The sequence below is a fragment of the Pinus tabuliformis genome, chromosome 1_1 (assembly GCF_031772625.1).
Source record: "Pinus tabuliformis cultivar Carrire ecotype Pingquan chromosome 1_1, CPIR1, whole genome shotgun sequence".
Lineage (NCBI taxonomy): Eukaryota > Viridiplantae > Streptophyta > Pinopsida > Pinales > Pinaceae > Pinus > Pinus tabuliformis.
In genome coordinates this window covers 650,356,148-650,644,505 of record NC_142297.1, presented here as the reverse complement: position 1 = coordinate 650,644,505, position 288,358 = coordinate 650,356,148, and the positions used below count along the sequence as shown (strand labels likewise).

The 288,358-nt window shown below is 36.4% G+C and overlaps 2 pseudogenes; both read left to right on the top strand.

Moving 5' to 3' along the window:
- The first annotated feature begins 54,364 nt into the window (after positions 1-54,364).
- LOC149215072 (subtilisin-like protease SBT2.3 pseudogene) lies at positions 54,365-56,299 on the top strand (annotated as a pseudogene).
- Positions 56,300-56,930: 631 nt separating this feature from the next.
- On the top strand, positions 56,931-64,313 carry LOC149215071 (subtilisin-like protease SBT2.3 pseudogene; annotated as a pseudogene).
- The last annotated feature ends 224,045 nt before the right edge of the window (positions 64,314-288,358 follow it).

The following is a 288,358-nucleotide window of genomic DNA, read 5'->3' as shown; positions in this document are numbered from 1 at the left end:
GAAAGCTAGAGTGCTCCAATAAAACTCAAGTGACCAAGAGTGAGAGAGAGAGAAAAAAAAAATTGAGAGAGCACCAAACTTGAACTAATAAAAGGTTAACAAAATCTTCACACTGACAAAATCTTGCCCATTGATTCTCATAAGCCGTTTAATGTATGAAGCCCCTAATTTGTTCATTTTCCATTATTTTCCTTCAATTTCCTCCTCACATGAAACCTATGGAATGTTACCTTCCTTTTCTCCTATTTTCCTTTATTTTCATAAATAAATGTTCCAAAAATTCCTTTTTGTCTTTTAATGCTCTTTCCTTAGCCTTTGCCAATTTCCTTAGCCCAAAACAAAGATCTAATGATTCCCACTTGGATATCTTTGTCCACATTCAACTTGGAATAATTTTCCCTTAACAATGGCCTTATTTTTCCTTTATTAACTTTTATTACATGAAATTTTCACTAGGCCTGTTACATTTATAACACAACTCCATGTGGTATTTACAACGCACTGGTTATTGGAGATTTATAACACAAATCATCGCAATATTTACAATACACTGCTTAAAAATAGCCAAAACACATAAATTAGAGACTTATCCTCAACCAGCAAATAAGGAAGGATACAAATATCGCATATGATCAACCATCACCCATGTAGCTTCATTGAGCAGAGAGTGCTTCCACTACACATTAACTTGCTTGATTTCTCAATTCCAGAGCATGAGATTTATCTACTACAAAATGCAATGAGGTTCTTGCTAAATTTCTCCCTCGAGTTCCACCTACAATATATGCCATTCCATCACATGATTCACATCTTACACATATCTCTTATGTAATGAAGCATGGAAAACATAATGGACTTTCATTGTTGGTGGTAGTGCAAGTCTGTAAGCCACTAGTTCAATCTCCTCAAGGACCTTAAAAGGGCCATAATACCATGTTTCTATCTTGGCACATGATCTAATCCTAAAGGAGGTCCTCTTGGGCTTGATGAAAATGTACACATTCTCCCCAACCTGAAACACTGTAAGTGCTCTATTTTTATCTACATAAATCTTTTGCCTCTCATTTATTTCCTTTAAATTCCTTCTGGTCCCATCAACACCTTCTTCATTAGATCACTTCAGCTAATATGATTATTACAAATATTCCTATAAAGAGCTACAAATGGACTTGTCTTCAAGGATTCATGGTACCAATTTTTATATGAAAACTACACTAGTGGAAGGTACTCCTTCCACTTCCTATTTAGTGTGGAGCATGATTATTTATAGGTCTTTGTTTCATCTTGATGTATACGCCAGGAAGTTTGTACACCCCTCTATGTGGGGGGGAACGGGGGGTGCGGGGGGAATTGTCCCCCCCGTGGGTGTTCGGCGTGGCGGATCCTCCCTGGTTGGGGGGTCCAGGGACTAGCGGTCCCCCAATGAGGGTTTCAGGGGCAGTGCTCCCGAAGCTAAAAATATATGTAAAATTGCCTTGTAAAAGTATAGTAATTTCTAGTCAATATGGGTCGTTCATTAGGCAGATGATCTGATGGTAGAACTTATGTTCAGTTTAGGGGTTTTCCCTTAGAAGGCAACCCCTCTCTTTGTATGAGGGCATTGTATTGAGGCTGTGTAATAGGTGTGTATTCTCCGAGCGAGAAATAGAGAGGTGAGACTGTCAGAGAAAACAGAGGATATTATAGCGGATTTGTTGTAGGTTGTGTCTCTTCATTTTGCTTGATAATAGAAAGGAAGGACTAGCTATTCGGGGTGGACGTAGCCCAAAATGGGTGAACCACATATATCTATGTCTCTCTAGTTTTATATGTTTTTTGTGTTTATATTTCTGCAATATTCTATGTGTTCCATTTCTGTGTAATATATAATTTTCTAACACTTCCTCTATTGATGCATGACATACATCCTCAACGTATCCTCAAGAATCATGTTAACCCTCTCTGTTTGTCCATCTGTCGGGGGATGATAAGCTATGATGAAGGCTAACTTTGTCCCCAAGATTCCAAACAAATCCTTCCAAAACCTAGAAGTGAACTTGGCATCTCTGTTTGATCTAATACTTTTGCGAACACCATCAAATCTCACTATCTCCATGATGAATATCTCATCTAACTCACTATCTAAATTTGTAGAATTCAGTGTAATAAATTGATATACCTTCCTCAAATGGTTAACCAAAACCATGATGGAATCATGTTGTCTCAATGTCCTCAAAAAACTTGTAATAAACTCAATGGAAATGACCTCCCATTTCTATTATGGAATTGGAATAAGCTACAACAAACTAGTTGAATTCTTACACTATGCATTCACGTGCTAACAATCCATACATTGAGCAACTAAGTTGACCACCTCTTTCTTCATGTTTTGCCAACGATAGAACTTATAACTGTTATAAAAGTCTTATGTTATCCTAGGTGACCTGAACACGACTTGACATGAAACTCCCTTAAGGTAAGCCTCTGGATATCACTTCTATTCGGCATATAAATCATGTTCCTGAATCTTACAAAGCCATCTATCGTGAGGTGACACCCCTCATCCATATCACCTTCACCCTATTATTGTAATCTCTTCTTCAACCATTGGTAACTATAATCATGTTTCTCTATATGCAACATCCGCTCCTATAAATCTATCCCATAAGACACTACAAGGAAAAAGGTCATTGGTGAGGGTCATGCCTGTGACGGACCTTTAAGGTCCATCACCAATGTTGCATATGGTGAAAGTCCTTAAAAGCATTGTTGTAAGTGTGTATAGTGATGGCCCTTTAAGGTTTGTCACCAAAGGCATTTTCAATGACACTTTTGGTGAGGGTAGTTAAAATCCGATCACTAATTCTCTCTTTGGTGACACTTTTGGTGAGGGTCGTTAAAGGCCTATCACTAATTGTCTCATTGGTGACACTTCTAGTGATGATCTTTTAGTGACTGTCACCAACGATCTCTTTTGTTACATTTGTTGATGGTCAAGAAATGTCTGTCATCATTGATCATTCCAATGAGTTTTTATGACGCTTCATTCCTGTGACGAACCTTTAAGGTCCGTCACCAATGTGGCATACGGTGACGGTATTCAAAAAATCATTGTTGTAAGTGTATATAGTGATGATCGTTTAAGGTTTGTCACCAAAGCCATTTTCAATGGCACTTTTGGTGAGGGTCATTAAAGGCCCGTCACTAATTATCTCTTTGGTGAGGATCGTTAAAGGCCCATCACCAATTCTCTATTTGGTGACACTTCTAGTGACGGTCTTTTATTGATCCTCACCAATGCTATTTTTGGTTACTTTTGGTGACGGTCAAAAAGTGTTCGTTATCATTGATCATTTGAATGAGTTTTTAAAGATTTTATGTACGTGTTACTATATTTTTTGTCAAAAGATAATGATTGAAGACCACTGTTGTGAAATCATTTTCATTATGTGTCCAAGTTCATAGTGGTTATAATAGTCAGTCAATTTTCTAAGAAGTAATTAGTGTGTACCATTTCCCTCGACTCATAAGAATATAAATTTCCTATCAATCAACACATGATTCCACTTTATTAGGTTTATTATCTAGCAAATTTCCTTTAAATAAAGTTCCACTAGTGTGTGTAGGAACTATATTATTTAATACATAATCAAGCTCTGTCAATTATATTAATGAGAGATACATAGCAATCCTCAACACTCATAGCACATCTTAACATGCTTTGGAATAGTACAATAGTAGTCCTTGGCATCTCCCATGTCTTGGAACATCTTTGTGCTTGGAACATCTTTGTACCTGGAACATCTTGGCATGAGTAGGATGCCCAAGCACATGTTGGCATGCCCTAGCATAGCATAGAACTCCCCTATCATGTGTTTTCATTCCATGTAGTACCTAGCATGCCCTAGAACACCTTGGCATAATATTGCATTGACAAGCATTAGCACTTGGCACACATTGGCACTTGGCATGTATTGAAACATATTATTAGTGTGCCTAGCATGCCCATTTTGAAAAAGATAATGTTCCGAATTATTAACCCTCTTATGTGTTCATTTCCTTGAATTTTAACTTATTTATTCCTTTTGTTGCCTTGAAACTCCTTGATGCATATTAGAATACTTTGGCACCATGCACATCCTAGCATGTCTTAGCACCTGCCATGCCTTGGCACTATTTGGCACATGTTAACACACCCTAGAACTACCTAGCTCACTCTAGCACTTCTTGACATTCCTTGATATTCCCTAGCATGCCTTACCCTTGCTTAGCATACCTTGTCACTCCCTCCTTGGCATGACAACTAACACTCATTGACACTCCCTGACACACCCTCATATTCATTCACTTCCGCGCATTTTGACTTAGTGCTCCCTTGTGTTGTCCTAGTACTCCCTAACACTCCTCGGCATGCATTTGCACTCTCTAGCACACCTTAGCACTCTTCGATATGTTCTGCCACTTAATAGCACACATCACACTCCCTGATGCACATTGGCACTTGGCATGTGCTGGCCCTTGGGAATTCTTAGTATGTTTTTCATGCGTTGAGATGACTTTGTATGCTTTGGAATTATTTAATATTAAATTTATTTGAGATAAATTATTGGAAACTAGATGAGAATAAACATAGGAAGATTTGGCAATTAGAATGCATTAAAACTTGGTACTTGACACCTACTGGGACCTGCTGTTGGTGTGCCTAGCATGCCCCTCATGGAAAAAGTAAATTTATAACTTATTAACCCTTTTATGTGCTCAATTCCTTGTAGTTTAACTTGTTCCTCCATTTTGTTGCCTTTATAGTCCCTGACATGCATTGTAACACCCTTGTACATCTTGGCATGCCTTGGCACTTGGAAAATATTAGGTTGTTTGACATGTCTTCGTACTATCTGGCAAATGTTGGCATGCCCTAGCATTCGCTAACACACCTTGGTAGTCATGACCTCACAACTAGCATTAAATTTTTCCATGACTTGGAAACCTTACATTCATTAGAACACCTTGGCACTCCCTAGTTTTCATCCCCTCTGTTATCCTCCACAATGTCCCAAGTTGATGAGGAGATCGACAGAGGTATCCATAGACCAAGATTTTAGTTCAGTCGCTAGCCCTACCAAACCACAGAGGGCTCTTTCTGTGAAATCACAGCCAAGAGATGACTGCAATGTAAAGGATTTTAGTCTAGATAGCTAGGCTTGGGTGCATTTTGGAAAATTTAGGCTCATCATGTTTTCTTGATGACCCCACCTCCATGGGTTGTACTAACATGGTTTGGTGCTAGCTTGGTGAAGTGGTTATATGTGTTTTCAAGGCTACCTCAATGAAGGTGTCGCATGTCATGTCATTCTCTTTCAATTTATGGACTAATATAACCTTTATCAGGCTATGGTGAAAGAAGTTGGGATAATGCACTTTTCCTTTCAATTGCACCCTTTTGGACATTTCGGTTAGGCTCCTATACAAGTAACTGGACAAATTTAGAGACTTGGTAGATGTAAAGTGCATGAGTAGTCTTATCTGGTATTGATATAGTGTAAAAAATCTGCCCTCACATGTGAATAACTTCATGACAACCTTCATCAATGGTGCATATCTCTCCAACAAGTATCTGAATGGGAAAACATGTGAGTGAGCTCCTTTGTATTGTGATTTCAAGTAGGGTTTGTATTCGTCTAGGACTAGGTTCATGCCTTTGAACCAATTTTCACTATGGTTTGGTATTCTTGTAGCTTGAGAGATGGCATCCAATGAAAACATGAAATTAGTCCCTGCAATGGTGATCTTGTATTCCTTATAGGTGAAGGAAAATACACCTGTGAGATGCTCATGGTAACCTACTTCTTGCACTCTTTGACAAAACCCTAAACAATTGACATCTTCAAAGCATTTCATGACAAATGGGGAGGAGTTGATTTCATTGAAATTAGAGGGCTCAAGCCTTAGTATCTTCCCCCCTCAATATCTTTAGACCAAAATAATTGATGTTATTATAGCTAGGTGCCTTTGGGCTAGGCCTAAATCCACAAATAAGATACTTTTAGTCTATTTAGAGGTGCTTGAGACACATGAGAAGGATTGAGGATGGGGTATAAGGACACATAATGTTTTAGTAGGCCTTTAATTGTCAAGAGATTATGGAGAAGTTTCTAGGGCAAAGGTATTTGGTAATAGGTTATTAAAGAGAAATGTCTAAAAAATAGATAGCTTAAGGAATGGACTAAAGAGGCAGCTCCAAAGAAGAAGGTGTCACCTTATATATGGAGAAGCATGATGAGAAACAAATATTGGCTACTACAAAATCTGAGATGGGAGGCTGGAAGGGGGAATAAGATAGAAATAGGACTAGATAATATCAAATGAGTGGAGGGAATACATATTCTTTCTATTCGCATCCTTTAGCATTTACATAAGAAAAGGCTTTACTTTATGAACTAAATCTCTTGTGATTGAGGATCTTCTTCTGTTACAAGTTATTGGCTTAATGCATTTGAACTTGGATTTCCAAAGGATCTATTTCTGGAATGGGCATGTTTGACAAGATAATTAAGTCTAACACGTTTAAAACTCACTGAGAAGAAATAAAAGCTAAAATGGGAAGGTGTTATGTATAATGAGTAGATGTCAGTTAAAGAGATTCATAAACATATTTCTCATGGATGTGGCTTGAATGATAATGCTTTTTGGTTTCATAACATGTGGAGATGAGATATACCTCTCAAATTAAAATGTTTTATGTGGTTGGTGGTCCACAATAATATTTTAACTTGGGATAATATCCATAAAAGGGGCTTTCATGATCTTGGAAGATGCTCTTTATGCAAAGAATATTTAGAAGACGTGGAACATCTATTTCTAACATGTCCTTTTGCAATCCCAATATGGAGTGGGGTTCCTCAAACACTCAAAATACATGTAATATGGAATATGGTTTCCATTTAGAGATGTCTCACTCAATGGTTCGAAGGTTTCAAGACATATCATTCCCTGCCTTTATATATTTTGTGGGGCAATGGAGAAGTAGGAATGAGACAATCTTTTAACAAACGGAACCAAATACTAGAGATGTTATTTAATATCCTTGCATATTTTATGGAGATATGGCTAATAAAGGAGGAACAACCTAGAAAATATTTTCAACTCTTGGAGCTATGGTCATGCTTATTTTTTTATTTTATTTATTTATTTTTTTATGTAGCATCCACCAACAAGGTTTGAGGAAGTGAGACACATTTGGTTTTGAATACAGATAACACCTTCCATTTCAATTCGTATATTGGCACAAGGTCAAATAATAGAGTTGAGCTAATCATACTCTTGGGGCCTCTTTTATTTGCTAACTGGCCTGCAATTGAATATTTACCTGTGTTTGGAGATTACAATATGATCCTAGATTGGGTACAATTGAGAACAAAATTTGGACCATCTTCCCTTACTTTTTGGATGTAATGCATAAGATATTTGATGAATACCTTTCAAAGGCTGGCCTTTAATAATGTCTATAGAGAGTAGAATGAAGTGGAAGATCTCTTACCAAACAAGGGATGCAACTGCGTGCTAAGGAGAATTTTCTACTTAGCTTTTGAAAAAGGAATCCTTTTGAAACTCAGGGAGTTTTAACTTATAAAGGGATGCCCTTGAAATTTTTTCCTTCATCTCATTTATTCGTCATCTATCCATGAAAATTTTCATAGATCACGATATGTTTTTTTCATTTTCGAATCACATGTGTTATATTTGTCATCATAAAAAACTTTAAGATTTTTTTGTGAAAATTGATATAGTAGACAATTTTCAGAAATAAAAGAACTATAATTTAGAGTAATAAGATACTTAGAATTTAACCATTTGATTTTGAAATCTAATATATGGCATGAAAAAACATTAACAATGAATTACCAAATTATATATCTACTTTTTATTAATGAAAATCAATAATTTTCTCCTTATTAAAAATAAAAATAAATTTAATCTATCTAAATTCTTGAATACTTGATTAATCCAAACCTAAAATAAATCTAATAACAATGTTGAATTACAATTCCAAGTCTATTTTTGAAGATTCTTCGGCGAAAATCACATAAAGAATTTTTTGCCGACGCGTTTCGAACCTACCAGTGTGGTTCATCGTCAGGACAAGTTGAATGAGCAGATCTTGCTTAGCACCTTAAATATATAGGGCAGAATATCCAACAACCCAATTTTCTAGATAAGGCAACGGCTAGAAAGATAACGGCTACATTTGATCGGATAACGGCTAGTTTGACAAAGATAAGGGGTATAAATTATATTAAAATGTAAGTGGACATGTTAAATAGAATAAGTAAATTAATATACTATAATCAGTAAATCATAAAATAAATTTATTGTAAATATATTGTAAATATATATATTAGTTGAGATTAATAGAATAAGTATAAAATAAATTAATTTAAAATTGTTAGATAATAGAGTAATAGTTAATTATATTTATTAATATAAGATGAAGGAACATATATTTATAAATATATATTCAAATAAGTTAAATTTTATATATAACCTCAAAGAGTTTTTTTCAAGATAAAAATTCAAGTGTTAGAAAAATATTATAATATTAAAAAATCATTCATGGTCTATTTAAGGGTAAAAGATAGCATATTAGTTTTAAATTAATTATAAAATAAATTAAGTTTAAATTAATAGAAAATAATAATAATAATAATAATAATAATAATAATAATAATAATAATAATAATAAATAAATAAATTAAAATAAAATAAATAAATATATCTATATATAGATATATTAATAAAATAAAATAAAATAAATAAATTAAATTAAATTAATAAAAATATAAAAAATTAATTAATAGTTTAAATTATTAATTATAAAATAGATTAATTTTAAATAATTTTATTTATTTATTGATTTATTATTATTATTATTATTTAAAATTTCGACAATTACTAAAAAATTATTTTTGTAAATTAATTATAAAATAAATTAAGATTAAATTAATAGTCGAAGAGCTTTCACATAAATAAATATTTAGAAAAAATAGTAAATAATAAATAAATAAATAAAATTACCATATTAAAGAATAATAAATCTAAAATTGAAGGGAGGGGAAGAAAGAAAACCACTAGGAGAAGAGGGCTGAGATCCAACAACTACTTATCTTCCAACCATCCTCTCTATTGAGATTGTTCGACCTTTTTTTCAATCTCCACGGCTTCCCTAAATTTCCGGTGATGGAATTTTGACACTTTAGCAATCACACTAGCTTCCTCGATCTAGACATGATGAATTGCGAGGATACTTAAGAAGTATAATGTCCCCGCAACTTTTAGACCTCTTATCACCATTCGTAAGTCCCTCAGATCTGTGAAGGATCCTATTGACCCCAAGGACATGAAAGAGGTTTATATTATTCCTTGTTCATGTGGGACCCCCTACATTAGTGAGACTGGTCACTCCATTAATCAAAGGGTTAGTGAGCACGCAGCTGAACTCAAGCATATGAGAACTAAGTCTTCTGCTTTAGCAGAGCATGTATAGAAAGCCAATCATCATGTCTGCATCGAGGAAGCTAGTGTGATTGCTAGAGTGTCACAATTCCATCACTGGAAATTTAGGGAAGCCCTGGGGATTGAAAAAAGGCCAAACAATCTCAATAGAGAGGATGGCTAGAAGACAAGTAGTTGCTGGATCTCAGCCCTCTCCTCCTAGTCGTTTTCTTTCTTCCCCTCCCTTCAATTTTAGATTTATTATTCTTTAATATGGTAATTTTATTTATTTATTTATTGATTATTTTTTATTTTTTTTAAATATTTATTTATGTGAAGGCTCTTGGACTATTAATTTAATTTTAATTTATTTTATAATTAATATTTAATATTTTTATTAATTTTTATTTATTTATTTATTTATTTTATTTTTATTTTTATTATTATTGTTATTATATTATTATTGTTATTATATATATATATATATATATATATATATATATATATATATATATATATATATATATATATATATATATATATTAATTTAATTTAATTTATTTTTATTTATTTATTTATTATTTATTATTTTATTTTTATTATTATTATTTTCTATTAATTAAAACTTGATTTATTTTATAATTAATTTAAAACTAATATGTTATCTTTTACCCTTAAATAGAACATGAATGAATTTTTAATATTATAATATTTTTCTAACACTTGAATTTTTATCTTGAAAAAAAACTCTTTGACGTTATATATAAAATTTAATTTACTTGAATATATATTTATAAATATATGTTCCTTCATCTTATATTAATAAATATAATTAACTATTACTCTATTATCTAACAATTTTAAATTAATTTATTTTATACTTATTCTATTAATCTCAATTAATATATATTTATAAATATATTTACAATTAATTTATTTTATGATTTACTGATTATAATATATTAATTTACTTATTCTATTTAACATGGTCCACTTAGATTTTAATATAAATTATACCCCTTATCTTTGTCAAACTAGCAGTTATCCGGTCAAATGTAGCTGTTATCTTTCTAGCTGTTACCTTATCTAGAAAATTGGGTTGTTGGATATTCTGCCCTATATATTTAAGGAGCTAAGCAAGATATTCTCATTCAACTTGTCCTGACAATGAACCACACTGGTGGGTTCGAAACGCGTCAACAAAAAATTATCCATGTGATTTTCGCTGAAGAATCTTAAAAAATTGATATGGATCACAGAAGTCTCAAATCGATAATTCCAAGTCTAATCGACTAGTGCATAGTACCTCATTCAATAGCATTGTGAACAATTGCATGTAGTTACATAAAACAATCCCGCCCAATTTTAAGATTAGCTTCATCAAAAAACTCTAACTTCAAACCATGCCAGCACAGGGATCTAGTCAAACTTTTCACAACTTGGTTACTAGAGACACCAAACATCCAATCCTACCATGTACCACACCATCAAAATTGTCAACAATGGCTACAATCTAAACTTCGTCGTAATTGATAGCTAAGTGAGTCAAGAGCCGATGTCATCACTTGCATCTAACTCCCATATATTGGATTACCTAACCACGCTAATTTTTGTATGTTCTAATCCCTCAGGGACATTTTTGTTTTGATTTGGAATCTTAGATGCAAGCAACCCAACTTCTTATTATTCGACTTCCAGCATCAGTCATCAATTTTCTGTATTCACACTTTGGGTTATGAATATCTGATTTTGTACCCCCACAACAGAAATATATATATATATATATATATCTATATCTATATATATATATATATATATATATATATATATAGATATATCAGATTAGAGATCTTATTCGGTGGAATTTTATGCGATGGGGGTTGAGTTTGAATCTATGACAAACACAACTTCAGGATCCATAATAGGGCTCATCAACACTACCATATTTTACCCCTTAGATACATGTAAGACCAAGTAATAGGCGGAGGTTTATGCCAAGGGTCGATAGAAATATAGGCCTGTAGCTCCAATGCATATTTTCCTTAGAATTAAACCGAGTTGTTTCTTTTTTTTGGAATTGGTTTTGCTGAATTCAGTATTGGACACATGTATTTCCTTAGAAATCATCTGGGTTGAGTATTTTGTAATGGGTTTTGTATCTAGTTTCAATTTGGGTCACTGGATCCTTGGGTTATCCTTGGGTTAGTGTGCTTAAATTTGGTGGGGTTGATCCTCCTTAGCACACTTGGAACTCGCTAACACTCCCTATCACACACTCTTATTCATTCATTTCCATGAAATTGAAAGTAGTGCTCCCTTGTGTTTCCCTAGCACTCCCTAACATGCGTAGGTGCCACACCCTAAAACCTGGCATATCTTGGCATGTCTTAGCATGCCTAACATGCCTTAGAACTACCATACATGTGTTAGCACATTTTGTAATTCCCTAGCACACCTTGGCACTCCCTAGTTATCATGCCGTTATAGATAGCCTTACTTTTTTGTAATTTGGGAACCCAACAAAGTCATTGAAAAAATAGTGTTGTGCATAGCCCAAAGTCTCCCTTTATCTAAAACTACTTTTTCCCAACCCCTTATTTCAATTGTAGGCTTGCCTCTTGCAGGTCCTATTTTTTCCCAACCTCTTTGAAAGGTCTTTCATTTTCCTTTTTCCTTTTTAATATTTTGTCATGATTTTTGTTGTTCGTTAAGAAGGTGAGATTTTAAACTTGTTGCATTTTAGATTTTTTGTTCTGAAGCTAATCCTCCTTTCGATAAACATTCTTCCATTAGTCTAACTTTAGGCTTGAGAGTGTTGGGAAAATTTGAATCTTTAGGATTATTCATTACAATTTGAACCTCTTTAGGGAGGCTTGATAATTCAAGGTGAGACAGGGGGAGATACGATTAGGAATAGACAAGGCAATTATAAGAGAGGGAAGATGGAGAGGAGAATGCAAAATAAGAGGAAATCCATCAAAGTAAAAGAATTTATATGAAGAGATAATACCAAAGAAGAATATGAAGGGGAATTAATATTAGCAGAAGGAGGCCTAATGTTTACTTGAACTTGTTTCTAAACCTTAAGGATAGGTTCCAACCTGACATGAACTTTCTAACTATTTGAAAATGTAGCTTTTGGTTCAAACTTGCTTTTAACTTGCTTCCAAATTCTCTTTTTCCTCAAAATGGGACCCTTCAACTCCAACCATTGGGTCTGAACATGTCCAACTTTGTAATGATTGAAACAATGAAATGTGAGTTTCAAATAGTAAATCTTATGGGTCTAGACTTTTACCTTGTAAACTAATTCAATGGAATTGAATAAACACTCTTTGATATCTACTTTGACTAGAATCCAAACCTAATGCCTATTAATCGAAACATACCAATTAGGGTCCACAAAAATAAATCCACCAGGCTTCTTGCCAATAGTGTGAAGGGCTTCCTCTATCTACAAGACAAGGGGAGGGATTGACAATATAGCCCAAAGTTGTTGCATCGAGATATGTTTGTGAGTGAGATAAAAATCCACCAACCATGTTTCTGGGACTAGGCTCGATGGCCTCCAATCCCACTCTATCTCCTTCATCTTATTATACTCCACCCTTAGCAAAAATTGAAAGCCTATCCAACCATGAATAAATCCATGGAAAACTAACATATAACCCAGGGTTGACATCCAATTGTCCAAAACCCATGCCACGAGAGATTCCTTTTGCACTATCTTACCATAAAATCTTTCTACCAAAGTAGTTTCTAACAAGTTTGGGATAACCTCAAACCTGATATCCTTACCAATGACCATTGAAACTTATCCTGTTTCACTCTAACATAGAGCTTTGGCTTAGACAAAGCTATGGAACCATGGGGGACCAAAAGACACTTAAAAAGCTTAAATGAAAGGGAGTTTGGCTGAGACTTAGGGATAGTTACTACCTCAAATCTAGAATGAGAGCTTAGCTCTTTTTCACTACTATTTTTGCTCAAAATGAAAACAAGATTGGATAAATCATTCTCAAATTAAATCTCTACCATGGAACACCATCCATCTTGGAAACACCTCATGATTTGATTGGAGAGGATTTGTGAAGACAATGAAGTGCAACTTGTAAATTCATACTGGAATTTGAATGCCTCCTGTGGACATGATTGGGCTTGCAATTAATAATATGAATTTCTATTCGAAACTGTTGCTGGATGTAATTAATTATTGACAAGACCCACCGTCTAAAAACTAAGACAGTGAAAACCCTTGGGAAAAACAAAGAGAGTACACACACTTTACTTGTTTTCGGATAAAAGTGCCTTCAACTTTAACCACTAGGTTTGAACATTTCCAACTTTGTAACAATTGAAATAATGAAATGAGATTTTCCAATAATCAATGTTATGGGTCTAGACATTTTCCTCATAAACCAATTCAATGACCTTGAATAAAATATCTTTAATATCTACCTTGACTAGAATCCAGGCACACCTTGGCACTCCCTAATTGTCATTCCCTCTGTTATCACTTAGATTTTCCTTAGAAGTTATTGAAAAGAAGAAAAGGATCCGAGGTAACCACAAACCAACTTTTAGACTTAGGTGCTAGCCCACCTAGTCTAGAGAGGACTCTCTCTTTATGATTTAGCTATGTTTGAAAGGATTTTAGGGTAGTATTAATGTGCAATGAGGTTGTTTTGTTTGGGAATGGTGGAGTTCTCAAACAAATGGGTAAACTAGGCTTTTAGGCCATTGGGCTATGGAGTCAATCAGGGATAATTCACTGGATGAAGTCAAATTGTTGAGGTATGAGTTCAACAGGCAGGATAACAAAGTAAAAACAAACTTTGGGGATTGAATGGGTGATAGTTCTACTCAAAACTAGAGGGAAATCAAGAATCCTCGAGTTAGGATTAGAAACGGGAAAAGAAGATAGGTCCACTAACAAGAGGGAAATTAAGAATCCTATACCAGGGACATATTAGAGAAAAACTACAAGGATTGAGGAGCAATTAAGAATTCATTTATCAAAATAGTTTAGAAGAAAACATGTAAATGGTATACTACTGATAGCAAAGAGCATTAAAGCTAATTTTGATATACTTTGAATATTTTACCATTTAGATTTTAGATGTATGAAACTTTGAAACATATTGAGAACACCTAAAATCACAAGGATAGAATACTTATTTGCACTTATACAACACGAGAATCTAATGAAATGTCCTCAACTTTCATTCCTTTTCCAGTAAAAAATCCAGATTTGAGAAAAAAAGCTTTATCAGCTTGATAGCATATATTTACAGAGATGTTATAGAATCCACCCTCAATACTTTGAATGGAGAAGTATTTATACAAAAATTACATAAAAAATATCTCATAACTACATGAGATTTATTCTAGGGAGTACAAAATATCTTTTACAAAAATATAGATACAGGTGTAAAACTGATTGTTGTTGTCCCTTTATTCATGCAAGAGCTGGAGGTTGAAACCCGAATTTGCCTCTTGTTGTTGCTTTAGTAATTGTGTGCTGGATCCTTGCTTACTTTCCCCTACTGATACTCTTTACCTATTCTTGATACTCTTTACATATTTACCAGACTTTACCTCAGTGAATATTTTCTATTTACCTCAGGGTTACCATAGTAAATTATAGGATATCGAGCATATTGGTCCACCATTCTTCATTTTGTATTTTCATCCTGATTAATTTCCTATACACTTTGTCAGCTTCAGTGTATTTTACAAAATTAGGCTGGACTGTGAACAGATGCTTAACTTCATGCTCAATATAGAAAATATTTTCCAAACCATCATACAACACTTTTCCTGTGGGTAGTGCTTTTACTGTGGAAGAGCTAACTTGACTTTTGGCTTGTTTGTGCAGTATTTCAATGTAGTCATCATGAGTCATCATCTTGTCCTTTATGACCAATAGGTTTGGAAGTCCTTTATCCCTTAGAATGTTATATTTTACTATAAAATCATCTGTCTTCTTGGATGCTTTGACATCTTCTTTCTAGGTTAAGAATTAAGTTCTTTTTGGTCAAAACCTTCTTAATTTCAAGGATAGTACCAGTTCAATCTTCGATATCCCATTGTTCCAGCTATTGCCTATTTTGGCTATTCAAAAATCTGATTAATTGGGTTGCCTCTTCAGGTTTCTCCCCCAATTCTTCCCTGGTCTTCTGTATAGCCTCTGTAGCTAGATTAACTAACTCAGTCTGTTAAAAAATGATCTGAATGGAAGACCAAATATCAAAGATGGAATCAGTGATATTGGTCCATAAAATCTTTCTAATGTCTCTTAAAGGCTTTTCTAATGTTAAGTATTTCTCTAATGTCTTTATTGTTTCAGTGATTCTTTGATTCTTTCTCTCTTCTTAAGTGTAATTGATCTATGAAATCTCACACTTGTTTTCCAATCTGGTAACCATTTATTTCAGTTGCTTGGATTTTGATTTCTTCCATGGATTTTATTAAGTCCTCTATTTTCTTTGTTGAAGTTGTTGATGCATCTGATGTACTTATTGTTGTTGTTACTAGCAGAGCTGTTACTGGAGGAATGTTGGGCGCTAAAGATGCTGCAATAGTAGATGGCGTTGTTGTACAAATTATGGGTATTACAGTCTGAGGCATGGTCGTTGACTCACCCTGTTTTGACTACAAAGCTTTTTCTAGTTCCTGCTTCGTTTCTTTCAACTGCTGATTCAGCTTAAGGATCAAGTCCATAAGTGCTTCCTCATTATGTTTCTCAATTACTTATGCAGTTTGTGGATGTATGAGGGGAGGGAGTTTGAGTTGTTTCCTGAGTGCATAAATGTCATCATTCTTTTTCTTTATCAAACTATCAGCTACTTTAACATCTTTGGGATCATGTCCCAAATCGATCGCCAGATCTTCTAGTGATTTTATCCTTGTGTCCTTAGCCTGAGAAGAGGCTTTTTCCAACTGTAATTGTGTTGTAGTATTACTCAAAGAATTCTGCAACTGATGTGCAATGATGCCTTTACTGGTCAATGTGGAATGGACCATCTCACCCGTCTACTTACGGAGCTCAGTCTGATCAAATGGGTGGATGTCTCTGGCAAGAACTTCAAAATCTGTTTTTAAATAATCAGCCATATACCTTGGCTATTATACTGTTGGCTTCAAAAAGATCATCTGATTCTTTCCCTATTTCATGTCAAAGGCTGACATTAACCTTGCTTGATTTGTAGGAGCCATTTTTAGATACTTGGCATAGGTTTGAGCTTTGAGCTACTCATTCCTAGCCTTAATCTCCTTGTACTTTTCTTTCAAATCCTCGCTTTTCTCTAAAGTTGTCCTTAGTGATGACACTTCTACACTTGCTACACTTGGCTGCCTGTTTAGTGCTTGTGTTTGAGAGGTAGATGGTCTATCCCCCGCTAGTGTTGTCTGTGCTGTGTCACTTCTTGTCTCTTCATATTCCTGCTCAGACAGAGGATTCAACCTCTAACATTTGACATATACCTAGTCCAATGGCACTATAGAGGGACTGGACTCACTCCTGCTTCTTTTTTTATTTCGTTCCTCATTAAGAGGAGTCTTCAATATTAAAGGGGTGCCCATGTTTATATGAGTTTGGGTCAATTCCTCAGAAATTCTCCGCGATCCTGAATCTTTTCTCTGTTCTAAATTCTCTGGTTGGATTTATGTCTGTGCACTATGCTCCTGTGTTGGTTTGTGTGAAGATTCTCTAGGCGCATGTACAAAACAATCCAAATTAAGTTGTCTTTCCAAATCTTTCATAACATTTTCTACTTCAACTTGTGTCCTATATTGCTCTATAAGTGTTCGCTCCACCCACTCATTTTGATTTGCATACTGTTATATCTCTGGAATTCTATGATGGAAATAGGGGGATATCTTATGCTTTTTCCTTCTGTCATAGATGAAGCTATGAGGATCATAAGGCCAGATGAAAGTCCTTTTCAACCTCATTCTCTCAAGGATTTCCTCTGCCTCTTTCCCTTCTCTTCTGTTGTTGAAAATAAATGGTCCTAGATGATCCTTTATCCTTAACTGAGCTTTCTTCTTAGCCTTCATAAAGTGGATTTCATCAGAATTTATAATTTTCCTATAGTACTCCAGGGAAAATAATCTCCTGGGGACGTATTTAGGTAGTTTAAAGGGAGGCAACTCACACCCATAAATCCTAATCTCATTATGGTTTTGGTACAAGTACCAGTCCCCAACCTTGTATTGCTTGGATATCTCAAGGATTCTCTTGATATCATCACTAATTCTAGGAGGGGGAATTCCTATCAACATAGTAGTTACTGGATGCACAAATTGATCAATAAAATGTGTGTAAGGATGAGGAGAAGAAGGAGAATAATGAAAAATGGAATTCCAGAAGATGACTGGCCTAGGGTTCCCTCTGGTGTCAAGATTTTGTATAGAGAAAGGGAATTCATCAGCTTGGTAGTAAAGGAAAAGATGATACAAGACTGAAGAATATTTGAATACCCTTTCATTCTCTAATCTCATGAACTGGTCATGCATCTTATTAAAAGGAATGCAGCATAGTCATATTTGCATGCAGGAGGTTGGCCAAGGGTGAAAATAGTCATCTAGGAAAAGGTCATTTCATCTACATACTCACTAGTGGTAAAACCCATAATTCAAGCAAACATGGTGACAATATCCCCGCCCAGACTAGTAAAGGCACATGTCATGTAGGGAGGGGGTCTTTTGATCTGTATTGTTCTTCGATGAATGTCTGACTGACTTGGTTGATTTCATCACTAGACAACCTTAAAGATTTATCAAGTAACTCAGCAATGGAAAGGGGAGTGAGGGTCTGGCTAGGCTGTAATTACAACATTTCATTTATAGACTCAACTATAATGTTGAAAATAACTTCTTTTTTAGGGGACATTATAGCTCTCAGATTGGGGTTGTAGTTTGCATGGCATTGGTGGACAATGTCTGGGAAGATATGGACAGTGGGGAACTAATATTTGGGGAGGTTTGACTCCCAAAGACTTATTTTATCAGCATTGTTCAGATAATTGTTTTGATACCTGCAGTATAGCTTCAAGGGGGTTTCATCAAAAGTAAGGTCCTTAATTTGAAAATATTTATCAACTAAGGGAAGGTAGTCCAAATCCCTGGGGGGAGTAGTGATTGGTGCAACATTTAGGGTGATAGGAGCTTCCGTCTTGGGTTCTTGTAGATTCAAGGAAGGAAGTTTGGGTTTTCAAGAATTTCAGATAAAACAGGTGCATGGGGAAGTCTTGGGACTAAGAAAACAGCTTAATTGTATTGAATTATTTGGGTTTAGAACAATTTAGTGGAATTTCGATACAAAAATAGGGTTTCTGAGAAGTAAATGTGGTAAATCCCTATTTTTGGTTGACTATGAGGACAAATGGCTACGGTGAAGGCTTTGCAGGGTGCTTACAGTAGTTTGCAGTGCCTTGGAGTTCAACAACTGATAGTGGTTGGCTGTTGGGAATAATTTGTTGGTTTGGACATACTCTGTACATGAAAGGAAGCAGAACTTTATTTTTCGGTGAAAAGACAAAATCATGAATATTTTTGTTTTATGTACAAAGTCAAATACTTTTTGGGAAATTAACGGGTGAATGGAAAATGACAGTTGGTTTAATTAACCGATGGGACACTTTTTCATATAGTGAAAACTTTAAGCAGGAGCAGTAATGGTTTTCATCGCATAGCATTTGGGAGGTTGGTGGTTGTGGCAGAGGGTCGTGTGATGGCCCAAGTGAGATGACTTGTAGCATCAGTGAAAAGTCAAAACAACTTTCATCACGTGGTTAATGCTCGACCAAAAGGCCCGCGCGATATGAGCAAGAGTCATCGGATGAGGGAGGGTAGATCAAACAATGGTCGATAGTGGAAACTGTTAGGGAGTTAATGGATGGGTCCCACTACATAATTACAATAATTAAAATGACTTAATTATATCGGGGATGATGGTATTAGCGGAGAGGTTATTTAATTAGTCCAGATGACTAATTAATCCCCTTCTTAATGTGTGGGGGGTTTGGTTCTTAATTAATCATGGTTTGATTAATTAATCCAACTTAATTCACTTTGTTATGGTTTATTTTTCAAACCATTGGGAAGGGATATTTATTTATTTTGGGATTTTGATTAATAATAGGGGAAAGGGTAATTTGTTTCGGGAGTTAAATAATAAAAATTAAAAGTCAGGATGACCATGGAAAAGAGAATTCACTAAGTAAATGTTTCCAAAAATACATTCATCATCCAACATTATAACTTAGGCTAAAATGTATTTGGGGGGTTTTTATAAAGAACCTTTATTTTTCCTATGTAAAATAGTGATTTTAGCTTAGGAAAATGATTTGAAAGGAACAAATGAATTATGAACGGGGTGAATTTTGATGAGAGGGTTTTAGCACTTAGGCCTTACAATTTATTGGGGTGAGGATCTAGTCCCTCTAGAAGTCAGAGAAATGCTCTGAGCCCATTTAAATTTCAGGTTGTTGGTGCCTTTATTACTTATGGGAAATTAGTAAAATTTAGGGAAAAAATGAGTGACGAAGTTAATTAGTTTGACTTTGTCCATGATGTAAATCTATTCATTGTCATCCATATCTTTAAGTGCTTTTGATGATGAAAGTATGTGGCTTGAGCTTTTAACTTAACCATTCATCATACATCATTCTTCAACCAATCATCTACTTACCCACCTACACATCCTACCATTTTTTCTTCTTTTATTAGGTTGCACTTAAATGGGAAAACCCTTGTCAAAACCTTTTCTTTTATTTCACAATGGTATTCTAACTAAGTCTAACCTTACTACATCTAAGGCATCAGATTAAACTGTTGAGCTCCTTTATTCACTCTACCTGTCTACTTATCTGCCAATGTTAAACAATTTGGTCAGATTTTATTCTCTATCTCCAAGCATGAAATTGAAAACATGGAATAACCAAGATAAAATAGTTTGGTTACCATGGATTATGGCATAAGTAACAAGCTGTACACAATCTTTATTATAAAAAAAGTAAAATAGCAGTGACATTCGGACTTGCACACTTTTATGGTCTTTTTTCTTTTTCTTTGGGGTTCATTTTCTTTCATTTTTTGACCTTTTATTTATTCTTTTTGTCCTTTGATTTTTCTTTTAGGAGATACCCTCTTTATATTTTTTAATTTTTTACAAATATAGAAAAAATTTGAAACAAGCAAAGGTATGTACATATTTCATAGCTAAACCAAGTCAATCATGATATATGAAACCTATTGGTATAGGAACATAACACCCTCATAGATAACTTTAATGTTTTTTCGACTTGGGAACCCAACCAAGTGATTGGCAAAATAGTGTTCTGCCCAACCCAAAGTCTCCCTTTGTCTGAAATTGGTTTGACCAACCCCTTATAATTGTAATAATATGCTTGCCTCCTACAATTCCTAATTTGACCTTATCCTAACACATTTTGTCCTTGATACACCTGGAATTCATTGACACTCCTTGGCGCACACACTTATTTGTTCATTTCCATGTATTTTGACCTAGTTCTCCCTTGTGATTCCCTAACACTCCTTAACATTACTCAACATGCATTGGAAATTTATTACATTCGTTAGCATGCCTTTTCATTCCTTGGCACACTCTGGAACTCCTTATTTATAATGCCCTCACAACTACCATTACCTTTTTTGGGACTTAGGAGCCTAACCAAGTCTTACCTTGACTACAACAACTCGACCAAGTTAGAGTTACTACAATTAGGCTATGCCTTGTTCCCTGAGAACTAAATATAACTCATCTTAGGCTACTCATGTATAATTTCAACTTATCCAACTTACAAGCTACAAGCTACCATGTTAGGGACCTGTTGTGGTCACCAACAACCCCCCTCTTTGTTTGATATTAGCAATAACATCAAGCAAAGGGGGACCCTTAACAAAAAATCCCAAAAATATTTTTATCAAAATTTTTGTATTTAACTCCCTAAAAGCTATATCACATCACAAAGAGAGAGTGAAGAGTTTTCCTATGCGCATAAATAAGCTGCAAAGAAGCGATGCGAAATTCATCGCATCGCATATTTTGAAACAGCCCTTCAAAGAAAACAAAAATAAATCACCGAGGGCCGATATGCGACGTCGCATATCGCAAACGTCGCAAAAGCACACAATGAGCAAATGAAAATTGCGATATTGTGATTTGCGATCTGCGATCCTACAAATTATGATTTTACGATTTGTGATCTGCGATGAATGAGACTATTAATTTTTGTGATGTAAATCGCAAAAACCACTTATTGCAAAGTTTCTTCGGCATGATCTGTAAACCCAAAATAGAGCACGCACCTTAAGGAAAATTAATGATTGCACGCCTGAGTATCCAAAGATGATCGTGTTGCGTTTTTCGAAGAGTCAAGTCATTATGAGTGTCATGATTATGCATTCATTAGAACTTAAAGCTTCCATGTCAATCTTTTCGTGAATTCTCTTTTCCTTTGTGTGAACTGCAAAGCAGCAACTAATATAAATCTATATGCAGGAAACATGCAAGGAAAAGGGGAAAGCGCCAATACTAGTAGAACAGAGAGGAGATGGCTTCGCAGATGAATGCCGCATGTAGCAGGGCCGCGGATTCTAGAGTATCACTCAACAGGCACTGATGAAAATAGACTATCCAAGACTCAGAGTCAAAGGCGTACAAAAGCAGCATGTTTGCAAAAGATCCTGAAGCTCAGATTGGTTAAAGCAAAAAGAAAAACGCTAAAAAGGGATGATGCTTCAGAAAAGCCTGGAACAAAGAACGAAAGAAATTTTCAATACGTAATATTGTTCAGGCAACGAAATCCATAACTCATTGAGTCATTCACACGGCCGGAAACCGAAATAGCAACAACACAATCAGTTTGAAAGAAATCTGGGTTATACTAAGTATACACACAGCAAAAAACACCCAGCCAGAGGAAGATTTTCAAAAATATCTTCTAGTTTGTCAGAAAGAGGTGCCAGCTTTTGTTATTTCTACTTTTATCGCTCGAGCAAAAGGAAAAGACAACCAGCCGACTCTTTCCAGGCGAACCTTGCATTGCTTATAGCCCTAAGGAGCAGATACAGAAACGGTTAGAAATTAGATTCAATTTTTAGAAATAAATTTGTTTTAGTAAAAGGGCGGTCATTTGAAGCCGTTTCCTAAATTTGTGTAATTAAGATTAGTTAGTTAGTAGTATTTAACCCTTCTCATGGAATTTGGAGAAGGGTCCGGAAATTTGTCAAAAAACTTGTCCTCAGAACATGCACTTTTGCACCCTCGGAGGGGGTTTTTGATGAATGGATGGATCAAGATTTATTTATGTTTACATTTTAATGTCTGCTACTCACGTTGCACTTCTGTACTCTTAGTAGATGTTAGAAGTAAGTAGAGATAAATCATTATTGCTTGAAGTTTGTGAGTGAAATCAGTCATAAATGGTACTTTTATCTCTTGATTAATTTATGCTCATATTCTTAGAGTGATATACAGCTGAGTTGTTTATATGTTAATGTATGAATGTGTGGGTTACCATTTGGCACTTTTGTATGGTGGAGTCATTTGTTTGTGCTTGACATGTGAATAACTGATTATGTGATATGTTGTTCACATCTGTTCTGCCTAACTTCTTATGCAGAATGGTTTATCTTAATTAATTTATATTCTTATGATAGCTGAATGATCTTTATTACCAGTTGTTGTATGATATCTTTTCAGATCGCATAATGAAAGAATTTTACCTCGGGTTAGTATATATTAGATGTGCTGTTTTTGTTAGATTACAGTAGCATAGCGTCAGTTTAGAGTCTAGAATTAAATTAGCTTAAAATTAACTTTAGATTAGTATCTTCAAAAATCTACACACACACACACACATCTTTTAGATTGGGAAGCTGGTCCCATTATCCCCAGTCAGACCCACTACACCAAACGGGCAAGGAGCTGCCAACCAGGTTCCAGACTGGGTGGGTATCCCCATTGTTGTTGACCCGATTTCAGGGCCCTCAACATATTTGGCGCTAGGAGGGCACGAACTATGAATGGCAACTAAGTCAAAATCTAAATGCCATTCTGAGAGTAAATCACCCTCATCAACTCCCTCGACTTCTCCACTATGATTAAACCCAGAGTTAGAAGTCACTCGAGTATCCACCGCTGCTACCTACTCCAATATATCAGACCAACTCATTATTGAACCCCCTGAAATTCAAACTTTGATTCGTAAACTCCAGGGATTCTCTATTTTTTCTCATAGGTTTGATAAATCTAACAGCAGCGTGACTTCGCAGTACAATCCTGCTCATCCTCTGACCAGATTGAAGAGTGAAAAATTTGGTATTCAACCATGTGAACTCCCTCTCCCTACTAGGAAAAGAGCAAGGAAGGCACCACCAAAGTCTGACCGTGAGACTCTTTCATCCACTTCGTACATTTCAACACCCTCACCGTGAAGTCAACCACCCACATCCTTATTCCAAATCAATCATCCATCTTCCGCAACACTTCCTCTTCAATCATCAAAGATCATAATATCTTCATCTTCTCATCATCAGGGATTATCTTCTGCACTTTCATCAACTAGTAGCTCTACGATGGCCCAGTCTCCATGGAACAATCCTGGGGCGGTTTTAATGCCTCCACCCCTGAGCCCAATACCGGCCCATCCGGAGAAATGGCTACCTAAGTTCAATCCAGAAACATGCATGCTAGCTGAAGAGCATATCAATAATTTCATGCCTTCTGTTAATCTCAACGGAGTTACTAACGAAGATGTTGTCGTCCGACTTTTTCCTTACACAATGCAAGGAACAGCCGGGTCATGGTACTTTTCGTTACCTTCCGGGTCCATCACAAGTTGGGACATCTTTCAAAGTCAATTCCTCACCATGTTTGGCGATGACAGATCAACAACGACATTGATCAATGACCTATCTAATCTTAAAGCTGAGGCTAGAGAACCCATTAAAGATTTCAATTTACGGTTCAATAAGATCCTCAACAAAATTCCCGCTACTTCTCAACCTAGCGAGGAAGTAAGATGTGAATGGTACATCACGGCCTTACCATCAAACTTGGCTATCTTCGTAGATAGGGCAAATAAGATGACCTTAGTTGAAAACTTAACTGAGGCGTTAGTAGTAGAAAAATGCGTAGTTGCCCTAGAAAAGAGATCTGCAATAGAAGAACGCAAATCTAAGAAGATCTCTTTCAAAGAAGACACCAAGAAGAAGCAAACGAAGGATCCTTTCGATATGGAAGGATTACAAAAAGTGTTAAAGGCCATGTCCAATGAGATGATTGACATAAGAAAACAAGTAGCAGAAACTTCTTCCAAAAAGCCCTTCAGATCTTTTAAAAGAAACCCTCCCATGGAGGTGAAACCACCCAATGCTGTCTCAAACGTCGAATTTGAAGAAGAAGAAGAAGAAGAGAATACCACTGAAGGGCAGACCGATGATGAAGAAGTTGTGGAACTACAAGGAATGTGGGATTTCATCCTCCCACAAGAAGAAGATCAAGAAGCATTTCCGGTTAGCACACGGAGCAAAAATCAACTTGATCCTCCCCAAACTACCCCTAAACAGAAGGGCGCAAGCCTTGCAACAAAAGATAAGGTCGCATCAAAGAAAACAACTGCTAGAACGACCCAATTTAGCCTGGTCAAATCAGATCAAACACCTCCATCAAGAACACTGATAGTGTCGGATGAAATGGAGTATAACATTATCGATGACATGAAAAAGACTAGGGCTAATATCACTCTTTACGAATTGAGCAAATTGAAACATCAACAGAAAATAATGATGAAAGAATTACATTCCGTGCCTACTACATCTTTACCTACAGCTGTAGCTTCCCACAACATGGGAAGACCTCCAACCAGCATGATCAATAAGATTGATCCGAATGACATTGCCTTGATTGGAGGAAGGTCGAGATCCCATACTCCTCCTTTTCTCCTCACTTATGAAATTTTCAATAAGAACGTGCACAATTGCTTGGTTGATTCTGGTGCTTCAACGAATATTCTACCCAGATCAATATGTGCCACACTGAATGTTCAGCCTCAGAAATCCGCAGTGCGCATAGTTCAACTTGATCGATCTCAAGTCGAAGTGATTGGTGAACTTAACCAGGTGACCATAAGATTGTCTTCTAACCCGAAAGTATGTTAGGTTATCGACATTCTAGTAGCTATTATCCCTGAATTCTATGGTTTAATTCTTATAAGGGATTGGTCCGAGAAACTCCACGGATATTTCTCAACTGACTGGTCACACATGTGGTTACCCTACAACGACAAACCCAATCAAATAAAGGTTGAACGAGAATTGCACCAAAAGTACATAGTGACAGAATTGGAAGGAGAGAACGAAGCAATAGCATACAACAGCAGTATCATAGGCAATTACTCGGTAGATTCTTTCCTCGGCAATTTCAATGCTCACACCTCACCTTACTTAGAAAATTCAGTTGTGTCCCAGGTTGAAATTTTTTCCCAAACTGATGATTCAAAGTGCTTTAATTTTTTAGATAATTCTGTAAATACATCTTTATTTTGGAAATTATATTTTGATGGATCTAAATCTAACGAGGGAGCAGGAGCAGGATGCGTTCTAATTAACCCAGATGGGAACAAGATCATGCTTACATGCAGACTTGAGTTCGATTGCACAAACAATACAGCAGAATACGAAGCCTTGGTGCAAGGCCTATACAAAGCAACCAGGATGAATGTTAAGTATCTTCAAGTCTTTGGAGATTCTGAAATTGTCGTCAAACAAGTACGTAACACCATACATTGCTTGTCAAGTCATTTAAAGCACTATCAATCATTAGTACAAGATCTGACTTCACATTTCATAGCATTCAATATTTCGTCAATCCCAAGACTCCAAAATGCGAGCGCAGACCTGTTAGCTAACATAGCCTCTAGACTTATTCCCTCCGAAGATTTTAGTCCCGATAGGTTTTCAATAGAATTAATCTTTAAACAATCCATCCCTGACAACATCACCAACTAGAGAGTGTTCAACGACGATCCAGACATTGTAAATTTCCTCACTTCTGAAGGATCCTACTCAAATAAAATAATTGATGAAGACCATCATGATCACCAAATTCAGCAAAATAGCACTGATAATGCTATACCTAAATCGGTGGTTATGTTAGAAGATTTATATGATTTGAAAAGTCAGTTTAAAAGGTCTGCCAATTCTAAACTCTACAGTTCAACTCTGAACTATGAATTAGTGAACCTAGGAACCGATCAGAAGCCGTAGAACATTAATCTAGGCCACGGCCTAGCCCCTGAAGAAAAATCAGCATATATCCGTCTTCTGAGACAATACAAAAACGTTTTTTCATGGAATTATGATGAGTGGAAAACATACAACACTTCTATCATTCAGCACACTATCCCTATTATTGACAATGAAAAACCTGTCCAGCAGAAGCTCAGAAAAATCCACCCCAACTTAGAAAATCAGATAAAGACTGAGATAAACAAATTGTTGAGAGCCAGAATTATTTTCCCCGTCAGACACTCCAAATGGTTATCCAATATGGTACCTGTTAGAAAGAAAAACGGAGATATTAGAATTTGTATTGATTTCCGGAACCTCAACAAAGCCTGTCAGAAAGATAATTTTCCCCTCCCACCTATGGAGCAAATACTACAGGCAGTAGCGGGCTCAAAGTTAATGTCTTTCCTGGATGGATTTTCAGGATACAATCAAGTGCTGGTACATCCCGATGATTAGTTGAAAACCACATTCCGAACCAAATGGGGCACATACGCATATCGGAAGATGCCATTTGGTCTGATCAATGCCGGCGCTACCTTTCAAAGAGCCATGGACATCGCGTTTAAAGGTTTGGTCAATAAATCGGTAGTGATTTACCTGGATGATATAACAGTGTACTCCAAGAAGCTAAGCGACCATCTCAAAGATTTGAAACAAATCTTTCAAAGATGCTTAAGGTATGGAATTTCACTTAACCGAAAGAAATCTTTTTTTGCATTAAGTGAAGGGAAATTGCTTGGATTTATAGTGTCGAAATCTGGTATTCACATTGAACCTGACAGAATCAAAGAAATTTCTGAAATATCCATACCTCATAACAAAAAATGCAATGCAATCTTTCCTTGGACAGATCAATTTTGTAAAAAGGTTTGTCCCAGATTTTTCACGTATTATTTCTCCTTTACAAAATATGATAAAAAAGAATTCAATTTTTAAATGGGGTCAAGATGAGCATGAAGCATTCAACTTAATCAAACAAGCTATCATCCATGCTCCATCTTTAGCTACCCCAAATTTTTCAGAATCTTTCATCTTATACACTTTTGCCTCAGAGAAATCTTATGCTGCGATTTTGACTCAAGAAAATCAAGAGAAGGTGGAAGCTCCAATCGCATTCTTTAGCTTGAACTTACAAGGTGCTGAACTTAATTATTCAGACGTGGAGAAACAGGCATATGACGTTTTCAAAGCGATCAAATATTTCAGACCTTTCTTACTTAAGGCCCATACCAAAGTCGTAGTATCGTTTACAGCGGTAAGAAACCTTTTGGTACAGAAGGATGTGGGCGAAAAGAGAGCAAATTGGATTACCGCTCTACAAGAATACGATCTTGAGATCAAACCAACAAACATCGTAAGGGGTCAAGGCTTCTGCAAGATGTTAGCTGGAGCGTCGCAAATTCCTGAGAACTCATCTGAAGAGGTACACACGTATGAGGTAAGACTAAACGACGCAGAATCATTATATGCGAACACCATTTATTATCTTAAGAACGGGTATGCTCCATCACACCTGGATCACACCAAGAAAAGAGCTCTGAGGTTGAAAGCTAAACAATATCAGCTCATAAATGATGTTCTGTTTAAAAGGAATTATGATTCTGTACTTCTTAGGTGTCTTGAGAAAACTGAAGCCGAAATGGTTTTGCAGGAACTCCACGATGGACCAACAGGTGGACACTATGTTGGAGAAGCTACTGCGCATAAGATCTTACGTGCAAGATATTATTGGCCCACGCTGTTCAAAGACTCATACAATTACATAAGGAAATGCCAAATCTGCCAGACCGCTGGGGGGAAACAAAGGAAATCGTCCATGCCACTACAGCCGGTTAACATCGAGCAACCATTCAACCAATGGGGCTTGGACATAATAGGTGAGATCGTTCCTCACTCTTCTAAGAAGCATAGGTATATCCTCATGGCAACAGATTATTTTACTAAATGGGTAGAAGCAGTTCCTCTCAAGACAGTTAATTCTGAAAACATTATTGAATTCATAGATCAATTTATCATCACTAGGTTTGGATTGCCAACGGCCTTAATGTTTGATAATGCATCATACTTTTTGGAAATGCAATGACTGAGTTTGCACTAAAAAGAGGGTTCAAACTGAAATATTCTGCCAATTACTACCCGCAGGGTAATGGGTTGGCTGAATCAACAAACAAAAACCTAATCAGGATTATCAAAAGAATAGTTGACCAAAACCAAAAGAATTGGCACAAAGCACTGGTAAATGCTTTATGGGCAGATAGAATCACGAAGAAAGCTTCAATCGGCACTTCTCCCTTTAATTTAGTTTATGGGAAAGAAGTGGTTCTTCCAACTCACTTAGTCATTCCCTCTTTGTCTTTAGTACAACACATCGATGAAGTATCTACTTCCTCTTTGCAATTGAGACAAATGGAGATAATCAAACTAGAAGAACGCCGAGAACAAGCTAAGATAACCCATGCTCACCACCAAGCACTAATAAAATCCTCTTTTGACTCAACCATCATAACCAGAAAGAACTTTCAGATGGGAGATTTAGTTTTGAAATGGTATAAGGCTCATGAAGAAAAGGGAAAACATACGAAATTTCAGAAGTTGTGGCTTGGTCCTTTTCAGATTGTAGAAGTCATAGGGCAATCGACGTTTGTGTTGCAGGATTTGGCAGGTAGAAGAGATTCTTTGCCTGTGAATGGACAAATTCTTAAAATGTATTTTCCATAGAAGATCACTCTTCTATTTTTGTAGGATAGTTTTAGTTTCTTTTATTTTGTTTTTCTCTTTCTTATAAATAAAACCGGTTGTAAATGATCATTGAAAAAGATTCATGAAAGAGCACACTAACTCTCTATCAGATTTTGATTTCACTTGTACAAATAGCAAAACTTTTCGAAAAATCTGACTTTTATTATTGACAAATAGAGTTAACTTTAACCTCGATTTGATATTAGTTTCAAACTCTCAAAAAACTTTGATGAGAACAACATTTGGTAAAAAATTGTTTTATGCCAACACAATGAAAGGTATCATCAATAATAAAATAAATATTCTCTGCAAAGCTGTTGTTTTCAAAACTCTATTATTGTCGTCCAGAGCTTTCTTAAGGAAAAACAATGACTTCCTCCCTACTAAAGGAAACCGCAGCATTCAGAGAAACAATCCGAGAAAAAACTATATCTCAAAGAATAAGAGGTCTCATCACGAGCCGGCTTATCACGATCACAGATATTATAACTTGCTAACTTTGCCAATACTGTCTATCAAAATAGGGAAACGACTCAAGATTGTTGCAATCAAAAGACAAGGGGTCTCATCACGAGCCAGCTTGTTCAGCAAAAGTGTAAATCAAGTGAATGACTGTGTCATAATTGGGCCACCAAACCAAGACATTGTTCTTTTAGAGAGTAAAAAAGGAAAAAGTGTCAAAAAAGATTTTTCTCTGAAATGTTGTAAATAACTTCAAGCAGGAAAAAGGATCATTGCTGGATAACATGGTAACCCTGTCCAGACTATGGATGCTTGCGGGCAGCAGAGGCTCTACCTACGACAAATGAGCATATTTTAAAGCCAGTACGCAGAGAAGACCTTATTTTATCTTTAAAAAAGGACCAAGTAATGTCTAGTATGAATGCAAGAACTAAGCCTAAGGAAGCAGACAATTGGAATAAAAGAAAGGGTGAGACAAAGTATCATTGACAAGATAAGGGGTAATCTACTCTATCTGTCCATAACAAAATTTAGACATATGAAAATTGTTCTTTTTCGGAAGTGGAAATGTCAATAGAAAAGCAGAGATAACTGGTTCTTCACAGTGAATCGCCATTGTTGTGGTCACCAACAACCCCCCTCTTTGTTTGATATTAGCAATAACATCAAGCAAAGGGGGACCCTTAACAAAAAATCCCAAAAATATTTTTATCAAAATTTTTTTATTTAACTCCCTAAAAGCTATATCGCATCGCAAAGAGAGAGTGAAGCGTTTTCCTATGCGCGTAAATAAGCTGCAAAGAAGCGATGCGAAATTCATCACATCGCATATTTTGAAAACGCCCTTAAAAGAAAACAAAAAGGAATCACCGACGGCTGATATGCGACGTCGCATATTGCAAACGTCGCAAAAGCACACAATGAGCAAATAAAAATTGCGATATTGCGATTTGCGATCTGCGATCCTACAAATTGCGATTTTGCGATTTGCGATCTGCGACGAATGAGACTATTAATTGCTGCAATGCGAATCACAGAAACCACTCATCGCAAAGTTTCTTCGGCATGATCTGTAAACCCAAAATAGAGTGCGCACCTTAAGGAAAATTAATGATTGCACGCCTGAGTATCGAAAGATGACCGTGTTGCATTTTTCAAAGAGTCAAGTCATTATGAGTGTCATGATTATGCATTCATTAGAACTTAAAGCTTTCATGTCAATATTTTCGTCAATTCTCTTTTCCTTTGCGTTAACTGCAAGGCAGCAACTAATATAAATCTATATGCAGGAAACATCCAAGGAAAAGGGGAAAGCGCTAATACTAGTAGAACAGAGAGGAGATGCCTTCGCAGATGAATGCTGCATGCAGCATGGCCACGGATTCCAGAGTATCACTCAACAGGCACTGATGAAAATAGACTATCCAAGACTCAGAGTCAAAGGCGCACAAAAGCAGCATGTTTGCAAAAGATCCTGAAGCTCAGATTGGATAAAGCAAAAAGAAAAACGCTAAAAAGGGATGATGCTTCAGAAAAGCCTGGAACAAAGAACGGAAGCAATTTTCAATACGTAAGATTGTTCAGGCAGTGAAATCCATAACTCATTGAGTCATTCACACGGCCGGAAACCGAAATAGCAACAGCACAATCAGTTTGAAAGAAATCTGGGTTATACTAAGTATACACACAGCAAAAAGCACCCAACCAGAGGAAGATTTTCAAAAATATCTTATAGTTTTGTTTAGATAATCTTCGGCAAAATCACATCACCAATATTTTGTCGACGCGTTTAGAACCAACCAGTGTGGTTCATCGTCAGGACAAGTTGAAGAACCAATCCGGCTTAGCTTGATTAAATAGAGGTGCAGAGACTCCAACGGCTAATTTTGACCGATGACCTTAGTCAAATTAGTTAATCGATATTCCTAAAAAATTAACTAAAGGAATTCATTTGTTAATTTAAAAATAATTAAATCTAATATTAAATATTAAGAGAATTCCTAGGTAATAACCAAATCTTAATAATCTAGTTATAATGGTCATTCCACATATATTAGATAATTTATATTTGGTATTATTCCAATATATTATTTAATTACAAGTAAAAAGTAATCAACCATTGGTAATAATGGTAAGTTAGATCTCTAAAATATATTATTCTTTATCTATTATTTAAAAATAATGGTCCATTCAAAATTAAAATGGTAAGTATATAAGTTTATTAAATAATCTACTTAATAATTTATAATTCCAAACAAATTGTTAAAACATTATTATTCCTAGAATATAGTTCCCTAAGGTAAATATTATAATTTAGGGTTGTTAAAGTCCATGTTTAATAATCATAGTATAACTAATATTATTGGTGTATCATACATATCTTATAAACCTAATGGTCAAATACTCGATCTTAATACAGTTTAAATATATTAACACTTATAAGGTATAATTGAGTGTTGATAAAGGATAACTAATATTATTGGTATATCATAATTAAGCATTAACTATTTTATATTCATTAATAGTCCATATTTCTTCAAAATTTATTTATTCTAATAAAAATATCAAGGTTAGGTAAATATATTATTATAAATAAGGTTTAAAAAGGTTTTATTAGACATTAGTTAATGGGAAACTCGATTTTAAGGATATAATAGAAATAATAATGAAATTATGGAAAAAACAAATCTAAAAATTTTGCCCAATAGAATCCTAACCAGGTTAAGGTTAATACACCAGGTAGCCCGAAACTAAATCAAAACTAATTAATGACTTAAATACTCCATAATAAGAGAAATTAAAGGAGGGGGAAGACAAAAACCCTAAGACCTAACACAAAGGGGAATGAGGAGGCTAGGAAGACAAGGCTGGGACCCAGCAACGGCTAATCTTCCAGCCATCATCCCTATTAAGATTGTTCGGCCTTTTCTCAATCTCCAGGGCCTCTCTAAATTTGCGATGGTGAAACTTTGCAACTTTGGCAATGACTTGAGCCTCCTCTATACATACATGATGCATAGTCTTCCCCGCATGCTCAGCCAGGGCCGAGGACTTGGTCCTACCATGTCTTAAGTCAGCCGAATGCTCGCTGATCCGCTGATTGATAGAACGACCAGTCTCACCAATATAAGGGGTCCCACAAGAACAGGGAATGACATAGACACCTTTCATGCTCTTAGGGTCAATTGGGTCTTTTACAGACCTGAGGGAGCCACGGATAGTATTGAGGGGTCTAAAAGTTGCGGGTACATCATACTTCCTTAGAATCCTCGCAATCCTGTCCGTGGTCCCTTGGATGTAAGGAAGGTTCACACCCAAGACATGATCTTTAGGAACCCTTCGGATTGAAGGCTCCTTCTTGGCCCTGAGGAAGGCTTTTTGACCGAGGTGCCTATTGTAACCATTCCTCTCAAAAACTTCTAGGAGGTGAGCCTTCTCCGTTTCCAGGCTCTCCTCATCCGAAATTCTCACAGAACGGGTGGCAAGAGTGCTAAGAACACCTAACTTCTGAGCGGGGAAATGATGCGACGAAGCATGCAAGTATTGCTCAGTATGTGTCTTCTTTCTAAACACCTGATGAGAAAAGGAACCATCCACCTTCTTAGAGATGAGAACATCCAAGAACGGAAGACAACCATTCTCTTCTTTTTCCATCGTGAATTTAATGGCGGCGGATCGGTTATTGAGGTAACAAAAGAAACGATCCAACTCGTCAGGACCATGACCCTTCTCGACGAACCTTCTCCAGAGCTTTGGTAAGAGACGGGAGGAGGCCAAAGCCTTAGACTCAAACTCCTCCATGAAGAGATTAGCGACAAAAGGGGACAAGGGGGAGCCCATGGCAACCCCACAAGTCTGCTCATAGAATTCTCCTTCGAAGCTGAAAAAGGTAGAGGTAAGGCAAAGCTCAACCAACTTAGCTGTATCAGGGTCAGTCAGCTTATTAATAACCATCATGGCCTCATTGATAGGAATGCAAGTATAAAGAGAGACCACGTCGAAACTTACCAAAATGTCCTCGGGCTCAAGTTTAATTCTCTTGAGATCCTCAATAAAAGAAGTTGAGTCTTTGACAAAGGACTCAGTCTGCCCAACCAAGGGTCTCAACTTAGCGGCGAGGAATTTGGCTAGGAGGTAAGTCGGACCACCGATGGTATTGACAATGGGCCTCAGGGGGACCCCATCCTTATGGATTTTGGGAAGACCATAAATCCTAGGAGTGATGGGGTTTCCCTCAATAAGTTTCTGGGCAAGCGGAATCGTGGAATTGCACGACTTGATCGCAAGAGCGACCGCTCTGGAAACCTTCTTGAGGGGATTCTTCGAAAGCTTCTTATAACTCCCACTATTACAAAGATGGTCAAGCATCTTATCTCTGTAATCCTTTCTATCCAGGATAACAGCAGCCCCACCTTTATCAGCTTTTAAGACCACGACATCACGATTCTCGTTCAAGCTCTTAAGAGCTTCAAACTCAGCCTTGCTGATATTGCTACGGGGAGGCTTAGCCCTCCTTAGGGTAACGGCACAATCCTGCCTAATCGTGTCTTTAATCTTATCAGGAAGGTTCTTAATGCCATACTCTATATCGCAAATGATGTCTTCAATCGGGATTTTTCTAGGCGCTAGGGCAAAATTAAGACCTTTTCCTAAGAGATTAAAAACCGCAGGCGGAAAGGAAAAACTCGACAGATTCACCACCTTATTGTCCTGAGGGAGGGAACTCAAATTTTTCACCGACGAACCCTTAATACCAGTCTTACAATTTATGTGATCAACCCCATCTAATACTTTACTATAATGACCATTATTATTATTACATACCTTAATAGCAAGGAAAATTTTAAGGATGGAAAATTTTCTTGAAGTTTAAAACAATGGCGAATCTCACTAATCCCTAATATGCAAATTATAAATGTTTATTGATATATTTGTAAAATTAATCAAATTTATAATTATTTTATATATAGTCTCTCTATAATGTTGGCGATTTTTAAGGTAAAATAATTTTATATTCTAAAATTTGGGCGAATCGTCATTTATAAAATTGGAAATTGGCGAATCTTTTTTGTGGAAAAATCATGGAAAATTAGCCCACTGGGCGAACATTAGCCCCTAAAATTTTCCATGCTTAATAGAATTACCATTAGGATTATCAATATCATGGTTACTTTCATATAAGCCATCTATATAATCACAATTGTTATTATTATTATTACCTACCTTAATAAAATCACCATTAAGATTATCAATAGCATTGTTACTATTATATAAACCATCTATATTATTATAATCACAATTGTTATTACTAGTATTAAGATTATTATTAATACCTACCTTAATAAAATCACCATTCGGATTATCCATGTCATTGTTACTTTTATATAAAACATCTATATTATTATAATCACAATAGTTATTACTAGAATTAAGACTATTCAACCCGCTATTCGAATTAGCCTTAACACTAAAGCCCCTGCTGCCTTCAATACTCAAAACGTTACCCATGGTCTTAACAAGATTGATGATGTGATTTTGCCGAAGATTATCTAAACAATGTTATGGATCACAGAAGTCTAATTTCCTTAATAATCTTATAGTTTGTCAGAAAGAGGTGCCAACTTTTGTTATTTCTACTTTTATCGCTCGAGCAAAACGAAAAGACAACCAGCCGACTCTTTCCAGGCAAACCTTGCATTGCTTACAGCACTAAGGAGCAGATACAGAAACCGTTAGAAATTAGATTCAATTTTTAGAAATAAATTTGTTTTAGTAAAAGGGCGGTCATTTGAAGTCGTTTCCTAAATTTGTGTAATTAAGATTAGTTAGTTAGTAGTATTTAACCCTTCTCATGGCATTTGGAGAAGGGTCCGGAAATTTGTCAAAAAACTTGTCCCCAGAACATGCACTTTTGCACCCTCGGAGGGGGTTTTTGATGAATGGATGGATCGAGATTTATTTATGTTTACATTTTAATGTCTGCTACTAATGTTGCACTTCTGTACTCCTAGTAGATGTTAGAAGTAAGTAGAGATAAATCATTATTTCTTGAAGTTTGTGAGTGAAATCATGTTGGAAATAATACTGAGAAGGGGGGTGAATCAGTATTATCTAGCAATTTAACAAATCTTCCTTATTTGATCTTTTGAATTATTCTTGCATATCAGTACCATAAAATAATGAGCATGAACAAAGAAAATAGACAGTCACACCAAAGAACACAAGATGTAAGGTGGAAACCCAATGTGGGAGAAAACCACCTGCTGCAATATGTCTCTATCTTCTTTCAATTTAGAAATTCTTTTACAATGATTTTGTACTGGTGCAGTCCTTTACCAGTACGCAGGCTGCAACCTGCAGAGAGCTACAACTCTCTCTCATTTTCCAGTCTCTCTTGGAAGGGAGCTACAACCCCCTACTTCTTTTCATACAAGGACCACTTTTCATAAATTTTCAAACTGGATCCATAAGCATTAATTGATCATCAAGTGTAAGAGAATCACCCAATCAACTGTAGTAACCAGATCAACAATAATAGGACCAAAACCCAGAACACAACAATGATAAACAAGGATTTTAAGAGAAGGAAGCACCCTACTCAACTGCCAGCCTGAGTCCGGACTCACCCTGTTCAACTGCTAGCCTGAGTCCCTGGACTCACCCTGCTCAACTGCTGACCTGAGTCCCTGGACGCACCCTGCTCAACTGCTAGCCTGCGTCCCGGACGCATCCTGCTCAACTGTTAGCCTGCGTCCCTCGCACTGAGTCTATTGAACTCCCTGCGTCCCGGCGCACCAGAACCCTTCCTGCACCTGCGTCCGGCGCACCTGAAACGCTTCGCTCCTGCGTCCCGGACGCACCTGAACCCTTACTGTACCTGCGTCCCTCTGGGCAAAGATGATTTCAAGACTTTAGAAGTAACCCAGACAATCAGATCTACAGATCCGAGCAAGAGCCGAAGAGATCTCGGTCCATCAGATTCGCCTTGTTTAGATCTAGACCAGATCTTACCCTCATAAGATGTTCAACCAAAAACATGATTAATCCAAATGAACTCCTTTGCTTTATATAGGCAAGCTCCTCCCCAAAACATGGAACAATACCACGAGCCGACACCATAGAAACACAAAACCGTCGGCTAGAAACCACACAAGAAACCCCCACGTGCTTTTCTCTGTCTTGAAATGTGTGCACTGGGTGGACGCACCCCCTGAACGGCTGGCCTGCGTCACTGGACGCGGGTTCTGAATGGTATACCTGCGGGGACGCACTTTCTGAACAGATTGCCTGCGTCCTTCTTAAAAATAGAGAGCTGATCATCAAGAATAGTGATCTATCACCTGAATGGGTTGCCATCAAGGACAACACCTGAATCATAATGCCAACAATCTCCCCCTTTGGACTTGATGGCAACCTCATGATCTTCAGCTTTATTCTCCCCCTTTGACATCAAGGGCAAAGGGTATGCTCCCCCTACGCTCATGCTCCCCCTATGAACCTGATCTGCAGCAACGTACCACCATGAAAGAGATAGAGACATATTGCAGCTATTTCCAAGATCTCCTTCTCCATAATGCCAACAATGCATTATGTGCTCCCCCTGAGCCTATACCACCAATAAGAAGATGTTCAACAATAAGATGATGCATCAACAACCCCCAGCTTTTGCCTGAGGTATTCAAAAGTGTCCCTGGGCAACGGTTTGGTGAAAATATCAGCAACTTGTTCCTTAGAAGGAACATACTCCAACTTGACCTTCTGTTCAAGTACTTGTTCCCGGAGAAAATGGTACTTGATTGGTATGTGCTTGGTTTTTGAATGCATAACCGGATTCTTTGAGATGCTGATTGCACTTGTGTTGTCACATAAGATAGGGATTGGAGGTGTACAAGTGATTTGATAATCCTGCAAAGTCTGCATCATCCAAAGGAGTTGGGTGCAACAAGATGCAGCAGCAACATATTCTGCTTCAGCTGTAGACAAGGCAATTGAACTCTGTTTCTTGCTGAACCAAGATACCAGTCTGGAACCCATAAAGAACGCACCACCACTTGTGCTTTTCCTGTCATCCACGCTTCCGGCCCAATCTGCATCTGTATAAGCATGAAGAGTGAGATCTGTATCTCTAGGATACCATAAGCCATAATTTTGAGTCCCTTGAAGATATTTGAAAATTCTCTTCACTGCCTGAAGATGAGTTTCCTTCGGATTTGCCTGAAATCTTCCAACTATTCCAACTGCATGCATGATGTCCGGTCGGGTACCTGTCAAATATAGTAAACTTCCAATCATAGATCTGTAGGTTGGTTGATGTACTGCTGCAGATTCATCATTTGCACTGAGACTACATCCTGTGACCATGGGTGTACATACTGGTTTTGCATCTTCCATGCCATATTTCTTCAAAATCTGCTTGAGATACTTGGTTTGAGATAAAAGGATTCCTCCTTCCTTTTGTTGGATTTGCAAACCAAGGAAGTATGTCAGTTCTCCTAACAAGGACATTTCAAATTCTTTCTGCATGACTGAGGCAAAGCTTTGACTCATAGCTTCTTCATTGCTGCCAAAAATAATGTCATCTACATACACAACAAGTATTAGCAATTTGTCATTTTCAACTTTTATATATAGATTGCTATCTGCTGAACCTTTTGAAAAACCTTGTTGATGAAGATATTTGTCCAACCGGTAGTACCAAGCCCTTGGGCTTGTTTGAGACCATAGAGAGCCTTTTTCAATCGGCATACAAGATTTGGATCATTTCCAAGAATGAACCCATCTGGCTGTTCAATGTACACTTCTTCTTCCAAGTCTCCATTCAGAAAGGCTGATTTTACGTCCATTTGAAATACTTTGAAGTTCTGAAAACTTGAGAGAGCAAGGAACATTCGGATGGCCTCAAGTCTTGCAACAGGAGCAAAAGTTTCTTCAAAGTCTATTCCTTCTTGCTGTGCATACCCTTTACAAACAAGTCTGGCTTTGTTTCTAATTACTTCTCCATTTTCATTCAATTTATTTTTGAAGACCCATTTTGTTCCGATAACATTCTTATCCTTTGGTCTAGGAACCAGCTCCCAAGTGTTGTTCTTTTCGATTTGCTCAAGTTCTTCATCCATTGCTTTCACCCAACATTCATCTTTGCATGCCTCTTTCACATTTTGTGGTTCAGTAGAGGAGAGTAATGCCAAATAGCTTGAAGCTTCTGCAACTGTTCTTCTAGTTTGTATACCTGCTTCTTTCTGTCCCACGATCTGAGATTCTGGATGGTTCTTCTGAACATATCTGGATGGAGTCTTTTCTTCTATTCTTGTTCGTTCTTCTGCGTCTTCGTGAGGTTCTTCTTGAGATTCTTCTTGAGGTTCTTCTTCTTCATCATTCTGTCTTTGAGGGTAGCTTTCATCTTCTTCGATGTCTTCACGATGTATTTGCCTAGGAATGTATCCCTTCTCATCAACCACTACATCAATGCTGTCAACAATTCTGCCAAGTCTTTTATTGTAGCATTTGTATGCTTTGCTATGTGGAGAATAGCCAAGAAGAATGCCTTCATCTGCTCTAGGATCAAGTTTGCCAAGCTGCTCCTCAGTATTCTTGATATAGCATTTGCTCCCAAAGATTTTGAAATGCTTTACTGAAGGAGTTTTACCACTCCAGAGCTCATGAGGAGTTTGAGTGCTGTTCACCCGAACATTTGTCTTGTTGAGAATAATAACCGCAGCATGTGCAGCTTCACCCCAGAAAGTTGCGGGAGTTCCTGATTCATCAAGCATAGCACGAGCCATTTGTTGGATTGTTCTGTTCATTCTTTCAACAACTCCATTTTGCTGAGGAGTTCTAGCTGTAGAGAATTCTCTCCTTATCCCATGTTCATCACAGAAATCGAAAAATTCATTTGAAGTAAATTCCCCACCTCTGTCGGATCTGAGGCACTTAATTTTGTGACCTGATTCATTTTCAACCAAGGCTTTGAAGGATTTGAATTTTTCGAATGCTTCATCTTTGTGCTTCATAAGTCCTAACCAAACAAACCTGGAGAAATCGTCAATAAATAATATCAAGTATTCCTCTCCTCTAGGTGTTCTTTTCCTGAATGGTCCACATACATCTGTATGTACTAGCTCAAGAGGCATGCTAGCTGATCCTTCTTTCTCTGGAAAGTTAGTCCTGGTTTGTTTTCCAAACTGACATGATCTGCATATGGTGTTGTCAGGAATTTTGATATCTGGAAGATCGCGAACTGCCTGATATTTGCATGCTTTCCTTATTTGTGAGAAGCTTAGATGTCCCAACCTTCGATGCCATAACCAGTGCTCTTCATCCTTGCTTAGATAGCATTGTTGTTGTCCTTCTTCAAATATGTATAGATTATTTGGAGTTCTTTTCCCTTTGAGAACTGTTTTACCTGTATCAAGATCACGAACAAGACATCCATTTGATCTGAATATAACCTCGGTTCTTTGATCACACATCTGGCTGACACTTAGTAGATTATGCTTCAATCCATCAACAAACAAAACATTTCCAGCCTTAACATCTTCTTTTAAAGGAGCAATACCTTTTCCTTTTATAGTTGCAGGAGTATCATTTCCAAAAGAGACTTTCTTTCCCTTTTCTAAAATAGAATAAGACTCAAGTTTTTCTTTATCACCTGTCATATGCTTCGAACATCCACTGTCAATGTACCATAGATTTTCCTGTCCTTCTGCATAAAATGCTATCCCACATCTTTCTGTTTGAGGTTCCTTTATTCTCCATGTTTTGGTTCCTGAGGCTTGTTCCTTTTTCCGTTCTTGTTCCTTTCTTTCCTGAAACCTGCTTCTGCATTCAAAGTCTTCATGACCAAAATTATTGCAAATAGAACATTCAACTTCATTTTCAAGAGCCGAAAAGTTGTTATAGGTCCTTTTTGTAATCCCTGTCATACTTCTTTGTTTTTGAGCTTCCCTAGTCATGATTGTTTTATACGCAACACATTGAGCTGCTTTGTGACCAAAGTTATGACAAGAAAAGCATTGTCCATTGAAGAAGCTTCTGCGGTTATTGAATCTACCAGCCAACTGATTGTAATTTCTATTTTCATCTATTTTTGAACCAAACTGGGAAGATTTTACCTGTGGCTGGTTGTGGCTTTTGTTCACCCTTAAGCTGGATTGCCCCTGATAGTTTCTGTTTGAAGTTTGTCCCTGCTTTACCTGATGATCTTCATTGTGCTTTTGCTCATTTCTTCTTGCTGCATCAAGATAACTTTTTGAAGTGGATGCTTGAGAAGTTTCTCCATTATAGCCCAGACCTGTCTTATTTAGTGGAGACCGCTGCACACTGATAATCTCATCCAAAGTTTCAGATCCTTTGACAAACTTGAGATTAATAGCTTTTGTTTTCTCAATTTCTTTTCTAAGACCAACAATTTCACCTTCTAATTTTTCAAGATGTTTTTCCTTTTCATCAATTTGAAATTGTAGAGTATCAATAATCATGTTCTTTTCTTCTATACATCTCTTGAGTCTAGTAATTTCATCATAAAGGTTATCCACATCTACAGCATCCTCATAATCATCATCTTCAAATGCCATTAACAACCTATATTTATTACCTTGTTCATCTTCATCACTGTTTGATAAGCCATCACTATCTTCATGGGTGTAGTAGCTTTTCTTATTTGCACTTTGTTTCTTGTTCCATCTAGCTGGTTCCTTTCCTTTATCCTTATAAGGACATTTTGCAGCATAATGACCTACTCTTCCACAAGCAAAGCATTTGAAAGGTAGCTTACCTCTGAACCTTCCAGAACCCCTTTGAAGATTTCTGACAAAATTTGATTCTTCTTCCTCTTCTTCTGGAACATGGCTTGCTTCATAGTGATCTTCTTTGCCTGATGCCTTAAAAGCAGCCTCCCTTCTGTCTGATGGACCTCCCTTTCTCATTTCATAAGCAGTTAGAATTCCATGTAGCTGAGACATAGTGAGAACACGGAGATTTTCTTTTTCTTCTATTGCAGATACTTTAGATTCAAACTTGGGGGATAATGATCTTAGAATCTTTTGAACTACTATAGACTCTTTTATTTCTTCACCCAAATTTTTCATACAATTAACAATCTCATCTACCCGAAGAAAATAATTAGCCACACTTTCATCATTATACATCTTGAGAGTCTCATATTGAATCCTGAGAGTTTGAAGTTTAGCTTGTTTTACCTGTTCATCTCCTTCATAGCTCGTGATCATTTTGTCCCATATTTCTTTTGCTGATTTGAAGTGCATTACCTTCATGAATTCTGTTTGGGATATACTTCCTAATAGAGTACTGACTGCTTTTGCATTTGTTTCATACTTCTTTTTCTCAGCTGGATCTGTAGGAGTAGCTGAAGGAAAAGCATAGCCTGTTTCTACAATGTCCCAAACTTCTGTACCAAGAGATTGAAGATATGCAGTAACTCTTACCTTCCAATAATTGAAGTTTGTCCCATCAAAAACCAGTGGCCTGATTGATGCTTCTCTCTCGTAGTTGCTCATGATGAACGATCTACCTTCAAGCGATCAAGCTTTTCTGAAGGACCTGCTCTGATACCAATTGTTGGAAATAATACTGAGAGGGGGGGTGAATCAGTATTATCTAGCAATTTAACAAATCTTCCTTATTTGATCTTTTGAATTATTCTTGCATATCAGTACCATAAAATAATGAGCATGAACAAAGAAAATAGACAGTCACACCAAAGAACACAAGATGTAAGGTGGAAACCCAATGTGGGAGAAAACCACCTGCTGCAATATGTCTCTATCTTCTTTCAATTTAGAAATTCTTTTACAATGATTTTGTACTGGTGCAGTCCTTTACCAGTACGCAGGCTGCAACCTGCAGAGAGCTACAACTCTCTCTCGTTTTCCAGTCTCTCCTGGAAGGGAGCTACAACCCCCTACTTCTTTTCATACAAGGACCACTTTTCATAAATTTTCAAACTGGATCCATAAGCATTAATTGATCATCAAGTGTAAGAGAATCACCCAATCAACTGTAGTAACCAGATCAACAATAATAGGACCAAAACCCAGAACACAACAATGATAAACAAGGATTTTAAGAGAAGGAAGCACCCTGCTCAACTGCCAGCCTGAGTCCGGACTCACCCTGTTCAACTGCTAGCCTGAGTCCCTGGACTCACCCTGCTCAACTGCTGACCTGAGTCCCTGGACGCACCCTGCTCAACTGCTAGCCTGCGTCCCGGATGCATCCTGCTCAACTGTTAGCCTGCGTCCCTCGCACTGAGTCTATTGAACTCCCTGCGTCCCGGCGCACCAGAACCCTTCCTGCACCTGCGTCCGGCGCACCTGAAACGCTTCGCTCCTGCGTCCCGGACACACCTGAACCCTTACTGCACATGCGTCCCTCTGGGCAAAGATGATTTCAAGACTTTAGAAGTAACCCAGACAATCAGATCTACAGATCCGAGCAAGAGCCGAAGAGATCTCGGTCCATCAGATTCGCCTTGTTTAGATCTAGACCAGATCTTACCCTCATAAGATGTTCAACCAAAAACATGATTAATCCAAATGAACTCCTTTGCTTTATATAGGCAAGCTCCTCCCCAAAACATGGAACAATACCACGAGCTGACACCATAGAAACACAAAACCGTCGGCTAGAAACCACACAAGAAACCCCCACGTGCTTTTCTCTGTCTTGAAATGTGTGCACTGGGTGGACGCACCCCCTGAACGGCTGGCCTGCGTCCCTGGACGCGGGTTCTGCATGGTATACCTGCGGGGACGCACTTTCTGAACAGATTGCCTGCGTCCTTCTTAAAAATAGAGAGCTGATCATCAAGAATAGTGATCTATCACCTGAATGGGTTGCCATCAAGGACAACACCTGAATCATAATGCCAACAAATCAGTCATAAATGGTACTTTTATCTCTTGATTAATTTCTGCTCATATTCTTAAAGTGATATACAGCTGAGTTGTTTATATGTTAATGTGTGAATGTGTGGGTTACCATTTGCCACTTTTGTATGGTGGAGTCATTTGTTTGTGCTTGACATGTGAATAACTGATTATGCGATATGTTGTTCACAACTGTTCTGCCTAACTTCTTATGCAGAATGGTTTATCTTAATTGATTTATATTCTTATGATAGCTGAATGATCTTTATTACCAGTTGTTGTATGAAATCTTTTTAGATCGCATAATGAAAGAATTTTACCCCAGGTTAGTATAGATTAGATGTGCTTTTTTTGTTAGATTACAGTAGCATAGAGTCAGTTTAGAGTCTAGAATTAAATTAGCTTAAAATTACCTTTAGATTAGTATCTTCAAAAATCTACACACACACACACACATCTTTTAGATTGGAAAGTTGGTCCCATTATCCCCAGTTGGACCCGCTACACCAAACGGGCAAGGAGCTGCCAACCAGGTTCCGGACCGGGTGGGTATCCCCCTTGTTTTTGACCCGATTTCGGGGCCCTCAACAGGACCACATCCAACCATGGCCATAAAAAAATTGAGCAACATAGTTTACATATTAACATACCATAGAACCTAGCACATCTAACAATCCCTTGGCACTATGTGGCACGTGTTAGCACCCTCTGCATTCTTTAGTATCCTTTGGCACTCCCTAGCACTCCTTAACACTCCTTGACGTGCCCTGGAAATCTAGCTTGCCTTGGTACTTCGTAGCATATAACCTTGCCACTCCCTCCTTAACATACCTGAAACTCATTAACACTCCCTATCACACATTCTTATTCATTCATTTCCATGCATTTTGAGATTTTTCTCCCTTGTGTTTTCATGGCACGCCCTAACATTCCCTGACACCTGGCACATCTTGCAATGTTGTTGTTACACTCTAGCATTCCTTGGCACTACCTAGCATAACATGTCACTCAATCCTTAACACACCTAGAATTCACTGACACTCCCTGTCACATACTCTTATTCATTCATTTCCATGCATTTTAAACTAGCGCTGCACTCCCTAACACTCCTTGGCATGCATTGGCACACGTCCCTAGGACTTGGCACATCTTAGCATATTGTTTCCCTGGCCTCTAGCATGCCTTAGCACTGCAAAGAATATCTTGTCACTCCCTCAACACACCTAGAACTCACTAACACTTCCTGTCACAAAATCTTATTCAATCATTTCCATGTATTATTTTGACCTAGTGGTCCCTTATGTTTCCATGGCACTTTGTAACACTTCCTACCACGCGTTAGCACACCCTGTCACCTGCCACATCATGGTTGGATGTTTCCCTCACACTCTAGCATGCCTTAACATTGTCTATCATACCATGTCACTTCCTCCTTAACACACTTGGAACTCACTGCACTCCATGTCATGCACTCTTATTCATTGATTTCCATGCCTTTTGACCTAGTGCTCCCTTGTGTTTCCCTAGCACTCACTAACACTCCTTAGCACACATTGGCACACCTCAGAACTTGGAACATCTTGGCATGATTCCTTAGCATTGTAGCATGCCTTGGCACTACCTAACATACCTTGTCACTCCCTCCTTAGCACACTTGGAACTCGCTAACACTCCCTATCACACACTCTTATTCATTCATTTCCATGCAATTGAAACTAGTGTTCCCTTATGTTTCCTGGCACTCCCTAACACTCCCTAGCATGTGTTGGTGCCACACCCTAACACCTGGCACATCTTGGCATGCCTTAGCACTTGGCATGTGTTGGCATGGAAATGGGAACAGGGAAGAGACCTTGGGTTCAGGCACAAGGGGCCAACAAGGCTCCGTTGTAGTCTAGAACAACACCGACATAATTTTCACCTTACCCGGAGAGGGTAAGGAGTCTTACACGAGGTGTGTCATGACTGAAGTGTGAGGGGGTAGAATGAGGCACCAAGTGAACCACAACCCACAACTAATCTTAACTCATAAAAATCAAGCACCTACTGTAATCCAACCATACTATTCTACTCACATTACCTTAGGAAATCATACAACATATAGACAAATATTTTAAAATTTTAAAGAACCAGTATAGAACTCAACAATACATCATAAGTGAAAATTGTCTCTTTCATTACGCTTCATAGAAATAAATACATAAATAAGTACATAAGGCTTGAAGCTTGATCATCAACAACAAGAATGACCCAACCCACAGATCAAAGATGAATACAGCAAGGGTGTACATGCCTTCCGTAACTCAGGAAGGCTACATTGATTCCTGGCTCACATGGTTCATCAACAACTATTAATCACCAACCCTTTCCCATAATTTCTTCTGCCTTTTATCCTCTTCTTCGTACCTAGACTATTGGTTCCACTTATTTCCTTCTCGGCTGACTCTACCTTTGGTTGCATTTTCTCTCTACTTGCTTGGTTGCTCTTGCTCTCCCCTGCCACCTTTTCACAATTTCCAGACCACTCTTGGTTCCTATTCCCCCCTCGACTGTTAGCTCCACAACTCAACTAGTCATCCCCACCACATGTTCTTGTCTTGTCTTCCCACAAAAACTCAAAATGAAGGCCCCAACAACATTTCTAACATGCCTTGGAACTGTCTAGCATGTGTTAGCACTTCTTGGCATTTCCTGGCACATGTTGGCACTCCCTAGTTGTCATGCCCTTATGGATAGCCTTACATTTTTACGAATTGGGAAACCAACCAAGTCATTGAAAAAATAATGTTGTGCCTAGCCCCAATAGTCCCCAAAACTCCTTGGAATGCATTCACATTGTCTGGCATGTTTTACAACGCCTTTTCATTCCTTAGCATGCCCTAACACTCTTTAGCTACCATGCCCTCACAACTACCTTCAATGTTTTTGCAACATGGAAACCTAGCTGAATCCTGCCTCAACTATAACAACAACTTCACCACTTTACAATTAATATAACTAGACTATGCCTTGCTCACCTAAGAACTTCTTATAACTCATCTGAGGATACTCATGTTGAATATCAACTCATACGACTTAACAAGTTACGAATACAATGCTCACATTCAACCATGGTAGTAAAACAACTAAGCAACAAACTTTAAATCTTGAATTGCCATAACACCTGGCATGCCTAAAAATCCCTTGGCACTTTGTAGCAAGTTTTAGCATCCCCTGCATTTCTTGTCATGCTTTAGCAATCCCTAGCACATCCTAACACTCCTTAATATTTAGAACACCTCATACTCAATAACACTCTCTCTCACACTCTTATTCATTCATTTCCATGCATATGAAACTAGTGCACTCTTGTCTTTCCCTAGAACTTGGCCCTAGCACTCCCTATCATGTGTTGGCACCACATCCTGGTGCTTGGAACTTTTTGGCATGCCTTAGAACTTGGCATGTACTCGAATGCCTAAAATGCCTTGGAACTGTCTAACATGTGTTAGTGCTTCCTGCGATTCCCTGGAAAAACTTGACACTCTCGAGTTGTCACACCCTCGTAGATAGCCTTACCTTTTTTGCAACTTGGGAAGCCAACCAAGTCATTGACAAAACAATGTTGTGCCCAACCCAAATTCTCCCTTTGTCTGAAACTACTTTTCACACGCCTTATCACAACCATAGGCTTTCCTCCTCCAAGTCCTATTCTGAACTTCCCTAACACATTTCGTCCTTGGGACACCTAGAATTCACTGTCACTCCCTAGCACACACTCTTATTAGTTCATTTCCAAGAATTTTGACCTATTTCTTTGTTGTGATGCCTTGGCACTGGCTAAAATAATTTTTCACTCCCTCCTTAGCACTCCTAGAACTCATTGACACTTCATTTCCATGCATTTGAAATGAGTGATCCCTTGTGTTTCCCTGGCACTTGGCCGTCACACTCCCTAGCATGCATTCACTCCACACTGCCTCTTTCTTTGAAGAAAATGTCTATGATGAGGCTCCTTTCTCAATATGATAAAATACTTCAATTATTCCTTCATGCTGCAACTAAACTAGTAAACTTCTTTGATGCTTGCTTCCATAATATTCCAGATTGCATCCATAAACTTCTAGTGGAATATACTCTTTCCAAGATTCTTCCATATATTGAAGAACCTTCTCATCAAGGATCCTTGTGATCCTTTCCTGCTAGAAGACTATTTCTATAACATGCCATGCCTACAAGAGGACATCTCTGAGGTGAAAAATCTTTGTCAATGTATCGTCAGTGAGCAATTTTGCTTGTTGCAAATAAGGCAACTTCCTTGTCACTGCTACAGTGATATGAAACATAAATAAGGATCCTTTAAAAGGGAAAAATGGTGGTTGTTACCATCTCACATGGATATGCACAAATTTGCTTGTCAAGGAACTTGTAATAATAGCACTGTAATTACTCACTGACACCAACACAATGCACATGCATATCTTCCTTGGAAACAATCCAATAAAGAAGCCAACAAATGAATTTTAGTGTTGTGTTGAAACAAAATAAGATTGGGAATGTGGCATTGGCATTTGAATATCAGTTGGATGATTTGGAAAAGCAAATGGGTTTATGTTTGTAACCCACAAATTGCATTCTACTATACAATTTACACACAAAAATTCACCAACCAAAGCAAGCACACAACATTTAGATGACCATATAATAGACATAAGGATGCTACTATGAACTTCCAAATGGGAGACCATCATTTGATGGGAATTTTATTATGCTCAAGAAATTGCTAGAAAGGTTGAGGTATGAAATCTAAACAAATTTTTTGGTGCATTCTTACACACTCACTCCCTATCACACACACGGTGTCTAAAGAGGCACAGAAAGTGTGAAATGCAACTTAAGATATGTAATTGATTAGTAATTTTACCTTCTTAGGTTGTTGAAGAATTGGAAACTGAGTAAGTTGAGTTTTTTATTTTTTATCTACTTGTTGTACACTAACAAGTGAATATTCTCCAACTTGCTCACTCAAACACATTAATATGGGAGGTCTATTGAAAATATGTTGACCTGGTTGAGGTCTCCTTCTCCATATTTGAGATGTATATTATGAAATGGAGAGCCTTTTAAGTGACATGGATTGTCCTATTCCCTTAGGACTTAATTTAATAGGGTCTAGGGGACCTAGAGGGAAGGTAGCAAAAGAAATTGATAGGGGAACCCCCAATAGTGGTGATAAGGATATTAGGAGTCCAATTATCACAAACCACAAGCCCTTAACCCATAACCACTAAATTTCGTATCCCCTTAACCCCCAATCCATAATCCCTTAACCCCTACACTCACAACTCATAACCCATAAACCCCTTGACTCATTAAATCTTAAGACACTGACCCCTAACCTATAATCCATGAAACAACTCCTAGGCCATAACTCCTTATCATCTTAATCTATGACCCTTAACCCCTAACCATTCACCGCCTAAACACCTTAACTGATAAACCCTTAACCAGTAACACATAAATCCCCTAAATCATAAGTCCTTAATCGATAAGCTCAATTGTGTCAATGTAGAATAATATACATAAGATAAAAGAAAATGATATTATCCACAACAATGCTTGAAATAACTTAAAATTAGCCATCAGTGGTGAGCCAGGGGCGAATGTGGGGCACTATTAAAGTTACATCATGTTTAACTTCCTTTTACATTGTGAGGTTGTTCTCCAATAGGGTTGAAGCATCATCACATTTCTTTTTCTATCTCTTTATGCTGCATTTTTGGGCACAAAAATTGAGGGAATATGGGTAGTTTGACCATTGCAAACTTCATGGTTGACTACAGTTTGACCATAAAAAATTATAACAATTTTTCTCTCTCCTTTCACTGAGTTTGACCGAGCTATTTTAGGATGAATTTGACCTCCTGATCAGGTTGAGTTTTGACTGAGGATGATTGATTGCTGATTTGACCAATGTTGACTTTCTAGTTATGGCTGAAGTTTGACTACATAAATTGACAGGATTGTTTTGACTTTGAATTGGGCAAGTCAACTGGACTTGTACTCTCTCTCTGCTTAAATTTTGATATAATAATAAGAAGAATTGATCAAAGGGTTTTCCCAACATTGGAGTTTCTCCCTGGAATTCACCAAATCTGTTGTCCTCTTGTCCTCTGCATATTCTTTTATGTTCTATCTACTTTTACTATCAATGTGATTAATGGTTAATGTGATTGCTACTGGAAATCTAAATTGAAATTGCTATTGGGCTCCTTAAGGAACATTGAAGTAATTGTGTTAAGCATACAACATACCATTCTTAAGTAAAATTAATAGATTATCATCTCAACCGCTATGATTCCTGTCACATTGGTCATTTTCCATCCAAGGTATTTTAATCTATATATAACTTATATGTGCATCATTGGTTTGATCACACCTTGCCTTAGCCATATAGGACATTAGGTGTAGGAACAACTTCCTTTAGCTACCACATTTAGCTGGATATGTATGATCCATGTGTATATGATATTATGTCCAACATGTACTATTTTTATTATGTTCACTTAAACACTATGTTCTAACTCTCAATGCTTTGGCTATAAGTTTTAACCTAAGTTTTTCCATGCTGTTTCATATTTTTCTCATAGAAATGTGTCATCTTGATAGTTTGGGTATATTTTTCGTGATTTGAGTAGGTTCTATACATTGATCTTATTGTACCTCTTATTTCCTTTAGTCAAAATTTATCCCATGTCTCTCTTAATAAGACATGTGAAAGCTTTCTAAGTTATGGCTAACTTTTAATAAAGTATTTTTAAGCTCCAAGTGAACTTCCTAAAAAATAATAAGCTACTTATTTAAGTTTATTAATAGCATTATTTACAAATTTAAGCATATTTTTCACTTCCTTAAAAATTAATAGATATTTCCCTCATGTGTAAATCTCATTCATTTTCCCTCCTTATATGAACATACTTACATATATTAAAAAGGTGTCATATAGTTTTTATCGATACCTCTTAATTAGGCTAACATTATTACTTATCTTCAACATCATTAGATATCACTTCTATGTGACATGACCTCCTTTTTCTCAAATAAAAATAAAGTTGATGAAAACCTAGGCAACCATAGCAATTGTTGTATAAGATTTTATCACCTATTAAAAGGCTTAAATTATTACTTATCTTCAACATCATTAGATATCACTTCTATGTGACATGACCTCCTTTTGCTCAAATAAAAATAAACTTAATGAAAACCTAAGCGACCATAGCAATTGCTCTATAAGATTTTACTACCTATGAAAATCTAATTTGGTGGCTACTCTAAAATATAAATGGACCTATTAAAATTTATTTTCCCGCCCACTATTCTCCCTTGCAGTTTGGGAGTCCCATCGCTCTTTCTCTGCTCATAATCTTTATGATTTCGCAGCAGATTCCATACCCTTCTATGCTATTCAATTCTTGTTGCGCTATCAATTCGACTAGATTTTTCACGTGTATTTATTATATCAGATCTGGGTTTGCTTTTTTCTAGCTTTAATTGAGATATCCTTCTCCTGATTTGGATTTGGAGGGAATTGGTAACAAGAAGGTAATCGGTAACAACCAGGCAATTGGTCTCAAGGAATCATAACAAGGTAATCAGGGTCGACTAAGATAGGCTATGACTACCGGGCAATAACCCAGGCAATACTCTGGGGTAACTGTTTTGATCTCTCATTATATGTGTATATGTGGGAATTCATTCTTAGTCCGTTGGACCACCCATTTCATATTCTTCTCTTGATTTGGATTTGGAGGCTTTCGCTGCAATTAGGAGAAGAAAACATGTCATTCGCATATGAAGATAAAGTTACAACCTTCAATAACTTTGAGGTGTATGGATACATTTGAAAGGTTAGATCGTTGTCCCCTTACAAACTGATTTTCCACTTATAAATGGTTCAATTTTAGCATAAAAACTCAGATTAGAGAGCAAGTGGCAACGTTGGCCATTTATTTCCAAGCATGAAAAATCACTAGATGTTTGAACATTGAAGTGCTTGAGTTTATTTATACTTAGTGTTAGATGCAAAGCTATGTGCAATGAAACCAAATCAAAACCTCATTTATGCTAAATTAAAATGATAAACCTTGAGAAAAACTATTAGTGTGACATGATCTAAGTTAAAAAATTTGAGCAAATGAAATAAATCCTTATATCAAAGAAAAGGAATGCAAGCCAATTTGGAATGGGCCCATTTTAAATGGATGCCCTGTAGATAATATCATAAAAACAACAAATCAATCTAGAGATTAAGCCATCTCTTATGATCGATCTGTAGAACAAAATCTGTCTGTAACAAAAGATGAAGAAATTAGCTCATTGAAACAGGAAAAAGGAAGCATAGTTTTAAAGGTAAAGATACACAGGTCATAGGATACAAGTAAATAGAAGTTAAAGGAAAAAATCAAAGAGATGATTGGAAAAGAAAAGAAAAGGCCCTAAATGCATCCACTAAGCTTGGAGTCTTATCTTGACCATCAAGCAAAAGTCCTTTTTCCTTGTATTTTTGAAGTTTCTACACATTCCGTGGTGAATGCTTGGAAAACATCACTCTAGGAAGCTGGATTGTATATAAATCAAAGAGAGGCTAGACTAGTATTAGATCCAGCATAAGTAATGCAACTAAAAAAAATTAAAATTTCTAAGCTCAAATCTGAAGTAAAGAATTAAATTATGAAAATAGTCAACCCCAATACTCAAAATTTAGCTTAAATATTTTCACAATGAAACAACATAGGAACACTCCATATCTTACTTGCATTTGTTGATGTTGCACTAGCTCCTTCCTTCAATGTAATGTGCATGCCCAAAATCATTTCTATTTCTAACTTGGGACTAAATGCTTAAGAGACAAGAACAATTTCATACCAATAGTGAGAAAATGAGAGTTTTATTCCATTTCCATCCATGTACAAATGAGAGGAGTGCCATCCTATTATGGGAATAGATGCCTCCTAAGCCATCATTACAAAAGCACGTGCCATCATGATATGGTGTGCTTAATACAAGTGGTAAATAACTGACTCCCAACAAACTTCCTCACATGTGTGGCCCTCCCTTAGATGTTAGGTGTGTTAGACTCAGTCTTATCAGTCCTTTTTCAAATTCAAATTCACCAAGGTTCATTTCTCGTCATTTGCAGTCATCAAATGCCATTTTGGTCAAAAAGAGTCATTTTAATTCTTGAGTCAAGGGTTTTGTCTCCAGAAGTGTGAAATAATTCTTGCAGGCCAGAGGGAGGTTCAATAAGTTTCTTATTTCAAGAGTTCCATAATCATTAATGCTCAAAGATATTTCTTCTTCAAAACTCTGTTTTGAAGAAGAAATTGTCAAATTTGTTTTATGATATGCTCCATTCACAAAATGAACTATTGGCAAATCATCCTAATTGTCGAATATACAACACGCTCAGCAATTTGGTGGAGTTTGATGGTTATTATCTTGAAAGTAAACCCTGTGTGGCTTGTAGCTGTCTAGAAGTGCCTTATACATGAATGAAGTTGGACAATCTGAAATCTGAGACCAAGTTCGCTGACAACTAAAAAATTGTCAAATTCACAGGATGTATCAAATGAAGTAAGTGCAGAGCTGAAAGGTCAACCTGATTTGATTATTGGAAACTACAGCGATGGGAATTTAGCCGCATCTTTGATGGCACATAAACAAGGAATTACTCAATGCAACATTTCTCATGCTTTGGAGAGGAAAAAATAAACAGATTCAGACATATATTGGAGGGATTTTGAGGAAAAATACTACTTCTCTTGCCAGTTTACTACAGATCTAATTGCAATGAATCAAGCAGATTTCATTATCACTAACATATCAAGAGATTGCAGGAAGTAAGGATATTGTAGGACTATATAAAAGCCACATTTCTTTCACCCTTCCTGGTCTCTACCATGTGATTAATGGAATTAATGTTTTTGATCCAAAATTCAACATTTTTTCTCCTGGAGCAGACATGCAGATTTATTTCCCTTACACAGAAAAGCAGTGCCACCTTACTGCTTTACATGATTCAATTGAGGAACTCTTGTTTAATACTGAGTAGACATCTGAACATATGTGTGCCTTGAATGACCATAAAAAACCCATTATATTTTCTATGGCAAGACTCAACCGAGTGAAAAATATGACAAGATTGGTTGAAAGGTTTGCAAAGAACAAACGGCTGAGGGAGCTGGTTAACCTCGTTGTGGTTTCTGGTGATATTGACCCATCAAAGTCCAAAGGTCATCATCCCTGCATGAATCAACAAAGAGGCTATCCTTCAATTTGATAACATCGAAAAGGAAAACTTGCAGAACAAAGTTTGTATTAAAATTGAAAAGTGCTGAAGTTCAGCTGGTGTGCACAAATAAAAAGTCAAATCCCTATCATAAGAGACATTTCTATGTTCTAACATCTCATTTGCACGACAAATAATGTCAAAGAACTGAAGGGAAAACATGGAGAAAGAAAATTCAATGTTGAAGGTCAAAATTGTGTTGAAACAGAGCTGCGCGGCGCATAGGAAGAAGGCGCGGCGCACATGGGCTGCGCAACACATGGGGCGCTCTTCCACAGTGTAAAATTAACACTAGCGCAGTGCACTCACCAGGCGTGGTGCATTGGGAGTGCGCGTGGCACACAGAGCCCTAAGGCCAAAATTCATCATCGATTCATCAATAAGTCAATAGGGCCTGTTCAGTGATTTTTTCATGTATGATGTGTTTAGAAGCGAAAACATAGGAGTTTAAATGGTTAAAGGACCGAAAGCCAAAATTAGAATGCAGATATTGTGGCAACTATAGATCAGTAGACGTCTTCTTGACAGACAACAGTATGAATTGGCGAGTTTTTGCACATGTTTATTCCAGGCAGCTCAAGATGGGGTTGATATACTGTCTCTATCAATCATACCTAACAGGCCACCTTCTGGGATTGCGACTTTCTTTAACTCAATACACATGGCTTTGTTGTCCACTGTGAAAGTTGGAATGTTTGTCGTTCAAGTTGTAGGAAACGCTGGGCCTTCTCCAAAGAGTATTTGGTCCTTCAGCCCATGGATATTCATAGCGGGAGCTGCTGCCAATGACCGTAGTTATAATAATTCTATAGTTCTTGGCAACAATCTCACAATCTCAGGAGTTGGACTTGCTCCTGGAATAGATGATGATGATATGTACAGTCTAGTTGCTGCAACTCATGCCCAGAAGAATGGAACTGATGATATGTATGCCAATAAATGCCAAGATCCCAGCGAGCTAGAAAAAAATCTAGTTGAAGGAAACATCTTGATCTGTAGCTACACAATAAGGTTTGTCCTTGGTCTGTCTTATGTGAGACAAGCAGTTATGACTACTAACAATTTGAGTGTAGTGGGCATCATCTTCTACACATACTCTTTTGTGGTTGGGTTTCCATTCAATCTAGTCCCTTTGACGATGCCGAGATTGATCATTTCCTCTTTAGATGATTCTAAGACTTTTCTGAAATACTATAGTGACTCCATAACTAGAGATGAATCTAACAACATTGTTAAGTTTGGAGGAATTGCCAGAGTCCTTGGAGGATTGAAAGCAGCTTACAGTGAGAAAGCACCCAAAGTCGTGTATTATTCTTCAAGGGGACCCAATCCGTAGGACAATCTTTTAGATGTAGCAGATATATTGAAACCAAATATAATAGCTCCGGGTAATCTCATCAGGGCTGCTTGAAACTCTGTTGGCACAGATTCAGCTGAATTTGAAGGCGAGAATTTTGCAATGTTATCAGGAACAAGCATGGCAGCACCTCATATAGCGGGACCGGCAACTCTAGTGAAATAAAAATACCCCAAATTTAACCCAACAGTCATTGCTTCTGTACTATACACCACTGCATCACTCAATGACAATCAAGGGTTACCAATTATGGCACAACATTCCTACAACAATCCAGATGCCGATGCAATTCCAACCACACCTTTTGACATGGTAAGTGGATTTGTGAATCCAACTGCTGCCTTGCATCTCGGACTCATCTTCGATGCAGGTTATGAAAATTATATTGCTTTCCTATGTACAATAAATGGATCTGCACCTCTTATTCTCAATTACACCGGTGTTGTATGTAGTTCAAACATTGGAATTAGTTCTGACCTCAACGTTCCTTCAATCACAGTAGCTAGTTTGATCAATTATCGTACCATTGAGACGAGTTTTCTGAACATAGCAGTAAATGAGAGTTACAAGGCTCTTTGGAGTGCGCCATTTGGTGTGTCTGTTTCTATTGCACCCACATCATTTATAGTTCCACATTTGGAGACCCAAAAGCTTATAGTATTCCTCAATGCCACCAGTAATAGTACTGCACCTAGCTTTGGAAGAATCCTTCTACTTGAAAGTCATGGAATGCCTTGAAACAGTTAGTCTGACTAAATGCGTGGTACCCAAATGGATATTTGGACTTCAGAACCTCATGGACCTGGAGTTACAATACGATGACTCCATGGCCAATGTTTATAAAGGATTGCAGAAAATTTCCTAACTTAGGAAGACTACAACTATCGCACAATGACAGATTTTTTGAATTTCTAGAGGAGTTTGCAGAAGCTACAACATTTCCACGACAGAAAGAATGGAAATAATATATAGCACATAGTGACTATGAAATGCTCTTAGGACACGTTGGGAGATATGCTTGCAAAACTAGACATCTGGATGTTGAGTATAAAAAATTGGTTTTGATTCAAATGGGGAAGGTGTTAAGTGAAAGCCCGAAACGCCACAAAGACATATATCGTGGCAAAGAAATAGATAAAAGAGACCAACTGATGTTCCACACCATCTGATGTGAAGCTTTAATCAAAATTTATTTGGAGAACGAATGGAAATCATGTTTCATCCGATAATCCAGATATCTCCATAAATAGTGCATATGCAAACAAGAACGTTGATATAAAGGCTGAGTGTCAAAGAATATAACAAATTTTGTAATGTTGTTGAGCTCTCTTCGAGTTCTCCTGCTTGGTCTTCAAGAACGACTGTTGATATGACGAAGGCGTTCAAGGGATTGGCAAATAACAAGGCCTCAACTATTGTCACTCAACCTCATGACTTTACAGGTTTATTGGGAAATTTCGGATCACCCTTCCATGCTAACAGTTTTGGACATGATTTGCCAATGGCTGGAGATAGAGTACCTTCAAATTTGAGCTTGAAAGTTAATATGCACCTAGTTTCTTCCTCTTCACTTAAACTGGTGCCGGATGTTGAATAATACTATGTTGTAGAGAATTAGTTCGTGTCAAAATGACAATCAGCCTGGGAAGATTCATTTCATTCCATATATTACATGTTTAGGAAAAAGACATGTGATATCGTTTATTTTTTCACTCAACAGTTTATAGTCATGCTTGTGGGAGATAGTTTAGATGCAAAATTGGAGAATACATGTGCTGCATATCTAACAAGATCAACCCGTGGGCTTCAAGCTTTTCTAAAGAAGCATGATATAGATTTATCTATGCCTCTCTGTAGCATTGAAGTGGAGCACGTTTCAACAGAGGATTTGCAGGAGCTAAACCAAGTACTCTACGAGAAGTTAGAAGATAAATGAAGGGAATAGCTGGTGAGGATACAATAAAGCATCTATTTGAAAGACAACATTTGAACTACAACGAGTGCGTAAATGTGGATTATAAATCTACAAGGAAGGAATCATTATATGATCTACAGCTTGATGTTAAAGGCTATCAAGATGTCTATGCTTCATTTGATAAGTATGTTGAAGTTGAAAAAACTTGATGGTGATAACAAATATCACGTAGAGCAATATGGACTTCAGAAGGCAAGAAACGGTGTTCTTTTCCTTGATTTTCCCCATACCACAACTTCAGTGAATCCTTGAATATGATTTCATGCGAGACACAATGGTTAAGATAAATGATCGAAATGAATATCTACTTCACTTTACTCAGACAAGGACAGTGGCAAATATCTCTCTCCAGATGCTGATAGAAGGGTGCGCGATTTATATACTCTTCATAGTGTTTTGGTTCACAGTGGAGGTGTGCTGGGTGGTCATTATTACGCTTTCATTAGACCAGCTCTCTCAGATCAATGATAAAAGTAATTTCTGCAAAATGGAGACACGTGTTGAGCTTAGAAAATTCTAGCTCGGTGCATTCATTAAAGGGGAAATTTTAGCGGAAAACCATTTATTGAAAATTAGTTTTGGATTCAAGGGGCCATCGTAAGGTGAAGAATCACCGCAGCAGAAAGATAGGAACCAATTGTATATTTTTAAAATTTTAACTGCAGTTGCAATTCTAAGGGTTTGCGCTCCAGATTCTGTCTTTTAATTGGCCATCAACAAACAAATGTAATGCTGCTCCTTTTTAGAGCAGACCTTTCCTATTCTCATGATTTTAGGTGAAATGGCCCCTATTCTCAAATTGATCTATTTTCCCATTCTTGAGGTATTTCTTGTATGAAAATTATGTGTAAAGGGTTTTGAATTCTGAGAAAAAGTGCGGGAAGAAAGAACCCAGCACTATCACTGTACAGTTTTGACAGAGAAATAATTAAATGGTGCAGCTCTGATTTATAAGATTCTTGCGGTATGAGTTTTGGCATGTGTTTATTTTTCCTCTATTTCATATGTATCCTGTGATGTTTTGCAGTTCATTCATGATCGTTTCCAGCTGAATACTTTTAAGTGAGAAAGGTAGAATTCAGTCATTGCTCTGCCTTGAGGAAGTGTTTAGTCTTTATGTGTTTTCTTCTGCCTAGAAAGGATTCATACATTAATGCCCTTTTCAGTTTTCTTAAACAGTCTTTTCACCCCATTTAAATTCAATTTGATTGCTAAAACCTCATGCTTATTTCACCTTATGAAATATCCTATGCCTTTGGTTAAATCTTTGCTCATGCTGTCCTTGTCCCACATAGCCCAGTAGCTTAGTCATTAAGTCAAATATCCCTCATTCAAATTCATTTACTAGCCTAAAATCAGTTACCATTTAAGTCATCTCGGACTTTATTGATCATTTTATCGAGATAGACTCGGAGAGAGCCCTCTCCTACTCTGGTAGGGCTAGCTACCAAACTGAGCATGGTTTGTGGTTACCCTAATTTTTGCCTTCCTTTGGCCTAAGACAGATTTAGGTGCTAACATAGTGGCGACCATACTAGGGATAGAAGTTTACTTGTAGATTGTCTTGCCCCAGTTCATATCTCAAGTTCTGATGTGATTGTTGATGGTGGATGACAATCAGACATTGGAAAGGCTGAAAGAATTCACCTGGCAACTCCATTCACTGAAGAATCCAACAATCAGTGCTTCATGGTGACTCCACTATAGAGAGATCAGTAGCTTTGACATTTTCAAGATGAATCAGATTGCAAGAAGATACGCTCCCATGAGCCGAGATGACATCCCAGGTTTTCTAAATAAAATGCCCAAGGTAGATTGGTCAAAGAATTTTCCTGTGCTCAGAAATGCGGAAGGTAATGATGCTACTCTTCATCTAGTGAAATTTCACATTCTTGTGCATAGATTAAAGATCAATTTTCCTGAAGACAGTTTGATGAAGATGTTTATGGTACCCTCGAAGATGAAGCCCGATCTTGGTATGAAATCTTACCACTTGCTTCCATTTATTGTCTAAATGATTTTCATTCAATATTATTTGATAAGTATAAAGAATCTTATCCATCATTAAATTTAGTTCAAGATTGTTGCAAGCATGCATATGGTTTTATTGAGAACCTTGAAAAATACTATGAGGATGATAATTTTACGGACGAAGAAATCATGGAAGCATTGTATCAAAATCCGTTTCAGCATCCTATAGAACTCTTAGAGGAAACTTTGTAGCAGGATCATAATCAGCAGGTTAAAGATTTCCATATGACTGAAAATGATGAAAAAAGAAATACTATTTCAGATCTGGTTGAAATAAATGAGGATACGCAGGAAAATGATGTTCCAATCTCTGAAAATGATGATGATAAACCAAATCGAGAGATAGATTGTGATGAGGAAAAACAGGTTGTTCCGGATCCCATAGAAGAGAAATGCATTGTTCAGGTTGCCTCAAACGAAGAAGGCAGAGTTACAGGCCTAACTGCCCTCATCTCATCAGAACACAGCCTTCCTACCAAGGTAATCCAGTCAATTCATGAATAGTAAGAGGATATCTTCATTCAATTAGGTGAAAATGTTTCTCTGGATGAATTTATGATAGACGATAGAGATGTCATGCTTGAGTTTCAAGAATCATCTGAAGTTGCTTTCCTCATGATTGATGAATGTGATTATTGTAATGAGAATTTGGCTGTCATATCATGCGAAGATGATCAAAAATATATTCAGACTATAGCCGACCATACCATTATGGATTCCATGTCAGATTCTTCTTCATATGTTTCATGTTTTGAAACGTTCTTTGAAGAGGAAATCTGCTCATCTGCTTGTTCATAATTTTTTGAAGACTCGGAATGTGCTCTTATTTATGAAGAAAAATCAGAAGCAAGAGTAAAAGACATCTCATTTTCTCAGCAGGAGGTGGCAATGGAAAACCTTCATTTTTTTCAAGATCCTCTTGCAAGTTCGTTGTAGCCAGCAGTGAAGGTGATTATTGTAGTCTTCAGTGATGAAGAAGATCATGGTAAATTAGCTTTTTGGAGACTCAGTTACAAACATCTACGGTTGACCAGCAGATCTGATCAAGGGAATCAATCAAGAAGGCATATGCTTGATTGGTTACATTGGCATTGTGATATAGTTTGATGGCATATTATCTTGTGAGAAATGCAGGTGGTCATGTACTACCACCAAGCTTTAAGTTTTAAGTTCATTTCTTAGTATTTTGACTTAGTTTGTTAGAGTCAAGTTTTTTCAGTCATGTCAGTTTGCATTGAGTCGGTTTGAGTCAAGTTTTAGTCAATAAATTGAGTCATGTTGGTTTTTTGGAATAATGGACTCCATAGGCCAATGGACGAAGGCACTATCTAGCTCTCCCAGAGATCTGATGTTCATGGCACCTCCGCGGAGTGGAAGCTGCCATCCAAATTGGAGCCAATGTTAGACTCAATCTTATCAGTCCTCTATCAAAATAAAATTCACCAAGGTTCATTTCTCGTCATTTGCATTCATCAACTGCCATTTTGGTAAAAAAGAGTAATTTTAATTCTTGAGTCCAGGGTTTTGTCTCCAGAAGTGTGAAATAACGCTTCCAGGCGAGAGGGGGGTTCAATAAGTTTCTTATTTCAAGAGTTTCATCATCATTAATGCTCAAAGATATTTCTTCTTCAAAACTCAGTTTTGAAGAAGAAATTGTCAAATTTGTTTTACGATACGCTGCATTCACAAAATGAACTCTTGGCAAATCATCCTAATTATCGAATCTACGACACGCTCAGCATTTTGGTGGAGTTTGATGGTTATTATCTTGAAAGTGAACCCTATGTGGCTTGTAGCTGTCCAGAAGTGCCTTATACAAGAATGAAGTTGGACAATCTGAAATCTGAGACCAAGTTCACTGACAACTGAAACATTGTCAAATGCACAGGATGTGTCAAATGAAGTAAGTGCAGAGCTGAAAGGTCAACCTGATATGATTATTGGAAATTACAGTGATGGGAATTTAGTCGCATCTTTGATGGCACATAAACAAGGAATTACTCAGTGCAACATTGCTCATGCTTTGGAGAGGACGAAATAACCAGATTCAGACATATATTGGAGGGATTTTGAGGAAAAATACTACTTCTCTTACCAGTTTACTGCAGATCTAATTGCAATGAATCAAGCAGATTTCATTATCACTAACATATCAAGAGATTGCAGGAAGTAAGGCTACCGTTGGATAGTATGAAAGCCACATTTCTTTCACCCTTCTTCGTCTCTACTGTGTGATTAATGGAATTAATGTTTTTGATCCAAAATTCAACATTGTTTCTCCTGGAGCAGACATGCAGATCTATTTCCCTTACACAGAAAAGCAGTGCCGCCTTACTGCTTTACATGATTCAATTGAGGAACTCTTGTTTAATCCTGAGCAGACAACTGAACATATGTGTGGCTTGAATGACCATAAAAAACCCATTATATTTTCTATGGCAAGACTCGGCCGAGTGAAAAATGTGACAGAATTGGTTGAATGGTTTGCGAAGAACAAACCCCTGAGGGAGTTGGTTAACCTCGCTGTGGTTGCTAGTGATATTGACCCATCAAATTCTAAAGGTCATCATCCCTTCATGAATCAACCAAGAGGCTATCCTTCAATTTCATAAAATCGAAAAGGAAAACTTGCAAAACAGAGTTTGTATTAAAATTGAAAAGTGCCGAAGTTCAGTTGGTGTGCACAAATCGAAAGTTAAATCTGTATCATAAGAGACATTTCTGTGTTCTAACATCTCATTTTCACACCAAATAACGTCAGAGAACTGAAGGGAAAACATGGAGAAAGCATATTCATTGTTGGAGGTCAAAATTGTGTTGAAACGGAGCTGCGCGGCGCATAGGAGGAAGGCACAATGCATATGGGCTGCGTGGCGAATGAGGTGCTCTCCCACGGTGTAAAATTAACACTGGCGCGGCACACTCACCAGGCGCGGCACACTGGGAGTGTGCATAGCGCACATAGCCTAAGGCCGAAATTCATCATCGATTCATCAAAAACTCAATTTGTTTCAGCTCAATTCTTCTCCAAATAAGTTGATAGGGCATGTTCAGTGATTTTTTCATGTATGATGTGTTTAGAAGCAAAAACATTGGAGTTTAAATGGTGAAAGGACCAAAAGCCAAAATTAGAATTCAGATATTGTGACAGCTATAGATCAATAGACGTCTTCTTGACAAATAACAGTATGAATTGGTGAGATTTTGCACATGTTTATTCGAGGCAGCTCAAGATGGCGTTGATATACTATCTCTGTCAATCATACCTAACATGCCACCTTCTGGTATTGTGACTTTCTTTAACCCAATTGACATGGCTTTGTTGTATGTTATGAAAGTTGGAATATTTGTTGTTCAAGCTGCAGGAAACACTGGGCCTTCTCCAAAGAGTATTTGGTCCTTTAGCCCATGGATATTCACAGTGGGAGCTGCTGCCGATGGTCGTAGTTATAATAATTCTATAGTTCTTGGAAATAATCTCACAATCTCAGGAGTTGGACTTGCTCCTAGAACAGATGATGATGATATGTACAGTCTAGTTGCTGCAACTCATGCCCAGAAGAATGGAACTGATGATATGTATGCCAATGAATGCCAAGATCCCAGTGAGCTGGAACAACATCTAGTTGAAGGAAACATCTTGATCTGTAGCTACACAATAAGGTTTTTCCTTGGTCTGTCTTCTGTGAGACAAGCAGTTATGACTACTAACAATTTGAGTGCAGTGGGCATCATCCTCAACACAGACCCTTTTGTGGTTGGGTTTCCATTCAATCCAGTCCCTTTGACAATGTCGGGATTGATCATTTCCTCTTTAGATGATTCTAAGACTTTCCTGAAATACTATAGTGACTCCATAACTAGAGATGAATCTAACAAGATTGTTAAGTTTGGAGGAGTTGCCAGAGTCCTTTGAGGATTGAAAGCGGATTACAACGAGAAAGCACCCAAAGTCGTGTATTATTCTTCAAGGGGGCCCAATCCACAGGACAATATTTTAGATGCAGCAGATATACTGAAACCAAATATAATAGCTTCTGGTAATCTCATCTAGGCTACTTGAAACTCTGTTGGCACAGATTCAGCTGAATTTGAAGGCAACAATTTTGCAATGTTATTGGGAACAAGCATGGCAACACCTCATATAGTGGGAGTGGCAGCTCTAGTGAAATAAAAATAACCCAAATTTAACCAAACAACCATTACTTCTATACTATCACCGCTGCATCACTCAATGACAATCAAGGGTTACCAATTATGGCACAACATTCCTATAGCAATCCAGATGCTGATGCAATTTCAGCCACACCTTTTGACATGGGAAGTGGATTTGTGAATCCAACTGCTGCCTTGGATCCTGGACTCATCTTCGATGCAGGTTATGAAAATTATATTGTGTTCCTATGTAACATAAATGGATCTGCACCTCTTGTTCTCAATTACACCGGTGTTGTATATAGTTCAAACGTTGGAATTAGTTCTGACCTCAACGTTCCTTCAATCGCAATAGCTATTTTGATCAATTCTCATACCATTGAGAGGAGTTTTCTGAATATAGCAGTAAATTAGAGTTACAAGGCTCTTTAGAGTGCACCATTTGGTGTTTTTGTTTCTGTTGCACCCACATCATTTACAGTTTCACATTGGGAGACCCAAAAGCTTACAGTATTCCTCAATGCCACCGGTAATATTACTGCACCGAGCTTTGGAAGAATCCTTCTACTTGGAAGTCATGGAACACCTTGAAACGGTTAGTATGACTAAATGTGTGGTACCCAAATGGATATTTGGACTTCAGAACCTCATGGACCCGGAGTTAAAATACGATGGCTCCATGGCCAATGTTTACAAAGTACTGCAAAAAATTTCCTAAGTTGAGAAGACTATGGTTGTCGCACAATGACAGATCTGTTGAATTTCCAGAGGATTTTGGAGAAGCTACAACATTTCCATAGCAGAAAGAATGGAAATAATATAGAGCATATAGCGGCTATGAAAATATCTTAGGACACGTTGGGAGATATGCTTGCAAAACTAGACATCTGGATGCTGAGTATAAAAAATTAGTTTTGATTCAAATGGGGAAGGTGATAAGTCAAAGCCCGAAATGCCACAAACACATGTACCGTGGCAAAGAAATAGATAAAAGAGACCAACCGATGTTCCACACCATCTGATGTGAAGCTTTCATAAAAAATTATTTGGAGAACAAATGGAAATCATGCTTCATCCGGTAATCCAGATATCTCCATAAATAGTGCATATGCAAACAAGAACGTTGAATTAAAGGCTGAGTGTCAAAGAATATAACAACTTTCGTAATGTTGTTGAGCGCTCTTCGAGTTCTCCTGCTTGGTCTTCAAGAATGACTGTTGATATGACCAAGGCTTTTAAGGGATTGGAAAATAATAAGGCCTCAACTATTGTCGCTCAACCTCATGACTCTACAGGTTTATTGGGAAATTTAGGATCATCCTTGAATGCTAACAGTTTTGGACATGGTTTGCCAATGGCTGGAGAGAGAGTACCTTCGGATTTGAGCTTGAAAGTTAATATGTGCCTATTTTCTTCCACTTCACTTAAACTGGTGCCGGATGTTGAATAATACTATGTTGCAGAGAATGAGTTCCTGTCAAAATGAAAATCAGCCTGGGAAGATTCATTTAATTCCATATATTACATGTTTAGGAAAAATACATGTGATATCGTTTATTTTTGCACTCAATAGTTTATAGTCATGTTTGTGGGAGGTAGTTTAAATGCAAAATTGGAGAATACATGTGTTGCATATCTCACAAGATCCACTCGTGGGCTTCGAGATTTTCTAAAGAAGCATGATATAGATTTCTCTACGCCTCTCTGTAGCATGGAAGTGGAGCACGCTACAACATAGGATTTGCAGGAGCTAAACCAAGTACTCTGCGAGAAGTTAGAAGATAAATGAAGGGCATAGCTGGTGAGGATACAATAAAGCATCTATTTGAAAGACATCATTTGAACTACATCGAGTGCGTAAATGTGGATTATAAATCTACAAGGAAGGAGTCATTATATGATCTACAGCTTTATGTTAAAGGTTGCTGAGATGTCTATGATTTATTTGCTAAGTATGTTGAAATTGAAAAATGCTTAATGGTGATAACAAATATTGCGTAGAGAAATATGGAATTCAGAAGGAAAGAAAAGGTGTTCTTTTCCTCGGTTTTCCCCATACCACAAATTCAGTGAAGCATTGAATATGATTTCATGCGAGACATAACGGTCAAGATAAATGACCGAAATGAATTTCTACTTCACTTGACTCAGACAGGGACAATGGAAAATATCTCTCTCCAGATGTTGATAGAAGTGTGCACGATTTACATACTCTTCATAGTGTTTTGGTTCACAGTGGAGGTGTGCTGGGTGGTCATTGTTACGCTTTCATTAGACCAGCTCTCTCAGATCAGTGATAAAAGTAATTTCTGCAAAATGGAGACACGTGTTGAGCTTAGCAAATTGCAGCTGGGTGTGTTCATTAAAGGCGAAATTTTAGTGGAAAACCGTTTATTGAAAATTAGTTTTGGATTCAAAGGTCCGGTGTAATGTGAAGAGTCACCGTAGCAGAAATATAGGAACCAATGGTATATTTTTAACTGCAGTTGCAATTCTAAGGGTCTACGCTCCAGATTCTGTCTTTTAAATGGCCATCAACAAACAAATGTAACGTTGCTTCTTTTTAGAGTAGACCTTTCCTATTCTCATGATTTTAGGTGAAATGGCCCCTATTCTCAAATCGATTTGTTTTCCCATTCCTCAGCTATTTCTTGTATGAAAATTATGTGTCAAGGGTTCTGAGTTCTGAGAAAAAGTTTGGGAAGAAGGAACCCAACACTATCACTGTACAGTTTTGACAGAGAAATAATTAAATGGTGCAGCTCTGATTTAAAAGACTCTTGCGGTATGAGTTTTGGCATGTGTTTTTTTTCCTCTGTTTCATATGTATCCTGTGATGTTTTGCAGTTCATTCATGATCTTTTCCAGCTGAATACTTTTAAGTGAGAAAGGTAGAATTTAGTCATTGCTCTACCTTGAGGAAGTGTTCAGTCTTTATGTGTTTTCTTCTTCCTGGAAAGGAGTTCATACATTAATGCCCTTTCTAGTTTTCTTAAACAATCTTTTCACCCCATTTAAATTCAATTCGATTGCTAGAACCTCATGCTTATCTCACCTTATGAAATATCTGGTGCCTTTGGTTAAATCTTTGCTCATGCTGTCCTTGTCCCATACAGCCCAACAACTTAGTCATTAAGTCAAATATCCCTCATTCAAATTCATTTACTAGCCTAAAATCAGTTACCGTTTAAGTCATCTCAGACTTTATTGATCATTTTATCGAGATAGACTCGGAGAGAGCCCTCTCCTAATCTGGTAGGGCTAGCTACTAGACTGAGAGTGGTTTGTGGTTACCCTAATTTTTTCCTTCCTTCGGCCTAAGGTAGATGTAGGTGCTAACAAGTTGGTGCACTCCAACCCTTTCCCATGCTTGAGGGTCAAAATAGTCAAACACAAGAGTGTCTTACTCCTTTTGGCCAACAAACCTTGTTCTTTCCCACATGTGAGGGTCAAGAAAGGATCAAAGCATTAGTTCCTCCACTAAAGAGCTCATAAATGTGTACAAATAATCTCCCACATTAGAGAGAGAGGAGAGAGAAAGGTTGAATTTCCATGATCTTGGGTCTAGGATAGAGTCTAAAAATCTCTGGCTCTACCAAACCAAGAATCTCAATGGAATATAAACAACACTAAATCACACATGCACAGAATATGGACAACCTCATATTGTACAATAGTCTAGGGCTCCCATACTATGGATAATGATCCTCATACATCCATTAGTACAAGATACAAAAACGGGACTCGGTGTCAGTCCATCAACAACCAATCTTTCCTCAACAAGATACTATAACCATCTCGCTATCGCATGATCTCTCAACTCATCTCGGTCATACCCTGTACCTCTTTGGTCCTTCTGCAATAGAGGAGCTATTGTACAAATTTGGGCATCAACAACTTGTCCTCTCCTAGGAAAACATAAACCACATGATATGCTCCTAGTTGGAGTTCCTTCATGCCTGAGGCAACTCCAACAAATAGCTCCCACAGGCTGAAAAACAACCACCTCAATACTCGTCACAAACTATGACCCAACACATCGTAAAATTAGATAAATAATATACCATTCATCTATTCTTCATAGACTGAATTCTGGTCACTAGTTAGGGCATCCTGGTAGCCCAAAACAACCTACGATCTGAGATCAAAACCTCCACCAAATATTGTGGTCTCCTCAAACCTACAAGCCTCTACCACTCAATGTCTTGATAGGCACCTAGAGCAACTAGATTTGGTTTGTTTAGCCCTCCAAGTAGCCACCATAGGTCTACAGCCTAGTCTCCATAGGTCTATAGCTTAGCCTTTGTTAGAGAATCTAGGGCAAATTAGGGATGTGGTGATTCTCCAAGACTTGATAACAATTTGTGAAGTACTTTTACTTTTTCGTAGTTAACTTATACTTCTTCTTGTTCTTATTACTGCATATGTGTGTGTTTCATCAAACTTCTGCCCAAACAAAATAACAAGAGCACAAAATTTGGCTCTTTGCAAGGGACAAACCCTCTCCAGTCTTGAGAGGGAAATCCTTTGTAAGTTTTCTCTTATTGAAGCTTCTTATTTGAACAATTGCCAAACCCTAGACCCTTGACTTGGATATCCTCCAAGCATGAGTCAAATCCTTCCTCTTTCTGCATTGTCACTTCCGGCACATCTTCTGGCACTTCTTTCAGCACTTTGTCTTCCAGCACTTTATCTTCTAGGTTAGGAAACCCTAGAATATTAGGGCTTCTCTTCTTCTCTATAAAGATATCCTTCTTTTTTGTACTTAGGAGACCTTGTAGACCCAAATGCCCATATGAATTAGGTCTCTTCTGTTGCTGCCCTGAACTGTTGTACTGTTGTCACTGGTTAGGGCAAGTGCATAATGCAACAACCCTTCATAAACCAAGAAAACACCCTCCAAATAACTATTTCTTAGTCAAGGTAAGGTGTTGGTTTTATGTGCTATCATTCTGGGCATATAACAACCTCTCAAGCCTCCACACAACCCTGTTTTGGTGTGTCTAGGCTTGTGGCCTACCATAGGTCTATTCGTCACCCTAACAACCCTCCAAAATAGTCATACCTCACCTATTTTCTTCCCTCAAACAGTCCGCAAAAAGTACCTAAAGCTTCGGCCCTCTAGCAAGGGAACTTGACCCTCCTTCCAGCTCTCAGATTCTTAACTAGGCTGGAATTTTCCCTCTCCTCCTTTGTTGCTTGGTATCCTTGCTACGCTGCCATTTTAGGCTCTTTATACCTCTTTTCTTCGTCCTTATAACCCTTTCATGTATGTGTATTTTAGCTAAGATTGTGTTTTCAAATAAGGAGTAGACATGCTCTATTTATAGAGGTTCTTCCCTTCTCCTCCAAGCTGACATGACTATCCCTAAAGCTGACTTGATAGTTAGCTTTTAAATTCATTTTTCTTCATTATTTGTTGCCTGTAGTCTTTGTTACTACCTAGAGAGGACTTGACTTGCCTTGGAGGTGTTCCCATGACCTTGTATGACATCATACATGGTGTAACATTCCATCAAAGGGTCTCATCATAGTTACGTTTTGACTTTGACTCCCTAGAAGCACTTCAAAATGAGCTTGACCTATTTTCAATGAGCAAGAAACTCGTTGACAAATAATGTCAAAATAAATTCTCTTTTCTTGAATAAGTACAAATATCAAAATTACATATATGAAGACCGAACCTAGTTACATCTTTTCCAATAGTCTCCATAGGTCTGTGATCTCCACAACCTGCTCTAGCATGATAACCCACATCAACAAGCATGGACCAACTTCCCTTAAGTGTGGTTGTCCCTCCTTGAGAGGTCGAGGAAAATTTCTATTTTCGTAGCCTCCAAACAAGCCTCAGTATTTCTTCAAGTATTGCAACTGCCCTAGATCTCCACCAACAGGTATGTGGCAGCCTAGATTTGCGAATGTCCTCCGTCAATCAAACCTTCAAATATGCCCAATCCCTTCTCCTTTCACCTGCATTCACACCTTTCCTTACTCGACCTTGTTGTGGCATGATACAACCCTCCACTCAGTCAAAGAGGCACCCAAACCAGCGCTAAGCCCTCACATTGTTATGTCATCTTCTCCTGTCGAAAAACAAAGGTATCTCCCTCTTCACTGAGTTGTTGTCCCTCCTTCTTAACGCTGCGTAAATGTTTCTCCCTTTAGATGTGTAATAACCTGATATATCATCCTCTATTTATATCCAAAAGAAAGGCTCCTTCCGACTTCACTCTAGGATTGTCCAACTATCAAGGATGCTTTCTAAACTTAAGGTGACCTTAACTCATATGGTGCCAACCCAACATTAGAATTCCAAAATTCATAACTCCTGAATAGAAACTCGGAAATAGATGATTCTCATTGCGTTATAATCGTCTCACCAAGATATATCATCCTCATCCATCACATGTCGAAGAATCATTGCGATTTTTACCCAAACATATATGGTTGCAAAACCCTAGGCTTGGGTTCTAAGCCCATAAGTCTACTTGTGGCACTTTTACCTCAAACATTAGAACACTAGGGCTTGAAGAACCTCCCAAGCTACACAAAAATCAACAAGAAAGTGTGCCCTCTAGAAGCTCAAAGAGATCTCATGTATGAAAAGTGGGACCTCTCTTCCTAACTTCCTCACATATGTGGACCTCTCTTATATGCCAGGTGGTGCACTCCAACCCTTTCCTACACGCGAAGGTCAAAATAGTCAAACACAAAAGTTTCTTACTCCTTTAAGACAACAAACCCTATCCTTCCCCACATGTGAGGGTCAATAAAGGGTCAAAGCATTAGTGCCTCCACTAACTAGCTCATAAATGTGTACACATAGTTTCCCACATTGGAGAGAGACGAGAGAGATAGTGTGCCCTATTTAGAATCTCAAAGAGATCTCATGCATGAAAAGTGAGTCAGACAATCAAAGCTCCCCTTCTAGAAACATCTAGAGGCACATGATGAGAGAGATTGTGGAGCCTAGTAATGTTCACAGGTGTGATTGAGACATACTAGCTCAATAATACATCATACAAGTCCCATGTTTGAAAAATGGGCTCACATGTGCTAGATAAACCAAAATATAATGTTGTAAAGTAACCCTCTAATTTCATTGTACATGATGTTGATGCACACCTGTTGTGATGATATGGTGTCCATATCATCATCGAAGTAAGTTGTCACAAATCCTAATGTATGTACATTCATCCCAATGCATAGTGCTCAGGTTCCAATGTGTGGTGCCCAACCTATAATGAAGGATCATTCCAAAGATCCATTAGGCACATAATATAGGTAACCTCCCTTAACATTCATAACATACGTTAATTTTACAAGTTTACCTAAGTTCACCATGGTGGTACAACTGTACCCTCATTACATGTGTCATTTTTGTAGGACACAAGGCATTTCCTAAGTTACTTTGTTAGAAATAGGTAAAGGTGATATAATTCTATGGAAGGGGAGAGGAAAACCCTTCAAAATGACAATCAAATTCATAATAATGGTATGCTAGGTCTATAACTCATCGAAATAGCCCTTAAAATCTTCAGTTAATTTTATGCAAATCTTTGAGAGGGAGTATTTTTCTTTAATTTTACTGCTTTGATGCCTTATTTATTACCTTATTTTACTTCTTTATATATCATGCCTTATTTTACTGCTTTGAGTCTCAATGTGGCAATAAATACTTTGACAATGAAAAGTACTTACATATTGCTTGCACATATGTAAATATATTGCATGAATGAAATAGGTTTGTTCACAGAATGTTGTGTATGCACATTGAAAGATATAGAGTGTTGCTATCAATGTTGGCATATAAAAATTCGGTGAACAGAACTGTAAGGATAGAATTGGAATTCAATTCTCTGCTAGACTATGATCTTGGCACCATAAGCAAATAACCCCAGCAACTAGTTATTGAACCAAATCTAAATATAGGACAAGAAGTGTGATCTCATCTTGTTCATGAATTGTGGTGACATTACAATTTAGTTCCACATTCATAAATCTAGCCTTCATAAATCTGCTCCTTATTTTCAAGATTTATTAAGCAACAAAATTCCAATTACCAAATCACATGCATGGGCAGTCTCTCTTACGTGGTCTTCCTAATCAACTAATAGAACATATGATGTAGGACATCAAGATAGGATTACATGTTTAAATATTGCTTCCATCTAAGCCATGCAAGGTTTCTCCATACCAATGATGCTATTATGACAATAATCTTGGAGGTCAGAGCCATGTTTAACATTCATCTACTGTTAATACAACTCTATTCATGAAGAAAGTTGTCATTAAGCAAAAAAAAATTCCAGATTATATAGTACCATCATTCTGAAATCCTCTGCTAACTAGCCACATAAAATATTGATTTGAATCACAAGGCGTTTCAACCTTATATTCACTTGAAGGATCAAGAGTTCTTGATTCATAGTCAATCTTGAATAAGGGTGCTTATGTTGCAGACTTACACAATCTTCAGTACCCATGATGTCTAAAGGTGCTGCTACCACTACTTTTGCATGCTGCTCTTTTCTGAGGCAAATGTGCTGCTCCAGAAACCCTACAAATTTTGAAGGAGAGATCCTTGACTAGATTGTAATGGTCATGATGGATTTTGAATGTTGTTCAATATCTTAGATTTTTCTACCTTTTATAGGATGAATGTCCTGTGATGAGAATGAATGTGATACTTTTATTCTTGAAATAGATATGTGACTTGGATGTCACAATTCTGACTTGTACCCATCCTTACACTGTCTCAACTGTTACAATAAAGTCATTCTACTGTCTAATGAAGAAATTGATAATGATGAAGCTGCACACTAACTTCGACTGATGACAATTCCTTCAACTGAGAAAAAACAGAAATCAAGCTAAGTTGATGTACCTCTGATGTCCTGATGATGTATGCTTTCTGCCTTGTCACTATGTAGATTCAAAGTTTGGGAGTTGTTACTACTCACTATTCATGTCCTTAAAGAGCTGAAATTTGAGATGGTCTTACTGGGAACTGAGTCTTGATAAAGATTTTTGTTGAAAAATTCTTGGACTAGAGGAGACTACTCATTCTACATCAGATGTATAGTGAAATCTACATGTATGAAATCAAGTGATTAGCACAAGCTAATGTGCATCTTTGACCCATCCAAGCTAATGTGAGTTGGGATGAGTTGAGGTTGGTAACTTGAGTTCCTTTTCCAATTGAAGCAAGAGAAGGTTATTTTGGTTGCCATTATCAATTACCATATATTCTAGTTTGTTCTTGATTTTATAGTTCGATGTACAAAGAGCTTCCTTGTTGCTGGTAAGGCTATCTTTGGGCATTAGCATCAAGTTTGGATCAATGTGGCTGTGATTGTTGACATCAACCTCTAATTCTCCAACCTCTCAATAATGCTTAGAAAGGAAGTACTTTTCCTTTCGGAGCTCTTTGGCCTAAATGTTTGACATTCCTCATTAGAATGGGCAAGCTTCCTGTGATAGGTGCCATATTTCTTCTTCATGCAGTGGGTAGAGGACATAGAATTGGTTTCTCCTTTGTTCTACCCAATATTGTTGGGTTGAGTAATTAGTAGAAAGAAAATGAGTACGGAATTCCCTTCATCTAAAAGAATTGAATGGTCTTATGTAACTTAGCTTCGATATTGGAACCAATTTGCAATTTTGAATAAAATGCTTGGAGGATGAAATAGAAGAAACTCTAACTTATTTCTAATACTAGGGAAAAGCCCACAAAAGAATTTGGTGTAGAGGTTATATTTTGGGCCCTTTAAGACTCTACCTTGAGTTGGGAGAGATATCCATATTTGGACCTCCATTCCTTTCCTATAAATATCTCGTCTCCTTGGGTCATTCTGGTCAAAGGAAATATTGAGACCTTGAGGCCACTTTTTTTCTTCATTTTTCCATTATCTCCATTTACTGACTCCCTACTTTATAGGTTCCCTTGAATTCTCCCCCCCAAGATAGAGAATAATGAATCAATCAAGGAGGACATCTAATGGTAGTACATTCTAATCACCTAGTATTCTCCCTCACAATGTCTTAGATCTAAGCTAGAATTTTACGCTAAGTATTTTTTGCAACTTAAAAGTTAATTGTTTGTCCAACTACATATGAAGGCACTAATCCCATGGACTCAAGATTCCCATCATCAACTAAGATCATGCTCTCACCATTTACATGTCAAGATATGTATCATGAGATTCTCTAAGAGGGCAAGGTTTGTTGACACTCCTCCTTCTAAGAGGTGGAGTCTAAAGAGCACTTCCTGTTTCAAGTGCTCCATCTAATACAAGATACTATGGAGATTGCACTACTTCTATAGAGACTCTATCAAGTCCCTTGCAACCTTTTTTTTTAAATCCAAACCATAGATGCTTAACCCAATAATTCAAGTTCTAGTTACTAATAGACAATGTGCCCTACAAGGACCTTCAAGGCCTACTTGGTTAAGAACTCCACCTCTCAAACATCAAAGCAATGAAGAGACTGGATACAGGGTTCACTTTTCCTTTTACTAGATCTGAGACTTTATTATTTTCAAGGATGAGATTTATCCTCTTCTTCCAAGCATTGTAATCGAATGATTCTTCTAATATTTTCTCTTCCTTTATTGTGTTAGACATTGTCCTTGAAGATAGTAAGCTTCTTTCCTGATAAGGTATTCTTATATGATCCGTTAATCAACTTTTTGAGGTTCCTTAGATTACTTTCAATAGATCCTTAATCTGTTTTATTCCTCCTTCATCTTAGCTCCATTCTTCAACTTTAATGATGTTGATCCCATGCCTCTAATAGCTTTTATTATCTCTCAATTTCATTGTAAGAGCAACCAAGAACCCTTGGCTTTTAACTTTATTGAATAAGTAGTCGAAGATATTTTTGATATAGCTTCCTGGAGTATTCAATCCCATTCATAGAGGGAGTAATCATTTACTTGAGAATTATGTTGGCTTCTTTAAATTATTTGTTGTATTATCTTTCATCAAGAAATTACAAAATTATGTGTGCATGAAGATCACAAAAACACAAGGTAGAAGATGTAGGCACTCTACCAGGGAAAAACCCCTATTCAGGGGGAAACCCAATCAAAATCTCTTTCTTCAATTGCTTTCCTTAAGACTCTTCAACCTATAAAAAGACCATGTTATGAAACCAACTCAAGAAAAGATAGAAAAGATAGATCAACGCCTTAGAAATCCTCTTTGAGGGGGCAACCTCCTGTACATTACATAAATCAACAATTCTTGGATCATTCAAATGACAAAACCTCCTTTCTATATATAGGAGTCTAAAGAGTCACAATATAATCCAGCCGACCTAACAATAATAATATAAAGCCACAAAAATAATAATAGAGGGATTCTATGGGGCACAGTAGTAACAATATGGGGGAAATAGGGGCACAACAATGTTAATAAGGGGTATAACTACAATAGTATTGGGGTAATCACTAGTATTATAGGGACCCAACATGCCCCTCTCCTTCAAAAAAGTGTTGTCCTCAACGCTTGAGTAGTTCTGGATACTTCTGCATAAAATTCTCATCCTCCCATGTGGAATCTTCAGCGGATAAGTTCTTCCACTTGATAAGATACTCTGAAATTGAACGATTCCGTAGTTATCGAGTTCTTGTTTCTGTGACTGCTTCCGGTTCCAATATAATCTTTCCTTCCTCATCAAGTTCTGGCGATATTGTTTGAACTGGGAGCTTGTCGCCTATAACCTTCTTTAAACATGAAACATGGAAAACTGGGTGCAATCGAGAAGCTGCAGGAAGCTCCAATTTTTATGCCATAGTACCAATCTTTTGCAACGCCTTGTACGGACCATAATACTTTGGTGATAATTTATTATCCTTATTAGCTTGCTTGAGGGACATTTGCTTATATGGTTGTAGCCATAGGAATACCCAATCACCTACATCAAAACTTCTTTCACTGCGATGTTGATCTACCTGTTGTTTCATTCTATTATGTGCCAACACGAGGTTATCCTTTAAGAGTTGGAGGACTTGTTGTTGATGTTCGATGTGATGTTCCACTGCCTAAACCTTAGAATTTTCTCTTAAATATGATGTGATGGATGGTGGTTGATACCCATAAAGTGCCATAAATGGGGTCATTTTTGTTGTTGTATGGAAGGAAGTGTTATACCACCATTCAACTAGAGGCAACCATTTGACCCATTGTGTCTATTTATCAGATACAAAGCAACGAAGATATCCTTCCAAACATTTTTTTACTATCTCAGTTTGCCCATCAGATTGAGGATGATAAGATGAGCTATGAGCTAACTGAGTACCAAGACAGAAAAATAATTCTGTCCAAAAATTTCCAGTGAAAATGGGATCCCTGTCACTTACAATAATCTTTGGGTTTCCATGCAGCTTTTGAATTGTTTCCATAAATGCAGTAGAAACTATATTGCCTTTAAATGGATGTGATAATGCACAAAAGTGTGCATACTTGGTAAGTTTGTCAACTACCACCATGATGACACTTTTTCCCTCAGACTTGGGTAAACCTATGATAAAATCCATTGAAACCTCCTCCCAACGTTGGCTTGGAATGCGTAAAGGTTGTAATAGACCCGATGTCTTAATTGTTTCCACTTTATTTTGTTGGAAAACCAAACATTCCGCCACAAACTTTTGAATATATGATTTAAGGCCATCCCAAAAAAATTCCTTCTTAACCGTGTGGTAAGTTTTTAGAAATCTTGACTGCCCTCCTAATGGAGAAGTGTGCAATTCCATAAGAATATTTTGTTTTAGCTGGGAATTCTTATAGAGGTATAAGCGATCTTTGTACCATAACGAATCATTTTTCCAGCTAAATGTATCAGATGTATTGGAATCTTGTTGTAGCTTTCGAATAAGTGCCCACACTTCTTCGTCATTCTTCCATTCCTCCCTTGCTTCATTTATCCAATCTGGTTGGATAATAGAAATGGCACACAACAATGCTTCCACATCCTCATCCTTTCTTGGGAGTTCATCTGCCACCACATTTTGCTTTCCTTTTTTGTAGATGATTTCAAAGTCATAACCCAACATCTTTGTGACCCAGTTTTGCTGCTCTTCAGAGGATAATCTTTGTTCTAGAAAGTATTTAAGGCTATCATGATCCGTTTTTACCTTGAAGTGTCTTCCCATTAGGTAGGGTCGCCATTTCTTAAGTTCATGGAGTATTGCCAACATTTCCTTCTCATAAATAGATTTGCTTAAAAACTTTCCCTTGATTGGACGACTTTCAAAGGCAATGGGTCTTTCATCTTGCAATAGAACAACACCAATTCCATTTCCTGAAGCATCACATTCCACAATAAAGGTCTTTGTGAAGTCTAGTGTAGCTAAGACCGGTGCTTGGCACATTGCCTCTTTAAGATGTTCAAAGGCCTTTGTTGCTTCTGGAGTCCATGAAAATGCATCTTTCTTCAATAATGTTGTTAGAGGTGCTGCTATTCTCCCATAATTCTTAACAAACTTGTGATAATACGCTGTCAACCCAAGAAATCCTCGCAGATGACTTATGGACGTGGGGATCTTCCATTTCTTAATGGCTTTAATTTTTCTAGGGTCTACCTTAACTCCTTCATGAGATACAATATGACCCAAATATTTCACCTCCTGGACTCCAAAGAAAAATTTGGATCTTCTTGCATATAATTGTTTCTCCTCCAATAGTTGTAGCACCCTGTCAACATGTTCAACATGATCCTTCCAAGACTTTCTGTAGATTAGTATATCATCAAAAAACACTAACACAAATTTTCTAAGGAATGGTTTGAAAATTGAATTCATCAAACCTTGAAATGTTGAAGGTGCATTGGTAAGGCCAAAAGGCATGACCAAAAATTCATAATGACCCTCATGAGTTCTAAATGTTGTTTTCAGAACGTCTTCAATCTTCATTCTGATTTGATGATATCCTGGATGAAGATCCCACTTGTTGAAGTAAATTGATCCATGCAATTCATCCAGTAATTCATCAATGATAGGAATGGGGAACTTGTCATTAATAGTGAGCTTGTTGAGCTCCCTATAATCCGGACACATGCGCCATGATCCATCCTTCTTGTGCACCAATACTACTGGAGCATAGAAAGAACTTTGACTCAGTTGAATTATACCAGCCTCTAGCATTTCTGCAACCATACGTTCAATTTCACTCTTTTGGACATAGGGATATCTGTACGGCCTGATGTTTGGAGGAACACTTCCTGGAATCAAATGAATAGCATGATCATGATCACGCATAGGTGGGAGACCTTTGGGGGTCTCAAATACGTTGGAATGATTTTCCATGACTTTTTGGAGATCTGGAGAAATAGATGATTCCGATGTAGAAACATCTAGCGAACATAATTGTGCAATTACACCCCTTTGATCCTTTTTTAGAAGCTTTGTCATACCATTAGAGCTAATTATCTTTCCTGGTTTCCCTGCAATACCCCTCAATTCAACTTCCTTTCCTTCCGTGGAAAATTTGATGAAAAGTTCTTGAAAATTAAAACCTATTGTACCCAAGGATTGTAGCCATTGGACTCCTAGTACAACATCATCACCTCCCATTGGAATGGAAAGCATTGGGCTAGTCAATACATATTCTCCCATGGATAGCTTGATATTATGGCACTTTCCAGAGCAATTTATTGTTCCTCCATTTGCAATCATCACTTGACACTCTGGTGCTGGATATAGGAAGCAATTCAATTCTTTTGCTACCCTACAATGAATAAAATTGTGGGTGCTTCCTAAATCAATCAACACTATTATCTTTTTCTTCTTGATTTGTCCTTCTATCTTGATGGTTTGAGGAGTGGTAATTCCCACCAATGCATTACAAGATATGGTCGGATTTATTTGTTCTTCATCTAGGCTTTGTTCTTGGAGTATATCCTCTTCCTTTGACCTTTCTTGCTCCTTTTCTTCTTCCTCTTCACAATCTATGTAGAATAATTTCATCTCAGCACACTTATGATTTTTAGTGTATTTGCTATCACAACTGTAACAAAGCCCTTTTGCTCTTTTTTCTTCCAATTGTTGTGGTGTCAACCCTATAGGTTGTGGAAAAATAGGGGCAACAACACTTCCGTCTTTATAGTTGTGAGTGGTATGCTTCCTGGTTTCCATAATTTTGCTTTCCATTTTTCTTGCCAACCTGAATGCCTTCTCTAATGAATCAGGTTCCCAAAGGCAAACATCATGTTGGATATTATCCTTTAAAGACCCTATGAACACATCAATCCTATGCTCTTCTGGAATATCTTTTACCCTTATGTTCAATTTTTGGAACTCCTCAATGTGCTCCATTATTGAACCCTTTTGTTTGAGGCTTATCAATTGGCTAAAAAAAGTGTTGCTTTTTGTATCCTCATAATGTGCTACCAATTCTTCTGTAAAAATTGCCCAAGTGATAAATGGTTTACGAGAGCAAAGCCATTGATACCATACAAACTGATTTGGTTCCAAATATAAAGTTTCCATACGTACCTTTTGTGTGTTTTGCACATTATTGAGATCGAAGAATTGCTCCATCTGTAATATCCATGTGGCAGGATCCTTGCCATCAAACTTCCTCATATCGATTTTTGGAATATGGTGAGTCTTCGGTCCAACATTAGCATCTATGGATCATGATTAACATTTCTTTTGTTCTCATCATGAGTTTCCTTTAGTACCCTTTAACCCTTAGGGACCATTTCTTGTAGCAACTTATTCATATTTATCTTCAATTCGTCCATGTCTGTCTTCAAATATATCTTCAAATCATCCATCTTAGCTTCCACGTCAATCATCTTAGCTTCTACGCCTTTCTTTAAACAATCCATCTTAGCTTCTACACCTTTCTTTAAACCATCCATATTAGCTTCTACATCTTTCTTTAAACCATCCATCTTAGATTCTGTTCCTTTTTGTGCAAGGGACAATTGTTGCACTTGGTCTTGTAATTTTGATATATCATGCTGCATTTCTTCCTCTTCTTCATGAGTCATGCTAGAGCTTTCAGGTTCCTTACTAGGTGTTTGAATTTTCTTTCCTCGGGGCATCAATTACCGATAATAATGCTCTACTATGCCCTTTGAATTCCTTCAAAATAGAATTTCAAACCAAGATTAAGCAAAAATTTAAGAAAATCTACACACCTTTTTTCACTTTGTAGGAGCTCGATATTGCCTCTGATGTATCTCTGTACTTTCCAATCATCTAGTTCTCAATTTGTGAGCTGTCGTAGCCCTCTGTGTCCTCTTTCCAATGCCACAAGTTTTACCCAAATTGGATTCTCCAAGGAAGAGTTATGTGAAATCTCCCACAGTGCCTTGCTTATAGACTAGTTCAGTAGAGCGAACTTGTACGACGTGCCACGTGTCACTGTTTCGACCTTTGGATCTGAAATATGTGTAAAAGAAACTACAATCCATCCTCCTTTTTTACCTTCTTATGAAATTTCAATCTGATCCCCAGAGAGAAAGTTATGGCGATTTTCCCCAGGTAACCTGTTTTGAATGTAATTCAGAAGTCTGCAAAAAGACCAACTTCCTCAGATCATATCTCCGCAAATATCGTGCGAAAGGCTGTGAATTTTGGACCCAAGGTTTAGCGTGATTTCTTCTCAACTGGGTTTTTTTTGCGACTTCTGAAACGTCACAGAAAAAAAGTTATAGCGAAAATTCCACGATGACTTGTTTGGAGCAGCGAAACCCTAGAATCCAAAGCTCCGATACCAAATGTTATGAAACCAACTCAAGAAAAGATAGAAAATATAGATCAACGCCTTCAAAATCAGGCTCTTCGAGGGGGAAACCTCCTTTACATTACATAAATGAACAATTATTGGATCATTCAAATGACAAAACCTCCTTTCTATATATAGGAGTCTAAAGAGTCACAATATAATCCAGCCGACCTAACAATAATAATATAAAGCCACAAAAATAATAATAGAGGGATTCTATGGGGCACAGTAGTAACAATATGGGGAAAATAGGGGCACAACAATGTTAATAAGAGGTATAACTACAATAGTATTGGGGTAATCACTAGTATTATAGGGACCCAACAGACCACCTCCACACCAAGCCAACCTCTATTTCTTTGATCCAACCTTTGACCTAAAGCAACAATTCAACCTTAGCAACTTTTATTTGGCAACTTCCAGCATCAACATCAGCTTTGACTTGGTAGCTTCCGACATCAGCAACAACTTTGACTTGGTAGCTTCTGACATTAGTGGAAACTTTGACTTTGACAAGGATATTTTGATCTCCTAAACTAGCCCACACAAGAGAGAGAGAGATAGACATACCAAAACTTTGATTTTTTTCTTCCCTTCCTCAACCGAACTCGCACTGCTTTTAGGGTTTTAGACTCTTCCTTCAACTTCGCACTTTTTCCCAGCTTCCAGATATCAAACTATGTGTGAGAGAGATGAGATGCTCAAATGAAGTCGAATTGCCTTGTATATATAGCCTTCCAATGAGGTCAAATTGCCTTTTTTGAAGCCGACTTGGTATGGAGGTTACATAATTCATTTCTGACTCAAAAATATTTTTTTTTTACATTGTTCAAAAGCCCAAGAAGGGTCTGATAACTCTAATGAATATTTATTAATCCTAGGATTCCACAATGGGGACTTTGACTAATAAAATGATGACCCAAGCATGGAACTCCACAACCTTTATTATTGGCATGCAAAATGAGATAAAACCCAGCCCAGATATTGGGTACTTGCCATCATCACCAAGTTCTAGTTACTTGTTAGTGTCTTGTTCCTATTGTTAGAAAATTATATATTATGGAGCAATGGAACACATAAAATATTGCAGAAATATAAACACACAAAACGCACAAAACAAGAGAGACACAGATATACGTGGTTCACCTAGTTTAGGCTACGTCCACCCCAAACAGCCAGTCCTTCCTTTTTATTATCCAGTAAAATTAAGAGACACAACCTACAGCAAATCTGCTGTAATATCCTCTGTTTTCTCTCACAGTCTCACCTCTCTGTTTCTCGCTCACAGAATACACATCTATCTCATAGCCTCAAATACAATACCCTCATACAAAGAGAGGGGTTGCCTTCTAGGGAAAAAGACCCTAAACTAAACATAAGTTCTACCGTCAGATCATCCGCCTAATGAATGACCCAGATTGATTAGGAATTACTATACTTTTACAAGGCAATTTTACAGCTATTTTTAGCTTCGGGGGCGCCGCCCCCCCTGGACCCCCCTGCAGCGAACATTTTACGGGCGGCGTTTCCACCCCCATTTCGAGCTGGGGTCCTATGTGGTGATACCTTTTAGTATAGAAGATAATCAGGCTCCACACCCAACACCTATGACCAGAAAAAGGCCAATATGTTTGGTATCATATGTCATAAGTATCCACTATCAACATACAACCTAACACCCAAAATGGTGTTCGTGGAAAGGCATGAAACTATTGCAAAGTTTGTATCAAGTTTTGAAATCAGCTTGTCCATGCCTAAACCTTCTACACTTGTTGCAAATTACTTATGTTGCTACAATACAAGTGCAACCAAACTAGAAGATGAACTAAAGAAAGCATTCCCTCCCGTAAGAACTGCACCCTCTTTCTATACTGGAGACTTAACCATGTAAGTGCCACGGTGCATGTAATTGAAAATTGAACTAAACTAAAATTGAATTGAAGCAAACTGGAAATTGCTAAATCTAGAAAAATAGTGAACTAAATTTAACTTAAGGTGCCAAATTATGAAATATGCTAATGCTGAAGGCATGCATGATAAATTATTGAAATAGAGGCCATGAAAATTCCTATTATCCACTATTGCATAAATTCGAGGAATACTCTTCCCAAAATAACCAACTCTTTATGCCTCCTTAGCAATATAAATCTAATTGCTACCACCTTTGTGTTATGGACAATCACTCCTGCGATGCTCTCCACCACAATTCAAACACTGCAAAGTCTTCCTACCATCATGCTTATTTTTCTCCTCAGACTGAAATGCATGTTTTTTCTTAACTACATTGAACTTCTTGTAAGGTGCCACATTCTCCTTATCACTAACATCCTAAGGTCTCCCACGCTTCTTAACCCACTTTAATTTAGTCTTATCATTATCATTCCAATCCTTCTTAAGCTTAGACTTGCAATTAGACTACTCATAATAATGCTTCAACTTCCTGATGACTTCTTCCAATGACCAAGGTTCATCATATTCAATCTGACCCTTAAATGCTAAAGGAAAACCATTGATGAACCTTTGAGCCTTCGCCTTCTCATCCTTAAGATATGGTACATACCTCATCAACTCTAGAAACTTAGTCATGTACTCTTCATATGTCATGGACCCAATTTTTAACTCGTCGAACTCCTTAGCCTTTCCATCATAATATCTCTATGACAAGTAGTTATTACTAAAGAGTCCTTTAAACTCATGCCAAATAAACTCCTCCATCTTCATTCCTCTGACATTATTCATATCTTCCTACTAGATATTTGCTTGTCCCTTATGTCTAAATTTCATTATCCCAACTTTCATATTCTCAGAGTAATCATGAAATTTGAAGGACTTCTTCATCCCAAGAAGCCATGCTTCTGCATCTTCTACTTTATTCACATCCCCAGTGAAAGTAGGAGGCTTGGTTTTCTTGAAATCCTTTGGAAAATACCTCTTCTCACACCTCCTATAAGGATGTTGGTGGTAATGATGATCGTGATCTCTTTGTTAACCAAAACTAGAATGGAACCTATAAAGACTACCTCTCCTATTAGATATAGCCAACCATCTACCACCTTGTTACGGCCTCATAATTCTGCTACCGAAACATGGGGGATAACCACCTGGTTTGGACCTTAAGATAGCCCCATTTTCGTTTAATGTGGTGACTCCGACTGGGGATAATGGGACCAGTTTCCCAGTGTTGGTTTTAAGATGAGAGTGGGTGGTTCATGAGTGTTTGCAATAGCATAATGATAATCTAAATGACTTATCCTATGACACAATTCTCTAACTAACTTATTCTAATATAAACCTATGTATTCTTGTGTGGTATGCGATCTACAAAGATATATGCTTAACATGTGATAATAAATATTGATCACAATTAAATAGATATGATAACATATAAATATAATTTCTTTAACTAAATAGTTAGTCAAAGAAATTTATAAAATATATCGCGTATAGGGTGAGGTATATATGAAAATCACAATTTCAAAGGAATCATACAAAAGTGAAATTAATGCTTAATAGAAACAATAAATCTCACATATAATTCATGAAAGTAAAGTTTTTCCACTAATTAAATGTAAACAAAATGAATCATACAAGATAATAGTACCATATGTGTGAAGTCCTACTCATTTGACAAATGACATAGACTGACTTCCTTATTCAAATCAAATTGTCTCCCAAGAATACAATAGTGCATAAAAAAATGAAAGTAGTCTAACATCTAAAAGAAACGATCATGTTCCATAATTTCACTAAAGCATTCACAAACTTACAATAGTGCATTATTTGAAATTGTTTTTAATAAAATTCTAAACACTTCTCTGAATGCATGAGAAGGGTATAAATACTATTCTAGCTCATGTGAAAAAATAGATTATACAAAATTTGAGGAGGTTTCAAACAACCTTCCTCCTAACTAATTAACTAACTCCAAAAATAAATAGTGGCTGAATGAACAAAACTAAGAGGATGAATTGATGTCTACCAGCTTGTCCTTCAAATCAAATATATCGCCATCAGTTGAATTTGAGGAGATGCCCCAAAATGTTTCTTGAGTTGTGCTATGAAGATCACACTAGTGAGAGGTGGCAACATCCGCTGAGTCATATGAAGGGGAATAGTTGAGAGTCATAACCTGGATGTGTGGCTTGAAAAGATACTACCAATATGACTCCTACTTGGTCTTGGTTAATTTTGTAATTTCCTCCCATTAAGTCTCCACCTTTTATTTCTAGATTTTATATAGAGCATTTAAATAAGTCATTTATTTCATATTTCTTTTTTTAATCAGGTTGGTGGAAAATAGGGTTTGGTTCACTACCTTAATGATATTCTTTGATACCCTGGCTACCCTTGTGACTGCTAGATTAGCCTATTTAATTCTCGCATCCCAATCCATGAAGAGAATGTCTTTATGAGTTTCCTCAATCTCAGGCAGATTATATTTCCTTTCCTCTTCTATTTCATACCATTCAATGAACTCAAAGATTCTGTTATTTAAATCATTAAACTCAGTTCTCTGGTCAATTTCCTTATTTATCAGTTGGTTACTTGTAGTTGAATAGGGAGTAATGTGTGACATCTTTTGGCAGAAATACTCTTGTTATTTCACCAAAAGGGAATTTAACTATAGTTCCTCTTTAATAAACTCCTCAGTAGTGCAAATATCCTTATATCTTTCCATGGTTGCTACAATTGTGTGAGCTGCTCAGCCGCTTGCCTATTTACGATTTCTTTCTCTGCTTCTACAATCCTCTCCTATTCTTCCCTTAACAAAGTAGATACTTCAGTAGCCTTGTCCGTTGTGGTTGATGCATATGCTCATGTGAATTGTGAAAGTTTAGTCAAGTTCTTGGCTAGATTGAAAGGAATATCGTTCCAAATAATGTCTATTGGCTTGTTTCCAGGTGGGAATTTGGGTGTGTCTACCCTTTTCCTTTTTATCTGCCTTCTTACTATAGCCTTATGGAGAGGGCTATAGAACACATCAAATGGAGGCATTTCAGTTACTTTCAAAACAATTTTTGATGTTGGTAGATCAGGGATAATTTCAATATGCTGGGACATTGTCACTTGTTCCTCCATAGGCTTGGACTGCTTACCGATAGACCTAGGCTCTCTATCATTATGAACATGCAAAGGAGTTTTATATTCCATTGTTTATTGGGTATTTGTCACTTTGGTAGTGCCTTGAAATTTCTTATTAAATTGATCCCACTCCTACTCCAAACTACAACCTCTGACCTCTGAACTGATTTCTATAGTCGGGGTGCTCATCACTTGTTTCTTAGCGGACTTCTTACCAGACTCATATGTGTTATCTGCTTCTTTGGGTTTCTCTGTGTCTAGTGTCTTCTCAGTATTTACTTGAGAATCTATTCGAGAATTAGGACCTTCACTATCAATAATGGAACTTGGTGTAGGGTTATCCTCAGGCTTTAACTAATGCACTGGGATCATTTCGAGCCTTTCAATTCTGAATTTGTAAAATATTTGAAAATATTCAAGTTTTAGATTCACCTTTGTCCATTCGAACACTTGTTCTAAGGATACGGCTGACTATAACAAGTCTTCAAAATAGTTATCCTCATGGTTGCATTGCTTGAACTTTACTGCAGTAGTGACATTATATGCCACTTTGTCTTGATCAAATTACCTCTTAGGAAATGTATGAAGCATGAGGGCTTCCATATGTGTTGACTCTTTAGTATCATGAAAAAAATTTGCTAAAGAAAAAGAACCGCACTTGATAGGGAAAGAAGGCCATAATGACTTCTTGTCGTCTTTGAGAACTTTAGTAAGGCATTTTCCCATAGTTTGGTAGGAAATATCTTGCTAATAATTTATCAGAAAAATATAAAGGAAGGACATGCGGATCAGTTGTGCTACCAAAAACCCTAATGTAGGTGAACCATTCTTTAATGAAATATTCTGATAGTAAACAAGTTTGTTGCAGCTTCTAGGGAAAACCTGGGGGCTTTCTTATTGAAAATTATTTGATGTAGGGACAACACAATAGCATGAAATATCTTATAGAGTGAGGTATATAGTGCAATTCCAATATTTATTTATGATTGACATGGAAAGAGGGCCATAATGACTTCATTATGGGCCATAAATTATTAGCAAGATATTTCCATAATGTAGGCACTAAAATAGAATGGAGGGAGGTTATCTAGATTGGAGGCTCTCTTCTATCGATATTATATAATGGTGGTGGCTAGGCTATCAGATAGGATGGAGGGCTAATTCATGATGTGGGAATTAACACAGACATTAATCAGAGGAATCCATTCTATGCAAAACTTAGTATTATTGGGTAGCCCATATAATATACATAACATAGTTGCTGCATAGTTGTAGGGGTTTTCAAAAGAGGCTATAGCATACATACCTGACTTGTCATATTTGAATTTTTTGTCTAATACTCTCCAACCCAGAATCAACTTAAAGGTGTTTGGGTTCTTCTTTATGAATTTGGCCACAAATGTGATTTCCTGAGGGTCAAGTATGTGGTACATTTTCTTCAAGTCTTCTACCCTGAAAGACCCTATCAGTTCCATTCTTGAATTCTTGAATTTCGTATCTTCAATGATGAGGTTATCGATCACCCACCTAATCATATCCATGTATGGAAGGATTTTAGATCTTTCTCCTATCCTATTAAGGAAAGAACTAGAAGCATCCCTGAATTGAAGTCCCAAAGGCCTTATTGAAGCAGTTGTTGCTCTCATGACAATTATTTTAGGACGTATGTTGTCAAGCCTACTGTATATCACCTCCCAAGCTATTGCACCCTCTGTAGTGTCGTAAACTATATTAGAGAAAATAGGAGCCATCTTCATAGAATCAGATTCAACCATGGTATGCTTTCCTTGTTTATACATCACCTTCCTTAGTGACATGTCTCTTGTAGTTTGCCTTAAAAAGACAATATATATCAGCGCAGACGGTATTGGGAAATTAAAATTGAAAGCTTCTCTGCAATTACTTTGGATCGTGAGAAAGGTTTAATGAGATACTCGATGTTAACTACCCATAAAATGGAAAATGATTACCCTTCCTCGGTCCGTTAAATATTTATTAACCTGTCATTTCATTTTTTTTTTATATTTAAAGCGTAATTATTTCACACGTTTTACTGCTCTTAATCACACATCGCAATTTTTAAATGGATACAGTATAGCGCTACCAAATGCATAAAGTGAAATGTAATTGCAAATATCGCAATATCACATTTCACAAATCGCTAATGGACATTCTAACTGTATAACTAAGTTTCTTCTGAAGTTTGCGAGGTGTGACTGTGAAATGAAAAGCTGTTATTTATCAGGTTATCACAGTGGAAGATTTAATCGCAGATCACAATTTTTTGAATATTTTTTAAGATAGTCACGTGGAAAAGTGTGATTTGTGATTTGCGATGTGGATTTCATCCTTCGTTTTGCAAGGCTTTTCTAGGTATTTTCCTACAATTAGGTATTATTATCCTAAGACTAAAAATTTAAAGGGGTCCCCATTTATAACTCTAACCTTAGATATTGTTCTTTATAAATGGGGGGATTGTTTCATAGTACAAAAAGTGGTGATTCACTTGGGAGAACCAATTATCTCTTAGTAGTTTTCTGAAATTTCTAAAAAATTTCAAAGTAATTAGAGTTATGAGAATAATGATTACGTGAGTTAGAATTTAAACACCATTTCTTTGGAATCATCATTACTTGCTCACTCTACTTATTTAATCACTTTACCCTTGTAATGATAAAAATATAAACATTTGCATCATCATCCAGTAATAAGATTTAAAGTAATATATTAGGTGTCTTTTGTAGATTAGTTTTCTTGGTGTTTACTCATTTATCACAGATAGAGCCTCTGCTGCCGGCAGGTTTTCATAGCCTTGACAGGGTTATCTTTTAACCAACAATGATTCTTTATCCCATTTGTATGAATTTTCAAATTTCAAAATGATATTCACTTACTTTGAATCTCACTTGGACCTTGTCCCTTTTTTCCTTTTCGAATATAATATTTTTGCTTTTGGTTCCTTAAAAGAAATTGTCTACACATGGTCACCTAATGATGACAATGCCATTCACTAGTTGTAACTAAATTAAGCAAGCTGGCTCTTAATGAGACCCTTTGTCTTCTGATCGAGGATATCATTAGCTATTAACTTGTTTGATATGCAGTATTGGTAATATCATTCTAATAATTTCCCTATGAACATGGTAAACAAGCTCATAATGAGACTTTTTATCTTCTAAGTTTCATATATTTTAGAATTACACTCTGAAAAAGGAAACTTTTATCAAATGAGGTGAACCATTGGTTCTTTTGAGAATTTTGGCTGATAATGATAGAGAATTTTAAGATACTCATATGTAGAAAGTCCTTACTAGGTTAAATATTCTTTTCTTGACTGATAATAAAACATTCATACTCTATAAAGATAAGGGTTTGTTCGCAGAATACATGTTTTAAGAAAGATCAAGTTTTTCCAAAGAAATCAAGTTTACTTAGTACTCAAATTCTCTAATTATTTATTTTAAATCTTACTTACTTATAAAAGTAAAAAATAGAAATATTATGAAAGATTTTATTTTCAAAATCCAAAAGCAAATACTACGGGAAAATAATCCTTCTTACCTCACAAGTCTTGTAAAAGAAAGGTTGTTTGTCCAATTTTTTCAGTGATTTGAAAAGGGTCAACCCATAGTCTTTGGAATTTGGTATGTCTACCTTTTTCCTTGTGTTCTTTGTCCCATTTAAATACCAAGTCACCTACTTCAATATTTTTTTGAATGGCATAAGTTGTATCGAAAGAAGCTTTCACTAATTGTTGATGATGGAAGTGGGTTGCTTTAGCCTTTTCTCGTTCCTTTTTCAAGCTTGAAAATCTGAAACTGTCTAGCTTGGAGAGAAGAAGAAGGGTTCTCATTGATGAAAATTACCAAGGCAAGAGATGGGATTGCTATGTTTGTGGGAAGAACAGGTTCTTTTCCATATACTAAAGCAAAGGGAGAAGAACGAATAAAGGAATTATGAGTAATTATGCTTGTCCATAGAGCAAATGTTAATGCTTTGTGCCAATTCCTATGATTCTGATCAATAGTCCTTTTGATAATTTTGATGAGGTTATTGTTTGTTGATTCTTCTTATCCATTACCTTGTGGATAATAATTGGCATAATATTTCAACTTGAAACCTAGAGAAAATTCTACCATTGTATTTCTAGAAAACTAAGATGAATTGTCAAACATTAACGCTTGGGGTAAGCCAAACCTGGTAATTATGTACTGATTAATGAATTTTGCGATTCTTTTTGTATTATATATCTTTAATGCGACAACTTCTACCCACTTTGTCAAATAATCAGTAGTTGTAAAGATGTACCTATGCTATTTGGAAGAGTTACGAACAATCTCACCAATTATGTCTAAACCCATTTTTTAAATGGTTTTTGGATGTTAACTGGTTGTAAGGGGAATGCTACCTTTATTTCTCTTCTAGTTGTGGTTTGACAAATTTTACATCTTCTTGCATATTTATGTGCATCTTTAAATACTGTTGGCCAACAATATCCTGCATGCAGGATTTTGTGAGCTAAAGTATTTCCCCTGAAATGTGCTCCAACTAGTCCATCATGTAATTCTTGCATGACCTTTTCGACTTCAGGTTTCGCGAGGCATCTTATCAATACTAAATCATATTTTTTTCTAAACAATAGATCATTGACTAGTTCATACTGATTTGATTTCAATCTTAAAGCTCGCCTTGTTTTATAACTAAGATGCATAGGAGCATATCTGTTTTTTAGATAAAATTTCAAATCAACATATTCTGATTGTGTATCATTGAGGCTTACCTCTGACATTTTTCAATTCATTACCTTGATCTTATTCTGGTGGTATCTGGGAAGCTCCTATTAAAATCCTACATAAAACGTGGCCCCTCACAATTTCAGCTGGCCGGATTTCTACATCATATTCTTGAAGCACAATCACCTAATTAGCTCTTTTCTTCCCTACTTCTCTTTGGATTAATAATTGTCTTACTACATGGTAGGATAGAATTATTTTTGTATGGGCTTTAAGAAAAAAAGGTTTGAAATGTTTCAAATTTTTAAAAACAACAAATTCTTGTTTCTCGACAGTTGAATAATTTAATTTATCACCTTTCAAGTTAGAACTAAAAAAAGAGATGGGTGCCTCAATATTTTCATCGTTCAGCTCTGTAAAAATGTTTCATATGATGTACTGGATGAAAAAGTATATAATAGAAAATGTTTGTGAAAGTCATTGGCTGTCAATGAAGGAAAACTAGTAATGGATTTTTTAATCAACTCAAATGAATCTCTTTCATCCTTGTTCCATCTGAAAACTGTGTTTTTTCTTATCATTGCTAGAAGGGATAGGACAATTTGTGAAAAGTCTAGGACAAATGTTTTTACAAAATTTATTTGGCCTGGGAATGATTGCATGGTTTTTTTGGGGGAGGGGAATCATTTCAATCTCTTGGACTCTATTGTGATCATTTTAAACTCCTTTCTTGCACACTATAAACCCAAGGAGTTTTCCTTTTGGTAAAGAAAAATAGGATTTTTTGGGATTTAAGGAAATGCCATATTTCTTGCATCTTTTGAAAATGTGCTTCAGGTCACTTAAATGATTGTTCCTATCCTTAGAATAGGTTTTGATGTCATCCGAGTAAATAACAACTGATTTATTAATTAGACCTTTGAAGGAAATGCCCATAGCACGTTGTAACGTGGCACCAACATTAATGGGTCCGAAAGGCATCTTCTGGTAGGCATATGTTCCCCACTTTGTCCTGAATGTTGTCTTTAGTTTATCATTTGGATGCACAGGAAATTTATTATATCCTGAGAGTCCATCTAGAAAAGACATTAATTTGGAACTTGCAACTAATTGCAATATCTATTCCATAGTAGGCAAGGGAAAATTATCTTTTTGACAATATTTCTTCATGTTTCTAAAATCAATAAAAATCCTAATATCACCGTTCTTTTCCCTTACCGGTAGCATATTAAATACCCATTTAGAGTGTCTAACAGGGAAGATTATTTTGTCATTCAGAAGCTTGTTTAATTCATATTTGATTTGACTCTCAAGGTTTGGGGGAATTTTGCAAAGCTTCTGTTGAACTGGCATTCCGTTCGAAGCCATAGGTATGGTATGTTGAATTACAAACGTATCATAGGTCTTGAGATCTATGTAATCCCAGGAAAAGACACCATTGTATGTTCTCAACAATGTAATGGATGATATTCTTTCTTCGGATGATAGGCCAAGACCTAGGTTGACATTTTCAGGTTTTTCACTTGACCCTAGGTTTACTACTTGAAATCTCAAAGTAGAACTTCTAGTTTTGGAGTTGGTAATTTTCTTGAACCTATCCTTTAGATCATAGAGATCTTCCATCTTAACTACAAACTTTGGGTTTGGGTTTTGATCATGATTATGTTTGACTTCTAGATCACACTTATGTTCATCTATGATATGTTCTTCATATGACCCTTCTGATGTAAGCAAATTAACTATATCCACATGGTTGTTGAATACTCTTGAATTTGTTACATTTTCAGGAATAGGAAACCTAAATATTAACTCTATTGAAAATCTATCTGGACTAAACTCTTCTAAGGGTATAATCTTGGATTCTACATTAGCATGTAAGTCAGCACTTGCATTTTGCAGTCTAGGGACTGAAGAACAAAAGAAGAAAAATGATAAGTCAAATTCTGGTCTAACGATTGATAATGCTTAGGGTGCCCAGAGACATAATGAGTTGAATTTCTCACCTGTTTCACAAATATTTCAGAATCACCATAGACTTGCAAGTATTGAAATTAAGACAAAGGGCTTTATACACTGCCTGGATCAGTGCTTCATTTTCGACAATATTATTAGTGCATTGGAATTCAAGTCTGTTGGCTAGCATGATTTTCTCTCCTTGCGGATTGATCAAAATGCATCCTGCGCCTGTACTATTTTCAGATTTAGAACTGTCAAAATAGAGAGTTCATAACAGAGAATTATTTGAAATTTTATCTAATAAATTTAGAAATTTGGAAGCATCTGTTTGTGAAAAATTTTCGATTTGAGAAACTACAGCGCTATCTAGAAAGGGAGACCTCTGAGCATTAAAGGATCCCAAAGTTGACTTGACTCAGTAATTTCCAATGATATTATTTGTGAAGGCTACAAATTCATTTCTTCCCTTAAGGTCAGTGACTGTATATTTCATGAATTTCTCTTGGTCTACCCTGATTTGTTTTGGTTCACCATTGTGTGGAAACCACATGTGAGACCAATCAGCTATGAAATAATCGTGCAACTTTTCAGACCAATCCCTACTGAGAATTACACCATAATATTCAGGGATATCATCCAGTAAAATATCAGTTATTTGTGAAACTTTTGGATTAGAGGAAAGCCTAATTGAAACTGATTCTATCTCTCTAAGAAACTCTTCTTTTTTCTTGTCTAACTAAACTATGTGTACTACAAATTTCTATGGTGTAATGTTCAATTTGGTACACATAGCTCTTAGCATTATATTTGAGGAGGCTCCTGAACCAACAAGGCATTATGAACATCTCTGTTGTAAATTTCATAAGTGAGCAGAAATGGAGGAATATGAGAAATAGATCTATCACCAATTAAAACTAGATCTGAAGGATATACTTTGTTTGAGGATGAGGGAAGCTTTCCCATAACATAGGCATCTTGAGTAACTAAAACATATGGCAGAGGAGATACAGGAATTGCTTTTAACTCTTTTAATAGAATTTTCTGTTGTTGCTTGAGTTTAGTGAGCTCATGTAATGAGATGTTTTCTCTAGTACTTTTCATGTCTTTGACTATATTGTATTCCACTGTATCTGAGATTACCAATGTTTTTGAGGCATTTGGAGATTCTAGAGGAATAGGATTGGTTTGGCTAGTCTTAGATTTCTTAGATACTCTTTTCTCCTTTGTAGGAGCAAAGGTTTTTTGTTTCTGATTTGTGATAGACATATCAAGAGGCTTTTTACTTCTTCTAGTCACTGGCATTGGCTTTTCTTCAGTTGGGAGGATGAAATCCCACATTTCATTTCATTCAATTATTCTTCCATTTTAGCTTCCTCTTCATCTGGTGAAGCTTCTTCTGCTTCATGATCAGACTCAGCATTTGGAAGGGTGTTTGGGGGTTGTGATATAGAATAAGGGTTCCTTTTGAATGAGAAAAAGGGTTTCTTGGGAGCAAAGGATTCTGCAACCTATTTTTTTTAACACTTTCTGGAGGCCTTCAAGATCAAAAGGGTCCTTTGAAGCTTTATTCTTATAGTCATCCTTAAATTTTACTTTATTTGACTTCCTGTCGTCTATTTTTTATCTCTTTTCCAAAGTTGTAATTCTTCTTTCTATTGATACGACTTCTTTCATGTTTTCTACAAGGGTGGCCTTATAGGCTCTATCTACAAAAATCACAATATTAGAAGGAAGAGCTAATATATACCGTTTTATTTGTAAATCTACAAAGGGTTTAGAGGCAACTAGTATTTTATTAGGAACTTGTTAAATCTAGACTTGAAACATTTGATATTTTCATCAGGATTAGCTCTCAAATTAGAAATATCATTGATCAAGGATGCTATGGTCCTACCATCACAAAATTTTGCAAGAAATACTTCTTGAAAAGAATCCCAATCTCTAACTAAACTCGTTAGAAGTGAAAACTATCAAGATCCAATAGATCCTCAGAAAGTATAAGGAAGCGATCTCATTATAACATCTTCATGTGCGACCCCATTAATTTTCATGGAAAACATAAAATTATTTATATGTTTTTTTATCACATGGATTGAACCTCAGGCTGAAGGAAGGCAACACCAGGGTAATCACACACCACACTAAGCCAAGTAGTTAACCCTACAAGGCCAAGAGAGGGATCTCTCCATAAGGATCTCAAACGAGATGAATGCATCAAAAAAATTATATTAGGATAGGTATAATAGCACATGATTTGATTTGATTTTGAATGGTTTTGATGGATCAGGAGGAGCTGGACAGTTAGGGCAAGGAAATTAGGTCACAATTATAGGTTTTCGATGAGGCAAGGTAGGCACAAGGCTCAACACTCTAGGGTTTGATGGATGAGGTGATTCAGGATAGGTGAGGAGCTAGAAAGAGCATCTAATAAAAACATGGATTCTTCTTGAGATGAAGAAAACACAGAATATGAAATCTCTACCCAAAACAGAGCATAAACGTTATGGATTTCACCTTTTAGGCTTGTATACATTGACATAAAAGTAATGAAATGATGAATGGAGTCGTAAATACATTCTAATATATGAAAACATAATAAAAACTGAATTGAACACCATACCACATGGATCCCAAAGAAATATCTGTAACTTTTCATCAATCTCTCCCTGAAAACTGATACAAAATGATGTCTACTCAAAGCATAATCATCCAACTAGGTCCAACCTATAAAATGACTAAGAAAATACATGATATAGGCCAACAACCAAATCATCCTAGGAATCAAGGTCGAATCCATGAGTGTAGGAGTAGTTGCAAGAAAGGTTGAACTAAAGATGGAGTGTGCGGTGGTCAAAGTGACTTATCCCTTACTTTAGCAAACTAATTCATTACATGCCACACAGGTCATCTGATTGATGTATCTACCCTAGGTAAAAGTAAAAACATGATAATTACATCTTCTAGATCAATTACATAGATAAAACTTGAATTTCACATAGATAAGAGTCAACCTGGAACGAAAAAATGAAAATTGTGGAAAACTGTCAAATGCTTAGTGACCCTAGTAAATCATAGCGACCGTGGTCAAACACGCAGCGTCCTCTTGAAGATGACTTTTGACCGCCTTCCAGATGTCCAAATCTAGCCCAGGAAAGCTCATTTGAAATATTATCATGTCTACTTTCCATAACCACCCCTAGTTTCAAATTGGGCTTCATTTACCCCTCCAAAATTGCAATCTACCAAGACTTCTCAAACGTGCAACGACCAGGCCAGAAGAGAGGCAGAAAGGTGATGTTTTGGTAGTTTTTTACACTTTTGGCTGACCCGTTTTGCTCCAGATTATTAGAAAAAATACAGGGTGCATGTCCTCATCATTCTGAATCCAAAATTTCTAACAATTGTCTTATTGGATTCCCCAAACAAAAGTGCAACGTCCTAGGTATTGCGTGTTTGACCATTTCACTATCTAGAGCGCCCTCATAGTGTCAAATGCACAACGACCTCTTCAGGCCTGCTTTGCGAGGCCTTACCAGTATTTCAATTTTTTCCAAGATAGATTGCTTGAAACCCCTTTGGGTCTAATTTCTAGATATACCTTTTCTTTTCAATTTGAAGGTCATTTTCCCTATTGAAATGCCCATCTCCCAAGACTCGTAAACGTGCAACGACCTGGGTGCAAAAATGAAGCATTCTCTTATAGGAAACTTTTGAAGGGCTTACTCAACTCCAAAGTGAGTGCCTAATAGCTCATTGGAAATATAATTTTCTCTAGTTATCAACTAACTCATCACAAAAGTCATTTGGAGACTCGAAAGAGAAGAAAAAGTGATTTTTCCAAAGTCACGCCAGAAGTGTAGTAACTCTCTTGTAGCAACTCTATTTTTGACATTTCTCTAAATCTATGACACCTGTGTAAACCTTGACGGAGGTTTTTCATCCTAGGGCTATGAGGGAAAAAAAATCTCTCACTTTTGCCAAATGTATCCCCATTTGGTCTGAAACATTGTTTGAATAACAATGGCCCTATGTCTGGCAAATGAGTTGTGCCTTGGAATGAATTCTTGAAAAATGATGGAAACATGATGTCTATGACTTTGGAATGGCCTCACAATTGTAGAAATGACCTCCCTTATGCCTCCTCTAATCAGATGTCTTTGATTCCATAGCCAACCCTAGTTGAGTGGGAGAGGAAATTAGGGTTTAGTGTAGACAAAATAGGCGATTTGGGAAATTTATAGTAATGAAGGGAAATGAAGGGGATATGGGGCTTCTAAATTTTTAGGAAAATTTTGGGAGGTAGGGAGGGATGCTAGGAAGTAGGGGAAAATAGAATTTCAAGGATTAAGTGAGGGGAAGGGGTCCAAAAGGGGAAAACGCAGGCCTAGTCTAGAAAAGTGTCAAAAGTGTAGCAATAGGCTAGGGTTTGTAGAAAAATGATGATTTTGAGGGATAGGAGTGATGGAAAGTGTTTAGGAAGATATACTAAGGATAGGGAAAGGTGTAAGAGCATCAGGATAAAAATTTGGTTCATGGTTTAACCATGAAGGTCATGAAACCAAGAAAAATGCCCTCAAAACCCTAGGAGAGGGAAATAAGAAGAATGGGCATGTGAAAAGGTGAATGGAGTTATATGGCGTGTAGGTGAGTGAGATATCGATGGATAAGAATGAAAATGAGCCTTCAGTTGACCTTTTATGGCCTTTATACCTTGTTTATATTTTCAAAATTAGTCTTGGGACCCACTTTTTCTTTCTCAAACTTGACTTATCCTTTACAATTTACCATTGGACATGATCTTCTAATCTGATCTTCTTAGTGGATTTGGAGACATAATGACTTTGAAACCCTTAATTTTGGATGATGGAACTTTGAAATTACAACACTTGGAACCATTACAATTATTACATATTAAAACCATAAAATTACATTTTTGCCTGAGTATTCAAATTACAAACTATTTTGCTAATGAAATCTTGTTTACTCTTACTCCCTCACTTGTTGGTATTTTATGTAGGAGATGGTGTTTTAGTGGACCTTGGAAACCCTAAGACCTAATGGAGACTTTGAATGGTTGTAACAATGATGAAAATGACTTTCATGATTGATACAAATCAAGGAAAATTTTAAGGATGGAAAAATTTCTTGAAGTTTAAAAACATTGGCGAATCTCACTAATCCCTAATATGCAAACTATAAAATGTTTATTGATATATTTGTAAAATTATTCAAGTTTATAATGATTTTATATATAGCCTCTATACAATGTTGGCGATTTTTAAGGTAAAATAACTTTATATTCTAAAATTTGGGCGAATCGTCTTTTATAAAATTGGAAATTGGCGAATCTTTTTTGTGGAAAAATCATGGAAAATTAGCCCACTGGGCGAACATTAGCCCCTAAAATTTTGCATGATACAAATGGCATGATAAAAATAACTTTATGAATGATGTACAGTCAACAAGATATGAAACTATGCCACCAAGTAATCACATTTAGGGAAGAGATGTTTTTGAACTAGGAGTAACATCAGTAACTAATTCTTTGCATAACCTAGTGAAATGATAAAAAAATTCTGAGTGGGACCCTTAAAATGATATGAAAAGAGGATTTTTGATCATTGATAGCAGTATGCAAATATTGACTCTAACATCAGCCTTATTGGGAATGGCAGCTCCTTGGAGGTGTCAAGAACACTGTTGACCAAGTGCCTAACCATGTGGGATGATATAGTATAAAACTCAAAACTAACGTGAATCTGACTCGAAACTGACTCAAAACCTACTTAACTGAAGCAAGTACTTACAAAGCTTATTACTAGCAGCAGACCATTGAGATTTGAGGGCTTCAAATCCTGATGACAACCACCTGCCTACTGAAGAAATTTGTACAATCATGTGAAGTGAGCCTTCAAATGTAGCCAATCCAGCAGATGGCTACCTATTGAAATTCTACTCTCACTTTCCTCAAGCAGGCAAAATGATGTACACGTAGGCAACTTAGAATAACAAATGAAACCAAGGCTTATGTTAACAAACTAGACATGATTCTTCTTCTCCAATTCTTGAAAAAGAATGTCGAAGGGATCTTGAAAATCCTAAAGCATTACCTTGTCTTGAGATCAAATAACAAAAATACAAGTACTCCCTTTATTCTGATATGAAAGAAAAGTTGGTTGGTGATTGGTAGGAAGGCATAGAGAAGCACAACCTTTAGCTATCTCAGTGTTGGCTATAAATTCCTCGAGCATGAGAAATTCTGACTCGATTTCTAGGATACTATCTCTCTCAGGCTCATACTCCTCAAATTCATAGTCTAAGTTATTCTTAAATAGAAAACATTCTTTAAGATGATCAAACATGACAAACATATCATCTTCATGAAAGAAAATAATATCTCTTCACTGATCTATAAATCTAATTTTAAGACTGTCCTCATTTTCAAAAGTGGAAGAAGCTTCACTAACACCTTCTTGATGATGTGAAGACTACAAACCTGCATTAGGTTGGACTGTAACATGACTTTTCACGAGTTGATCTATCTCGTCTTCAGATAGAGGAGATAGTACTTTTTTTTTTTGCTAAAACAATAATTGTCTTCTTTCCCTCTTAATGTTTGACAAGGATGTTGAATGTTTCATTAATTTCAAGAAAAGGAGTATATAAATTTTCATCATACTTCTGATTCATTTCATGTGATTCCAGTTGACTATCATGATGCAAAATTCCTTCATCTTCAAGAAAAGAGGAAGCTACTATATGATGACTATGATCTTGTGTATCAAAGTGACTGGCTTCTTGAAACACATGAAAATTTACCTGTCGCTGATCTAGAAGAAACAAGGTACCTTTTCCTCTTGAATATGATATCTCTTCGTAATGTACCTCAGCAAGAGTGTCTTCGTAGTGTTCGAAATTTTTTGAACCAATAGGTGAGAAAATGTCTTCTTGAAATAACAATTCAAAACATGAAATATGAGAATAAAAATTTGAATGAGTGTCCTCAATTCCCTAGTATTCTTCCATTTGAATATATTGTTGATCATCTTCATATGGCATGGCAACTAGATTGTTATGTTACTTATTGCACTCATCAGTCGTACGAGGCAAAACTTTAGATAGTTCTTGAAACTCAAAACTAACACTTCTATCATTTACCACTAAATTATCCGAAGATGATTTTTCACTAACTTGAACAAAGATCTCATCTTGTTTTTCATAAAGGGATTGGATTACCTCCTCGTGAAGGCTTTGTTATAATGAAATGAGAACACTGGGGTCAATAACCTTGTTTTCTTCATTCAATATGATTTCAACAACAGAGCTCTCCTTCATGGGATTCAGAACAAGGTACTCTTCATCATCACGATCTAAATCTAGATCTGAAATAGCCAACTTCACTTTATCACAATATGAAATTGGTACTTTATTTTCCTACATACTATCTTTTGCTATGAGAAGATCTGAAATAAGACCTTGTCTTCCATCATTTTCAATTGTACTAAGATCTTGAACTTGCTGCAAATTTTCCTGAGCATTTTGATAAGTATCCTCTAAGCTCTCTTTATGCTAATGAAATGGATTTTTGTTAGAAAATTATATATTACAAAGAAATGGAACACATAGAATATTGGAGAAATATAAACAAAAAAACAACATAAAACCAGAGAGACACAAATATATGTGGTTCAGTCGGTTTGGGCTACGTCCACCCCGAACAGCTAATCCTTCCTTTCTATTATCTAGAAAAATGAAGAGACACAACCTACAACAGATCCGCTGTAATATCCTCTGTTTTGTCTCATAGTCTCACCTCTCTGTTTCTCGCTCGTAGAATACACATTTATTACACCGCCTCAATACAATACCATCATACAAAGAGAGGGGTTTCCTTCTAGGGAAAAAATCCCTAAACTAAACATAAGTTCTATCGTCAGATCATTCGCCTAATGAACAACTCAGATTGACTATAAATTACTATACTTTTATAAGGCAATTTTACATTTGTTTTTAGCTTCAAGGGCACTGCCCCTGAAACCCCCGTCGAGGGACAATTGGCCCCCAGACCCCCCAGCTCGGGGGGGATTGGCCCCCCAAAATCCCCACGGGGGAGATAATTCCCCCCCTGTAGCCCCCTGCATGGACGAGTGTACAAACTTCCTGGGGTATACATTCATCTGAAACAAGGAACTCTAAATAATCATGCTCTACACCCAATAATTTTCATACAAGGCTTCCATGATTTCATCGTCCATGAAGTCATCATCTTCATAAACTTTCTAAACATTTTCAATAAAAATATAAAAAAGTTTGCAACAGTTCTAAACTAATATTAAGGATCGACAAGATTCTTTATACCTTTCAAAGAAAATCATATGAAAGTCCTTTAAACAGTAAATACAAGAAAGCGGCAAACTTTCATACCAAGATCGGGCTTCACCTTCTAGAGTGGCCATGAATATATTCATCATGTAGTCTTTAGAAAAATCAACCTTCAACTTACGAGTATGCATGTGAAATCTAACCAAATGTAAAGCAACATCATTCTTATCATCATCTTTAAACATAGGCAAATTCCTTTGCCAATTTACCTTAGGAATTTTGTTTGGGAAACCTGGAATGTGATCTTGGCTCATGGGAGAATACGTTTAAGCAAACGAATCCATTTTGGAAACAATGAATTCACCAAGAAATTCTTCAGGCTACTAGTTCTCGAAGAGAGGAGTTACCATAAAAATTCTAAACCTTGGGATTTTTCGACACTAGAGTCGCCAGGTGAATGATTTCAAACTACACATGCATTTGATCATTGTTCACCATCAACAATCAAATCTAAATTTTGATGATCTTTCCCGGAGAAGATCTGTCACCACTTTCCCAGTATGGTCGCCACTATGTTATCACATGGACTGAACCTTAGGCTAAAGGAAGGCAATGCCAGGGTAACCACAAACCATGCTTAGCCAAGTAGCTAGCCCTACTAGGCTAGGAAAGCAGGGAAAATTTTAAGAAGCCCCCCTAAATTTATAAATATAATAAACGGGCGAATCTCCATGGTATATAGGAAAAATGGAAGGCGATTTTATCAATAATATAATATGTATATATAATTTTTTGGCGAATCTCTCACCAGGCATGGCGAATATTTTACTCAATTATAAAATCTTGTAAGATCTTCACGAGTCTTTCACTAAATAATAAAACTTTGTAAAGTCCTAGTGAATCTTAGCATAGGCTACTATTTAATTCCCCCATTTAAATAGGCTACATTCCAGGTGAATACCATGGGTCAATACCATGTGCCATTTTGGTGAATACCATGGGTCAATACCATGTGCCATTTTTATTTTTATTAATTCTAATATTAGGGTTAATAATGGTTTTTTGCACAATCTAGTCCATGGTATTTGTCCCATAGTATTTTGGCCATAGGTTTCACCTAAATATAACCCATTTTTTGAGTGTTCGTAAATATAAGGTGACTTATGGAGTAAATATAAAAAAATGTTTTATTTGTTTACCATACCTCTCGTTTATTTATATTTTTATTAATTTACCATACCTTTTTACAAATATGGTATTTGGCCCATAGGATTCACTTAAATAAAACCTCTTTCTTGAGCCTTCATAAATAGAACGAGGGTTATGGACTAAATTAAAAAGAGGTTTTATTTATTTACGATACGTCTAGTTTATTTATATTTTTATTTATTTACCATACCGTTTGAGTAAGTATAAAAATACGTTTTATTTATTTACCATACCTCCACTTTACTTATATTTTTATTTGTTTAAACCGTTACATGTATATAAGGTGACTTATGGAGTAAATATAAAAAATGTTTTATTTATTTACCATACCTCTCATTTATTTATATTTTTATTAATTTACCATACCTCTTTTATAAATATGGTATTTGGCCCATAGGATTCACTTAAATAAAACCTATTCTTGAAAATGGGCGAATGGATTCACTTAAATAAAACCTATTCCTGAAAATGGGCGAATGGAAGATTGTAAGTCCTAATTTCAAGGGCTAAATTTACCTTTTTTACCCTCTCCCTTAAAATAAGGTGGGCTATTTGAGGTGATTAGTAAAAATGTACTATGATACAAAATATTCGCCCACTAAAAATTTAAAACCCCTTAATTTCGCCAAAGGGCGAACATTCGCCCCTAAAATTATCCTTGTAGGAAAGGGCTCTCTCCGTAAGGATCTCAGCTGAGACGACTGGATCAAGTAATGATATTAAGCAAGATATAGTAGCAAAATGTTTGATTTGGATTTTTAAAGGTTTTGCTGGATCAGGGAGAGCCAAACAGTTAGGGCAAGGAAATTGGGTCAAAGTTGCAGGGTTTCGATGGGGAAAGGTAGACACAAGGCTCAACATTCTAGGATTTTATGGGTGAGGTGATTCAAGATAGGTGAGGAGCTAGAAAGAGCATGTGGGCAACATGGATTCTTCCTAAATTGAAGAAAACATATACTATGAAATGTCTACCCAAAACAGAGCATAAAGATATGGATTCCACCTCTTAGACTTGCATACGTTCACATAAAGACAATGAAATGATGAAATGGAGTCAACAGTACATTCTAACACATTCTAACACAAGAAAAAATGAATTGAACATCATACCAGATGGATCCCAAAGAAATAGATGCAAATTTTCATTTATCTCGTGCTAAAACTGATACAAAATGATGTCTCTTCAAAGCATAAGCATCCCCCTGAGTCCAACTTATAAAATGACTAAGAACATACATAATATAGGCAAAAACCAACTCATCCTAGGCATCAAGGGTCAAATCCATGAGTGGAGGAGCAGTTGCAAGAAAGGCTTAACTAATAGCTGGAGTGTAGGGTGGTCAAAGTGACTCATCCCTCACTCTAGAAAACTAATTCATTACATGCCACATAGGCCATCTAACTGATGTATCTAGCCTAGGTAAAAGTAAAAACATGATAATTACATCATTTAGATCAATCACATAGGCAAAAATTGAATTTCCATAGATAAAATTCAACCTAGAATGAAACAGTGAAAATTGTGAAAATTGTCAAATGCGCAGTGATCCTCGTAAATGCGCAGCGACGCTGGTGAAATGCACAATGTCATCTTCAAGATTATTTTTGACCGCCTTTATATCCAAATAGAGCCCAAGATAGCTCATTGGAAAGCTTATCCTGTCTAGTTTCTAGAAAGTCCCTTGGTTTTTAAAATGGGTTTTATTTACCACTCCAAAATTGCAATCACCCAAGACTACTCAAACACGCAGCAACTAGGTGAGAAAAGAGGTAGAAAGGTGATTTTTTGGTAGTTTTTGACCCTTTTGGCTGACCATTTTTTCTCAAAATTCTTAGAAAAACTACAACGTGCATGTCCTCATCATTATAAATCCAAAAATTCTGACCATTTTCTCATTGGATGCCCCAAATAAAAGCACAATGTCCTAGGTGCTGCATGTTTGACGATTTCGCTGTCAAGAGTGCCCTCATAGTGTCAAACGTGTAGTGACCTCTTCAGGGATGCCTTTAGAGGCCTTCCTAGTGTCCAAATTTTCTCCGTGATAGCTTTCTAGAAATCCATTCGAGTCTAATTTCTAGATATACCTTTATTTTTCAATTTAAAGGTCATTTACCATGTCACAATGCCCATCTCCAAGGACTAGTAAACACGCAATGACCTGGGTGCAAAAATGAAGCGTTCTCTTGCAGGGAACTTTTGGAGGTCTTAATAAACTCCAAATTGAGTGCATGATAGCTAATTGCAAATCTATTTTTGTTTTCTTATCATTTCACTCATCAAGAAAGTAATTTGGAGACTCTCGATAGAAGAAAAAATGATTTTTTCAAAGTCACTCTAGAAGTGCAACAACTCTCTTATAGCAACTGTATTTTTGACATTTCTATAATAACATGACACCTATAAAACAATGAATGAGGTTTTTTATCCTTTACCTATGATGGACCAAAACCTCTCTCACTTTTTCCCAATTCATCCTTGTTTGGTCTGGGACATAGTCTGAAGAAAAACCAGCCCCATGTGTGGCAAATGAGTTGTGCCTTGGAATGACTTCTTGAGAAATGATTGAGACATGATGTCTATGAGTTTGTAGTGGCCTCATACTTGTTGAAGTGACCTCCCTTCTACCTCCTCTACTCAAATGTATCTGATTCCATAACCAACCCTAGCTCAGTGGGAGAGGAAATTTGGGTTTAGTGTAGGCAAAATAGGGGATTTGGGAAATGTATAGGAATGAAGGGACATAAAGGGGATAGCTGGCTTCTAAATTCTTACGAAACTTTTTTTAGGTAGGGAGGGATGTTAGGAAGTAGGGGAAACTGTAATTTTAAGGATTTAGTGAGGGGAAGGGGTCCAAAAGAGAAAAGCACGACCTAGCCTAGAAAGTGTCAAAAGTGTAGCAATAGGGTAGGGTTTGTAGAAAAATGATGATTTTGAGGGATATGAGTGATGGAAAGTGTTTAGGGAGGTATATTAAGGATAGGGGATGGTGTAAGAGCATGAGGATACAAATTTCGTTGATGATTTAATCATGAGGGTCCTGAAACCAAGAAAAATGCCCTCAAAACCCTAGAAGAGGGAAATGAGAGGAATGGGCATGGGCAAAGGTCAAGGCAGGTATATGGAGTGTAGGTGAGTGAGATATCAATGGATAATAGTGAAAATGATCCTTCCCATGGTCTTTGATGGCCTTTATACCTTGTTTAGATTTTCAAAATTAGCCTTGGGACCCACGTTTTCTTTGTCAAACTTGACTTTTCTTTTATAATTTACCTTTTGACTTGATCTTCTTGTTGGATTTGGAAACAGAATGAATTTGAAAATCTTCCTTTTGGATGATGGAAATTTGAACTTACAACACTTGGAACCATGAGAATTATTACATATTATAACCCTAAAATTACATTTTTTCTTAAATATTCAAATTACAAACTGTTTTGTTGATGAAATCTTGTTTATTCATTTTCCCTAACTTTTTGGTCTTTTATGTAAGAGATGGTGTTTTAGTGGACCTTATAAACCCTAATACCTAATGGAGACATTGAATGGTTGTAACCATGATGAAAATGATTGTCATGATTGATGCAAATGGCATGATAAATATAACTTTATGAATGTTGCACAGTTAACAAGATATGAAACTATGCTAGCAAGTAATCACATTTAGGGAAGAGTGATGTTTTTGACCTAGGACTACCATTAGTGACCAATTTTTTGCATGACCTAGTGGAATGATAAAATAATTGTGAGTGGGACCCTTAAAATGATATGAAAAGAGGATTTTTGATCACTGATGGCAGTATGCAAATACTGACTCTAACATTGCCTATATAATGAGAGTGATTTTGAGTTAAAAGGCTTAAAACATCAATATAACCAAGGGGTAGGATGTGTGAGTGGATGACATCTATCCTAGGGGCATTTTTGCTGAGGTGGATGGGTTTGTTTGATGTGTTCCATCGATTCCATTTCCTTAAGGCTACCAAGGAGATTCAGTCCCTTATAGTGACCTCTCTCATGGCATATTTTCCCTAGATGTTTGGTAGCTTAGGTGGACTTGCGAGGATGGGGTGGTACAATAAAGCTCCAGTAAGATATATGGTGTTCATACTTTTAACAGTTTGGTGTGATGTAAATTTTGCATCAAGTTTTGTTATAAAGCTCCATGGGTAACACATTTTTCTGGTTATAACCATCATTGAACACTAAGGACAGAGCTCACCCAAGGGAGGGGGATTTTTAATAGCCTCTCATTTATTTTCAATGTAAATAGAATAATACCAAGGTCTTGGGACACGTATTCCAATTTGAATGTGGGAAAAACACTTTAGTGGGCATAACTTGGGGTGAATTAATTGGCTATTGAAATTGGCAAAGGAAAAGAGGAAATAAATGACATCTAATTATGAAAATAAAGGGAAATAGGAGAAGAATATGGTGAGGAGACACAAAATTACATGCAAGGGAAATTAGAGGAAAAATGAAGGAAATTGAAGAAAATAGAAGCTCATCAATGATAAAACCACTTTAGAGAAACAATTGCGAGATTTTGATAGTTTTGAGTTTACCACACTCTCATTCTCTCATACTCTTTCCCACTTATAGCATCCTTGGCACACACATGGAGAATTATAAAATTCACTTGGATTTGGAGAAAGAAGGCAAGCGAAAGAACACAAAGCACAAGGAGACAGTTGAATCAACAACTACAATAGGGATACCTTGCAGGTAATAAACTATATGTATGATTTCCTTTCTAATTTTTTTAGCCATGGTATATACATGAGATTATATGATTATGTCTTGTCATTGCGATGGATTTCATTGACAATGGTTTAATCCTTTCCTTTCCATTTCCTAGATAGCCATGGTGTTGTGGGTTTCCCACTTGTTTTTCTCATTGGTTCTAAGGTTACCCATGGTTGTGGGTTGGAAAAAACACTTTGGAAGCCCTGAAACAACATGGGTTGAGTTACTAGTTCCTCGAGTCATAGGTTGGGATAACTTCTTTAGAGCCTTGTGGGTCGATTTACTAGTCCCTAGAGCTATGGTAAGAAAAAACACAGTGGAGCCCTAAGATAGTTGTGGGTTCAATTAGTAGTTCTTGGAGTCCTAGATAACTTGTGTAGAAACCAATCCAGTTGATTTTAGTGATTTGTAGACCGTAGAGGTGGAACTACTTTGGTTGAGGGTCTACGTGGTTTCGCCTCTGGAAGTTGTGATTCGCTTTTTTTTGTTTAACCCATGATGTAACGCCCCTACTCTATTATGGAAACGTTTTATTTTGTATTAGATATTTTTAGTATGTTGGTTGCTGAGCCACAATGAAATGATTATGAGGGAAAATTTGATGTAATTAAATAATTAAATTTGATGAATAAAGCTGGAAATTCTTTGGAATTAAACACATGAGTAAAAATATTCTTTCCAAATCTAAATGCCAATGAATTGGATCATACATTTATTACAAATTCCTTAAAAAATTATACTGAGTTGAAGATAAATACTAAGAAAATAACCGTGGGAGAGAAAAAAAGGCTTTATGAGTAAAACGAAAGAAAATCATAGGCTGAAGGGTGAGTAGATCCATGAAAAGCGAGATTCTGCCAAGCAAATCTGCTGAAAATAAGGTTAAAAAACCCATTATGGGAATGAGAAGGCGTTTCTTACTACAAGAAATATCATCTTAGCTCGGGGGGATAAGAGGCTGGTCCAAAGTTGGGTGGACCAGTGTTCTCTTAGACACGATTTCTAGACTTAATTGTTGGTTAGAGATTGTTATTACTTTTGTTATTCATATTATGGATTAGAGTTAATTATATTTGTTGCATCATTAGAATTAATGTTAATTTCTGTTATGAGAATGTTCTTCGAAATTTTACTTTTATCAAGATGAACTCCTACAATGAGAATTTAATCATGATGATATGTTATGTGAATATCTACAGTTCTTTGGTTAGGAGAACATAGAGATTAATACATGTATGATTTCAACAACAAAGAAAAGAAAATATCAGGGTAGTGGTTTGCATAAAGGGCCCTCAGAAAATTTTCTTGGAGATGGGGTTGCATGTGGAACTGCATGAGTAAATTAGGAGTAGGGTATGGTGGGTGTGACTAGGTACCTGATAGGAGTCCTTAAACCTTAGTTGATGAATGTGTATCTTAGCAAAATGGCTATATTTGTGAGTACACTATTGTATTGAAAATGTGAAAGGAAAAAAACGTAAACTTGGGCTATGATCTATTTATATAGCATGACCTATATAGAATGAATTAGCATTGCAGGTGCATGGAAAGGGAAGAACTCGAAATTGTAGAGAATTTCTACATGGCCAAATGGAACCCCCTACATGAACTTCTTGAAGTAGTCAATGGGTAAGTATTTTCACCAAGTTTATGAGAATATAATCACTATAATTATGAAGGATACAAGTGATAAGGGGAATGATTCTGGGGGTTGAACTAGGAGCGATTTGACATGCAGGGTTGCTGTAACCCTCGAAAACAACCCTAAGTGAGTGGAAAAGGTTAATCTGGGGGGTTAGGTGGAATTAAGAGAAATTTCACCTTCTTGCCCACACAAAATCTTGATTAGTTGGTAACCCAAATATTATTGGAATAAATCCCATCTCGTATTATTACATCATGAAAAGAAATTAATAGGCTAAAACATGTGATATGTTCACAACAAAATGTTATCATAGTCTAAAAGTTTTAAACCCAAACTTACCATGCTAATGATCATAGTTCACCTTATAGGGTAGCAACAACAACAGTGAATCAAACTCTATTTGTTTACTGTAGACTTCATTGTGAAATAAATTTAATTACTCATTGTTGATTTATTTTTGTAATATCTTGATTAGCGTACATAAAAAAAAATCCATAAGAAATGTGGGAATGGGGAATAAATACCAAAGCAAGCATAGAAAATAAGTTGCTACAACTATAGAAATTCAATCCAAAAGCACATGAAATTAGGGAGTAAATTACCATAGAATGACATACACAAACATATCCACAGTCACAGAAACACAACTCCTCATTTAAAGTATATATTATATTATAACCAAAGATAGATAAGATTAACAATTTTAGCATGGGCGAGTTGTGATTAACACTGACATAAAGGAGAGAATAAGCTCAGTAACAATATGAAGTAGTAACCCTATTGTAGAAAAAGAGAAAAGCTCACACTTATGAAGAGTTTCCAACATATATAAAAATGGTGAATAGTTATTCAAGTTAACTAAAAAGAGAATATGACACATGTTCATAGAAGAACTTCAACACATAGAAGGAAATGTAATTAACAAATTGAGAGTGTGATTCATGTTGAGCTTATCTCTTCAGCTCTATAAATTAACAAAATGAATATTCATTCAAGATAACAAACCATAAAACAAGATGGACTCTTTTGATAGTTTTCGAATATATTTGAAATATATATTTGTTCAAGGTCACAAACCAGAGAGTAAGATGAACTCATATTGCTAGACCTCAAGATAGGAGAACATAAGATAATCATATAAATATGAGCCAAGAGAATCATGATATTGTAACATTTGATAAGAGTAATTATGACTTAGTATATATTGCCACAGTGCTAGCCATACTAAATGGGCATGCAAAAATACTACCCACAGTAAGAAAGGGAAAACAACTGTTGAAAAAGGGTTGAAACTCTATTCACAGAATAAAGTCAATTATATACATATGACAATTTATATAGTGCCTAGAATTTTGGCCCATTTGAAAATTAGAAAACCTTTATAACAGTAACAAATTTACATATAACTCATACTCCAAATTTTAGAATAGCCAACTATCCTAGGAAAACACCGGTTTTTCCCAGTCCCTCAACTGTGGTAGTACAACCATGGAAGGGAAGAATCATGTAAGGGAAGCTAACCTAGGAGTAACAGTGTGTTGGTTAGTGATCACCGAGCCATTGAAACCATAGTACGTGGCTAAATAAATGATGTCAATGTACCTACAATAGTCATTACCACAAAGAGAAATAAAATGATTTAATAAGAAAATCTATGTTTGAAACTAATAGAGAATAGATACCAAACACACTCGAGGATGAGGAAAGGAGGAATTACCTGTGTGTTGGTAGCAGAAAGAGGCCTCATTCATGTAGCTATAACATCACATCAAAACCCCCAAAAAAATTGGTGTTAGTGGAAATGAACTTACAAATTTGGTACACAAGTGAGGCATGATTATAGGGTTTGGAATTTTTACTTCCAATACTAGTGGGAGGACTGAAGGCGGCTATCTACTGGTCGTTAGAACCCTAAGCTAATCCTGTAGAAGTTCTCGCCTACATTCCTAAGAAAAAAGGAAATGAGAAAAATGATGAGGTCAAAACGGTTTACCTATGAGCATGGAACTACAAAGAGCGATGAAGAAAATTACCTGGGAAAATGAAACCAGTAAGAAGGACCTCAATTGCTTCCAACTAGAATTTTGATCATCGGTATTAAATGAAAATGCATAACAAGAGCGACAAGTCAAGCCACATTAACGCCAGACAAACATTAAACCATGGCTAAGCCTTGGCTTAAAAATGGTTACCTTGCAAGAGAAAATGGTGACAAAAGAGGCACACGATGGTGGTAGCAGACAAGGCCACAATTAATTCCTACAGAGCCCTCAGCTCCAATGGTAGAATGACAAACCAAGTGAATGGAGGGAACACAAAGAGAAGGACTAGGGTTTGAAAGGAAGGTTTGATGCCCTTGTTGAGTGGAAAGAGATCTGGTTTTTTGGTGTTCCATCATCTCAACCATCGCGAGGGCCATATGACATGGTACACAGTTCACATGGGCATGGACATGTGTAATGTGCCAGTTGGAGCTGTTGTTAGGGTGTCGAATAGTTGTGGCATAGAATAAGAGTTTCAACCATAGCAAAAGTTAAACATAGTGTTATTCCAATGTAACAAACCACAATGGGGGGTCCAATTACATGTGCCATTAATATTGAAACAAAGGTTACACATATAGTTATTAACCATAAAACATTTTTTGTACATAAAGTCATTGACTGTGAAGCAAGTACGTTGCATACAATTTTATTAAGTTGAATGGAGTGATATGCACATAATGGGAGGAAACACATATTTACATCCATCTCATTATAAACCAACTTAAATACGTAGGAGTAGACCAACAAGAATTGGAAAATTACTCACCAAAGTTTAGACGAGCACTAGACAAAGGAAACATTAACTTCAATTACAAGTTACATAAAATGTGGGAAACCATAACCATGATGTAGATACAAATATATTCATGTAATTTAAAAAAAATGGTTTCACCTTAGGTTGCATTACAGTTTAGGAAATTCACTACATGTAGTATTATGATTGTGGCATCGAGTATAATGGAGTCTTATTGTAAGTTAAGTCTCTAAAAAATGGTATCAGAGCATCAGTTACTACAACGGTCTTAAGAAAAAGGCACCACCATAGTTATAGAATAAGTAGTAGAAGTAAATGTAACATAATGATAGTGATTGGTCTATTTTGTAGGGTGTATAATTGAAGCAAATTGTTTTAGAATGATGAAGAACTATCCTACAGCTATCACTAGTGGCGAGGATTTGTATGTAGATCTGGGGGAAGGTAACCCCTCATTACCTTCTGAGTTTATGGATATAGTAAGAAATTTGCAACAAGATTTAGCACAACTCTAGATTATTAATGAGTGGTTATTAAAATCTAGCGAGGAACATGAAAAGTTTATTAGAGAATGGAACGAGAAATCTAGCCACAAAATCATAGAGCCATAGGGGTTAAAAGGAAAGAAGAGTGGGGAAAAATATGGAAAATTTGAAAGTGGAGAAGAATCAGGTTGTAATTCTCCAAAATTACATAAAAGAAAGAAGAATATGAAGTTACAAGGGGGTTTAGGAAGATCAAACCCCCTACCTTTGATGGGAGAAAGGAGGAGGATGTGGAGGCATGGTTGTTGAACATGATTAAATATTTCCAGGTGTATGAGCATGAGAGTAATCTAAAGGCACACCTCGTTATTTATCAGTTGCAGGGTAAAGATACCCTCTTGTGGAAAGAGGTAAAAAGTTTGCAACTGTTAGATGAGAAAACAATTTATTGGGAGGAATTCCAAAAACATTTCAAGTCACCATACCTCAGTGAGTGCTACTATGATGACTAGGCCAAGGAATTCATGAATTAAGGCTAGGACAATTGAACATTGATGAGTTTGTGGCTAAGTTTACAAACTTGCTATGGTATGTAACATACCATAAAGAAGAGAACGCAAAACCACAATTGTTCCAAAATTGTTCGCAACCCTCGTATAAGGAAATAATTCAGTTTGATAACCAAAAATTTGTGGATGAAGTGGTGAGGAAGGCTAGATTATTTTATCAACAATGCAATAATAGAAGTGAGGGTGGTAGATCATGGAAAAATAACGAGAGAACAAAGGTGGGAGAGAGAATAAAAAGACATAAACCTTACTACCACAAGAATTGTGTTAAGGATCATCAAAGGAAGAAGTTTAGTAAGGGAAACACACTCCCACCTGTGCAATATTATACTCGTTCGAACACAATAGAATTGAACAAGAAAAACAGTAGTATAAAAGAAAGAGAACCATTGAAATGTTGGTGTTGTTGTGAGCCACTCTCGCTAAGGGATTGTCCAAATAGTCCTAGGTTTGGCAAGAACATTTGTGTTGTCTAAGAGGAGATGATTGTGAATGAAATTTCTTGGAATATTCCTAGAATTAGCTAAACATTGGAGGATAGAGAGTATGAGCACCAATCTACAATGATTAAAATTAAAGGTATTATACTAAACCAAACTATGGTTGTTTTAATTGATCCTAGGGCTAGTTTAAGTTAGATAAACCCCTAAATTGTGGAAAAGTGTAATCTAAAATATGATAAATTCATAAAGTGTGGTTGGATCAGTTGGAAACTGGTACCAACAGAAAAGTAACTAGTCAAATAAAACAATGTATCCTTAATCTAAATGGGTATCCTACAACAAAAAATTTAAATATTCTTCCGCTAGCATCTTACGATCTATTGATAGTCATGGACTCGTTGGAAAATAAATCATTTGTTATAAATTGTCTAGAGAAAAAGATTAGTTGTGTTGATCAAAATGGACACACATGGGTAATTAAGGGAAAGATGAAACGAGTATCAGTTAGACAAATTTTAGCCTTACATCTAAAAATAAGTGTAAGAAAAAGATTCCAACTATATATGGTATAGGTAGAAACTAATTATGAGACAACATAAGGAGGAAAATTAAGTATTTCGCCCATTATTAAGGAATTTCAAGATATATTTCGAGAAGAAATTTTGGGGTTACCCCTACATAGGGATATATATTTTACCATTGAATTAGTACTATGTGACATTCTTGTGTCTATAGCCTTGTATCAAATGAGTACACAGGAACTACTAGAATTGAAAATGCAACAGGATCTCTTGAACAAGGGTATATTAGACCGAATGTCTCGCCATGGGGGGATCGATACTCTTTGTCAAGAAAAAACATGGCACATTTTAGAATTTGCATTGATTATCATCAGTTGAATAAATTAAAAATTAAAAATATATATCCATTGCCTTGAATCAATGATCTATTTGATCAGGTGAGGGAGACAACAGTTTTCTCAAAAATTCATTTAAGATGTGGTTACCATTAGTTGCACATAAAGAATGAAGATATCCAGGAAACAACATTTAGAACCAGATAAAACCATTATGAGTTTGTTTTGTTACCTTCTGGTCTCATGAATGCCAAGAACTTTCATGTGCTTGATGAACAGTAGAATTCACCCTTACCTTCATAAGCTTGAACTAGTGTTCATTGATGATATTCTAGTGTATTCAAAGAATGAGGAGGAGAAAAAAAAACATTTGAAGCTAGTATCACAAACCTTGAGGGGGCATCAACTATATAAAAAACTCAGCAGATGTGAGTTTTATAAAGACAAAATACAATACTTGGGACATGCTATTTCTAAGGAAGGATTATTAGTGATCCTGAAAAGTTTGAGGCCATCAAGAATTCACCCATATCGAGGGACGTATCGGTAGATTTCTCATTTATGGGAATGGAAAGACATTATCAAAGGTTCATAGAAGCCTTCTAAAGATTATCTTCTCATATCACCTCCCTGCATAAAAAGCGTGTGAAATTTGATTGGAGAGAAATTGTCAAGAAAATCTTATAAGCTTAAAAAATTGTTAACCACAACTCCTATACTAAAAATTGCAGATCCAAACAAAGAACTCATTGTTTATACATATGAACATTTGGAAGGCCTTCAGGGAGTATTAATGCAGGATAATGTTGTAATAGCTTACAGGTCCAGGAAGCTAAAAGTACATGAGAAAAACTATGTAGTGTATGATTTAGAGCTAGCAGTAGTTATACATGTGCTTAAAATGTGGATGCACTATTTACTTCGAAATAAACTTGTACTAGTAACTGATCACATCAATTTGAAAGTATTCTTAGCTAGTCAAAATTAAATTCAAGACAAGCAAGATTGTTGGAATTCCTCAGTGATTTTGATTTTGAAATACAATACATAAAAGGAAAAAAACAAACAAACTAGCAGATGCTCTAAGTAAGCATTCTCATGTTGTGCTAGGGATATCTATTAGTAGTGTACGTACATATTTTCTAGAGTAGGCGAACCAGTCAATAGAAGAAGATACTCAATACTTAGAAATTTAGCAAAAATTACAGCAAATAAGAAATTTAGTGTATGTTGAAAATCTATGAAAATTACTCACTTATTTTCAGTTGTATATTTTTAATGTGAGCACATTGAGACAAAAAATACTAGATGAGTATCACTGAAGACCTTATGTAGGTTATCCTAATTACTAGAAAATGATTACCGCATTAAGGAAAAAAAAGTTGTGAGGGTATTAAAAGGGATGTGGCCAAATATCTAGAAATGTGCATAGAATGTCAATAGGTAAAGCTGGAGCATAAACATCTAGTTTTATTACTGAACCCTCTACCCATACCTAAATGGACGTGCGAGGAAATTTCAATTGAATTTATCACCAAATTACCAAGGGCAAAAGGTCAACATGATTCTTTGATGGTGGTAGTAGATTTGTTGACTAAAACAACCCACTTTATACTGATGCACCCACATTTCGGACTCCCCAAATAGCTAATATTTTCATAAGAGACATCTTTTGCTTACGTGGAATACCCAAGGCAATAGTGTCAGACAAAGATGTTAAGTTCACCTCTATGTTTTGGAAGGCAATATTTGGAGTTATGGGAACACAATAGAACTTTAGTACTAGATATCACCCGTAGACACATGGGAAAATAGAAAGGACCAATCATATTTTGTAGGATATGCTAAGAATTTATGTTATGAATCAACCTACCAAGTGGGAGGATTTTCTCCATTTAGAAAAAATTACATATAATAATAGTTACCAAGCTTCTATTAAAATGAGCCCCTTCAAGGATTTGTATGGTAGAAAATGAAATACACCCCTCAGTTAGAGTCAAATAGAAGATAAGCTAATATTGGGGCCCAATACCTTCCAGGAAATTTAGGCAGAACATCAAAACAACACAATATTGGTAGAAAATTTATGCTAACAACAAGAGAGTGCATAAAGAGTTGAACATCACGGACCAGTATATTTGTGGGTAAAGCCTAGGAAGAGTACTCTAAGCATAGGAACATGTGCAAAGTTGGCACCATGATTCTGTGGGCCTTTTGAAATATGAGATAGAGCTAGCTTAGAAGCCTATCAGCTAGCTTTACCTAGTCATATTAGAGTTAATAATGGAGTTCATGTATCTTTATTGAAAAAAAAGTTCATGATAGTTATCATGTCATTTATTGGAATGTGATATAGGTGGAACCCAAAGGAGACTTCCTTCCTGAGCCACTTCATATCTTGGATGAAAGGTAAATTGTGCTCCGAAATCGATTCATCCCTCAAGTTAAGGCATAGTTGAACCACTTTACTCCTAAGGAGGAAAGATGGGAGTGGGAAGATAATATGAAAGAAGCCTACCCAACACTCTTTTAGTAAAAGGCTAGGAAAAATGAACACCGAGGATGGTGATATTTGCGATAGGGGGAAGATGTAACACCCCTCCGTTGTTATGGAAAATTTTTATTTTATATTATCTATTGTTATTATATTGGTTGATGAGCCATGATGAACTGATTATGAGGGAAATTTTATGTCATGAAATAACTAAATTTGATAAAGAAAGCTAGAAATTGTGTGGAAAGAAACACTAGAGAGAAACGATGCTTGCCAAATATGAATAACAATGAATTGGATAAGATTTTTATTAAAATGTCCTTTAATAGTAATATGAATTTGAAGATAAATACTTAGAAAAGCATTGTGGGAGAGAAAAGTAGGCTTTATGAGGAAAAACGAAAGAAAATCCTAGTCTAAAGGGTGAGTAGATCCATGAAAGGTCAGACATCGCCAAGGAAATATGCTCGAAAAGAATGTTAAAAAAAACATTATGAAAATGAGAGGGGGATTCTAATTCCAGGCAAGATCATCTTAGCTCCCGAAGGACCAGAGGTTGGTCCACTGTTGGGTGGAGCAGTGTTGTGTGAGACACGATTTCTAGACTAAAATCCTTGTTAGAGATTTTGGTTATTGTTGTTATTCATACTATTTATTATAGTTAATTATATTTGTTGCATCATTAGAATTAATGTTAAATTATGTTATGAGAATGTTCTTGGAAATTTTATTTTCATTAAGATTAACTCCTATAATGATAATTTAATGGTAATTCTCTATTATGTGAATATCTTCAAGGCTTTGCTTAGGAGAACATAGAGATTAATGCATGCATGATTACAACAACAAAGATAAGAAAATATCAAGGTAGTGGTTCACATAAAGGCCCCTAGGAATATTTTCCTAGAGATGGGGTTGCATGTGCACTTGCATGTGTAAACTAGGAGTAGGGTATGATGGGTGTGATTAGGTACCTAGTAGGAATCCTTAATCATTGATTTATGAATGTGTATCTTAACAAACTAGTTATATTTCTCAGTACATTATTGTATTGCAAGTGTTAAGGGAAAAAAATGTAAACTTGGGCTATGGTCTATCTGTATAGCATGACTTAGCATTGCATGGGAAAGGAAGGCAAAGAACCTGAAATTGTAGAGAGATTCTACATAGATTAATGAAATCCCGTACATAAACTTTTGGAAGGAGCCAATGGGTAAGTATTTTCTCCCTAGTGTTTCAAAATATAATCACTATAATTCTGAAGGATACAAGAGACTAGGATAAGTTTGACATGAAGGGTTGCAGTAACCCTCAAGAACAACACCCAAGTCAGTGGAAAAGGTTAATTTTAGGGGTCAGGTGGAATCAAGAGAAATTTCTCCATCTTTCCCACTCGAATTCTCAGCTAGCTGGTAACCCAAACATTATTCTAATAAATCCCATCTCGTATTATTTTGAATTAGGAAAAGAAATTAGCATGTATAAATATGTGAAATGTTCGCAACAAAATGTTATCATAGTCTAAGAATGTTAAACCCAAAACACCAAGCTAATGATCATAGTTCATCTTACATAATAGTGACCACCACAGAGAATCAAACTCTATTTAGTTTCTATAGACTTCATTGTGAAATAAATTTAATTACTAGTTGTAGATTTCTTTGCATAATATCTGGAACGACATAAAAAGGCATTAAAAAAACGAAACTCCTCATTTAAATTATATATTATAGTATAACCAAAAGTAGATAAAATTAATAAATTTAGCATGGGTCAGTTATGATCAACACTAGCATAAAGGAGAGAATAAGCTTAGTAAAATCTTGGAGCAGTAACCCTATTGCAGGCAAAGAGAGAAGCTCATGCTTATGACAAGTATCCAACATATATAAAAAGGGTGAATAGTTATTCAAGTTAACTAAACAAATAATATGACACACGTTCATAACATAACTTCAACACATAGAAGGAAATGTAATTAACAAACCGACAACAATTCATGTTGATCTTAGCTCTTCAACTCTATAAACTAACAAAATGAATATCCATTAAAAAAATATATATATTTATTGAAATATAGTTGAAACAGATATTTATTCAAGATCACAAACGAGAGAGCAAGATGCACTCGTATCACAAGACTTCAACATAGAAGAACATAGGATAATCATATAAATACGAACTGAGAGCATTATTCTACTATAAAATTTGATAAGATTAATTCTCCCTTAGTAGATATTATCTTAGTGCTGGCCATACTAAATGGGCACTAAAAAATACTTACCACAATAGGAAAAGGAGAAAATCCCTTGAATAAGGATTCAAACTCTGTCAGAAAAATTAAGTCAAGTATATACATATGAGAATATATAGAGTGCCTGACTCTTTGGCCCATTTAAAAAAAGAAAATGTTTTTAACAATAAAAGAATTCCATATAACAAGTATTCCAGATTTGGGAATATCCAGCTAGCCTAGGAAAGTATTGGGTTCATCGCATTCCCTCAACTTTGGTAGGATGGCCCAAGAAGGGAGGAATCGTGCAAGGGAAGCTGACTTGGGAGTAATGGGGTGTTAGTTAGTGCTCCCTAAGCCATATAATCCATATTATAGGGTTAAAGAAATGATAGTCAACATACATGCAATAATAAATAAGAAAAATAACAATAAAATTATTTAATAAGAACATCTCCCATCGAAATTAACAGAGAATAGATACCCAATGCACTAGAGGATGGGGAAAAGAGTAATTACATGTGTATCAGTCATAAAACGAGGCCTCATTCATGTAGCTAAACCTTCACATCAAAACCCCCAAAATGATTGGTGTTAGTGCAAATGAACTCACAATTTGTTAAATAAGTGAGCCACGATGATATGGGCAGAAATTCTTACCTCTGATACCAGTGGGAGGACCAAAGTTAAATTACCTGCTGGTCGTTGGAACCCCAAGTCTGCCCTGTAGAAATTCTTGCCTCCATTCTTGTGCAAAAAGGAAATGAAAACAATGCTCAGGAAAAAAGGGTTTACCTATCAGCATGGAACTACAAAGAGTGTGGAATAAGATTACTTGGGCAAATGAAACTAGTACGAAGGACCTCCACTATTTCCAACTGGAATTTAGTCACTATTATTAAAGGCAAACACATAAAAAGAGTAGAAAGTCAATCCACCTTAATGCTAGACAGACCCTAAATCATGGAAAAGACCTGGATTAAACATGGATACCCTGCAGGGCAAAATATTGACAACAGAGGCACACAGTAGTGGTAGAAGACGAGACCACATTTCATTGTTGGAGAGAACTCAGCTTCGATGGAAAAATAACAAACCAAATGAATGGAGGGCAGAAAAAGTGAATGAATGGGGTTTGAAAGAAAGTTTTTACACCCTTAATGAGTGGAAAGATATCTGGGTCATTTCTGTTCCATCGTCTTGACCATCTTCAGGTCCATGTGACATGGTACCCAATTCATATGCGTCGGGACACGTGTAATGTGCTAGTTCGAGGTGTGTCGAGGGTGGAATAGCTATGGCATAGAACAAGAGTTTTAGCCATATGAGGAGTTAAACATAGTCGTATACCAACATAACCAATCATGATGGGGGGGGGCAATTACATGTCGCATTAATTTTGAAACAAAGGTTGTGCATATAGTTACTAACCATAAAACAATTATTATACATAAAGTCTTTTACTATCAAGCAAGTGGGTTGCATAAACTTTTATTAAGTGTAATGCAATGTTGTGCACATAATGGGAGGAAACACATATTTTCATCCATCTCATTATAAATCAACTTAAATATGTAGGGCTAGACCAAAAAGAAGTAGAACATTCCTCTCCAATGTTTGGATGAGCACTAGGCATTGGAAACGTTGATTTCAATTACAAGTTAAACAAAATGTGGACAACCATAACCATGATCTAGATACAAATATATTCACACAATTAAAAAAAAAAGAGTTGCACCTTAGGTTGCATTACCATTTACGAAATGCATTATATGTAGTATTATGATTACAACATCGAGTACAATTGGAGTCTTACTGTAAGTTAAGTCTCTCACACATGAGATCCCAGATGTATGGTTAGAATATGACATAGGGTTGACTGGATGAAAGAGATATTTGGTGCAGCTCAATCTATGGTCGGGTGGTACATGGAAGTACCTGACTTAGTTGGAATTTTCATAAGTTAAAATTAAATATTTTCCTATTGTGATCTATGACCATTTGTAGTGATTATGATGGTGATATTATGGCTGATTTTGGATGCTTTCCATACTAGTTATATGTTGGTTATATGATGTATTCTATTTATGGTTATTCAATTGTTTTGATAAGTATTTGGATTCTTAATGAATGCATGTCCTAACAAGTGTAATTGCAGCTAGCTATAGAGGGATTGTATCCTTCTTGGTGATTCTCAAATGAAGACTATCAATTTATGACCCAATATGAATTCATGACTTGTAGCTTATATTTTTTCCATACATTTGACTAAATGTTTACAATGAACTAGGCATGTCTCGATCAAGTTATTCCTTGAGGCTTTATTGACTAGCATTGTCATTACTTTTGCCTGTATTCTCGGAAGTTACAGACAATACTAGGTAGTGGTCTGTTGACTAGCCTAAAAAGTGGCTCACATCTTAGAACGTTTGGCAGTGAAATGCATATTTTAGGTCATAATCGCATGGATGCAGGCCTATGAATGTGGTTGGGACCCCATACTGCATGAATGTTTTGTTGTACTTGCAGCTCGGGAATTTCCCTAGTGAAACAAAGTTCCAACTCATGGGTAGACCACCTGAGATGGTTTGGAGCCTCCTAACTGGTCTGTGGTCTCTAAGGGATGTTATTTTATGGTCGGATTGTAGGCACCACTTCCACAACCTGAAATTGTAGGTTAGGCCATATCATAGTGACACTCGTCTCATCTTTACCCTAGCTAGCTATTAAAAGTGGCTAAATATGGGGTGGGTGCTTAAAATTGGAAGGAAAGTGTGTGAGAGAACAAATTTAATTTCTAGAGTGAATGGATTAGAGAGTAACCATAGAGTTGCCTACCACCAAGTAAATAACTATGGTGATAATATCTGAGGGGTCACACTCCCCATCACTAAAGAGTATCCATAATTACCAAGCGACAAGCGAACTTAATCCTAGTGAAGCTCCTTCTTGTATAACCAGAGAATGAGTTAATCATAAGATGAGGGGATAATTATTCAATCCAAGAAACCCTAAAAGCCATTTCCACCATTGATAACCTTTTAGATAATTAGAACCATCCACCTATCTCAGCACATGTGTTATCAAGGTGAAGGTACAGTATACCATACATGTAGAGAAGGGACCCCACATATTGAAACTCCATGCATACAATAGGTTTAGTAAAGGATATAAGGGCTAATATGACCTGGTGAACATCCACAATACCAACATGAGGGAGAGGCATGGTAGATAAATGAGAGGAAAAAGATATTATGAATCACAAGGTATAATGTTCAAGATTGAATCATTCTATAAACCCTCATATATTCATACAAAAGAGTTAGGGAAAATACCATGTAAAAATCATGATAAAAAAATATTTCTAATGTGTGGAGTTAGATGCCATAAGTCTCTACAATTACCTTGAGGAAGATAGTGAAAAAAAAGAAAGTAAGCTTGTAATAAATAAATTTAGGATATAAGATATAAGTCTTTAAATGAAGACCTCTCATGAAATTTCCATTATGTAAATATTAGTATTAAATAATAATAATAATAACAATTGGTGTAAATATAGGTACATTACATAAAGTCAATTGAGTGTTTTACTTGGTAGTGTAGAGGCACCCCCATAGGTGGAGAGAAGATATATTTGTACGTCTCTATAATATTTTCCACTTGATTCTGTGAGTTAGGATTTCCTTTTCTAGAATTATATTATAACGTATTTATAGGCCCAAACTCATGATTATTTTTCTCCTTGAATTTCTTCTAGATATTTTTAGCATATTAGTAAGTAGCTCCTAATGAGTAGATGTAGAGGAAATCCAACTTCATTTATATTTACCTATGTAGACCACTCTGATAATTCAATACTGGGTGCTTCTTAGAGTGTTTGATATGTAGCTTTAGTTCAAGGTATGGAAATTATTGGTGTACTCTAGAACCATTTGGTCTCTCTCCCATTGCACAGTATTCAATCTTGTGTATTGATAATCATAGTTTCCTAGAGAGTAGAATTCCTTAAAAAAAGTGGCCTAACTAGGTCATAATTAAACGTTGTAGACTCATGTTCACTATGTCTCTCCTAGTAACCTTGCACCAATATTTGACACAGGGAATGAATTTAAGTAGGGTGGAGGTGATATTCTCATTGTTAGAATTTTTTTGGATAGCTTAGTATTTCTCCAAATAAAATAACCATTTCTCCACAACATCTTCATTTACTTGGACTTCAAATAATAGGACATCAAAGTTAACTTGTACCTTTAAAGGTGCCACACCTCCAAATTTGCCACATTTTAAAGATTCCTTGCCTACAATTGGTAGAATTCAAAGGATCTAGGTGAAATATCCACCATTTCATTCCTCTATCATGTTAGTTATTCTTCGAGAAACAAGTTGATAGGATATCATACTTTGTCATATATCTTTTCTCTTTCCATGGGAGGCCACTTAGGTTTCTAAGAGCAACCATTACCAATGAAGCTAGCTTGAGACCAAACTCTTTATAACATGAGCTTGTTGGGGACATAAACTAAGAAATAATAACAAGAAAATTTCTCTGATATCATTGACTTGGATCGTACAAGGAATGGAAAGAAATTCAAGAAAATAAATGAAACATAGTTAGATAAATATAGCAAGTATTACAATAATATGGTGTAAAAGCAACTACTATTAATAAATTGATTACAGTATATTATAGAACATAGACTATTTAGAATGTTGGCAGCTATCACTAAAAAGAAAGAGTTGGAAACTATGTGCATTTGTAAAAGTTATTATAAGAGACCAATAGAATGGACTTTTAACATAAAAAAAGAAAGATATCCAAAAACCTAAACCTAAAAAATTAATTCCTAAAGGTTTGTGAGCCTCAGTGGGTTTAGTGAGAACATCAACTTCCTAGGGTCATAAATTTTTCATGTCATATTCATTTGGCATGTTGAGCAACCCATTGGAAAAAGTCTAGTTGAGAATTACATATTCTGATTAGGGGCATAAGCTAAAGCCTAGAACTATCATCTAGACCACTATGTAACATACCTTATATACCTACAAAAAAGGAAATAATTTGAGTATAAATTTGGTAAGGGGAACTTATTCCCAACAATAATCACTGAATATTCTACATTATCACTCCAAACTATAGATTTATTGTAACATTATATCTAGACGATGATCTTCATCATTTTACTGATGACCACATATTATGAAAATACTTCTTTATTAATCCATGGTAAATATTCATCATTTCCCCTTAACATAATTGCAGGCATTTAGCCTTTTCATTTATTGAGTGCTCATTAATAAATTACGAAATCCTTATACTCATAACTATGTTACTTATGATACCATGAATTTGACATGAGGCTTTATCTACTTTCTAAAATATATTTGTCTAGATATTCATTATGTTATATAATTGTTATTATGGTTCTATACATAATTTTTATGTACCCTTGGCTCCCATTTCCTATGGGGAATAAAAACGCAAGGGTTCATTTGAAGGTCCATGTATGGCCATGCATTAGAGAAATTTTGAGGTCTAAAATGGACCTCCTAAGGAATATTATAAAATAACAGTGAAAAAATAAAATAATATTAGATTACATCATCAAAATTTAGAGAAAAAAAAGCTTCTTCTTAAACTCATACTTTCACCTTATCTCTCTATGGTTTTAATCAAATTTCAAGAGAGAGAACTCGTTGGATCCATAATTTAGTTTCTCATCCAAGGTGTTAGTGCTTATATTTACCTCAGGCTGAAAAGGTAGGATCCAGGGCCAACATCAAACCACGCTCAGCCTGGTAGCTAGCCCTACCAAGTCAGGAGAGGGCTTTCTCCGGGTCGATCTCAGCAAATTATATTCACTAAAGGCTTGAGATGACTGATTTAGCTACTGATCTTAGGCTAGGTATATGTGTGCAAGAGGTTGATTGAATGAATTGATGATTTGTTGACTCAGATGAGAAGGCAGATTTTGGGTGCGGGGAATGAGGCATAGTCCTGCAGAGGTCTCAATAGAGCAAGGTAGGAAAGTGAAATTGGAACTTTAAATCAAGTGAGATGGAGGGATTAGACAGAGGAGGAGTTGAAGAGGGCAAGGAAAGTGATGGATCCTCCTCAAACAGCTAAAAACATCAAGAAACTAAAGCAAACTTCAAGTAGAGAACTGCAATTTCAATGTATTCTACTTACACTCTTGTTTGATTTAGCTGAGAAGAAATAAGATAGATAATGGAATATAATCACATTAAAAAATTCACAATTACAAAAGAAAGCACTGTACCAAGACAAATTGTCACATGGATCCCAAAGAGTGCTGTAAACCCTGGTCTCAATTCCTTTGCCAAAATGTTGATATGAGTGTACAATGAAGCTCAAGGCTTTCTCAAAAGTCCAACCATGCTATGTTGAAAATGGAACCAGATGGTGGAGCTTAGTGAAAAGAAGTCACCTTCACTATGTCGGCCCGCAAGCTATTTTTGACGCAAAGTCTATTTTTAGACTATGTATATTTTTAGACATATGGATCATGGTCTATGAGTTGCAGGATGCTATTTGTGGATGATTGGTCATGTTGGTAAAAATAGATGGACTTCTATTTTTAGACTGCCAGGTTAAAAATAGAACAGTCGAATATTATTAGCTCTTAATAATATTTGGACTATAAACATTATCTTATCCTCTTGGAGCACTCCAGTTCGAGCTACGGATGTGGCACATGAAACTGTCAGAAGGAAATTCACTTTTCTTATGAGTTAGTTGAGCTATTGCATGATGGAATTTAGTTAGAACTCAAGTGGTTGAGTTTTGGTGGAGCTGATTGAGGAGTTGATGGAGTTGTGTTCAGTTTGACTTATTTGAACTAGTTGTATCTAGTCTAACTGCAGAATACACTAGTGATGAGCGATGTGAACTAATTGTTAATTAATTCAGTAATTATTAACTCATAAATCAACTAAAGAATACATCAGTTAACTCAGTGCATGGACAATTTAGTGAAGAAAAGTGTTAGAGGTGAGTGAAAGGGCAAGACAACTGTCAGTTGTGACTATAGTTGTGCATGAGATTTGCACAATCAATGGATTGACTGTTGCTAATTAGGATTGTGTGGTTCAACCAAGGGAAATAAAAGTTTGGATCAGCCATACTCATCTATTCTCATGCAGGATTGGGCAGTGGAGGCACGCAAGAAGCGGAGGAGATTTGAACTTGTGATTGATTCAGATCTGAGCTAGTTTGTGTGTAACAGGTGGAGACAGTACTGAGTACTTGTGAGGAGTATTGTACTTGTGAGGAGTATTGTACTATGTATTGTTAAATGTTCTCAATCATTATAATATACATATAGTGTGGGGTTTTCAGCTGTATGCTTTCCCCGGGTTACATATTGTGTTAATGTGCACATGCGATTGATGTCTCATTGTTTTTAATTCCGAAAAATTGATGATCAACGTAGAGGAGGTTATGTATTATGCATGCATTCCAAAAATAGTGTATAATCAGGATAATCTCTGTGAATAAGTGTCATATTATTCAAAATTTCTACATGCTAATCACTGGTAAACCACATAATATAGACAAATTATAGCTCATCCTAGCCTCTAGGGGTCGATCTCACATGTTTAGGAGTTTTTCTAACCAATTCTAAACTGAGAACTAGAAATCATGCAGTGGAACAGTATGCCTCTAGAAGCAAGGGAACTGATTCATTCAGTTTCAAACAACATTTTAACCAATGAATCTACCTCCATAAGTGAAAATTTGACATATTTACATCATGATCCATCAATGTACACGAAATTACATCACAATTTGACATTAAGAAAGTCAAAAAGTCAAACTGGCCAAAACTGGGTGAAAAACAGAGCAATACTTGGTCAAACTAGCAATTTTTCCTCTATGTGTCATGCGTGATTCTCTATGCATAGCGTCTGTTTGGACCCACCTTTGGAGGCCTTCCCGATGACCAAATTAGCTCCAAGTGTGCTTGCTAGAGAGGTTTTTCTGTCTACTTTCCTACCCAAGCTGAAAGTTTCAATTTAACCTCCATTTTCCCCTCCAAAAATAAGTTCTTCCAAGGCTTATTCCTGTGTATCAAAATAAGGGCAGTGAGGTCATTTTTTGAGTGTTTTTGACCTTTTTGATGGCTCAAAACCTACCCAAATTTGCTGGCCATTGGTAGTAAAACACAATTTTCCATGAAAAATCCAAAAATGATGAGTTTTTGTGTTTTGGAGTCTCCTATCAAAAGTGAGCGCCATGTGGCACGGTGCACAGGGTAGAAAATCCTGTTTTTGTGCCAAAAATTTTCAAAAATGAAAAAAATTGCTCCAAATTTTTTGAAATTTGGGCTGAGTCTTCTCTATCAAGAGATATGTTGGGCCAAGGAAGCCTCACGCAATATCCAAATTCGATCATGCTCCTTTCACCTCTTTGATGCCTTCTTCAATTTTGCCTTCAAACTCTTGATTCTTGCCTTGCAAACTTTGTTCCTCGCCATGTAGTGAACAACCATGTGTCTCAACAAGCTTTTCTCATTGTTGTCCTTCTCCAACAATCTCTCTAAGTGGATGTTGGCTCTTTCAAGCCAAGACTCTCTATCTGCATTGATCTCTTGCTCCAATGAAGTGTATTCCACACTCCTCCTTTGGGTAGCTTGGCGATTCTCCCGAATGTTTTGTAGCTTCATAATTTCCTGCTGATCTTCAAGCTGTTTGTTCCTTCGATCCAAATATTTTATAATCCTCTTAGCCCTCTCCAAGTTGAGGTACAAGGCTTTTATGTCCGCCTACTGCTCTTGGATAGTTTCTTTGAGATTTTCACTTTGCAGGCCCACATCTGTATCATCACCTTAATGAGAATGAAATCAGTCTCTCGCTCACCTGATGGCCCCTCATCTTGCAATGGCCTCTTGCCTCTGTCTTGAACCTATTGTGCTGATGACAGAAGCGAGACCCCTTCCGCCCCAGTTGGAGATAATACTCGCTTTGTTGCTGCGAACAACTGTCTCGTGCCCTTCTGATAAGTGATGAAAATTGGCATACTAGCGTCCTGTGTCTCATGACCCTCATCGTGATAAGAAGGTCCACATGTCTCATGCAAAACCTCTGTGGGTCCCTGAGGAGCTCTAAAAAACTCACGAAAGATGAAATCATCCCAAGTGATGCCCTGTAAGCCAGGCTGATGAATGACCACAATTTTAATGAGAGAAAAGTGATAAATATTGTTAAACTGCTACTGAGGTGTTTTCTGCTACACTAGAGTGGTCATATTCTCGATATTTCGGCACATGAAGTAAGGGATGTTCATCATCCTTACCCTGGTAAAATGCATGAGCAACCTAATATGTTAAGCATACAAACGGGAGAACTGACCATCACAACTAAAATACTTCATGATCAATTTCATTAAAGCAACATATGCATCTTTGAGGTAGTGAAAAGGAAAACCTCTCCTGAGTTGCCTCAAATAGCTCGGTTTGATATACGGCTCATAATGCTATCGGTCAATTTGCTGCTTCTTATTCCATTGCACTCCAATGTTAGGTATACCGATTGCTAGTGAAATGGATTTTGGTGTTAATGAGAAAGTGACACCAACTAGAGTGGCTTGACCATCATGTAAATACAACACAAACAAATGAGCCAACTCATGATGAAACTGAATGCTAGTAACCTTTTCACAAAATTCATAGCAGGACTCGTGCCGAAAACAAGAGAGGGCAAGAGGGAAGGCCTGTAACACAACAAGCGTGTTTGGTTCCTCTTGAATATGTTTGCCACCTCTATGAGGCCTCCTATGTGCATGTACCTCTGTTGGTGAGTCACTGTGTGTCTCCTCTTCATACTCATATGAAGGATCACATGCCATCTTTTCTAGTGAATGAACTGTCCTGAAGCTGCCTTGATGAGAAATAGGTGAGTTGTGATGTGTTAAACTGTCTTGATGGTGTGTTTTGACTTATGCCACCAAAGGAAAAGTGATACAAGGGACTGTACGCGGAGGAAATATAGTAAGGGATTTAGGGACTATCGAAGTAGGGTTTAATTAGGGAAATAGGGAATTAGGGAATGATTTAGGAGTTTTTGACATAGGACTAGGGTTTGGGAATTATAGAGTATGTGGGACTTTGGGAAAGGGGATTTGGGATATGGATTTAATGAATATAGGGGTGTGTGAGTTAGGGAAATCAAGGGAAAAATGGAGTAAGGGAGTGATTGAGGGAATAGGAGGATGGACTTGGTAGAAAAGCAATCAATACTAACCCTAGGGAGCAATTTCCTTTGAGATAGGGTTTGATTTATTTAAACACTCACCATACAACAAACACCATAAACCAATCATCAAATTTGGATGAAAAGCAATGACAAAGGGTCAACCTACTTGAACACGTGATGATCCACAAGCTTCAGACGATTTGGAGCAAGTTTTGGCAGTTTTCGGCCTTGCCGGCTGTATGCACTACGCCCATGAAAAATTGAATTGTAGGTTGAAGCCCTCTGCGCCACACTAGTTATGTGCACCGTGCCACCTACCTAGTGCGCCGCGCCGAGTGAATTGGAGCGATTTTCACCAAATTTTCTCACTTTCTCGCTGCAACTAGTTTGGCTTGCTTCCACTTTGTCTTGGAGTGCAAATAGACTTTTCAAATTGAAGAAATGATTTTTTTTTTTTTTTTTCCAGTTGGTTCACGGACCCTAGTCAGTTGATCCGCTACTCTAGGTTCAATAAATCTGTGTGGACCCCACCCTAAGGGGGTCCACCCCTCGGTCACCACAGACCTAACCCCAATAGCTTTCGAGTTTCGACCCTGTGACCTCCCATTGGCGACGCCTCGACTTGACCGATTGAGCTAACCCTTGGGGCTTAGAAGAAATGACTTATAACAAGGAGCTTTCAAATTTTTGGCTCATAAAACCCACTTTCATAATGTTTTGAAAATGACTTTATTTTTAAACTCTATTTTTGGACTTTTTCACTTCATTTGAGCTTTGTGATGGACTAAATGACATGTGCTTTGTTTGTTTTACAGGGGGTTGGAGCTACTGGGGCCAGGAAAGTGACCAGGGTTATAGATGTAATGATTTACGTATGGAAGAAATAAAATTACGTAAATTTATACAATAAAAGCAAAATACTTTGTTTTTCCTCAAAACAAAGTTTTGAGGAAAGACACATTTTTGAACACTTGATGATGAAATTTATTGATGCTAGAACCTTCTCATGTGCCTATTGGTTGTTATTGGACACTTTGAAACACTTTTTGATGAAACCCTAATGAAAGCCTAGACCTAAATGACAATGAAATCCTAAAAGAATTTTGCAATCTTTAAGACAAAAAGAACACTATATATGCTTTTTAAAGAACAAACATGAACCAGCAAGTAAATGACATGAGGGAAACTGTAGGAAAGCCACTACCATCAGATGATCCATGTGCCTAATGGAATGCAACTGACTGAGCGGGACACCTAATATGAAATGCAAAAATAGGATTTGATCTCTGACGGAGGGATGGAGATACCAACAGTAACATTGGTTCCAATGGGGATAGTATCTCCTTGGAGGTGCCAAGAACTACAGATCTCTGGGAAAGTAGGCAGTGCCTTCATCCATTGGGCCATGTAGTCAATCACTTTGATAAATCAAAACTGAACACTTGACTTAAAGACTCAATTTGAGGACTGAATGTGACTCAAAAGTGACTCATTTTCAAGACTGAAATTGACTAAAAGACCTGACTCTAATAAACTCTAACAAGGAAAACGAAAACTGAAATCAAACTTTAGCTTTATAGCCTTCACCTCTGGCCACAAATTAAAGGATGAAAATAGTACACACCTGCAATGAAATTTAAACAAATTGGTATATATAGTGATGAGTAGGACAATAGAAAACATTTCACAAAAAATACCGCTTGAGGAGTCGTCGTTGACCGATCCACCAGGATATCTTCACCATTCAACTCCTGCAAAAGGAAAGCATTCTGGTCCCGATATGCTGCAATCTTGTACTATCATTTCCAAAGATTTTCAAATTTGGAATGTTTGCCTTTCTCTCCATTCCTTGCATCCCATTTCAGCAATGTGTCTCCTATCTCAAACCTGTCCGCCTTTGCTTTTCGGTCATATATTCTCTTGATTCTTTCTTGCAACTTAAAAGTGTTTTGAAATACCTCCTCCCTAGTTTGTTGGAAATGAATCATTTCATTGATCCTCCACTGCAAACTATCATCTTCGCTGTGTGCTTCTTGCAAAAGTTTTACAACCAGGATTACCGAAGAGGTTGGGAAGACTGTATCTACACCATACACAAGCTCAAAAGGAGACATGCCTATAGATTTTTTCTGACTTACCCTGTCTGCCCAAAGTGCATTGACCAACTTTTTATGCCAACCTTTCTTGTTATTTTCCAGCAGCTTTTTGATAATGTTGACAAGAGATTTATTGAAGGATTCTACCAATCCATTGCCTTGTGGATAATAGGCAGTCAAATGCCCCCAAGTGATTTGATACTTATGAAAAAAATCAATCATTCTTTTTTATTTAAAGGCTGTTGCATTGTCAGTGATCAACTTATTGGGATAGCCAAAACGAGACAAAATGTTGTTTTCAAGAAATGAGATAATTACTAAATCGGTGGCTTGAGGATCCACTTATGATGTGCTGAAGAAGAAGGATGAATCTCATCGATCAAATCCAAACCCCACTCCTGAAATGGAGCACTTACTTCAATGGGCTTGAGTGGCAAAGGCTGCAACTTCCTCTTACCTTGAAAAATCTAACATTTGTGGTAGATAGCCACTATTTTGTACGCATCAACAAAAAGAGTTGGCCAATAATATTCTGCTCTCAAGATTTTATTGGTTGTTGTCTTCCAAAAAAGATGGCCTCCACAATCTCCTTTGTGAAAATCTTCCATCACCTGTTTCACCTCTTCTTCCACTAAACAATTGAGTAAGACACCATCAAGGTCTTTCCAATAAAGTGCACTATCCATGATACCAAACTTTGTAGCCTTCAATTTCAATGTCATACTTTTGTTCTTAGCCGTTTCGGGAGGTGATGACAAATTCTGGAGTACATAGATAATATCCGAATACCAAGGACAAAGAAGGAAAATTTCTGGTACCTGAGCGGGCAAATTTTCTTCATCTTCCTCAAACATGGCAATGATTAGATTAATGTCCAAGGCATGTAGATTTGACTCAGCCATTAATTTATCCAACCCCTGTCCTGTAATGAGCTTTGTCGGCTTTATTTCCACATCATACTCCAACAAGGCAGCAATCCATTTGCCTCTTCTCCCCTCCGGATCTGTTTGCAGTAAGACATCCTTAACAACAACGTTAGGGGCATAAGAAAGGATGTGAGAATGCAAAATATAAACCTGAAAATATTTCAACGCCTTTTCCAAAGCAAGGGCCTATTTTTCAATAATATTGTACTTCATTTCCACATCCCTTATGGTTCTGCTGAGAAAAGTGATTGGCTTCTCGAGCTGATCTCTTTTTTTCATCAAGACCACTGCCATAGTGTGATCATAGGCAAACGAAAACAAAATAAAATCCGGAGTATAGTCCGGGCTGATCAAAACTGGGGTTAACGAAAGAACTAATTTCACCAAATTTAAGGACTTAACCGCTTCCTCCGTCCATCTTACTACACTATCCTTTTTTAGCATGTTTGTGATTTCCCTTAAATATTCAGCAAGATTGGGCACAAAGCGACGTAAAAAAATTATCTTACCATTGAAGGATTGGATTTCCTTCTTACTTTGTGGAAAATTGATCTTTTGAATGGCCTCCACCAGAGCTGGATCGATGCGGATGCCCTCCTTTGAGATGATGTGCCCAAGAAGCTTTCCTTCATCCATGGTGAACAAACTTTTCTTTGGATTGAGAGAGATGCCATACTTCCTACACTGCTGAAATACAATCTTCAAGTGATAAAGGTGAGAATATTGTCAAGTCATCAAGATAAACAACTAGAAAAACATATTTTTCATTAGCAAATGCAATATCCATCGCTTGATGAAAGGTTGCATCAACATTTTCCAATCCAAAAGGCATCTTTGCATAATGGAAAGTTCCCCATGGAGTGGTGAATGCTGTTTTGTCTTGATCATCCTCATGGACTAGAATTTGGTTATATCCTAAATAACCATTGGGTAGTGACATCCAGGATGCTCCAACTACTCTCTGAAGTATGTGATCCATCTTGGGCAATCAATAGTTTTCCTTCAAATAAACTTTGTTCATATTTCTAAAATAAATACATAGTCGAATCTCACCTGTTTTCTTGCGCATGGGCACTAAATTTGAAATCCAATCTGAAAATATTATGGGGACTATGATGCCAGCATTATACAATTGATTCACTTCCTTCTTGATTTATGGCAACAACTTTGGATTTATCATTCTTAGTTTTTGACGAAAAGGCTTTTGATTTGGCTTCATCGAGATGACATGTTGAATTATACTCGTATCATATGACTTCAAATCTAAATAATCCCAAGCAAAAACATCTGTGAAAGAGGATAACAAACTGATATAATTTTATTTTACCTGTGGAGGCAACGCCTTTGATAATTTTACCATCTTAGGATTTTCAGCTGATCCAATGTTCACATCCTCAACTCCTTTCTTGGTTAGCAACAAGCCTGGTTTTCGAGCCACATCATCCTAATCGAATAGCTCCTCTAAAGGTAGTAGACCTTTAGGAATGATATTTTATTTGAGCTGCAAAACTTCCATTTGATTGACTTCTATATCCACATCATCATCATACTCTACATCAATAGAAGTGTCCTTGAATTTACCTTTATTTTGCAGAAATTTATCAATCTCATCATCATCTTGAAACACTTGCCAATACCTTTGATTTTCGGGGACATTTGGGTGATGCTTCACGTGAATCTCAAACTTGTTGTTTGAATTCATCAGAACTTTCAAATTACTTGTTGTTGTTGCAAGTGAATCCGCAATGACATTTTGAGCACGGGGAACACATGTCAAAGTATAGTCTGAAAATACTCTCAAAATATCCAACACCGCATTGCGGTAGGCCTGAATCTAAGGATGCTTTTTCATGATATTCTCCTTTCACCTGCTTGATAGCTAACTTAGAGCCACCATACACTGAAATCCTTTTGGCATTCAACTTTCTAAGAACTTTCAAACCAGCAATTAAAGCTTCATACTCGGCCTCGTTATTTGAACAATCAAAAGCTAGTTTATAAGAGCATACCCTCACATTGCTTGGCACTTTGTTTGGGGCGAAAATAGGGTTGCGTATCCAAATGCCAATTCCAACACCTTCCCTTCCTACCCTGCCATCAAAATCCATGCTCCACAGGCCCACTTCATCCTCTTCCAAATGCTGAAATTGTGTTTGGTCCATTGCTCTTCCTTGTTGTCCATCAATATGTTGCTGTTGTCGGAAGGCTGATTACTCAGCGGTACCATCAAGTCTTTGCCTCTCTTGCTTTAAGACTTCTTTGAAATTTTTAGTGATCTCGGGAATGTCTTCTACTTCAACTACTTGGCTATTTACATCATTAAAGCTATCTGAATACAAAACAAATGATTCTAAATCAGTATGTACATAGTTGATTGGATGATTTACCGGTTTCTCCTTGCTAGTGATCATGTACTTCATCTTTTGTTCCCGGTATAGTTTCCTCATCTGACCGAACACGGGAATGGTAGCATAGGAGAAATCAAGCTGCATTGTCCCTTTAATCTTTGCTCCCCAAGATCTAGAAAGAAGCATGCCAAATCGAGGAGGTATATCCGCCACAACCACATCCATCAAAACATTCTTAGCCGGAATCTGATCCAAACTAACCACCAAATCCTTGATAAGGCCAATGCACCTTACTCTACTGGAATCGAAAGAGTAAAGGTCATGATATTTTCTAGTGATATCTAATCCCAACTTCTCCATGATGGCCCTAGGCATAAGATTATGAGAGGCTCCGGAATGAAACATACCATTATGCAACACAAAGTCATGCACCCTGAGACTAATGTAGAAAGGAGCCACATCACTATCTTGAGACTAACCTTCCAATGCTGGCCCAAAAATCAACTCAGGACTGTCATCCTCCACATTCACCATATCAGATGATGGATCTAAACTCAAAATCTTGGACACCTGACCTTTGTAATTGCTGTCATAAACTCAATCAAAGGGATAGATATCTTTAACTTAGAAATTTCATTTTCCAACTTAAAAACTGAAACTTTTTCTACATCTTTCACTGAAACATCCTTCTTTTCAGTTTTCTCCTTTGATCCACTTGGCTGATTGGATCTCTCATTTGCTGATAAAGTTTTGTTGGTGGTAGGATCAGTTGTCTCCTTTCCCTTTTTCTGCACACTAGGAGGATCATTCTTTTGCGCTGCTTCCTCCTCCCTTCTCTGAATTGGATTCGTGGGCACATATCTATTTTGGAGTGAATATTGTCGCTACTGAGCTGACAAAGCATTCATGTATCCTCTTTGGTATTCATCGGACTCTTCCTCAAGAACTGTCTCATTTGCCAAAATGAAATTTTCATCCCTTTGTTCAGCTGAATTCTCAGAGTATTCCTCATCTTCAGTGATGAAAATTGGAATATCATCGGGTGTAAAGAAATGATTTTCTTCTCCAATCACATTCTATTCTTCATCTCAATCTAGACCATGTACAAAATTCTGCTGTAAAGGTGGCTGCACCTGCTGCTGCACTGCTTGATCTTGGGCTCACTGCTCTCTTTGTTTGATTCTATATTGTGGCTGCTGTTGGCCACGAAAGTTAGGATTTCTAACTTGAGTTTCAAGCTTGTCAATTTTCATCCTCTCAAGCATTTTCTCCACCTTCCGAAGCACTTGATTTGACAAGGAAGATTCTTCCTTTATTGTGACTTTATTTTCAGCTCTTTTGGAAAGCAGATTTGCCTCAACGCTGATTGCAATGTTTTGCATATCTTCTAAAGTGGTCGGATCTCTCTCTCTCTCTTAATTGATAAGCCATATAAGTACCAAAATCGTCTGGAAACTTAATCAAGGCTAGCCCCATAGGTGGATTTATATGATCAGGAATTGCATTGTAAATGGAATTAAATCAAATACAATAATCTTGGACAGACTCACCAACATTTCGCTTGATGTTCTCATATTCAGAAAGGATCTGAAGAGGATTTTTCTTCACTTCCTGGCGGTCCAAGAATTGTCTCTACAAATTGGCCAATGTAGTGACACTTGCAGCCAGCAAAGCTCTGAACCATTTCCTTACTTCACCACCGAATGTTTGTACAAAAAATCTCATAGTCACATTTTTTGCATCAATCTCATGAAGATCGAAGAAATACCTCATTTTGTCCACATGTTGCTGAGCTGTAGCACTCTGAGGAGTGCCATCAAAGAAAGGAATTTTGCTTTGGTAATCAGCAAGCATATCATCCAAATTTTGAGGCAGCACAAGGGGTACAAAACGAGCATCCATCGCTCTTGCTAGATTTGCAATCATCCTTGGAGATGTTGGGGGAGAAGGTGTAGCTGATGTATGGGGTGTATGTCGAGGCGAAGCAATCTTGGATGTTCAAGGAGTAGAAGGAAAGGATTAAGGTGGTACTACTGCAGATTTTTTTATCATTGATAATAGGTTGCACAGGGAGGGTTGGAATGAAAGGTGGTTCGGTGGGAATTTTGGAGCTAGATGAAATCGCGGAGGACCCAAGGGTTGCAGATGCAGTTTCTAAGAAATCAGCGATATTCAAAGCCACAATTGAAGTTTGGATCTGTTTCAGGATATAATCATCAATTGATTTATTAGCCTTTTCAACTTCAAGAGTTTTGACAAATTCTGGATTCAAGACAGTAGAACCAACAACACTTTCAGATTTTGTTTCGAACAGTGACAAATCAAACTATTCATCAAACTCAAGATCTTCAAGATACTCAAAGACCACGAGGCATGAATGAGATTTGAATACGGGAATTATGGAACTTTTCTGACGGATGATTCTTGGAATCAGATTGGGATTTTTGTACATAGGGTGAGGATCTGGATCTGGATTAGCTTTGGTATGTCTCTTGGAAGACAATGTGCTATTATTTCCAAGAAATCAAATGGACATTAACAACTTTTTCATCCTATAAAATCCTAAACTTATCATCCAAAAGTTCAGAATTATCAGATGTACTGGGGTGACTTGCAGGTTATATATTTCATTTATAAGACTAGACCGAAGATTGACTAAAGTAGCTTTCATCTACTTGCACTAATGCAAAGAAAAAGCATTTCGAAGGCTACCTGGCTAATCTTTAGACTCCGTATGTAGTTTACAAAACGAAGAACACTAAAAAAACATACAGTTTCTTCCCTAGTATGGTCGCCACTATGTTAATGCCTAGATTTACCTCAGGCTGAAAAGGTAGGATCCAGTGCCAACATCAAACCACACTCAGCCTGGTAGCTAGCCCTACCAAGTCAGGAGAGGGCTCTCTCCGAGTTGATCTCAGGAAATTATATTCACTAAAGGCTTGATATGACTTATTTAGCTACTAACCTTAGGATAGGCATAAGTATGCAAGAGGTTTATTGAATGAATTGATGATTTGTTGACTCAGATGAGAAGGCAGATTTTGGGTGCAGGGAATGAGGCACAGTCCTGCAGAGGTCTCAATGGGGCAATGTAGGCAAGTGAAATTGGCACTTTATATCAAGTGAGATGAAGGGATTAGACAGAGGAGGAGTTGAACAGGCCAAGGAAAGTGATGTATCTTGTCCAAACAGAGCACTGCAATTTCAATGTATTCTACTTACACTCTTATTTGATTTAGCTAAGAAGAAATAAGATAGATAATGGCATATAATCACATAAACAAATTCAAAATTACAAAAGAAAGAACTGTACCAAGACAAATTGCCATGTGGATCCCAAAGAGTGCTGCAAACCCTACTCTCAATTCCTTTGCCAAAATGCTGATATGAGTGTACAATGAAGCTCAAGGCTTTCACAAAAGTCCAACCATGCTAATGACTGAAAAACAACATAAGATAGACAAAGCATAGCTTATACTAGCCTCTAGGGGTCAAGCTCACATGTTTAGGAGTTGTTCTAACCAATTCTAAACTGAGAACTAGAAATCAGTGAGTGGAACAACATGCCTCTGGAAACAAGGGAACTGATTCATTTAGTTTCAAACAACATTTTAACTAATGAATCTACCTCCATAAGTGAAAATTTGACATATTTACATCATTATCCATCAATTTACATGAAATTACATCACAATTTGACACTAAGAAAGTGAAAAAGTCAAACAGGCCAAAACTGGGCAAAAAACAGAGAAATACTTGGTCAAACTGGCAATTTTTCCTCTATGCGTCGCGCCTGATTCTCTATGCATAGCGCTTGTTTGGACCCACATTTGGAGGCCTTCCCTGTGTCCAAATTAGCTCCAAGTGTTCTTGTTGGAGGTCTGCCTGTCTACTTTCCAAGCCAAGTGGAATTTTCAATTTGGCCTCCATTTGCCCCTCCAAAAATCAGTTCTTCCAAGGTTGCTTCATGTGTGTCAAAATAAGGGTAGTGAGGTCATTTTTTGAGTGTTTTTAACCTTTTTGAGGGCTCAAAACCTGCCCAAATTTCTTGGACATTGGTAGGCAAACATAATTCTCCATGCCAAATCCAAAATTGTTGAGTTTTTGTGCTTTGGAGCCTCCTAGAAAAAGCGAGCACCACGTGGCATGGCGCATAGGGCAGAAAATCCTGTTTTTGTGCCAAAAAATTTCAAAAATTCAAAAACAGCTCCAATTTTTTTGAAATTTGGGATGATTCTTCTCTATCAATAGCTATGTTGGACCAAGGAGGCCTCAGCTTATATCCAAATTCGATCATGCTCCTTTCACCTCTTTGATGCCTTCTTCAATTTTGCCTTCAAACTGTTGATTCTCGCCTTGCAAACTTTGTTCCTCACCATGTAGTGAATAGCCATGTGTCTCAACAAGTCTTTTTCCTTGTTTGCCTTCTCCAGCAGTCTCTCTAAGTAGATGTTGGATCTTTCAATCCAAGACTCTCGCTCTGCATTGATCTCTTGCTCCAATGAAGTGAATTCCACCCTCCTCCATTGGGTAGCTTGGTGATTCTCCCGAATGTTTTGTAACTCCATAATTTCTTGTTGATCTTCAAGTTGCTTGTTCCTTTGCTCCAAATATTTTATGATCCACTCAACCATCTCCAAGTTGAGGGACGAGGCTTTGATGTCTGCCTGCTTCTCTTGGATGGTTTCTTTGAGATTTTCACTTTGCCAGCCCACATCTATATCATCACCCTGAATGAGAATGAAATCAGTCTCTCGCTCACCTGATGGCCCCTCATCCTATAATGGCCTCTTGCCTCTGTCCTGAACCTGTTGTGTTGATGAAGGAAGCGAGACCCCTTCCACCCGAGGTGTAGATAATACTTACTTTGTTGTTGCGAACAACTATCTGGTGCCCTTCTGATAAGCGATGAAAACCGACATACTGGCAGCTTGTGTCTCATGACCCTCATGCTGATAAGAGGGTCCACCTGTCTCATGCACAACCTCTATGGGTCCCTGAGGAGCTCTAAAAAAACTCACAAGAGATGAAATCATCCCAAGTGATGCCTTGAAAGCCAGGCTGATGAATGACCACAATTCTAATGAGAGCAAAGTGGTAAATACTGTTAAACTACTGCTAAGGGGTTTTGTGTTGCACTAGAGTGGTCATCTTCTTGATATTTTGGCACATGAAGTGTTGGGTCCCTATAATACTAGTGATTACCCCATTACTATTGTAGTTATACCCCTTATTTATATTTTTGTGCCCCTATTAACCCCATATTGTTATTTCTGTGCCCCTTAGAATCCCTCTATTGTTATTTTTGTGGCTTTATATTATTATTGTTAGGTCAGCTGGATTATGTTGTGACTCCTTAGACTCCTATATATAGAAAGGAAGTTTTGTCATTTGTATCATCCAAGAATTGTTCATTTATGTAATGTAATGGAGGTTTCCCCCTCGAAGAGGCTGAATTCTAAGGCATTGATCTTTCTTTTCTAACTTTTCTTGAGCTGGTTTCATAACATTTGGTATCAGAGCTTTGGATTCTAGGGTTTCGCTGCTCCAAACAGGTCATCGTGGCATTTTCGCTATAACTTTTGTTTTGTGACGTTTCAGAAGTCACAAAAAAGACCCATTTGAGAAGACATCGTGCTGAACCTTGGGTCTAAATTTCAGAGAATTTCACGTGATATTTCGAGAGATATGATCTGAGGAAGTGGGTCTTTTGGCAGACTCCTGAATTACATTCAAAACAGGTGACCTGGGGAAAATCATCATAACTTTCTTTCTGAGCATCGGATTGAAATTTCGTAAGAAGGTACAGAAAGAGGATGGACTTTAGTTTTCTTGTATATATTTTTCAGAGTCAAGGGTTGGAACAGTGACACGTGGCACTTCATACAGGTTCGCTCTACTAAACTAGTCTATAATCAGGTCACTACGAGAGATTGTGTATAACTCTTTCTTGGAGAATCCAATTTGGATCAGACTAGTGGCATTGGAAAGAGGACATAGAAGGCTACTACAGGTCATAGTTTTAGAACTGGATGATTCGAAATTACAGAGATACATCAGATTCAATATCAGGCTTCTACAAAGTAAAAAAAAGTGTGTAGTTTTTTATTAATTTTTGCATAAGCTTGGTTTGAAGGAATTAAAAGGGAATAGTAAAGCATTATTATTGGTAACTGATGCCCCAAGGAAAGAAAATGCAAACACCTAGTAAGGAACCTGAAAGCTCTAGGATGACTCATGAAGAAGAGGAAGAAATGCTACATGATATATCAAAATTACAAGAACAAGTGCAACAAATGTCACACTCACAAAAGCTAATAGATGCTAAGATAAATGGCGTGGAATCTAAGATAAATGGTGTGGAATATAAGATAAAGGGCATGGAAGATAAGATGGATGATCTGAAGACAGATTTGAGGATAGATTTGAAGACAGACATGGCTGATTTGAAGACAGACATGGCAGATTTGAAGACAGATTTGACAAATTTTCTACAAGAAATACTTACTAATGGTGAAAAGGTTGTAAAGGAAACTCATGACGTGAACAAAAGAAATGTTAATCATGATTCCATAGACTCTAATGTTGGATCGAAGACCCACCATATTCCAAAAATCGATATGAGGAAGTTTGATGGCAAGGATCCCGCCACATGGATATTACAGATGGAGCAGTTCTTCGATCTCAATAATGTGCAAAACACACAAAAGGTACGTATGGCAACTTTATATTTGGAACCAAATCAGTTTGTATGGTATCAATGGCTTTTCTCTCATAAACAATTTATCACTTGGGCAATTTTTACGGAAGAATTGATAGCACATTATGAGGATACAAAAAGCAACACTTTTTTTAGCCAATTGATAAGTCTCAAACAAAAGGGTTCAATAATGGAGCACATTGAGGAGTTCCAAAAATTGAACATAAGGGTAAAAGATATTCCAGAGGAGCATAGGATTGATGTGTTCATAGGGTCTTTAAAGGATAATATCCAACATGATGTGCGCCTTTGGAAACCTGATTCATTAGAGAAGGCATTCAGGTTAGCAAGAAAAATGGAAAGCAAAATTATGGCAACTAGGAAGCATACCATTCACAACTATAAAGACGGAAGTGTTGTTGCCCATAGTCTTCCACAACCTACAAGGTTGACACCACAACAATTGGAAGAAAAAAGAGCAAAAGGGCTTTGTTACAATTGTGATAGCAAATACACAAAAGGTCATAAGTGTGCTGAGAAGAAATTATTCTACATAGATTGTGAAGAGGAAGAAGAAAAGGAGCAAGAAAGGTCAAAAGAAGAGGATATATTCCAGGAACAAAGCCTAGATGAAGAACAAATAAATCCGACCATATCTTGTAATGCATTGGAAGGAATTACCACTCCTCAAAACATCAAGATAGAAGGACAAATCAAGAAGAAAAAGGTAATAGTGTTGATTGATTCAGGAAGCACCCACAATTTTATTCATTGTAGGGTAGCAAAAGAATTGAATTGCTTCCTATATCCAGCACCAGAGTGTCAAGTGATGATTGCAAATGGAGGAACAATAAATTGTTCTGGAAAGTGCCATAATATCAAGCTATCCATGGGAGAATATGTATTGACTAGCCCAATGCTTTCCATTCCAATGGGAGGTGTTGATGTTGTACTAGGAGTCCAATGGCTACAATCCTTGGGTACAATAGCTTTTAATTTTCAAGAACTTTTCATGAAATTTTCTGTGGAAGGAAAGGAAGTTGAATTAAGGGGTATTGCAGGGAAACCAGGAAAGATAATCAGCTCTAATGGCATGAAAAAGCTTCTAAAAAAGGAGCAAAGAGGTGTAATTGCAAAATTATGTTCGCTAGATGTTTCCACATTGGAATCATCTATTTCTCCAGATCTCCAAAAAGTCCTGGACAATCATTCCAAGGTATTTGAGACTCCCAAAGGTCTCCCACCTATGCGTGATCATGATCATGCTATTCATCTGATTCCAGGAAGTGTTCCTCCAAACATCAGGCCGTACAGATATCCATATGTCCAAAAAAGTGAAATTGAACGTATGGTTGCAGAAATGCTAGAGGCTGGTATAATTCAACCGAGTCAAAGTTCTTTCTCAGCTCCAGTAGTATTGGTGCACAAGAAGGATGGATCATGGCGCATGTGTCCATATTATAGGGAGCTCAACAAGCTCACTATTAAAGATAAGTTCCCCATTCCTGTCATTGATGAATTACTGGATGAATTGCATGGATCAATTTACTTCACCAAGTTGGATCTTCGTTCGGGATATCATCAAATCAGAATGAAGATTGAAGACATTCCGAAAACGACATTTAGAACTCATGAGGGTCATTATGAATTTTTGGTCATGCCTTTTGGCCTTACCAATGCACCTTCAACATTTCAAGGTTTGATGAATTCAATTTTCAAACCATTCCTTAGAAAATTTGTGTTAGTATTTTTTGATGATATACTAATCTACAACAAGTCTTGGAAGGATCATGTTGAACATGTTGACAAGGTGCTACAACTATTGGAGGAGAAACAATTATATGCAAAAAGATCCAAATGTTTCTTTGGAGTCCAGGAGGTGGAATATTTGGGTCATATTGTATCTCATGAAGGAGTTAAGGTAGACCCTAGCAAAATTAAAGCCATTAAGGAATGGAAAATCCCCACATCCATAAAGCATCTGCGAGGATTTCTTGGGTTGACAGGGTATTATCGCAAGTTTGTTAAGAATTATGGGAGAATAGCAGCACCTCTAACAACATTATTGAAGAAAGATTCATTTTCATGGACTCCAGAAGCAACAAAGGCCTTTAAACATCTTAAAGAGGCAATGTGCCAAGCACCGGTCTTAGCTACACCGGACTTCACAAAAACCTTTATTGTGGAATGTGATGCTTCAGGAAATGGAATTGGTGTTGTTCTAATGCAAGATGAAAGACCCATTGCTTTTGAAAGTCGTCCAATCAAGGGAAAGTTTTTAAGCAAAGCTATTTATGAGAAGGAAATGTTGGCAATACTCCATGCACTTAAGAAATGGCGACCCTACCTAATGGGAAGACACTTCAAGGTAAAAATGGATCATGATAGCCTTAAATACTTTTTAAAACAAAGATTATCCTCTGAAGAGCAACAAAAGTGGGTCACAAAGATGTTGGGTTATGACTTTGAAATCATCTACAAAAAAGGGAAGCAAAATGTGGTGGCAGATGCACTCTCAAGAAAGGATGAGGATGTGGAAGCATTGTTGTGTGCCATTTCTATTATCCAACCAGATTGGATAAACAAAGCAAAGGAGGAATGGAAGAATGACGAAGAAGTGTGGGCACTTATTCGAAAGCTACAACAAGATTCCAGTACTTCTGATACATTTAGCTGGCAAAATGATTCGTTATGGTACAAAGATCGCTTATACCTCTGTAAGAATTCCCAGCTAAAACAAAAGATTCTTATGGAATTGCACACTTCTCCCTTAGGAGGGCACTCAGGATTTTTAAAAACTTACCACAGGGTTAAGAAGGAATTTTTTTGGGATGGCCTTAAATCAGATATTCAAAAGTTTGTGGCGGAATGTTTGGTTTGCCAACAAAATAAAGTTGAAACAATTAAGACACCGGGTCTATTACAACCTTTATCCATTCCAAGCCAACGTTGGGAGGAGGTTTCAATGGATTTTATCACAGGTTTACCCAAGTCTGAGGGAAAGAGTGTCATCATGGTGGTAGTTGACAGACTTACCAAGTATGCACACTTTTGTGCATTATCACATCCATTTAAAGCCAGTACAGTTTCTACTGCATTTATGGAAACAGTTCAAAAGCTACATGGAAACCCAAAGATTATTGTAAGTGACAGAGATCCCATTTTCACTGGAAATTTTTGGACAGAATTATTTTCTTGTCTTGGTACTCAGTTAGCTCATAGCTCATCTTATCATCCTCAATCTGATGGGCAAACTGAGATAGTAAACAAATGTTTGGAAGGATATCTTCGTTGCTTTGTATCTGATAAACAAACACAATGGGTCAAATGGTTGCCTCTGGCTGAATGGTGGTATAACACTTCCTTCCATACAGCAACAAAAATGACCCCATTTATGGCACTTTATGGGTACCAACCACCATCAATCACATCATATTTAAGAGAAAATTCTAAGGTTCAGGTAGTGGAACATCACATCGAACATCAACAACAAGTCCTCCAACTCTTAAAGGATAACCTCGTGTTGGCACAAAATAGAATGAAACAACAGGCAGATCAACATCGCAGTGAAAGAATTTTTGATGTAGGTGATTGGGTATTCCTACGGCTACAACCATATAAGCAAATGTCCCTAAAGCAAGCTAAGAAGGATAATAAATTATCACCAAAGTATTATGGTCCATACAAGGTGTTGGAAAAGATTGGTACTATGGCATACAAATTGGAGCTTCCTGCAGCTTCTCGATTGCACCCAGTTTTCCATGTTTCATGTTTAAAGAAGGTTATAGGCGACAAGCTCCCAGTTCAAACAATATTGCCAGAACTTGACGAGGAAGGAAAAATTATATTGGAACTGGAAGCAGTCACAGAAACAAGAACTCGACAGCTACGAAATCGATCAATTTCAGAGTATCTTATCAAGTGGAAGAACTTATCCACTGAAGATTCCACATGGGAGGATGAGAATTTTATGCAGAAGTATCCAGAACTGCTCAAGCGTTGAGGACAACACTTTTTTGAAGGAGAGGGGAATGTTGGGTCCCTATAATACTAGTGATTACTCCATTACTATTGTAGTTATACCCCTTATTTATATTGTTGTGCCCCTATTACCCCCATATTGTTATTTTTGTGCCCCTTAAAATCCCTCTATTGTTATTTTTGTGGCTTTATATTATTATTGTTAGTTCGCCTGGATTATGTTGTGACTCCTTAGATTCCTATATATAGAAAGGAGGTTTTGTCATTTGTATCATCCAAGAATTGTTCATTTATGTAATGTAATGGAGGTTGCCCCCTCGAAGAGGCTGAATTCTAAGGCGTTGATCTTTCTTTTCTATCTTTTCTTGAGCTGGTTTCATAACATGAAGTAAGTGATATTCATCATCCTTACCCTGGTAAAATGCATCAGCAGCCTAATATGATAAGCATACAAACAACAGAACTGCCTCTCACAACTGAAATACTTCATGATCAATTTCATTAAAGGAGCATATGCATCTTTGAGGTACTGCAAAGGAAAAACTCTCCCGAGCCGTCTCAAATAGCCGGGTTTGATATATGGCTCATAATGTTGCCGGTCAATTTGCTGCCTCTTGTTCCATTGCTCTCCAATGTTAGGTATACTGGTTGCTAGTGAAATGAATTCTAATGTTAATGTGAAAGTGACACCAACTAGAGTGGCTTGAACGTCATGTAAATGCAACACAAAAAAACAAGCCAACTCATGATGAAACTGAATGCTAGCAACCTTTTCAAAAAATTCATAGCAGGACTCATGATGAAAACAGGAGATGGAAAGATGGCAGGCCTGTAACTCAACAAGGGTGGTTGGTTCCTCTCGAATATGCTTTCCACCTCTGTGAGGCCTCCTGGGTGCACATACCTCTATTGGTGAGTCACTGTGTGTCTCCTCTTCATACTCATATGAAGGATCAGATGCCATCATTTATAGTGAATGAATTGCCTTGAAGCTGCCTTGATGAGAAATAGGTGAGGTGTGATGTGTTAAACTGTCTTGATGGTGTGTTTTGACTTATGTCACCAAAGTAAAAGTGATACAAGGGACTGTATGGGGAGGAAAAATAGTAAGGGATTTAGGGACTATTGGAGTAGGGTTTAATTAGGGAAATAGGGAATTAGGGAATGATTTAATAGTTTTTGACATAGGACTAGGGTTTGGGAATTAGAGAGTATTTGGGACTTTAGGAAAGGGGATTTGGGATATGGATTTAATGAATATAGGGGTGTGTGAATTAGGGAAATCAACGGAAAAATGGAGTAAGGGAGTGGTTGAGGGAATAGGAGGATGGGCTTGGTAGAAAAACAATCAATACTAACCCTCGGAAGCAATTTCCTTTGAGATAGGGTTTGGTTTCTTTAAACACTCACCATACAAAAAACACCATAAAACAATCATCAAATTTGGATGAAAAGCAATGAGGGAGGGTCAACCTACTTGAACGAGTGATGATCCACAAGTTTCAGGCAATTTGGAGCATGTTTTGGCAATTTTCAGCCTTGCCGGTTTTATGCGTCGTGCATCAAACCCAATGCGCCGTGCCCGATAAGTGCACCACACCCATGAAAAGTTGAACTGTAGGTTGAAGCCCTTTGCGCCGTGCCACTTGCCCAGTGTGCCGCCCTTAGTGACTTGGAGCGATTTTCACCAAATTTTATCACTTGCTGATTGCAACAACTTTTCCTTTCTTCAACTTTGTCTTGGAGTGCAAATAGACTTTTAAAATTGAAGAAATGACTTAGAACAAGCAGCTTTTAAATTTCTGGCTCATAAAACCCACTTTCATAATGTTTTGAAAATGACTTTATTTTTAAACTGAGTTTTTGGACTTTTTTACTTCCTTTGAGCTTTGTGATTGTGTAAATGACCTGTGCTTTGTTTGTTTTACAGGGGGTTGGAGCTATTAGGGCCAGGAAAGTGACCAGGGCTGCAAATGTAATGATTTACATATGGAAGGAATAAAATTACATAAATTTATACAATAAAAGCAAAATACTTTGTTTTTCCTCAAAACAAAGTTTTGAGGAAAGACACATTTCCGAACACTTGATAATGAAATTTATTGATGTTGGAACCTCCTCATGTGCCTGCTGGTTGTTATTGGACACTTTGAAACACTTTTTGATGAAACCCTAATGAAACCCTAGACCTAAATGACAATGAAACCCTAAAAGACTTTTGCAGTCTTTAAGACAAAAATAAGACTGTATATGCTTTTTAATGAGCAAACATGAACTAGCAGGTAAACAACATGAGGGAAACTGTAGGAAAGCCACTACCGTCAGATGATCTATGTTCCTAATGGAATGCAGCTGACTGAGCGGGACACCTAATATGAAATGAAACAAGTGGATTTGATCTCTAACGAAGGAATGAAGATACCGACACTAACACAAGAAATACCTATGTTACATACTTTCGATCGACCTTATTGTATGAAAAATGATAAATACATGAAAAATGTGATTGCAATCATGTTTTTCCATGCATTTCTCATTTTTATGTAATATAGTCCCTCAAAATTACTTAACAATAATTCCCTTTTGATGAGGAATCAAATTCTGCATCCAACAATTTCTTCTACTCGAAATTTGAGTAAATGTGTAGAGAGGTAAGTTGAAAATATGAATTGAAAAAGTTATATTTTTATTTATTTTACTTTATTTTTATTTTTAAGTTTTTGATCCAAAAATGGTGAATCATTTTGCATGGTTGACATTGTCACCTTGAATCCTATTGTTTATTTTAAAGTTGATTTTGGCTGTACATTTTTGTTTCAAAGCCCATTTTTTACCTCAAGATTTCTTTAATGTGTACAGTACTCCCTTGTTGGAGTTTCTATACTATGTGCACTCTGGATGGGTTCTGATTGCATTGGTTAATTCGAAAGTGGAAATTAATGATGGATTTTCCATAAGGTAGAGAACACTAACTCGCAACTCATTTGGTTCATCGTGATTTTTTGGTTATGTGGCCACCACGCCACTTGGTCTTATCACTTGTATTAGGATTTTAACCCTACCTCACTCATTGTATAGATGATTACTTGTGTATTCTTGGGGTTCAACCATATTTCACTCCAAATACGTTTGTTAGGAAATCAACTTACAAAAATTATAGAAGAGAAAGATAAACGCCTCACAAATGAGCCTCTCCGTCGGGGCAACCTTGTTTACATTGGACAAATGAATAATTCTTGGATGATACAAATGAAAATGCCTCCTTTCTATATATAGCAGTATAAGGGGGTCATAATATAATCATAGTTGACATAACAATAATAATTTAAGGGCACAACAATAACAATAGTGGGCTTCTATGGGGCACAATAGTCACAATATGGGTACTACATGGTAACAACAATATAATAAGAGGGTTGCACTAATGACATTAAGGGGTTACACTAGTAGTATAGGGACCTAACATTCCCCTCCCCTTTAAAAAGTGTTTTCCTCGACACTTGAGTAGTTCTCTATGCTTCTTTATAAAATTATCATCCTTCCATGTGGAACCTTCAATGGGTAAGTTCTTCCTCTTGCTGAGATACTCTGAAATTGATTGATTTTGTAGCTATCGGCTTCTTGGTTCTATGACTCCTTCTCATTCCAATATGATCTCTCCTTCTTTGTCAAGTTCTAGCAATATTGTTTGAATTGAGATCTTCTACAACTTTTGAATGAGTTCCCACCTTGCTTTGTCATTCTTCCATTCATCCCTTGTTTTGTTTATAAAATTTTGTTGGATACTTACACCAACCTCTAGCATTTCTGCAACCATACGTTCAATTTCACTCCTTTGGGCATATGGATATGTATAAGGCCTCATGTTTGGTGGAACACTTCCTAGAATCAAACAAATAGAATTATCATGATCACAAATATGTGGGAGACCTTTGGGAGTCTCAAATACTTTGACTGATTGTCTAAGATTTTTTGGAGATTTGGAGAGATAGATGATTTCGATGTGGGAACCTCTACCAAACATAATTATGCAATTATTCCTCATTGTTATTTCTTTATAAGCTTTGTCATTGCATTATAGTTGATTATATTTCCCGGCTTCCCTGTGATACCCCTTAATTCAACTTATTTTCATTCTGAAGAAAATTTCATGAAAAGTTCTTGAAAATTAAAAGATATTGTACCTGAGGATTGCAACCATTGGACTCCTAGTACCACATTAGCACCACCCATTGGAATGGAAACCATTTGGCTATTCAATACAAATTCTCCCATGGATAGCTTGATATTATGGCACTTTCCAGTGAAATTTTGGGTCCCTCCACTTGCAACATCACTTGACACTCTAGTGCTAGATATAGGAAGCAATTCAATTCCTTGGCTATCTTACAATGAATAAAATTATGGGTAATACCTGAATCAATCAACACTATTAATTTTTTCTTCTTCATATGTACTTCTATATTTATAGTTTGAGGAGTGGTAATTCTGACCAATGCATTAAACTATGTGGTTAGACTCATTTCTTCTTTCTCTAGGGTTGGTTCCTGGAGAGTAACCTTTTCTTTTGATGTTTCTTGATACTTTTCTTCTTTATATTTCACTGCTTGAACCTTTTGTTGACATGTTGCACTGTGATCTTTCATCTGAGTGACTTTCCATCAAGGACAACACCTGTATAATAATGCCAACAATCTCCCCCTTTGGACTTGATGGCAACCACAACACCAAGTCACTCTCAACCTTTGACATCAAGGGCAAAGGGTGGACCAAGATATTCTCCCGTTTTCATATACATTATGTTGTCCATGCCCCCTGAGTACATGGTAAATTATCTGATTAAGCTCCCCCTTTGTACATGCTGAGATGCACTATATCATCCATGCTCCCCCTGAGCATATGGAGAGTTTGCAAAAATATTTTCTAAGAGAATAACATGACTCTATAACTCAACTAAGTGAGTATGACTTTCCTATCACAAATAACTCATACATACATCCATCTCCCAACCAAGTGGGGATATACCAAATGCTGATACATGACTGACATTTAAAATATTACATCATCCTTCTCATGCATAGTGGGTTACAAATTAGGCCTTTTCATGACCTTTACATCAATTGATATACATGATATTTATAACAAGGACATCCAATCTAAACAAGACCATGATAGTTATCATCAACTAGCTTGTATATTTCCATCATCAAAAGAGTCACCTGAATCAAAACAACTATGTGGATCTGTACCAAGATATTCTAAGATAATGCCAATAATGCATTTTTAGAACCATATGCTGCCCGTGAACCTGTGTCAACTTATGAGCACCAACACATTTCTACATATCATTAGCAAATTATAACCATCATTAAACATAACAGATAAGTGACTAAACTTATATCAGGCTCCTTTTCCTAAGTTTGTCCCACTGCATTTTCCTCAAAATACCATATACATGATTGTGAAACTTCTAACTCACGTATATACACAAATTCTCTTCATAATAGCTATGTATTAAAATTTGAATACTGAAGCTTTTCACTTTCAGTTTCCCCTCTGTCGGTTATGTCTGTAAATTGAGCTATGCCACATCTTTTTGACAATAATTTCATCTTCTTCAATATATTGGATTGTGATGATATATGCTCCTTTTGATTTGGTGTCCGAAATTTGTGCCTGAATTCCTTTACTTTATGTCCAAACTTTTTACATGCATAACATCTTACATGTTTCTTATTCCTTTTATTGCAATCAATAGCTTTGTGATCAAACATATTACAAGCAAAACAATATCTCTTAAAATAACTGGAACGTGATGATCTTTCTGTGTGACGGTCTTGAACCATTCTACTTCTTCATCGGGCTACAACATGTCCAAAATGATGAAATATAAAACATTCAACATCATCCATTGAAGGAAATAACCTACTATCACTTCCATAGTTAGGAGTAAAAGATTTTCTTTGAAGAAATTCTTTCCTTGGTTGTTGATGGGGTTGACTTTTTATTTCCTTGTTGAGCATCTTAGACTTTTCATTGGAGTTTCATACCTCACCTTGTGAGCTAGATTCACCTTCATGAAAGACAAGACCAATCTTTATAATGGGTGAAGGTTGAACTTTGAGGATTTCATCTAACGTTTCTGATCCTTTAGCAAATCTACGATTCAATGTCTTTGTCTTTTCATGTTATTTTCTTAGACATAATACTTCACATTCTAATACATCATTCTATTTGTCCTTTTTAGTGAGTTGATGTGTCATTGTGTTTATGACTGTACCCTTTTTGGCTAAATTGGTTTTAAGTTGATTGATTTCTTTAAGCAAATCTTCCTTTTCTAAGGCATTATTTTCATATGCCATGAGTAGTTTAATTTCATGATCATCTTCATCAATATTGGACAAGGAATCACTATCATCATGAGTATAATAACTTCTATTACCTTCTTCAGACATCTTTCCTTTGACATGAGGGCATCTAACAGCATAATGACCAACTCTACCACAAGAAAAGAATTTGAAAGGTAACTTACCTTTGAACCTTCCAAAACCTCGTTGAAGCTTCTTGACAAAATTTACCTCATCTTCTTCTTCTAAAATGTGTCTTGATTCATTGAGTTTTTCCTTTCCCTTTGTTGATGCTTTAAATGTGGCTTCTCTCATATTTGATGGTCCTCCTTTTCTCATCTCAAAGGTAGTTAAGATTCTATGAAGCTGCCTCATAGTGATATTTTGCATATCCTACTTTTCTTCTATGGCAGACACTTTGGGTTCAAATTTAGCAGACAATGATATAAAAACATTCTCAACTAAGGTAACTTCCTGAATTTCTTCAACCAGATTCTTCATACAATTGACAACCCCATCTATACGTAGGAAGGAACTAGCTATGCTTTCATCACTATGCATCTTAAGAGTTTCATACTAAGTTATAAGAGTTTGAAGCTTCACACGTTTTACATGAGAGTGTCCTTCGTAGCTTAGAATGATTTTGTCCAATATTTCTTTGGTTGATTTGAGCTGCATGACTTTGACAAACTCTGATTTCGACAAAATTCCCAGTAAAATAGTGACAGCTTTCACATTGGTTTCATAATCCTTTTTACCTTTTGTATCTATAGGAATTGCCATTGGAAATGTATATCCTCCTTCCAAAATTTCCCAAACATCCATTCCAAGTGAATGTAGATAGGTTGTGGTTCTTATTTTCCAATAAACAAAATGGCTCCCATCGAAGATTGGTTGTTTGATGGATCCCATGCTTTCTTGATTATTCATGTTGATGGATCTCCCTTCAAGTGATCAAGCTTCTTCTGAAGGACCTACTCTGATACCAATTGTTGACATGTTGCACTATGATCTTTCATCTGAGTGAGTTACCATCAAGGACAACACATGTATCATAATGCCAACACCTTCTTCTTCTTGATATGTCCTTCTATCTTGAGAGTTTGAGGAGTGGTAATTCTTGCCAATATAGTACAAGATATGGTCAAATTCATTTTTTATTTCTCTATGGTTGGTTCCTCGTGTATATCCTCTTCTTTTGACATTTCTTGATCCTTTACTTCCTCCTCTTTACAATCTATGTAAAATAATTTCTTCTCATCACACATCTAACCTTTAATGTATTTGCTACCACAATTGTAACAAATACCTTTTGCTCTTTTCTCTTCCAATTATTGTGATGTCACCCTTGTAGGTTGTGGAAGGATAGGACAAACATAACTTCCATATTTATAGCTGTGTGGGGTAGACTTCCGTATTTCCATAATTTTTCTTTCCACTTTTTTTGAAAGCTTATATGCCTTCTCTAAAGAATCAGCTTCCTAAAGGAAAACCTTATGTTGGATGTTATCTTCTAAAGTCCCTATGAAGACATCAATCCTCTGCGTCTCTGGAATATCATTTACCCTTATATTTAAATTTTTTAAGTGCTCAACGTTCCCTACCATTGAACCCTTTTGTTTGAGATTTATCAATTGGCTAAAGAAGGCGTTGCTCTTTGTATTCTCATAAAGTTCTATCATTTCCTTCGTGAAAATTGACCACATGACAAGTGGTTTACGAGAACAAAGCCGTTTTTACCATAAAAATTGATTTGGTTCTAAATATAAAGATGCCATATGTACATTTTGTAACACTTTCACCTCATGTAGATCAAAATATTGTTCCATCTGTAGTATCCAACTTACTGAGTCATTGCCATCAAACTTCCTCATATCGCTTTTTCTTGATTTTAGGAGCTCGATCTTGAAACGACTGTAACTATGTAATTTAAGAACTTTAAGTTCTGAAATATTGGAGTGTGATAGCCTCTCAGTCCTCTTTCTAACCTCACAATTCGAATTGCAATTGGATTCCCAAAGAAAGAGTTGTGACCAATCTGCCACGATGACCTAATTATAGACTCGTTCAGTAGAGAAAACTTGTACGATGTGCCCTGTGTCACTGTTTGGACTTTAGGTTCTAAAGCTGATAGCCAACAAACTAAAATCTGTCTTCTTTCTGTTGCTTCTTATGAAATTTGAATAAGATGCTACAACATAGATTTATGATGATTTTCCCAAGGTCATCTATTTGGGATGTACTTCGGGGACATATAAAAACCCCAAATGTCTTAGATCGTATCTCTAGTAATGTAGCGAAGATAAGTCTGAAATTTGGGGTTGTGCTTCACCAAGATTTAGGCTCAAATGGATTTTAATTTGAGAATATAAAACTTCGTATAAAATAAATTATAGCAAAAATTCCACGATGACCTGTTTGTGATGGAATTCTCGATATTGCACAAACCCTAACTTCCTCATATCATATCTCTGAAAATATAGTGAGACAAGTCCTGACATTTGGGCTATAATTTCAAAATGATTTAGTCTCAAATAGGTTGTGTCTTTTGGATTTGAAACGTCGCAAATTTTTTTATATATAGAAAAATCCACGAAGACGTGTTTGGAGTAGAGAAACCCTAGAATCAGAAGAACTCATACAAAATGTTATGAAATGAGATCACAAAAAATTATAAAAGGATCAACACCTTGGAAATCAGCCTCTTCGAGGGGGCAGCCTCCTCTACATTACACAAATGGATAATCCTTGGATGATAGAAATGACAAGACCTCCTTTCTATATATAGTAGTTTAAGGGGGTCATAATATAATCGGAGCCAACATAACAATCATAATGTAAGGGCACATCAATAACAATATTGGGCTTCTATGGGGCACAATAATAACAATATGGGTACTACATGGGCACACCAATATAATAAAGGAGTTGCACTAATAACATTAATGGGTTACACTAGTAGTATAATGGCCTAACAAAGTTCGAGTTCAAGCCCATTGATTCATGGGTAACATATTTAACTCACTTATGCACATTCTTATTTCCTTCCTCAATGAATTTACTGACTCTTTTGTAATTTTATTCTACTAACCCCTTGCAATTGTCCAAGTTAAAATATTATGCAGAAAAATGGGATATTTAACTTATGGTGAAGTTCAATTCTCATTGTATTGGTACACCCATGTCTCTTTGACTCATGATCAACTTTAAGGTAATACCCAATTTTTAATTTTTGATTTTTTTAATTCTTTGCAAAGTCATAATTTTTAAAATTTAATTGTTAATTATGCTTTCCATGTACTCATGTATTTGTGCATGACCAAGATACTCTACAACTCTCTTATTTTTAAATCACTAGATTAATATTAATGTTTATGGGTTATCATTTATTTAAATATGATATACCTTAATATTAAGCTATATGATATAGAGTTTGTAATTTAATATTATTTAGATATATAAATTACACGGTAAATATCAATGCTTAATATGTGTTAAAGTTTATTTATTCACAAAATATATAGTATATTTTTAATTAGTAATATCAAATATTACTACCTAATTTTATTTTTCAAATAAAATCCAAACCTAACGTTATATTATTATTATAGTTTCATTATATATAATAATCTTATTATTAATTTGATGATGATGATGACGATGGCGATGATCATGATGATGATGATCATGATGATGCTCTAAGACCATTATGGTCCACCAAACCTTAAGAAAGTAAGATATTAATTTAGAATATTTAATATATTATTTCTATGATAGAAAATAAGGCAAAGAAGCATTCCTCATTCACTATAATTTTTCTCATCTAACAAGTCAATCAACTTGGTACTGTTGCAAATGTTTTAGAAATGAGAATAGATGTGAGTAAGAGCTCAAAAACACAAGATAAATTCCTATACATCTTCAACCCACTTTGTATCACAAAGGTGATAGATTATTTCATCCCAAGGTGTTTCAGGAATAGATCAATGCTTGATTTAACTTTGAAGCTCAAAAATATTATTTCCTATCTTCGCAATGGCCATCTTCTTCTTAGCACTAGTCAAGATATTAATTTAGAATATTTAATATATTATTTCTATGACATAAAATAAGGCAAAGAAGCATTCCTCATTCACTATAATTTTTCTCATCTAACAAGTCAATCAACTTGGTACTGTGGCAAATGTTTTAGAAATGAGAATGGATGTGAGAAAGAGCTCGAAAACAGAAGATAAATTCCTATACATCTTCAACCCACTTTGTATCACAAAGGTGATAGATTATTTCATCCCAAGGTGTTTCAGGAATAGACCAATGCTTGATTTAACTTGGAAGCTCAAAAATATTATTTCCTATCTTCGCAATGGCCATCTTTTTCTTAGCACTAGTCAAGAGAGAAAGAATATTATCATTAGCAAGTGCAAGGTTGATCACCTCCTTATAATACCTTAGCTTCCTTTTCCTATGTAACTCCTTATCATTTCCCAACCTATCCTTAAATTTGGAAGTAATACGGTTTTCTAATATTATCCTTCTTCTCCATGATGATCTCTTCCTTTATCCCCTTATGGTTGATCCCACAATAGGGATACATGTGTCATCACCTCTTAACGTAGACGTGGGGGTTTGAGCTAGAGTTGGAATCAATTTTGAGAAACCTCTTAGATTACAGTTACAAAGCTTACTTTTATACATCATATGCCTAAACGTAGTCATGATTTCAATAGGTCAAAGGTTAGATTCAATCAGGATGATACAATAAGCACTATTTCCCTTAATATTGAGTTTGTAGGTTATAAATATTTTAGGTTTATTACTATTACGATATTTGAATTTTAATCAATATTGTAATTATTTTTATTATTATAAATATATATTATATTATTATTTTTTGGAGTTAATGTTTTCTTCTTAAATTCGTCTAATGTTTGATTTTGTTCTTTGACCCTTGTTAGTTTGTCTTTTGAATTCATTAGTGATTTCCCATTTTTCATGCATCGATCAAATTTCACATCATGGTCCTAATGAGGAAGCGCACTAACTCATTCAAAACCTTAACCCGAATTTGATATATTAATTAACCTTTATCAAATATTCGAATTCAAGCTTATGTGATCCATATCATAATGTATAAATAGTTTTCAGAAGAAGTCACATTGAAGATTTGGGTTGACGCGTTTTGAACAAGAAAGTGTGATTCATCATCAGGACATGATGAAGAAACAAATCCAGGAAAATGGTTAAATAAGAAGAGAGGTCAACCTAAAAGCTAGAAGAAAACAACTATGTTTGACTATGGGAAGGAGAAGGGATAGATTAGTAATACTTAAATTAATAAAAATTATTATTATTATTATTTACGAACTAACGATTATATATGATAATATTCAATTCGTATTTATTTATTTATTTGTTTATTTTATTATTTTATAATAAAGAATTAAAATTAATAATAACAATTGAATATATATCTATATATATATATATATATATATATATATATAGATAACACAAAGAATTCTTAATAAACACCTAAATAATATAAACTTTAAATTGTATATCTATATAATAATAATATATAAATAGTTCACTATGAATAAAATTAATATAAAATTGTGTATGAGGGTTTATAATATTATTATTATTACTATCATCTTTTCATAAGATTAAACAACAATAATAACAATTAAATATATAAAAAGGACATACTCATATTAATAAATAATCCGAGAACAAATTCTATGAGAGAGTTAACAATTATTATTTATATATCAATAATAAATAAATAATAAAACCAAAAAATGAAAGTCAAAGAGAATTAAGAAGAGATGGAAGATAGAATTAAGGAGGGCATGAATCCAACACCTACTAATTTTCGAGTCATCATCCCTATTAATATTAGTAGAGGAATTCTCAATTTCAATGGCTTCCCTAAACTTCCTATAATGAAAATGGCGAATCTTAGCGATAACCTTAGTCTCCTCAATTCATATATGATCCTTGGTCGTCTCTGCATGCATGTTCCACTCAAGGTGAGGATTTGATCCTCCATTGTTCCTTAATCCTCTGGTTTATAGAACTACCAGTTTCACCTATATAATCAAAATAATTATATAATTCAAATATGTCGAAACAATTAAAAATAATTTAAATTTAAATTTAAATAAAGAAAATATACATTTTAAATAATATTTTATATTTTTGAAAATGTTGTGATATATATGGTTGTAGCATTTATCTAATAGAGGACTCATTATGTATTTTTTGGGTTACAAAGGTTTGCAAAGATCAAAATTCTCTAAATAATCTACATTGCAAAAATAGGCCATACAATTAGATCCAATTTACAATAGATATTAGAAAACCCTAGAATCTAAATCTCTATAGCAAATTTTATGAAACCAACTCACATAAAGATAGAAAATAAAGATCAACGCCTTAGAAATGAGGGTCTTCGACAGGGCAACCTTATTTACATTACACAAATGAATAATTCTTAGATATACAAATGACAAGACCTATAGTCTATATATAAGAGTCTAAGAGCGTCATAATATAATCAAAGGAGACATAACAATAATAATATAAAGCTACAACAATAACAATAGTGGACTTTTATGGGGTACAATAATAACAAGATGGGTATTACATAGACACAACAATATAATAAATAGATTGCACTAATAACACTAATGAATTACACTAATAATATAGATACATAACACAATTACATGTAAAATCCATTATAAATGAGTTAACTCACTCCAAAACCTCCTTATTTCCTTCCTCGATGAATTTACTCGTTAAAGTTTATTTATTCACAAAATATATAATATATTTTTAATCAGTAATATTAAATATTACTACTTAATTTTATTTTTCAAATAAAATTCAAACCTTTGATATTATTATCTATAGTTTCATTATATATAATAATTTTATTATTAATTTGGGAAGGAGGATGATGACCATAATGATGATATAAACTAAGATTATTATGGTCCATCAAACTTTAAGAAAGTAACATATTAATTTAAAATCTTTAATATATTATTTCTATTAAAAAAAAAGCAAAGAAGTATTCTTTATTCACTATAGTTTTTATCATTTAACAATTCCATCAAATTGGTAGTGTGGTAACTGTTTTGGAAATGAGAATAGATGTGAGTAAGAGATCAAAAACACAAGATAAATTCCGATACGTCTTCAACCCTCTTTGTATCCCAAAGGTGATAGGTTATTTCATCTCAAGGTGTTTCCGGAATGGACCAACCTTTGATTTCACTTTGAAGCTCAAAAAAATTAATTCTTATCTTGGCAATGTTCATCTTCTTCTTACCAGTTGTAAAGGCAAAAAGATAATTATAATTAGCAAGAGTAGGGTTGATCACCTCCTTATTCCACTATAACTCCTTATCATTCCCCAACTTATCCTTAAATTTAGAAGTAATAGGGTTTTTTAATATTATCCTTCTTCTCCATGATCATGTCTTCCTTTATCCATGATGGTTGATCCCACACTAGTGATACTTGTGTCATCCCAAGTTAATGTAGAGGTGGGGATTTTAGCTAGATAGGTTATAAATATTTTAGGTTTATTACTATTAAGATATTTGAATTTTAATTAATATTGTAATTATTTTTATTATTAAAAATATATATTACATTATTATTTTTTGGAGTTAATGTTTTCTTCTTAAATTTTTCTAACATTTGATTTTGTTCTTTGACCCTTGTTAGTTTCTCTTTTGAATTCATTAGTGATTTCTCCCTTTTCATGAATCAATCAAATTTCACATCATGGTCCTAATGAGAACCACACTAGCTCATTCAAAAGGTTAACCCAAATTTGATATCTTAATTAACCTTTATCAAATATGTTAAAATAATTAAAAATAATTTTAATTTTATTCAAATGAAAAAAATATATTTTTAAATAATATTTTATATTTTTCAAAATTCTATATATATGGCTGTAGCATTTATCTAGTATAGGATTCCTTTATGTATTGTTTGGGCTACCAAGGTTCCGAAAGATCAAAATTTTCTAAATAATCTTCAGTCCAAAAGTATACAACTACATCGAAATTACAATAGATATTACAAAAGCGCTAATCATTGGGTGGTCCAAGCCATACACAATAGAGAGCTGAAAATCCCCCAGACAAGAGAATCATTCAAAATCAAAAGATGACATGAGAGGAGTCACTCACACTAGATTATGGAGGTGCAGTATCAAAGCCCCATTGTAAGTGTCCCTCCTCATGGGTTAGCCTTGCATTTATCCTATCTAAATCTGAGTTCCTTAACATTATTTTAATGTCTTCCAAAAAGGAAAATGAAGTATACCTCTCAACATATTTGTCCTTCAAAACCAACACCAATAGAGTTTTAATTTCTACTCCAATGCCAATGATTTCAAACATTTCTTATTTTATCCCTCGACCAAAATCCAAAATAAAAATAAATACCTCATTCATTATTTCAAAATCTAAATAAGATTTCCTATCCATCACAACTTGGACTTCCATGCTCAGAATTTCCCTTCTTGTCTCACGTGAGGCAGAATCCTATCCGCACACCCTTCTCCCCCGCTTACCATGCATGTGTCTCTTGGGAAACATGAAAGTAATAGCGAGGTCACAACTGTAGTAGTTGTGAAAACTTCCACCACAACTGTAATAATTGTTAAAACTTTCACGACCTATAAAGAAATAAGAGAATACAACAATCCCAACTCACCCTCGGCTCTAACATTGCCCTACATATTCATCACCTAAACTCATCAAATAGACCACATTGCCTCGACGGTTCATCTTCTTAATTCCCATGGAAGTGAATACCCGAGCATGAGAACCAGCATACCCAACCCAATTAGCGAAAAATAAAGCCATGGTTTGCTTTGAGGGAAAATTTTGCATAAACTCTAAGAACTAGAATATACTAAGAGCACAAAGAGGATATGTCATTGCATGTTGGGATTAGCCCTTATCATAAATTACCATCACGTCCCAAGGTAGGTAGCTCAACCACAAGGAACCCTTATCAATGCCTTTCACACCGCATCAAGAAAAAAAATTAAGAATATTTTCAACTATTAATATTATATATATATTGCATATCAATTTCATAATAAATATTAAAATACTAAAATATAAAAATTATCTAATATATTATTAAATACTAATTAATATTTTATTATATTAATTAAATATTACAATATAATAATAATAATAATAACAATAATATTTTAAATTTATTAAATTGTTAAAACGGTAAATCAAAATTCCTCCCTTCGAAGATTTAATTTTATTTGTTTTTCTTTGAATCTAGGGCTTTGACAGATTCAAGGTGGACTTCTTAATAGTTTGTGGATGGTTTATTTCTCCGATAGATTCAAAGGAGACTTATACCTGGTGGATGGTTTATAATATGAACAGATCAAATGCTAGACCAGTTGTCGAGGACATACTCAGCACAGTGGCTGTTTAGAACAGTGGACACCATTACGTCCGCCAAATGCTTCAACCTCCTACGACCGTCAAAGAGGTAGCGAGAAGGCAAATCGCTCATGGCGAAATCCAACACAACCTTCACGTCTTCGTGCCCTGCTAGATATTTCCCGCTCGGTTTGTCATAAATGTATTTAGCCATCCGTAACGCATACAGCAGGTGCTTGCCTTTAAATGACTTGGCCCCTGGCCGTGGATGCAATAGGGCATGCTTTAATATCTTCCTCACTTGCCGTAGCACACCACACTCGACCCTGCTCATATACAAAACCGTTTCCAACCCATACTTGTGACAGAGACGACACAAAACTTTCATAACATTTTCCAACGCCGCGCATTGATCACCATATTCTTCATTCTTCTCAATGCCTTCATAAATCCTAGATACCAACGTACGCAGTGCTTTACACAAAGGATATACCGTCAATGAGGGATAGTCATAACTTAGGAGCAAAAACCGATTCGTAATATCTGCACACAGGGAGAGCTCATTACTGAGCGCTAATGGATTAAGTAAGTGGTGATAGATGACGTCGTAGTAGGCATCGAACAAAGGCATCCTGACATCGTAAAGCATATCGTGCAAGATGCGCACGATATTGCCCATGTCTTTCTTGTCTCCACCCTCGAAGTAAACAGTACGCATAATGCCGCACAACGTCTCTGAAAGCGACGGTCTCTCTGTGTTAAACCCTAAAAGCTCGAGTAGCTTAACTAACTCTCGGCACAAATTTAGGGTTTCCTGCCTTTCAACTCTGCCGTACGATATTTCTAATCTGTTTCTAAGCCCGGTCGCATTAAAATGCCTGCTCAGAGCTTCTATAAACCTTTCTAATGCGTTCACAGAGCGCAACAGGCCTGTGTTGATGGGACTACATTCAGAATTAAGGCGAAGCATATTTATCCTCTTCCAAACAGCTTTGGAATCCTTAGGTATATGGATATCGTTAACGATCCAGCGAACCATTGAATTCACATCGTCTTCGAACATGAATCTCACTTGATCTGAAAAGCTCTCTTCTAGGCGGGGTTCAATATCGTTTAGTCTGTCATTGTCGGAGTTTTCAGAGTCGGTGTACTCATCGTCCAAGGGGTTATGAAGGATGATTTCGTTCAACAAATGTCCTTCTGGAATCAGTGACATATTGTCCGCATTCTGTGACCTATTGTCTGCCATTATAATGAAATGGGGTCTGAGAAAATACTTGTAACAGATCAGAAGGCTGTTGCTCTGTGAGGTGTTGCTAAATTTTCTTTGATGCATTCGATAACATTTTTTCATTTAGCTGAAAAATCTGTATGAAAAGTCGCGATCCTTTATTCTCCGCCATCCGTATGAAGAGTCGCGATCATTTATTCTCTGTCATTCGATTTTTCAGCCCACCGCACTTACTGTTTCAATAGTAATTATAGTTTGCACATGAGAAACGATTAAAAATAAATGTATATATATTTTTCAGCCTACCGCACTTACTGATTCAATAGTAATTATAGTTTGCACATGAGAAACGATTAAAAATAAGTATATATATATATATATATATATTTTACCATGTATGAAGGTTAGTTGTCCTACATTAAGACGTTCAAACGTGGTTGAATATAATAATGTTTGATAAAATGTTTTTGAAATTCACCAATGTTACATGAAAAAGTTGAAGTTTGCCTTTCCATTTTTGAAAGTGTATTTACTATGATATGCAAGACAACCTAGCTTGTGGGTTTGGAGGCCCTTGATACAAGCACTACCTACTCAGCGATGATACAGATATGGTTTGGAGATATGTGTCGGCACACAGAGGTTACAGATTCTAGGTTTGTGCAGGTTACATTGGGGTTAGATGCTATAGCAGTTAGTGGAATTATCCTACCTTTAGTGCGCACAAATCCATGAGTATTCTGGGTTTTTTCTTACTGCTTTGTCGCCCGTGGAAGCTCAGTGGTTATGTTTTTAGTTCTAGTGAGTTGGGTTGTGGCTTGCATTATGGTTTCTCTTAGTGATTTCTTATTTATAATACGAGTTTTTCATGTGTTTTAAGTTTTCATTCGTCTTCTCTTAGTGATTTCTTATTTATAATACGAGTTTTTCATGTGTTTTAAGTTTTCATTCGTCTTCTTTTGTGTGTTGGCTTGCTTCCCTCACAATTCCCGTTAACTTTTTTTATTTATTTATTTTAGTTTCACTTAAATAGCTTTATTTCTCGTCTTGAGCTTTTGTATGCAAGGTTCCTTTTCCACATATTTTTATTTTGGTGAAATATTTTTTAGTAGTGAATGTATGGTCATCAAGTACATTTTTATTTTGGTCCAATATTCTTTGGTAGTGAATGTATGGCTACTTATTGTTGGGAATTGGATAATCCAACCCTTTTTTTAATGGCTGTGTAGAAGGATAATTCAACGCTCTTCTCGATTGTTGTTTGGTGGCATGTGCTTAACATTAGTGATGTATCTGTTTTCTAACACCTGTGGGTTTTGGTGTAACTCAATCTTGACTCCAAGTGGTATTAGAGCAAAGGTCTCAAGTTCCAAACACACCTGGCTGGCTTTGAGGGGTAGATTGTTGGGATTTCCATAATCCAACACTCCTCGTTAATGGCTTTATAGAAGGATAATTCAACACTCCCACTTTGTTTAGTGGCATGTGCTTAACACTAGCAATGTGTATGTTTACTAACACATAACTGCAATCATGACTCCAACAACCATTACATGGAGAAAAGGCCCTAAGGGTAGGCCACCTGTCCATGCCCATGCCTAGGGAGTTGCACCCATATTCTATTCTTCCACCCAACTCAAAAGTTGTAAAGAAATATACCAACATGAACTCACCACTAATGTTTGTCAAGCTTATACATATTCTAAAATCCTAGAGGAAGTAACCAATTAGATTCCTAACCCTCAACATAAAAGGGGAAGATAGAGTCAATATGTAAACTCCATCACCCCAGGCTCGTTTGATAGATAAAAACTCTTTTTAGAAAGGTCTTGAAGCAGAATCATAAAAACCTCAATGATATAATCTCTTCATTGAATTAAATTAAGAATATCAATGCACCTATCATGCTAGTTTTGATGGTGGCTAGCTCATGTTGAAAGTCATCTTGAGTGTGAACTAAAATCTGCTACTCCAACTGGTACAAGTGCTCCTAGGGACCTAGCTCAAATTATCACTTATCTTCATATCATGATATTTCTTTTAGTAGTTGTTTTACTTCTTATGTAGTCCATTATGTGGTAGTTTTAAGCATTATAGGTTATGCAAATTGAAAGTGGCCATTATATGATATTTTTTATAATACATGTGGAAATTTGGAAGTAATACAATCCTTAATCACTTCAAACATATTTTAATATTAAAGGAAATTATATATTAATAAATTTAAGAGATTGATTGATTTTTTAAAACCATTATCATATATATATTTATACATTTAATTAATTAATTTTAAATTTACATAAACCAAATAATTTAAAATACATTTTATATAATATTTCATTATAAATTTAATTAATAGTTTAAACATTAACAAATTAAATAAGTTGATTTATTTTTTCAAATGTTATTTATATATATATATATATATATATATATAAATATATATATATATATATATAAATTTAATTGAATTTAACCATATTTAAGAAGGAGATATTTTTTAATATAATATTATATTTATTTGTTTATGAGAAAACACATATAATGTTTAATTGATTAGTTTATGATAAATTTTTATTTATATTAAATTTAAAACATTAAAGGTAAATACAATAATGAAAACCAAATGTGAAATCATCATAGAATTTTTGTTTAATTCCTTAGAGATATTAAAGCAAGTTGTACAAAGTTATAATAATATATTAGTTAGTGGACATAATTTTTTATTAGAATTTAAATTTAATATATTTATTTTAAAATGTTTAAAACTATGTTTTTACTAATTTCTAATTAAAATAATAAGTAAAAAGAATAATGATTTCTCAAATTTAATTGTTGATAATTTTTTTAAAACCTAAAATATGCCTCACATCAATTTGTTTTCATAGATATGAAAGTCTACCCAATAGAAGAGTGTTCTCATTAGTACTACTTTAGGAACTAGTCATTAAGTCCGGTGTATTTTAACAAATCTTGTTATAAACTCAACGTGAAAGGTTTTTTTTTGTGTACTTAGTGATGGTGTGTATATATAATATCAACTAATTGCATATGGTTCAAATATAATGTACTTCCAAATAATAACGTCCTCCTCATTAACTATGAAGAGGCCAAGCAACTACTAAAAATAGTTTTTTGGATTATATATCAAGCTTGTTTCCATGGTTGTGTTATTTACAAAGGTGATTATGCAAATGAAAGGATATGTACAGAGTTTTGGAATGAGAATGATAGGTATCAAAATGAAAAACAAGGTTAAGGTATATAGTCTTCCTTTTACGATACATAGGCACATGTCTATAATCACAAGGATTTAAAGGAAATTTCATTCCGAAAACCTAATTGTGTTACAAGGGTGGCATGTCTCACATAGAAATGAGTGAAGATATAAGAAGATATGTATGAATTAAATAGATATGAGGCATACAAGAGATACATAACCCAATAAATTCAAGGATGAAGTACAATTTATTTTATTGAGGATGGTCATGGATGATGTTAATGTGTACTCATTCAAAAAAATAACTATTTTATTGGGGTAATGGTCTTAAGAAAGAAAAATATTCATCCATGTTTATTCATGATTAATAAATAAATCTTGTTGTCTCTTAGATTTTCTCATAAGAAATAAGTGAACAAAGTGCATGTCTACTTTGAAGCCTTCATAGTTGAATTGAAACAATTATTAGAAGGGATAACAAAATACAATGTTTCAAGACTCATCCCAATAATAAGGGTTTCCTTGTTATATGGCACATGTGAATACACCATCCATAATTATCCAAGACTAAGAGTTCACTCTCTTGATCTTGTTAAATGAATTACTTATATCTATAAAATTATTTGGCATACTTAACTTGGTGCCAGTGTTTCCTTGATACTATCATGTTCCACATGCAATAACATGGTAACCATTGTAACAAAATTTGTCGTTAACTTAAATTTTATATAACTATTATAAATATTAGCTATCTAACATCCTATAAAACCTAATATATGAGTATACAAAGTTACTTTTTTCTAAAAACCAAAATTATAAAAGATAAATGTCTACTTTTAATGGTAGACTAGAGAGAACCAATATGTATAAAATAGTGACATTAACATAATAGCTCGAGTCACATGTAAGAAAGAATAAGAGAATTGTAAAATTCCTCAATTCAAAATAAGAATCTACATTCATTAAACCAAAGGAATTGAATACCTTAGTGTGTAGAAAAAAATCCTAATAAGACAAAAAGGAAATCTACTTTTTCTAAGCTTCCATATCAAGATTATCTAGAGATTAAACATTTGTTGGATCTCATGTGAAAATGGAGGGAGCTCTCATAAAAAAAAAGTGATATGTATGAGGGGAGATATTATTTCTTTTAATACTAAAATCAAACATTTTCTAAGAAAAGAAAGTTGCATGAAAGACAAATATGTCATGGTTGTTTAAGTAAATTGATGTATCATGTGCTACTAAGAGTCTCTTGATTCCTTTCACAAAAGTAGCACTATTTTTTTTCAGTATTCTCTCTTTCCCCTTTACAATAAAAGTCTCTTGATTCCCCTTCATAAAACTAGCACTATTTTTTCCTTCACATTCTCTCTTTTTCCTCCACCATAACTAAGCTTATTGTGATTACTTTCCACTTTAAAATATGATTTGTAGCTCAATTTATCTTGGAAAAGGTGATATATTATTCATTAGATATAAGTCTACTCAATTTTTTGTTTATATTCTAAGATTAGAGCTTGTAATAGATAAATGCTTCCAGTAGCCTATCTCTCCCATGGCTTTCCATAGATTAAGTGTGACCATTCTTATTATGTTTTTTTTTTCATAATACCATAATCTAATTTATTTTTTATTAACATTATATTAATGTCTATTTTCTTACAAAAACCCAACAAAGATAACGTTATGTTGAACCATATTGTATGTATTGTATTAAACCATATTTTATATATGTGGTGGTAACCTACCCTTTTCTTCCAAGGTTGCATTTGATATATGTTAATATAGTTTATTCCTCAAATGACTTAACATCTCGGGCATGACATTGACATTCTAAACCTGGATTTTGTGGCACATTACGCACATGTGGAAACTCTCATGTACATTTCCCATGTAATGTGAACGCAAGGACAAGGGTCCTTCAGCATATGTACGAACACTCTCTAGGTGTTAGGATTGGTTTAGGATTGGTTTTGCCGATGGTTCTGAGATTAATTAATCGTGTCAATTGTTTTTCCGTCATTAGGGTATTGACTTACCCTATCCTTCTGTTGCAACAAAGTAATCTTATCTTTCGCTTCATGGGCAACAATGTTTTGTACCTACCGGTTTTGGAAAGAAGGGTTCTCTATCATATTCTCTTTTATTCTGCTTCATATTTCAATGAGACGGGAGAATGTTAAATGGTCGTCATAGCGGAAATGAATTCTAGGTTTTGTAATTCATTCTTGTCACTTATCTTTCTATATTTCGAGTTTAATAAAATATTTGTGCACCTTTAATTATGATTCACATGATCTTCGTTACTTAGTCCTTAATTTAGGACGAAATGGTTAGTCAAACCCTAACGCCTTTTGGAGCTTTGAAGCGACTAATATGCTACACACGTTTTGTCACTATTGACATATCTTTCGCAAAGATTATATGTCCCTAATTTTCTTATGGAAACTCTGTCCAAGATTTTAACCCCATCTATGCTCTTTCTAGAAAGATCTTATTTTTAAATTTTGGCTATGACTAAACTGCAATTTTCGTTTTTAAAGGATGCCGCCACGATGACTCTATGCAAATTCTCCAATGGCAAAATGTGAGTCGCAAGGGTTTTCCTTTCATACACTATTGTAAGGGTTTAACAACATTCTTTTGAGGCTAGACTAAAGGATTTATGGATGCATGTGCATGTTATCTTATGGATGAAATTTGGTTTTTACTCTGGAACAATTAGAAGAGGGTTTGGGGTTTTTGTCCTAATTTTTTAATTATGCTCTTAATTATTGGTACTCATTAAAATTAATTCATTACATATTTTTTTTAGCCAATCTAGGATCCCTATTATCTCTATTTACATAAATGGTATATATTCACGATTTAGACTAACTTAGCTTAGGGTTTTAAGTATTGGTACTTATTAAAATTAATTCATTACATGTTTTCTTAGCCAATTTAGAATCACTACTATCTATATCTACATAAATGATATATATTCACGATTTATCCTTGAATTGAGCTGGAAGGTTTTCATTAAAACTCTTTTGGGGAAAGATCCCCCATAGTTGTATTTGTAATATTGATACATTTATTTTTGTTGAGGGTTTTCACCCTTTGTGTACTCACAATTATATTCGATTATATGGCTTAAGACTGAAACCTACATGGTGATATTTGGATCTCTCCCCTTGTTCCCTATTGGGAACAATCTAAATTATATACTTCATTGGAGATTTATTACAAGTTAACTGTATACACGGTTATTGCTTCTATGCCCTTATTGTTTTCTTTATACTCCTCACATACAATGCATGCACAAATGGTATTTTTCCTTATATTCTTGTTACAATTTATGAGTGCAACATGGCCATTTCTTATATTTTCTCAATTGAGGTTGTTCTGATTAATATTACATAAAGAAGTTTCATATAGGACAAAGTTTAGGTAGTGTGGTTCATCATGAGCACTAGATGAAGATCATGGCACAAGCTTAAAAAGAGCAAGATGTAGAGACCAAAATATCATATAAAAAACTAATATTTTAATAATGATTATCAAAATCAAATAATATTACTCCAAATACTAGTTTAATAATAATAATAATAATAATAATAATAATAATAATAATAATAATAATAATAATAATAATAATAATATTAATATTAATATTAATAAAGAAAGATTGAAACGAGTAAACATTAATAAGAAACAAACAATCCAAGTTAACCAAATAAATAAATAGGAGCAAAGACCTCATTAATGAGTAAGATACTGTAACAAAAATAATAATTAAAGGAGACTAAAATTAAAATAAACCAATCAAAAGGGAGAGTAAAATTATTATTATTCTTCTTCTTATTATTATTATTTAACGACTAGTTTATGAAAAATCAAATAAAATTTTATAATGATTATTAATATCAAATAATATTCCTATAAAAGTTGGGTTAAGAAAATATATATATATATATATATCTATATATATATATAGAGAGAGAGAGAGAGAGAGAGAGCTCATTAATGAGTCAAGCTCCCACAACAAAATAATAAATAAATGAGACTAAAATTAAAACAAAGAAATGAAAAGGGAAGAGAAATAATTTATTTATTTTATTTATTTTAAACTTTTCCCACACACAATAGTTATTATTATCATGGTTGTAAATCTATATGTATTGTGTGTTTAATAACTACATTAAAAAATGAAAACTAGGCCAAAATCTCACACACGGACAACATATGGTCCTCTTTGAGACCTACTATACTTTGTCTAAGATTTCCTCAAGCTTAGCTAGTTGATAAGTTTCCCTTCCTTGTCGTTAAGTGTATTCACTATCCTAGCCATATGATTCTTTCTTTATTCTAACTCCATATCTACGATATTATAATAATTATATCTTTACTTTTGTACATTGACATGTACCACAAATAATCTTAAGCATATTTATACATTTTCATGTAGTTACCAAGAATGTAATCTACTAACAAAGAATATTGTTTTTACACACAGTGTCATTTTTACTTTTCCTTGACATCTATACTACCATAACCACATCTTGTTATTTTCTTTCTTGTTCATAACCACATTACTAGGATTAGAGGGATTTGTCCTTTGTTATTTTTTTGTCTGAAACCTCTCAATAATGATCTTTGTTCTGCTACATCCATCTTTCCTATAACACACTAGTCCAAAAATGCATACATATATAACCATTCCTTTGTTCTGCTACATCCATCTTTCCTATAACACACTAGTCCAAAAATGCATACATATATAACCATTCCTTTTGAAAAAGAAAGGCTAACAAGGCCTATTCATTCACTTACTTAATTACATCTAAAAGACACAAAAAATTATATCAAAATTCCCTATAAAAATTTACTCTTAGTTCTGAATTGAAGAAAATAGCATATTTATCACAAATTCATTGTAGATATCATATATACTTATTATCTAGGGATTCCTAAAAATACGTCTAATGTTTCCACAGTCTTCCCAACCAAAAAATATGCAACACAATAGTTTTTTCCAAGCTCGACTCGTGAGCAGGGAAAAAAATTTAGAGTTCCTACTTCAATTTTTACCTCATTAACCTTTTATTAAGGTCGTACTAGTTTTTACACTTCATGTCTAATATTTTTGTCACCCTCACCTTTATTTTCAAAGAGCAACTTCCTTTATCTCCCACAATATTCATTACATAGGTTCCATCTAATGACATATATCTCTCGTCATGAAATTCTTGGTGGTTTATATGTGTCAACAGTTTAACAAAATGGTAAAAAGTAGGTTGTTTCTTATTTTTTTCGTCCCCCCTTCTTAGGTATAATAGATTCCAATTATTTTCCTAGTTGTTAGGAGTCTAGTCTCATGTAACACCCCTCCCTCGTGTTTTTAGAATTTGTAAAGCTAAGATGAGAAAATATAGGTGTTATATGTCATGTGGAAAACAAATATGTTATTAAATAAATTAATAAATAAATCTCTTGGAAAAGCGAGACACCAAGGGAAGAGATTCTTTCCAAATCCCATTGAGGAATGGGATAAGGATAAATCTTTCATGATAAAGCTTCTAGATGTGACTCTAGATAAGATTGGATGGATTGAAGATAAATATCCATCAAGGAAAAAGCATGAAATATTTGTGGGAGATAAAGGCAAGATTTTGTGAGGAAAACCTCATGGGAGATAAAGACAAGATTTTCTGAAAATGACCTAGGCAAATGGAAAAATCCATAAAAGCGGGATGCTGCTAATGGAAACTATATCATGAAAGAGGGTATTAAATACCCATTGCATAGATCAATTGGAGGTAGCTCATCCATGGAAATAACCTCAGCTCGGGGGGAATCAGAGGTGATTCATGGTTGGATGGTGGTGCTTCGCTCTCCGAGCAATATTCTTTTTCTTTCCTGGTCGAATACTCTTTCATGGATGTTTTGTATGTTGATTTCTTACTCTCTATCTGTTATAGTTCCAATTGTGTATGAGAAGATTGCTTAAGTTTCTCTGCTAGGGGAATGTTTGAATGATTTACATGAGATTCTTATGTATTAGTAGATTTACTGGCAGTTTTCCTCCATTCTGATGATATTCACTTGTGTGGTATGTGTTTCATGTTACTTATTAGGATGTTAAATCATAAAGTTCAGTTATATGGATTTCTTAATTACCTCCCTTATGGAAATTATGAATTAAATAATGCATGTGTATGTTGTGTGATATCATATGTATGTCAAAGTTATTATGATTATCTTTACATTGGATAAGGAAGGATAAAATTCTCTAGTGTCTTGCAAATGTTCATGCAAGTGGAACGGTTATGGAGGAATGTCACCCATAGTATTGTCAAGGGTTCACCATGATCTATTTCATGCATAATGAAGTGAGATCCTCTTGCATGCTGCATAAGGAATTGAAGGTGTGTCATTTTATTGATATATGGGTTTGTAAGATATGCAATGAATCTAACTTGAATGTAGATATCGAGTGAATTTAACTTGAATATCACAAAGTTGAACAAGGTACTTGAATGTAGATATCTAATGTTGTGTCATAACTCAGTAAATGTTTATGCTACAGAATAGTTGTAATATTTATAAGTGTATGGTCCGAGAAACAAGTTATTCATACCATGTGTTGGGTGCAGGAATTGCACTTAAGCAAACTTCTCAACACTTAATTTTCAACCTGGGGGTTTGGTAAACTTAGAGACGGAGCATAGGAAATGAAAGAAGTGGTATGAACTTTTCCTATTCCTAATACTACTTCTTAAAGGAAATGCTTTGCAAAATTAGGCAAGAAACAATCGTAAAGGAAATTTACACCAAAGCAACTCTAGTGCTGGAATGTAAAAGAAAACCTTGCAAGTAAATCAAGTAAAGGAGTTTTCACACAACTAAAAAAATATTAAATGTTGGAATGAAATGCTATGTTCATCTTCTGATAGATGGCTAACATTCTTCTGACAAGTGGGCCCTTGCAGATATTTGTTTTCCTGTCGATCTTCGTTCTACACAAACAACCTGTTCTTACACTGTTGCAATCTGCTTGCACTAGTGCAGGCATAGCGTCTTTGTGTAAAAGTATAGTTTACCCCCCTTACTAAAGATTTATATCTTTGTGAAGGTGCTCTAAGCCTTAGGGCTTATAGCACTCCATTTTTCTGACAAGATACCAACTCTTGCACTAAGGCATAGTCTCCTTCACCAAGTTTCCAATTACTTTTGAAAATATTGAAAGATGTGCTAAAAAAGAATTGCAACTACAAATGAAATCCTCAAATAAATTGTCTATGGAAAGGAAATGCTTTAATTAATTAAATCTTACATAGGAATTAAACTTCATGAAATTAAAGCAACTCAAAGTAATCAACGCAGTAGTTGAAGTGATTTGCATGTGTCAACTAACTTTGGCAATCCAATCAAACCATTTATGTTCCTTAGTCACAAAAATATAAAATACAAGTATAATGCATTTGTGATAAATTCATATAATTGTTCTCATGTCCTTTAGAAATATGCCTTTAATGCTAAAGACAATTACTGAAGTTAATAGTTCATTTGCTTGCAAAATAACTGGAAATGATATGCATGAAATAAATTCAATGTTTGTTGTAAAATAAAAAATTGAACCGAAGTGGGAAGTCACATGCAATGGTACAGGAGAAGGGCTTCTTGCACAATCCAAGCGAGAGAAAATTGAGAAACGGATTGTGAGTAAATTAGGAATGTGAGAAAGTAATTCTAGAAAGGAAATAAATTCAACTAACTCCCAAGCCATGAATCGATTTTACACTTTAACTACCAAATAGGTTAAAATCAGAATTTCAGAAACAAGTATCATAACTCCTCACACCACGCAACTGTAAAAAGAAATATTCACACTTTCTTTCTGAATACTGGAAGCACAAGGGGCAAATGAACGTGGTTGGCTGGGCCCTAGCCAACCAGCTCGTTTCCCATTTAAGAAATGAAAAGGTTCAACACTCAAATACGCATCAAAGATAAATTAAACACAATGTATGAAAATCATGGCAGATTCCTTGTATTACTTGATCAACAAATATACATAGCTATGCAAGTCTAGCCCAAAGCTAATGGAGATACTCAAATTACGTAAAAATGAAATTACAGTCAATGAATCACTAGCTAGTTCTACCTATGATCTATATTTTATACATCCTTTCGGCCTTAGCCATATTCCACTATTTACAAATATTTTATTGTTCAGGTGTTTCGGCTAAATAAACTAACAACCGAAATTACAAAATCGACCAACAGTTATAAAGGAACGTGTATCTCGCTTGGTTGTAGACCATCTTGGGAAAACATCCCTCATTTTGTGCCATCGATATCCTTCTTCAGTTAATCAACAACTAAACTTAGAGTGAAGGATTAAATCCATCTGCATGGAAAGATTTATCTCATGGAAATCTCAGACACTCCTCGTGGTGGTGCAAGAATCTGCCTGCACTAATCATAGTCAATCATAAATAATACTAAGTTCATCAATTACTTCTAGGAAATTAACATAAGTTACAAGAAGTACTTAATAGACATGAAATATATATAAAGCATGATTAATAAAGTGCTATAATAAATATTAATGTAAAATACGAAGCATGTATAGGAATAGGTAGTTATCTTGGACTAGTGCAAGAAAGAGAGGTTTATGTTGAGATAAAACAGAGGTTAATGTTTACAGAAGTCGGGTAAAAATAGAGTAATTTGGGACACCAACATCATCCCATCCCTAAGCTATTGTGTGTCCTCACACAAGATTTTACCTTTGCAAAAAAATCCTCAAAAATGAATGGCCAGCTCCTCAATCCTAAACTTCAATGTTTATTCTTGCTTTCACTATCTTTGACTTTTTGGCTCGGGCTCTTCCCAGCTACTTAGTCACCTTCTTGAGGTGTTTATAGGATTTTAAATCTCGATAATTCCATACCTTTACTTTCTTCTTCTATCTTTTTACCTCTGCAGTTAGCTCCACCTCGCTCTGCTTCTGCCAACTCTACTCATTCATAAACTGGTTCAAAACCTCCAGATCATGAAATTGTTGCTCCAAATCTACTATTCGACTGTTGAAATAGAGAGTGGAGGGTGGTGTGATAAGATCTTCAGGGGTGACTGTATTCTCTACAATGGACTCAAAATAGATTCTGTCATCGTCAAGGTTAAGGTCGTCAAATCTCTGCATTATGACATCGTCGAGGGTTTCTACACTCGGGGTTTTCTTGTCATCGAGGGTTTTGATACAATCCTCAACCTTCGCGCTTTGTGCACTTAATTCCTCATAATTTTCAATGCCATGTTCATTTAGTTCCTCAGGGGATTCAGTACCCTTCAATTTAGACCAAAAACAGGTGTTTCAGTACCCTGTCCTTCTAAAACTGCAGGGGCTTTAGTACCCTATCTTTCTAAAATAATAGGGGCTTCAGTGCCCCGTTCCTGAAAATCATTAAGGGTTGCCATCTCTAGTTCATTGAAATTGTCAAGGGTCTTGACATGTTTTTCCTCTTCATCGTCATGACGCTCTATTTGGACTTCACCAGTACTCGATGTCGTCTTCCTCTTCCATAATTTGTTGACAAAAGTAGACAAAAAGATGTCATATTTCACGTTCTCTTCATCTTGTATGGTGTGTGCTGTTGCACATGCAAGCATTGAGATATTATGAACTGCAGGGGAAACTTGGTGTGATTCGTCAACTGTGATCGGAGAACTCAACTGGTTCATCCATTGGGAGGCAGTCTTCCTCCTCAATGACGTTCTGGTCTTTCTCTTCTTAGCTGTGGGTGGAGTATTTTTAACAGTCTTCTTCTTTGCTTGCACTAGTGTACTTTCATCTTGCTGCTTGGTAGGAGATGATGTATCTCCTTTCCTTTTCTTACTTTTACTTATGCTAGCAGACTTCTCTACACCCCTCGCTTGAAACCCTTTCAATAATTCTCCCTAAGTTACAGACTTTTTCTTACAGCTTCTTCTTGACCAGAATCATAATAAGCCCATTATGGTAGATATTGGTTGCAACATGGCTTGTATTTCCACGTTGCATGCCTTTCACCACCTTCTCAAGACTACTGAGCAGGAAGTAAGGAAAATTAATCAATTTTCTTAACTTGAAGTGCAGCAAAAACCAAAGGTGATATATGAACACCAATGTATATCGTCCATCCCCAGTTACAAATTTTTGCAGTATAAAAAATAGGTCTCACCACTTCCCAACCATGGCACTCTGTGGAAGTTCCTTCCTCTAGTCAACCTTAATCTTCTTGTCCACCATGAACCAATGTCATCATTTCTTCATGAGCCGCTCCTTTTAAAACCAGTGCTCTCCTGTAAGTTGGAAGCCTGTGGCCTATGCAATAGACTCCTCTATAACTTTCAACTTCAACAAGCTGACCCTGACTCAGCCTCCTTTGAATGTCCTTACAATCTCCATTACCACAACCATGTCGAACCCATCAAACTTCTATAGGAATGGTAGGAACCTAGATTCTTGCAATAGTGCAAGACTGTTTGTGTACTCTGCAGTTTTCTCAATCTCCTACAAATACAATGGCTCATTCCTTATGGGTGCCATTTCGAACAACACTTAACTCTTTTTTATCACACCCTCGAAAGAATTTCTACAAGTGACTCCAACTTTTGCCGAGAGCTTTATGCCAGAGTTTCGTCACCCTTCGTCTTTTTAGACCCACTCACCCGATTATGATGGAACCAACCTTCATATCAGGTGCATATTCATGCCAACCTACTACAAGTGAATCATAATGATTGGTTTCATTAGAGGCATAGGAAGCAGTGGTGCAACAGTTATAATAATAGGTTTACAGACAAGGTAATAATGGACAACTAATGCATAATTATTTCAAGGAGGGTGAATATAAGCTATCAGACAACAGTAATATCCCACATTGAGCATCATACTTTAACCAAGAAATACTTCCGCACTTATTAAAAATATTAGATTTCAAAACCTATACATCTTGCGCTTTAAAGATTTTTCGTAGGTTAGTAAATAATGAAACAGAGTATAAATTAAAACATGCAATGCTATGATATATTAGTACATATGTATACGAAAGTAAATATCCATAAATATCCTTGATAAAACACTCTTGGACTATGTAAATTTTACTTGCCTTCACAGTCAGTTGTGTTCCTGCAATAAAATTTTTGGCACTCTGTTGTGCTTGCACTGCACATCTTACACTAGGGACTTTTACCAAAATAGAAAATCTGATAGAACATAATTCTGTAGGTGGACTTAGAATTCTTTTCCTCAATATACAAGAAAAAAATATTCACCATCCTTTGGCATTTCACAAGCATGCCTTCTGGATTGACTGCATCAAATTATACAATTAGTTTCTGAGGGAATAAAGAAGTGGGAAGAGGTTAAAAGAAAAAAAAATAGAATGGGAAGGAATAATACAGCAGGGATTCTAGAAACAATATCACCACAAGGGATAAATGAAATGGGAGGTGGAAAAAAATTCAAGGGAAAAGAGGGATTTTATGAAATCAGGCAAAGGGTAGTTTCTTAGAAGAAAGAGGAAGGTAATTCATTGGGGACCTTAGAAAAGAAACTATTGGGAATTTTTGAAATGGGAAATAGAAGAAAGGAAAAGTTTTTACCTTGAAATCTACCTGCACTGGTTCAGGAAAAAATAACTACAGTGGGAGGTAAGCATTTCCTTGGATAAAAATGTCCATGCTAGTTACCCAAAACTTGGGTAAGTGCTTGGTTTCGTGAACCTTCTTCTTCTTGGTGGTAGCTAGCATATCTAAAAATCAAGTAGCATTCTCCTTTTGTAAGAAATTTGATCTTCCTACCATCATTTTGGTTTTTAAGTCGATCCTTCTCCGATCATGTTAGTCAATTGATTTTCATAATTATAGGAAATGTTTTCTTTTTATACTTTTTGTTTTTGTCAATTTTTTTCTTTTTATTATTTTTCAATAAGGACAAGAAGGATCAAATCTTTGATAGCTTGTTTTTACCACCTACCAGCTCCTTTTCAAATGGTTGTTGGACTTGATGCATAAAATCTCATTTGGTAAGGGGCTGAAAATATACCTTCAATTTATGCATGTTTACCAAGAACACAGAATTCTGTCCATTAATAATTTTGATTTCTACCACTCCATTTTGAAACACTTTGACCACCTCATAGGGTCCCACCCAGCGTGTATGGAATTTTACTTTAAAATATTTGAATCTAGAATTGCAAAGGAGTACCCAATCACCTGGTTGGAACTGCTTCTTCTACATGTACTTCTCATGCCACTTCTTGCGTTGTTGTTGAACCAAGATGTTCTACTAAACAACATCCCTTCATAATTCATATAAATAATTTAACTATAGAAGACATTATTGTTGTGCTTCACAGAGATCTAGCCCCAATTGGACTGTAGTCCTGAATGTATTGATCTGGAATTCTATTGGCAAGAGGACTTGTTTTCTGTACACCAGCTCAGATGGTGTGTGTCTTGTGTTGTTTCTCCAAGTGGTTCGATAAGCCCACAATGCTTCTGGTAATTTGTTAGCTCAATCCTTTGTGTGGATATTTACCGTCTTTGTGAGGAAGGACTCAATCACCTTATTTGTCGACTCCACCTGACCATTTTCTTACTGGTGATGCGGTGTAGTTTTCGTATGCCATATTTTGTACTGCTCCATCACATCTTGTACCAGATTAGAAATAAACTACGGTCCATTGCCAAAAACAATTTCTCTAAGTAGACCAAATCTAGTAAATATTTAATTGAAAAGAAAATCAACAACAACTCTTTCAGTAGCAAAAGAAACCACTTTACCTTCTACCCATTTTGTAACGAAATATGTACAAACCAAAATATGCTTTTTATTTGATGATGTTGGATTTATTGGTCCTACGAAATCAATGGCCCATTTTTCAAAAGGCTCAATCATAACTTCAGGACATAAAGGCATTTCATTGGTTTGATTAGGTTGGCCAACTCACTGATAGCTATCACACCGATTGACATATTGTTTAGCATCCTTGAACAAAGAAGGCCAAAAGTAGCCAACTCATAACACTTTGTATGTAGTCCACTTATCAATGAAGAGAACTCCACAAGGCTCATCATGGGAAGATTTTAAAATATCAAACATTGCTTCCACTCTTACACATCTATGGATAACGAGATCTACTCTAGTGTAAAAGTGGTGTCCTTAGATCCAGTAATATGCAACACTTTTTTGAATGATATTCTACTTTTCACGAGCGGATAAGTGAGGTGGTAATTCTCCAGTGACTAAATATTTAGCTATGTGAGAAACCCATGGGGATTTTGTTGACACATAAAAAAGATGTTCGACAGGGAAATCATCATCATCAGGAATTGCTTCATCGGGATTCTTTAACCTTGAAGGATAATCTGTTGTTACACTTGATTTTCCTAGTCTATTAACAATAGTAATATTAAATTCATATAACAATGGAAACCTCCTATCAACTCTATTGTCAGTTAAGGATTTATTCATCAAATATTTTATTGCAGAAAGGTTAGTATCCAAAAATACTTCATATCCCGTAATATAATGTTTGAATTTATTAATAGAAAAAATTACAGCAAAAAACTCTTTCTCAGTAACCTATAATTGAGTTCAAAGGGTGACAAGTTTTTACTAATGAAATGAATAACATAAGATTTTTTGTCTTTTCCTTGTCCTAAACCTGCATCAATGGCAGTATCTAAGGCATCAAAGGAAATATGAAATGGCAGGGACAAGTTTGGACCCCTCAAGATTGGTGGCTGGACTAATTTTTTGTTCAGTGTCTCAAAGGACTATTGGAAAGCCATGGACTAAGAAAAGTCACTATCTTTAGCGAAAAGTCAAAAGATGGGGGTAGTTATCCTTGAGAAATTCTCAACCAATCTCCTATAATAGCCCACATGTCCTAGATAACCTCTCACTTCCCTTCGAGTTTTGGGTATAGGAAGACAAAATGACTTCTATTTTTACAGGGTCAACCTAGATACCTTTGTAGGAAATAAGATGGCCAAGAACCACTCCTACCTTGCACATTAGCCTACATTTGTTATCACTCAAGGCGAGATGAGCCTCTTGGCAGCGAAGGAGCACTTTTTCTAGATGCTTGAGGCTTCCTGAAATGAATCACCAAACACAAAGAAGTCCTCTATATAGATTTCTATGCACTCAAGGTCAACAAAAATAGCCAAGACTTCCCTTTGAAAGGTAGCCAGGGCATTACATAGCCCAAAGGGAAGCACTCTATAAGAAAATGTACCCCATGGACATGCAAAAGTGGTTTTGTCTCTATCTTCAGCTACTATCTGTATCTGGTTATATCCACTAAAGCCATCTAGAAAATAAAAGTACTTCTTACCAACAAGGGTATTGAGTACTTGATTCATAAAAGGAAGGGGGAAGTAATCCTTGAGAGTGGCTTTATTCAATTCTCTGTAGTCAATACAAATGTGCCATCTTCCATCTCTCTTTGGGACTAATACTCATGGAGAGACCTACTCGCTGTCAGAAATGCGATAGATAAAATCAACATCTAAGAGTATTTGAAATTCTTCCTTTACAACATCTCTTAGAGTTTGGTTCATTCACCTTTGGGGTTGTCGGACAGGTCGAGCTCCATCCTAAATATAGATATTGTGTGTACAAGTTTCAGGAGGGATGCCTTTAATATCTTCACAACCCCATGCAAAGGCATCGAGATGGTTTCGCAACAAATCCACAAGCTGCTCTTGCTAAGAAGGATCCAAGTTTGAAATGATATACAAGAATTTACCTGGACTAATCTCAACAAGAGTAGTATCAGACTCAAGAGTACACAAAGGTGTCACTATAAATGGTGGTGATGAAGGTAGAGAGTCATATCTTTCCTAAAAATCTAGACTAAAAATCTTACTCAATAACTCAAAACTAGGAATGGTTTCTAGATTGTTGAGGAAGTCTTGAATCTCACCCTCCTCGGAGGAGTCAACATTCTGATGTATCAAGAAACAGTCTGAGTCTCCTCATCACTACTATAGTCTAACCATAAAGTGTCTTGGAGCTCTTGAATGGTTCTAGCGGGTGGATATAAGATGACCTTTTTGGAATCTCCATGGGAAATATACATATCACCAGAATGACATCCAATATAAGCATTAGTCATAGCAAGCCATGGTCATCCCAAGATTAAGGGATGCCCTCCCACATGGCTTCTTTGGCTGAATCACAATGAAATCTGTGAGATATTCCCAAGAGTTTAGGGAGATAGCCAGATCATCCAACACCCCTTTTGTCTTGATTTTAGATCTTTTCGCCAGTTCAAGCACAGTGGGAGTAGGACGAATATGGACCAGTCCAAGTTGATCCATGGTTTGCTTGGTCATAACATTAATGACTTCCCCTAGGTTGATAAGTACATTGGAGACAAGGACATTACCTATATAAACAGAGGCAATAGGGTTTCTCGGGTCGGTATATTTTTCCATGTGCATGTACCCCGTCATTAACTCTGTTGCTCTACCAACAAATTGAATATTTTGAGGTTCCAATCTTCTCCTTCATGGCTTCATGAGACAGAGTTCCCTAATTATTTTTGTATATATGGGGATCTTTTTGATAGCTTGGAGAAAAGGTACCCTTATGAAAATGTTCCTAAGCTCAGAAGCTAGGCTATACTTAGGAATGGGGTCTTTCTTCTCCATAACTAACCTCTCTGGATAGGGAGGCCGGTTGGAAGAAGATGAGAAGGGCTAAGAATGTATAGGGATAAGTTGAATAGTGTCATCTTTTTCAAAATGATCAAGAGTTTCCTCCTCTCCTTTCTAATTGATAATCACCATAGGCTACCTTTGATTTTCGGAGGTTACTGTCTTCCCTGAACTCAATTGGAGATCATTGACTCCAACTAGAATAGTCTAGTATCTGGATGAAGAAAGCAAGTTCATAGACTGGATCATTTGTATCGCTTTATTATTGGGGTTGGATAAAGGTTGAGCAGGCGGATGAGAAGGTTGAAAAGGTGGAGGTAAAGGTAATGAGGGCATAGGTTGACTCAGCTGAGGTAATGATGGTTGAGGCATTGGGTAAGGTGCATATGTAGGAGGATATGATTGCATAGGTGCAGGATAGGAATGATGTCAATGATGTCAATGGTTTGTCCCTCTCCATCCTTGTTGCCAATATTGGGAGGGTTATCCATACTGATATTGGTTACCATGCTACCAATTTTGAGAGTGACCGGTGTTAGGATAGGGATTTGAGTGTGAATTATAAAAAAAAAATGTGGTGGAGGTTAAGGAACCATACCTACACTTACCTGAGGCCAATTTCTAACCGCTCCCATAGCAAGTAGTGATTCAGCTTCAAGTTCTCCTCCTTCAAGTATAGATTTTAGCCCACATATGGAGGGAAATTTTTATTTAGCATGGTTATCTACACAAATTGCACATTTATTAGTTTATTTAATATCGAAAGGACATTCTCTTAAAGGATGCTTTCTTCTACATCTAGGATAGAAAATAGACAATGTATCTTGCTCTTGTACAAGTTTTTGTTAAAACTTAAAAGAGTCTATTTGTTTTCTGAGAGTACTCATTATTTCAATTTTCATATTTTCCATTTTGTTTTCTAATCCAATAATCATAGCATCAATAGATTGAATTTTTCTATTTCTATTTTGAATTCCTTTAGCGAGTCTATATTGGTTCCTTGAGAATTTCTTGCACAAGTCACAGATCTGACCAAAAGGTTTTTGATCAATATCCCCTTGTCCTAATATATTTAAATTATTCCTAGCGTCATCAGGAATCCCATGTAAGAACAAGCTTCTAATGGTACTTAGATCAAATTTGTGTTTTGACCTTTGGAGGATGTACAGGGATCTCTCCAACTAGTCCTCTAGCATCTCATCGTGACTCTGCACAATAGTAATGATTTCATCTTGAATACCTCTAGTGTTACAATATTCCTGATATTTTGATAAGAAAACTCTCTTAATTTTCTCCCAAGAAGTTATAGTGTTCCCTCCTAGTCCCAGGAACCAACGGATTGTTGCGTCCTTGAGAGTTGCAGGAAACAATTATAACTTTTGGGAATTAGATGAATAATCATAACTTCTACACAAAATATCAAGTTGAAACAAGAAAGATTATGGGTCTTCATGTACCTTACCATAGAAATGAAGAAGAGCTTATGGTGGAATGTTTTTCATTTATACTTGTATATTAGGATTCACAATTGGGAATCCCAAAGAGGCTTATTCCTCATTTACCTAGTTTTCACCATTTCCTTCTACATGGTATTCCTCATCTATCATTGTTTTTCTTCCACATGAACCTCTCTCAACCGGCTGAGAAGGTTGACTATGGATTCCAACAGTGCCCTTCTTCCTCTTTATGGGTTGTGTCACACCTGGACCACTACTACCAGAGCCTATGTGGATTGTTCCTGTGTTATGAGTTTGAGCTTTTTGGACTTTCTGCCTGCAAAATAACACCCAATATGAGTTTTAGTTTCAAATTTATTAGTATTTCTTTGGCCCTTACTAAGCTTCAAACCCCTACCTCTTTTAGGCATTCATTTTTAAAAAATGACAAAACGAAATTCAAATAAAAAGTACAATCTTCAAAAAATAACTCAGCACCTATAAATTCCTTCAAACAATAGAAGCACACAGCAGGAAAAAATAATAGCAGACTTACCCCTATTCCAAAAATGGAAACTTCTTACCAATTCAAATCGCCTCTCGGGCAATGACGCCAAAATGTTGGGTGTATGAATCGCACTTAAGTAAACTCCTCAACACTTAATTGTCAACCCGAGGGTTTCGTAAACTTAGAGACGAAGAGCATGCAATGCCAGAAGTGGTATGAAATTTCCTTATTCCTAATTCTACATCTTCAAGGAAATTCTTTGTAGGATCAGACATAAAAAAATCATAAAGGTAATTGAGACCAAAGAATCTCTAGTGCTGGAATGTAAAAGAACACTTTGCAATTGAATCAAATAAAGGAGTTTTCACACAACTGAAACAATCCTAAATGTTGCAATGAAATATTATGTTCATCTTCAGATATATGAATAAGAGTCTGACAAGTGGTCCATTATAGAGATATATTTTCCTCTTGATCTTCCTTCTACACAAACAACATGTTTGTGCATTGTTGCAATCTGCTTGCATTAGTCCAGGTATAGTGTCTGTATGTAAAAGTATATTTTATCTCCCTTACTAAAGATTTATGTCTTTGTGAAGGTGCTCTAAGCCTCAGGGCTTAGAGCACTCTGTTTCTGTGACAAGAGACCAACTCTTGCACCAAGGCAGAGTTTCCTTCACCAAGTTCGAAATTACTTCCGAAAAGACTGAAAGACATGTTGAAAAGGAAATGCAACTGCAAATGAAATCCCAAAATAAATTTCCTAAGGAAAGGAAATGATTTAATTAATTAAATATTGTAGAGGATGTAAACTTCATGAAATGAAAGCAACTCAAAGTAATCAAACTAATAGTCTAAGTGATATGCACGTGTCAACTAACTTTGGCAATCCACTCAAAGTGTTTATGTTCCTAAGTCATAAAAACATAAAATGAAAGTATAATGTTTTTGTGATAAATTCATGCAATTGTTTTCAAGTCCTTTAGAAATATGCATTTAATGCTAAGCACAATTACTGAAGTTAACAGTTCATTTGCTTGTAAAATAACTGGAAATGATATGCAGGAAAGAAATTCAATGTTTGTTGTAAAATAAATAATTGAACTGAAGTGCAGGAAGTCGCATGCACTCATATAGGAAAAGGGCTTCTTGCACGATCCAAGTGAGAGAAAATTGAGACAGCAATTGCAATTAAAGGAATGCAAGAAAAGAATTATAGAAAATAAATAAATTCAACTAAGCCACGGATTCGTTTCACACTTTAACTACCAAAGAGATTCAAATAAAAATTTCAGAAATAAATATTAGAACTGCTCACACCACGCAACTGTAAAAATAAATATTCACACTTTCTTTCTGAATATCGGAAGCATAAGGGGTAAACAAGTAGGGTTGGTTGGGCCCTAGCTAACAAGATCGTTTCTCATTTAACAAACGAAAAGGTTCAGAACTAGAATACACATCAAAGATAAATTAAACACAATGTATGAAAATCATGGCGGATTCCTTGTATTACTTGATAAGAAAATGTACATAGTAGTGCAAGTCCAGCCTAGAGCCAAGGGCGATACCCAAATTACATAAAAATGAAATTACATCTGGTGGATCACTACCTAGTTCTACCTATGATCTATATTTTATAAATCCTTTTGGCCTTAGCCATATTCCACTAATTATAGAAATTTTATCATTCAGGTCTTTCAGCCAAACACACTAACAACCGAAATTACAAAATCAGCCAATAGTTATAAAGGAACCTGTATCTCTCTTGGCCATAGACCATCTTTGGAAAACATCCCTAATTGTGCACCGCCTATATCCTTCTTCATTTCATTAGCAACTAAACTCAGAGTCAAGGATTAAATCTATCTGTGTGGAATGATTTAGCTCACAAGAATCTCAGACAATCCTCGTGGCAGTGTAGGAATTTGTCTACATTGGTCATACTCAATCAAAATTATTACTAAGTTCATCAATTACTTCTATGAAATTAACATAAGTTACAAGAGGTACTTAATAGGCATGAAATCTATAGAAAAAATGATTAATAAAGAAATATAATAAATTTTAATGTAAAATACGAAGCATGTGCAAGAAGAGGTAGTTATCTTGCACTAGTATAGGAAAGAGAGGTTTATGTTGACACAAAACAGAGGTTAAGGTTTATATAAATGGGGTAAAAATAGGGAAATTTGGGACACCAACACCATGCGTGTTCTAAGACTTGTATCTACCTATGTTAAACTAGTTAGTTATGAATGATGAAAGGAATACTATAATCATGATGTATGGCCATGATAGCTACAATAGAGTTAAATTAATTTCCATTAATGTTGGGTGGATTAATCAAGGAATTATTATGGGTTCCATGCCATGGTTAGTCCTTTCGCACAACTAGTAAATCATGCTTAATATTGATCTAACACATAAACCTTATAGATCTACTTAAAACTCCACATCATAATAGCTTTCTAGTCAAATTGATAATGACTATGGAGTCCATTATATAAATAATAATGATGATATAATGATGGAATAAATGTATCCTTGGCAAGGGTTGAATATTAATGATAAACAAAGGAGAAAAATCACCAGAATGGGAGCCTAGTATCTAATTTCTAGGGTAGGCTAAGGAGGTTCATTACATCTCACTAGATAGAATTTAACATTATTTTCAAGAACAATAACATAAAATAATAGTTTCTATTTTTATCTATTAAAATAAATATTTACATTATCACATCATGTCATTTTTCCCACTTTACTTTTTAGCCACAAGTTTAATATAAAACTCATAAAATAAATTTACCAGCAGTATTGCATATCCCCTCCCATTAAAAGTGAACATCATCTTTGATGTTTTCAGGCTTCAATTTTCCATGGAAAAACATAGGAAATGCTTCTCTAATTTCAACTTCCATCTCCTAGGTTACCTCCTGATGCCCAAAGTGATTCCCTTTCCCTCTGACATTAGTAATGGCTTGATTCTAGAGTGTAGTTTCCCTTCAATCCAAAATTTGTAGATGCTCGACCTCGAACTTTACTTTTAGTTTGACTCTACAATATTTCAATTAATTCTATAAGGAGGATTGTGTATATAATTTTTTTAAAGAGAAACATGAAATATAAAATCTAATGTGGGCTCACAGTTCTAGTTGGTTGGCCACTGGCCCTACCCTAGATAATATCACAAACAACCTACTAAAGCAAGGGGTCATTTTAGAATAGTTCCCAAACTTTAAGGAACTATTAATTGTTTTAACTTTAGTATATAAATGTCCAACCCTATGGAATTCTTTATGTGTCCATTTTAGATCTACGTAGATTTGTTTTTCATCCTACACTAATCTTAGATTATGTGTAATTATTTTCATCATATGTTCCATTTATTCTAATAGATATGGTCCTAGCATAAGTTTATCTTTATGGAATCTCTAACTTAAACGTATTTCACACTTCCTTGCATTACAAAACTTGAAAAATACTCATCTTGAATGACACCTAATAATTATTGTTATTGGAAAAATCTACCAAATGGAGATAGCCATCCCATTTCATGGGATTTTTCATTACATACATGTGTAACATGCCTTCAAGAACATGATTTACCATTTTTATTTTCCCATCTATTTTTGGATGCTACATGGTGCTAATACATAGGTATGTTATGATTCTAATAAACATTGCCTTCCACTAGTTAGAATTGAATTTTGCGTCTATGCCTAATATAACAGTCCTTGGTATACATTAATGTTAGAAAATTTCTTTTATGAGTATTGTTTCCACCTGCACAACTCTATATGTAGACTGAATAGGTATAAATGAGCAACCTTAAATAACTTGTCTACCACAACAACAACAAAAATCATGTTGTCTTCGAGCCTTGGGTAACCCAGTAATGAAATCTAATGAAATTGCCTCCCCTCTCCATTCTAGTATAGGTAGGTGGTTCAATAATATTTCTTGATGTTTCTATTCAACCTTCACTTGTTTATGTACTCTTGGCACTTTACTAAGTATTTAACTACTTCCTTCTTCATACCATTCCAAAAATATTATTTTTAATGGTTGTATCATTCTCTAATAACTTGAGTAAGCTACGAAGAGTACCTTGGGGTGTTCATCTAAGGATAATCAATTAATTTTTAGCCACATCTAGAACATATAGTCTCTCTTTACATGTTAACAATAGATTTTTATTAATTTCATAATCTGGACATTCCTTTTGATCAATTATACCTTTCATATTTTTTCAAATCTAATTATAATTCTTATATTATAATTCTACCATTTTCATCTATTCAGTAAAATATGTTTTTGTATTGCTTACTGTTTCTCCACATATTTATTTTAGCCTTCTACTTAGCATGTCTTCCTACTTGTTTTGTTTTCCTTTTATATGCTTAATTTTGAAATCATCTTCACTCAAGAAGGCCACTCATATTTCTTGTTTGACATTCATGTCATGTTGGCTAAAGAAACATTTTAAACTTACATTATCAGTGACTAATGTAAACCTTCTTCCAATTAGGTAGTGTCTCCAAATTTTAATTTCATGGATGAATTTAGTTATCTCAAGGTCATGAAATGTATATTTTACTCCATGCTCCTTTAGTTTAAGGGAGTCATAATCCACCACATGGTTCTCCATAAGCACATCCCCTAGACCTAATAACAAGTTTTAGTACATACCACAAAATCCTTATCAGGGTATGTTACTTTTAGAACAAGTGCATTAGTGAGTAAATGTTTTAACCACTCAAATATTTCTTAATATTTTTTGGTCGACTTGAATTTTACCCCTTTCTTCTCTAGGTATGTTATGGGATAAACTAATTTAGAATGGTCGTACATATTCCACATCCTTGGGAATTAGATAATTAATAATGGCTCTTACCTTTTAGGGATCCACTACTATCCCATCCTTTGATATCACATCTCTAAGATATTGTATCTTGTCATGATAAAATTTTCATTTGTTGAACTTAGTGTAAAGCTAATGTTCACGCAAAATATGAAACACTATTTCCAAACATTCTTTGTGTTCCTCTAATGTTTTGAATAAATCAACATTTTGTATAAAAATATTAACATTAAATTATCAAGAAACTTACTAAACATGTTATTCATCAAGCACATAAGGGTAGCACGTGCATTAATAATCTTGAAATGAAGCACTATAAACTTATACTGTCCATAACAAGTTCAAAATTTTATATTGGGAATGCATTCTTCTATAATATTTAGCTAGTGATAGCAAAATATGAGGCATATTTTAGAGAACACAGTCACCCCTCATTCCTTGTCGAATAAATCGTCAATTATTGGTAGAGGACACATATTTTTAAATGTCATTTTATTTAACTATTGATAGTCAATACACGATTTGTATGTACCATCCTTTTCTTTGACAAATAGGAAAGATGCACACCATAGAGAAACACTATGTATAAAATATCACTTATTTAAAAATTCTTGTCACTACATGTTTAGCTCCATTAATTTTGGTACACTCATCGACTAAGTTGCTTTTGATACCAGTGTTGCTTCTGGTATTTATTTTATAGAATAATATATCACTCTCTTAGGTGGTAAACCAAGCATTTCATTAGGAAATACATATTGATAGTCTCTAATAACTTCTAAATAATTAAAGAATTTGACTATTTTATTTCTGAATGGTCTTCCAATTAGATGGAAAATAATTACCATCTTTTACTTGCAACTCTCTTTAATTATAGGGTAGATATTTAGCACACAAAAATGAGCCTAGGTATGCCTTTTATAACTTGATTTTATCCCTTTTTTAATGTGAAGGAAATTATTTTATCTAGGAAGTTAAAAATTTATTTGTTCCCCTCAAAAAAATCAATCCCAACTAAAACATCATATGATCCAAGTGGTGGAATGTTTAATTTGATGGTGGTTTGATTTCCATTTAATATGACTAGGAAAGTCTACACAGAGTTGATAAATTTTCTTTTCATGCTAGTAGCTAACTGGAACAACCATGGATTCTTATAGTTTTCATACTTTAATTTACATTTTTATACAATCTAGGGACTAACATAGCTCAAACTAGCACTGGGGTGTATCAAGACAAAAAAATTGTTAAAAATAATACCTTCTATGTCCACCATGGTGGATTGATGCTCTTCTTGGCACTCTTCCAAGGTTGCATTGATAAGAAAAATATTTATAGCCACATCATTAATAGTAGAGACCTCTTGCGTGTATTCATATGTTGTACAAATCTAATATTATAAGGATGATTCCACAAAACAAGGGGTTCTCCACATCCCTAGAAATTTTAAGGGCTCTTATACCTTCCATTAAATTCTTTATGATTGATTTCTACTTCTTTGGACCCATTGCAATTATGCTTTGGATTTTGTTGTCTTGATTCTGAATTTGGTTCATTTCATTGTCATATTTTTCCATTACTTTAGCTTTGCAATAAGATCTCACTCTTGTTCTCATTTCCTTCAGCGCTTTCTTCTTGCATAATCTGGGCAATTGATTCATGCTTTTCTAGTTTATGAAGATGTATCTTGTTGCATAGTTCTTGAAAGACACATATGTTTTAAGCATTGCAGGTACTTCAGGAGGAGGTCTAGACTTCATCACCAGCATCCATCTTCCACCTCATCAACCTTAACCATCTCTTGTGTTGGAATTATGATACAAGTGTTGTCCTTGATGGCAACTCACACAGATGACAGATCATATTGTAGCAGATCAGTAGCAAAGATTTGATGATAATACCACAAAGAATGATTAGAGAAGAGTATATATGCAGGTTTAGAGTACATACGCAGGTTCACTATATACCATGTAGGGCATACAAGCACCAGGGAAAATTTTAAGAACCCCCCCTAAATTTATAAATATAATAAATGGGCGAATCTCCATGGTATATAGGAAAAATGGAAGGCGATTTTATCAATAATATAATATGTATATATAATTTTTTGGCGAATCTCTCACCAAGCATGGCGAATATTTTACTCAATTATAAAATCTTGTAAGATCTTGGCGAGTCTTTCACTAAATAATAAAACTTTGTAAAGTCCTAGTGAATCTTAGCATAGGCTACATGCTGGTTTAATTCCCCCATTTAAATAGGCTACATTCCAGGTGAATACCATGGGTCAATACCATGTACCATATTTATTTTTATTAATTCTAATATTAGGGTTAATAATGGTTTTTTGCATGGTATTAATAACAATCTAGTCCATGGTATTTGTCCCATAGTATTTTGGCCATAGGTTTCACATAAATATAACCCATTTTTTGAGTGTTCGTAAATATAAGGTGACTTAAGGAGTAAATATAAAAAAATGTTTTATTTGTTTAACATACCTCTCGTTTATTTATATTTTTATTAATTTACCATACCTCTTTTACAAATATGGTATTTGGCCCATAGGATTCACTTAAATAAAACCTCTTTCTTGAGCCTTCATAAATAGAACGAGGGTTATGGACTAAATATAAAAAGAGGTTTTATTTATTTACCATACCTTTTGAGTAAGTATAAAAAGACGTTTTATTTATTTACCATACCTCCAGTTTACTTATATTTTTACTTGTTTACACCCTTACATGTATATAAGGTGACTTATGGAGTAAATATAAAAAATACCTCTCCTTTATTTATTTACCATACCTCTCATTTATTTATATTTTTATTAATTTGCCATACCTCTTTTATAACTATGGTATTCGGCCCATAGGATTCACTTAAATAAAACCTATTCTTGAAAATGGGCAAATGGATTCACTTAAATAAAACCTATTCTTGAAAATGGGCGAATGGAAGGTTGTAAGTCCTAATTTCAAGGGCCAAATTTACCTTTTTTACCCTCTCCCTTAAAATAAAGTGGGCTATTTGAGGTGATTTGTAAAAATTTACTATGATACAAAATATTCGCCCACTAAAAATTTAAAACCCCTTAATTTCGCCAAAGGGCGAACATTCGCCCCTAAAATTATCCTTGACAAGCAGGTTATACGCAGGTTCACTATGTACCAAGTTGCGTATATACGTAGGTTCGCTATATGCCAAGTAGGGTATACACACAAGTTATACACGCAGCTTCACTAATACAAAGGCACGTATACACGTAGGATTGCGGATCAAAATTTGTGTATGCGTATGCATGCACTTTCATGCACGGAAAAGTGTGTACATGTGGGAAAGCTTATTTTTGGGTCCGTGGTATTTATACCTATGGTTTTGGTCCTTGGTATTGCATCCGAAGTGTTGAACCCAGGTATTGGTTCTCAATGGTTTTGGACCATGGTATTGAGTAAGGCCTAAGAATATAAAAGGAGAGGAAGATCATTAGGCAAATGCATTCAGAAAGTTTGGAATATCTGATGAAGGATGAGATTCTCTATGCAGGTTATGGGTTCATGATGAATTGCTTGATCTAAGCTAAGGAGGAATCTCACCGGTTGATGGAGAACAAGGTCTAAGGATAGATCGAGATCAAATGGTTTGAAATGATTATCTCTATATGGTTGATTATGCTAGATCTGTATACTGATGCATGTAATGTTCTGAATTGGGTGTAACTTATGTTTCAAATAGCTGCAACTCATGATTGAGTATTTATAGATCTATACACGGGTTGGCTTTGGTGAAAGCGTGTATGTACGCGGTTTTGGTTCATCATAGTAGCGTATACATTATGATATATGATATTTGAAGTTTCAGTTGGATCTGGTTATTGTTGCAGAGTTATGTTGGTTGTTTTGTGTTTCAGTGACTGTGTTGACAAGGTTTCAGTGTTTCAATGATTCAGAGAATGATGATGCTATTATTGATTGATTTTGTGCTTCAATGATATTGATGGGTCCAGTATGAAAATTGGATGAAATGTGGCCTTTCAGATTATAGTGTTGTGCTTCAGGAGTATACAGTCTGAAAATGTATGAAATTTGGTCCCTGGAGGATGAAAGGAGATTGTAGGCAGGCGCCTATGTACTAGTACATCAGCTAGTACAAGAGTTAAGGGGGTGGTAGCTCCCTTCCAGTAGTAGCTGGAAAACGAGTAAAGGTTGGAGCATTTTAGTAGGTTGGCACCTACATGGATCGGCTAGTACAAGAGCTTAGGGGGTTGTAGCTCCCTTCCAGGAGCATCTAGAGAATGAGAGAAGGTTCTAGCCTTCTGCAGGTAGAAGCCTATGTACTGGTATAAGACTGAACCAGTACAAAATATTGTAAAATGAAGTTTCTTGTTAAAAGAAGATAGAGACGACTTGCAGCAGGTGGTTTTCACCCACATTGGGTTTCCACCTTATATCATGGTGTTCATGTGTGCTTCCTGTGTGTGATGATCTGTTCTGTTTTACTACACTTGCTTACTGTTCATATGGATAATGAAGTTTTGGTGCACTAACTAAAGATCAACATTTAATGGATTAACTGAATCATAAGTATTATGGATATACGCTAGTTGTATTAGACACAGTTGCATATACACATGGGTTCCATTAACTGAAGTAGTGTATATGTATCTAAGTATGGAAATGAAAAGTTTTATTGATTTAATAATACTAATTCACCCCCCTTCTCTTAGTGTTATTTCCAACAATTCCTCCATCACCCTCACTAGTTTTCTTGTCCTTTCTCATTGAAATTTCCCTAGACACATTGAGTGAATCTAGCCATCTATTTTCTTTGATATTTACTCCTGAGTATTCCTAGATCTTCGAAAACCCTATCCCACTTGTCACCTACCTTTTTGTAGCTTCCCAATACCTTGAAATTAGCTCTCCATTGTATCCTGTAGGTTTCTTGTAATTCCTACAAGATAATCTTGTAGGTTTCTAGTACATCATGTAGGCTTTCCTAAAACGGCCTGTTTTGAGGTCAAATTGATGGAGAACCTCTACGAAGTCACAAAAAGCCTCATAGGATCCTTCCACATCATCCAATAACTCCATAAACCTTTTAGCCATCCTCAACCACCTTCCATCCATTTGTCACATCCACAAGAACAACTAAATTGCATTCTTGATTTTACCAAAAAAACAAAAAATGTGAAAACAAATTTAGAATAGTTTTCTTGCTCAAACATTAGTATGGTTTGAAGCTCTTTACTTCTATAACTTAGATAGTGGCATTAGGTTAGTTTTGATTTATCAATTCTACTGAGCATAGTTGTTTAAATGGCTAATTAAGATATGGTGTGATTTAGAATTACAAGTTGTTTTCCTCATTACTACAGTAGAGTAGCTCTCTTAGAATATATTTTCTCCTTCCATCAAAGAATCATGCTTCTTCTAACTCTATAGAAGTCTGGCTTGGAAACCCTATGGTCTCTTGCTAGATGAATAATGACAATAGGCAGGAAATTCACTTTTAGTTGTACATATATCACTGTCACCTCCAAGTTGTATGAACCCTGGGTTGATAAGTAAAGATGGTAGCCTAGGAGTTGCAACATCCTTGCTACAATACTGGGACTCATCACTTTTTGGCATCATTGCTAGGGAGGTGTCTCAATAGAATGTGATTACTTCTTTCCTTCCTTCTACCTCTTTTCTTCAATTTTATGCCATTAGTTTATTTCTGAAAAAGTAGTCTACTAGATTCCTTTCTTTCATCTTTCATTATATGCTTTCCTTTCCATTCTACGAGTAGAATTTCATTTCAGCAAGTAGATTCTTCATCCTTTCAGTGATTTTTCATTTTAATCAGCAATTTCATTTTTGCAAAGTACTTTCCAGCTTAAAAAAATCTTACAAAAACCAACTAAGAAAAATTTCCTTTCATGCCTCATAGGAATATGGATAGTTTAGGGAAATTCTTGCCAAATACCCCCACTGCATCCAACAACCAACCTTCTCTCTTCTTCAGTGGTTGTGAACTGGAGGAACCTTTAGGTGAGAAACCTGACATATTTGAAGAACCTACAAAGGAAGAAGAAGAATAAGAAGAAGAAGAAGAAGAAGAACCCATTCCTACTGAACCAATGGCTGAAAACTGAATTGACGGAGGGAATAAAGAGAGAGTTGAGGGTGCCTTCCCCATTAGGGAAACCAATGGGGAGACTAAGATAAAGAATATAAGCCCATTTTCCCTACCTCATTTCCATGGCGTGACCATGGAGGACCCCAACACTTTCTTGTTTGAGTTTGTTGTTATATGCTAAACCTATGACTATACAAATGATGAGAAAAAAATAAAACGGTTTCCATCTACCCTCAAGGATGCAACACTACACTGGTTCATGGGTTTACCTAGAGATAGCATCACAACATGGGCTCAGATGCAGTAGGCTTTTAACAACAAATATCATGACCACTATAGGTCAAAGGATACTAAAGAAGAAATTTTCAGGATGACCATGGGCTAGGATGAATACTTAGAAGACTACAAAACTTCTAGCTCAGTTACAAAAGGGCGAGGTGCACACTTGAGCTTGAGTCACTAAAGTTGGTCATACTCAAAGGATTAAGGGAATATCTTTTGGATACCTTACATATGTTAATAGGAGGAGATATCTGCCAATTACATATGAGTATATCAAGACCGTCTTTACAAACCATTATAGGGTATCCAAGAAAAAGGGTAGGGGTAGTCAACCTATGGACAATACATCATCTTCCAACCCATCCATCAAGGGTGAAACTGGAAATATGCTGGAAGATTCCAAAAGTGAGATGCTGCAAACCCTTGCCTTGCAATTAGACACCATGAGCATCAAAGGAAGCAAGAGGAAGTAGAGAGAGCCTTGGCCATCTTTTTCCCTAGATGCACCAAGAGGCATCGTAGGAATGAATGTCCATTGAACTGTATTGAGATTTGCTCACTCTATGAAGAAAACCACTACATAGATAAGTTCCCTTCTTTACCTAGACTCAAAGAAGTATATCAAGGAGCTGAAGGGGGCACTGAATAGCTTTGCTACATCAAATAAAGGAGACCTTCTGGACCTAGAGCATACCAGAAAGGCATGCAAGGGTCATGTTGGCATTATGATGCAGGTGTTTTCCTTAATGGCAACTCACTCAGAGGTATGATATAGGTGTTGTCCTTAGTGGAAACTCAATCAGATGATAGATCATAGTACAGCAGGTCAAGAGAGAGGTATACACAGGTTAACCTTGATGAAAGTGCATATAGAAGTGGATGAGCAAAGCAGAAGATGTGTATATGTACATACGTAGGTTCACATAAGGAAAGGTGCGTACATGTCGGAAAACTAAATTTTGGTTAGTGGTATTTGGTCCATGCTATTTGGTCCGAAGTGTTGACCCCAGGTGTTGGGTCCAAGGTATTGGTTCTACATGGTTTTGGACAATGGTAGTGAGAGAGGCCTAAACCTATATAAAGAGAAGATCATTAGACCAAAGGAGGTGTAAGTGTAAGTGATGAATATCTGATGAAGTGTGAGATCTAGTATGTTGGTTATGGGTTTGTGATGCTTGATATAATTCAAGGAGGCTCCTATGTGGTTGATAAAGGTTGATGGACCAGGATCTTGAAGACTAAAATGTATTATCATTATACGGTATGATCATGAGTAGATCTGAGTACTGACGCATGTTTTATCCTTTATATCTTATTGTCTTGGTATATTTGATGTTGGAAATTGCAATGAAGGTATAAGTAATTATCTTTAGATCTATATGTGGGTTATCTCTGGTGAAAGAGTGTATACACACTAGTTTGACACAGTCAAGTAGTGTATACATTATGAGATTTGATATTTTAGGTTGTTGTTGCTTCTAGTGGTTGTTTCATAGTTCTGGGCTCTAGTCTATGTTCTAGTAACTATATTTTGATGATAAGGTTTCAGTGATTCAGTATTGGGTGATTCAGAGATTGATGATGCAGGTATAAGTTGATGATCATATTACAGTGATGATTGTTTTGTATTTATGGATCCAGTTTGGAAATTTATGAAACGTGGTCCCTGGAAGAAAGAGAAGGTTGTAGCCTTCTATAGGTTACCACCTACGTACTAGTACATCACCTAGTACAAGAGCTAATGGTGTTGTAGATCCCTTCCAGGAGAAGCTGGAGAATGAGAGAAGGTTGTAGCCTTCTGCAAGTAGAAGCCTGTGTACTAGTATAAGGCTGCACCAGTATAAAAATATTGTAAAAGGAACTTTCTTATTAAAAGAAGATAGAGATGAATTGCAGCAGGTGGTGTTCATCCACAATGGGTTTCCACCTTATATCATGGTGTTCATGTGTGCTTCTTATGTATGATGATTTGTTCTATTTTACTGCACCTATTTACTATCTACATGGTTAATAATTTTCTGATGTACTCATTAAAGATGAACTAACTAAATCATAAGTTTACTAGATATATGCTAGTTGCATTAAACACAGTTGTGTATACACGCGGGTTGCCATAACTAAACTAGCGTATATGAATTAGAGTATGAAAATGAAAAAGTGTTTGATTTGATAAAACTGATTCACCCCCCCCCCCTCTCACTATTATTTCCAACAATTGGTATCAGAGAAGGTCCTTCTGAAGAACCTTGATCGCTTGAAGGAAGATCCATCAGGATGGGTAATCAAGAAAGAGAGACATCCATCAGGTCACCAATCTTTGATGGGAGAAACTTTGTCTACTGGAAGATAAGAACCACAACATATCTACAATCGCTTGGAACAAATGTTTGGGGAATCGTGGAAGGAGGATATACATATCCATCAATGATTCCTACAGATACAGTAGAGAGAAAGCAATATGAACTCAATGCCAAAGTTGTTACTATCTTATTAGGAAGTTTGTCACAATAAGAGTTTGTCAAGGTTATGCAGTTCAAATCAGCCAAAGGAATATGGGACAAGATCATTCTAAGCTACGAAGGAGATGATCATGCAAAATGAGCAAAGCTTCAAACTCTCAGAATACGGTATGAAACTATTAAGATGCATAGTAATGAAAGCATAGCTAATTACTTCTTGCGTATAGATGAGATTGTTAATCGTATGAGTAATCTGGGTGAAGAAATTAAGGAAGTTGTCTTAGTTGAAAAGGTTTTGAGATCCTTGTCTGCTAAATTTGAATCCAAAGTGTCTTCCATATAAGAAAAGGAGGATCTGCAAAAAATCACTATGACACAGCTTCACAAAATCTTAACTGCTTTTGAGATGAGAATAGGAGGACGATCAGACATGAGAGAAGCTGCATTCAAAGTATTAGCAAATGGAAAGGAGAAACTCAATGAATCAGGATACATTTGAGAAGAAGAAGATGAGGTAAATTTTTTCAAGAATCTTGAACGGGGATCTGGAAGGTTCAAAGGTAAGATACCTTTCAAATGCTTTTCATGTGGTAGAGTTGGTCAGTATGCTACTAGATGCCCTCATAAAAAAGGAAAGATGTCTGAAGAAGGTAATAGAAGTTATTATACTCATGATAAAAGTAATGAGTCATCCAATAGTCATGAAGACATTAGAATTCTCATGGCGTATGAAAATAAGGACATAGAAACAAAAGAAGTTACCAGATTAAAAGAACCGCTGGAGTCAGTAACCAGAGTAAGGGAGCAGTTGTAGGATGTAGTAAAAGATCAGAGCATAACAATTCAGAGACTTGAATCGAAGATCCTCTCTCTAAAAGAAGATCTTAAGGAACTAAAGAAGCAAAATAAATAAGCTCTTGAAGAACAAGAACATGAAGTGCTCGAATTAAGGCAACAAGTGGAAGAAGGAAGAAAAGCTAAAGAAAACATAAGGAAGCAGTATCTTGAAAAGGAAGAACAACATCAGGTTGAGGTAAATATCTTAAAAGGTAAATTAAAAGAAAAGGATAAATTGTTATGGTTTCAAGACAGTACTAAGATTTTGGATGATATTCTTAGTAGTCAAAGATCCCCTACTATCAAAATTGGTCTTGGCTTTTATGAATCTGTTGAAGGTGAATCTAGCTCACAAGGTGAGGCAAGGAACACTAATGAGAATTCTGAAATGCTCAACCAGGAGAAGAGAGGACAACCTCATCAATAGCCAAGGAAAGAAATTCCTCAAAGAAAATCTTTTACTCCTAACTATGGAAGTGATAGACGACTATTTCCTCGGATGAATAATGTTGAATGTTATGTATGTCATAATCTTGGACATGTTGCAGCTAGATGTAGAAGTAGAATGGTTCAAGATCGTCACATAAGATCATCACATTCTAGGTACTTCAAGGGATATTGTTTTGCTTGCAATATGTTTGGCCACAAAGCAATTGATTGCAATAGAAGGAACATGAAACATGTAAGATGTTATGCATGTAACAAGTTTGGACATAAAGTAAGGGAATGCAGGAACAAAATTCAAAATCCAAAGCAAGAGGATCATACATCATCACAACTCCAGATAAAATTAGAGACAGAAAGATGTGGCATAACTGAGTTAGCTGACATAACAGACCACGGGAAACTGAAAGTATAGACCTTTAGTATTACAATTTTGATACGTAGATTTTATGAAGATAAGTCATGTATATACGTGAGTTAAAGGATATAGAATCGCGTATATGGAGCTCAGAAGATAAGTAGCAAAATAGACTCGGGAAATGGTTTTGACGTGGTATATGATGGTTGCCACAAGCTCAGGGGGAGCATATGCTTCGAATAATGCATTATTAGCATTATGGTTAGAAGTCCTTAGTGATGATGCTTATTGACACATCTTGCTACTAATTGTTGATTGATCAACGGAATGGATTGCAGACCTTGCATGTGCTCTGGGGGAGCATGGACGGATTGGTACATCTCGGCATATACAAAGCGGGAGCTCAATTAGAAATTTCAGCAGATACTCAGGGGGAGTATGGACAACAGAAGGTATACAAAGGGAGAGAACTTCTTAGTCTGTCCTTTGCCCTTCATGTCAAAGGGGGAGAGTGACTTGGTGTGGTGGTTGTCATCAAGTACAAAGGGGGAGATTGTTGGCATTATGATACAGGTTTTGTCCTTGATGGAAACTCACTCAGAGGTATGATACAAGTGTTTTCCTTGGTGGCAACTCAATCATATGACACATCATAGTACAGCAGGTCAAGGGAGAGGTATACGTAGGTCGGAAAACTAACTTTTGGTCCATGGTAGTTTGGTATTGGTCCATGGTATTTGGTCTGAAGTGTTGACCCCAAGTATTGGGTCCAAGGTATTGGTTCTACATGGTTTTGGACCACGGTATTGAGAGAGGCCGAAACCTATATAAGGAGAAGATCATTAGACCAAAGGAGGTGTAAGTGTAAGTGATGAATATCTGATGAAGTGTGAGATCTAATATGTTGGTTATGGGTTTGTGATGCTCGATCTGAATCAAGGAGGCTCCTATGTGGTTGATAAAGGTTGATGGACCGGAATGTTGAAGACTAAAATGTATTATCATTGTATGATATGATCATGAGTAGATCTGAGTATTGACGCATGTTTTATCCCTTATATCTTATTGTCTAGGTATATCTGAAGTTGGAAATTGTAGTGAAGGTATAAGTAATTATCTTTAGATCTCTACGCGTGTTCTCTCTGGTGAAAGAGTATATACATGCTGGTTTGACATAGTTAAGTAGCGTATATATTATGAGATTTGATATTTTAGGTTGCTGTTGGTTCTAGCGGTTGTTGCAGAGTTCTGGGCTCTGGTCTTGTGTTCTGGTAACTATATTTTGATGACATGGTTTTAGTGATTCAGTATTCAGTGATTTAGAAATGATGATTGTATTGCAGTGATGATTGTTTTGTATTTATGGATCCAGTCTGAAAATTTATGGAACGTGGTCCCTGGAAGAAACAGAAGGTTGTAGAATTTTGTAGGTCAGCACCTACGTACTAGTACATAAGCTAGTAGAAGAGCTAAGGGGGTTGTATCTCCCTTATAGGAGAAGCTGGAGAATGAGAGAAGGTTGTAGCCTTCTGCAAGTAGAAGCCTATGTACTGGTATAAGACTGCACCAGTATAAAAATATTGTAAAAAGAAGTTTCTTATTAAAAGAAGATAGAGACGAATTGCAGCAGGTGGTTTTCACCCACATTGGGTTTCCACCTTATATCATGGTGTTCATGTGTGCTTCTTATGTGTGATGATATGTTCTATTTTATTGCACCTATTAACTGTCTACATGGTTAATAATGTTCTGATGTACTCATTAGAGATCAACTAACTGAACAATAAGTTTACTAGATATACACTAGTTGCATTAAACAAAGTTGTGTATACACGCGGGTTTCCATAACTAAATTAGCGTATATGAATTAGAGTATGAAAATCAAAAGTGTTTTATTTGATAATATCGATTCACCCCCCCTCTCAGTATTATTTCCAATGGGACATCCCATGCATATTACAATCCCAATTGAACCACAACTATACCTTCATGGGGACCCCATGCTCATCCTCTCTAGTATACACACCCATCCTTGATCCTATGCATGTCAGTATCATTCCCAACCATCTAGCTAGTCATTTAAACCTTACACTCTGACACAACCTTCGTGGAATACATCACTCTAGGGGTGGAGGCCCCAATACAACAATGCTTCAGCCCTATTGTCTCCACCACCTACCTAACCACAAATCCTACACTCTGCTCCACCCAAGCAACCTAGATGCCTACCCAGCCAAATCTGAACCCGAACAATAGGCAGGCTCAACAAGTATACAGTGGAGAGACATCATATCCAGCTTATGTTTTCCAAATCCAGGAGATCAACCTAATATCTGGCAGAATATTCCCAATAACCAACATCCGCTTCCACATAGGAAGGTTCAGGAAGAAAGAGAGGAAAGCAAACTTAAAGTAAATCCAACCTTTCCTCAGAGATTAGCCCAACCACTCTAGCCTACCCCAGAAGAAACTAAACTTCCGGGAGAATTGAAAAATCTATGTGTGAAGATCACCCTTCTCCAGGCAATAAAAGATGTTCCCATTTACAATAAGTTGATTTAGGAGAAATGCTTCAAGCATCGAAGAAGAAGAAAAAGGGATTCCCCTACCATTAATGCCATTGGGTAGCTGTCTGACATAATGCTAGGGTAGGTAATATATCTAAAATATTTGGAGCCTGGAAGCCCTGTAGTAGAGGTGCACATCAATGGCGCCATCATCCCACACACTCTGATCGATATTGGGGCTACCATTAATGTGATTACCATGGAAACCATGCTCAAGCTCAACCTACAAGGGTCATTGAGGAAGACCATAAAAGTTCTGCAACTTGCAGACCATTCCACAGTCACCCTTCAGGGATTTTTGGAGGATGTGATGGTCTCTGCTAACTTGTGGGAGTACCCTCCATATTTTCTAGTTCTCCGGCCTCAGGCTAAATTTACTGGTTATCCTCTCATTCTTTGGAGGCCATGGTTGGGCACAATCGATGCTTACATTAGCTGCAGAGTTGTGAATATGACCATCAAGAACGAGCATATGTGTAAATAGTTAGTCCTATACCCTCCTGCTCAACCTTCTCTAGAGCATGATTTACCTTTATTGTTGGAGGAGGAGGAAGAAGATGAGGTTTATTCCACCCAACCTTATGCTTTGGAAGCAACCATAAGAGGAGGACAGTAAGATTAGGATGACTTAATTGAACACCTTCTCCAAAGTCCAACTCTTGGTTCATTACCATTAGAAGAAGTAATGGAAACCTAGAAAGATCACCCAATTAACTTATTCTTGGCCAATTCCAACCCACTCTGTGTCAAAACCATGGAATTCAACCCAGAGAAAACCTTGAAAATTAACCCATCTCTTTCTACTCTCAAAGAGGAAAATCTATGAGCACGCTGAGAGAAATCCTAGAAGCCTTCGCTTGGAGTTACAAGGAAATGAAGGGAGTACACCCCTTAGTGTGTACTCACCACATATACACCAAAGAAGGTTGCAAGCTGGTCCAAAAACCATAAAGGAGGATGAATCCAGCTCTTAAAGATATAGTCAAAGAAGAACTGCAAAAACTACTAGATGTCGGATTCATTTACCCTATCTTTGATGCTGAGTTAGTCTCTTTTTTAGTGTCAGTTCCAAGGAAAAATTGTAAGTGAAGGATTTGTGTCAATCACAAGGATTTGAACAAAGCCACAAAGAAGGATCATTTTACCCTACCTTTCATCGACCAAGTGCTAGACGACCTAGCACGGAAAACATTTTTTCTTTCCTAGATGGGTTCAGTGGGTACAACCAAATCAAAGTCTACCTAGAAGACCAAGATAATACCACATTCACCTGTCCTTGGGGTAATTTTGTGTATAGGGTCCTTCCTTTTGCCCTATGCAATGCTCCCGCCACTTTCTAGACAACAGGCTTGAGTATTTTTGCTGAATTAGTACATGATGGGGTGGAAATTTATATGGATGATTTTACACCTTATGGTTGTGATTTTCAGGAAGCCCTCACTAACCTAGGAAAATTATTGCATAATACATTGAAATGAACCTGCCTCCTAGCCTGGGAACATGTGAATTCTTAATGACTGAAGAGACCATGCTAGGTCATTCAATATCTCAGCAACGATTGCAGGTGGACCCGAACAAAATAGTAATCATCCAAAGGGTCCCACCTCAGCAAAAGCAGAGAGACGTTAAGAGTTTCTTGGGGTTAGTTGTATACTATAGAAGGTTCATAAAGGACTTCAACAAGTTGGCATGTCATTTATTTCGGTTGTTGACCAAAGATTCTAAGTTTATATGGTCAAAAGGTTGTCAAGAAGCCTTAGACATTCTAAAGGGTAAGTTAACCACTACACCAATTCTCTGAGGCCCAAACTGGGACCTTCCTTTTCATATTCATGTTGATGCCTCACACAAAGCCATAGGAGAAACCTTAGCTTAGGTAGAGGAGAAACTGGCCTATGCCATATACTCTATTAGTAAGAACTTATCAAGTGTTGAGCTAAATTTACAATTACCGAAAAGGAATTCTTGGTTTCTGTGCATTCATTAAAAAAATTTAGGCATTAATTACAGGCTATCAAACGTTTGGGGATACTTACCATGTTGCAATCAAATATTTAATGAACAAACCAGATGTGAATGCTCAAATTATAAGGTGGTGGCTTCCATTACAACAATTTGATCTAACCATTGTTGACAAGCCTGGTAAAGAAAATTTTGCTGCATACTTTTTATCTAGGGTGAATCTGCTTGTAGGTGAAGAAGGAATGGTGCATGACTAGTTACTAGACAAGAACTTGTTTGTTGTTTCAGTTCTCTCTCCATCATTTGTTGATATAGAAAACTATTTGGTATTAGCATTGTTCCCACCAAACTTTCCCTCCAAAGAAAAGAGCAAGATAGTCAGGAAAAGTGCCCCCTTCACCTAGGTTGCGGGCAAACTTTTCAAATTTGGCCCAGATCAAATATTGAGAAGGTGTGTAAGGGAAGAGGAAATTTTTGACATCCTTCTGACCTATCATGATGGGCCTTATGAAGATCACTTTGCAACAAAGAGAACAACATTCAAATTGTTACAAGCAGGCTATTATTGGCCCACTCTTCATCAAGATCTAAAAAAGTACACTAGTCAGTGTGAATGGTGCCAAAGGATGGGAAAGCCTACTGCAAGAGATTAAATTCCCCTACATCCTCTAATGAATTTTGATCCATTTGGAAAGTGGGGCATGGACTTGATTAGGCCTATCAACCCTCCTTCAAAGAAAAACAATACATTATTGTGTGCACTGATTATTTGACTAAGTGGGCTGAAACCAAGGAAATTAATCCAACAACAGAAGAGAGGGTGGCTGAGTTCCTAAGGGAGAATGTATTCTACAAATTTGGGTACCCTAGAGAGCTAGTCACAAACCAAGGCAACCAATTTACCTCCAACATGATTGAAGAACTACTTAGCCATCAAAAAATCAAGAATAGGACTTCCACTCCCTATCATTCACAAGCTAATGGGCGTGTGGAGGTGACCAATAGGGCATTGGAGGGTATCTTAACCATGGTAGTGAGCAACATGAGGAAGGATAGGGCAGAGAGACTAGTTGAAGCCACCTAGGCCTATAATACAACATAGAATACCACCATTGGTTTTACACCCTATGAGTTGGACTATGGGAAAAATGATTTATTGTCCATTGAGTTTGAATATAACACATTGAGGATGTTAGCCCAACTAGATTTGGATCTCATTCATGCACAGAAAGAAAGATTGTTCCAATTGAATGGCTTGGATGAATTCAAAATGTAGGCCCTCCTATATACAGAGATAGTTTAGCTTCAGAGGAAGATATGGCATAATAAACATATTAAGGAGAAGAAATTTCAAGAGGGCTATTGGGCATTGTTATATGACTCTAGCTATAAAGACTTCAAGGGCAAGCTAAGGACAAGATGGCTCAAACCTTATGTTGTGGAAGGATGCCATGATAATGGTTAAGTTCAGATCAGAACTATAGATGAAGAAGCCATTCCATTGATTGTTAATGGGCACCAATTGAAAATGTAAAAGAGACCTTTATCAAAACAAGAGTTCATTGACAATATAAATAAAACAATGATGATGGTGGAACAAGGTTCAAATCCTCCCTCATCAAGTCACTAAAAAGGAAAAAGGAATAAGGACTCAGGTGAAAACGTCCATGAGGTGCCTCAGTCCCATCTTTTGGTTGGAAACCTCATGAGGCAGCCCAATGATGAAAAAAATAGAAAAAAGAATAAGAAGATCCCTAGGTGAAAATCTCCCTTGAGATGCCCAGGGAAAACATCTATGATGAAAACCTCTCTAAGGCAGCCTAGATGTTTTTCAAAAAAAACAAAAAAAAAGGTGGAGAGAAAAGATAAATTGTTATTTGCAGGTGGGTGAGAAAGACAATCAAGGAGAAAAAACAGGATCCAAAGGGAACCCCGCATCACAAATATTCATATCCCCCACTCCTCACCATGCATCCCTCCATAATTTCTACCATTTTTGCACTCCATTGCTTTGAACACTATGATTTCTACACGATCCCCTGTATTCCTACAAGATCCCTTGAAAACCTACACGATGATCTTGTAGGAATTACATTGGCTTGGAAAACCTATAGGAAGAAATCTGAGGGCACATGGTATGTTTTTTAGGTCCCTAAAAATTCATCCTAGAAATTATCGAACACCTCACCTCGTCCATTATCATTATCCTTGCACTCGCCATTCAAAATAAAAAGAGATCAGTTTCTACCAGTTAAAAAAAAAAAAATAGAGGAGAATAAGAGCATTACTTGAATTTCCCTTTCTCCACAGACACTACTACTCCCTCTGTCCATTCATTGCACCATCCTCATAGCCCCAACCAGTGACATGATTAAGGAATTCTGAGGGAGAATCAGCTACAAGACATCTTGTAGGAAATCATGTAGCACCTTATCCCATAGAATGTCAATATCAGCTACAGGTCTTCACTAGGATGATCCAGGAGGTCCACAGTAGTAGCAGCATCAGATCTAAAGTCATAGATACCTACAAAGTCTAAGAAACCATAAGAAGATAGCAAGAGGAGAAAGGAGAATGATCGTGCAGCAAATAAACAATGCAACACCTTTGATCTTCGACAATTATAGCATGGCATTAAAACCAAAGGTAAGTATCCTACTCATTGACGCATATGCATAATTTAATCAAAAGTTGTAAGGCTACCAGATAGTTGGTTTATAAGTGAAAAGGTGGCCACTTAACTTGGCCACCTTTGTTCAGTCAGCGAATGCAAAATCGGGTGTCCTCTCACATGTGACTGCAATCAACTCAAAGGCAGAGGAGGAGTAAGACAAGAAGTGGTTAACTACAGATCTACAAGGTGGGAGCTGATTACGAGGAGTGGGAAATGATGACGTGGTAGTGGGGACCAATGGTTAAAAAATGGTAACGTACCTCTGCTAGCAACACACCACCTCATCCTGAAACACCATAAAGGGAAATAAAACATCATTTGCATGAATTTATGCATTCCACCTCCTCGAAACTCCCTCACTCACGCTTCTCCCATAATCGTGGACACCCACCGAAAGCAAGGATCCATTGTTCTGCAAGATAATTTGTACAAGAGCACACATAGGAAGTCCTATAGGAACAGTCTAGAAGATACAGTCTACAAGATCAATCTACAGGATACACAGAGGTAGTCTACAAGATAGACAGACAAGAGTTGATGAGGGGATATCATGGGAATTGTCCACTGCCACCATTCTAAAGAGGTAGGCTATAAAAATCCATCCCCATTTAGAAGAAAATGAACTAGAAATGCTCTAAAATATAGTGTTTAGCGACTATGGGAGGTGAATTACATACATAATAAACTCTGTTTTCCTCCTGAATTTAAAATTTTTGTTTCAACCCTCTCATTTTCTCCTCAAGCCTCACAAGCAAGTTGAGAGGAGGGTTTAATAGGAGAGAACCCACAAACACTGTGAGGATACAACAATACCCCCAAGTGCTTGAAATCTTTACAAGAAACAACTGGATGGGGGTTTTGAAAAATTCACAGGGTATGATGATGAGGTGGCTCAAAAATTTTCTCATTCACTCACTCCATAGAGCAGAACCCATGCAACTGTTTTAGTTAGAGGCTGCACTATAGACCTCACCCCAGAGCTCATTATTAGGGTCACCACACTTCCCCTAGGAATTCCATGGAGAAACGAATACAAAGGAGACAGTCACGTGGCAAAAAGGATATTCTTTTTAGAAGGTGAAGAACCCACGGAGGACAAAAATGGAGTAGGGAGGGAGAGTCTACCATACCCATGGAGTGAATTAGACTATGAACTCATCCAATATATCTCATGTGAGGGTAGATATAGTGTTGTTTATGGCTACAATTTTAAGATCCTTGAAGAATTAAGATCTGGGGTAGAAGCACCAGTTCACCAATGACTCAACATACCCTATTTCTTGATGCAATCACTCATAGACCAAGTAAAGGAAGGGAATTCCAAACAATTGGCTCACCATGGGTTGATTAGGATCCTCATTTAGAATTCCCTCCAAAACCTTAGAATCCCTATAGCATGGTCCGTCTTTGGAGGCTTTCCAGTAGAGGATGACATCAAAACCCTCACTTATGATGTTAGTCCCTCTGTGAGTGATGAGGAGGAAAAATAGGAATAAGAAGATACAGAGCTAGATAAGGATGACATGGATGAAGAAGAAACTAGTACAGAGCAACATGTTGGAGCAAAAGAAGAAAAGGGAGAAGAGAAGGAGGATGGTGATGGAACAAAGAAGGAAACTAAGGAAGAAACTAATGGAGATGAGGAATAACAACAAGATGAAGATGATAAAAGAAACAAAGAGGAAGAAGGCATTGAAATATAAAGGGAAGAAAACAAAGAGGAGTCACCTAGGGTGTCTCAAGAGGCTACTAAGAGGGAGGCAACAACTGCCCTCACTGCTCTCTGCACCCTAGTTAAGAGAAAAGGGAAAAGAAGGAGGCAAGCCCCACTATATTTTAGAACAAGAAAGAGAACAACAATCAATCAAGGGAAGACACAAATGTCAACAAAAAATCTTATTGAGATTAAAGATTCCGCTACACCAATAGAAACAATTTCTTCCCCTAAGTCACCAATCACCTATATAGGGAGGCCTAGTACTAGATCAACTTCCTTAAAGGGTAAGGCCATCCTACAGGATCCACAGCAAAACGTATAGGAAGCAAAAACAATCCTACACGATACTCTGCAAAAACTACAGGAAGCACACAAATTGGAAGGAAAGTTAGGGGAGAAGCAAGAAACAAAAGAAGAAGACCCTGAAACAATGGAACCAAGCCCGCAACCTAACCCAGGCTCCTACTACCAATTTATTGAAGGAGGTGGGGTGATACCGGAAAATTTTGCATCCCATTATTTTTCAAACTTAGGGAAGATAGGACTAGAACCCACCGATGGATGTAAATCACCAAGTCAAAAGGGGTGGCAGACATTGGGCACATGGAGGAGAATCTGAAAGAAATGGCTAAAGAGCTAAGTGGTTTAAAGAACAAAGAAGCAATAATGAGAGATCAACTTGAGAGGGAAAATGCATGGCTGAGGGGATAGCTACAGGAAAGGGAGAACCAACTAGCATGTATGGCCAACCTCTCCTTAGTGGCCATCCAGTGTAAGATGCCAACTAATTCCTATGCTCTTTACCTCAAATAATAATGGTTGTAGTTTCAGATTAAAACACTAGCACAAAGGGTCACCATGCCATTTTGGGACTACAAGAAGTTTATTGATATTTATGATCAAAGTACACTAGAGGATAGGGCAAACATGGATGAGTTTTATTTGCACAACATGGAACTCATAGACACAAATGTTTGGGATCCTAATGCCAAGGTAGGAGATCTACAATTAATGGCTTTTGCATCATGAATGAACCATGAGGAGTCAAGGGTTGTATAGATGAAAATAATATTGGCCAGAGACCAAAATGAACCTCTTCTCATGAGAGATGAACAATCAAATCCCATGGCCATAATCAGCACACATAATTTTATTACAAATGATTCTCAGCTGGCACCTAGATATCTTTCCAGCCAAGAGAAAGAAATTTCACATTTTGGGGATATGTTTAGGCTGCTAGGAGATGATAGTATGCATCCTTGCCAAAGGATATGGAACACAACCACACATCTTGAATATGAGGGAATATCACTCCCCTCAAAGGTTGAGAGAGGCACTCAATAGGAAACCTATCTATAAGCAATCAATGCAAAGTTTGAAGGTCAAATGGATAGGCCTAAAACTCAGTTCACTACTACTCCTAGGGATGTTAGAAGGGAGAAAGGAAGAAGAGGAAAAGATGTAGTGGGAAGAAGTAGAAAAGAAAGCAGGCTTCTATGAATAACAAGAAGAGACCAGAACAGAAGCATGGGATGTTAGAGAGGCTACTAGAGCCATGAAGGACATGGACGTTGACTAAGTTTCTTAGAGGATTAGCAACACTTTCAATAAGGGCTGATGACGAGCCTCATCATTGGATAATTATATGGGCCTTAATTCCAATCATAGACTAGTCAAACCAACTATTCTCACAACTTATTGCATACTTTTGATTATATTTAGTTTATGAGATGAGTTAGAGTTGGATATTTTTTTTTATGGTCTAACATGCATTTAATAGAGGATTCAAGGATAAAAGCAAGCAATTTTGGCAAAGACGTTCGTCAAAACTTGAAAGGGACAAGGGAGAGGAATTATAGGAGTTAAATCCTCCTCATTTACTACCCCTCCATTCAAATATTCCTCCATCAACTCGGAGTGCAAACAACCAAATCATGAGGACTAGAAGGCAATCGAGAAAGTCAAAGATAAAGCACTAGTTTATCTTAAGTTTGGGATCCAAGCCACCCTAATTTTAAGGAATTCATTGGAGACTTCAGATGTATAGGTAAGGAGGCCCAGTAGGCTTTAGATTTTTTATTGTAAAACTCTACTCTATTTTCAAGCTACAAGACTTGTGACAGTTTTCGATGTAATCCATTGTTTTGATAATAGGAATGAGTTTTGTTTTGAGCAAACACTGAGTTAGCTCAGAGGGCTAAAGCTCTTAGGTTAGGTCCCAACCCTAGCAGCCAAGGCTCCTATTTATTGTACATTTATGTTAGCATAGATTCATAGTTTGATTGTTCATTTGTCTAAGTAGTTTCATTTTCATTACAACAACGTAGATTAGATTGGTTGTCTATTAGATTTCTTCCATTTGTGCCTTGTTTCAATTAACATGTTAGAAAGGAGAAAAAGGATCACCACAAGGTGGTCAACAGGTGGCTCAGCCTCACTTCCTCTCTCTGGGACCATGACTTGAGGAAGAGACCCTTTAGCAGCCCCAAAAACATAGATTTCTAGTCCTTGCATGAGATTTGGAGTATGTTGTCTTGATTCAACATTTGGTTCATTTCATTGTCATGTTTTTCCTTTACTCTATTTTTGCAATAAGATCTCACTCATGTTCTCATTTCCTTAAGAACTTTCTTCATGCATAATTTGTGCAATCAATTCATGCTTTTCTAGTTTATGAAGATGTATCTTGTTGCATAGTTCATGAAAGATACACATGTTTTAAGCACTGCATGTACTTTAGGAGGAGGTTTAGACTTCATCACCAACATCCATATTCCACCTCATCAACCTTAACTATCTCATGTTCCTCCATCACCCTCACTATTTATTTTTTAATTATTCATTGAAATTCCCCTAGAAACATTGAGCGAATCTTGCCATCTCTTCGCTTGGATATTCACTCCTGAGTTTTCCTAGACCTTATAGCACCATATCCCACTCATCATACATATTTTTCCAGCTTCCCAACACCTCCAACGCCTCACAATTAGCTCTCAACTATATCTTGTAGGTTTCCTATAATTCGTACAGGGTCATCATGTGGGTTTCTAGTACAAATTAATGGGGAACCTGTAGGAAGTCACAAAAATCCTCCTAGGACCCTTCCACACCATCTAGTCACTCCATAAACATTCTAGCCATCCTCACCCACCTGCCATCCACCTGTCACGACCACAAGAACAATTAAATTGCATGGTTGATTTTACCAAAAAAAATAAAATGTGAAAACATATTTAGTTTAGTTTTATTGCTCACACATTAGTATGGTTTGATGCTATTTACTTCTTTAACTTATATATCAGCATTAGGATAGTGTTGACTTAGAAATTTGTCTTAGAATATCTTTTTAAATGGTTAATTAGGATATGGTGTGATTTATCATTACACTTGTTTTCCTCATTACTGCAGCAGAGTAGCTCCCTTAGAATAGATTTTGTCTTCTTCCATCAGACAATCAAGCTCCTTATGACACTGTAGAAGTCTAGCTTCGAACCCTTGTGGTCTCTCACTAGATGAACAATAACAACAAGCAGGACTTTAACTTTTACTTGTACATATAGTATTGTCACCTCCAAGTTTGTATGAACCCTAGGTTGATAAGTAAAGTTGGTAGCCCAAGAGTTGTAGCATCCTTGTTGCAATACTAGCACTCATCAATTTTAACCCTATCTCTATTCTTTCAAGAGAGAAATTCTCTTTAAATTTTAAGGATTACTAATTACGATTTTCATCTCCAGTGGATATCATCATGTTGACTTTGTTCATAATTTTAAAGGTAAAATACGAGTCACAAGGGTCTCCCTTATACACTATTGTAAGTGTTTATTGAATTTATTTTGAGGCCATACTAAGGGATTTATGCATGCATGTGTTGGTTAGCTTCTCTCCATAGGGTTTCTTCCTTGAAACAATTTGAGTATTGTTTTCACCCTACTTTACTTACTATGCCTCGTGGCTATTGGGACACATCAAAATAATTTATTTATTGGTTTCCTCAGTGATTTTGGGCTCCTTAATGTTTATATCCACACAAATTGTTTATACTTAGGGCTTTTCCTTGCCCTGGCTTATCATTTTAATTATAATTGAGTTGAATTTTTTTATTAAAAATATTTTGGGGTGACAATCCCCATAGTTATATCTATAATATTTATAGATATCATTTTGTTAATGGTTTCACCCCTTGTGTACTTGCAACTTGTATTTGACTATATGGATTATGGTTCAAGCCTACATGGTTGAACTTGGAATCTCTCTTCTTGCTTTCTGTTGGGAACTGTGATATCCCTCCATTAGTAGATTATCATCTGGGCAAGATTGAATTTCAATGGATAGAATAGTGGAATATCCATGAAAACTATTATGTAAATGAATATTTACTAATAAGTAAATAAATGGAATCTATGTACTTGGAAACGAGACACCTAGAAATTACACTCTTACCAAATAAAATCCCATTCGTGAATGAGAATGGATAATTCTCTCATGACAAGAATTCTAGATCAAATTATAGATAATATTAATCAATGGGAGATAAGTATTCATTAATTTCTTAGCTAGAAAAATATGCTAAGCTTGTAAAAAACATAAAGGAATTGTGAGAGAGAAAGGAGAGATTTTATGGGAAAATCCTAAGAAAGAAGATATGAATATCCACAAAAGTAGGATGACGTTAAAAGGAAATTATATCATGAAATACAAGTATTTAATACTTGATAAGGGGATCAAGAGGAAACTAGATTCCTAGCCAAGGAGTTCTCATTTTGGGGGTGTTAGAAAATTATATCTTACGGAGAAGTGGAACACAGAAAATATTGCAGAAACATAAACACAAAAAACGCATAAAACATGAGAAAAAGATATATACGTGGTTCACCCAAATTGGGCTACGTCCATGGTGAAAGAACAAGTCCTTCCTTTATATTATCAAACCATATGAAGAGATACAATCTACAACAAATCCATTGTAATTTCCTCTTCTCTCTCACACAATCTCCTCTCTCTTTCTTGCTCAAAATGCACATATCTCCAACCACAATAAAATTCCCTCATATATACCAAGGGATTGCCTTTTACGGGAAAAAACCATAAATAAAACATAAGTTCTACTATTAGATCATTCTCCTAATGGGCAACTCAGATTGACTTTGAATTTACAATATTTTACAAGGAAATTTTACATCTATTTTTAGCTTTGGGGGAGTTGCCCCTGAACCCTAGCCAAGGAGGGCAGGGGTGGGGGGCTCATCAAAATTACCATCTGCCCCCCTCTATACCCCCCTGGTGGCAATAAAATGGGAAATGTTCCCACCCCATTATTAACTGGGGTCCAACACATTGATACCTCTGAATAAAGAAGATAATCAGGCTCCACACCCAATAATCTCCCACTTGAAAACTAATGATAACAACTCCATTGTTGCTTCATTTGCTGGACAAATACTCCACTTTGGAATTGGTTGTTTCTCATATTCATCATAATAATTGAAGACCTATTGAAACCAAGCACAATCTTAATTTCTCCCTGGTTACAAATTTCTTTAACATATCTGCAGGATTATGGCTAATATGTTTCTTTTCTAGCTTCAACTGTCCATCTTCCAACATTAACCCTATGTAATGGTACTTGAGTTGTATATCTTTAGTCTTAGAATGAAATGTTGAGTTCTTTGTAAGATGAATGGCACTCTGGTTGTCAATGTATAACCTGCCTAACTTCTGCTTCTTATCCAATTCATCTAGAAACCTTTGTAACCAAATATTTTCTTTATTATCCTCTGTAGTAGTAATATTCTCGGCTTTCGTCATTGAGAGTGCAGCAACACTCTGCAATTTTAAAACCCAACTCACATTTGTTCCACCTACAGTAAACAAATACTCTATGGTTCTCCTCTTGTTATCTTTTTCATCTACCATATCTACATCAACATATCCATGTAGAGAAATGTTTGAACCACCAAAGCATAATTATTGATTTGTGATACCTATCAAATACATGAGAATCCACTTCACTGCATTCAATGTTCTTTCCCTAGATTTTTCATGTACTTGCTTATAACTCCCATTTCATGTGTAATATCATGCCTTGTGCATACCATTACATACATTATTCTTCCAGCATATGAAACTTTAGACATATAAGCCATCTCTTCCTGAGTCTTGCGACACATCTCCTTACTTAGTTTGAAATGGCTAAACAAAGGTGTAGCAATTAGTTTTACATTCTGCATATTAAATCTTTCCAACACCTTTTGTATGTACTTACTCTAAGATGATGTTAATTTGTGATTTATCCTATCTCTAGTAATTCTCATACCAAGGATTTGTTTTCCAGCACCCAAATCCTTCATTTCAAATGAATTTGGAAATTTTCCTTTCAACACCTTAATTTCCTGCATGTTAAAACCTGCAACAAGCATGCCATCTACATGAAATAACAATATAATATAGCTTCCATAATTTTACCTTTTGAGATAAACACAATGATCGGAGTGGCATCTACCATAACCTTGTTGAGACATAAACCTATCAAATTTTAGATACCACTGCCTTGGATCTTGTTTTAATTCAGACAAGATCTTCTTCAATCTGCACACTAGTTTCTCCTTCACTTTGACTTCACATCCTTGTGGTTGTTACATATATATCTCTCCCTCCAAATCCCTATGGAGGAAGGTTGTAGTTACATCTAAATTTTCAAGTTGCAAATCTTTTGTTACTACTAGACTTAAAATAGTTTCGGTTGAAGTCATTTTAACAACAGGATAAAATATTTCATTAAAATCTATACCCTTTTATGTGAAAACCCCTTTACTGCAAGTCTAGCTTTATAGGTTTTCCTACCTCCATCTTCTTCCTTCAACCTGTAAACCCATTTATTTTTCAATGTTTTTTTTCTTGCAGGAAACTTGACTAGGTCCCAAGTCTATTTATGTACCAAGGAGTCCATCTCTTCTTTCATGTCTAGCTCCCACTTCTTCTTGGTTTCTACCTACACTGCTTCTTCGTAACATTCTGATTCACTAGACTCAGTCAACAATACATAATATAATGAAGGAGAGTATCATTTAAGGGGTATACTTATCCTAGTAGATCTTCTAACACCACTTTCAGGTGTTTGAGGTGCCTGATGTTGCTTTGGTTGTTGTTGTTGATCATTATGCTTTTCAGACACCTTTACTTTTTCTATGATCTCATCAACCACTTTGTATTCTTTATTTTCCTTTTCCTACATTTGATACTTATACAAAACCTTATTGAATATGACATCTCTACTCCTAACGATTTTGTGATTTTCATAATCATAAAAGAGATAACCAAAATCATTAATAGCATATCAAATAAAGATAAATTTCTTTGATTTTGCCTCATGTTTAGTTCTATTTTCTTTATTAATGTGGACAAAGGCTTCAAACCCAAAAGTCTTCAAAAATGAGTAGTTTAGCTATTTACCTGTCCATGCCTCCTCTGGAATATCACCATCCAAGGAACTTGAATGCCCTCTTTTTATTAGATAAACATGAGTATCTACAACATCTTCCGAAAATTTTAAGGGAAATCATGCATGCAATCTCATGCACCTTGCATGCTCCATGAATGCCCTATTCATCCTTTTTGACACACCATTATCTTGTGGGGTTCTTGGAACTCTCTTCTCTATATGAATTCCATGCTCTGAACAATGCTTATCAAACTCTTTGCTACAATATTCACCTCCATTATCTAATCTTAAACACTTCAACATTTTTCCAGTCTCATTCTCAACCAAATATTTCCATTTCTTGAAAGTATCAAATACATCAGATTTATTTCGAATACAATAAGTCCATGTTTTCTCATTGCATCATCAATAAAAGTAACATAATAATGAGAGCCACTGAGAGATGACACCTGAGGAGGTTCAGTTACATATATATGTACAAGCTCTAATTTTCGCGCTTCTTTTCTTTCCCAATTTTGAGGAATATGACTCTCTTATGTTTTCCATAAACACAATTCTCATAGAATTCTAAATCAACATGCTTCAAACCTGGTAACAGAATTCTTGAGTGAAGAATCTACATACCCTTCTCACTCATGTGCCTAGGCCTATGCTACCACAATGTTGTATCTACTCCTATAGAGGTTAAAGCATTAATAGAATTAGAAATACCATTGCATAAATACAACGTACCAACCTTTTCTCATTTGTCTATTACTAGATCTCCTTTAATGGATTTCCAGGTTTTATCTATAAAAGTACTTACACAGCCTTCACCTCCCAACTTCCCTTTTGAAATTAGATTTTATTTTATTTTATTTTTATTTATTTATTTATTTATTATTATTATTATTATTATATATATATATATATATATATATATATATATATTCCGGATCTAGAACATGCTTTACCTCCATCAATATCCATTGTTTTCCCCTATATTGTTTTATGAAAACTTTAACCATTCTAATGATTTAAAGGGTTTATCATCACCTAAACGAACCTATCCAATATCACCTTGAACATAATCACAAAAATGTTTCCTCTCAAGTGTGACATGAAATGAGGCCCTTGAATCTACCACCGAGGCATCAATAATATTTTTTAATGAAATAATCAAAGCATATTGCAACACATCACCTGTCACATTTGATTCATGATTGTTTTCTTGTTGCGTGTCTCCTTATTTTCTATTCCGAGTCATACAATATTTATTTAGGTGTTCTTTCTTCTAACATTTCTAGCATGCTATCCCTGATATGGACTTCGATCTGCCTTTTCCTAACTTACTGTGATATCTTGGGCTATTTACTCTTTCCATTTTTCCCCTAGTCTTTGTAGTCAAAGTGCTACCTCATGTCTCACCGGAGAGTTTCTATTACATTTCCTCACTAGGGATTGCACTAACAACATCATCAAGCTTTAAAGTACTAGATCTAGAGACAAAGTTACTTATGGCCATAACTAAACCATTCCATCTTTCAAGCAATGAGCACAAAAATAACAAAGCCCTAATATCATCATCAAAAGTTACCCCTATAGGATTTAACTAATCGGTAACTTCATTAAATTCATTTAAATGATTAGCCATAGATCCACCTTCTAACATCTTCATATTAAATAAATGCTTCATAATAAATACCTTATTTTAGGCCGAGGGTTTTTCATATAGTTTGGTTAATGCTAAATTAAACCTCTATTGTTGTTTCCTTTGAAATATTAAAGGCTACCGACACTACTAGGCACAACCGTACTATTCCAAGTTCCTTTTTGTCAAGAATATCTCATTCTATGTGTGTCATACTCGTTGGATTCTTTGTCTTTTTGTTCAATGGTAGGTACAAATCTTTATGATATAGATAATCTTTCATCTTCATCTTCCACAACGAGTAGTTTTGGCTGTTAAATGTTTCAACCCCAAACCTACCATATTCCACTATTGATCCCACTCAAACCAAGAACTCTACACTCTTGTGATTTTATCAGACAAAAAGACCTTCAGATGTGATACCAGTTGTTAGAAAATCATATACTACAGAGCAACACAGCAAAAAATATTGCAGAAACATAAACATAGAAAATGCATAAAACAAGAGAGACATAGATATACGTCATTCACCCAATTTGGGCTTACGTCCAAGGAGAAATAAAAAATCCTTCTTTTATATTATCCAACAAAATGAATAGATACAACTGACATCAAATCCGTTGTAATTTCCTCTTCTCTCACACACAATCTCCTCTCTCTTTCTCACTCAGAATACACATATCTCTAGCCGCAATACAATTCCCTCATATATAGCGAGTGATTGTCTTATAGGAAAAAAAAACTAAATTAAACATAACTTCTACCATGAGATAATCCACCTAATGAACAACTCATATTGACTATGGAATTACAATATTTTATAAGGAAATTTTACATCAATCAGCTTCAGGGGTGCTGCCCCCAAACCCCCACAAGGGGGGGCCCATAAAAATCATTGTCACCCCCATTGGTGACAATAAAATGGGTGCCATTGCCACCCCATTAAAAGCTAGGGTCCAATGTGGTGATACCTCAGAATAAAATAGATAATCAGGCTCCTCACCCAACAGGGGTTGAATTGGAGAAAACAGTTCTAGGATAGGTGGAGAGAAAGTGTGAATTTCGAAGTACTCTGCTACTAATTTTATTTAAAGTATTTTTTATTTATTTTTAATAAAATTTAGTCTGTGAGTATAAATATGAATCTGCAAAAGTATTTAATTGTCATAATCGACTTATTGTTCGGTGGTTTATTATGTATCTTAATTGTTGTAAGTAACAAGAAATTTGTACATATTAAATTTGAAGTCAAGGAATGTTTGATAATTTCATTAAACATACTTCTATGAGAAGGTGAAGTCAGGAAACACATACCGATATATATTTGATTATACTAGTTCAATGAATAAGTAAGTTGATGACGAATCACTAAAGTACATGGATTATGAATGTGTTATAATATAATTACCCAGTTAGTACGTCATCACTTTGCCAACATACCTTAATATATCTACTTAGTTATCATATATCCAGTTAGAAATAGATAGATGAGTTACTAATTTAGATACATATATATAAATATATGTGTTTCTAGGGCATGCAATGGTTTTATAGATAACATGACCAGACTGATTATCAAGGATGTGATGTGGTCGAATGTTCTAAGACATTGTGTAGTTACTAATTATATAAGTACATTGTATTTTATCAGTTTACTTGATGAGTAGTTTCATTGTTGGTCAAGTCATCTAAAAAATGAAACATATTATTGTTTATAAGAATTCTACTAAGTTAAAGTGTTTTAATAACTAGGAAAGGCCTTAATAGAAATCAGTAAATACCCAAGTTTAAGGTAAGATACAAAGCAAGGTGAGTAATCATTAGGCACATTTAGAAAGGGAGGGAAATATATATATATATATATATATATATATATATATATATATATATATATATATATATATATTGTTATGAAACCAACTCACAAAAAGATAGAGAAGATAGATCAACGCCTTAGAATTCAACCTCTTCGAAGGGGCAACCTCCTTTACATTACATAAATGAACAATTCATGGATGATACAAATGAGAAGACCTCCTTTCTATATATAGGAGTCTAAGGAGTCATAATATAATGAGAGATGACATAACAATATTAATGTAAGGGCACAATAATAACAATAGTGGGCTTCTATGGGGCACAATAGTAACAATATGGGGACTACATGGGTACAACAATATAATAAGGGAGCTGTACTAATAACAATAAGGGGTTACACTAGTAGTATAGGGGCCTAACATGACCCTCTTCTTCAAAACGCGTTGTCCTCAATGCTTGAGTATTTCTTGGTGCTTCTGTAGAATATTCTTGTCCTCCCATGTGGAATCTTTAGCGAGTAAGTTCTTCCACTTAATGAGATACTCTGAAATTGATCGATTTCGTAGTTGTCAGGTTCTTGTTTCTATGACTACTCCACGTTCCAATATGATTTTTCCTTCATCTTCAAGTTCTGGCAATATTGTTTGAATTGGGATCTTCTGCAACTTTTGAATGAGTGGACACACTTCTTCGTCCTTCTTCCATTCATCCCTTCATTTATCCAATCTGGTTGGATAATAGAAATATCACAAAACAGTGCTTCCAAATCCTTATCCTTTCTTGAGAGTGCATCTGCAGCAAAATTTTGCTTCCCTTTTCTATGGATGATGTCAAACTCATAACCCAATATATTTGTGAGCCACTTTTTATGTTGTTCTAATGATAATATTTGATCTAAAATGTATTTAAGGCTATCATGATCCATTTTTTACCTTAAAGTGTCTTCCAATTGGGTTAGGTCGCCATTTCTTAAGTGCTTGTAGTATTGCCACATTTCCTTCTCATAAATAGCTTGCTTGAGATGTAATCGTAAAAATACCCAATCACCTACATCAAAACATTTTTCATTGTGATGTTGATCTGCTTGTTTTTTCATTCGATTCTGCACCAAAGTGGCTTTATCCTTTAAAAGTTGGAGAACTTGTTGTTGATGCTTGATGTGATATTTCACGGCTTGAACCTTTTTCTTATAGATATTTCCTTCTATCTTCAGATTTTGAGGAGTGGTAATTTCTTCCAATGCTTTACAAGATATGGTCGGATTCATTTCTTGATGCTTGATGTGATCTTTCACTTCTTGAACATTTTTCTTCTTGATATGTCCTTCTATCTTGATATTTTGAGGAGTAGTAATTCCAGCCAATGCATTAAAAGATATGGCTAGATTCATTTCTTCTTTCTCGATGTGATCTTTAACTTCTTGATCCTTTTTCTTCTTCATATGTCCTTCTATCTTGAGAGTTTGAGTAGTAATTCTTGCCAATGCTTTACAAGATAAGGTCGAATTCACTTCTTCTTTCTCTGGGGTTGGGTCCTGGAATATATCCTCTTCTTTTGATGTTTCTTGATCCTTTTCTTCCTCCTCTTCATACTCTATGTAAAATAATTTCTTCTCAGCACACTTATGACCTTTAGTTCATTTGCTATCACAATTGTAACAAAGCACTTTTTCCATTTTTTCTTCCAATTGTTGTGGTGTAGCCCTTGTAGGTTGTGGAAGGCTAGGAGAAACAACACTTCCATCTTTATAGTTGTGAGGGGTAGACTTCCTTATTTCCATAATTTTACTTTCCACTATGTCACAAAGCCATTTTACTCTTTCCAATTGTTGATGTGTTGCTGTAAAGAAGGTGTTGCTCTTTGTATCCTCATAATGTGCTATCATTTCCTCCGCAAGAATTGACCACATAACAAGTTGTTTATGAGAACAAAGCCCTTTATACCATAAAAATTGATCCAGTTCTAAATATGAAGATGCAATACATACCTTTCGTAATAGTGGTACACCATGTAGATCAAAATATTGCTCCATCTAAAGTATCCAATTTACTGGATCCTTGCCATCAAACTTCCTCATATTGCCTTTTCTTGATTTTAGGAGCTCGATCTTCAAATGACTATAATTCTGTACTTTTGGTACTTATAGTTTGGAAATTGCAAACTATAGTATCCCTATGCATTCTCTTTCCAATGCCACCAATCTGATCCAAATTGGATTCTACAGGGAAGAGTTATGCTAGTTCTCCCACAGTGACCTGATTATAGACTGATTCAGTAGAGCGAACTTGAACGACGTGCCACGAGTCACTGTTTCGACCTCTGGCTCTGAAAAACATATACAAGAAACTACAATCCATGCTCTTTCTATACCTTCTTATAAAATTTCAATCTGAGGCTAAAAGAGAAAGTTATGATGCTTTTCCCCAGGTCACCTATTTGGAATGTAATTTAGGAGTCTACAGTAAGACAAATATAGTGCAAAAAGATCTAAAATTTGAACCCTAGATTTAGTGTGATTTCTTCTCAAATGGGTTTTTTCTTTAGTTCCTGACACATCGCAGAAAAATTTTTATAGAGAAAATTTCACGATGACCTGTTTGGAGCAACGAAACCATAGAATCCAAAGCTCTGATACCAAATGTTATGAAACCAGCTCACAAAAAGATAGAAAAGATAGATCAACGCCTTAGAATTCAGCCTCTTCGAGGGTAACCTCCTTTACATTACATAAATGAACGATTCTTGGATGATACAAATGACAAGAACTCCTTTCTATATATAGGAGTCTAAGGAGTCATAATATAATCAGAGCCGACATAACAATAATAATGTAAGGGCACAATAATAACAATAGTGGGCTTCTATGGGGCACAATAGTAACAATATGGGGACTACATGGGTATAATAATATAATAAGGGAGTTGTACTAATAACAATAAGGGGTTACACTAGTAGTATAGGCGCCTAACATATATATTGTTAAATGTCAATGCTACCGCAAAAACCCTTGGTTGTAAACTAGAATGAAATAATCAATAAAACCCTTCTCAACCAGCCCAAGACATGGAAGATATGATATGGATAGCTAGCGAAGTTTTCAAAGCATCATTGTCGAACTAAGTAGAATGTGGAACATAAATTTATAAGCATGGTTATGCAGAGAGTAACTAATATCAAAGAAAAACAGAAAAAAAAAATGTAGTACTTGGAAAGCCTAGGACCAAACCATGGTCATAAGGTAGAACTTAGTCCAATTGCCAAACTCCTGTGATCATGTGATCATTTTGTTCACATCTAGATGAACCTTCTCACAGTAGGAAAGGCAGTTCGAATATGCAAACAACAAAAGAATCTCGAAATGAGGAATTTTATGGGGTTAGTGTTTTAGTGCATTAATATATACCATTAATCTGAGGGAACCCATCCCACTGTCTGTGCATAGTATTCTGACAAGTGCAAGTGGCCATCACATGGGTGAGCACAGGTAGTTACATCTAATTTGTGCCAATTTCACTCAACGAGGTCGGTCATGAAATTGATTTGATGAAGGTTTGAGGGTAATGGACGGGCATGAACCCTGGTGTTGTAAACCCATCCCTCCTCATTTGAATTTCAAGCAATCGAGGGCACATAGAAAAGAGGGAATTATTTCCCTCTCACTTATACATTTTAGCAAGCCACGAATAGAAAACCGTAAAAAATGTTGTATTAAAGCAATAAGGGTGGAAGACATAAGGTTTAACTATATTGTTAGGGCAGAAGAGAGACAATATATAAATAAGTGGTATTAAAATAACTTATTGGGATAGTATCGGTAAACCTAACTACAAACATACCTTCTAGGAAAAGGACCGCATTGAACCATTGATGTATAAGTAGTTTAACCAGATATATGCTAATGGTGCAATTATACATAGTTAATTGAAAGGGTAGGATTATAAGGTATTGAGATTATAAAAATGAATTTCAATATAACTTATGGGCGCCCATATAGAAGGTGATACTGAATCAGGTTAAAGGATTATAAATTGTTTGACCTTGAAATAACTTATAATATTAATTGACGATTAACATCATGGCTAGTTTTGAAATGTATAATGTACTTTCCTTATAATGTTATATAATATGAAAGGTAGAAGGTTAAAAAAAGCAGTGACTAATGGAGGTATTTTACAAGTGGTACCAGAGCTTAAGCTCAACCCTTGGGCCTAATGGGCATCAAAATTAAACTGAGAATGGTAAACTATTTGTGCAATTGTTGTAATATTTATCATATCAATCAATTTTCTAGGCACTTATTGATGATAGCATTATGACTTAATCTTCAAAGGCCACATTTCATGAACCCTCTAGATTACTAGGCCTATATTTGGTGTGATGACAGTAAGAAGGGTGGAGTTATTATAATAACTTATTATCTTAAATAAACTATTGGATGGAAAAAGTAAACGTAGCAAGATCAAGTGCACATTAGACAATGAAGTATGGAGACAGTGCTAGCAACTAGATAAGCATTTTAACATGCATCCAATAAAGTGTCGAATAGAAATATGAATGAATATTGTGGCAATGACCAAATGGGTAATAAACTCATAAAACCTGACATAGTCTTGTCATCAAATTTAAATAAAGTTGAAATAATGAATGTGGACCAGATAAGTTTTCCTATGGTAACTTACATTGTAGTTCATTATTTTCATTCTTGAAAAGTGATTAATGATGTGACTATAACTTGGGTAATAAAGTAGGTCTAACAACTACGATGATTTGTTTATTTTGATATTATTTTATAATTTCTTTCAGGTTTCGTTAATAAACCAATGATGAAAAAAGCATTAGTAAGAGGTAAAAATATGCATGGAATGTATGGTTTTATAGTACACAATACACCGAAAAATAATATATAGAAAGCATGAGTTCATACGGAAGCCGGAACTGGAGACATAAATATGTATTCAAAAAAGTTTCATTCAAGATAAGTTTCAGCTCATATTCTAAAGAAAAAAAAAATGGGTACTTTGTCTGAAGTGTTGAGTTAAAAAAAAAACTGTAGGGAACATGTTTATAAAAAATATATTCAATTTGTACATTAAAATATAGTAAAAAGATAGTTGGGAAATAGAGATCAAGTAATAAGTATTGAAGAGAGTAAGGAAAGAAGGGAAATTGTTGCAGAAATTTCTTAGAAGCTAGCCTATAAACAAAGGTTGGGATTTTAAATTTGGCTAATAAGTTATTATGGTGTATTATTTTCTATAAACATAATATCATAACCATGGAAATGGAATGATTAATAGAAACCTTAGAAGGAGGTGGATGAACCCATATGCGAAAAATTTAGTAAATATTGGTTATATATTGGAAAAAATAATATTGTTCCGAAATATTTTGGAAAAACTAGTGCTCAAGAAACTACACAATTATCAAGCTGCGGGAAGATGGTACAAAATTAATGTATAAAATATTAGTTTGATACTGAATTAAATACATGAATTAAGGCACAAATCCTGAAAAACCTTAATTTGGGAATTAATTTGAAGAAAAATGTTATAAAAATTTGGTGGAATTAGAATTTACTATTGGAAATTCATTACAAACTTCCAAGATAAGAATATTGTTGAACCATCGACCTTGTGGTTAACAGCCACACACTCTCACTGATTGATCTATTCTAGCTATAATAAGAGTATCACTGGATAAAGTAGGAGAGTAGACAAGGAAAATCCATTGTATCCTATTCAAATATGAAAAAGAGTACAGTTAAATAATGGAAGGAAATATTCGAACTTGCACATTGCTAGAAAAAAAAAATAATATGTACAAGAGAATGGCGAGGTTTCAAATAGATAAAGCAATTTTATTAATGTATTGTATGTTGACACATTTATCCATGTAAAAGTAAACTTCTTCATGGGTGCACCCAAGGAAAATAAATTTTGTATAATCATCGGGGTATGGAATTGGTATAGTGGAAGGATATGGAAGTATGTAACAAAATAATTGTACTGATCTTCACTAGGTATATTTTCACACCAAAATAGGTAGAAGTAAAATATATTACACTAAAAGACACATAATAAAGGAATTCAGATAAAACGATAATGGACCCACAATATAAAATTGTGTTAGGTAAATTTTTCTCGGGATAAAGTGAAAGTTGACCAGGTTAAAAAATGATGGTTTTGGGGAACATGGTATTGTGCACCCATGGTTTTCTTCCTGTGGTATTGTATGTAAATGAGCTTATAAAAGGTTGGGAATAATTCATTGTAATATAGGCCTGGAGGTGAATGGTGAAGGCTCACTTTTCCATCTTAGCTAGGATTTTGGTCAAGGATAACGAGATCTCATTGGGTTGGGATTTTCCATGGATTTGGGGTTTTCCTGTTTAAATATTGTGTATTTTATTTTTCCTCTTAGTAATTATTTATTATCTCTGTAGTAATTCCTAACAACTGGTATCAGAGCCGAAAAGAGGAAGTATTTTTTTGTTGCCAAGGGTTTGTATTAGCCTGATATATAGAGAGATAACTGAGTTGGGTTATAGATTTGGATCAAAATACATAGATTGTGAAGCAAACCTGCACAATATAGGGTCCTAGAACATATTGGCAGAGTAGAGAGAAGCAACCATGATGCTTATCCAAGGACTGGATTAGACGAGTGGATCTAGGTTCTATAGCTGCAAGAGTGGGTGATGATTACTACCTTCCTATGCTAGAGCTCCTCAAAGGATTCCCATAGCAAGAGATCAGGAGGATCCATAGAGAAAAAGATCACAAGGCTCGATTGTTTCCTTAGTTTCCCACATTGAATATGGTTGTTGATCAGCCCTTCGTTCAAATCACATTAATTGTCTATAACACGGGAAGTCACAAATTAGATTTGATTAAGAAAATCAATGCACTTGATGATGAAGGCTACCTTTCCCCACTAACACAAGAAACGGTAGTGACGAGAATGACTCCGGGTGGTGTTGCAAGTGGGAGGTCATGTGTTTGAAACCTCGCAGCAGGAAATGTGTGTAGACTAGAAATCCATCCTCACCATTTTGGTGGTCCATTACTCGGGAAAGGATGATAAGAATAAATAAGAATTTTGTCATTAGAATTGATAGGGATGACCAAAGGTTTAGGCACGTCTTGAATTATCTCCTTAGCACCACTGTGTGGCTATAGGACGTCTGTGTGCTATGGGATCATCAGGAGGAGGTTGATTTCTTCTACCTCCATGACCTTAGTGCTCTCTGCGAGGAGGAAATTCACCAGATCAAGGAAGTACAAGAGGCCATGTGGAGGAGAAATATTGAAATTTTGAAGGATGAGGTCAAGAAATTCCTCAGCGAGGTGATTATTTATAAGTTCAATCAAGGCATAGTTGACACTATGGATACTCCCCGTGCCAGAGGGGGATTTAAAATTGAACATCGAATGGTATATTGAAGAGGGGTTGTTAAGGTTCTGTCCTCATTGGATCTCAGCAGCATGAAATGAACTATGGCCATAACATCTGATAAAAGCACTAGTGAGGATGCAATGCAAGTGGAAGAGAAAGTTTGGGCATAAAAGGAGAAAGAATTCCAAAATATGTGCAATGTGCAAATTCGAGCAACATAAATTTATGTTGGGAAGGTTTATTTAATTGGAGCATGTGTGCCCTGTTGTTTTTGAGTGGAGGTAAGGGAATCAAATGTGATGAAGGTAAGAAACACCATTCCTACTCCTCCACTTGAATAAAGGAATCTATTAAAATGCAAGCTATTGAGAATCGACAGAGAGCTCAACATCAGCATCAATAAAAATGACAATGATGTTCTAGTAGGAAAATCGATGGATGTGAATGTTATGGTTAACAATACCACAGGCCTTATTGGGTGGTGCTAATATAAGCCAAGATTAAAAGGCTAAAAATGAGTTTACACATAAAATTGATCTGCATTATATGCAACAATGAAAGTCAAATTTAAACTGAGAGAGGATATGTGCACATGGATTAATAAATTCATGAAGCATGTACCTAAAGATAATCTCTAGAGGACTGGCAGTTACAGCAACTGGTGACGCATATAATCCAGTGCATGGGTTCTTTTTATATGGACGTTGATGTCATATATGCAAAGAGATAGACAAGGGTAAACAAAAGAAATTATAGTGGAGTCAATTTTTTTTAATCTTGTAAGACCTAGTAAGGCATGTGTTACCTTGGGTAAATCACTCATAAATTTTGGGTTATACCTAGGTGATAGGTGGAATGTTAGGTCAATAATACCTTGGGTAAAACTTTGATGCATGTAAGGGCTAGAGTGAGTGGGGTTTTGTCACTTAGTAGGTTTGGCTAGAGTTAATCAAGGAACACCAAGTCAAATTTAAAGGGGGGGGGGGGGGGGGGGGAATTGTTAGGTAAACATGACTTGGGATAGAGTCAAATTGGACCAGGTTAAATAGTGATGGTTTTGTGGCACATGGTATTGTGCTCCCATGGTTTTATGCATGTGGTATTGCATGTAAAGGAGCCTATAAAAAGCTGGGAAGACTTCATTGTAATGTAGGCCTACAGGTAAGTGGAGAATGTTCATTTTCCGTCTTGGCTAGGATTTTGGCCAAGGATAATTAGATCTCATTGGCTTGGGCTTTTCCTCGGACTTGGGGTTTTCCTAGTTAAATCTTGTGTGTATTGTCTATGTGAATACTTGTTGTTGGTTAATTTTATTTTTCCTCTCGATAATTATTTATTATCTCTATAGTAATTCTTAACAAATGGGATGATATAAATGGTTTGGAAATTACTATGACTTCTATATAAGTAAAAAATTACCTACTCCACAATAGGTCATAATTATGAAATTGGATATCACCCAGATAAAAGCAAACAATTACTAAAGAGTTGTTATGGAACGGTTGCAAGAGTAGATTCAAGGAAGGATTCATAACTATTAACATGAAACAAGCATTGAAACCTCATGATTTAATTGCCAAAGATGTTTGGAGTGAAATTGTTGTAAATGATTGATAAAACTTTGAAAAGGAAATGGAACTCTCTATAAGGAAACCAATTGATGAATTGGTGATTCCCTTGATTGAGGAAGTTAAATAAGAATTCTTCTAGATATAGTTCCAATGTTTCGGCCACCATAAAAATAAGATTGTGGAAGGAAATTAAGGACAAATTCTACACAAGAAAACTAGTAGCAAAACTATAAGAATGGGTTAGACTAAACCCTTTCGGACAACACCCATCAGTTATAAAATCATGAATAGGATGTTCTACACAAAAATAAGCAAGACACATATGCGTAGTGGATATAAGAGTACCAAAATAATTATTAATAATTAAATTAGCTTATAATAGAAGCTAAGAAACTCAAAATTAGTAGCAATGTTAAAAAGGAAAAGGAAACGATCTCACAAAGGTTGGAATTGAAGAAAAAATTTCAAAGGATTAAAAATGTAACACATTTGTAAGAACATTTCGTTGAGGTGCACAGGAGAAATTATGAAAGGTGAAAATAGTAGATAAATCGTCGATAATGTATTCATATTATGTGACAAACATTTCCTTGATCATTGTTGTCTTTATGTGAGTAATGTGAAAAGAAATGTACAATTTTGTACATTGAAGGTTATCGGTAAATAATATTTATGTTAAAAGGTAGGGTCACAAGATATATTGTAATAATATATTGATTATTGTTGATCTTATTAGATACTTAAGTATTTTGAGTGCAAATGGAATTACAAAGCCTATATTCAATAGATAGACAAATATGTTGGAAAAAGAAACAAATGCAAGAATAGGTGTGCATCCAAGTGAGTTATCACATCAAACGAAATAGAAAGATTATGATCCTAAGGATGAAAGATGGAAATTTGTGGCCTTTTGGTCTTAAGAGGAGATGAAAATTCCGGGTTTCTAGTTTTTTTGTAATGTTTTCGTATATTTTTACTCAAGAGGTAGGAAGACTATAGCTTCTATCTAATTCATTAGAAAATGTTGCACGTAAATTCGAGGGAGGATTTATGGTGGAAAATTGTGTACCTCAAACCAAAACGAGATCTGTATTTGGAATCGAGTTATCGTTCGAGAAAAAGTGCAATGAAGGTAGTTATCTTGGAGAATTTACAGAGGAACAAGATGATGGAACTAGGAAAAGTTAGCCAACAAGGTTCCAACAAAAAGGAATTATACCATGAACACAGAGGATGGTGTTAATAAAAGGGTAGGAGAATGTAATATCCCTCCATTGTTAGAATACCATTTGGGTAAGATTGAACTTCAATGGATATAATGGTGGAAAATCCATGAAAAATATTATGTAAATTAGTATTTACTAATAAATGAATAAATGGAATCTATGTACTTGGAAATGAGACACCTACAAATGATACTCTTGCTCAATAAAATCCCATTTATGAATGGGAATGGACAATTCTTTCATTATCAGAATTCCATATCAAATTCTAGATAAGCTTAATTGATGGGAGATAAATACCCATTAACTTTCTTAGCTCGAGAAAGATACTAAGCTTGGAAAAAACATAAAAGCATCGTGAGAGAGAAAGGAGAGATTTTATGGGAAAAGCTTAGGCAAGTGGATAAGAATATCCACCAAAGAGGGTCGCCAATAAAAGGAATTTTTATCATGAAAGACAAGTATTTAATACTTGAGAAGGGGATCAAGAGGACACTGGATTCTTCGGAAAGGAGCTCTCATCTTGAGGGTGAAGTAGAGAAAATAGTTCTATGATGTGTTGAGAGTAGTTGTGAATTTCCAAGTACTTTGCTAGTGATTTTGGTTAAAGTATTGTGTTCTGACTTCTTAATAAAAACTAGTTTGTGAGTATAAATCTCAATGGGTTAAAGTATCTAATGGTCAAAATTTACTTATTGTTGGGTGGTTTATTATGTATCTTAATTGTGGTAAGTAACAAAAGATTTGTACATATTAAATTGGAAGTCATGAAGGAATATTTGATAATTTCATTAAAGATATGTCTATGAGAAGGTGAAGTTGGGAAACATGTACTCATAAATATTTGATTAGACTAGTTCAATGAATGAGTAGGTTGTTGAGGAATCACTAAACTACATGGATTATGAGTGTGGTATAATATAGTTACCTAGTTAGTACGTCATCGCTTTTCGGACGTACTTTAATATAGCTACTTAGTTAGCATATATCCGGTTCGAAATATACTGATGAGTTAATAATTTTTATATATATATATATGTGTGTGTGTGTGTGTGTGTGTGTGTGTGTGTGTGTGTGTTTCTAGGGAATGAAATGGTTCTGCACGCAACAGGATGAGATTGATTATCATGAATAAGATGTGGTCGAATGTTCTCAGAGATTAGGCAGTTAACTTTTATATAAATACAATGTATTTTATTAGTCTACTAGATGAGTGGTTTCATTGTTTTGAAAGTTGTTTGAAGAAGGGAACATATTGTTGTTTATCATTATTCCATAATGCTAAAATGTTTTAACAACAGGGTAAGACACGAATATAAATTTGTATATACCTAGGTGCAAGTTAAGATAGAAAGCAAGGTGAGAAATCATAAGGCATAATAAAAAATAGAGGTATGTATATATACCTATATATATATATATATATATATATATATATATATATATATATATATATATATATATATATATATATATATATATATATATATATATATATATATATATATATAGATATAGGTGGGAAAAAAGATTTGTTAATACTTTAATATTTAAGTTGTGATAATTATGTATATACAATGTTATTTTTATGATTTACTCGAGGAGTGGATCCACTAATGGAGGGATTGTCTAAAAATGCATTAACTATTATTTATAATTATTTTGTGGGATTATAAATATTTTAACAATTTGGCGTGACCTGATTGGAAATCAGTATGCACCCATGTAGAAGGTAAAATGGTAAAGGAAATGTGAGAAAACATCAAAGAGAGAGAGAGAGAGTAGCAGATTGCTAAGTTAATGTAAATTGGAAATTTGGTAACTTGGCATGCTATGCCTATTTGCGATGTGGACAAAATCAATAGGCATTTAAGGGTGTATAAGCATGGAAAGGATGGGTTGAAAAATTAGGATTTGGATTGAGAAAAAGAGTTTACTAAGTGCTAAACTCACTAAGTGATCACCAAATGGAAAATCTGACCCAATAAAGAATTAACCAAGCCCAAAGTCGGGCCATTCTAAACAAAATTACCATGAATCTATGAAACTTGAAGTGCAAAAAACAATTGCTAGTGCAATGATATACAAACAACTTTGTGCTAGAAACTTAAATTATTTGTGGTAAGTGGTATGTATATTGACCAAAATACGAAGTTAATACTTTGTTATACATGCAGAGATTTATTCATTACAAACTAATATGCAGGAAAGTGATTGAAAATGAACAAAGTAATTTATCATAAAATTAACGAAAAGAATGTACTTTGTAGAATATCAAGAATTAAGGAAACATAAATTGATATAAATTGAATTCAATAAATACAAGTGTTTTTGGAAAAACTAGTGTCTATTCAGATCTGCTAGTCCCACTAATATGGGTAGCTATCTTAGAAAAAAACAATTCAAAGTAACTTGTGTTTTCCTTTATGGGAGATAGATGAGAGAGAAGCAGAGAGCACCAACCTTAGTCTTTCGCCTGGCTCCTTGCTTGTTTCCTCTCTCCTTTGATAGAGCTTGCCACTCCTTTCCCACTTGTCCTACTTTAAAGAACACCTATACAGGCAAAGCAACAAGAAACCATCAAAGCATAGAGATAAATGATACCATAAACAATGTAGAATTAGAAGTACATTAACCATACAATTGCATACACAAATACAAGATTCATAAATACACAAGTATATAGAGGAAAACTCAAATAACCTTATTGTTAGTAGAAGTAGAAGAGAGGATTACAACCCAAATGTCTGATCCAACTTCATCCTCCCAGCATGAAAGCCCTCTTCACCTCATGAAAAGAAAGATCACCAAACAATATAATGTCTCAAAGAGAAACCAAACAACACTTCCTTACAAATTACAAAATTCCAGCCTTTGGTTCTTTAGGATGAGAGATCCATATATAGATATTTGCAGGGGGTGAGTCAGCTTCTGGGTTTTTGATTAGTGTCATTTCACTGATAGTTCTTGGTTCCACCTGGAGATTTCATGATCTCTTACTCATCCTTGGGCGAATTCAGAGAGGCAAGTGTCATATGAGCAATTTCTAGAAGATTCTCTGAGTTTCCACCTCACAAACTACCTCTGCCATTTTTCTTCTCTCACTCATCGCACCCTACAGAAGGCCATTTGACTACACATCTCACCCTCCATGTGTAACAGATGATAGGCATTGCACCCTCAGCATGGATCAGTCCGTATGGTCCAGTTTTGACCAGTTCTGAGTAGTTTTTCAAGGAGAACTTCTCAGAAATGATGTAATCAGTTAACCTTGATCCTTTAAGGTTTGAAACAACAATTTTATGGGTTTGAGAACCCTTGGTTTATCGACGTACATGATTGGGGTTGTAGTGTGCAAATATTTCTATAAAAGTTGTCCCTTAAAGCATGAGCTCGTGAATCTTCTGATGTTGAGTGAAATGCTTTTTCATGAGGATCCGAGGTTTTTCGAACTGGAAGGTGACCTGTAATAAGATACAATAAAATACATTATCTTCGTAATATTTTCAAGATATAGTTGAGGCGGACATTCCCATGCTAAGCTTTGTAAATTCATTTTCATGTAAATAGGACAGACAATCGTCTGTTGTTGCTGAATAGTGATTATGGTAGAGCCATCACCCCTAGCTTGGATGATCATCTATGCAGCTATGGAGTACATTTGATGTCTTTATTTTCATGAATATATCACAGCCAAATGGATGAAACTAGATCTGGGATATTCAAACTCGTTCAATATTTTCCTAATGTACAAGTCAATCCATGTGAAAAGATGTTCGGAAGTCGAACATGGAAAGACATCGTCTGATTACTAGCCAATGATGTAGGTTTTTAACAGGCGTGAGAGGAATCACCAATAATGATAATGACCCTGAAGGTACTGTAGTATAATTCACATGGTGTGAATACATGAGTCGATGACGAACACCACACAAAATATTTCGGTCAAAGGCCATTGATGTAAACCTATCACTGGAAGTGAGAAACTTGCCATTGAGGCATGCAAGCTTCAAAGTACTGAAAGGGTTGTTCCTAAGTCAACTTCTTGGATAATGAGTTGATGTCAACAAGAAGTGACCAGTCATATGAGGGCCTTAATGAATCCCACATCTACGACATGAAAAGGAGAAAATGATTTTGTGGAGGTGAAAATGATCTAATGATACAAGGTTCAGGGTGGCAGTCACGAAAGATGGACTGTGAAGGTATTGCAATGGATGAGGTGTTAGCTGGGTTGATGAATTCTCTAAGTGAATTCTCTTGAACATATCGGTGACATTGTGATGTATTAGTAGCATTAACCCCATGGATGGTACGGAGGACCAATGGTGATGTTGAATAGAATAACCCAACCCGACTCAATCATGGTGATGGAGTGAAAGTGTCATGTTCAAGAGCGACCTGCTACCAATGACGTTCTTCAAGTTTTCTTCCCCTTTTTCCCCAGTCATTGTTGACTAACACCTCTTAATTTTTGTCAAGCTTGAGGAGGATAACATATGCTTGTTCTATAATTTTCCCTTCAAGCAAACCTGTCGCTATGTTTTAGCGAGCCTAGCGACAGTGAAACTCACTCTTTCCCAAATGCACAAGTTTGTCACTATTGTTTTAATGAGTTTAATGACAAAGATAACTCAGCCCTTTTCATATCTAGAGAGTTTGAAAAGAGACAGAAAGGAAACTCCAGTAGTCCTTTTTCGTGGTATAATCCCTTAAGTTCGAAAAAGTATAAAATAATACGAAAGGGATGACTTTTCGATAGTTTTAGCGAGCAGAACAAGACAAGCGCTTGATATTTTTGTGTAATGATCCCTTAGGCCCAAAAAGATTAAAATATAGAGGAGGGATGGTGCTTCCCTTTACTTTAATGAGCTAGAAAGGCCAGTGGCTCGCCAATCTTTTCATATTTTACGACTCTAAAAAGAGCTTAAAAGAGACTCATTTTTAAGGAACGAGTGGTGTATCCTGGTAGCAACTGGTTCTAGGTAAGTTTGGAACTTCTCAAACATGATAGTGTAACAAGGGTGGCTAATAGAATCACTCGTCGTAGCTGTTCCTCAAAAGGGTAAACAATCAAGTGGAGGTGTATGATTGGCTAAAAGAGTGGAGGCGATGGTAAGAACATGACCAAGGCTCAAAAGGCTGATAGCAATGCAATCACATGGGTTATTTACCGAAAGGTGGGTTTATTGTTTAATGAGCTTGAAGCTTGTGAAAACATGTGCTCAGTGGCAGGTTTATTTTTTAATGAGCTTGAACTTTGTGCCAACATGTGCTCAGTGCTAGGTTTATCTTTTAACGAGCTTGAACTTTGCGGAAACATTGCTCATACCAGTTTTCTTTAAGGATGTCTCTTATTAGTATGTTCATTTTTTAATGAGCTTTCCCCATGCGAAACTTTTCTCAGTGCCTTTTGTATGCAGGCTAGGAATGACCAACTACTATACTAAGAGTTAATGAACTACTGAGGTTAGGTAGGATAGTTTAGAAAAAATAGTTCCTTTGCTTTGTTGGGGCCACCAACAAAGGTGACTCGTGTATTAGACCAATCACCTAACCTAAGCAGTTGAAGTTAGTAAAATACTACGGGGGTTAGAGTTACGTTGGTCGCTTTTCACTTGTGTAAAAAAGGATTGCATGCCCCCAGGTATAGAGAAAAGTAGAGTTTCCAGGTTACCATATGGAAGTCCTTGCATTAAAGCAAGACTGTTTCGTCCACAGAGCAGACAAAACACTTCCTTGGCTCTGTCCATCGAAATAGACAAAGGTTAATGGTGTGGGTCGGCACTTCCAATCACATAACCTACAAGGAAATGGCGTTTTGGACCATTCACATAACCATCGAGGAGATCCTATTTTGGACTGATCCCATATCCTATACAAAAATGGTGTATCAGACCAATCATATAACCTATGATGACGAGATCCTATTCCAGACTGATCCCATATCCTAAACAGATGGGTGTGTCAGACTGGTCATATATCCTATGGGGAAATCTATTTTTTCATCTAGGTTTGCCTGCCGAAGAAAACCAAGGTGGATGCCCCTTGGGCTTCGTTACATGCACCGAATCACTCGCGGTCATTAGGTGGATGAACTGGAGGTTCATGAGACATTCCTTGTGTAAAGAGACTATTTAGGGATGGTGTTTGACTCATAGCCGTGTTTGAACCAGGGAATGAAAGTTGGTCAACAAGTTGCACCATTCTACCTTCATACGTGAAACACATTACCTGAAAGAGTGAGGGAACAATAGCTCCCATGCTCTAAATGTAGTCAATCCCAAGGAGTAGATTGTAATCTAGTGGCCCTTGGACTACCATCACATTCAGATGAACGGTTTTCCTTCTGAAAGTTATAGGAAAATTTGGAAGGATCCCTAATGGTCAATTGGTTCCTTTATTGAAGCCTGAAAAATTTCGAATCTCAGGCAGAAGCGATGGCGAACCAAGCACTTTCCAAGTAGTTGAGGAAAGGATACTCATGAAAGCCCCTTCATCTATGATAGTGACAGCCATACTCATTCTGTAAGGTTGTACTATGATTTCGAATGGTACATTAGATGGAAGGTGGGGTCCCGCTAGTAGATTCCAATTAAAGGAAACAACTAGATTGCTTGGAGGAGGGACTGAATAAATAACCAGATGAATCTCTTGAAATGGGGAACTTCCCTCCTATGGTAAAGGAATGGGTAGATTGCCCCCATGTTCATCAGACTCTGTGTTAACAAAAAGAATTTGAAAGGTTTCGTTCTCATTCTCTTTGGAGACCATATCATCTGAAGGTGGACCTTCTAAAGGCAAGACTGGGTCAACTGCCGTCTCGACCTATTGACTTTGGTCCGGTGTCGAATCAGAGGGTTTATCTTAAATGATGGATGTTTCGACTGACAACAGAGGTATGTCTGTCAGATTTTCAACTAGTGACGGACTTGCCAAGAGTTCCTTGTATCCAGGTGGAAGTTGCTGTAGTGAAGCAGGATGGTTATCCAAGACTCTTTTAGCTTCATCCAGAAAAGGACAACGATGGAGGGCATGATCACCTTCAAACAACCTACAAGGAAATTTAGATCTTCCTTTTTTTCCATTGACTTCATTTTCACTAGTCAATGGTGTACTCTCAACATGATCGATAGAGGTTGAAGACACCAAATTGTGCAAGTGGGGAGACCAGTCTCTCAAGATCCACGGGATGCAAGCACAATATTGATGATAGTGGTTTCCTTTAAAAATGACACATGGAGATTTGGGTTTGGAAGGTGCAGTGTGTGGATTTTCATCAAACGATGCATGGTTGCCCCCTTCCGCAGTTGGCTTCTTCTTCTTCTCCTTCCCTTTCTTCTTCTTCTTAGCTACTTGGTTTTTAGTATCACTAGTTTCACCAAGTGAAGAGGAAGAAGGAGAGGGATAAACATTCGAAGTAGAAGGTAGGGGAGCAACTCCAGTATCATCGGGTTACTGATTTTATTTATGAGGAATTATGGTGTTTTGAATGATAAAGGTCGAGAATAGCCAGACTAGCAGGCCAATTGTGAGTCTTAGAGGGGACAATGTAGCCATATAAGGAGCACCAATATCTCCCCAAGAGGAGAAAGGAATAGGATTTCCCCTAAGGGGAAATCCTTGATTGGTGTACTCCATTATCTCAAACTAAGATCAATTAAGGAACAAGGATGTTATTCGGAATTAAATAAATTTTATGAAGCTTTGACACAACTTGCTTTTTCAATTTTTAAGAGTTGAGAAAATGCTAAAGGTGACTCTAGTCGCTTTCAATTTTTAATGAGCCTAAAGTGACAAGTGCTCAGATGGACCTTTTCTTTTAAGGAGTCGAAAAGGAACGAAAGTGACTACTCTGAAAATCTAGACAGAGGGATTACCAAACCAATCACAAAACTGCAATATACACCTCGGTGGTAAATTAAAGGAAAATTACTAAGGACTTTACGTAAGGCAGTCAATCTTCCCGAATGTTGTGCTCATTGCATTCTGATTGATAGGGTGGCAGACAACGGCTTCCTAAGGATAAAGGATATCAACCTATTGTGGTCTCCCAATGTATAGTCGACGGTATATGGGAGCACAAGTCCGTACATTCACTTGTCGTATCAAAGAGGTGGAATAACCCAAAATATGATGAAAATGATAGTTACCAGGCTTTACGACATAGGAATACATCTCTAGCCTAGACTTCTAGATGTTGTGAATTACCTTCAAAAGCATTTTTATGTTCATTGAGGTTTATTTTATAGTTGATCTTTCTTACGAATTTTTCCTTCCAAGGTTCACTTTGTGATGTAGATGTACAATTCCTAAATATGAAATCTAAAATGATAAACAATCATTTATTTTCTTTTAGCAATGAAAATCCTACCTACTAAGGAAAGAAGAGTACAATTCTTTCAACATAGAGTAGTGAGCACACACTAAATGCACTTTTCCTAAATCAATTTCCGCATGCAATCTAAATGCAAATGCACATGCATGTATTTGTTTTTCCATTTCCTTAATGCGAGAATTCCAAAAAGAAAACTAAGTACAGATCTGAATTACTTTTCTTCAACATGACATTTTAGCAATTTCTTTTCAAAAGCGAAAGGAAGACTAAGATGACACTTTCAATTTCGAATGGGAAACTACTTTCGACACTTAAAATACTGACAATTCAAATCAAATACAATGGCAAAAGTACAATCAAATATCTAAAAGAGGAAGACTTCATGACACTATTTTTCTTGACTATGGATAGTTACGAAACTTTCGAATCAAAAGACGATAGTTCGATTAAGCTACTTTTTGCAAAGGATGACTGTAAATGACAAAAAATACATAAAAAACTTTTAAAATTCCTTGTCCATGGAGGCTGAATAATGTAAAATAAGAAGGCTTCAACAATGATATATTGATCATAAGTAGAAAAGCTACTTAATAGAGTTGAAAACAAAGAAGAAAAAAACCAATTTCTAGAGATAGAAACAGTCTCATTCAATCATCGCACCTGTCCTTAAGGGAAACGGGGATGCATCTCACCTACAGCACACATGAGGTGCGATGCATCCAGACTACCAATGAGAGATAGTCTGATGGTCTAGGGATCAGATTGAGCTTGGTTTTCACTCACAGTTTGCAGCTAAGTCCAATGATTTAGGCTGAGCTTATGATGGACAGTAAACACAAAGTATAGGGGTATGATCTTATGAGGTTATTGAGACACCACCAGGGCACTTAGGATTTTTGCAAGTCAGATGGTCAATTCATAAATTATCAAACTAGAGATTGACTGAAGTAGCGTTGATCTACATTGCAGTTGCATAGCGAAAGGAGTTCCAAGGCTAGCTGGCTTAAATTCAGGCTCCGTCTGTAGTTTATAAAACAAACAACAGTAACAAACAAACAAACTATTTGATCCCCAGCGGAGTTTCCATTTTGTTTCTAAGAAAACTAGTGTCTATTCAGATCTGCTAGTCCCACTAAGATGAGTAGCTATCTTAGAAACAAACAATTCAAAGTAGCTTGTGTTTTCCTTTATGGGAGATAGATGAGGGAGAAGCAGAGAGCACGAACCTTAGTCTTTCGCTTGGCTCCTTGCTTGTTTCCTCTCTCCTTTGATAGAGCTTGCCACTATCTTCTCACTTGTCCCACCTTAAAGAACACCTAGAGAGGCAAAGCAACAAGAAATAATCAAAGCATAGAGATCTGTGATACCATAAACAATGTAGAATCAAAAGTACATTAACCATACAATTGCATACACAAATACACGACTTATAAATACACAAGTATATAGAGGAAAACTCAAATAACTTTATTGATAGTAGAAGTAGAAGAGAGGATTACAACCCATCTATCTGATCTAGCATCATCCTCCCAGCATGAAAGCCCTCTTCACCTCATGAAAAGCAATATCACCCAACAATACAATGTCTCAAAGAGAAACCAACAACACTTCCTTACAAACTACAAAATTCCAACCTCTCGATCTCTAGGATGAGGGTTCCATATATAGATATTTCTAGGGGGTGGGTCAGCTTATGGGTTTTTGATTAATGTCATTTCACTAATAGTTCTTGGTTCCACTTGGATATTTCATGATCGCTTACTCATCCCTAGGCGAATTCAGAGAGACAAGTGTCATATGAGCAGTTTCTAGAAGATTATCTAAGTTTCCACCTAGCAAACTGCCTCTGCAATTTGTCTTCTCTCGCTCATCGCACCCTACAGAAGGCCATTTCAGTATGCATCACACCCCTTGTGTGTAACAGATGAGATACATCGCACCCTCAACATGGAGCAGTCTGTATGGTCCAATTTTGACCAGTTCTGAGTAGTTTTTCAGGGAGAACTTTTGGGAAATGATGTAATCAGCTAACCTTGATTCTTTAGGGTTTGAAACAGAACTTTTAGGGGTTTGAGAGCCCTTAGTTTATCAACATACATGATTGGGTTTTGAGTGCCCAAATATGTCTATAACAACAAGTGACATTGCATGCAGACAATTATAATAAAAGAAAATATACTTCACTCTGAATAGGCTCGTTAATGTAGAAAACAATGTTAGCATAGTATGGCCTAAAAAAATAATAATAAATAGTAGTTGAAGCCAAAATTTCTTATACTAGTGCAATTTGAGGTAAAAGAAAAATTTATGACTAGTATTGAGAGACTAGTAATGAAACCCTCGCCCTGAATTTCCATTAACATTCCATACAGAGCATATTAAGAGAAAGTGCATCAACATACGTAATTTATCCAAATGGGAGCTATAGGTCCTTCTTCAAGTAATGATTAGAAATACAATGTATAAACTCTGCTAGTTTATAATCATAAACCCTAGAAACAAGGAAAATGGTCATAGGAAGTTGGGTGCTTCATACTGTGAACCACCCTTCTAAAAAATGTCCAACCCTTTGATGGGTGTGAGAGATCAGATAACAACAATATGATCCCTCCAATAATTTGTCTAGTGGTATGCACTTGTAATAGTACAAACCCATAAGTGTGTGCTAATACAAGTGAGAGGATGAAGAGGAGCCAAACTAGGGAGATACCGAAAAAAAAATACCTATAGAGTAAACCGAGAATGGAGGAATAAGAAATATTGAAAACGAGATTTAAGGGAATTTAATAGTTGAAAGAGTGTTGATTGGTGAAGTACTTGATAATAGGACTGGGGCTGAGGATCCATATACTTGTAGCAGGAAACGATGGCTAAAATACCGACACCAGAAATTTTTGAAAAGAAGTTAACAATGTCAATGAACGAGGGGAAAATTTGTTTCGAGGAATAATTTGATGGAATCGTTAGGTGCCTAGTGACAGGTATCACCTATCAGAGGGATGTGACTAGGAACCTTAATTGTGTTTGCCATCATCTTGACCGAGACCCTATAAAAAATCATGTCAACAAGGATTAGTTACAATTGTTATTTTCAATAAAGAATTGCTGAAGTAATTAATTTGTCGTGGAAAGTCAGAAACTCACCTGATTTGGGATGAGCCATATAAGCAAATAGATTAACCCTTCTCCATGAAGAAATTACACTCTAAGCACATAGAGCAACTCAATAATACTGGCTATAGGTGATTCTCTGGATCACCACTTAGGTGAACACTACAAATAGGAATCAAATTAAAGATTTAAAACCCTAAGATAGAACAAACTTTACGCACTAAAATGGAAACTTATGAAAGAAACGTTATGCTAAAACAACACAAAGAGTGGAGAAACTGTTATAAAACCATAAATATTAAGAATAGGGAAAATTACCTTAGAGTGTCGATTGGAATAATGCTGATTGTGGAAGTGGAGGAAGTAGTGTGAGATATTTTGTTAATTTTCAATGCTACCACCAAAACCTCAGGTGGAAAAACAGAATGAAAAAATCAATAAAACCCTTCCTACCTAGCCCGAGACTGGGAAGATATGATATTGATAGTATGTTAAGTATTCACAACATCATCGTCGAAATAAGTAGCCGACACAAAAATTTATGAGCATGATTATGCAGAGAGTAATTGATAACAAAAAAAAAATATTGCAGTACCTTACAGGTGCAAGACCAAACCATGGCCTTGATGTAAAACTTAGTCTAATTGTTGAACAAAGAAAATTTTAAGGATGTAGGTTTATCTTAAACTTTAGAAACCTTGGTGAATCTTACTATTCCTTAATATGTAAATTGTAAAAATTTTGGTGATATTTTTTTAGAAATATTTGGATCTCCAATGATTTTATAGTATTCGATATAATATTTTTCCTTTTTCAAGTTAAAATAATGGTGTACCATTAAATTTGGGCGACTCATTTTAGAAAAATGGAAATTGGTGAATCTTTTTTCTTGGGAAAAGCATGGAAAATTAGTCCACCTATGAATATTAGCCCCTAAAATTTTCCCTATTGTTGAACTCTCACAATCATGTCTTTGGTTCATTCACATGCAGATTAACCTTCACACTATGGGGAAGGTAGTTCAAATGCACAAATGATGGAAGAGTATTGAAACAAGGAATAGTATAGAGTTAGGATTTAGGTAGGTTAAGATCCACTGTTGATCTGAGGGAAACCATCCGACCATCTTTGCATATGAGTCTAACAAGTGGAGGTGGCCACCACATGGATCGAGGACAAGTGGATACCATTTATTTGTGCAAAGTTACCTCAACTAGGTGGTCGATAAAAATAATTCAATAGAGGCATGAGGGTAATTGAAGGGAATGGACCCTGTTGCTGTAAATCCATCCCTACCCCATGTGAATTTCAAGAGGTCAAGGGTATGTGGTAGAGAGGGAATGGTTTCCCTCTCACTTATACATTTTAATAAGACAGAAATAGATAACCATAAAAAATGTGGTATTAAAGGAGGAAGGGCAGAACATATAAGGTTTGATCATCTTGATAGGGTGGAAGAGAGACAATATATAAATAAGGGGTATTAAACTAATCACATGGGATAGTATCAGTAAGACTAACTACAAACATACCTTCTAATAAAAGGACCACATAGAACCAATGATGTATAAATAGTTTAACTAGATATAGGTTAATGGTGAAATTATGCATAGTTAGTTGAAAGGGTAAGCTTGTAAGTTATTGAGATTAGAAAAATGAAGTTCAATATAACTTATGGGTTCCTATATAGAAGGTGATATCGAATTAGGTTAAAGTATCTTAAATTGTGTGACTTGTAAATAAATTATAGTATTAATTGAAGATTAACATCATGGTTACATTTGAAATGTATAATGTACTTTCCTTATAATATTATATAAGATGAGAGGTAGAAGTTATTGTTGGACACCTAATCCTAATGGGTTAGTGTGGAAGCCGAATAGACCAAAGCAGTCCAAGAGACCTTGGGATCTGAAACCCAAGAGTCACATATTTGTACTATAAATGTATATCTATTGTTAATAAAAAATTTACTGCATGATTTATCTTTCATATCTCTTGTGCTGTCCATGTGTGTTTAACATGGTATCAGAGCGGGCGATCTCCTTCCCTGCTCCATTGTGAGCCACCTGTTTCAGCGCTGCCATTCCTCTATTGTGAGCAGTCCTGGCCCTCTGCCATATTATTTTCAAGCGCTGCCTTATAACGCCTTTGTCATCAATGCCTCTGCCCTGAGCACTACGCTGCTTTGTCCTGCGCTGCTCTGCCTCTACCTGGGATATGCTAGTAATTGGATATCGCTGCTCTGTCCTGCGCTCCTCTGCCTCTGACACGGTATCTCTGCGCTTGTCAGCAAAAACACTTCTACCATTATTCTTTGTGCTCCAGTCTATTGTAATACTCGATACCACTCATACTGCGTTATGGTGATCTGTCTCTGATGGCCATGGTTCCTTTTCTTCACAACAAATCAAGCAATTTTCTTTGACAGATGCTTCTCTAAGATCAACTCTCTTTGATGAAGCTCTCGGCATGTCAATTGCTTCTTTTGCCAAAAACTGAGCCTTTCTGATATCATACTTGGGAATTAGTGTCAAGACGAAGTTGTCCAATTTCCGAACATGTTCCAGAATGCGTTGCCTCGTAGCTATCAATAGTTGATTCTGAAGCTTCTGGCCTCGAGCTATCTGATCATACACAAGATCTGAATCCGTAAAGGCCTGAATCCGAGGAACCCTCAGCTCCAACGCTGCCAATAACCCATCCATAAGTGCCAGATGCTCGGCTACCATCCTATCAACATAAAAATCCAATTTCTTCTGCACTTGCATCAAGTTGTCCCCATCGGGGCTCTGTATGACGACTCCTATGCCAGAAGAACTCAGACCTGATTCCCCCGACCGAATTTCAGACATGCCCTTAAACACCATTTTATAATAACTATTCAAACGAGACCCCCTGGAGATCGATCCCGAGAGGTCCGAGGAATCTCTGCGATCACGAAACGTGCGAGGAATTAGGACTGTGCAAGCGGAAACGTGCGAGGCGGTGGCTTATTGTTCGCTGGAGATGCTGGACGATTGAAGTTACAGATTCTTCGGTAAGCTGCCCTTTGAGGCTTGAAAACATTCGCGCTTCATCTTTATAATACTGGCGTTGCTGTAATGCCTCCAGTATAGATCTCCCAAAACGATTCTGAGCTCAAAGAGATTTAGCATGCGACTGCTCAACACCTTTCGAGGCAGTCACGCGTGCCCAGGACGAATTTAAGAGGTGGGCGTATGTATATCAACATCTTAGCGTGTGGAGGCGTATCAGTGTGTAGAAGCGCATCAATCTATGGAGCATGTTTAAGTGGCTCAGCTTTATAAGTTTCCACCTTCAGGTAAGCTCTCTGCAACAGTTGGCAAGCTCTTTGACCGCTTGCAGGGTGGATATAGAATTTGACATAAGCTCCTTCAAGATCGAATTCTTGGACAATTAACAACATGAATGCTCTTTAATAATGGCGGTAATGGTTTGACTCAGAAGTTGCATCTTAGATGTGATTGCTTGCTAGCTTCCCGTGAATACTTTTGTGTTAATTTCATAATATATGAGCAACAGAATGAGGCCGGCATTTCTCATGCTATTTTCCGCATCATTAATCCTTCACTCCTTCCGAGCTTCACTAATCCTTCTTTCCATTTCCTTGTAAGTTGTGTAAATCTGATCTGGAGCTGTAAATCTGAATAAGATAAGGACCAACGTACAAAGTATCCGAGGATGCCGAAGAGCCGTTCCTTGACATTTGCTTCTTTTTCAGAGGATGGGATTGGAACACAGTAGAAGGTATCGTGGGAAAGCAGGCACTCGATAGCCTCGAAGCAAGAGCGCTTCTTACCAAAGATTCAAATGGGGTTGTAAGTGTGCATAATGTCATTTTGTCTCTTGTTAAGAAAACAGAAACAGAAACGAGATTCAAACTCACCAATGCAGGTCAAATAGAGGAACTACCTTAGAAGGATATTAAAGGTATTTAGGTTGAAAGTGAAAATATGGATCTTTTCCGTAAACTGGCTACAAACTTGTATTTTCTGTGGTTGTTTCAGTTGAGTAGCATATCACTGTACCTGTGCTTGAAATATTAATGAGTATAGACTACTGGAAGTGATGTTTGGTGATGTACCTCTGCTATAGAGGGTCTCAAACTTCCTCATCTCATTGGATGTGTGGCTGTGAATATATTGAAGACACTCCATATTTATTTCTCTGTCTTGGAGCTGAATACGTTGCATATATTATCACTGTGGTGTTTTCTCTGTAATGATGGAGCTTCTTTGATGTTATAACACTTATCTACAGCCATTGTTCTTCCTAACATTTGCTGGTATATTCTACTTCAGATCTATGTTATTATTAGAGTTGATATATCAGAGGTATATGTAATCCATTCCTGTAGTTGAAGTTCAAATTTCAAAGAAGGAAGAAGTCATTTAGTTATGCATCCATACAAAGCGTATCTTGGTATACCTGAACATTTTAAGGGTGAAACATATCTATTCTATCTGTGTTGGAAGGACTTTGAGCCTCTCATTCTTCCTGGACACAAAACTGTTTGTGATTGGCTAAATTCTTAGCTGGAATTAGTTGAGTGTTCATTTCTTTGTTGAGACAATGGCTAGATTTGATAATGTATTAGAGTTACTGAATACACTAATACACTCCACTATTGGTGGGAAGGTAAATGTTAGCAAAGGCACTCTTTGTGACATTCAGACCTGCCTGCATGATGCAAAAGAAAAGATTGAGTTTTTGCAACTAGAATCTCAGTTCCAGCAAGATGAGCTTCAACATATTTGTCATTCCAAAAGGTTTTCTGCTCAAAACAATATGTTGTTCAAGGTTAAACCAACATGTGGTGAAATTAGTAAGATTGAGGTTGAATCAGATCCAGAATCCAATAAAGCAACAGTTGTACATGCAGATGCAGAAACTCAGTCTGCACTTCCCAAGCCCGTCATCAGACCTTGGGAACAGCTTGTCCACAACAAGCACAGAACTGGTTTTGGATATGACAAGGACTTGTCCTTTCATATTCCAGACTATTCCAAGCCCATTCAGTTTCAGAGTGTTGGATTCATTCAAGACAGTTCACCTGCTCTTCATGACAGTTCACCTCCAGCTATTCCAGATTCTGCTCCTCTTCCACAACAACAACAACAACAACAACAACAAAAACAAAAGATCGTGAAATGCCAACACTGTGACCGAGTTGGCCATCTAAAAGATCACTTTTTTTATCTTCATCCATGTAAGCACTGTCATAGAACCAGTCATTCTTCAAACAGATGCTTCAAAAACAAACATCCTGCAAGAACAAAGATTCATCTTGGATGGATCGCTTCTTGGCAATGGGCATCAACAGCCAAGAAGATATTCCAAACACATTTCAGAACTTGTTCCAGAATATTGAACAGTCTTGCAGTTGAGTTTTCTCCACCATCTCACCTTGTATCTGACAGGGGGGGAAATGATGGTCATCTACAAGCTTCAAAGTCACATCAAGCGAGCCTGAGCCACGACCTGCCACACCAGTTTCAGAGTTGTAGCCAGAGACAAAGATGCCCCTGAGCATGCCTTCAGTTGGCAATCTGGGACACTTCCTCTAGCAGAAGACTTCAGCTTCTTGCCAGTTTTGGAAGCATTCCTGGAACAAAATTGAGAACACTTCCTCTAGCAGAAGACACCAGCTTCTTGCCAGTTTTGGAAGAGTTCAGGAATTGCATTAAGCATTCCAGAGTTGTTGGTTATCCTTAAACCATCACAGGTTGAGACTTCCCTTTTCAGGTTGAAGTTTTACCTTTTATGCGGGGTGAGACCTCCCTTTTATGGTTGAAGGTTTCCCTCTTTAAAACAATAGGATCACTTCCTCTAGCAGAAAACTTTAGTTTCTTGCCAGTTTTGGAAGAGTTCCGGGAACTGCACTAAGTGTTCCAGTGTTGGTGGTCATCCTTAAACCACCGCACTTTTTTACCAACATTTCATAGAGCACATTCAGCCTAGTGCTACCATGCATTTTTTGCACATTTTGTATTACAGCTCTCTTCTTGGACTCATACATAACCCTTCGGATTAAGGGGGGGAATGTTGGAGACCTAATCCTAATGAGTTAGTGTGGAAGACGAATAGACCAAAGCAGTCCAAGAGACCTTGGGATCTGAAACCCAAGAGTCACATATTTGTACTATAAATGTATATCTATTGTTAATAAAAAATGTATTGCATGTGCTGTCCATGTGTGTTTAACAACTATAAAAAAAAAAAAAAAACAATGAGTAATGGAGGTATTTGATAGGAACAAGGTAAACTATATACTTATTTGGAGTTTTATTACGAGTTAATTGTATATATCATTGCGACTTCTATTCCCTTAATGTTTTATTTAGACTTCCCCCTTACTATGCATGTGCAAGTGGTATTTATATTTATATTATTGTTGCAGTTTAGCATTTCTCATATTGTGGTCTTCATTTGATATTCTGCTCAAAAACCTATATACATTGTAGCTATTATTTTTATGGTTTTAAATCTATTTATATTTTGTGTTTAATAACTAGACTTTATAAGATGAAAACAAGGCCATAATTCTGGTGGGCTAGTGTCATGGGAGACTACCTAAGGTCCTCTCTGAACCATACGATACTTCATCCAATACTATTTGAGTTTTGGCTAGTGGACAAGGTTCCCTTCCTCTATCTGGTCTACATTAGCTAACATAGACATAAAATTCCTTGTTTATTCCAACCATATAGTCTATGGTATTATAATATTTATATGTTTATTCCTATACATTCACATATACCACAAATAATCCATTAGTGGAAATTTAAACCTAAAATTGGCCTCCTAAAGCAAATTGATAACATAATAGTTAAAAAATAAAATATGTGTTATGAATTTTCGAAGGAAAATGGGAAAACTACTTTCTTTAATTATATTTTTGGCTTATCCATTTATAGGTTTACTTATCTTCCAAGTGCAGACACACGTTGGATGTGTAATTAAATTCCACATCAAACAAGTACCCATTATGGATACTTTTGAGAATACCTACATTGACAACAATTCAAGATACATTAAAAAAGTGTGTTCAACACGTTTGAATGTATATTCAATTTTTTATCGATGTGGGTCTTCTCAAAAGTATGCATAATGGGTATGCGTTGGATGTGGAATTTAATTCGACATCCAACTTGTGTCTACACTTGAAATTTGAGTAAGTCTATAAGAAGATAAGCGAAAAATATAATTAAAAAATGTAGGTTTTCTTCTTTTCCCTTTGAAATATTTACATATTCCTCTTTTTAAATTTAAGAGATATTGATTGGTTTACATATTATGACAGGGAAATTAAATGAAACATTTAGGGGTGATTTTAGGATGAAATTTCTTCTAATGATAGACATATTTATACCTTTTCCTCCAATTTCTAAGAACAAAATCTACTAACAAAGAATATCTTTATATTTTTATTCTTTTCATAGATTGTATGGATTTTACTTTTTCTTGACATATATATTACCATAGCCACATATTGTTGTTTTATTTCTTGTTCATAACCATATTAACATGGTTCCATGGATTGGTCCTTCATCAACATTTATATCCCAAACCCTTAAATAACAATCCTTGCTCTGGTGTATCTAGCTTTCCTATAATAGGTTAGTCCAAAGATACACACATACACATAAAAAAAAATTCAAAAAGAAAATTTAGCAAGACTTATTCATTTGCATACTTAATTATATCTAAGAGACATAGATTTATAAATAAATTTCCTATACAAATTTATTCTCGGTTCTAATTTGAAGAAAGTAGTATATTTATCATAGGTTCATTTCAAATAGTCATATATATTTGTCTAGGAATCCCTGAAAATAGGCTAAAGGATTCCACATTCCTCCTAACCACAACCTATGCCACACAATATCTCACCTCAAGCTTTACTCCTCCTAACAACGAACTACTCCACACAGTAACTCCCCCTGGCTTCATGACAGATGAAGAGTATACTTACAAGTTTCTAGAGTTGTTGATGTATGTCCAAAGGTTCATTAGGAGATTGTCTTTACCACTTAAAGATCAAATTCAGTATGATGATCCTTGGTCATTCGAGGAGGTCATTGGGAAGCTGAAGTGTTGTTATGAGTAGTCAAAGTGTAAGCTTGAGTTCAAGGGTGACTGTATGGGTGATGAGAAGACTAGTGGAAAATTGTATAAGACACGAGGAATATATTTGGATGCAGGTGACAAGGAGAATGTGGGACCTCATAAGAAGTTCAGTGTAATGAGAGAGGGTGTGCGTCTCATCCTAAGAAGCAACAAAATAATGGCATTGGCAGGAAGCCTTTGAGGTGTTGGACTTGTGGTGGAGAGCCTCATAGGAGGGATTATCCATCACATCAGGGTGGTCCACCTCTTATTTACAGTGACTAGGAGTCAAATATAGTTGGGGATGTAAGAAAGAGTACTCCCCATATTTATGCAACGGTGGATAATAGGAAGGTAGATCATCAAGCATTTATTATGGAGATTGAAGGTAAACTTTGTGATCAATTTGTTTCTAGTTTTATTGATTCAAGATCTAATTATACATATATTAGTCTTGACCTAGTGGATTAGTGTCAATTGAGTAAAGAAGTGCATTTAGAATCTTGTTGGCTACATTTGGCTATAGGAACCAAGAGAAAAGTTCATTATTAGGTGAGATATTGTGGATTTGAGCTTAATGATATGCCTACATAAGCACATCTAAATGGATTTCCTTTGTGATCATATAGCATACTTTTTCATGTGGATTGGTTGTTCAGTCACATGACTAAGGTAGATGTTATGAAAAGGATATTGAGTGTTTGGATGGTGATGGGGAAAGGAGAATCTTGCAAGGAAAAATAGTCCTACATAACTGAGAACGGTTACAACTATGAAAGAAAAGTACAAATGCAAGAAGGGATGTGTATTGTTTGTAGTTCATATTCCCAGTGACGAAGGGAAAGAGGATGAGGATGATGAAGTCTTGAGGAGGTACCTTGTCTTGTAGTACTTTTAGAATGTGTTTCCTATAGAGATTCCATAGTTTCCTTCTTATAGGGAAGTGCATTTCTTTATTGAGTTGGTACTAGAAGAACCATTAGAATCCAAGGCAACATACACGATGAGAACTCCAAAGTTTATGGAATTGAAGTTTCATCCTAAGGATATTCTTGATAAAGGATATATTAGGCCAAGTGTGTTACCTTGGCGTGAAACAATATTGTTTGTTAGGAAGAGGGATGGTACTCTCATATTGTGCATTGTTTAAAAGTAGTTGAACAAGGTGACTATCAAGAGCAAGTGTCCATTTCCACATATTGATGACATGTTTCATCAGCTTAAGGGGGCTGTAGTGTTTTCAAAGATTGATTTTACATTAAGATATCAAAAAGTGTGCATCAATAAAGATGACATCTATAATATTACATTCTATAAAGGGTATGGGCACTATGAGTTTTGTGGCAGTTGCTTTTGATCTTACCAATGCTAAATTCACATTCATTTGTTTAATGAATAGTGTGTTTCATCCTTATATGGATAAGTTTGTGATAATATTTGTTGATGATATATTTGTATATTCAAAGAATTATGAGGCACATGTAAAGCACCTAATAGTAGTGTTGAGATTGTTGAGAGAGCATCAATTATATGCCAAGCTCAACAAGTGTAGTTTATTTCAGAATCATACTCATTACTTGGGACATGTCATTTCCAAGGAAGGAATAGAAGTGGACCAGGAAAATATTAAAGCTATCATGGAATGGCTAGCTCAGAGCAATGTGGATGAGGTGAGATCATTCATGGGACTAGTAGGTTATTATAGGAGATTCATCAAGAAATTCTCAAGGATTGGTTATCCTATCACATCCATGTAGAGGAAAGGGAATAAGTTTGAATAGATTGAGGAGAGCGTAAGTAATTTTGAGAATTTGAATCATTTTCTTAGAAATTATTCAGTTTGAAGATTAAATATCCTGATAAGGAGTTTGCAGTTTTTATAGATGCTTGTAATGAAGGAATAGCTTGGGTCTTGATTCACAAAGGACACGTGGTTTTTTATCAATAAAGGAAGTTGAATGAGCATGAATGGACCTATGTGACTTATGATCTTCAGTTGGTAGATATAATTCATGCAATGAACATGTGAGGACATGATCTCCTTTGAAGAATGTTTGTTCTGGTGAGTGAGCATCATGGACTGGGGTATTTTTTTTACCAACCCATTTTGAATGCTAAGAAAGTTAGATAATTGGCTACCCTCAATGATTTTGAATTTTAGATCAGGTAAACTAAGGGTAAGGAGAAAAAGGTTGCAGATTCTCTTAATAGGAGAGTGCAGGTGAACCATATTTCAGTTGTGAGCTATTATGGGATATATTTGTAGGATAAAAGATTGCATCCAAGGTAGCATGATGAGTGGTGTCAATGACTAAAGTAGAGGTTTCAACAGAAATGTGAAGGTGATAGGGATAAGGAGTATCACATCATGATAAATGGCTTCATTATATTTAAGAAGAGAAATAATGTTCTTGACAATGGTGAGTTGAATAAGTTTATATTGAGAGAGCTTCATGTCAAGCAATATTCATGCCACCTAGGATATCAAAAGACTTTGACAACTATCAGTAAGTTCTACCATTGGACAAACTTGAAGAAATATGTGATTGAGTTTGTTACAAAGTGTTTAGACTATCAATAGGTTAAACCAGAGAGTAAGCATATAGTTGATCTATTGCAACCTGTTCTAATTCTAGAATGGAAATGGGAGGTCATTTCCATGGTATTCATTATAGGATTTTCAAGGAAATCAAGGAAACATGATTTCATCATGGTCGTGATTAATAGTTTGATCAAGAGCTCACTTCATTGTAATGAATTCTACCAATTCAACTAGTGAGGTATCTGAAATATTCGTCGACGAGATAGTGAGGTTGCATGCAATTCCCAAGAATATTGTATCATATAGAGATGTTAAGTTCACTTCCAATTTTTGGAAGGAGTTGTTTCTAGGCTTGCTGATAGAGTTAGCCTTCAGTACAAGTTATCATCCATAGAAATACAGACAAATAGAGAGAGTTAATAAGGTTCTTGCAGAAATGTTGAGACTGTATTTAATGCATTATGAGAGGAGGTGGGAGAAGTGTCTTCCATTGATGGAGTTTTCTTATAATAATGGGTATCAGGAACCCTTGAAGATGATTCCATTTAAGGCTATCTATTGGAAAATTTGTAATACTCCTATCAGCTAGAGTATTATAATGAACATGGTGTTGATTGGACCACATATGTTCGTCGAGATGGACTAGGAGATGTAGGTTATTAAAATAAATTTGAAGGCAACATAGAATAGGAGGAAGAGTTATGCAAATCAAAATAGAAAATTCAAGGAATATCAAGAACTTGGGGATCATGTGTACTTGCACATTAATACCAAGACGATATCCTTGAGGATTACGACATTTACTAAGCTAGAAACTCAGTATTGTATAACTTTGTGATCCTAGAGAGGAGTTGACCAGTGACCTAGATACTTGCACTACCGCCAACGATCAAAGTTCATGATGTTTTCCATGTTTCATTTCTTAAGAGATATGTGTATGATGTTGATCATGTAATTGATTGGTTTGTATTGTAGGTGGAATCAAAGGGGGAGTTTGAACTAATTCTTTGAAACAGAGCAATAGAGTAGGTTAAAGAGTAGTGGGAGCATGTTATTCTCTTAACCTGCAAAAGATACCCAAATACAGAATATGCGAAGAAAGATACCCAGAACATAGAACAGTGAGAGACAACAGCAAATATTTTATTATTCAGAAAGCAATGTTCACTAGCCTCTTTGAGGGGGAAACCTCCAATACAGCAGAGCTCGATACAAAAATAAGACACAATGCTCCTTGCAAGGAGTCTCTATCCTTTATATATGACTCATACATGCAATACCAAGGATCATACCATGGGTTTTATTAATACCATCTATCTAATACTACGACCCATTTGCAACTAACTGTGGTCTCGTCATTAATTGCGGGTTAACCACTTACAATTATTAATATGGGCTTTATTGACTCTTGGCTATGACTCGATCCGATTACATAAATAAGGGGGTTAGGGTGGGACCCTAACATGCCCTCCCCCTTAAGACTAGCCTTGTCCTCAAGGCTGAAGCTGCGGAAACTGCTGAAGAATAGTGGCTGGTTCCCAAGTTGCATCTTTCGGAGAGGTGTCTTTCCACTTGACGAGGACTTCCCTAAGCATGCGGCCCCGCAAGTGCTTGTCTCATGTGCCTAGGACATGTTCAGGTTGTAGCCAGATGGACCCTTCTTCGTCCAATTCAGGTAGATTGGTTTGAATTCTGCAATTGTTCCCAATCACTTTCTTGAGGCATGAGACATGGAAAACTGGATGGATTTTTGCAGTAGGTGGCAAAGCCAACTTGTGAGCCACTTCTCCAATGCGTTGAAGTACTTGATATGGTCCATAGAATTTTGGAGATAGTTTCTGACAACCCTTGTCTTTGAGTGATGTTTGCTTATATGGTTGTAGCCTCAAAAAGACCTGATCCCCTTCTTGAAATTGGCACTCTGAGCGATGCTGGTCTACCTGTTGCTTCATGCAGCTTTGAGCTTGATGAAGATTCTCTCTAAGATGGGCGAGCATGGTTGTGCGGTGTTGTAGGAGTTGATCCAGTGCTTGTACTTTTGAGCACCCCTTGAGATAAGAACTAGGGGAAGGAGGGAGTTGACCATATACTACTTCATAGGGAGTGATTTTGGTGGTGGCATGATAGTTGGTGTTATACCACCATTCAGCTAGAGGTAACCACTGTACCCAAAGATGTTGCTTTTTTGAAGTGAAACACCTAAGGTAGGTTTCCAAACATTTGTTGACGGCTTCAGTTTGACCATCCATTTGCGGGTGATAGGAAGTAATGAGTTGTAGTTGAGTGCCTTGTATCCTGAAGATTTCCTGCCAAAAACTACTGGTGAAGATCGGGTTGCGATCGGACACAATAGAAGTGGGCATGCCATGCAATTTGAAGATCTGATCCATGAAAGATTGAGCGACCAAAGTTGCTGTAAACGGGTGGGGTAGGGCGCTGAAATGACCATACTTTGAAAGTCGGTCCACAACCACCATGATGACTGACTTGTTTCCTGACTTTGGAAGACCTGTAATGATATCCATAGAAACCTCCGTCCAAATTGATGTCGGGATGGGCAACGGTTGTAATGTGCCTGGTGTCTTGATGGTCTCCCCTTTGTGGCATTGACAAAAATCGCATTCTGCTACGAAAGTAAGGATGTCCTTTTTCATGCCTGTCCAAAAAAATGATCTTCTGGTGCGAGCATACGTCTTCTGAAAGCCTGAGTGTCCTGAAATGGGGGATGAGTGCAATTCATCCAAAATGTGACTTTTGAGGGTGGATGTTGGTGATATTACGACTCTATCCCTGTAGCGAAGAATGTCATCCTGACACGACTAGCCCTTGGTGGAATTTGGATCTACCTACAATTGAGAAATGAGTTGGGAGAACCCGTGATGTGAAAACCATTCCCTGCGAGCCTCTTCAATCCGTTCTGGAATGGGGAGGGAAATTGCTAGAAGAGTACTTTCCTCCTCAAATTGGTGAGATAAGGTATCTGCTACACTATTGTCTTTCCCTTTGTAAATGATCTCATAATCATATCCCTGCATTTTGGCGAGCCATTTATTTTGTTGTCGGGAGGATAGGCATTGCTCCAAAAAGTATTTAAGACTGTGATGATTTGTGCGGATTTGGAAACGTCGCCCCAATAAGTAAGGTCGCCAAGTCTCTACTGCATGTAAGATGGCCATCATTTCCTTCTCGTATTCTTCCCACTTAGTTGTTGGCGTGTGAAGGCCAAAGGTCGCCCTTCATGCTTTAAGACCACCCCAATACCTATACCCAAAGCATCACATTCAATCACAAAATATTTGGTGAAGTCATGTAGTGCTAAGACTCGAGTGGAACACATGGCACTTTTTAGAGCTGTAAATGCCTATTGTGCTTCCTCATTCCAGAAGAATGATTTTTTCTTTAGGAGTTGAGTGAGGGGCTTCGCTATGCAACCATATTTGCGGAAAAAATTACGATAAGAGCCTGTGAGACCCAAAAATCCTCTCAAGCTCTTCAAGGTCTTCGGTTGAGGCCAATCCTGCATTGCCTAGATCTTTTTGGGGTCCACCTTGACACCTTCACGCCCCATAATGTGGCCCAAATACTCAACTTATTCCATGCCAAACGAACACTTGGACATCTTGACAAATAATTTATGCTTGCGGAGTAGTTGCAAGAGGAGATCTACATGCCGAAGATGTGCAGCCCAAGTGCAACTATAGATGAGGATCTCATCAAAGAAGACAAGGACAAATTTCCTAAGATATGGTTTGAGAATGTGGTTCATAAGGCTCTTAAAAGTAGAGGGGGCATATACAAAGACCGAATGGCATGACCAAGAACTCATAATGGCCTTCATGAGTTCTGAAAGCAGTCTTTGGAATGTCGACTTCCTTCATGCGAATTTGGTGGTAGCCAGAGCGAAGATCTAGCTTAGTGAAGAATTGAGCCCCATTGAGTTCATCCAGCAAATCGTCAACCATTGGGATGGGAAATTTATCTTTTATTGTCAACTTATTGAGGGCCTTGAAGTCTGGACACATCTGCCACTCCCCATCTTTCTTGAGCACCATGACCACCAATGATGAATAAGGACTAATGTTGGGATGAATGACACCTACTTCCAAAAGTTCCTTGATTATTTTTTCTATTTCATTCTTTTGGGTGAACGGATATCTGTATGGGCGAACATTTGGGGGTTGGGCCCCTGGAAGCAAGGTGATGCTATGATCATGTTCCCCTCTCGAGGGTTGAAGCTCATGAGGCTTGTCAAAGACTGGCAGATGGTTATTTAAAATTTGTTGCATCTCAGGATGAATTGGAAAAGACTTGGTTTCGACTACCTGGATGGCATTAAATTGAGCTATAACTCCATGATGGCCCCTTTCTAGCAATTTTCCATCCTATGCAAGCTGTTGATAGAGGGAGCTCCCGCCTGGAGTCCAGGAGGGTATGTGTGTAGTTGTTCTGCTTAAAACTTATATATAACTCCTGGAAATCCATTGTGATTGGCCCAAGAGTGCGGAGCCATTCAGCGTCGAGGAAAATGTCACAACGTCCCATGTGTATGGCAAACATGTGGGTTTTCAACTGATAATCCCCCATTTGAAGTTTCACATTTTCACAGCGGCCTTCACATTTCATTGTGCCCCCATCTACAATTTGGACTTGGAAGTTAGAAACTTCTTGTACAAAACAATGCATTGCTTCTACGAATTTTTGATGGATGAAATTATGTGTACTTCCACTATCAATCACGACTACTACTGGGCGATGTTTAATAAAACCTCTGATTTTGAGAGTTTGAGGTGAAGAAATCCCTACCAAAGCATGCAGTGAAATAACTAGTTCGTCAGAGACATTATCCTTTTGGTTGTCCTCTTCTAGCACCTCATGTTCCTCAACTGGTGGATCTTCCTCTGTTGAGTTGTAGTCAGTGGCATCAATTTGAAAAAAATTGGGATCCTTGCATTTATGACCTGGGGAGTATTTTTCATCACAGTAGTAACATAATCCTTGCTTTCTTCTTTCGGCCATTTCCACCGATGACACCTTTTGGACCTTAAGTGTTTGAGTCGTGTTGTGAGCCTGTGGGGGGCGACCTTTAGCGGAGAAGTTTGGGTGACTGTACTGGGCTACTAATGCACGTTCCTCGTTACGGGCTACCTTGCAAGCCTCCGTCCATGTGGGAGGGTGGTGCAGTAGGACTTGAGCTTTTATGGCTTCTTTAAGACCGCTCATAAAACATTCCGTGTAGAACACATCGGAGAGACCCCAAGTGCGGAAGGCCAAGGCTTCAAAAGCTGTAATATATTCATCCACTGTGCCAGTCTGTTGGAGCTTAGTAAGACAACCCAAAAAAGAAGATTCCTGGTCAAAGCGGTCTGAAAGGGCTTTTTTGAATTTGTTCCAAGCCAGAAAAGGTCTATTGCAACGTTGATGCCATTCCCACCATTGCCACCTTTCATTTTCCAAGTACATGCTCCCCACCATAAGCTAAGTCACATCATCTAAGATGTTATTCAGATTGAAATAATGCTCCATTTGTGCTATCCATGCTGCCGGGTGAGAACCATAAAATTTATGCATATCCAACTTGGGAGGTCACTGACGGGATTGTTGGATACCAGGTGGTGGCTGGGTGTGCCAGACGTGAGGAGAGTGGCTAGAATCACGCTCACTGTGTCCATTGCCATTATACTCCTCCTCGTGGGCTGCCTCCTTGCCCTTCGGGATTATGCTTGTGATCAGGCTATTTAGTCGTTCAAACTAAATGTGGAGGGATTGCAAGGCTTCATCAAGTTTGTCCATCCTTTCATTGGCCATATCTTCAGCTCTAGTTTCTACCATGCACCGACCTGATGTCTTTTTTGAAAATTTGGACTGCCTAAAAAATTGTTTTCACTAAGAATTCAACAGTACCACCATGCTCAACTCGTCGTCCTGATTCTGATGGGATAGATCACCAATAAGCGCCCCGGGAGATCTCAGATTTTTTTTTATTTTTTATTTTTCTGAAAACTCCCGGAGGAGTTTTACTCATTCCTTATGAATATTGCAGTCACCAAATCCTGAAAATGTTAATGCGGCCAAAAGTCCTGTGAAAATTATACCCCGGTATAGGAACCCCACACAACTACTCAGATCTGGTGGACCTAAGAGATCTAAATGGCGGATCAGATAGCTCTGGGCGGTGGAACAGACTGCTGCTGCAGATCTGATGGATCTAACAGATTGGAATGGATGGTATGCTAACTCAGAACTGCGGGACTGATGTCTACTGCTACTGCACCTCTTTGCGCACTGATCTGGCAGATATGATGCGTGATCCCTAGATAGAAAAGGGAACTATGGTCTCGAGGAGTGTCAGGTGCTACAGATTGCAATATACATAAGGGTCTGACAGTAGTACTTGGCCTAATGTTTCGGGGCTCTAACTAAGGAGGATCAACCATACCCTTAGTCGTACAACTCGACTACCCTATCGTACGGGCGAGTAATCTCTCCGAGTGCTATTCTCGGTGTACTATAGCAACAAGACAATCGAAGGTTTATCTATGGCGAGGTTGCAGAGGAGCTAAGGGGCTTCCAATATACCTAGAGGGTACTTGGAAGACAGTCCATACGTGGTTCTGTCTAATGCGCTACTACTCGAAGGGGTACCCACAAGGGTTACAAGGGAGTCCAACAAGTGTGACCACCTCTTGTATTTCCTGCATGCGTGCCTCCCCAGATCCGTAGGTTTATGCGCTCAACGACAGATCCCGTGGTTTAAAGACGTTGGAATACGTCTCTAGCCAAAAAAGAAATTGCTATGAAATGGAGATCCTACCGGCCCTGGAAAGTGCTCTGATACCACTTGTTATGCTTTAACTTGAAAAAGATACCCAAATACATAATATGCGAAGAAAGATACCCAGAACATAGAACAGTGAGAGACAACAGCAAATATTTTATTATTCAAAAAGAAATGTTCACAAGCCTCTTCAAGGGGGCAACCGCCAATAGAGAAGAGCTCGATACAAAGATAATACATGATGCTCCTCGCAGGGAGTCTCTATCCTTTATATATGACTCATACATGCAATACCAAGGATCAATACCATGGGTTTTATTAATACCATCTATCTAATACTACTGCCCATTTGCAACTAACTGTGGTCCCATCATTTATTGCGGGTTAACCACTTACAATTATTAATATGGGCTTTATTGACTCTTGACTATGACTGGATGCCATTACATAAATAAGGGTGTTAGGGTGGGACCCTAACAAAGCACTTTGGGCTCGATGAAGCTACATGGGAGATGGTTGATCAAATGCGAGCACTATATCCTTCATTATTTGTTGGTTGAGGAGATTATGTTTTTGGTATGTCTGTGTGTGTCTGTGTGTGTGTGACATTGTAAATATTGCATCAAGTTGTGTTATAAAGATCCAATAAGTGGTATATGTGTCATGTATGACATGTTGGTTATGGTTTTCAACATATGTTTTTTGTAAATACTACAATGAGTTATGTGATAAAGTTCAATGGGTAGAATATTTCATTGGCTATAAGTGTCATCAAACCTTGAGGAGGGAGGGGTTTGTAACAGCTACTAGTTGATTTTCTATGTAAATAAAATAATATCTAGGTCATGGGACATGCATTCCATGTTGAATGGTGGGTAAAAACTGTAGTGGGCATTATTTGTGTTTTATTAATGGTTATGGAAATTGGTAAAGGTATTGTTAAAGGAAAAGAGCAAAGAAATGGCATTTAATTAAGGAAATAAAGGAAAATAGGAGAAAAGGGAGATGAAGAGACACAAATATGAATGCAAGGGAAATTAGAGAGATATTAGAGGAAAATGAAGAAAAATGAAAAAGGAATGGAAGAGACTATACATTAATCATGAAAGAGAATCATAGAAATAGCGTAATATCCCTAGTAAAAAATTCATGTAAATAATGTAAATAGAGGAAAAAATAAGACCAACGTCATGAGACACTTATTCCATGTTGAAATTTGGGAAAAAAAATCCTAGTGTGGGTGTTCATTTCATTTATTATGGGAAGCAAAGATCAAACAAGGAAGAGTAGGATCAAGTGGCTACAACTAGATTATTTTCAGGTATCGAGTTACATGTATGATTTCCTTGTTAGTTTTGGAATGTATGGTTATTCATGTATGTTTTTGGTTATCTTGTTGTCATTAGCATGTATTTTCTGAGGTGCAACAATGTTTTTCATCCTTCCCTTTCCATTTCTAGATAGCCATGCTGTGATGGGGTTCTCTTGTTTTGGTTGAGCTAGCTTATCAAATGGATTCAAAACTGTCTAAGGTTCTCTCTAAATAAGAACACATGGCCTAGTGATCCCTAAACTAGACTATGGATTTCAGTAAAGTCTTGGCCTAGTAACCCCTGAACTAGACTCTGGGTTGTAGAAAAGCAAAATATTTTGTGCCTCAGTGGGCCTAGGAATTATCGACACGTGAATAGTGGGATATATGGTAAATCTTAGAGGTCGGTGCCCTCGATCAAACTTAGGAATCCTTGGTCACTGAATGGAAGGATATATGGTAAATCCTCGAGGGTGGAGTCTTGATAAGCCCTATGGATCCTCAGTTGTTGTATGGCGAGATGGACACTAAATCCTAGAGAGTAGGAGACAGGAAAGTTTCTCACGACGTAGGTGGAGAAATTCGATGGCATCCATGCTAGTTTAAGGGTTAGTGATCCAGTGGAGATCACGGTAAATCTTGGTTCTATTAATGAGGATTAGGTAGTTTAGCCTCAGGAAGCCCTAGTTGATTTCTCGTTATGAGTCCCACATTCATGCTTCAAATATGGCACAGGGTTGATTGAATGAAAGAAATATTTGGTTCAACCAATTTATGGTTTGGTGGCGGGTGGAAGTCCCAAACCTGGTTGCCTTATGCATTCATTAGTAAGAGTTTCTTCTCCTTGGCATTTCATGTGTAAATGTACTAGTGTATATGTTGGCTACAAGCATATATTATGAAAATATTAATGTATGGATCTTGTCATGTTTTGGTTGAGAAATAGATGAATAATGCATGCATGACCTAATAGATGATAATGAGGCTAATGTGATGAGGCATCATTGATTCTTTATGAATCTTGGATAAGTATGAGACCCTTATGCTCAAATCCGCTATTATGACCTATAGATTACATGTTCATGATTTGTTTGACACAATATCTGTCATGGTTAGGCTTTGTTAAATCAATTATTTGATCAAGTTTTATGTTGGACACTTTGTCTTGGTTTCATTTATTGCCTTGGAAAGTCTCATCAAGTTACAGGTAGCCGTATCGAGACTAGCCTTGAAAAGGTGGCTTAAATCGCGCAGTCTCATGTACAGAACTAGCTAAAAAAGATTGCAGTATCTCCCTTGTAGGCATTATGGGAGATATTGGAGGGTTTAAGTCACATGTAGGCCTTGTCATGGGAGTGACGAGGGGTTTAATTCATTGGAAGGCTAGTTTGAATCATGGATTGGGTAGCTAGAATGGTGGATTCACTCCTTGGGGTCCTTTTGCACTTGAGTGAGCTCTATAAAGTGTTGGTTCATTGGTTCCATTTCTTTAACTACACTTAGGGATTTGAACCATATCGTAGTAAATAATTGTCACATGTTTACCCCGGTAGACCGGTTAGCTTGGGTAAATGTGGGAGGAGGGTGTTATAGAGTCATCTCAGAGAATTTTAACACTTGTACTAGATGGGTTGAATGTGTTTGTCATGCATACATGTCAGTTTCATATGTGTTCCTTATGCTTGTGGTATATGTTATTGTTATGTATTCATGGTGGTTGTCATTGTTATATTTATGTCGCCATGTGGAAGTTGCTGATGTTTTTGTTGTGATGTTTTTTTCATGAATGTATGTTGTTTGTATGTTCATTTGTTATGCATGTCAATGTCTATATATCATTATGCATGTATTTTCATAGTCATGGATATACATGTATAATAGGTAAGAGATACATTATGATGGTCATCGTTGTGATCTTGTTCCATCCTAATGTTATTGGCATGTTATGATGTTGATGTGTTAGCTGAGATAGAACAGGAGATGTAGATCATCAAAGCGAGGTTGCAGCACTCGACCTCAAGGTAAGAGAAGATCATCATACATGTTTGTATTTTTGGAATGAAGGTATGTTGGTTAATGATTGTTACTATATGTCTATATTTCTATTTTTGTTTTGGTTATATACTAGAAAAATGTTATTTATTCAATGTGATCAGATGTATGAGCATTGGTTAAACATGCATTCTATTTACTTGATGAATATGTTATATGTTTTTGATGATTATGCTATATGATTAACTTGTTGTTGTTATATGTCAGTTAACTTGATTTTGGGGTTATTCCATTTAAGATCTCGAAGTTATATGTATCATGATAATTTGTATTATCCTATGTAGATGGCTAGGGTTATCACATTCAGGTATGAGTCGACATATTTGTGATATTGTGTTGTACTATTCTAAACTGACTCTGCATATGTGTTTTTTATGTATGAATGACAATTGTTTATGATTTTATGATGTGAACATGTTAGCTAGTTACTATTATGGACATCATAACCTTATTTATGTTTGATTATATATGTCATGAAGTTATATCATGCTAAATTAAATTGCTTGTGTAGACAAGATAACCTCCCCTAAGATACATTAAGTTATGAGTTTTCATATCTCATCTAGCATGTGCTTGAATGTTTGATTATGTCATCTATTTAGTGTTTGAGTATTTTATGTTTATGATGTTGTCTATCTATTATTTGAATGTTTTATTAATTGCATGATATGAGTATGTGTCTATAATATTGCATGAAGAAATGATATTCTTTTAAGATTGTTCTACTAACACAGGTGTTGAGACAACTTATATGTACATCACTGTAAGTGGATGATAGTTGTAGCATTATGTATTATGATTTTGACTATTTGTTTAGTATGACATGATTTTTTATCTTGGTAAATGATGATTTCAATTAATAGATATGATGTCTTGATATCTGGAACAAGTGGTTGACATGTGTGAGCAGTTGCTGGGAAACATGTTTTGTATTAGTAGGACAAGGTCATAGTTGATGCATTTATATAACTAAGAATCAGGAGATGTGATAGTACATAGTAAGATTTGATTGCAACAAAGTAAATATGGTAAAGGGAAGCAATTGCATAAGAATTCATTTGGCTATGTATAGAAACCCTAATTCTAAATGAATGAGTGATTTTCACGGAAACATGAAGTCTTATTAACCATGGTGTTGTTTGAAATTATGTGCATATATTCTATATTCATGAATATGGATTTGGCAGATACAATAGTTGATTTCTGGCTATGGTTGGATTCATCAAAGAATTGGAAACCCTTTAGAGATTATATGAAAGTCCTTAGTTACAGGTTAACATGTTTGGCACAACAAGATAAGATAACTAGTATATTGTTATATATGTTTATATACTGACAGTTATGTGTTTATGGTAGTATGATGCGGGGATTACATGGAAAATTATTGAAGAAGGATTAGGTTGAGCTTTTCCTTGGAAGCATTGAGAACCCATGGGGATTGAGTCATGGTGTTGTTGATAGTTTTATTCTTTTTGTCTTTGAGATTTGGTTGTTCTTGGTTTGCAGTTTTCTTTATTTTTGGTGTATGACCATACCACTTATTTGAAGTGTCATATTTCTATTGTTTTTCATGATTTTCTTCTGGTTTTTTCCTTGTTCTTACCTTTTACATTTTGAGGGTCTTGGGAACTGGTTTTGGAAATAGGAAAGATAATGGAACTCATAGAGAGTTGAATGAAACCCAATAGGTAATGTAATACCTGGAGGAAGATGAGTGCATGTATAAGGGAATTTGAAGGAAATGATAATAAAGGTAATTAGGTAAGGTAAATTAAATGGATTTGAGGCATAAAATTCCTTAACTATGTTGAGAACTATTGTTGTCAATATTATGCATGGTGTACATGGAGAAAGGGAGTTCTCTTAACATTGAACTTATGATATCTAGTAGTTATGTTATGATTACAGTTATGATGATATCTATATATGTATATATGTATGTACGCGTCTTGTTTTCGGATAGGGTCATTAGAGATCATGATTTTTTTATCTTGATGATTATATGTACATGTGTATGTATCTATGTCGTTGTCTGATAGGGTAATCAGGAATCATTCTTATGGAGGAATGATTTCTTATGCAGGTCAATGGCAAGAAGAGGTTCCCAATATTATGAGGAATCATGTGGAAAGAGTAGCCCCAGTATATCTATCAGTTTAATATCATGTGGATGTGAATTAATATTATGTGATTATACTATGTCTATGTTATGTTATAGTAGGTTATTTTGAGGGATACATCAGTAGAATGGAAGTAGTATGATCTGCAACATGTTGGAACAAGCATGGATAATGGAAAGACACTTGGAGCAAGGTTATTTGGTAGAGTCAGTCTGTGGTCTATGGATCTGTAGTATTATTCTTGTGGTGTAAATGTTGCACCAATGACGTTTTATGCATGTGGAGTTGTGTATATATGTTGTTGTGTACATTTTTTTTATGTAGTGCTATGTACATATGGTGTTGGGTACATGTTATTTTGGTGTTGTGTGAATGTTTTATATGCGGTGCTATGAACATATGGTGTTGTGTGCATGTTGGATATGCAGTTCTATGTACATATGGTGTTGTACGCATGTTGGATATGTAGTGTTGTGTACATATGGAGCTTTTTGCATGTTTCATATGCAATGCTATGTACATATGGCATTGTTTGTATGTTTTACATATGATGCTATGTACATGTAGTGTTGTGTGCATCTGGTGCCATGTATGTGTTGTAGATGGTGTGTTATGTGTAGGTGGTACTATGTAGATGCCCTACATGTGGTGTTGTGTACATGTGGTGTTATGTGCATGTTGTGTAGGTGATGTTTTCTACATGTGGTGTTGTGTACACATTGTGTAGATGGTGTTGTGTGCATGTAGTACATGTTGTGTTATGCACATGTGGTATTTTGTGCATGTTGTACATTTTTTTATGTGTGATATTTTGTATGTTCATGGCATAGTCGTGGTATTATGACGTGCATTTGTTGTGTTGCAATATGTGTATTTATACGTATTGTGTTGTACACTAGGTGTAGGTGTATGAATTGTGTTTTGTTGTACACAGAATGTAGGTGTATGTGTTGTATGTATGATATAGGTGCATGTATTGTATGGTGTTGTATGCTGTGTGTGGTTGTATGTGTTTGATGTACACTAGGTGTATGTGTACATGGCTGAAGAAAATAAAAAGGAACTTGGTATTTGTAGGTTTGGAAACTAATCTGTTGTCTATACGAAAAGGAGAAAGGTAGAAGTGAAGGTCCAATTAAAGGAAAAGAATCAATATTTTATTTTAGTTTTATTATGCATGCGACATATGACTCTAATTTATGATGATTACATGTGATCTATGATTCTGGTTTATGATGATTGCATGTGATTCATGATTTTGATTTATTATAGTTTTGTTTTGAGCTAAACTAATGTGATATGTTTATACATGATGAGTTTGTCAAGATCTAGTTTGACTTGTTGTGATAGGAAGTAAATAGAGATGGAGGTGTACCTTAATAACAAGCTACCAATGTGGTATGATTTCAATTATTTCAATTTATTTTAAATATAATGGTAGTTATGTGCTTGGTTTAGGAAAATATGAAAATCATCGATTTAGGTGGCTGAAATTGACTGCAAGAATTAGCAACAACAACAAAAAGAATTGGAATAGGCAACAATATGTTTGTAAAGCACTTCAGGATCAGGGTCATTGTGCGACACTAGTACCTAATAGTGTCCATTGATTTCCATGAGCATTATATGACCAACACGATGGCTTTGAGGAAATTATCTTGCTTGGTTGTTTGCCCTTTCGATGTTAGGAAGTATTTCTAAGGGATGGATCACCTAGGAAAGGGGATGTTGGGGAAATTGGAAGGTGAGTGACTACATGGAAGGGGTGGCTGAATTTCCCAATGAAATGTGTAGCAAAGAAGGGAAGGTTGGGGATGTATTTGTTTGAGTCATTAGCATTGCTAGATGGAATTAGATGCACATTAGGAGTGTTCCCTCAAATATTGAGTTGGTAATTATTCACTGAGAGGACAACATCGTAGGATTGTATCACTGAACATTGGATGCAGCTTTCATGTTGGCGGTGGATTTTTGACTCCCTGGAAATGTGGTGAATACTAGTACTACTTGAAGGGTGGAAGTGTGAGCCCCTCAGTTCCCTCGTTGTTGATGTAGGTGTCATATCCTTTTATTTGTTGGTGAGATAAAATATGCATATGTGTATATTACTGTAGTATTGTATCAAGCTAGATTTATAAAGCTCCATATCTGGTATGGTGTTATTTTCTACTTGAAGAAAATGTGCATAAGTATATGTGGTTGTTATTATAAATAACCTAACGAGTTGTTTTATAAATCTCCATTGAACGATATAATTATCATGTTTCACGGGTGGTCATCGTAAATATTGCAACAAGATAAGATATAAATCTCTACAGACATTATGTTTTGTTCTAATTTGTTTGTTGGTTTTTAGGTGCCATTAAACACCCAGGATGGTGTTCCCCAAGGGGGATGGTTTTGTAACAACCTTGGTAAAAATTTTAGGTAAACAAAGTTAATAAAGGAAAAAATAATACCAAGATCATGAGACACTTATTCCAAGTTGAATCTTGGAAAAAAAGTCCTAGTGTGGGTGTTCATTAGGTTTATTGTGGCTAAGGAAATTGGCACACATAATGGTCAATGCTTTGGAAAGGAAAAATGGAATTTTTGGAAATTTATTTATGAAAATAATGGAAATTAGGTGAAAAGGGAGGTGAAAGTTCATAGGTGGCATGTGAGGAGGAAAATGAAGGAAAATAATGGAAAATTGAAGAAAATAGAGGCCTCATTGATAAAAACGCTTCTGAGGATCAGTTCATGGACTTTTGTGAGCTTAGTTTTGGACCTATCTCTCTATTCTCTCTCTCTCTCACTCTTGGACACTTAGAGTTTTCATGGAGAACTTCGACATTAAATCAAGAAAATGAAAGAAAGAAAAGGGAAGCAAATATCAAGCAAGGGAGAGAAGGATGAAGTTGCTACATTGAGATCATTTGCAGGTATCAAGCTGTGTGTATGATTTCATTGCTAGTTTTGGAATGCATGGTTATGCATGTGCATTCTTGGTTATCTTGTTGTCATTGGCATGGAATTTTTCACGTGTGATAATATTTTTCAACCCTTCCTTTCCATTTCTAGATATCCATGGTGTGATGGGTTTCTCATGTTTCATTTGAGTTGTATTGTCAGATGGATTTGAAACTAAGTGAGGTGGTATCTAAATAAGAACACATAGCCTAGTGATTGTTGAATTAGACTATGGATTATAGTAAATCCCCGGCTTGGTAACCCCTAAACCAGATTTCCTATTGCAATAAATCCAAATATTTTATGCCTCAGTGAGCCTAGGAATCCTCGATCGATGAATGACGTGATATACGGTTGAGCCTAGATGTGCATTCCCTTAATTAGACCTAGGAATCATTGGATAGTGAATTGCAAGATATACAGTAAATCTTATAGGGAAGAGTCTTGATTAGGGCTAGGAATATTGGGTCATTTTATGGTAGGATATACTGTAAATCCTAGAGACTAAGAGACACAAAAATTCCTCACAATGTAGGGGAACAAATCTAGTGGAATCCATGCTTGTTTAAGGCCTAAGGATTGAGTGGGGATTATTGTAAAGCTTGGTTCTATTAATGATGGTTAGGTAGTTTAGCCTCGGGAAGACCTAGTTGATTTTTGGTTATGAGTACCAAATTCATGTTTGGAATATGGCATGAGTGTCATTGGCTAAAAGAAATATTTGGTTCAACCAATCTATGGTCGGGTGCTACGTGGAAGTCCCAAACTTGGTTGGCTTATGCATTCATTAATAAGTGCTTCTTCTCCTTAATATTTCATGTGTAAATGTATTGGTTTATATGTATATTTTATGGATATTGTATCCTTGTTATTTTTGTTGGTTATGATCATGTTTCATGACAGTGATAATATATGTCTCTCATCAGGTTTTGGTTGATAAATAAATGAACAATGAATATATTACCTAATAGATGATAATGCATCTAACGTGAAAAGGAACCAATGCTTATTTATGAATCTCATATAAGTATGAGACCCCTATGTTCCGGTATGTTATTATGACTTATATATTACATGTTCATGATTTGTTAGATGCAATGTCTATCATGGTCATGCTTGGTTAGGTGAATTCCTTGATTAAGTTTTGTGTTAGAGGCTTTGTCTTCGTGTTATTTATTTCCTTAGAAATTATCATCAAGTTTTGGGCAGTGGTATGGAGACTAGCCCTCAAAACGTGGCTTAAACCTCATGGTCTCTTGAACAAAAATGGATGAAAAATATTGTAATCTCTCCATTCCAAGCATTGTGGGTGTGACTAGAGGGTTCTAATCACATGGAGACCTTGTCATGGGAGTGAATGGTGGTTTAATGCATTAGAAGGCTAGGTTAACTCAGGGGTTGGGCACCTAGAGTGGTGGATTAGCTCCTGGGGATCTTGTAGCATCTGAGGGAGGTCTATAAGTGTTAGTTCATCGGTTCCACTTCCACAAATTCACTTAGGGACTTGAATCATATCATAGTAAATATTTGTCACATGTTTACCTCGATGAATTGGTTAGCTTGGGAAAATGTGGGAGGAGGGTGTTACAAATGGTTAACATATTTTGTATGTTTATATTATGGCTCTCTTGTTCCATACTCTTACACTCTTGCACACTTATATCATTCTTGGAGCATCCTAGCATTAACTTGGACTTGAAGAGAAGAAAACAAAGACAAGTAAAGGAAATGTGAGCAAGAATGATAAGCTTAGATCAACAATTACAACTGTAGTTTATTGCAAGTAACAGGTTGCATGTGTGACTTCCTTGTTGTGATTTGGATGGATGGCACATGCATGTGGTTCTTTAGTTATTTTTTTCATTTTCATCAGATTTTCTTAAATTGATAGTGGTTTCAGCGTTGCCATGCCACTTCCTGGATAAACATGATGTTTGTGGTTTTTCTCTTTGATTAGTTTTGGATGGTCAGTAGACTTGGATCCTTGTTGAGGTGGTATTGGGAAAATTCCCAAGGGTCAAACATGAAGATGGTATTTCCCCTAGAAATATTGATGGATGGGTTGAAAGAGGAAAATTCCTCTAGATATTGTGAATGAAGTTCGAATCATCCAAGCTTGTTTTGATGTTAGTAATTTCTAGACAAGTTTAGGTGAAATCACCATGGTTGAGGGTTGAGGTGGTTTCGCCTATGGAAGCCCTGATTGGTTCTATTTTTGTTTAGCCCATATGATCCCACATTCATTCTTTGAATATGACACAGGGGTCATTGATTGAAAGAGAGATTTGGTTCAACCTATTCTATGTTCGAGTGGCACTAGGAGATCCCTCACTTCGTTTCCTTTTGCATATATGTTGATATAAACCATTTTTTAATTTTAATTGATGAGTACTTGTGTTAGTTATTATATTGATCTTATGGATGGTTTTTCATGAATTGTATGCTTGTTATATGTTGATTATATGCATGTTTATATGATGTGTTCTTGCTCTGGACCTTGTTCATGATTTGATAATGATTGAATGGTTCGTGAAGGCAGAGACTAGAAAGTGTTATTTTAGTTACCTTGAGATTTCATTGGACCTTCTTGGTAATTCTCTAGTGAATTTAATAAGTTTATGATCAGGTATGAATTCATGACCCATAGCTTATATGTTTACTATATATGTGACGAAATGTGTATCATGTATTAGGCATGCCTTGTTCAAGAACTTACTTGATTGTCAATTGTTTAGAATTTTTATCACCATAGAATTGAGTCTGGATGGTTATGGGTAATTCTAGGAAGTGCATTACAGGCCATCCCTAAAAACGTGGCATGAATATTACCACCACATGTATAGAAGTGGAAAACTCTAGTCATAACCAAATACAAGAAGAATTGTGGGTATGGTTGGATCCTTCCAATGACATGCACAATGTGTCAAGGCTCCAGGTGGGAGCTAAATATTGTGAAAATAAGTTGTAGATAAGGGATTGATCACCATGGGTGATTGTCAAACTCTTGAGTGATCTAATGTCCTTGATGTGTGGTAGTAAGAGTTCCTTTAAGTATGCCCCACTTCCATAACTATAACTTGAAGGTTGGGTCATATTGCGGTAACATTCATCTCATGTTTACCCTAGAGAGCTTGTAAAAGAAGGTAATTTTGGGATGGGGTAGTTATAGTGGTGGCTTCTTTCCAGAGTTAGCTAGAGAAATAATTGGAAGTGAGTGCCTCTAGATTATAGGAGCCTATGCACTGGTATAATTCTACACTAGTGTACAATGCAAAATATGGTTTTCTTTATAATAATAATAATAGAAAGACAACAACGGTGATGGTTTTTCCTAGTTAATTTTTCAACATAATATCTTGTGTCCATGTGTGTTTGATGATGTGCTTACTAATGTATATTTTTCCTATTTCATAATTTCCATGTATATAGTTTCCGCACTAGTCAAATATTTAGCTTTACCTAGTCCTCATGATAAACCACACTTGTTGGTCTAAAACGTGTTAGTCAAAAATTTCTCTTATGTGAATTATAGGAAAAAAAAATTCTTAATTCATTATCGATCATAAAAGCTTGAATATAGAAGTTTCTCATTATGTTATGCATGCTTTGCTAATTTTCATTAAACTAGAGTCATATCTCGGTAAAAATTGATTCATCATGAAATATCCTTCCGCTCTTAATATTTATAATAATTTGTTTTAAAGTTAGGTTCTTCATTCATGAGTTTAATAGATAGAACGAGATCAAAGGGATTATGGCAAGGAATCACCAGAAGTAGAAAATCAAAATGAAGACATCAATTCACGAGAACTGTGATAGTGCAAGTGATAATCAAGGCATGCCTCTTATTAATGATGTAAATTATCAGGTATTGAAATATAGGATCATGTCTAATTTTTTTTTTCTTGGTAAAAGACTATCTAAACTATTGTATTATATGTACATGGAAACTTTTACAAACAGTGAGGCATGCCTGCCAGGGCCAGTAGATGCACCCTGGATTTCTTGACTTGAGTGCAGAGAGCTCTCCCTCAGGGGCTGCATCTACAAAATTTCCAGCTATCAAAAGCTCCCACGCAGGGGCAACACCGACTAGACTTCCCATAATCTCTGTTAAAGTTCACCAACGTCCTTCAGGGAGGCCCAACAGACTTATGAACCGTTGCACTAAGGTGGAGCTTTACACTAAGTAGACACAGGACTGCCCACGCAGGGGCATACTACTACTATTGACTGAGTGCTATGGCTATCAGACAGCCAAAGCCGAACCAACATAAACTGAACAGCGTAGAGAATTGGCCAGAGACCATACAAACATGAACAGGACAGAGACAGAAATGTCTGCTGCCAGTAAACATGACCAAAATGAAAAATCAAATTACCCGTTGTTGCTTCAATCCTAGAATCGGGGTGAGGGTGGGTGGAGTGTGGCTTCAAGATGTGCTTCAACGTCTTCACAGAGACGTGTGTCTTCCTTGATGTACGCCCATCCATGTCCCTCTTCGACGCCCTCCCACATCGACCTCCATTTCTCCTCGTCAATTCCCGGAGGTGCCAGCCCCATTGCATGTGAGGGGCCTTGCATAGGCTCCTTCCCCTTAGTGCTTGCTTCCATCGATGGTTGCACAGCTGTAACAACCTCTCCAGAACCTCCCGGGGGCAATGGTGGTGGCACCGCTGAAGCCTCCCCTCCAGAATCTCCCTGAGGCGTTTCCAACGTGCCCTGCTGATTCCCAGCTTCCGTTCCTTCAGGTAATTTGGTGAACAGGACTGAGACGTGGGCATTGAGCCCAGCATTATCTGCTGAGCCACCCAAAGTGAAAATGACCGAGCCAAACGCGGGCAGCATAGGCTCTCCCTCTCTGGCACCGCCAACCTCCAAGAATTGCTCAGCTGGAAGCGGAATTGCTCTAGCTCTTCGATGACAGTAGCAGCAGCAACAATGGTGATGCTCGTCTGCTGCAGGTCGTCGAGACGAAGACCCACGCAGTGGCCCTCTCCTACAGGGTTGTCGCTCCCGCAATTTCGCCATGTATACCTTGCAGCCTTCCTTGAATGCCTGAGAAGTGCCTTGGGCTTGATCACTGAGCGCAACCACCACCGAGATGAATTCTTTTGCGAGAAAGCTGGCTCGTATGGCCAATTTTTTTGGATTTCTTCCGAATTGCTGATCCCTCCCACAGCATTGCCAACATCTAGTGCTCCCGACTGCATTCCAGGGTGGCCAGACCTCCACTCTCCACGCAGCTTTCTAAACCTTCTCTCCCTTAAATCCAACATTCCTCTGTATCTGCATCGCTTGCTCTGCACCTTAATGGCTTCAATTCCTTTGTAGCCTGTGTGCATTAACTGCATATTGCTACCCCAATTACTTTGCATTGAATTCCTCAGGCTCGAAGATGGAACCAGATAGCTGAGCCGGCGATTCATTAAGATGCCGTGCTGTTCACCTGGGGTGGCGCATGCGTGGCATGTGGCTCACCGTCCTTGAGCGTGGCAGCACCCGCATCCGGGGGATCAGTGTCTCTGTGGAGGAGACTTTCACAATCCATTCTCTGTTGATTGTTTGGGATGATGTCCAGGCTACCCTCTGAAAAGGGTTGGGAACTGTCCACCCCAACATTTGCAAGAAAATCAGCGATCTTATTACCTTCTCTTCTGGTGTGATGGAAGGATAGAGCTCTGTGGTAGTTCAGCTCCTGGGCAATGTAGCTTAGTCTAGCTTCTAATCTCCAGCTTTCCGCTACTCTCCTGGCCTGAGAGCCGTTCTGAAGCCTAGTGGCCATATTGATGAGGATTTGGGAGTCTCCTTCCACAATGAGTGGTTGAAGATTGAGACGCCTGGCTACAAGAAGCCCTCGCCAGAGTCCCTCTAACTCCGCAGAGTTGTTGGTGTCCCATCCTATATTGCCAAAGTAGATCTGCTGGGATATGCCTTTGTGATCTCGAATGATTCCTCCATATCCTGCAGTCCCCGGGTTGCCTTTGGAGGCACCGTCAAAATTTAATTTGAAAGAGTTGCCGGGAGGGGCTTGCCATCCTGTGTCCTCCTTGGCGTTGCCTTTCTTATTCTGTGGCATGTTGTGCTCCTGTAGCAGCTGTAGGTTCCAGTTGGCTAGTATGTTTTTCTCTCTGTCTTCAGTGGGGAGGTCTTCTTTTGTCCATGATCTGAGAAGCATGGTTTCTCTGAGGTTGCCATGCATTCGGATCCAGATTTCCTCAATGGTCGAGCTTTGATTTTTGAAAATGCGCCTATTCCTTTCCTTCCAGATGTTCCACAGAACAATGCCCGGGATGATGTCCCACAAGCAGTTGAGAAGCTCACTGCTGTAGGGTCTTTTTGGCCATTGACGAAGGGTGTCTATGATATCATCCGCCTCTTTACATCGCCTTTGGCATCTGAAACTTACCTTCTCCCAGATTAAGTTGGCCAAAGGGCAGGAGTTCATAAGATGCTGCATGGTCTCCTCGCTTTGGAAGCAATTTTGGCAGATCGATGGGCCTTGGAAGTTGCGTTTTCTTAGCTTGTCCCATGTGAGGATTTTCTTGTGTCCGACCAGCCATAGGAAATGGGAGATTTTGGGCCAAGTTTTGAAGCTCCATATTCTACCCCATAAGGGGTCCGGCTTTGATGTAAAATCCCCTATCAGTTTGTATGCCTCGGAGGTAGTGTACGAACCTTTAGGCAGATAGCCCCATCTAAGAATGTCTTCACTATTGTCATGCCTTATTCTTCTTTTTTCCAGCTCATTGTTGATGGATTCCCTGTCCTGGATGCTGGCGTTGTTGATAATCTGATCGCTGGGTTTCCAAACTCTGAAGCCATGTTCTGCTTCCTGATTCCAGAATTGATGGACGGTAGCGTATTTCTGCTCTTGTCTGCTTGGAATGATCTCTGCAGGTAGAACACTAGAGAGTTTGGGGAGTTGGTTCCAGGCGTCATTCCAAAATCTGGCTCTATGTCCATTCCTTATTTCCCAAAAACTGTGTTTCTGTATAAGCTGATGATGCTGCTTGGCAGCGTTCCAAATCAGTGAACCGTCTGTAGTGGGTTGAAATCTAATGAGCTCAGCTTGTGGCATGTTGTTTGTGTATTTGGCAGTCCAGATTTTTGCCCAAGGCTTGTCTGGACTGGTAACCCATTGCCACCATATTTTGGCTGTCATGGTGGTGTTGCTGAGTTCCGGATCTCGGAGACCGATGCCGCCTTTGACTTTTGGTCTGCATACTGTGTCCCACTTCACCAGTGCCCATTTGCGATTTGTGGCAGAGCCTCCCCAAAGGAAGTCACGTTGGATGTTCCTCAATCTTTTTAAGACCCACTTAGGAGCAGCCAGGATGGAAAAGAGGTAGAGGGGCATGGCTTGGAGGACCGATTTGATGAGGACACTCCTGCTTGCAAGGTTTAGGGAGCGATGAGTCCAGTGATTGAGCTTGGAGTCGAGCTTCTCGAGAAGGGCGCGCCAGGCAGGTTGCTTGATGGCTGAGGCTGTGAGGGGGGCACCCAGATACGAGGAAGGGAGAGAGGCTGCATGGAAGCCTAGGATGCGCGAGACAGCAGATTTAACAGAGGGAGGGGTGTGGAAGAAAAAGATTTGAGATTTGGAGCTATTGACGTGAGTACCCGAGGCTTCAGCAAAGTCGTTGAGCAGAGATTTCAGACAGGAGGCCTCCTGTGCCGAAGGGTAACCGTATAGCATGGTATCATCAACAAATTGCTGATGAGAGGCAGCAGGGGAGTTGTGAATCGAAATCCCCTTGAGCTGATTGGAGTGCAGGGCTTGCTTGATGTGTCTTCCTAGCCCTTCCGCCATGATCACAAAAAGGAAGGGGGAAAGGGGGTCCCCTTGTCTAATTCCTCTGGAGGGCTTGAAGGGTTTGGAGGGCAGACCATTGACCAGGATGGAGAAGTGGGAGGAAGAGATGAGGCTCATGATCCAGCGAATCCAAGTGGCACTAAAGCCAAACGCTTTTAACATGTGTTGAATGTATGACCAGCTGAGCTTGTCAAAGGCTTTGGAAAGGTCGATTTTGAGAAGCATGCCAGCTTGCTTGGAATGCTTGAGCGAGTGGATGATTTCGTGAGTGAGTATTATGCCATCCATAATCTGTCTGCCCTCGACATAACCTGATTGCTCCGGAGAGATGATCATAGGGAGGAGAGGTTTTAGTCTGTTAGCTATGACTTTGGAAATGACTTTGTATAGGACATTACAGAGCGCTATAGGTCTGAACTTTTCCGGGGTGATGGAGTTCTCCTCCTTGGGGATGAGAGTGATGAAGGTGGAGTTAAGGGAGGGAAGCATCCAGCGAAGGGATCTGGATTCCTCAACAGCCAGCCAGACCTCCATTTTAATTAAGTCCCAGAAAGCATGAAAGAACGTGGTTGTGAAGCCATCAGGGCCAGGGGCCTTACCTTCTTTGAGCTGAGCCATAGCCTCATCTACCTCCTGGAGAGTGATTGGGCGCATTAGCAGTTCATTGTGTTCCTCTGTGACCAACTTGGGTATGTTGTTGGTGATTTTCTCTATCGCCTGCTTCCTATCCCTCTTCGGTTCTTGGTGCACCTGCTGGAAGTGGTTGACGAGGATTTCTTCAATTTTCTCATGCTCCTCAACTTTTGCTCCCTCTTGATTCTGTATGTATGGTATTTTATTGTGCATTCTTCTCTGTATTGTGGTTTTATGGAAGAAATTAGTGTTGCGCTCCCCTTCTTTTAGCCACTTGATCCTTGATTTCTGCCGCCAGTAGATTTCTTCCTGCTTTCTTCTCTCCTCGATCTGGTGATATATGAGCCTTTCTTTGTCCAAGGTGTCCTCCGTGTGCCCCGTATTGATGATTCTCTGGTGGAGATTCTTGAGCTCCCGATTGAGTGTTTGCTGCTCTTCAAAGATGTTCCCAAAGGTCTCTCGATTCCAGCGCTTGAGGTGGTTCTTTAGGAATTTTAATTTCTGTTGCAGCTGATACATTTTTGAGCCTTCTGGTGGGATGAAGGAGGCCCAGATGGATTTGACGAAGTCCTTGAATGCAGGGTGCGTTAACCAGAAACCTTCAAAACGAAAAGGCCTTTTGGATTGGTTACCTGGTCGCTGCCATTGAAGAGCTATAGGCCAGTGATCCGATCCCGGGTGAGCCAGGATTTCGGAATTGAAATCGCCTCCTAGATGCACTGCATTGTCCGAGATTAGAAAGCGATCTAGCTTGGAGGCGATCTGATGCTTACCTCCTCTGCGATTGCTCCACGTGAAGGTACCGTTGCAGAAAGGCATGTCTATGAGGGAAGCATTCCGGATGAAGTCTTTGAAGTGTTCTGCTTCAGATTCCAGCCTGGATCTGCCTCCTATCTTGTCTTCTATTTTGGTTATCATATTGAAGTCCCCAGCAACTATCCACAGCGGATGCTGCCTGCCATTGCTGAGTATTTCAATAGTGTTAAGGAGTGCTTTTTTACTGCTGCTGTCCTGTGGGAAGTAAACATTGGACAGGTTCCCATGTACATTTGTACCTATTATATGGAATGCTGCTTGGATGAGATGGTGGGAGGCGTGGAAGTCAGTGAGTGTTATGGCTTGGGAGTTCCAAGCTATGGCTAGCCCTCCCGAGGCTCCCGTTGCATCCACAGCCACTGAGCGGCATCCAGGCCAGGCTTTAGAAAGTATACGCCCCAGCATAGTACTGTTGCATTTGGTTTCTTGGAAGAAACACATTTGCGGATTTTCCTTCTTTATCATGTTTTTCAGCATTCGATGTTTACTTGGGCTATTGAGCCCTCTTAAATTCCAGGAGATGAGCTTCATGGATAACTAGTTTGGGTAGGACGGAAGTACTTCGTTAGCTTCGCGTATCTACCTGAGTCCACCAGGATCTTTCCGATCTCTATCGTTCTCTGAAGATCTGTCTTTCTTCCTCTTTTCTTGGAGTCTTTTGGGTGCATGCTGCCTTCCCAAATGCTGCCCGTTTGTATGCCCAATTGTTGCTGATGGAAAGCTCTGGAGATGACCACCTCGAGCTTATCTATATCCTTCTCAGAGATGGAGTCAAACGCCTTTTTCCTGCAAGCTATCTCCAGATCTATAATATTTATTTCATGCAGATCTATACTTTCAGGTTCTTCCTCCATTATTTGGACTTGCCCGTCTTCTTCTGGAGGGATCTCTGAGTCCTGCACTAGATTCACTATTCCTTCCACTTCCATTTCCTTGGTGATCCCTTCTGGATCTTGCGATTGCCTGCTTAGGATTGTGGGGATGATGAGGGGAGATTTGGATTTGGAAGCTGGGCTAGAGGGAGGCGGACGGGAAGAAGAGGAAGGGCCTGCAGGGGTGGGTTCAAAGCCAGCGTGATGGTCTTCCGGGATATCATTGAGGATCTCAAAGCTATTCTTGACATGGTTTTGGGGTTTGGAGGGTTGTGGTTTGGGACCATTCAGAGGTTTCTTGTGCGGGCGTCTTCGGTGAGTAACTTTGGTGAAGCCATTCTCCTGCTGAGAGTCCGGGGCGTCAGGCGGACTAGATTTGACATTGAGAGGGCAGTCCCGGAACAGATGCCCAAGTGCATGGCATCTTCTGCACCTGAAGGGCACTTGTTCATAATCCAGAGGCTGGATCCACTCTTCATCTCTATGAGAGAGGGTAATAGATTCAGGGAGGGGTTCATTCAACCTTATGAAGACACATATTCTTGCGTAAGAGATATACTTACGGGCTCTCGTTTCTTCCGAAGCTCTGATGTATTGTCCTACCCCATCTCCTATGCCCTTTAGACAATCTTCTTCCCAGTATTCATCGGGGAGTGAGTAAAGTCGAATCCAGACCGGAGCCCATGTGAGGTCTTCTTTATCAGGGTTAAATCTGGGTTTCCAGTCTGTAAGATAGAGTCCTGCAGAGTTGAAGAAATACGGGCCCTCTCCAAGGATCCTGTATTTGTCTTCCAGGCAGAAGAAGATAGCAGTGAAGAAGCCCTTCGCTCCCAGCTGGAGAGTGACATCTCCCTTTGGCTTCCATTTTGCTGCTATCCATCCTCTTAGAGCTCGTTCCGTTGGCCAGAACCCTATGAACTTCCCTATAAGTGCATGGTCTTTCATGAAATCGATCCTGCGGTCAATCTTGTCTCCAGGCAGTTCTATTCGTGGTCGTACTTTCGCTACCGGTCTGCATGTTGATGAGGTGACATGCGGGGTGTTCGTCTCAGTTTCATGCCCTTCTGGCGGATCGCTTTCAGGATCCTGTTGCTTCTTCCCGTTGTTGAGTATTTTCGGATCTACTGATCCAAAGATCACTTCCGGTCCCGATCCGTGCAGTGAGGGGGAGGGCTTTGACGCCCCCCCCTGAGGCGGTTCCATAATACCTTGCTACTGCCTGTCAGCTCTGCTTTGCAGGGATTCGAGTGCAGAGTCTGGGCGCCGTCTGCTGCGTCTTCTGCGCCGTCAAGGGTTTCACCCTGAAAACCTAAGTATGTGAAAATCTAAGTCTGAAAATTTTTATGATTTGGATCATGTCTAATTAATATCACCCAGATTTGATATTTTGAATTCAGTGCATAATGGTTGTTATAAAAATCCTCCATCATTTCAAGAACTATAGAATAATATGCAATACCCCTTCATTTATGTAATGTTGTTTCTTTGTTCAGATTAAATAATGTTAGTAGGAATGGACTAAAAGACATGAAATACATTGAAATTTTTATGTAAATAAATAAATAAATGGAATTGAAGTACTTGGGATTGAAACACTTGAATATCAAATTCCTTCCAAAGAAAGAAAAACAAAAATATCACTGGTAAATAAGAATGGGATAATTATTTCATAATAAAGATTCTAGATAAGGTTCTAGATAAGTTTTAATGTATATGATAGAAAATCAATTAAATCACTTAGCTGGGGAAATATGGTAAGGCTAGGTAAGAATAAAAGCATTGTGGGAGAGAAAGGTGGGATTTTAAGGAAGATCGTAGTCAAGTGGATGTTAAGGACCACAAAAGTAGGACACTGCTAAAGGAAAAAATGTATCATGGGTGAAAGGTATAAAATAGGTATTGAAGGGGTCAATAGATGTTGTTGAGACCCTGGCAAGGACATCTGAGCACAGGGGTTAACTAGAGGATTAAAATTAAAGGTTGAGAGGTGAAAATTGTGATATTCCTAAGTGAAATTTGATCAGTCATTATGGTTGGATTATCTCTCCCATATTACTTTATTTCATTTATTTTATTTCACTCAGTCTTATATTCTTAGTAGGAATAATCATAAGTAGGTGTTGTTTCTTACAAATATGTTAAGGAAGTATAAAGTTAGCTAATTATTTATTGAGTTCTTAATTTACTGAAGAGATGCATGTACTCTAAGATTGGAAATGTAATTATTGAAGTTATAGATTATATGTGTATGTGTGAGCACTATATGTACTTATTGATTGTCGGAGCGCCGATATAATGCATCTTGATTATTTAATAATTTGATTTTTAGTTATGAGGAAGGGATTCAATATATACAAATTTCAATGTTCAAAGTTTATGTGATCTCTGTGATTTCAAAGGCTTCCTACTCATTGTGATTTAAAATTGTAGACTAGTCACACAATGAATGTGAAGGTACTTAGAAATGACAGATTTTAGATGGTTATAATCTGATTTTAATATTTTAAGAACATACATACCACGACTAACAATTGAATGGGTCTAAGATTTGATATAGTGACTAATAAGAGATGAAATATTTTTGTACGCTAATAGAGTCACTCGAATGGTAAAGATAAAACATGGCTAGTAACAACATGAGTGAATTGTTTTTGTATGTTAGCAAGAGAAACAACAATGATAGCATTCAAATTATGCAATAGCAGTAAGTTCTGAGTTCAATAAGGGTAATGGAACTGAGAGTACAAGGAAGCTACAATCCTAATGTTAATGGATATATTTCATCTAAAACAAAACGAGACACTCGAACCACTCTAGTATTCACACCAAATAGGTAACGAATAACTTTTCCAATAGAGAAACTATTAGTTTGTAATCTTTAAAAAGATATCAATAGAAAGGAAATTAATTCATTTATTTTAGTATCAAACAACAACATAATTAACAAAACCATAAATACAAATAAGGAACATATATGTGCGACTAATAGTCATACCAACCTTACATCAATTCAATAGTTTAAAAACAACAGGAGATAAAGTAATACAAGTATAGACACATTTTATATTTCATGGATCTTCATTACTATAAAAAACATTAGGAATCCAATTCGATGACAAAAAATAGACTTAGAAATTAATTATCATGCAAACATCTTCTTTAAATTGTTCAATCAATACAAATATGAGGATGGTAAAACATCCACAAGTCCATTACACCATTTGGGAATCTAACCACACAAACAAATAACCAGAGGACAAAGCCTTAGTAATAAAACCAAATAACTAGAGGTCTAAGCCTCAATAACTAGGGTTCATATAGTTAAAAAGATAGAGTCAAAAGGACACGTACACTTGTATTCGAATAAGCGTTTGGGAAAAGAACTCCCAGATAAAATTCCTTTGATTCATAATTAAAATCTCAGGTTTATCATAGAAATAATCCTCAACAACACCAACGAATAACACAACTTGAACAAGATCATGAAAATTGATGTATGCTAGAAAATCAAGGCAACTGAGCTAGACGACAGAACAAGAAGAGGTAATTTTAGACCATTCTATTGGATTTCTAGGAAAACTTGGTGCTCCAAGAATTCATTTTCATCCCTACAGGATAGAGGAATAAGGAATAGGTAAATTACAGTATTAATTGAGCGAATAAAATACCCAAGTAGCATAGAGGGAGTGAACGCCTTACGTGGAACAACAATCGTTGATGTTTTCCCAATATTAAACAAAAGAAAGAAGGATAGGCTTAGGTTCACTATCACCTATAGGTTCCATATAAAAAGTAAAAAGAAAACGAGGAACAAATATTCCAATAGATCGAGCAAATAGGGAAGGAGAATTAATGTGACCCTTATGAATAGTAAGTTTCACCCTACCCACATTAATGGGAATGTTGTAGATTACCCAACTTTGGTTTCTCTGACCATCAACCTGGTATTGTCGCTTGAAGAACTGGGTTGAACTTCTTATAAAATAAAATGCATAAGCAAAGAAAATAGGTTAGAAACCACTGCCCTCATTATGGAATACCAACAATAGAAAGAACTAGAGATAAATGAAAACAAAAATAGAGGAAACCCACCTAAATGTCGAATGTATGACCGGGTCAAGTACATGAGGCATGTGAAAAAGCCATGCCATAAAATCACCAAGATGAAAACTAATCCCAAACCTCTTATCAGTACAAAATGGGAAAAAATTGCGCATATGCGGGTATTGTAGCTAAAATTATAAGAGTTGGAAGGAAATGAAAACACCCAAATGGAGAGGAGATTTATTGAATTATAGATAAAGTGAAAACCCAAAATGTTAAGAGAATACCTAACATTTTTTCTCCAAGCATTTGAACCATGACAGTGACTGATTGTGAACCAGGAAGTTCATGTAAGAAAACAAGGAAAAAAAAGCTTAATAACTTCAAATGAACATTAGTACAGAGCCAGGAAATATAGGAAAAAATGAATTCATAAAATAAAATTAGTGCCACTAAATGACTACTAACCTTAAGGGATAAATTATCCCAAAGTGGCACCATATATGTAGCCAAAATACCTAGTATATTTTCGTTGACCGTAGAATTTGAACAATGGAGAAGAATTGGGAAATGATTAAGACATAAACTGTAGAGGCAAGAAAATGAATACCACCATATAAATAAAAGGGGATACATGTAAGTACATCAGGGAAAACAAATGGCACAAACATGTGGGGGTCACTTGTATTCATAACTTGTGTGTATACACAGAAGACCGGATGCCAAATATCAACTTTGAGCACTAGGGTAATGCCACTAGAAGGAGAATGTGGTGGCAAAAGAGCACAATTAATGAGTAGTAGGCTTCAAAATGGTTTACAGTTACATCGAATAATCATGACCCATGATGGCCATCCTTCCATCTCCACCATCTAACCACTGCCATGGTGGTCACATGCCCTTCGTGTGATGAAGGAAGACGTGGAGAATTCTAATTGCAAGGTTAGTCTCCTAAGGAGGAACAACACAGATAGTCATTGGAATTGATGAAAAGTTATGTGAATTGCATCAATGTAGGACTTAGGAATTAAATTAAACCATGTTGCAAATCAAAGAAATAAAACAAATACATCATCAGGTAGTACATAACTATTAAGTGTGTTACCAAACAACATAGGAAATGAAATATTATTAACATTGCAACCCTTATTAGGATATCAATTATAATTGGTTAAGTAGATAACTCCTCCATACCTATACGATGTGATAAGGGACTTATTATTGATAATATTAACCTAAGTAATAAGTAAAAGAAGGTGGCTTTCTAGGAGCTAAGGTAAAAATGTATACCCTCTAACATGTTCTGGTGATAAATGTGACAATCTATACTTGTGATATGCTCTTAGAATAGAAGTGAAAAGATATATACTATTAAACTGGCTCAAGGAGTTTATGACCATTATATAGTTCATCATAGAAGAACTAGAGAATACAAGGGAAAAATAGTGTCGATGTTATAACTAAGTTTAGGAACCAAAAAAAATAGTATCTACTACATAGGAAGAGTTATGATAGATTGTATCACAACCCAAGTTCACCACTAGGCAAAGGAACCACTATAGAAAGTAATAAACAACATTCCGTAAATTTTTTAAAAAGTGAAATACCGAAAGAAGAACTAACAACCATTTTTTCTTGAATTGCAAGGTAAGCACATGAATCAACTACAACAAAGATGGCAGTGAAGAATCCACCTATCACCATAGGTGAAACTTTGTATGTTGAATTGGGAAAGAGATCAAGCCTAACAACTACTAACTTCATGGATGTTATTAGAAATTTTCAGCAAGAATTTGTATACCTAATGAGAAACAATGAGCGATTGTTAAAGTCTAGCAAGGAACAAGTGAGAATGATCAGGGGGATGACTAGAAAGTCTAGCCATAAAATGGTGGAACCCCAAATATTAAAAGGAAATAAAATGGGCATAGAATTATAGAAATCTGAAATTGGTGGGAGATGCTAATACAACATACCCAAGGAAACATAGGAAAAAGAAACAAATAGAGTCACAAGGGGAATTTAGAAAACGTAAGCCCCCTACTCGTGACAAGGAGAAAAAGGAGTATTTCAAAGCTAGGTTGCTTATTATGAAAAAAGATTTTCAATCCTATGAATATGAGAGAAACGTAAAGGCTATATTGGCCATTTATTAGTTGCAAGGTAAAGTTTCCCTCTAGTGGGAAGGAGCTAAAAGTGTGCATCTCTTGGAAGAAAAGAAAGTATCGTGGTAGGAATTTCAGAAGAAGAGTAAAAATTATTACTTAAATGAACATTATTATGATGATCACTCAAAGGAGTTCCATAAGTTAAGGTTGGGAGAATTAAGCATGGAATAATTTGTGGCGAATTTTACTAATTTATTGCGGTATGTTCCCTATATTAAATATAAAAATCCAGAGTACATCGATTTTTGAACTATTTTCCTATTGTATACAAAAGATAGATTGAATTTCACAAGCCTAAGACAATGGATGAACTGAGGAATGTTTTGGAAGAATAAGGAAAAAGACAAGCTTGTAGTTGGAGAAAAAAGACATAAACCTAGTTATCTTAAAAACTTTGGAAAGAACCATCAATGGAGAAACTTTAGTAAAGGGAATGTAAATCAATCGACATATTCTCAAGGTGAGTTTAAAGCTATGCACCTAAATAATAAAAAGATCAATGTGAGTAAAGAAAAAAAACCCTGGAGATATTCGGGGTGTGATGAGCCTCATTTATTGAGGGATTGTCCTCATAATCCTAGATCTATTCAAAATATACAAATTTTCCACAAATCGACCACTGTAGTGAATGCCATTGCTAGAAATATTCCGAGGATAAGGCTTCCGGGTTGGTTCAATTAGAAACTGACACCAAGAGAAGGGTAAATAGCCAAGTAAAATAGTGTCATATGGACTTAAAGGGCTATTCTACACTAGTAAACTTAAATGCACTTCCCCTAGGATCATATCATGTACTAATAGGCATGGACTAGTTGGAGAATCACGGTGCCATTATAAACTGTTTTGAAAAAATAGTGAGATGTGTAAATTAGCAAGGACAAACTCTAATAATTCAATGCATACCATAACTCATATCAATTAGACAAATTTAAGCCCTACAAATGAAAAAGAGTGCAAGGAAGGGGTGTTAATTATTTATGGTTCATGTAGAAGAAGGTAAACAACAAGGAGAGGAATAAAACTTTAATACATTATCAGTTATTAAGGAGTTCCATGATGTTTTTCGCAATAAATATTGGTTTTTCACCTCAATATGGATATAGAATTTTCCATTGATTTGGTTCCTAGTGCAGCCTCAGTGTCGAGAGCTCCTTACCAAATGAGTCCACTTGAATTCCTAGATTCGAAGATACAATTGTATGAATTATTGGATAAAGGCTATATTAGGCCTAGTGTGTCATAATGGGGGGATCAATTTTATTTGTTAATAAGATGCATGGCATGTTTAGGGTTTGCATCAATTATCAACAACTAAACAAGTTAACTATCAAAAATAAAATCCATTGCCTCATATTCATGATCTATTTGATCAAGTAAGAGGGGAAACCATTTTCAAAAAAATTGACTTAAGGGCTACATATCACCAATTGAGAATAAAAATTGAAGATATTTATAAGATGACATTCGAAATGAGATATGATCACTATGCTTTTCTAATGTCACCATTCAACCGTACTAATGCCCCAACAACTTTTACGTTCCTCATGAACATTGTATTTAGAAAACATTTGGATAAATTTGTGCTAGTGTTTATAGATGATATCCTCGTATACTCTAAAGAGGAAGAGGAACATAAAGAACACTTAAAATTGGTACTTCAAACACTAGAGTCACATCTCAGTAAAAATTGATTCATCATGAAATATCCTCCCCCTCTTGATATTTATAGTAATTTGTATCAAAGTTACTGTTATGAAACCAGCTCAAGAAAAGCTAGAATAGATAGATCAACGCCTTAGAATTCAGCCTCTTCGAGGGGGCAACCTCCTTTACATTACATAAATGAACAATTCTTTGATGATTCAAATGACAAAACCTCCTTTCTATATATAGGAGTCTAATGAGTAACAATATAATCCAGCCGACCCAAAAATAATAATATAAAGCCACAAAAATAACAATAGAGGGATTCTATGGGGCACAGAAATAACAATATGGGGGTAATAGGGGCACAACAATATAAATAAGGGGTATAAATATAATAGTAATGGGGTAATCACCAGTATTATAGGGACCCAACATGCCCCTCTCCTTCAAAAAAGTGTTTTCCTCAACGCTTGAGTAGCTCTAGATACTTCTGCATAAAATTCTCATCCTCCCATGTGGAATCTTCAGCGGATAAGTTCTTCCACTTGATAAGATACTCTGAAATTGATCGATTTCGTAGCTGTCGAGTTCTTGTTTATGTGATTGCTTCTGGTTCCAATATACTTTTTCCTTCCTCATCAAGTTCTGGCAATATTGTTTGAACTGGGAGCTTGTCGCCTATAACCTTCTTTAAACATGCGACATGGAAAACTGGGTGCAATCGAAAACTGCAGGAAGCTCCAATTTGTATGCCATAGTACCAATCTTTCGCAACACCTTGTACGAACCATAATACTTTGGTGATAATTTATTATCCTTCTTAGCTTGCTTTAGGGACATTTTCTTATATGGTTGTAGCTGTAGGAATACCCAATCACCTACATAAAAACTTCTTTCACTGCGATGTTGATCTGCTTATTGATTCATTCTATTTTGTGCCAACACGAGGTTATCCTTTAAGAGTTGGAGGACTTGTTTTTGATGTTCGATGTGATGTTCCACTGCCTAAACCTTAGAATTTTCTCTTAAAAATGATGTGATGGATGGTGGTTGATACCCATAAAGTGCCATAAATGGGGTGATTTTTGTTGTTGTATGGAAGGAAGTGTTATAACACCATTCAGCCAGAGGCAACCATTTGACCCATTGTGTCTGTTTATCAGATACAAAGCAATGAAGATATCCTTCAAAACATTTGTTTACTATCTCAGTTTTCCCATCAGATTGAGGATGATAAGATGAGCTATGAGCTAACTGAGTACCAAGACAAGAAAATAATTCTGTCCAAAAATTTCCAGTGAAAATGGGATCTCTATCACTTACAATAATCTTTGGGTTTCCATGTAGATTTTGAATTGTTTCCATAAATGCAGTAGAAATTGTACTGGCTTTAAATGGATGTGATAATGCACAAAAGTGTGCATACTTGCTAAGTCTATCAACTACCACCATGATGACACTTTTTCCCTCAAACTTGGGTAAACATGTGATAAAATCCATTGAAACCTCCTCCCAACGTTGGCTTGGAATGGATAAAGGTTGTAGTGGACCCAGTGTCTTAATTGTTTCAACTTTATTTTGTTGGCAAACCAAACATTCTGCCACAAACTTTTGAATATCTGATTTAAGGCCATCCCAAAAAATTCCTTCTTAACCCTGTGGTAAGTTTTTAAAAACACTGAGTGCCCTCATAAGGGAGAAGTGTGCAATTCCATAAGAATCTTTTGTTTTCGCTGGGAATTCTCACAGAGGTATAAGCGATCTTTGTACCATAACAAATCATTTTGCCAGCTAAATGTATCAGACATACTAGAATCTTGTTGTAGCTTTCGAATAAGTGCCAAAACTTCTTCGTCATTCTTCCATTCCTCCCTTACTTCCTTTATCCAATCTGGTTGGATAATAGAAATGGTGCACAACAATGCTTCCACATCGCCATCCTTTCTTGAGAGTGCATCCGCCACCACATTTTGCTTCCTTTTTTTGTAGATGATTTCAAAGTCATAACCCAACATCTTTGTGAACCACTCGTGTTGCTCTTCAGAGGATAATATTTGTCCTAAAAAGTATTTAAGGCTATCATGCTCCTTTTTTACCTTGAAGTGTCTTCCCATTAGGTAGGGACACCATTTCTCAAGTGCATGGAGTATTGCCAACATTTCCTTCTCATAAATAGCTTTACTTAAAAACTTTCCCTTGATTGGATGAATTTCAAAAGCAATGGATCTTTCATCTTGCATTAGAATAGCGCCAATTCCATTTCCTGAAGCATCACATTCCACAATAAAGGTTTTTGTGAAGTCCGGTGTAGCTAAGACCGGTGCTTGGCACATTGCCTCTTTAAGATGTTCAAAGGCCTTTGTTGCTTTCGGAGTCCATGAAAATGCATCTTTCTTCAATAATTTTGTTAGAGGTGCTGCTATTCTCCCATAATTCTTAACAAACTTGCGATAATACCCTGTCAACCCAAGAAATCCTCGCAGATGCTTTATGGATGTGGGGATTTTCCATTCCTTAATGGCTTTAATTTTGCTAGGGTCTACCTTACCTACTTCATGAGATACAATATGACCCAAATATTCCACCTCCTGGACTCCAAAGAAACAGTTGGACCTTTTTGCATATAATTGTTTATCCTCCAATAGATGTAGCACCCTGTCAACATGTTCAGCATGATCCTTCCAAGACTTGCTGTAGATTAGTATATCATCAAAAAATACTAACACAAATTTTCTAAGAAATGGCTTGAAAATTGAATTCATCAAACCTTGAAATGTTGAAGGTGCATTGGTAAGGCCAAAAGGCATGACCAAAAATTCATAATGACCCTCATGAGTTCTAAATGTCGTTTTCCGAATGTCTTCAATCTTCATTTTGATTTGATGATATCCCGAATGAAGATCCAACTTGGTGAAGTAAATTGATTCATGCAATTCATCGAGTAATTCATCAATGACATGAATGGGAAACTTATCTTTAATAGTGAGCTTGTTGAGATCCCTATAATCCAGACACATGCGCCATGATCCATCCTTCTTGTGCACCAATACTACTGGAGCAGAGAAAGAACTTTGACTCGGTTGAATTATACCAACCTCTAGCATTTCTGCAACCATAAGTTCAATTTCACTTTTTTGTACATAGGGATATTTGTACGGCCTTATGTTTGGAGGAACACTTCCTGGAATCAGATGAATAGCATGATCATGATCATGCATAGGTGGGAGACCTTTGGGAGTCTCAAATACCTTGGAATGATTGTCTAGGACTTTTTGGAGATCTGGAGAAACAGATGATTTCGATGTGGAAACATCTAGCGAACATAATTGTGAAATTACACCTCTTTGCTCATTTTTTAGAAGTTTTGTCATACCATTAGAGCTGATTATATTTCCTGGTTTCCCTGCAATACCCCTTAATTCAACTTCCTTTCCTTCCATAGAAAATTTGATGAAAAGTTCTTGAAAATTAAAAGCTATTGTACCCAAGGATTGTAGCCATTGGACTCCTAGTACAACATCAGCACCTCCCATTAGAATGGAAAGCATTGGGCTAGTCAATACATATTATCCCATGGATAGCTTGATATTATGGCACCTTCCAGAGCAATTTATTGTTCCTCCATTTGCAATCATCACTTGACACTCTGGTGCTGGATATAGGAAGCAATTCAATTCTTTTCCTACCCTACAATGAATAAAATTGTGGGTGCTTCCTGAATCAATCAACACTATTACCTATTAAAGCCATTAAGGAATGGAAAATCCACACATCCATAAAGCATCTATGAGGATTTCTTGGGTTGACAGGGTATTATCGCAAGTTTGTTAAGAATTATGGGAGAATAGCAGCACCTCTAACAACATTATTGAAGAAAGATGCATTTTCATGGACTCCAGAAGCAACAAAGGCCTTTCAACATCTTAAAGAGGCAATGTACCAAGCACCGATCTTAGCTACATTGGACTTCACAAAAACCTTTATTGTGGAATGTGATGCTTCAGGAAATGGAATTGGTGTTGTTCAGGAGTCTGCAAAAATACCAATTTCCTAAGATCATATCTTCGAAAGTATAGCGCGAAATGATCTGAAATTCGGACCCAAGGTTCAGCACTATTTCTTCTCAAATGGGTTTTGTTTGCGAATTCTGAAACGTCACAGAAAATAAGTTATAGCGAAAATGCCACGATAACCTGTTTGGAGAAGCGAAACCCTAGAATCTAAAGCTCTAATACCAAATGTTATGAAACCAGCTCAAGAAAAGATAGAAAAGATAGATCAACGCCTTAGAATTTAGCCTCTTCGAGGGGGCAACCTCCTTTACATTACATAAATGAACAATTCTTTGATGATTCAAATGACAAAACCTCCTTTTTATATATAGGAGTATAAGGAGTCACAATATAATCCAGCCAACCTAACAATAATAATATAAAGCCACAAAAATAACAATAGAGGGATTCTATGGGGCACAGAAATAACAATATGGGGGTAATAGGGGCACAACAATATAAATAAGGGGTATAACTACAATAGTAATGGGGTAATCACTAGTATTATAGGGACCCAACAGTTAGGTTCTTCATGCATGAGTTTAATAGATAGAACGAGATCAAAGGGATTATGGCAAGGAATCACAAGAAGGAGAAAATCAAAATGAAGAGATCAATTCACGAGAACTGTGATAGTGCAAGTGATAATCAGGGTATGCCTCTTATTAATGATGTAAATTAATAGGTATTGAAATATAGGATCATGTCTAATTAATATCTCTTGGATCTGATATTTTGGATTCAGTACATAATGGTTGTTATAAAAATCCTCCATTAATTAAAGAACTATAGAAGAATATGCAATTCCCCTTCATTTATGTAATGTTGTTTCTTTGTTGAGATTGAATATTGTTAGTAGGAATGGTCGAAAAGACATGAAATACATTGAAATGTTTATGTAAATAAATAAATAAATGGAATTGAAGTACTTGGGATCGAAACACTTGAATATCAGATTCCTTCCAAAGAAAGAAAAACAAAAATATCATTGGTAACTGAGAATGGGATAATTATTTCATGATAAAGATTCTAGATAAGGTTCTAGATAAGTTTTAATGGATATGATAGAAAATCCATTAAATCACTTAGCGAGGGAAATATGGTAAGGCTAGATAAGAATAAAAGCACTGTGGGAGAGAAAGGTGGGATTTTAGGGAAAATCATAGGCAAGTGGATGTTAAGGACCAAAAAAGTAGGACACTGCTAAAGGAAAAAATGTATCATGGATGAAAGGTATAAAATGCCTATTGAAGGGGTCAATAGATGTTGTTGAGACTCTCGCAAGGACATCTCAGCATAGGGGTTAACTATAGGATTAAAATTCAAGGTTGGGAGGTGAAAAGTGTGATATTCCCAGGTGAAATTCGATCAGACATTATGGTTGGATTATCTCTCCCATGTTACTTTATTTCATTT